This window comes from Neolamprologus brichardi, chromosome 22 (genome assembly GCF_056152115.1).
Source record: "Neolamprologus brichardi isolate AB-2024 chromosome 22, ASM5615211v1, whole genome shotgun sequence".
In the NCBI taxonomy this organism is placed as follows: domain Eukaryota; kingdom Metazoa; phylum Chordata; class Actinopteri; order Cichliformes; family Cichlidae; genus Neolamprologus; species Neolamprologus brichardi.
In genome coordinates this window covers 20,166,480-20,454,837 of record NC_142124.1, presented here as the reverse complement: position 1 = coordinate 20,454,837, position 288,358 = coordinate 20,166,480, and the positions used below count along the sequence as shown (strand labels likewise).

General features: G+C 40.0%; 7 protein-coding genes and 1 pseudogene across 9 annotated transcripts; 3 read left to right on the top strand and 5 right to left on the bottom strand.

Moving 5' to 3' along the window:
• Nucleotides 1-12,678: 12,678 nt before the first annotated feature.
• bet1 (Bet1 golgi vesicular membrane trafficking protein) lies at nt 12,679-14,680 on the top strand. Its single transcript, XM_006787674.3, has 4 exons — nt 12,679-12,834; nt 13,001-13,107; nt 13,284-13,340; nt 13,934-14,680. The coding sequence occupies exons 1-4, from the start codon at nt 12,816-12,818 to the stop codon at nt 14,087-14,089; spliced, it is 339 nt and encodes a 112-aa protein (XP_006787737.1). The 5' UTR covers nt 12,679-12,815; the 3' UTR covers nt 14,090-14,680.
• Nucleotides 14,617-32,374, bottom strand: zgc:85777. The gene is made up of 9 exons (XM_006787673.3): nt 32,164-32,374; nt 24,740-24,860; nt 19,679-19,808; nt 18,729-18,835; nt 18,435-18,602; nt 18,068-18,241; nt 17,504-17,665; nt 15,917-16,067; nt 14,617-15,100 (listed from the first exon to the last, which is right to left on the bottom strand). The coding sequence occupies exons 1-9, from the start codon at nt 32,365-32,367 to the stop codon at nt 15,010-15,012; spliced, it is 1,308 nt and encodes a 435-aa protein (XP_006787736.1). The 5' UTR covers nt 32,368-32,374; the 3' UTR covers nt 14,617-15,009.
• Nucleotides 32,375-33,203: 829 nt separating this feature from the next.
• Nucleotides 33,204-34,102, bottom strand: gngt1 (guanine nucleotide binding protein (G protein), gamma transducing activity polypeptide 1). Its single transcript, XM_006787675.2, has 3 exons — nt 34,057-34,102; nt 33,832-33,930; nt 33,204-33,676 (listed from the first exon to the last, which is right to left on the bottom strand). The coding sequence occupies exons 2-3, from the start codon at nt 33,925-33,927 to the stop codon at nt 33,551-33,553; spliced, it is 222 nt and encodes a 73-aa protein (XP_006787738.1). The 5' UTR covers nt 33,928-33,930; nt 34,057-34,102; the 3' UTR covers nt 33,204-33,550.
• Nucleotides 34,103-35,130: 1,028 nt separating this feature from the next.
• On the top strand, nt 35,131-38,279 carry tfpi2 (tissue factor pathway inhibitor 2). The gene is made up of 5 exons (XM_006787676.3): nt 35,131-35,280; nt 35,504-35,674; nt 36,814-36,993; nt 37,121-37,294; nt 37,780-38,279. The coding sequence occupies exons 1-5, from the start codon at nt 35,208-35,210 to the stop codon at nt 37,857-37,859; spliced, it is 678 nt and encodes a 225-aa protein (XP_006787739.1). The 5' UTR covers nt 35,131-35,207; the 3' UTR covers nt 37,860-38,279.
• Nucleotides 38,280-49,541: 11,262 nt separating this feature from the next.
• On the top strand, nt 49,542-115,756 carry calcr (calcitonin receptor). The gene is made up of 22 exons (XM_006787677.2): nt 49,542-49,574; nt 79,624-79,691; nt 84,154-84,304; nt 84,721-84,828; nt 86,651-86,736; nt 86,836-86,977; nt 87,074-87,184; nt 87,380-87,492; nt 87,615-87,687; nt 88,862-88,972; nt 89,128-89,240; nt 89,358-89,523; nt 89,613-89,723; nt 89,809-89,921; nt 92,106-92,197; nt 95,283-95,409; nt 101,419-101,572; nt 103,668-103,728; nt 103,899-103,965; nt 104,092-104,310; nt 105,143-105,184; nt 111,454-115,756. The coding sequence occupies exons 2-22, from the start codon at nt 79,647-79,649 to the stop codon at nt 111,673-111,675; spliced, it is 2,427 nt and encodes an 808-aa protein (XP_006787740.2). The 5' UTR covers nt 49,542-49,574; nt 79,624-79,646; the 3' UTR covers nt 111,676-115,756.
• A 29,587-nt stretch (nt 115,757-145,343) lies between these two features.
• On the bottom strand, nt 145,344-265,594 carry vps50 (VPS50 EARP/GARPII complex subunit). 2 transcript variants are annotated; one of them, XM_035906508.2, is made up of 29 exons: nt 265,455-265,594; nt 264,890-264,958; nt 252,970-253,092; nt 251,985-252,056; nt 243,300-243,353; nt 237,666-237,736; nt 236,125-236,242; nt 235,118-235,153; nt 234,616-234,698; nt 227,317-227,359; nt 226,248-226,346; nt 223,055-223,195; nt 214,932-215,064; nt 205,624-205,715; nt 205,359-205,453; nt 195,845-195,943; nt 194,471-194,561; nt 193,220-193,405; nt 191,867-191,985; nt 190,283-190,389; nt 189,164-189,285; nt 184,516-184,593; nt 183,971-184,051; nt 162,956-163,104; nt 158,421-158,517; nt 157,605-157,763; nt 153,570-153,691; nt 146,925-147,114; nt 145,344-146,816 (listed from the first exon to the last, which is right to left on the bottom strand). In XM_035906508.2, the coding sequence occupies exons 1-29, from the start codon at nt 265,485-265,487 to the stop codon at nt 146,697-146,699; spliced, it is 2,982 nt and encodes a 993-aa protein (XP_035762401.1). In that variant the 5' UTR covers nt 265,488-265,594; the 3' UTR covers nt 145,344-146,696. The 2 variants fall into 2 exon arrangements, with proteins under 2 accessions (XP_035762401.1, XP_006787741.1); XM_006787678.3 differs by lacking the exon at nt 184,516-184,593.
• Nucleotides 200,009-202,515, bottom strand: LOC148096762 (homeodomain-interacting protein kinase 2-like; annotated as a pseudogene).
• A 2,727-nt stretch (nt 265,595-268,321) lies between the features above and the next one.
• On the bottom strand, nt 268,322-279,029 carry hepacam2 (HEPACAM family member 2). Of its 2 annotated transcripts, XM_006787679.2 has the most exons (9): nt 278,835-279,029; nt 274,707-275,066; nt 274,317-274,604; nt 272,861-273,160; nt 271,185-271,310; nt 270,735-270,756; nt 270,606-270,640; nt 270,138-270,211; nt 268,322-270,053 (listed from the first exon to the last, which is right to left on the bottom strand). In XM_006787679.2, the coding sequence occupies exons 1-9, from the start codon at nt 278,899-278,901 to the stop codon at nt 269,943-269,945; spliced, it is 1,383 nt and encodes a 460-aa protein (XP_006787742.1). In that variant the 5' UTR covers nt 278,902-279,029; the 3' UTR covers nt 268,322-269,942. The 2 variants fall into 2 exon arrangements, with proteins under 2 accessions (XP_006787742.1, XP_087691470.1); XM_087835344.1 differs by lacking the exon at nt 278,835-279,029 and having other exon boundaries at nt 274,707-275,206.
• Nucleotides 279,030-288,358: the final 9,329 nt, after the last annotated feature.

Here is a 288,358-nt window from a genome sequence, read left to right as displayed (position 1 = left end):
CACCGCGTGCGAGATCCTGGAGCTTGGAGCAGCTCAATTACCTTTATTGCTGGAGCCCACACTATGGGTGTGCTGTGTGATATATATATTGTGTTTTGTTGGAGTTATGGCTCCGGCTGAAATAAGTGAGAGCGGTAAAAGAAACAGACGAGGACGTAACAAGCATGTATTCCACACGCACACAGGGAGAGATTAAAGTAGGACACATTCACTGAGGGAGAAAGCCTTGCAATGCTTTCTCCAGTTAGTTATTAAAGCCGTACTTTATAAACCTGTTTTTTCTCTGAATGGTAACTAAAAGCAGCCTGATGGATGGTTCGTCCTGCTAACTTGCTTGAAAGCTCCTTAATGGCGAAAAAGAAAACTGACGAAAATATAAAAGTAAAATAACAGCACGTATTTGAAGCAATGGATCTCTTAACAAAACACTCATGTAGTTGCCAAAATATGCATTCCTCACCAGCAAGCTCCTATTTTATAAAAACACCTATATATTATATACTCTTGTGTTATAACTGGTTATAACTGGTACTGATTTATTTATTATTTTTTTGAATAAAACCACAACTCTGTTGCAGCAAATCTCGAAAGCCAGCTATACACGGGGCTGTTAAAACAGTCTATGTGTTTAAGACAGCTGGAGGCATCGCACCAAAACATTTCCTGAGAATAAAATTTTGTTATGTCTGTAAATGTTTCCAGAAGACTGGAAGGGTTTGTCAAGATCGCTTTTAAGATGCAAACATCCTGCAAGGAATGTTTCCCCGAATAAAGGAAAAAAACATGGCACGACAGTCATCCTTCACAACGGACCACTGACTATAACTGAATCATATTATTACAATATTATACTGTCCAACTTCAACTGCTTAAAAAAAATCAAGTATTTTCAGTTGCATCCATTCATTTTATGGAGACTTTTTTTTTCTGACCTTGATTTCATATGAACACGGGCCAGTGGGGCGATTTTTAGGAATGGCAACGTTGGCATGGCAGACCTTGACAGGATGAATAATGAAAAATCCCATATAAATAAATCCAATAATGCAATATTTGACATTATATCTCTTCTTTCAGTGCACTTTCAGCTAAATATTCATGTTAGTTTTGTTGGACTTCTGGATGGTTTGTGTCCCAGAGAAAGAGAAAAAAAGAAGTCATATTACTAATACATCTGCAATAGCTCCTGTGTGAATATGAATGTAGTTGTATTTAGCTGTCTTTTACATCTGCACTACAGAAATCAGGATCAACTTAATAAAAGTGCAAACTAAGAAGGCATTTCAGCATTAATTTCCACCAGGTGTCGATTCGCTTAAAGTCCGTTACATCATGTCTTTGAGGTAAACGACCTGCAGAGGGCTTTATTGAATCCTCCTGCATCTGTGTGGCTAAAGTTTAAGTCAGTGTGTTCAGCAAAGCAGTCGGTGGCCACAAACATTTATCTAGAAGTGATATGACCTCAAAATGTTCTCAGGATTAAAGATGTGCAGTAAACAGGTGATACTGAATTGGAACAGGTTGTAAAACACCGCAAACTGTCCCGCAAGTCAATATTGACCTCTATATTTTAATGAAAATGTTCCAGACTCATTTAGCTTGCGAGTAATGATTTTCCATAAAAGTTCTCTTACATAACGTGTCATATAGAGATTCAGAATTCAGAATTTGCAGCTAGTCATTCTTTTTTTTTTAACTGATTAATTAAAGCCCAAGCATGGTGCAAAGACTCTATTAAAAGTGCTCTGTTTGTCATTTAGCCTAATCCTGCGGTAACAGCAGTGAAAACAGTGCCCAGTATCTCACATGGCTTGACCAAGGGGGCAACCAGAGGCTACAAAAGTCCATCCATTCGCTTCCGCTTATCCTTTTCAGGGTCGCGGGGGGCGCTGGAGCCTATCCCAGCTGTCATAGGGCGAGAGGCGGGGTACACCCTGGACAGGTCGCCAGTCTGTCGCAGGGCTAACACACAGGGACAGACAACCATTCGCACTCACATTCACTCGCACATTCACACCTAATGGCAATTTGGATTTTCCAATTAACCTATCCCCACAAGCTGCATGTCTTTGGACGGTGGGAGGAAGCCGGAGTACCCGGAGAGAACCCACGCAAACACGGGGAGAACATGCAAACTCCACACAGAAAGACCCCGGCCTGATGGTGGAATTGAACTCAGGACCTTCTTGCTGTGCGGCAACAGTGCTAACCACCGTGCCACCGTGCTGCCCAGTGCCCAGTGCCCAGTATCTCACATGGCTTGACCAAGGGGGCAACCAGAGGCTACAAAAGTAAGCGAGTAAAATACAAAAATGTAAGAGAAAGGACTCAAACTTCTGTTGTGTCCTTTCTCTTTCTGGTTGAAGGTTGTGTTGTTCTTTCTTAAGGAAATAAATGCTAAACGTGCATCTCATTGCACTGCAGAACAAAGCTGAGGGGGTATCCACTGAGCTCAGAATGAAGAGTCAGGATGTGACGAGCTTGAAGCAGAAATTTTAAACTAATGCATTCTTGAAATATGTTGTAGCTTTATTGCTCCAAAGCACAAACATCAGTTTAAAACTGAAGCCTCTAAAATTGTGAGATATTTATCTTTTCCTCTTGTTTTTTGAGCATTGCTCCAAAAGACTAAATGGCCTGTATTTGATAGCACTTTTCTAGTCCCTAAGGAACCCAAAGCGCTTTACACATTCAGACATCCACCCATTCACTCACTGGGGATGGCAAGCTACATTGTAGCTACAGCCACCTGGGGCACACTGACAGAGGCAAGGCTGCCAGACACTGGTGCCACCGGGTCCTCTGACCACCACTGGTAGGCAACGGGTGAAGTGTCTTGCCCAAGGACACAACAACCGAGACTGTCCAAGCGGGGGCTCGAACCAGCAACCTTCAACCTTACAACGCGAACTCCCAACTCTTGAGCCACGATCGCCCCAGACTAGGCTTTGTGTCTTGTCTGGTACCCTTAAGCTTTTTTATATTATTTATATTGCTTGGCATTATTTTGGGGAGTTTTGTTTCCTTTTCAGCAGGTGATGGATTAAAGTAAAGGAGTAAAGTTTTCTTGTTTTTTTAAAGCTCAGTTTCTAAATCAAGAACATCATTTGGTTTTATCATCACAAAGTTTTATCAGAAACCTTTAAACCTTTCAAGCTATTGTATTTATGAACAGAGAGAATGAGACACGTGCACACAAGCCCTAGAAAAGCATAACCTCCTTGACAGAGGTAATATTTTCAACTAGGGATGCAACGATACCAATTTTTTCAAACCGATACGATACCGATACTTGGATCTGAGTACTTGCCAATACAGAGTACAAAAACCGATTCTACCACACACACACACACACACACACACACACAAATACAATTAATTGGAAGACAGGTTTCATTTTATTCTCTACTGATAAAAAATAAAATCTTAATAAAAATGACCACAAAAAAATTTCAAGTGAAAAATAAGCTCTTCTGTTAAATTATTGCAGAGTCTCCACATTGTAATTTTACAAAATATTACTGAACTATTGGCACTGTCTTGAGCTTTCAGAATAATAAATAAACACTTCTGTTTGGAATAAAATAAATACAAATTAGGTTTGAGAATAAAATAAACTTTTAAATTATTGCAGAGTGTCCATATTGTAAACAAACAAACAAAATAATGAAAGTATTTGGCACTGACGAACGAACTCCTCATCAGTCCACTGTGCCGTTAAACCAAGGACTGACATCGCGCACACACTGCTTGTCTTTACCTCTTCAGAAAGTTTTGGCACCTTTATCTCCCTGATATTGGGAATTTCATATCGCAGCTCGAGTATGCTGAGAAGACGGTGCAATCCTATGTTTTCCACGACCGGCATTGGCTGGTCATCCAGAGTAATAAAATGAGTCAGAGCCTCTGTTATTTTAACTGCCTGTGGATTTTCTCTTGACATTTTTCATCGCTTTTCCAAAACCTGAGTTAAAGTTGGCTGTTCCGGTCCACACTGCTGACATTTTGTTTAGCCTAGCTACAGCAGCCTCCAGTTTCTCTTTTTTATCTGGAGCCGCCAGTCTCACTCGCCTAACCCTGTGCCTGTTTAGCGCAGGGATGTCCCCCTAGTGGCCAATCTAAAAAAATACAACAGAAATGACATGCCACCCTCTGATTAATGAAATAAGTTGGTATCGGTTCATGGTATCGGTTAACTTTTACGAGTATGAGTACACACACATTTTACAGTATCGGCCCCGATACCCGATACCAGTATCGGTATCGGTGCATCCCTATTTTCAACATATCAACGATTTTGCTCCATTAAAGATAACAATTTGAATACAAGCCACAATTATAGCTAAATATTTTGTGTGTGTGTGTCACTGTAGTTTTCTGCAACACCAGCTTATCTATCTGCCGGCGCACATTCATCACAATGAAAACATACAGCTGAGGATTGTCTGTACACGGAGATGAATAAAAGTTGGACCAACAGAGGTGTCGTCTGAACGAGAAAGAATAAAAAGCAAAACATGCGTTATCTTCAGTTCAAGGGGTACTTAGGAAAGCAGTAATGTAATTTGCAATCAGGAGCACTTCAAATGGCACCTTTTAGAAGGTCAGCGGCGAGAGAGGACTAAACAGTCCCATGTGGCACAATCAGGCTGAGGAAAAAAGCCCTCTTGAGACTAGTGGCCTTTTAGGTTAACGGCATTTTTGCGAATCAATATCTCAATTCAACTGTAAATGGCATCGCAGCCCCCTTTTCAAGAAAATCAGTGATGGCGTCGATCAGTGCCCAGAGCTCAATGGGAAAAGAAAGAAACAGCTCATATGTTTTGGGGCGTTTTTCTGCAGTTTTGCAGGTCATGAGGTGCAGGCAAAGACAACCTGCAAACATACCGGGACACAGATGAGATGAGTTAATAACAGAGGGGGGACAATGGGGTGACAACCTACTTTAGTTTGAGTAATAGGCTTGCTCATTAGGAGTGACAAGGGTTCCCCTGCAAGAATTCAGAAACATGGGATAGTCATGAAGCTTAAAGATCAGCTTTTAAAGGAGGATTCTGAAAAAAGTCTCTGCATCCCTTCGCCTCCCCCACCAGATTTGTCTTTTCAGTAACTTTTTCTTTTCTTTTAAATGTGACTGTTTTATTCGCTGGTAGAAGCTCGTAAATGTCAATGTCAGTAACTTTGTATTTATATAATTATTACCTGAAAGAAGGAAAGTAACACCTTATAATAATATCTTTAAAATATAACATTAACAAAATGTTTGTGTCGGGTTAGATGAAGTGTTGAGTTTGGTATTGAAATGCAGATGATAAAAGGCCGACCAATTAACAGGAGGTGAACCAGGGCTCTACAGGCCTCAGTTAGCATGTTAAATGTTAAAGTTTGTGACAGAACATGACTGAACTGGCTCGTTTGAAAGGGTTGGCAGAACAAAGCCTCTCTCCTCTCTCTGAAAAGAACTTGGCAGCACAGCTTAGGTCTGCAAAGTTGCATCTGAACAAACCACAAACCAGCTGAACGTAATAACCACAGATGACAACACTCAGGACAGAAAAGTAGCCTTTAAATGAAATGAACAGAGAAGACATGAATACTAATACATGGCAGGACATATGACACAACAGACAAGGAAACATAAAGGGACCAAAGGAACCACAGAGGGAGGAAAAGATTGAGAAACAGTAAGGGAACTGAACACAATTAGTGGGAACTAAGGCTAATTCAGAGCTAATGCTGCAACGAGTAGAATTCAGAGGCTACAATAAAACTGAAGCCCATTGTGCTAACAAAGCAAACATGAACCAGAACACAGAAGCAAAGTGCTACCACGAAGTTAACAACAGAAATTGAAGAATAGCAAACTCTTAAAACAAAAAAGTTCAATAACAGAAAAGTTATTGAATGACAGAAAAGCTCAAACAAAAATCCCAAACTGAAAGAATTACCGTCACTAAGAAATGAACACATGCAGAAAACTCCCAGGGCCATGATGGGTCACTTCGTTACAGATGGTTTATTTTAAATCCAAAATAAAAACAACAACTGGTGAAGTAATTCATTACAAACTACACGTGGCAACAGTGCAAAATTACATTAGGTCACAACTATCTGACTATTCATTCTATTTGGCTTAAAGGAGACCCTTTATGCTCACTTCATATGTTTATCCTCTACAGTAGCTTTGCATAATTCACAATTCAAAATAATCCTTATCTTATTCTTGGGCTTGGTGGAGCCCATCAGTTCATCTGATGTCATGGCTCCTCTCTCTGTGAGCCAGCTTTCTTCATTTTTCCCCTCATTTTGGCTCCTCCTTGAAACTAAAGGTTTGATCGGTGAGTGGGCGGGGCTTATGGGCTCTCAATTACATTACACAAGCCAAGAGTAGAAAAAACTTTTTGAAACTGACCATTCAGAGCAGTCAACCATAGGGATTTCTGGTGCATACAGTGACCTCATAAATAAAGACTTTCATTATGTATAATAAGAGCATCAACCACACCGCTGTAACAGTGTGCATATATAACCCAAAATAAGGAAACTCATAATAGGCCACTCTTAACTTGATTATGCTAATGAAGAGGTAGTTAAGCTGAAAGAAATCCATTAAAACATCCTTATTTACTGTAAATGTCATGAGTATTCCTTTTTAAATGTTTTATTGTATAATTCATCTAACAGTAAATAGTCAGGCCACCATAATTTGTAATGAGCTGACTTTTATATTCTAGCATAAATTGCCCTCATTTTCTCTCTGCATTTGTCTATTCTGTCCTAGTCCCTTATCCAAATCTCACAGTCTCTCACATCTTATTAAAACACTCTTAATTATGAATAAAAGGATTTAGGCTCACCCTGAACGGCATGACCATTTATTGCTCATGTTAAGCCTGATATAATCAAAATTTACAAGGCAGTCAAAGCAAAAAGAGCAGCAGAGTTCTTTTTACTGTGGTTCAAAGCAATATTAAGTATGGGAATCAAAATTGTTTCTTCTGAGACTAACATCAGGAAGCACAATATCATCCTCTTGATCTTTCCTAAGGCATGTATTCCTCTACATTTCTCCCCACCATCATCTGACTCATCTATCGCTCCGTTCTCCTGAGAAATCATGCTAATCAGGGAGAGCGAGATATTGTTAAGCCTCAGCAGCATCCAGAGAGGTGCAGTGCAGAGATAGGTTAGCACTTCTCATTTTCAGCTAATTATAGCCTTGTCTCATCAAATGGCATGCATACTTTGGTGACTGGGGATTATCCTCAATACTTAACATAGGTGGATTCAGGGAATATGTTTTTTTCCATATATGCAGAGCAGCCATTGCATAATTTAGCCAACTACCATTTATCCTTTTTTACCTAAATGTTGACAATATAAGCTGGTAGCGTGAACTAACTTGGGATATGGGAATTTTCACACTAAAACACTGTTATAACACTGTTATAAAACAATAATGCACAAATAAATTTAGAAATATGTCAAAACTCTGTTTAAAACTAAAAATATAACATGCTGGTTTAGCTCAGTGGGTGAGCAGGCGACCACTGTTTTGTGTGTCTCCACTGTCGAATAAAGCCAAATGCCAAAAAATAAAACAAAAATGAAAAAAAGAAACAAAGAGCCGACACGCTGGAGTTCTCTGAGAAAGAGTCTGAAAATCATTCTGTCACTGCTAATGAACATTAACATAATATTCAAAAAACTGTGATTTGGCATCTTACTTCTACTACTGCTGCTAATAACATTAAAGATTATGTTCATCATAAAGACTCATAGTCAATCATACAGTCAGACATTCATCCCAACATACACGCTTGCATACATGCAAACTATGTCCCAAATAATGGCAGAAAGAATTAGGGAAAAACTAACCAATCAAAATGAGTTTTCAGCTGTTGTTTAAAGATTCAGCCGACCTGACAGGCTGAGGCTCAAATATGTGATCGCCTCTGGTTTTAAAGTAAAAGCACAGAACAATAAAGAGAGCTTGATCAGATGATCTGAGAAGTCAGTCGCAGTGATCAGGTCTCAGTAGCTTTGATTTTTAAGCAGGAACCTGTCCTGCTTATAAAAATGCGCTTTAATATTAACATTTTTTAACTGCTTTTTTCTTTTTTTTTGTAAAACAGGGAATTTATTAGAAATAATTAGAGGTCAGAAATGAATCAAGCTAACATTTAACCACCAAACTAATTGTTCTTATCACAAAGAAAACATCTAGCTGTAGCATTTAGCATCAGTGGTATTCTTGAAAGTACCAGCACCTGGATAGTTCCCACAAAATACACCAGAAAAAGCTCGAATTGACATTTTTTCCACACTTTAACTATGAGATATGCCACTTTAGCCATTTGTACCTATGTTATCGAGCAGTGTATTTATCTTCACCATAAGTATTGACTTTGTATGCAGTATTCAGACTAGAAAACAGTACCCACTCTACCAACAAAAATAGCACTTTCTATAAAATGTTAACAATTTCTTCTAATTATTACAGATACTATATAATAAGTTCTTAAGAATCTTAGAGTCTGTTAAATTGGGAGCTATAAACGTCCTCACTGCAGTACTGTTTACCACGGCACGTTCAAATCTGCTGTGGAGATTTCAAGCACCATTTGAAAACTCTTAGATATCTCAAGAGGATGAAAAGACATCTGTGCAAAGTGCAAACTGTACTGTTTGTGAAGAACGGCTCAGGGACCGTGCATGCTGATCAGTGCAGCCGGGCTGTTCTGCATCCACGCAATTCACTGAAGATGAATGCCAGTTTCTAGACATCCAGAAGCCTTTCCCCACTCTAAAGATCTTTTTAATAAATCCAATCCTCTCAGATACACAAAGACAGCTGAGACTGGTGCACACAGTTCAATCAATATCCTCCCCTTCTTTGACTCATGTCAAGGTCATGCATACAGCAAAGCCGTTGGCTGAAACATAAAAAGATGACTGCTGGGGCATTGAAATGCATTATGGCAGAGGGGAGCTTAAAGTTTTATGTATTTATAAGATATTGGATTGGAATAAATTAACGTCACGAAAGTCATTCTAATCTCTTATATCATATTAGCTGTCTCCTACGATATTGGCACAGAGCTAGGTGAGCGATGATGTATGAGGGGTTTAGCAGCTCATCACTGCTAAACAGCACCTCTAGGATTTTGCAAATATTGAGAAACTCTTTTCTGTCCCATGCAGCGCAGATGGATGTGTCAGTAAGCCCGTGTTATTCAACCCACAAAGAAGATTTCTTTCCATTTTATGGTGATTGCGTTAAAAACTCTTCAAAGGAAAACATCTGTCTGTGTTTGCCCGCTGACGTGTACCACTTTTAGGCTGGCAGTGTTTAAAAGATGGTCATGAGATGCAAAAAAGAATCAGCGGTTTTCTTCTTTTAGACTGTTTTTCCTATCGAAGCGTGTGAATCCCATGAGTTTGGCAACCAAAAGCATGAATGATGACTGTTGTTTTTGTGTTATGAGAAGAGATCCAGAGCACATACAGATGAACACGCAAGAAAAGATTCAAACAACATTAAATTTCATTAAAGCTAGTGCAGTCTCGACACAATATGAGTCCCTGTAGAATATTTTTAATTATGATAGCTGAGCCCACCTCAGCTATCATAGAGAGAACAGAAGGACACCCCCTGTACAGGCTGCCAGTCTTTTGTAGGACTAACACAGGTAAAAACAACCATTCACACTCATACTCGCACCTGTCTTGAATTTTTAATAACCAGTTAACCTATGACCTGCCTCAAGCCACTACACTATTCTCCCTTGCTAGGTTTGTTTCCTCCATGAAATCCACAACCTGCACACAAGACACTGTGTACTTGTTGGTCCAAGCAGCCTCTCCATCATCAACAGTTCTATGTCCACGGGGTCCAGTGAGTCTTTTAAAACTAGACTTAAAACTAATCAGTCATTTGAGTCCATCTGATTGTTCTTTGTGTTTCCTGTGCCTTTTTTGGACACAACTGTATATGTTTAGCCCCCACTGACACACATTTATTTATTTCTTTTCTATTCCCTTGGTGGTTTTTTGTATTTTTTTTCCCATTCTACCTTTTTTGTTTATAACACTTTGATCAATGTGAGTTGTTGTTGTTTTTTTTTTTTTTAAAGTGCTTTATCCATCCTTCCTCCCTGAAGGAGGAATACTAAAACAAGAGACACAAGAAACTGACACAGAATCATATTCATAATGTAAAGGAAATAATCAGTCATATAAAACACCCTACATTTATCACAGCTTCAGACCCATTACATGAGAATCAGGCGCTCAGATTAGAACCTCTGACATCCAGAGCCTGTGACTCTCTTTGCTAATAAAGTCTTTTGATGTCAGTGTGGCAAGATATGAAGAAATCTCTAAAGTTGTCAGGAAAAAAATGGTAGGGGTCTGGCATTCGGGGATCTAAAAATTATTTGAAATGAATGAGTCGCTGTAGGGAAAAGTGACATTTCTGCTGCTCTGTAGTCTGAGTGCAGATGTGACCCCTTTAATCCAAAGAGAAGTTTTCAAGCACTCTCAGATATTATCACAGGATCTGCAGGTCACTGCTGCTGCTGCTGTTGGTGTCTAAGTTTCAGAAAGAGGCTGCAAAAATTGGATGGTAGCTGCACCAGAAAAAAATGCTTTTATTGTCTGAAAATAATATTAAGTTTGCTATTGAACATACAGGCTAAGACTGCTTACAATAATGTTGTCTAGACATAATAAAAATATATACTTTTGTGGTTACAATAACAGAGGATCTGTTGGGCACGGACAAAAATCAGCTTTTCCAGGGAAGATGTTTGTGAAGCATGATGGAGGAATTGTTGGTTTGGGGTTACTTTGTTGTGAGTAATGTGTAGATTGCAGTCACTTTGATTCAGTTTCACATCAAAAAGCTTTCAGATCTTTTGAGCCTATCTGTCTGAAAGTTTAAGGTGAAGAGGAAGTGGACCTTTTATCAGCATCATAATCCTAAGCACTGTAGCAAATCCACCATCAAATGGTTGAAAAAAAAGGACAAATGGAGAGTGATGGAATGGCTTATGGCTTATAACGGTCAAAGCCAAGATTTAGATCCCAGTGAAATTTTGTGGGATGTTTGTGCATCTGACTGCTTTCAGTCGTGAGAAGTAAGAGAAGGAATTCTGCTTGGAAAAGAGGCCAAACATTACAGTGATCTGAAGTCAGAGACTGGTGGACAGTTGTGCAAAATTCCTACAGGTTTTTTTTCCCTGCAATTCAGGGACAACATAAGCTTTATATTGCATTAAAAAAAGAAAAAAGCCGAGTTACTTTGGCTTCTTTCGATATATGACTATAACTCTTTAAATACTGTCACCTCACAACGGGCTTGAGGCACAGAAACTAAAGCCTGATGTGGATATACTTACTTAGAAAAGTTTCCCTTTGTTAGTGGGTTTGTCAAATTTCAAGGTGAGTTACATAGCTTTTGAAAATTTCCCTGCAGGGATACACACTTGACGATATGCTTTAGAGCACCGCGTCAAATATGTGACTCGGGCGGCAGTACTAGCCTTCCAAAGGCTCCAATTTGTACCACTGGATGTCTTTGGAAATTGTGAAAACTGCAGTGAAATAATTACATTTTAAATAAAATACACTGCTTTTCATTTTACTTTGTCAGCTTTACTACACACGAGTAAAGAAAGTCCACATGTTAAAGTTTTGTGCTCTTCCAAGCAATCTTGTATACGGAATGAGAACAGAAAAAATAACATGTTTTTTTTAAATCGCAATTATTTTTAATGAAGATTTCTCAAATTGTTCATCTGTTAAATGAATCATCTACTGTCTGGAAAATATCAAGGGGAATTGAGTAAGTGGTAAAGAATGGAAACAGTTTAGATGGGTGTTGTTTTATGCAGAGGTTTTACTGGTCTGGCCCACCTGAGATCAAACTGGGTTGTATGGTATGGCCCATGACATAAAGTAAGTTTGACAACCCCACTGTGGACACACTGCAGGGTACACAGACAAACTAACATAAGACTATTTTTGTGTGTGCCTTTCAAGTTGTATTTTTATAACATATGTGCAACCCTGTTACTGAAACCTATTCAGTGTGAAAAATAAAAAGACAAAACAGGGAATGACTTAACAATAAAAACATTATAAAAAAAAATAAGTGACATGATTTAGGCGATTACTAACACCATGTATAGTATAAAGGTCAGACCTCTATGACATATTTTGTATTTTTCCAATGTTTTCTTATAAGATTGAGCATGTCACTCTAACAGTTACACTACATTTACTACATTTATATTCCATTTCCACTGCCAACTAACAGTGACTTGCAACACTGTACATAAAATAAATTTATAGAAAAAAAACATTACAAACATATAAATATTATTAAACAACATGTCATTTTTCCTGAGTATTTATTTGTCACACCTTGAAAAGTTAAGGTAGATTTTGAAAGTTGCTTAAATTAATCTAAATTAATTATTATTGTAATGTATTGAAACTGAATGGATATTCAGTATGACAGTAACATGGTTGCGCAAGGCATACATAAATTACATAATGAGCATTTTATAGTTTTTCTTTTGAAACTGGTTTAATAGTAATTATATTTGAAGCTCATATACAAGCTCACATACGGTTTTCCTTTTTACTCGTTTTTCTCCATTTGTCCTCGTCGGCCGCCGTAGGGTGTCGTGGCGTTTGTGTTGTGAGCAGACGTGCTACAGTTACCGGATCAATCAGAAGTCGAACTTCCTTCTTATTTAGTCTTTTAACATAAACCATTGGGCAGTGTTAGCTTCGGTCGGGTCAAAATGAGGCGCGCCGGACTGGGTAAGAAACAAACAATTAAACCAAAGCTTCGCTTTTCTCATACGTAGCATTTGTTGCTAACTAGCTAACTAAAGCTAGCTTATGTTAACAAATGTTTGTTGTTTGGTACTCTGAGTACTCTGTTGTTCATGAACGCTCTATTAATGCTTAATGTATTTTAATACAGGTGAAGGAGGCTCTGGGAACTATGTGGCCAGTGGATATAGTGTATACGAGGAAGAAAATGAACACCTACAGGAGGGACTCAGGGCTAAAGTCAACGCTTTAAAAAGTGTAAGTAACTGCTCTCTACGAGCGTTTTGTTGTTATGTTTAACAGTCAGTAAATATTGCAGCAAAGAGTTTAATATAAATGAGTCGACGGTTTCTGTATGTACTCAAAATGTAACCTAATTTCTTCAATTACTGTGTTTTACAAGTCACATAAACACAATTAATTGATTTTTACAGCTCTCCATTGACATTGGCACAGAAGTCAAATACCAGAACAAAATGCTGGACGATATGGTGAGTTTTACTTTGGAGTACGCTGGACCACTTGCTGCTACAGCATAAAAAAGAGAAAAAGAAGCAACATTTAGTGTTGTCTGAGGTTGGCAGGGAGCTATTTTTGCCTGCTTTATGTGTTGTTTTATGTTGTGGTTTGACTTATTGGTCAGAAGTCACTAAGAAATCCCTCAAAACTAAAGAATTTGAGTAAATGATTCAGATACCATCACTGTAAACTTCAGAAATGTCTCCTAGCACTTGAATATTGTTCTCTGCTGGACTTCTGTAATCATGTAATCAGGGTGGCTGTAGCAGGTCATCTACTAATCAGAAGGTTGGTGGCTTGATCCCTGGCTCCCCCTGGTCAGCATGCCAAATATCCTTGGACAAGATATTAAACCCAAGTTAATGCATCATTCTGACCCATCCATTGGAGTATGAATGTTTGTGAATGTTGGTTCGTAAGCACTTGAAATCAGAGAAGAAAGTGCTTGTGTGAATGGATGGATTTTGCATATTGTATTTAGTGCGTTGAATACTCAAGAAGAGTAGAAAGGTGCTATATAAGAACCAGTCTATTTACCACTTTTCTTCTCTGCTTCTCACTTTAGGACACAGACTTTGACTCCACGGGCGGCCTGCTTGGTGCCACCATCGGCAGAGTCAAGAAGCTGTCCCGGGGCAGTCAGACCAAAGTGCTGTGCTACATGCTGCTCTTCTGCTTTTTCGTCTTCTTTGTCCTGTACTGGTTTATCAGGTTGAGGTGATAAGAGGATCTTATTGGACTTTGCTCTTCAGTTCTTCTCTTCCAGTTTGTGCTTCAATGACACATCTGAACCAGACCAGGATAATAAAGAGAAAAGGCAGGGATGTGTTTTTTTTTTTTTTTTTTTTTTTTAAGTCATTACACTTTAATATGTGCCACAGTGTCAGGCTTTCAAACAATGACTCGAGAAAAAGTGTAGTAAGGCCTACCAATGCTTTTTAAAGGAGTACTAAAAAGTAAAAGTGGTTTAGGACAATGTCTGAGAAAATCAATAATCACAGGAAATGTAGTGCATACTGTATGCATAAATGAAACAGACAATATCAGTATTTACGGTGTTTATACTTAATATCTGACCAGTTAACCTGGATTGAGAAGAGCATGATTTATGACTATAGACGATACGGCAGTGTCAAGAACTGTAATTCTCAGCAATCAGCTGAGTTCAACTTGAACAAGTTATACAATGATCTGCATAATCTAGTGTATGCGCTTTTAAAGGTGAAAGGACACAGTGCGACAGTAGTGTACGTCATTGTTTCATCTTTATTGTAAAAATATTAATGTAAATAAACAAATTTTATGCTCTGGATTAGCTGGTGTAACTTCATGTTGTTGGATGTGCTGAAATGTCTTCAGCGCGAAAATCTCAAACATAAAACATTCATTTTTATTAAAGAACATTATTTTTCTTTATTCTAAACAATAATTACACAAGTAACAAATTACATACAACCAAAACTGTGCATTGTTGCACGCGTGTACAGACAAGGAAGGGGGGGCTTCATTATTCTGTGTGATTGACCGTATGATGATGTCTTTATGACCACATACAGTATTGTTAACAAGGCAAAATCTCCTCAACTGATCAAAGTGCACAAATCAGAAGTGGATTTCCCACTGGGGTTAGCGTTGATTACATCACTTGCCAGGTAGTGTTTCCATGTACTTGCAGATGATTCCCAGCATTACCTCATCAGCTCCTCCACCAATTGACATTAACCTGGAATCCCTGCAGAGAAGGAAAATGTCTTGTTTGTTTTTTTCTGTCACAATTACAAACAGGAAGCTGCATGTAAGTCATTTAAATGACCCAAAGTTCAGTCACTTTTGGTTACACAATCCAGTTGCATTATTTGCCCTGTCACTAGATGTCAGCATCGTGCAAAACAAAGACTTAGGAATCTGAAACTAAGTGTTACTTGGTTAAGCACTAAATAACTGAACGGGGCCTCAGAAGTTTTCAAACATTCCCTAAAAGTTGCTTCTGTTCATCTGGACGTAGTGTTTTCAGTGGGAGAAATGTTTCGTGACTCATTCAAGTGACTTCTTCAGTCTCCGCTGACTGCAGGTTTCCCCAACCTTATAAACAGAACATTTGCATAATGATTTAATATCATTTTTGGGATGTCCTTACCTGGATGATTGAGCATGCATCGAGAATTTTCAAGCATTATTAATAAAGTGAAGCCAATCATGTTTGCAATTTTAACATTAATTATTAAGAAATCACATTTAAATCATAAATGATATACATTATCTATTATATTTAAACAATAATATACATTAATCAGAAGGCTTAATTAAAGACCTGCAACAAAACTGAATGCTGGTGCCATAGAAATAATATATCCTAACAAAAGTGCATACAGTAGCTGCTGAGTCATGGATTTGGGTTAGATATAATATTTTTTTGTCTGTTTTGCACAGAGTAATAACTTGTGGCTACCTGGTTACGTTGCATTTTTATCATTTGCAGATATGACAATAAAGAAATCCAGATTAGTTACGTTAGAGTGAGCGTGTCTTATGCCTCATTTCATCTTACCTGTAAAATCGGCTGACTAGCACATCACTGGTGTAGCCCATCCCTCCCCAGTACTGGAGACAGCTGTCGCCCACTTCTCTGGCAAGGCGTCCCCCCTTTAATTTGGCCATGGATGCCAGCTTGGTGACATCGTTGCCTTTAATATACAGCGCTGCAGAGGGAAAACAAAGGATAGCCACGAGCGGGAAGAGTGTAAAAAATGTCCAGGTGGACAGAATGAAAAGAGGAAAACAGACAATAAAACAAATGTGTTTCAGTTTCAGAATCACATGCGTCTGGCTCAGATTCAATGTTTTGCCCCATTCAGGCCTTTTCCCAGTGCAACTGATCAGTGCCTCTATTGTAGGAACCCTCTAGAGGAACATGTGTGAGCCGCATGATTTCTCCTGTTTCAGCGTCTAAAAAAAAAGAATTTGTGTGTCTGTGTGTGCGCTTAAACACCTGCACCAAACAGTCGCAGGGAGCTCTGCTTTCTGGGCAAGCAAATTCTGACTTGAACTGTTCCCAGTCTGATGAATTCACCCAAAGCTACTGGCCACTGAGGGGGTTTTAAACTGAGAGACAAATCACAAGAGCTTGGACAGCGACCCCACGGATGCAGACATGCATTCGTCTTATAAAGATGGCCATGTGAAGCACTTGGACTGCATTCTGGCAGAGCTGGGCACATGCCTTTTCTACAATAATATTAATACCACTGCTGTCCACTAAGCTTCATGCACTCTCAACCTGCTATTATACAAACACAATTCCAAAAAAAGTTGAGAAACTTTTTTGGAATTGGGTTTGTCTGGTTCGTTCCAAGGCGGAGGCACAAATCTCTCGGGGGGTTGCATCAAAAAGAACATCCGGTGTAAAATCTGCCAAATCAAATATGTGGAGCTCTGGGCTCTGTGGTGAGCAGATGAAAGTAGCTTTCTTTCATTAAAAAAAAAAAAGATGACAGGATCTGACTGTGACATCGTGTACTTGTCTTTCAGAAATGCATAAAGAAACATTTAAAAAATCAGTTAAGAAAATACAAAACAGAAAATACTACTTAACATATTAAAATTAGAAATAAGCACGTTAATAAACAGAATGCAAAATTAAGCTAAAACGCAAATGAATAGGAAAACGTCACATCATATCTGTGCTTACATTTATTGAAATCTTTAATAATACTGTGATACCTTTAATGATATATTATTATATATCATATTGTTTAAGCACTTCTATAGAAAATGCCATTAATCATATTCTTTCCTGCTGGTAAGTTGATCATTTTCCAGTGGACATCTATGGGGATTCACTCACTCTTGGAGTTGGCTGCTTGAAGCCAAACATAATAAAGCTCCTTTGCACAGTACTTTATGCTTTCAGAGTGCAGTTTCTAAAATCAAATAATAATAAAATGTCATTGTGGTACACTAGTCCAAGGTTTTCTTATTAGTAATGCAAACATACAGCTGTCACATTTCCAGCGTCTTCCATATATCCTACTGCTCTGAACCACACTTAGGACTAATTAAAAGTCACCCAGGTGCAGCCTACATTACTGAGCTAATATTAGCATGTAGCTTTATGTTGTCTATAAAGTGAAACTACCTGTAGCACGGTAGAAGAGAGAGCGGAGCAGCTCGACCTCCGTCTGCAGCTCGGCCAACCTGAAGTGAACCGCCTGGTGATGAAGGACAGGCTGCTTGAAGATCTTCCTCTGCCGTGTGTACTGGATGGTCTCCTGAATGACGTTGTCCATAGTGGTCAAGACTGGAGGTGACACGGGATTATTTTTAACACCTCCGCTGAAATGTGTTATCTACCTTTGGTGAGAGACGCTCTGGTTTGGATCAACCAAGCCAGATAGGCTAACACGAGCGTCAGATCCAGTAAAAACAGCACAAATAGTTTCTTACGCATTCTGGCCAAGACAACATTGATTCAAATCAAAAGCAAACAACTGCTTTACAAATTACTAGAACTATGTGTCCTGAACTCCTCATTTATCTGAAAACTAAGCGTGAAACTGAAATAGTGCATAAACTGCGCAAACTTCCAGTAAAATCCGTAGGAGGCTGATGTGGGGGAAAGATGGGTGAAAGTAAACTTTCGATGACATCATATCCTTGGAGTAATAAGTAAGATAAGCTTCACTGAGTAAAGTCTACTTACTATTGGCCACTGCCCAAAGCCTCTCTTCCTGGAACTGAAGCATCTGATAGGTAAAGCCCATGCCTTCTTGGCCGATAACATTCTTACAGGGCACGTGAACGTCATCGAAAAACACTTCGGCTGTGTCAGATGACCACATACCCAGTTTATCAATCTTTCGGGCGATGTGCACTCCTACGGCGGAACAGACAGGAAACAGAAAGAACGTCAACATGCAATACAATATAATAAGTTGTTTTAGGACGCAAAATTAAACAATCTGTGTGCTTTCCAAAAACAGGCGCAATCGTGAACTTGGAAATGAATCACAGATAGTGGATTTCTGCAGAAAATGTCTTTTGCCATCTAACAAATCGACTAACCCTACCTGGCAAGTTCATGGGTAGACATATGAGTGATTTGTTCTTATGTGGGGGCCCGTCACTGGTGTTGGCGAGGAGACACATCCAGTCAGCCTGGGTACCGTTGGTGGTCCACATCTTTCCCCCATTGATCACATACTCATCACCTTTCCTCACTGCCTTGGTCTTGATACCTGAAAAGTGGTTGAGTTTTTAGAAAACTGGGGTTTAAATGGAAACCTCAGATTAAAAGACTAGACATGGACCCTTAATGGAAATTAAAAATACTGGAGAAGAAGAAGATATAATATTAAACGCACTCGAGACATCAGAGCCAGCTCCAACCTCACTCACTCCAAGGCAGGCCACTTTGTCCCCACTGATGGAGGGAAGGAGGAACTCCTTCTTAAGCTCGTCCGAACCAAACCTGCAAACACAGACACACAATGACTGTGTGACGCCGTCTCTTTGTTTTTCCATCTGTTGTTTTATCTTCTACCAGTATTTTTAGGACAGTGTCAAATGAGAGTTTCGTCAAACTCGTGTAACTGTGGCAGATCGTGTGTTTTAAAAAAACACTGCCATGTTTGAGGCAATTACCGCACCAGTGGGAGTGAGGAGGGAACTCACACGGTATCACTCCCACTCATCTGCAGCTCTTTTATACTACTTAAACCACATCGCAGGCGAGAGTAGATCCTCTAATTAAGCTCCTGAGACTCTGACTGTCTGTTTCACTGAATTTTTGTCTTGTGTCACCAAGAGCTAAAGTAAAGGGATATCACGTAACAAGCCAAGGTCCTGTATGCTTGGTAACAGTTTGCTTCACACCAAATGGGCGAAACAAAGTATTACCAAGCATATTAATTCACATACAGCTTAGGGAGTGTAACTCTGATCAATGGCTGCTCACTAGAGGTATTTACTAGTTTAATAATAGTAAAACTAGAAGAAAACTGTTTTACATGTTACATAAAAGAAGGAACGATTGACTAAAAGAAATCAAAGAAAATAATGCCGTTCACACAGTGAAGTGTTTTCTATCTTTGATCTAAAGATTATTGACAAAAAGACAAGTTACTACGATATTATCCACAGTTTTGACAGGAGTTTTATTTTCTCTGGTCCCATGTGACCATCCTCCCCACTGCAGGGGATTAGTTACAAAAGCAAGCAAAGCACCAACCCAAAGTGTCCAGTGACACGACTCCAAGACAATCGTTGTAAGAATGGATTCAGAGAATGTGACACTAGGTTTGCAGGCTTGTACCTGGCCAGCGCTGGAGTCGTCATGTCAGTTTGTACCCCGATGGCCATGGGGATTCCTCCACAGCGGATGTTGCCCAGCTCCTCTGCCACTGCTGCACTGAAGCTGAAGTCGAGGCCCAAGCCTCCATACTCTGCACAAGACAAAACCCATTTAACGCTTCAGCGCATCGTGTGTATTCATGAGTATCACTATTTTAGTCATTTAAACTTAAGAAAAACAAATGTGGATCCTTACTGCAAAGCACAAAGAGGCAGCAAGAATGGCTTACAAATCCTTTCCTGTGTCACTTCCATCTATCCTCTATCTCTAAAATCACCACGCTTACACATGCACGCGCAATATACGCCGGTATACATACATAACATTGTGATCTGTTGGCACTGGAGCATGCACTCAGATTAATTATAGGGTGTTATCTGTAATTATGTGTAAAAAGCACTGCTGGGGCATCAGTAGTCAGCTCATGTGTTCTACTACCATCTCTAATCGGATCTTGATCTCTTCAACGACCCATTTGCAAAAAAGAAGTAAAGAAACCAAAAACTGATGTCTAATTTCTTCCATTATGGCAGTGGGGATATTTGCAAAGAGCAAAGGTCCGTAATCGAGCTGAATGCTGTATAATAAACGTGTTTAAAACACACATTTATGTCAGTTGTCCTCACCAAGAGCCATCCCTTATCTTTATTTTGCCTTTTATCATCGATTAAAATGAAGCACCTGGTGTTATATTACATATTTAATGCGAAAGGAGAAATTTCTATCTGTTACTCATGGAAGCAGGAAGCTGATGTACCCGCATTTATGATGAATTTTCTCTCAGCTTGGTTTGGCAAACAAATCCAGTCAAAAGAAAAAACACAATGAAGATAAACTGTCATTCTGCAGTACAAAAATATATATAAATAATTTAAAAAATCCCTCAATTATCATGCTGGTCAAGCAGATTTAACCTGACAGTTATTCGTTTAGGACAAATGTCCTGATGATAATGACCAGGCAGTCAAATGTAAGAAGACTAAGCATTTGTGAATGTTCGGTGCTGTTTTCTCATTACTAAATACAGCACAGCAGCCGCTGAATGATGGATACCAGCACTGACTGACAATGAATAATTATGAGTGGATTTACCACACAGAGGCTGGCAACTCAAGCAAAGTGGTTTCATATCACCTGCCAGACTAGTTGGGGAATAATGGAAAGCGCAGTCTCTCAGAACGTCGAAGACGGACAGCGAATAACAGAAAGAGTCAAATAAATTGGGACAGAGAAAAGGGAAAATATATAGGGACAAGCAAACAAGGGAGTGGGGGAGCCAAAAATAAGAGGAAACAGGTGCAGCTGTGCAGAGATAAGTCCCTGAGCCCTGGAAACCCTGCAGCGGTTAATGTGAACGAAGGGAAGCACCGAGGTTTATCCCACTTTAAACAAAACAGCAGGCTGTCTGGTTGAACAAGCAAGCAGAAGAAAAACAAAGCAAAGTCCTGTCACAAATGTCAAACCCATACACGTATGTCTGCTCAGGGAAGCAGATGTTCCTCGCTATAGGCTCCTATAGGGTGGAGCGCCACGTGAAGGAGAAACACAAGGATGAAGAATCTGGGAATTGAAGGTGCAGCAGAGACACTGCAGCGATGATGGGTGTAACATATTGTTATTTCTTTTATTTCTCTGAACTTAATATCGATATGAGGAACCCGATAATAAAACAGATCACTTCTCCCTGGATAGGAAAGACGAATCACCATCATAAGCCCTTCTGCAATACTGTCCTCTAATAACTATTACAATGGACTCAGGTGCCACTGTGCTGCTTTGTCGACTCGCGAACGCGTGAATCATTATCGTCCTCGTTACAGTGTGACGTCACATTAAAACCACTGTGCTAATGTTTCTGGACAGAAAAACCTTCTGTAAGGTATTCATCAAAGTATAGGCGAAGAGAAAAAGTGAGAGAAAAGTAACACCCTGGACATACGAGTCTCACCGAAAGGTTGCTCCTTTCAAATCCTGCACGAAAAACACTCAGTGAAAGGGGAAAATGCGCGGGCTGCCAGGTTCTATCTGTCAGCCAGGACACAAGGCCATTTCCACTGTACGGTCAGCAGATACCTCTCTGTCAGGGAAAAGGAAAATAGTCAGTGAGCCAAGGGTCATCCTCTTCTTCTTCCTCAACGTGGCTGCCTTGGGAAAACTTCCTGTTCTCGTGTTTTGAAAGGTTAAAATGCCTTTCCTTGTGCAGGGAGAAAGAGCAGAAAGTAAGTCTTCTGACTGCACACGGGGGGATTTTCTTTATGGCTTTTATTGATTCCTATTTTTTAAAAAACTGAGAATATGAGATTCAAGCCCTGCCTTAGATCTATTTAGTCAACAGTGTGTAATGCTTCTTAAATGTTAAGCTACCACTGTCACTACTGCATTTAAATAATATTCTTCAATTCCTATTTTGGGCTTCCTGTTAGAGTGATTTGACATTTTCCTGCACAGCCCTTTAAAACCTACAGTTTGTAATGTCAACACCAACTGCGGAAAACTAAAGAAAATGGTGTCAGAACGTTTCAACAGTTCATGCAAATCTTTTAGTGACTGCTTTATATTTACTATGCATAAGATACCTTTCAGTTGTTTGCTGTGCAGAGTTTTGTTCCTGGGCATTGAGGAACAAGCGGCACGATCGCAACACGCTTTCACATTTTTACTACAAATACATGTTTTTGCAGTGACTCACTCTTACTATGTACTTCTGAAGAGTTTTATTGCACTATATTTAGCTTAAGCGCTTTTCTCATCAATCGCAAACACGTCTCTCTTTCACTTGATGAATAACATCTAAATTAAACAGACTCCTAAATCCCTTTTTCCCATTCCTGTAATCCAAGCGTCAGAATCAATTAACACAATACAGAACTGTGTGAGAGTCTGCTTCATTAGTCGGCAGCGCGGTACACATAAACAGCTTATTGTAGTTTTTCTGACAGCATGCATTTTCACAGAGTGGAATCGTTGATCTTTTTTCCGTTATTATTAAAAGATATTCAGCAAGACGAATGAGTAAAGGTGTAAAATGCATTGTTTGTGCAGAAAACAGATGTCAGCCATGTTTCCTGGGGGATTTTAAAGAGATGCAAACTCCACAGACTGAAAACAATTATATGATACGTCACGATGTCTGTGCAAATGAGGAGCTAATACCCCGTACATGACACAAAAGCAGAAAATCATTGCGTTGTGGTGACAGTGTGCGTAGTTAAGCATGCTTTTTCAGTTTCAATCATTTCTGAATTTAATTAACTCTCTGCAGCACCTCGAGGAGTCATGAAGCAGTCACTGTGGTAAGACAAACTGGGCAGGAGTATCCTTTTCTCTTTATTGCAGGAGAAAGCAATATGATTGATGTTAGCACCACTCCGACTATATGCTGCACAGCAAGAATACATTTTCGACCATGTCAGTTTGATGCCCTTAACAACTGTCATTTAATGACTGTTGCTGACTCTGTGTTTTCAAATGGCATCTCTTAAGCATGTTTCTTGCACCATACGTGATTGCAGTTAATCTACAACCTGATCATACAGTGTGTCTTCTCACTGCGAGGATTCTCCGCTCTAATCTTGTCAACTAATGCTTAATGCTTGTGTAGTCAGCACATTTTAATTCCCTCACCCTCCCTTCTCTCTGACCTACAGGCTTGTGGTGCGAACGTCTCACTGTCCAACAATGTTGCTCACATGCTTTTCTTCTATTCGCCGTCAAATGTCAGAAAACGAACGAGATCTCGAATATGCCAAAAAAGACGAGAAGTGGCTAATTAATTTAGAGAAACTGACCTTATACTGTGGGAGTAATGCAAAAAACTAGACATAAAACATCTGCTTTTGATTATCAAACACTTCCCATAAATCTCGTTTCATATTCATAATGGATTACACATAGAACCGCACATATTTCGTGGTCCTGTACTGTAAATTTCTCACTGCCTCCCACCATCTCAGCGACGACCCAGCTGGATATACATCTGGAAAAAAGGATAGTCAGTTTCAGACAGCTGTAGTGGGATGCCGCTGTGACACCAGCACCCATCATCACAGTGGGAACATTTGTAAGCCCGACTCATAATGAATGGCTGTCAGAAGCAGAGAAAAGCAAACGGAACATGAATTCAGCTGTGAAAGAGATGTGCTGCACGTTTGCTGAAGCAGAAATGGTCAAAATGGGCAGACGGCGGAGGATTCCTCGGTTTCGAACGCGCTGTGGGATATGTTAGCTATGTTACAAATTCATCATGGGGTTTTTGCAATGGCAAGATAAACAGCTTGACCAAGCAGCATTTATCATGTAGACTGAGGCCTGGATGATTAATCAGTCTTCACGTCTGCATGGATTACCAACGGGAAAGAGCAAGAAATATAAATGGACAAAAGTCTGTGTCGCGACATGCCCTCTAATACTGCCAAAGTCATTCTCGTGTAATAGATACACATATAGCAAACATAAGCCGAGCACCGATTGCCTTTATACTTTTAAGGTCAATATAAAGAAAATAGGAAGCAAGTAAAAACCACGCCAGTTTTTTTTTTTGTTAGCACTTTGCGTGCTTAGAGAAAGTCATTCTTTCATCTTTTTATTATTATTCATTTCCTAAAAATACCCTTGTGTGTAAGACACAACAAAAAAGCATAATGCTGCACTAAATTTGGCACCTTCGTGCGACAGCTATTATAGCTTAGATCTCGCCGTAGAAAACAAGCTTCCTCCAAAATAAAGGCTTCTGAGGCTTTTGATGAAACAAAGCCTTTCCTTATCCCTCTCCTCCTAACAATGCATGAACCCCACCAGATAATTAAACTCGTCGTTTTTCAAAATCACAGGTGTTGGAACCCATCCCAGCATACACTGCAAGACTCTAAGAGATCTAACAACAATGCAGATGGTTTCATTTCACTCATGTGCCATTCCATGCCAAACCTCACAAAAAACACGAGTGAGGACTGGACACTATCCTGGAAACTGATATTAGAAGGGCTTACTGCATTACCCGAAAGATAATATTAGGTGTCTTACCAACTGGTTTGTTGACTCCTAGAAATCCTGCATTTCCTAAGATCTTGAAGAGCTTGTGGGCTGGAAACTTCCCTTCTGCTTCCCATTGATCGACGTAAGGGTTGATCTCCTGGTCGATGAGCTACGGCACAAACACCACAGAAGAGAGGTATCATGTTGTATCGGCACTTCTACTTTACAGTGCACATGAAATCTTTATAGCTGTTTCTTGTGAATTTTAAGCATTTGTGTGCATTAATTTCTTTCTTTTTCTTGTTGTTGTAACCATCATGTGATTCTAACAACAGCTGACAGCCCTGCTCTTTTGTCTCCTGTGTCATAAGACCTAAAAGGACATGAGAGTGGGAAAGCACTTAAAATGATTTTTATATATAGTCGGCTTCCTGCTGTGTAGTGCACATATATTCTAAAGTCTACGTAACCTACTTCAAGCAGACAGAAAAAGAAGGTATCACCTATCAATGAATAGAAAAAGTATTATATGGTCTGCCCACAATCATGATGAATATGGCGACAGCATGAAAGGCATGCTATTCTCAACATGTATATGCTACCAGTGCACGCTTGCGTTTCGAGGGCTTATGCTGAGCACTTTTGTACTGATGCAGCTGGAAGCTAATATTGTGCAGCTCTTTAGTATGCATTGCATGCCAATATTTTAATGACTCAGTGTTCTCCCCCATCATTTTGTTCTTGGCACTGCAGGAAAAACCTCCAAAGTAATATTTAGATCAGCATGAAAAACTAAATCTCAGTGCTGAAACCCATACCAATGGCATTCTTTTTGGGTTAGCAGCCACTCCATGTACTCAGCCACAAAGCCCGAGATACAGCTGCCTCAAAATGAAGGATGACTGTGGCATGTTTTATGATTTTAGAGTGGAACAAAAAAGCTGTAAAGCTTGCATCTGTGGTCAAGGGACAACTTTCATAATCTAAGAGGTAAAATGATGACTTGTTGAGGTACATGCTAACATATCATATATATATATATACACATACACACACACAAAAGTGAGCCTAGCTTGATGCTATTTTTTAAACTAAACTAAACTAAAGAATGATTTATATGCGAAGAACAAATGTTTTGTGGTCATCTTGAAACTCAAATTTACATAATATCCATCAACACTGAGAGCAGCTTTTGCTTTTGTCTTCTGAATCCAAATGAAAGCTGCAGTGTCCTCTAACAGTGTTTTCTGAGTCATCAAAGTGTCTGTAGTGAGTATAGAGAAGGTTGCAACCTGGTTTTTCAAGCAGACTGTGAAATCATTGAACTCTGGTGCCATGATTCATTTCAAGCACCTGGAAGTGGTCCCCAGATGGTGAAGCACCAATGAACTCAAATGTTTCCCAGAGAATAGCTACATCCATAGTGTGGGTTACAGTTCATCTGGTACCATGTTTGTCAGTTTCTAAAACAATTCTCCCTCACACAGCAGGTCTAACAGAACATCAACATCTTCTGCAAAATAACCTCAGCATCAAGTGCTGCCAGGCAAGCGAATCAATTAACATGTAAACACAGAAAATAAAAACTTATGTGGTGTAACTGTACCCGTCCATTTTTTAATGTTTCTAAAAATCCACTGAGGCATCTTCACTTGCTATTTGTTAATAAGCTTTCTTTAATGGGCCATGTTTTCAACAGAGCCATAACTATTTGCTCCTTCACTGTTTCTCTGCTATGTACTGTAAGCTCTAAATGGTGGAAAAAGCCAATAAGAAGTAATGATTAAAAAAAAAAAAAGACATATTAGGTAGAAATGGGAATAATTAGATTCAAGTCTCGGCCAATAAAACTTAGCTCTGAGAAGTCAAAACTATTGGAGTATTTCTTTGTGTTTCTTTGATTAAATGTTCAGTATTAAAGCATTCAGAAGTTGTTTTTTTTTTTTTTCCAGGATTGGAAAAAGTCACGCACACGGTCATTCTCAGCTGCCAAAACACCCAAACCCAAACCTGCCAACTGCTGAACAAGCCAAAAGCAACATTCTGGGTGAGAAATAAAGAAAACATGACCATCATCATTTCACCGTACAGAACAGAAAACAGACAATACCTTTGACACTGATACAGTGCGCATACCTGGGCTGTACTCTTTTAAAAAAAGGCTCACTTACTTACTTTTCAACACAAGAACCAACATTTAAAAAAAAGGAGGCACTAGTTCTTTTTAACGTTCAGAACCTGCGGAGGGAAAGGGAGTGCCCATCTGTCGCTGGAAAGGGAAACATAAATGTCATCTGGGAGTAACCTAATTCTTACAAAGGTTATTGTGTAGTCCCTTCGCAACATAACAGAAGAATTTCACATCACTGACCTGACATGTAGTTAGGTCAGGTCAGAAACATTGCAACAAAAAGTCTTACTAAATGTCCAGTTTGGAGAAAAAGTCTTGAAAGGGTCTAAAGTCAATGGAAGTTAAAAAAAAAAAAACAAGGTGAAGGCGCATGAAAATCCCTGACTTATTATTAAATGTGAACAAAAATAATAATAACAGATGAATCATTCTTGCTTTTGACCTTCTGAAGGGGTATTTTTTCTTCTTGCGCCTTGACATACATCATAATTGACAGTCATACAATTAGGCAGTCACACAAACGATTTTTTTGATAGTCGACTAGTTACCAATTATTTTTGCGATTAGTCGACTAATCAGAGCATGCATCCATTGGACGTAAAACGTACAGCTTATTGCACCAGCATGCACCTGCTCTTATATAACCATCATTAGCTTACAGCTTGAAGTGTTTAAGGTATGTGCTAACTAAAAATAAAGACAAGATGATAGTTTATTAAATCTTAATGAAATTTGCAGATTGTTTCGATGAAGTTTAATAAACTCCTTGCTATCTAAAATATAACGGGGCACTGGAGTTTATTCTCGAGCATCTCACATTTCTGATAATCAGTTGTCTGCTTGACGTTTATTCAGCTGTGTAAAAACTATAACTTTAATCTCAGCCAAACCGATTTACTCAGGAACTAATAAAATACTAAAAAAAAAAAAAGCCAAACAATAACATTTTTAAGTTATCTAGGTGACTTATATATCATGTTTAACCTGAGTAGCGAAAGACAGCGGTGGGCTTGAAAACGATTTGCCGGGAGTCCGGTGTTCTCACGGGCTCTAGTGAGCCTTGCCCCCGGCTAGCTATCGAGCTAGTGGGTAACAGACATCTCTGAAAATGTCTGAGCGTGTTTGAAAATATGCGGTGTTTTGATAAACTGAGCAGATATTTGAGGTTAACACAGTTACATTCTCGCCTGAAAATATGTTAAACTTTATTTTGTGACCCAAAAAGAATAATAAGAGTAATATTAAAACTAACTAGCTGCTGCCATTGTTGACAACTGTGCTGGGCCGTGCTATGAATTCTGGGACACAGCTTCTTCTTCTTCGGGGTTTAACGGCAGCTGGCATCCTTGTAGATGCAGTGCTGCCATCTTCTGTTTCAGTCCGTTATTACACTCTTAAATACTACTACTCATTCCTGCGTCTTTTGGGATCTTACAAAGCTTCAAACGATGTGTTGACTATTAACCCTGGAGAACCCATGGGGTCAGATCCGACCCCATTGGTTTACCAGGGAAACCATGGGGTCAAATTTGACCCCATGGGTTCTCCAGGGTTAAATCAGTCGTCAACGATTTTAATAGTCGACTAATTGTGGCAGCCCTACATACAATGCAGCCCATATCAAAAAAATCATTGTATTTAGATAATACTGTTAAATCCAGAATTCAATTTAAAATCTTTCTCCTTACATACAAGGTCTTGAATAAACAGGCCCTATATTATTGTGCCTTTTGTCCCATCTCTCTCCCAGTAGGTCTCAACAGACGCTGCCCCTCCCTGAGCCTGCCAGGGTTTCTTCCTGTTAAAAGGGTGTTTTTCCCCCACACTTTTGCCATGATCTTGTTTATCTGATTGTTTGAGTTTCTGTTTAATATTGTAGGGTCTTTACCTTACAATATAAAGTACCACTTAGATAGGAAATAAATGTAAAAATTGACCCATTTTACAAGACAAAAATAGAAAATAAAAAAGCCTTACTTCATACATAAAACAATAAAAGACATTACAGGCCAATCACCTTCATTGTTGTTGTGTAATATCTCAGAAATATTTGAATTTGTTGACCTGTCAGAAATTCCCGTCTAACGGAGGCTGCATGTGAGTCGTCTCTTCCTAGAAATTTTTGCTAATTTTATCTGTTAAAGCACTTGAACTTCCAGGCACTGAAGATGTAGTCATTCTAATTCTGAAAACTAATTTTCCGGCAAGATTCTAAGATGTAAACGAAGGCAGTCCAACGTGGTCACACCCACTCGTATTAAATTAGTTGTGGAAACATTGGCGTTGTGAGCGTCTAACCTTCAGCAGTAACAAAGGGATTTCCTAAAACCTCGTTTGACACCTCTAAACAAAGACAGTACGGCTCTTTTAATAAACTGGTCCCCCTTGAGTTCCCTTTCCAGCACTTCCGACTTATTGTCCTGTATTTCCTTTTAATTTGTATACACCCTTCCCAGTTTTCCCAGTGCTATTTTATTTTTGACCTTCTGGCATCCTTAAAAGGTTTAGTCAGATAACAAACTTCCTTCTATTTACTACAACAGCTTTGCCTTAAATTAGGCTCTTATTGTTATTTTTTCAGACTTTGTTGCCAATGTCACTATAATAATAGAAATCCTAAATGAGTCAGACTAATTACTAATGCTTCCTATCATTTTTTTAATACAATCATTTGGAGCTACTAATATTTAGGCCCTTAAAAACCCAAAGCTTTGAATGCCAGGAAGCACAAACTGTAACAAAGAGACAAAAAACCCAGAAATCTCTGATAAGGAAGGCCAATACATAATTGTATTGGCATCAAAATGAATCCAAGACACCCGAGGCCCTTTAAATTATCTCAGTTAAAATGTAAAACCCTCACTTAATGTGTCTTTACAACCTACCCTTGCTTAAGCAAAGAGCAAAACAGTCCATCTCACCTTCTCTGCCTGGCCTTTTAGACAAATTTAGCAAATAGAAACAAACTAAATCAAATCAACAATCCAAAGTTCAGATCTTCTGTACAACAGAATATTTCAGGGGCTTGTCACTGAAAATATAAAACTGGACTCACAAACAGATTCTCCCCCATCACACAGCTGTGACTGTTAGTTTTCAACAACCTCAATAATAATTCTGAAAATGCCAGTGTTGGGTTTATCTAGGCACAAGCCCCGCTGGAACACGGGACCAACTAACTGCACGATAAAACAAGGCTAGACAGAACTCTTTGTCTTTGTGGCTCGCGAGGTTAGTCAGTCAAAGTTGAGGAAAAGATTCCTTCACCTGAACTCAACCAACTTCAACTGATTCCTTTGGCTACAACACTTTTTATTGTCAGCAAGCAATCATTCTTGAATATGCAATTACAAATACTTTCTTAAGTATTCTTCAGCAACATCAGTGTCTGTATTGTGGGTGTGTTTCCAGCCATACTATACATAGACATACGAATTTCAATTAACTTAAACTGTATGCAGAAGTAAGCGTCTTGCTAAACTATAAGAACAGGAACCTGCAACAGGTCATGTCTCAAATACATATTTAAAGGTGTGAACTCTCGAACTTTTAAGAAAATGGAACAGTCTGGTTTCAAAAGCTATAACTGAACTATAACGTCGAGACTGCTTCCGCTCATTTCATGGTACACAAGTGCACACAGACTCTTATCAGACCTAATAAGGATAGGATACTTTATCAGCATACAAATGATTAAATATTTCTAAGCATAAATGACAATCTTAAATTATTAATTGTGACAGCCAGCCTCTATAGCCAGAGGAAGAACACCAGCTCTGGCTCCTAAATAAGTGATACGCACTATTTGATTCCCAGCCAACTATTTATTTGATACAAACAAAAATGTGGTCTGTTTAGGCTAAAGTACATTGGCCTGATTACCTGTTTAATGTGAAGGCCATGACCCACTCATTACTCCAATCACCATCAGTGTTTATCTAGACACAAAAATAAACCACCAACAAACCAACTGATATCAAGCATTTGGGGACTTGTCCCCTCAAACAATGGTTTCATTGTGACCCTAAATGTGATTTAAGTCAGAGCACAGTCATAACTGTCCTTCAAAGAGGGCTAATGGTGAAAAACATAGACTCCACCTCTAATATCCTACATAAATAACTTTTAAATGTGCTCTTGCTACTTTATTGTTTTATATTTCTCAATGTGCACACCAGCACGCCACACCACAGCTTCTGAATATTCATTTAACAAATAAACATGCACATCAAAACCTTGAGTTTCCTTAAATAGCTCCTTGAATATAACAAATCTGAACGGACACATATAAACATGCTGTGCATGTTGGCGAGAGCATGGCTGACATTAATTAGCAGGATGTGGGAGTGCACGATAGGTCATGAATCCATACAAGCTGGTGTTGTGCCAAAAAGTAATTTACTGTATATGCCAAAAGTCTTCTGCAAGTATTTAAACTATGGGAAATGAGTTGTTGGCCTATAATTTGTCAAACATATCGTTTGTGAATGATATCAAGTCAATTTGTGCAACAATGAACAACTTCTCGTCACAAGGTAGAAGCTGCAATCACTTTTTTAGCAAAGAGACTTTCATATATCCTTTGCTTATCCAGGTAAAAGCACTCATTGAGATTAAAAATGTCTTTTTCGAGAGAGATCTGACCAAGAGGGCAGCAGAAATTGCAAAAGGTACAACATAACATTTCTATAAAGATATTTCAAGTGGCCAAAAAGGACTGTATTGGTTGCACTAGAACACTAAGTAGGTACATTAACGCAATCTCTTGCAAAAGAACGTGGATTATCGCAAAAACAGTTATTTCTTTATAACACATATAACCTATTAGTAGTTCCTGTTAACTACAACCTATTTACCAACATGAGCAAAGATATTCGACATTAAAAAAAAAACACATGGAAACACCGGAAATCACTTTTTGACACAACCCCAGCGGCTGTGTTCGTCACTGTAAACAGAGTAGCCTAGCCAACCTGCCGTTCTGCCTTGTTCTTCTTCTGTCCTTTAAAACACGCACGCGTGTGCGGTTATTTGCGGACACATAAAATAACACTACTTTCCAAATGTAGCGGTAACAAGCGGGAAAAAGCTGGACTTAAACACTGGTGCCTGATTCCTTTGTGTGCGCACGAAGACCAGACAGGAGACGTCAACACAGCTCAGCGGAAGAGCAAGCTAGCACTGACCTCTCACCTACTTTTACTTTACTGCCCCCCGCGCTGATTTTAGGGTCACGTTAGGGAGAATAACACTGCTGTTGCAACTGTCTCTTCGCTAAAAAAAAACATGCTGTGTTTTCGTTGTTGTCTCAAAACTTCCTGGCGTTAGCAGTCCTGCATACCTTTCTGAGGGACTCCTTTAATGCAAAGTGCTCTTGTGTGTAGATTAAATGGTCGGCCGCAGTCTCTGGGGCACTGGACTTTACTTGTTTAGATGACACTTTCTCAGTCAATGAGCGGACACCACCACCCAGTGAAGTTAACTTGTAAAAATGACGGCTTCTGACCAGCACGTTTAAACGCAGGGCTCCTTCGCGCAGCGCCATCTCTGTTAACAATATGTACGTGTGTGCGCATGCGCTGGTAGGAAGTTCTCACTGGATCAAATATTAACCCAGTGAGAAAGTAAAATATTAGCAAAGCTTGACTTCCCACCATTATTGGGGGGAAATTTTGTCATAAAATATATCGTAAATTGGGTACCCTGGTGTGTAAATAATTACTCTATCACCAGCAAGCATTGAAAGTAGCCATGTAAGTTATCTAACGTTGTACTATCATCAACGTAATAGCAAGATTTACTATCGTATTTGGCTGTGGGTTTTATTTTTAAAGTATTTTGAGCCCAAATGCAATTAATTTTTATTTTTATTATGGATTCATTTTACTAATAATTATGCTGTCTGACAGAAAGCGTGTTAAAGCGTGTTGCAGAATAGGAAAGAAATGAAACATATTATGATACTCATTTTATATCCTGGAGGGCTTTATAGCAGAAATAATCTGCAAATTGAAAGCGGCTTTGGAGAAAGTCCTATTTTCCACAGGATTGGTTTTAGATAGACACAACATTTTCTTTTTCTATCAGTGCTGCATCTAGTCTGCTGTGTTCAGTTCAATTACTTGTATTAATAAAGCCTTAAAACTTTTTGGAGTCTTCCTGAAACTACAGAAAGAATTAAAATAAATTCAATCTACAATGAAATGAGCAAAAAAAAAAAGAAGAAGGAGAAGACTCGCAAACCCGTCGTACTTTAGGGAATAAGATCTCAAATTTGATGTTCACCATCATAAACCCTCTGTATGTATGCAAATGAAGTTATGAAGATTTATCTGTTTCTCTACTTTGTCTACAACCCTTCAGAGAATCACAGAGACAGGCTGAATTATAAATGTGCACATTTAATGACAGTTGCTTCTGTGAATGAAACAACATATGGGCCCATGTGCTCAGACTATATACACCACATGAGAGAGAAGCATTATGTAACACTTGCCAAATACAACTTTTAATTAGTGCATCTTTCCCAAAACAAAACAAAAAAAATTAAAAAGAATTAGAAGGCTACAAATCTGGCCCGAAGATGAAGAATTGTTTTACTCGGGAAGTCATAAATGTTTTCTTTATTGTGTCCTTCTAGTCATCTCAGTCTGCAAATCCATTTTACAAGGGCTGGGTGAACGTCCTTGGGTACTAATCTGAGATATGAAAAGCTCCTTAGGTCCAGTCTAGCAGATGACACAGCCACCTTTCTCCTTGAAGGGGTTCTTCTCCTCTGATATGCCTTTGACGAGGGTGTCCTCCTCCACTAGAGCCTGAATATAGTCCTTGATTTCCTCACAGCATTTAGATGTCTGAAAGCAGCAGACAGAAAGCGTATTTCAGTTTTGAATAGCCTTTGTGATGTAATTAGTTTGACTAAATAAATTGAAGCTGTCTGATATTTACTTTTGGATATAATCAAAAACGCATCTTGAGCACACAAATCACCACAGTGTGGACAACTTACCAACCACCTCTCGAGTTTGACTTCAAGTTTAAGCTGGTTTACTTCCATCACAGCCTTGTCCTTATCTGTCAGATCCTCCACATTTATGACCGGCATTTTCTGTCAAAAAAAAAAGGAAACGTTTAACCTTTTTGTTAATGCTTACTTCCACATGATAAATAAATAATCTTAAAGAAAATGTTCACAATTCGTAAGACTTAGCAGAAGGGATAGGAATGCACTTACGAACGCTTACAGGAAGCAGTCCTTCACCCCCGAAATCCTGCTGAAGAATCCCTCTCCTCTCTCTCAATCTGGGTTATAAAGTAATCAGCATAAACAATTCTAATCCCCTAATCTGATTAAAACAAGGCCCCACTGAACGATCATACCAGCAGCTCAAGTACACAAAGGAAGGGGTGGGCAACTCACACAGGTGTCCATTTGAGCTCCCTTGATGTAAAAAAACAAAACAAAACACGGTGATGTATTTTTTGTCTTTTATAGATTCAATTTGGAACTTTTGTTCTATTTTAACTCTGAGATTTCTTGCAGGCTCATTTGGATATGGGTTAAGGGGTGGCGCTTCATTTATCAGGTTAATTTTGATAAGACGGCTAATCTGTGTTTAGCCTCCACCTGTCAAGGTGGAGACACGTCGTTCTTCTAAACGTGAATGCACGGCAGTTTTCCAGTTAATATCCTTCATAAAGGTAAAACCAAAGCAGTGGGATGGAATTAAGCTGCTGTGTTAAACCAATACAAATGTTAATGTGAGTTTTAACTTAACTTGCAGATAAGGCTGATTTCTCATGGTAGGACATCGTAGAAAGAAGCACTTTTATCATGAAATAACATGAGCAACGGTACTATTAATGTGACTCTGAGTGGAAGTACGTGTGTGTGTGTGTGTGTGTGTGTGTGTGTGTGTGTGTGTGTGGATTTGGATCCGGTCAGACGGGTATTCTGGTGTGGACTTGCCTGTGTGGCTCAGACAAGAAAGATGTGTTAATGTTTCACAAGCGTGTGTGTCCCTAGATACAACGCAATATTGGCTCTGTGGAAATTTTACAAGGATGCTGTGTGTGTTACTGGATTGGTGCACATTCCCATCATCATCATCATCACTAGAACCAGTGGCATGTGGCAGTGAAAATATCTGACTCTCTCAAGCAGAGCAGGTTCCTCCTCATATTTTATTAAGACTTAGTCACATGCTTTAGCGCTCCTCCACGTAATTCAGAATGTGACGTCATTAATCAACTGCAATAATTTATTTTCTTTGGCGCGCTGACTCAGTACATGCCCGTCCCTCTTCCTGACTGCTATAAAACAAGGTTTGAGTGGGGCTGGTAGACAGAGCGGAAAAGTCTGGATCTCGACCAAAACTTTGCACAATGGAGCTTTGCGCGTTTGCTCTGTTTACAATAATTTCCTCGTTTTGCTGCGTTTTGGCGCTGCCACCTAAAGGTAACTCCACATCATGTTTTGTTTTTTAATTCCTTCTTCGCGCTTCTTCAATGTTTTCATCAACTTTTTAAAAGCAGTTCTGAGCTTGTTGGTTATCACATGACCTCGGGCGTATTACAGATCCAGTTTGGCGTGTGTTGTTAAGCATTGCTTAAACTTTCTTTTCTGTGTCCTTGCAACGGTCCTCCGGTATTTCAATAAAAATATGCTTGGTGCTTTTCAGGCGTGTGCCTTCTTCAAGTGGACGAGGGACCTTGCAGAGGCAATATGCAGCGGTATTACTACAACACCATCACCCAGAGGTGCGAGGATTTCGAATATGGAGGCTGCCAAGGGAATGCCAATAACTTCAAGAGTTATCAGGAGTGCCACAAGACATGCTACAAAATTCCCAGTAAGTAGCCTGACCCGTGAGTTATTAGAGGTGGGAATCAGACAACACATGATATAATATTGATATTATTGCGATTTTTACGAAATTGTCATATGCTGAGTAATGCATTAACATGTATTGCTGTTTACTCACATTTCCAACAGCGATCTATGTCCTCAAAATGAAACTTTGTCAAAATCAGTTTTGTCTAATAAGATAAAGTTATCTCACTTCACTTATTTTTTTTTACTACTAAAACCTAAAGGATAAAGCCAAAGTCAGTGTAATATATCAGTTTGTCATTGAATGAGGTCTTAATTGGGAATTACAGTGGGGGAAATAATGTTAGTAAAGTATGTCAAGTTTGCTTAGAAAGAAATGAACAGACTCTGTTTTTATAGTAGTTTCATTTCAATGGAGAGTGAGACAGGATATCAATCAAAACTCCAGAAATAAGACATTACACAAAAGGTATAAACTGATTTGCATGTCACTGAGTGAAATAAGTATTTAATCCCCTACAAACTAGCCAAAATGTGTGCTGGATGGGTTTCCAGTTGAGCTGATTTAATGCAGGTTTGTAACGTTAAAGTCAACTAACATTATCTCAGAATGGGGATGAATGAAGTGAGCCTACTTGTTCAGATTATTTGAATTTATTTACTTACATATCTATATACCTATATACATATCTATATACATGGTATTCCTGTATCGATACGATACATGGATCATTAGGGATGAAATTCTGGGCCAGTATCCATGTTTTAAGTAACAATTTAGCTGATCTTTAGCTTTTGATTTTCCTACTTAGCCTGCCTTCTCTTCCAGGGGAACAAAATATTGTCATTAAACACGAAATTATTTATGTGATTCTAAAAAAATTTCAACTCTTCTTTACACCATCTTTGAACATTTAGCCAGCCCACAAGACATAAGTTTTGGGCATTAACACAGATAAATTACATTTTCTTTCAGTATCAGCTGACATTCGGCAGATACATCAGTGATGGTGACCTTAGGCATGTCCATTTTATTTCATTTTTAGGAAACTAGCCAGTGCCTCTCTGGTTGTTAACCTGTTCATATGAATTAATTAGTGTTGTTTCGCCAGATCTCACTGTTAAATGTTGATTTTTTTTTTCCATTCTTCTCCACAGAGGTTCCCCCAATCTGCAGATTTCCTAAAGAAGAGGGACCCTGCCGGGGTCTCATCTCCCGATACTTCTTCAACATGACCACCATGCAGTGTGAGCCATTTTATTACGGTGGCTGCCTGGGGAATTCCAACCGCTTCCTTAATCTAGCCTCTTGCATGGAGTACTGCAGTCCAAAAAAAGGTGAGCAGATTACCCCCCTGAGTCATCTCTGTGAGGATACACAATAGACAAAGTCATTGCATTCACAAGGAAATGATTAAACAATAACTGGCGAGCTCTTCCTTGTGTTGTGTTCCTTGTGTTACAGCAATCCCCGTGCTCTGCCGGGATCCTCTGGACAAAGGGAAGTGTTCAGCCACCATACCTCGCTATTACTATAACACAGCCACCAAGACGTGTGAGGAGTTTGTCTACTCAGGCTGCGGTGGGAGCAACAACAACTTTGTCTCGCGGCAAGCCTGCATGGACGTGTGCTCAAAAGGTGTGCAAACCTGAGCCGGGCGGGAAGGGTGCATGGGCGTATGTTTCACAGCTCATTGTGAAGTCTTTATCTGAAGATGATAATTTCAGGAGAATTTTCTGACTGCTTAATTCAATAATGGCAGCATTTGAATTGCCACTCAGACCCACGTAGTGGATGGAAATAGGAGAAAATTCAGAAAGTCTGGGGGGAATTGGAAAGAGACCAAATTATGCTCAGTTGATTTATTATCAGGCCTAAAAATGCTTGGTATCTTGAAAAAATAAAACTACTGGCTTTGGCTCAGGCTGGATGATGCTTTCCAAAGCATTCATCCACTGCTGCCAATCGCTGTGCTATGATATAGAGGAAACCAAGCAAAATCTGTTCCTAGAAAGCCAGTTTCGTTAATTGTGAGACTAAAAAGGGCACAATTGTTAGTATTATATGTTATGCTAATCAGCTGTTATGCTTTTTTTTTTTTTTGCTTTTTGTTTTTGTTCCAGGATGGAAAAAGCATCCAGGCCAAGGAAAAATTCTGCGAATGAGAAAAAATAGAAAACCCGTCACTTCCCTGCAGGCGTAAATGTTTGACACTTGTACTAAGTAATTCTCTCTTGGAGAATTTCCACATGGAAGCTAATGTGTGTTTGTTTATGCTGAAATATCGACCAGGCTGCTTATGCCCTTGTGTGACATATTTTGACCACATTTGTAATGTCATTAGAGCATTTTTCTGAATTTTTTATTGACTGTATGCTGTCAGTAAAGTTCAAGAGGATGGATTGCTGCTGCTGGTGCTGTTGATTCATGTCCAAGATTCCTCATTATGTATTTTAATACCGTATGAATGTAATGTATGCCTTTCTTTTGTTCAGTTACAATTTTTTACGTGAAATATCCTGAATTTGTTCAGGAATTCTGCCTTTTCTGTATTTTGATAACACTGTGTTAAGCAAATTACTGTACTGTGCGGTATTTTCATAAAAGTAAAAACTAAAATGATGTGGATTTCGTCTTCTTCAACCATTACCATGCATATAAACTCACAGAGTGTCTGCTTTTACCCTAAAAACTTGGCTGGTTTCTTCACTTTCCCTCAGTCACTTGCACTTTATCTTCAGGCTGCTCTTCCGTTCCTTACTAATGTTGCTGTCTTCCCTCCTTATCTGGTAATACTTTTCAAGGCGCTCGAGCCTATCTCATTCGTTTCAGCGCAGCCTTGAATCGGGAAGGAAGCAATCATGGGGCAGGGAAACACTGCTGTGGCAGGTTCATTAGAACAGCGCTGCATATTTAGAGGAGAGCAAGCTGCAGGTTTACAACACATGAGTCATGAGCTTTCAGAAATATTGTCTGCAAATGTTTTAGCAATTATAATGTAATTATAGTGGAATACACACAATAACACGCCCCATAGCAGAAAGCATCCATGCAGGAAAATGAATGCACATGTATATTTTCCTCCCAACCTCAGTTATTAAAAAAGAGTTTTAACAATTGCGTTTTGGTCAGTAGTTTTTTGCAGATAATATACTCTCTTTATCGTGAAGATAAATCACAATGGTCTATAATGTCATTAAGGAAAGCAGGCTGTTAGTATGAACATCCTGACTGCCTTAAATCTGTGCTCTGCTCCATCTCTTGTAATACAATAAGAAAGTGCCGTGTGATTCTTCAGACAATAAATATTTATTGAAGATATAAATGGAAACTACTCATCCATCTGGCTCAAATATAAATAGTAATAAAAGGGAATGCATTTGGCTCGGGATATTGCTTTGAGTACCAAAGCTAAATCATCTATTAAAAGTATGCAAGGCAGCAGTCATCCTAACAGTATGCAGCTGTTAAAAAGCCACACTGAATCATCACTACTGATCATTATGAAACCGGTGGGGGAATTGCTGTTGATAATATTTCAACTTCCTGCTCTTTAGGATAAAAATTTATGGATACAAAATTTCAGGAAAGACAGAAAATTTGATCCTAAAGGGCTATATACATATATTAAAGGTATTTGTATGAGGCCTATATATATATGAGGAAACATATTTATGTTCTGACTGTTAAATCATAATTGCACCTTGCAGCAGCATATTCTTCTGTGGTGCCTTTAAATCAACAAATGATGTGACAAATCTTTGAAACGGCAAAACAAGAAGAAAAATGCACTCAGTTATGAACTTTAAATCACAACAAAGCTCAGTCTACGACTATTAGCAAGTGTCAGTATCACACTGATTGCTGATTTTGTGCAGTTCAGGTGAACTGAGATGAATTGATCATGCTCTGGTTATTTCATTAGCTGCAGTACATTAGATAATGTAAGTAATTTTGCTCCTCATTCTCAATAGTGATTAATGAATACTTACAGTGAAACATGATCATCATTTAAAAGTGCATCAATTCAATATAGAAAGCTTCTTTTCACCATGTGTCAAACGGCAATGTTGCTCTGTGCCAAGATGCCTGAGTGTACTGGAGGTGTAGGTGAACGCCAAGGGGAGAAGCTTCACAGACGCCACCTGGTGGCTGATTCACAAATCTAAGAAGAACCAAACACTTAGTATAAATATACTTAATACTACTATATTACTCTATTTATTTCTACTAAATGAGCAAATCAATATTTAATGAACAATGTGAAAGCCACTGGGTATATCTGGATGCTTTAATCTAAGCTTTAAACTTTAGGTACAACAGTAGCTATCCGTATATTGGAGGAACCCGTGCCAAGCATCTTAGAGTGTTGACTCAGCAGCATTTATTCATTTAGAGCCTGTTTCTGTAAGTGTATCAAGTTTCTCGAGCTTTATGGTTTATAAATGTTTTATAAATTTCTTTTTGGGCACCAAACCAAATCATTTTGTGTTCTAGGAAGTCTGACACTGGTGGATGGTGAAGCAATGTAATTTGACAAGCACGGCCTCTCAAAATGGGAACACTGTCCTAAACTGATTAATCCCTTCCACCGTGCAAGTGTTCCCAAACCCCGAAGAGGTAATCCATTATAGCTATTTGTGATATTATCAACAAACAAAACAGCCTTCTCTGTGGATTGATCTCTAACTTTGTTGTTGCTCATGCAAACTCCCGAGCTAACATAACAGGATGTGAGCACAGCTCTTGATGCTGAATAGCAAAAGGCATCAGTGGATGTCATTTTTCCTTTTTCCGTAACTTAAGTAGTTCGCCTTTGTGACGTGGGCGTTCAATAGGGAAACAGTATCACATCACAATTAGCATATATCAACTTAAATCTGTTCACTTTTATTTATTTAGGAGCAAATCACACCAACAGTCACCTCAAGGTGCCTTATATTGTTAGGTAAAGACCCTCCAATGATGCAGAGAAAACCCCAAAAGTCCAACGACAGCCTTATTAGCATGCCCTTGGCAACAGTGGGAAGGAAAAACTCCTTTTAGCAGGAAGTCATCTGTCACAACCATTTAAAGTTGAAGTCACCTTGATAAGATTGCTGCAAAGAGTTGCAACAAGTCTAAATTTGTATTAGTTTTGTGTTGCCGTGCTTTTTCTGACTTACCTCATGACCTCTTGGAAATATCCTCAAAGCCTTTGTTGAGGAGCCCTAACTTCCAGTAGCGCAAGTGTGTTATTATGTTTAGAACCGTGACTACAGGAGCAATGTACACCACACGCGTTTTCTATTTGAAGAGTCGCCATTTCTTTTGCTGTCACATCACAGAGTTGGTCTGTTTCAAGCGTAGACCAAACACGCCAGCTGCCCTCTGTGTCCCGACATGTCATCAGAGTTTCCCCGACATTCATCACCGTCTGCTGCATAAAGTGAGACGTCTCTGTCCCTCTCCCCTCACATACTGAAGATTGATGTGTCTGTTGAGGAGAATCTGGACTGTTCTTCACAGTCCATCTGGCTTCCAAACACATGTATCTGTTGTACAATTAAACAAGTCAGGCAACTCCTTGTGCTTCTGACATGTTTTGGAAGACTTTGAGGTACAAATTCTGAATCTATTCCCAGGGAAAAAGCCAACAGAAATAGACGGAAAAGAGCTGTGTGTGCAGTGATCTGCACACCTCACTACTCCTGTTCATCGTGCTGTGGCTTGGGTAGTGGTGCGGTAATTAGTTTTTGAGGTGAATATTAACTTCTACAGTTTCCATGACAGATTGTAGTTTTAGTAATAACTGTAAGAGTTAATCATTGTTTAATAGAGTTTAAGCATGCCCACCGTCCACAGGTCCTTGCAGTAACATCTTCCTCTTGTTGTTTGAGAATTGCATCTCTTTTGCAGCAGATGACTCACAGCTGTGAATAAATCATTTTCTTCCACCTACCTGCAAATGTGCCACACTCCTTTTTTATTAAGAAAGATTAAAAATGATTTGAACATAACGAACAAATAGAGAGGATGAAGTATTAAAATCGAATAAATAAAAATTACGATTTCAACCTGTGAAGGAGCCTTTCTTTTTCCCCTTTTCCTTTTGTGTTTCAATTATCAGCTTCCCTGAGGTCAAAGACTTTATATTAAGCCAGTGTTCAGCAGTTCTCTGAAGACAAGCCGACTCAACACATCAGCACAGCTGAATTTGCTCCGTGATTTGCATATATATATATATATATATATGTGTGTGTGTGTGTGTGTATTACTTATGCTCACCCCTTTGAGGGTTGAACTGGACAGCTGCAAAACCTACAAATAAGCTGTGAAGTGAAGATCTGAAAAAATGGATGCAATTATGACATATTCATAGAAAAAGTGCAGGCTAAAGAGCATAGTCATCAATCAATAATTATGAACACTGGGAAGTAAAACTATTTGGATGGTATCCAGTAGGTCATCAAAATAAACTAGCTTATAAAATTGCAGTACAGATTTATGTTATTATCGCCCACTAGTTCGCCACTAAATGCAGCGTGTTAGTGTTGTGAATTTTTCACAGCACACATTTTGACTTACATTTTGACATTTTGACTCACAGCAGGAAAAGCAAAAGCATTACTAAAAGCATTAATGATGCTTCAGTTCTGCTCGTGTACCTTGGTAAAACCGTGACATTTGAAATATTAAAAGCACATACACACACACACAAACACACACACAATCTGTTATCTGTCAGACATTTGTGAGAGATCTGGTAACTCAGGTGTGCGCCGAAAAGAAGGATGCCGAGGTAAGTAGAGGTTCAGTAAGACACTGGCGATAAGAAGAAGCAAACTGGTATAGATGTGAAAAGCTAAATAGAAGCTAGCTGTAGATGGCAAACACATAACAATTAAGGGAGATGGCAAGGTTGGGAAGCAGCAGCTGAAATGGACTGGATGAGCTGATGAAGAGAACACGTGAGTGGACTCCTATAGTGTATAGGGGGAAACTGGCGATAATAGCAACACATTCGGTTCCTCATAACAGAAACAAGCTAAAGTGATAGCAGTTATTCTGCACACACTCATTAGGATTCACTCTGTGACTGTGGAAGAAGTGCAGAGTAACGAGGACAAAACTGATATAAAGACATAAAGAAGTCACTTTTTGGATGTTGACTATTTTCTTCTGCAATCTAAAGTTTAGATGACTGTGAATTTTGAAGTTATATCAGCTTTACCCCCTAGACTATCTGTTAAAAGTATACATAAACAACCCATGCTAATATAGGTCCTGCTAGCTAGAATACAAGATTGTAACATGGGGCATTTCCCTGCAAATAGTAACAGTTAGAATCTGGTCTTTAAGTGATGACATATGAACCCTGCTTCCGGGTCCAAACTCTGCGTTTATTAAGGTTGTTGTGTATTTACCATGTGTTAATGCTTTGTATCTTGTTCTATTTAACCTGAACAAGCCCCTAAAAAAAGTCAGTCATCAATGTTGCCTCCCTTGGTTTTATGGTAAAATGGTAAATGGCCTGTATTTGTATAAAAAAGTCAGCATTCATCCTCCAGCTTCACTACGTTTATATTATGCTAACATAGCTGTGTCGCTTGTGAGCACATAACAAATCATTATATACCAGCTAGTGCGACTTCAGTAACCCTACAAAAGTCACTGCTGTTTAGTTTTCTGTCTTCATTTATGTGATAAATAGCAGTGATAGCAGAGCTGTACTTTTTTTCCCCCCAGAAATGGTATGGTAAACAGTGTTGCCAACTTAGCGACTTTGTCGCTATATTTAGCGAGTTTTCAGACCCCCTAGCGACTTTTTTTCTAGAAAAAGTCGCTAAAAAAAGACGTGAAAGCGCATATCGCTTTTACTCTCAACAAGCAGTGGGTGCTGTAACGCAGTCAGTTCTTCTTTTACTCTTATGCTGTTTTGTGGATCAGGTTTAAAACTACTTATAAACACACACACACACACACACAAAGTAACTCCACCAGAGTGCCTATTTCGGGTCACTTTTGCCGGTGTTGTGCCAAAAAGTGATTGTCTGCCAAAAACTGATTTCCGGTATTTGCCAAAAACTGATTGCTCGTATTTAAACTGCTATAAGTAACTTGTTGGCCTATAATATGTGAAACATATGTCAAATGCATCCCTCATGGATGACAGAAAGTCATATTGAGCCACAAACAACATTCGTGTAACAAGGTAGAAGCCGCAATCAGTTTTTGGCAGCGACTTTTATAGAACCTTTATTTATGCAGTTAAAAAAAAAAATCTCATTAACATTAAAAATGTATTTTGTAAGATTAAGTTGGCCAGGAGGACAGCAGAAATGGCAGCAAATATTACAATAGTTCTGTAAAAATATTTTAAGTGGAGATAAAGGACCGGATTGGTTATAATGTGAGTACAATAACACAGAGTTAGCATTGTGGACTATGCAGGATACTTGAAAAAACAGATAATCTTTTAATTCTATATATAACCCCTTTGTAAACGCTGTTCACCGAAGTCTATTTACCAACATACATAAAGATATTACACATAAAAAATACACGGAAACATTGGAAATCACTTTTTGGCAGGCAATCACTTTTTGGCACAACACCGGTCAAAGCCCGGGTAAAGGAGCAGGGTTGGAATTGTGACATTACAAAAAACAATAATTGCTAAAAGAAATTTAATTTGTAGTTCTAAATAAATTCTAAATGCATTTAGGACGTTTATTGCTCACTTTATGTCTCGTCCAGGATGTTATTTCTCTCTCCAGCAGCATAGGTTACAATTACATTAGCATGACCAATTATGCAAATTAGGTGATGACGTCATTTAGCGACTTCTAGCGACTTTTAGGACAACCAATAGCGATTTTCCTTACTGAGGAGTTGGCAACACTGATGGTAAATGGTATGTTATGTTTAGGTGGAAACTAGCGAGCTAACTCCCTGCTAACTTCTAACTCCGATAAACCATCATGGATGCCTGGATGTCAAACTTAATTGTTACACCTGGTAGAGCAGTCACACTGATCATTTTATTATAGATGAAAGAATTTAGAGAGTTTTTAATTCTCAGTGATGCCGCAGTGTTCGTTTGACTTTGGGACCTGAAGCTGAGTTTGGACCCGGAAATGGCTAATGACGTCAGGCTTAAAGACCAGATTGCAGGCATCTTATTGCCAGAAAGGTAACTCTAAAACTCTGACTTCTTGCATTAAGATGAATATTAAAGCCTTGTCCTTGGTAGTGAAAATATATTAGTTGTAGTATTAGTGCACAAAAAATGGTGCTTTTCTCAAAAGATGAGTAGTGTAACTCGAGTAGTCTGACTTATGAAGTAAACTGTAAAAAAAAAAAAAAAAAAAGGTTGCCCTGGGTCTCACCAGCTAGTTTTGTGATTTAAATACAATGTTTTTTAATGATTACATTCTGAAAGTATAGTTAGCACTCAGGGAAAAGACATTGTTACGCAGCCTATGGGGAGAGCACAGCAAATGAAAGTCTGTTCTTGATGCTGAACCTGTGGCAAAGGTGGTACTGAGGGATAGGTGCAGGATATTCTACTTAATGCAGTACTCACACATTGATGTGAATGCTGAGATATTTGTCACTGTACGTGCACCAAGTAACGCCTGCATAAAACCATTCAGATGCAGAAAAAAATGCTCAACCTCTAAACATCTGAAACCACTATGTGAATTTGGTAGATCAAATGAATACATTAAATTAAATGAAGCTTTAAAAAAGAGAGCACATCATGAATGGAAGTCTGATTTTTAGTTTTTTGCCAGCAATGTCAGGTGGATGAGTGATATATTTTGCTTTTAGTTGCTTAGTGCCCAAGTATGCTCACAAGAGTGCTGCTTACTGTTTGGCGCTGGGAATGTAGTGTGCAGAAACCAGTATCCTGCTCTCACAGCAGACAAGCTTCTTTAGTGTGAACCTGGACTGTCACATAGGAATATTGATTTGATTAAAACCTTATGTAAAAACAAATAATGACTGTATTTATTCAGGGTCATCTTAGGTTTAAGCACAGATAGACACAAAAGTGATTATGTCATCAAGAAACAACCCTTGAAGAGGCTTTGGTAGTGTATAATTTTATTGATATTTTATTTTGTTAGCTAGCTGGAAGCTGGATTAAAACCAACATATTTATAGATTTAATACAGTGTCTCCATAGTGTAGTGCTTTACATAGGGTGGTCACAAAGGGCATCTGGTATACAAATCAGCCATATCAGGAATATGCAGAGCTACCTGCAGTACCTGAAAGTTGCCTTTATTTCTTTATTAATTCCAGTGAAAAACTAAGTACACCCTTACCCTTGCCAGGTGCCACTAATCGATCCAGTTGATTACATGATCATCAATAAGTGAGCCCCTCTGTAAAAGCACAACTTTTGGCAGTTTGCTTTCTGGAGCAGTCAGCTGTGTCCTAACACAGCACTACAGTCTTCCCGGGAGTCAAGATCCCACCAAATTCAGTGTGAGGCCATCTGCGTGACAACTAAAGTTTGTTTGAAACTGGGTCATGCAACAGGACAATGATCCCAAGCACAGCGGCAAAACAACTGAAAAAAAAATGGCCCAATCAAAATCCAGACCTCAACCCAACTGAAATGCTGAGGCAAGACCTTAAGACAGCTGTGCATAAATCAAGCAACACTGTAAAGACAAGCGGGACAGATTTCCTCCACAATGATGTGAGACTGACTAAGTCCTACAGAAAAGAATCACTTTAAGATATTGCTGCTAAAGTTGGTCCTAAAAACGATTGAATCGTGGCTTGTACTGTCCTTTTCACTTAACTGTATATGAAAGAAAGGGACAGACGTATCTACTTTTCTTCTATTGTGTGTAATTATTCCTTGCAGTCCTTAACTTGCAACGCTGATGATTATTGCATTTGTTCATGGTGGGATGGGATGCGGTGGCGTCACGTTAAATGCAGCACACAGATGTCGCCAACACTGGCGTCCAAACTTGTATGTTCTTTACTGTGGCACCATTATCCTCTAGGTTCACATCACAGTGGATTCCATAAAACAGGCTTCAGCTTCGTTTTCATCATCCGTCCTCCAGCGTCCATCATCACCACAGCTGACCATAATGAGGGATTCTCTGAAGAGGGTTTGCTTTTTCATGGAAGTGTCCTCTAGCCGCAGCACCATCAGCCAGCACGACTTCAAATGCTACCAGGGAAAGAGGGTATTCTGACAGGAGGGATTTCTTGTATAACTATGGTGTTGTGCATTTGGAATGACATTTATCTAGGGGTGGCCAGAGGAGAAAGTCATTTGAAATAGAGAGCTGAAGAAAAAAACCAATAGCCTTCTTTCTTTTTCTATTTAGAGATTTTCCTTTGTGTTGTTTTTTCCCCTGTAGGATGATTTAAAGTTAATCTGACGTATGCAGGTGTGCACATGTGCATGTAAAAATGTAGCTGACAATGGCAACGTGTTTTTTTTCCCCAGCGTTGGAAGATTACAAACATTCCCAAGTAGATTGTGTTTGTCCACTCCTCTCTTTCTCCCGAGTGGATGTTCTGCCATTACTGCTGGTTTGAAGGCAGCGCCGCTCGCTTGCAGATTGCATGGCTTTAGCGATGACAGGCTCATCATGTCTGGCACTGTCGTAATGTGTTATAAATATGCAGCTGCATGTTCATCACTGCTTACTGTTTGCGGTTGTCTGTGCGCATGTTGGCGAGATGAAGAGAGATGAATGTCAAAACTGCGATGACAGGAATTGGACACAAACATCTGGTTGTGCTTGTAATTAAGTGCAAGGAGAAAGTTGTGGTTCAACAAAACAAAAATAAGAAGACACTGGGTTTTTTAAGCACTTTCATTGTACACCGGTGGTGATTTAAAAGCCAAGCCAGGCTACCAAACACCAAACACTGTGCCTTAAATAGGGAAATCATTTTCTAGGTGAGTAACTTATGCTCACAGTGATTTGCATTTTCTTTTTTTTAATTTGCCTCAGCTATATTCCTTTAAAAATACAACAACAACAAAAAAAAAAAACCTGATGAATAACAGACGGGATAAATAGGATACATACATGGCAGTCGGATAATGGACTCAATCCACCAATAACTCATCAGCCGTCCTGGGGAAAATCAGCTTGACGTGAAGAGTGTATTCTAATTCCCATGCTGATTGTTAGTACCGTGATCTCGGTGACTGCAGAATGGAAGCCTTCTCTGTCATTAAAGATGATCACACTGTTAACAGTAAGTTGTGTGGTGGCGTTTCCATCCTGCCTGGATTGTGATGACATTATTTTGAAGGGTTCACCGCAGATTCCAAGTCTGAGTGAATAACAAAGGTAGATCCTTTTTTAGAGGTCTCTTTAATACTTTACTAGTCTTTACTCTCTCTCTTGCTCTAGTGTAGTAGTCTCATTACTGCTGCACTATTATGCGTGTAGTAAAGAGATGCGTGCAGAGCGTGGGCTTTGGGGGAGGTCTGGTAGTCCTACAGGAATCATCAAACACTTAGTTTCCTGCTTTCTGGTGAATCTATATGCACCAGTTTTTCTCTCGGTATCTTTTTAAAGTGAAACTTATTATGTTTCAGGAACCAGGTAATAAATAAATAATGCTATAATGCTTCTTGGTATTCTGCACTACTTTCAATATCCATCTCTAGATCGGCTTTTCTTATCATCCACGCTACCTCGGCAGGCACACAGGCACGATTTATCCTTTTGTCCCTATTGTAGGATCTTTACCTTACAATACAAAGCGCCCTGTGTTGACTGTTGCCTGGATTTGGCGCTATATAAATCCAATTAAAGTGAACTGAATTGAACTGAATTGGTTGTATTGACGTAAATAACCTTTCCCCACCTGTTCGCATCAGTGACAAATGCTACTTTTTTGATTGTGTGACTTACTGCACATTGGAAACATAAAAAAGGTTTTGGGTTGTCTTGTTTTTTTTTATTCATATCTGTCTGTAAAAAGATACCTCTATGGTCCAGTGCCCCTAATGTACCCTTTGAATGGATTTTTCGGTGAAATCAGCAGCAAAGCTTAACACAATGAATAGCATGTATAAAAAAGAATTAGTTAAAAAAGGATGTAAATGAGACAAAATCGAAATTTAAAGCATGAATGTATTCCCTATGACGTGTCTGGAAGGGTTCCTAAGTAGATATTATGAAACGATGTATCCCCCTTCACTGTATATTACACGATCTGTCACAAATGGCATGATGGTTGGTCACATATCATGCCACGAGTACCTATTATAAGAGATTTGTGACAGAAAAAAAGTATATTGACAGCTCAATACTGTCTTTATAAGGTTAGATTACAGAGTTAAAAGGGGGAGCAGAGAAAATGCTATAACTCCAACAAGGCGTTTCAACTGCAACTGCCACAGACTGGACGCGTTCTGGCATATCGCCATAATTTTTCTTTATAGTGTCTGTTTCTTTCGATTTGAGTGTCCGAGCCCGGCGCACACACGCTGTGCAGAGGCTTCTCCTGTGTCTTTAATGCAGAGACGGAGGTAAGCAGGCGAGGAGGAGCTCCCACCACACGCTCGTCCGCGTAAGCGGGAGGCTGTTAGACGCACTTGGATTACCGGGCAGTCAACTGTCACCGCATCAGACCGGCGTCCTGCTCCACGCTCCTCTCCTCTCCTCCACCGCGCGCACCGCAGATCATTAATTCTTCTCATAATTAAAAGGTAGACATGTGGGGAAAGCTGTAGAAGCATTTGATTGATTTTATAATGGCTTTTATATCCGTGGATCTGAAAAAAAAGTTTTTATTGGCGCTGCGTTAAATAGGAGCGCAAAAAACTGGGAGTCATTCTCGGTGGAAGGACTTCTCTGAGAAAGACGTTTGTGATTCTCCTCAGCATCTTACTGTTTCACTCGGGCTGCAGCCTCAAGTCAGTTGAAGTGAGGTAAGTCACGGACAGATTTTTTTTTCTTCTATAACTTTTTTGTTTTTCTCAACTTGTTCTCCAAATAAAGCGCAAAGGTTGGTGAGGATAATAGAGGACGGTGCTTGGGTTTAGTCACTCAGTTTACCTGCGGGGTTTGGGGACTAATTTAAGCCCCATTTTAATTCTACTGATGGAGGAATCTGCGGTTTGCTTGGCGGTTGATGTCATATGAACTGGATTTGCATTGCGTGCTCCTAAGGTTTACGTTATAAATGCATTTTTACCATATTGGCTGTGGGGGGAATGTTTACATCTTAAAAATAATAATAATAAATAAAAAATATTAGATGAGTGACGATGAATTATTTTAATGAGTGAATAAATAAAAATAATGCAAAATGCTTTGCGCACTTGCTCCTTTTTCTAATAAACGGTTGAAAAATTCATTAAAACAGAGAAAAGAGTCTTTATCACCTATGATAGCCTCTTGTAACGATTTCATGCATTTCCCATGAAGAAAAGCCTGGGCTTCCCCAGCCTAAATCCTAAATTAATATGGCACAAAAATACCACAACAAACTTCTTCAGATTGTACGCTCTCTGGTGACTCATTGGAAATATATAAATAGATTTTCATTTCTTAACTACAAACTGCGTACATAAGGCAGCTCCTCCCGACGTGTCTTCCTATTTGCAGCCAGATATATGTGACGGATCTTTTTACATCAGACACGCACTTTTATACGTCCACACGCGCGAGACCGCCGTGTATCCATACAGGATCCCGCTTCTCTTCAGAGAAATTAACGGAGCCAAAATGGTGAGGCATCTGGTACGTTCCCCACAGCAGCACAATGAACCCACTTGTGAATACACACTGTAACGAGCATTAAAAAGTAACACTTATCCGAAGAGGAAATAAGAAACACTTGGTGCATTAACCGCACCAGGAGACCACAGTGTCTATATTTTTACTTTCAGACAGGACTGCTGACTGTGAGTTATATTTTCATGAAGCAATTCCACCCAAGGCTTCCTTCTTCTCATCTGTCCTCCTGTGAAAATGTTACACGCTATTTTTTTTTTTTAAAAAAAACCAACTTTTCCCTTCATATTGATTATATTAGCACATTCATGAAGGGGGCAAAATAGGCATTCCTTCACGGACCCAACAGGTCACAAATCCCGTTCAAAAATGAAGTCAAAGTCGCTACTGAACGCTTCCAACAGTGGCAGCAAAAGCGCAGAAACTGAAGTGGCTGTGTGAGGATGTCTGCAGTTATATTGAGAGTCTTCTTCTGGGGATTCCTTTCTGTTTTCGTAACCGTGTTTGAAGAAAAAGCGTGGGTTTTTATTAGAGTGGCTTCAATGAGCTGATGTGTGAGTTTCTCAGCATATACAACTATGACACACACACACGCGCACACACGCACACTGCGCAGTACAGAGGAAGACAAGAATAGCAACAAACACAGTGTCAGGCTGTCAAAGAGAGAGAGAGAGAGACGGCCCGAATGAGAGAGACAGCAGTGAAGAGATACGTGCAGACAGGCAGGCTGAGATATGTGGTGCCCTGCAGTGAATTGGGCTGGGTTGGAAATGTGTCTGGCTGCTTTCTGAGTAACTGAGATAAGTTCTTTATTCATCATTCCGCACGCTGCCTGTCTGTCCCGTCTATCTGTCCTGTCTGTGTGGTTGGAGACAGACAGGCAGGCAAGCGAGTGCCAAATTTGCTTGTTTGTGCGCCCCCGTTTGAAGGGACTGAAGTAAAAGGTCTGGAAGCAAGAGCGAGGTGCTGTGCATGAAAGGATGAAAACGCAAGGATGGCCTTTGGAAGGACTGTGGATTCAGTGCTTCATTTCAGTGATCTTAAACTCTTTTTTTTTTTGACGACAGGTTTGTAAAGATTTACACCTAAACGTAAACGGAGGGATGCACGGAGACTGTGCACATTTTTCAGTTGTTCTGCTTTTGAGGGGAAAACAACGAGTAGCTGTGCTCTCTCTCTCTCTCTCTCTCTCTCTCTCTCTCTCTCTCTCTCTCTCTCTCTCTCACACCGATCACCTGTTGGTACTTATACATGTTAATCAACCTAATGCTAACCAAATGCAATTCAGTCACCTTGTCTCCCCATCTGAGCATCAATAGACTTGATTGTGAACAGCCAAACACTCAGCTAGGGCTCAGAGTGAGTTAAAATTATTCTAGTCCAGAGCTGTTAGGATGAATCTTCCTCCTCCGCTGCCGCCCCTGTGACCCCGTGCTTCAACCATTTGGAAGTTGTGGACAATTTTGCTGTCATGCAATTAACTACTTAATCAGGTGATGCTAAGAGAATCTGCATAATTGGGATGAAGTGTCACCCATTACAATTTAGACTTCCCATCAAAGTCGATCCAAGGGTGTGGTTTAACCTTTCAATGACACAAGTCATGACACTACATTCTCAGAAACAGAGGTCAGGCTTTACTTCTTAATTTAATGCTGCCCGGGTTTCATTTTTCAGCACATGGCTGGCTCGATGCAAAATGATTAAGGCATTTGAGGTACTAAAGTTGACTTAGGTGAAACCATTGGCAAAGCTGGACGGGTTGTGTGATGTGATTAAAGTTAAGTGTCACAATATGTGCTGCACAGCTGCAGCTCTTCTCATTTCTCATGTTGCTCCACACTCAGCTCTCTGTATGAGTCTAATATGAACTTTATTCAGGCAAATGTTGTTATTCATGTATTTCCATGCAGACAAGAGGATCTGCTGTTGCAAAATTTAATTTCGCAGTCATCTGTTTCAGTTATCTCCACCCCATTAAGCTGTTTATAAGTCCAGGTGGCTGGATCAGTAGTTTTAGCATAACAAAAGCTCAGAGCATTTGCATGCATGTGATTTGAGAATGAACTCAGTGAAATTCCAAGAAAAGTGATGGGCATGAGAGAGGAAAAGGTTTATGCTTCAGCTCGGTTGCTGACGAAATATGAACCATGCAATAGTGTCGCTTCTACAGCACTTCATGTGCTGAACAGCTGAAGTAGAATCAATAGGTGGTGCTAGAATAGAGCAAATAGCTGATGACTTAGTAAACAGAGGTTTGTACATGGCAAGTGTAGTGTGTGTGTGTGTATTTGTGACAAAGACAGATACATGGTTATATCCACTTATGGAGGCTCAGGATGCTTTTGTGTCTTCTCTGGCCAGTGATGTGTTCTGCTCCTATAACACCTGAATTCAATTTGCAGCACTGCCACTCAAGACTACAAGACTACAGCTGGATGGCTGGTGTCAAAATGTGCTCTATTATTACCTAAACCGATGGACTGTCCCTTAACTGAAATCATAAAAATATGTTTAGCAAAGCCAAAGGGTTTGCAGTTTATATATATATATATATAAATTGCAAAGAGTTTATATATAAGAGGCCATTTAACTTGCAGACAGCTCTTAAATGGTAAGGAAGCTCATTATCAAATAGCTGTTAGCTGGTGCTAATGACTGGTTAAAGCGCCTTACAGCTATTAATTTGGGCTTACAGATGCAAATTCAGTGCTCAAAAAGGCTTCCAAATTTCCTTCAGGCTAAATAAGCTTTTGAATATCTAGAATCTTCTATCCATGCTGCATGTGACCAGTAAATACCTCCAAACAACAATTAACAATGCTGAAAGCTTCTAGGGAACTCATTTGATCTGCACTTTGTTGTTAATAACTGAACACAAAGATTTTATTCTGAGGGAAACCATAAGGTCAGACAGTATAGTGTATAAACAGTGTATGATGTGATTAAGTATTTTACATGAAAATGAGTGTGACCCTTCTCTGTGTGTCTGGGTCAGTTTGACAATAAATGGATCAAATATGACTATTTCATATATAATTAGTATGCTAATATCCATAATCTTTTGTTTTCTACTGTCTTCAGAAAAAAATGGCATAAAAAATGACACACTCTCTCCTCTATCCTCTTATCAAACTGGTATCTGCTGTTCATTTGCTAAAATGCCATCATTATGCTTGTAACGTCATCTTTTCTCTCCTCCACTCATGTGCTATCATTTTTGTTCGTGCGTACTTCCAGCTCATTTTATCATCTTTGCCTCAAACCTCCTCCTGTTTCATTTCATTCTTCTCTTTTGCCTTTTCCCATCTTTATCAGAGGTTACGCTGACACGCCAGCCTGCCTCGACTTCTTTGATTTCTTTCTTGTCCTTTCTTCATCTCTGTCCTCTGTTGCTGCTCTGTCCTTTAACTCTTTGTCCTTCAAAATGAATTGCCTTCTCAAGTCTCCCTTGTCTTTTTCCCATCTCTGCACTCCAACGTCCAAAACCTTTTCTCTCTACCCTTTTACCTTCTCGCTTCTGTGTTTGCTTGGAAAATGCATCCTGAGAGTTTTCATCGCCTTACTATCAGCCTCTGATATAGTTGAGGAGAAGTAAAGCCACCAAGTGCAAACAAGTAGCCATTACTGACACACTCAACACAGTTGGTTTGTCTCTGAGACATAAGACACACTTACTTTTTGCAATCTTTCAAGTCGAACAGAACCCTTCATGATTTTGATTTTTGTTTTGTTTTCCTTCACTGGAGATCTTTCTGTCTGTTTACAAGGGAAACGGGTATCCAGATTATCACTCCAGATATGCTCATGCGTTCATTTTTCACAAACACTGACATTTAGAGTGACGCAGTTGAATATTTTTGGGCGCTCTCACGTAGCAGTGCTGCATCTGCCTGCATATGTGGCTGCAATCTGTCAAGAAAGTGCCATAGACAGCAACGTTTTTATTAATGAGAATTTGCCCTACATAAAAAGCCTTGAGAAAACATGATAAGGTCATTAAGAAAACAAGCTTGACATTTTAGAAAATATGCATATTAGTAATCTCTTCTAAGGCAGAGATTTATACCATGCTCGAGTTTGAAAAATCAATATGCAGCTAGAACAAGGAGACCTTGAACTTGGATGAAACAGCTAGCATGGGCCTGTGTCAAGATGTAAAAGCGATAAGAATCAACCCAGAAACACAGATTTCTTTTTTACTCAGGCATTTGTTAGGTTCAACATTTAGTATAGGATATAACATATTCATTAGCTTTAGAGGTCCTAATAAGGCAGTTTTCCACCTTTGGACAAACCCAAGTTAGCTATTTCCCCCTGTTTCTTGTCTTTTTGGCTATGCTTAGCTCAAAAACTTACATAAATTGTTGTAGCTTAGGGTTAAAATAAGGTTCCGGTTATGACGCAAGCTATGAAGTAGATCTGACGCAGAAGTATAATTCACGTGTTAGTGTCAGCAGATTAGACATGTGACCTTCACAACTCCAGATAACTGACAACAAGCCAGCTAAACAGCAACAGCTGGCTGTAAGTTAATGTTATGCTAGTTAATGTTAAACTTGAGTATCCTTCAAAAAACACTTTGTCTCTTATAAAAATTACATTTCCACATTGCTTCACTACTGCCTGCTAAAAGCAACTAAGAGGCTAACAGCGGCTATTGGAGGTTAACAGCAGCTACCAGAGGCTAACAGCTAACAGCAGTGAAAAATAGCAGCATTTAACAAGAGGTAAGGTTTCAATGACAAGAGGACTCACATTGGACTCCTTTTATAAAGTTTTATAGCCTCCTCCCCAGTAAATAGATGTACTGACATCTGAGGTAAACTGCACCCTGACAGCCTACGCTCACTACGGATGGACGGTGGCCAGAGTTGTTTGCCCTACAGCAGGGGTCAGCAACCCTGGGCACGCGTGCCACAGCTGGTGAGCGAAAGTTTAACTGATTGCACGAGTTGCACGACAAGCAGTGAATTAATCTGAGAAGGTGCATTAAAAAATAAATGGCCGGGCCAGCGGTGCACATCGCAAATAGACACATTAGTTGTGCCGCTTCTTAATGACGGTATCTTAGCTAACAACCCCAACTACCAGATTCAACTTGTAATTGACTAAAAATAACTTAGCCTGCCGGTGAGAGGGACGTTGCCAGCTGGCAGTTTTTTCAAGCGATGTTGAAATTTCCACATTCCGACACTTCAAATGCTTCAGCAGCTATCCACTCAGCGCAGCATCAGCACAGCGGGAATCACGGATACATCCGTAGACTCACGACAGATCGAACCAGAAAGCTTTAATGAGCAGCTGGATTTGTCTCGCATTAACTGGCTGAGTTAATGCGAGTTAATGCGACAACAAAATGCAGCTGATTGAACTGAAAACCTTGACTTTGTGGGGGTCAAAGTTTGCAGAACTACGAACGCTGCTGGAATCCACAGCTGTGCGTGTTCATGGCGCTTGCATTTTCACCTGCTGGACATCACTACCTGCCAAGTTTAACTGTCTTCAGAACATTGCAGAGGCCTTATTGACAGTATTTGGCTCTACATATCTGTCTGAGCAGATTTTCTCTCACACGAAGAGTGTCCTCAGGTAGCCGTCTGAACGCTGGACACTCGTAGACCTGTGTCTCTGAGTGGGAGACCAGAGATCACGTTAACATGTGTATCTCTGTATTAACAAGCATGCCATGTTGGCACAGCTTATTTTTCTTATCATTGTTGTGAGGAGACCAAATAGCATCTGCATTTTCTGTTGTACAGTCCATTTGCTGTTATGGAGTTCTTGTTATGGATAAAAAGTGTCTTTTTTGTTTCAAAATAGCTGATAACTATTCACTGATTCCTGCCAACATCTGCGAACAATGTTGATTGTATAAAGTTGTTCTACATAGTGTGTAACTGTTAATATAGAGCGTTATTAAATTTATTGCTAATGCAATTATATGGCACATTGACTTCTGAGGAAATTTTAGATGGCACTCGTCATCAGAAAGGTTGCCGCCCCTTGCCCTACAGCATTTATGCACTTGAGGGGTAAGAAAACAGAACTTAGTTAGCCCAATCCCACACTGTAACTTTAATACTATTTACTGAGCATTACAAAGATAATGACGATGGTTTTGTTGTTGTTGTTTTTATGATTAATTAAGTGACATGTTGGTTCAGGCCCACTCATTAATGGAGAGAAGGCTCAAGAAGGAGCTTTATTGTCCAAGTATGTGTAGACTTACAAGGAATTAAGCTCACTGTATGTAACAGAATAGACAATTGCAACATAACAACAATATAGCATATTTATATTTATGGTGCAATCGTGCATAGTGCAAAGATGTAGGGATGAATAAGTAGTTACTTTAAGTGTTATTTGTACAGTATATGCAGTAAGCAAAAACAGCTTAATGACATATTTTGACTATAAAAAAACCCTCCAGTCATTGTAAACAACAAGATAATAAATGATACAAAAATAAATTCAAGGCCCAAAGAAATATCTAGACTGAAAGCAAAGCCAAATGGGGTTGGCAGCTATTAATGTAGCTTGTTTTTTCCTTCCTTGGGCTGCTCTATGTGTGCTGTGAGACACTGGTAATTCTGACTTATTACAATATCCCTAGACTACCAGACCATTCAGTAATTTCCTTTGCTATTCAGCTCTTTTTCTTTCTCATTTTGGCTCACGCTCGCTGTGACTCTCAGGACCGGCTATAATGCTAGGTGTAATCACCCTCTATTAAGGCTTCTGTGATTGATTGGTGGCACCAAGAGACAGCAGTTATGCACACTTTGGAGGCCGTAGCCAACGATTTTCTCTTTTCCCCTATCGCATTTCTTCTTTTGGTCTGTGCGGCAATTTTCTGTGGAAATCTTGGAGGTGCTGCAGTTCTAAGTTGAATTCAAGTTTGGTGTTGTTCAGAAGCAGAACGATGTTTCTTAAGTTGCACGTACTATTCCCTGCCTCTGTTTTCAGCTTCAGAAGTGATGTTCTCTCCGTTATCGCACACTGCTGTCCTCTCTGCCTCCTTGACCTCCACGTGTGACATTCACAAACTCCACTGATAGGCTAGAAGCCGCACACTATGATGATATTACCATGAAGAACTCTTGGTGCTCGTACAGTAATAGCGAGGTGGAGAAGTAGTCCTGGCTGACTCTTTTGGGGCCTGAGAGGGCTTCAGGATGAGGCTTTAGGGACTTGTTGTGTAAAGAGGAAGCAATTTGCAGCACAATGGCTCTGATCTTCAAAACCTCTCTGATCACACTCGCTGCTTCATATTTTGTCTTCTTTGTCATTGGGCTCTTTCATTTAGTCTCTCATTGCTCCTAACGTTAATTGAATTTGTACTGTAATGGTTGCTCATTTACCCTACCCATCTTTCTCCCATTACTCCTTTTATTACCTCCTCTTTTCATTTCTTTTACATTTTTACCCTCAGGTCAAAATATTGAAGGACCGTTGGAGAGCTGCCGCTTCTATTTTAAAAATCCTGCTGACTAAATTGTGCACTCACAATAACAGCACCCATCCCTCTCACGTTGTCTCTCTCTGTCTGCTTACGGTTTGTAGCACCCAGATACAGCCCACTCTCTGACCCAACAGACCGTAATAGGAACACTCTGCCCAGAAGGGAATTGTTGTTAATGCCTTTCAGCTGAAGTCCAGCAGCAAAATACTTCTTTAATTGCTTTCCCATAGCCCTCAGCTGCTGTGTGTTTCCTCACTGTGCACACTGGTACAAGTGGCAACGTAGAACAAAAGGCATAGTTATCCTACGGAGATCTGTACTGAATGTGGTTATGAGACTTTCAAAGTTTGCGATATTCAGTTATTGACTACTTATAGATCTGAGTCTATGCTGATTTAGATATTTAAGTAATGGATAGTGAATAAGGAGAAAAAGGGACCGTTTTAGCAAAAATACTGAATTTAACATCATCTCCAGATTTTAATCAAAGATTTGAGCAGAATTGTGTGAAAGAATGTAACATTAAAAATAACTAGTAGGTGAGAAGTAGTAAGAAGTAAGTAACCATTAAAGTTTGATCCCGACACAGTTGATAAAAATGTAAAACAATAAAAAACTCTTTTAAAAACATATTTATGGAAAGCAAGGGTCGAGAGGGAGACACCTCCTGTGAACGGTTCATGAGCGTGCTGTGGAGGAATGCACACATGATTTTTATTTATTTATTTAATTTATTTTGCTGGAATGAAAACGCAAAGTTATCTTTAAAGATGTGAATTATGAGCTGCAGATGGAAGGAGGGAATACAGAGCACTGTAAGTCACCTAGATGACAGAGCGATCCTGGGCTCAGCCCATCTGTCACCATCTTTCTTCACTCTGAACTGGCTGTAAAGTGCCGATGGGGAATGTTTTTCTGTTTGTGTAATTTTACTTCAAACTGCATTTTAAAGTGAACGCTCAAAAAATAAAAACAGAGTACGAGATCACACCTTAGACTTTAGGCTTTTCAAAAATGAAGTTACTTAATGAAGTTACAAGTTGGAGGGGAAAATTCCTGCATCCCAGCGAGGCCTAGTTTTTATGGCGTAAAGATGGAACGCGTTCACTAATCTTTAGAAGACTGCATGGGATAATAATTCAACAAGTATAAAAAGCATAATGTGTCTCAATATAAAAATGTGGGGGAGTTTGTCATCTGCTGTACATTATTTAAATGTAAAACATTCATAAAATCACCAAAAATATAACCAAAAGCATTGAATGGGCGTTGTGTGTAGGTGGCACTGCTTCAGAAATAGACATGATTTTGTTGTTGAAATCACTGCAGGGGTTTGGGGAAAACATCCACAAATGCGAGAGGGGCTTGGATCCAAATGTCAGCCACATATACATTTTTTTGTTGCACATTTAAAATGTACAGTTGTATGTGTGTATGCTTCACGACAAGCTATTCATGTGATTGAAATATTTCTATGCTATCTTTCCCAGTCCTACTTTTGACCTAATATTTCATGATAGTATTATAAAAAATATATAACACAGGAGTGATGATCTATATTTTGATTTTACTGGAATGATTTAGCTCGATTACTAACCAGAGCAGTATAATAAGGTTATTTTGCATTTTAAGTAACAACTCTTTAGTTTGTTTGTAACATTTATGTAAAATCGTTTTACCCTTGTACTTATACATTGTATTATATTTTCCATGAATGCATAAATGTTAAAAAAAAAAACACAACGTTTTAATATATGCAGCTTAACAAGAACAAGACTCTAGCTAAAAGGGTAAAATTAAATTTAAGGAATAATGTGCAACTTGTTAAACATTTATATGTCAGCTAAGATGAAATTAACCAACTGGAAACCTTTCACTGATGAGAAATTACTCAAGTAATTATAAAATGTCCACCAATTTGATTTCAATTAAAGTGAAGATTCTGCAGATTGAGTAGCGCGGTGGAAGCACTTTGCCCAAGCGCATCTACATAATGAAACTTCATTTGGATGGTGCTAATGGACTATTATGATACTGACTGTAATAGTAACAGAGCACAACACCGGGCATCTCAATGTACATTCATCCACGGATTAGTTAATAGCAGGCCAATTTGCAGTGTTCTTTGCTGGCCGTACTCTTCCTGGGCTCTAAATGGTTGCCACGAGCATGGCACAGATAATGATAATGGTATCAGAGAGAGGAAATGGGAGACCGGGCGACTCTCTTCACCTCTGCAAACGTATGCAAGGTTTTGTTTTTTTTTGTTTTTTTTGTGTGTGTGTGTCTATGGATGAGTGAGTGAGTTAATGCATGAAGCCAGGAAGACATGTGCAGAAGAATACCTTCAGCCGCTGCAGACAAAGAACTTGCGCTGTGATAAAACACTCCGACCATTCGCCAATTGAATGCACATGCAGACCAGACAAAAAGAAAAGTCAGAGCTTTTCCACAGAAGCTTTAAAAGATCCTTAGAAGAAAAATGAAAGACAGCTTTAAATAATTTCATCGCATTAGTTATTTTTAGAGCATTGACTTGGAATTAGCCTAGTTTTTAATGTGCACATTTTGCGGCAACCTCTTTTGCACGACAACAGGTTTCCACGATGTATTTATGCTTCTGTTTGTCGAGACAGTGCTCGTATCCATCACTTTAAAGAAACTGTACTCTGATCTCGAGGCATTTTTTTACTCTTTGATACTGTGCACACCTGACAAGATGTCCTCAAAGCAACATGATTGATATATTTGCACCAAGTCCCCCTCACGCACGTCTTCTCTTTTCCACTATCATAGAAATCTGGAAAAATCAAAGCATTTCAGGCAGCTGAAAACACAGATTCCGAATAGATAACTGTGCTTATCTAGGAACACGAAGTTAAACACAACACAGTTTTAAGAGGCGCTCTGATCTAAGGTTGTATTTTTTTTTTTAAATATTGAGATTATTATAAATATTAGTGGAATATTTTGAAGTCAGTTTTCCAGCTTCTGAAGAAGTTTTTCCCTCGGCTCTCTGTTTTTTGATCATTTCTGCAAGTAAAAATATTCCCAGAGGGTGAGGAAGAGAAGTGGACCTGACTATTTGCACATGAAATAGAAGAGTTTAGTGATGAGTGATTCTCTGAGCTGCAGTTACATACAAAAAAATTAATTAAAAAAAATCAGTGCTCTGCTAAAGTGAGCCTAATGTGGTCCTGCAGTCAGGGCATGACCAATCATAGGGTGCCACTAGATTACTCCCCCATTTCACATTACAGTTAGCAGCAAGCCTTTGTGCATTTGGTCTGCAAATGCAGTAGGAAACATGGCACCTCATTGGAAGTAAAGGTGCAGTCCAACGATTTCCTTTAATCACTCTTGCAGAGTCAGTGAGAAGAGATTCTGCATGCGGTGCGTGACCTACCTGCCGCTCAAACTTGGGTCACACAGAAGATTTAAAAGGTGTCATGCTGACGTACGAAGCCACCTGCAGGATGTGGAAATATGCTTAAGGGAAGCAAATCTTGAGAGTATATGATTTAAAATATCATGAAAGATGCGTGCGTAGCGAGGCTGCCTCCTTTCCATTCTCTGTAACGTAATTAGATCTGTTATTCAGGCACAATAAAAATCCTCTCGCCCATATACGCGCATGATTTGGGAACCTTCTGTGGACTTGGTTTCATTCCAGACATTTCTGCTCAGGCAGCAGCACTCGGGTCTTTCATTATCTGCTGCCTCCAATCAAGGTTGATTTTTTTACCATCTCTCAAAACTTTCAACATTTTCTTTGAACTTTGTGAAGTAGCTTTCCTCGTTCGGCATATGTTAGTGAAATTGATGTAATTGCGGGAGACATTCACATTCATAGCGAGTGGAGCAGATGGCTAAAGCTAGTGGAAGTGGATGTTTGTGTGCATGAGTGTGCGGCTCAGGTTGAGGCTGCACTGATGAACAATGGGAAAGGAGTTTGGAGAAACTTTCTGGTCTTTAGCATGCTATTAGTTTCAGATAAAAATAACTTAAACAGAAGTACACTTTATATGCCAGTATAAATAAAACCATATTTTTTTTCTGTCACTGTGACATTTGTCTTTGGTCTTTGTGTTTGCTAACAGGACTTGACATTTCATAATGCCATTTCCCCCCCTCTGCATTAAAATGAACAGATTGAATGTGTTGATGGACTCTGTGTACTTATGCAATTAGCCCAGAACAAAACAATAATCAGAGATCTGGGCTGAAAAGCTGAATTTTCTCTTGATATCATGCAGGGGCAGGATCAGAGATCAAGATCATACTGCCATAAAAAATATACCCTCTTTGTGGCAAGTGGTAGTTTGCTATGCTGCAGAGAACACGTTAAGAACAAGGCTAAATAAAGTGCTTTACAGAGAAATGTATTTATATTTTATCTGGAACGAGATAGCGTGTCTCCTCTTGGTCCAGCGAGGAAACTCGGGCTGCATTTTCCTGCAAGGAGTAACACGGATGGCTGATTGTCAGTCCCACATAAAGAGAAAAGCATGCGGGCTGTGTCCAGATCTCCAAAAAGGATGAAGAAGTTTCACTTTAGCTATTTATAGCAATTTGTAATTCTCCAGAGAGGTTAAATGGGATAATGTGCATCACCGTTACAGCTGTGTGTTGTCAGTGCAGCAGTGATAAGTTATGTTGTTACTTGGTGACAGTGACAGTAAAAGTAGGAAAGCATTTACTGGGAAGAACACAGAGATCAAAAGAGAGATTCTTTTGTCTGTTTTTTTTTTTTTTTTTTTACAGTGCATAGATTTATTAATTAGAGAGCCAGCATTTAGTTGACTCAACTAAGACATCTGGAGATTGTTTAGTTGGTTGCTGTAGTCATTATAGGTGAAATATTTTAGCTGTTGCTCATATATTTATTGCCTAGTTGCCTTTATAGTAAATATTCCTCTGTATAACACATAGACATGTAACAGCACAGTTAAATGTACTGCAGCGTAGCACTGTCTGTCCTCAGAGGACACTACAGTGACTTACTTTGATGTCCTGAGCAATCTCACTTGAATCTCGACCTTAAAACATGCCATCAACCTAAGACATACTTGTTTTTTGTCCCTTTAAGGAAAAAAAACCACCCTCCATAAACACGTTTATGTGAGTCGTACCTGGACCACACACACTCACGCACTCCAACCACACTCTGGGATTCGCATACGTGCAGCAGTGGTGTGTTTACACGAGTGTTAAGTAGGTTGTAACACTTTGGAATGCAATCACACAGTTGCACCTCGCCATAAATTTAGTAGAAGGTAATTATAGATCCACTCACGCTGCTTCCTCACACGCGCGTGAGCAGACACGGAAAGTGTGCAATACTGTAATCCCTCTCATTCACACTCACTCGTATCGAATCTTTGATAACAGTTTATTCCAGGCTGGACTACTGCAATTCATTATTATCAGGATGTCCAAAAAACTCACTGAAAAGCCTCCAGTTAATCCAAAATGCTGCAGCAAGAGTACTGACAGGGACTAGAAAGAGAGAGCATATTTCTCCTGTTTTGGCTTCCCTTCATTGGCTTCCTGTTAAATCCAGAATTGAATTCAAAATCCTGCTCCTCACATACAAGGTCTTAAATAATCAGGCCCCATCTTATCTTAATGACCTTGTAGTACCATATTACCCTATTAGAGCACTTCGCTCCCGCTCTGCAGGCCTGCTTGTTGTTCCTAGAGTATTTAAAAGTAGAATGGGAGGGAGAGCCTTCATTTTTCAGGCCCCTCTTCTGTGGAACCAGCTTCCAGTTTGGATTCGGGAGACAGACACTATCTCTACTTTTAAGATTAGGCTTAAAACTTTCCTTTTTGCTAAAGCATATAGTTAGGGCTGGACCAGGTCACCCTGAATCCTCCCTTAGTTATGCTGCAATAGATGTAGGCTGCCGGGGGATTCCCATGATGCATTGAGTTTTTCCTTTCCAGTCACCTTTCTCACTCACTATGTGTTAACAGACTTCTCTGTATTGAATCGTATCTGTTATTAATCTCTGTCTCTCTTCCACAGCATGTCTTTTATCCTGTCTTCCTTCTCTCACCCCAACCGGTCGCAGCAGATGGCCGCCCCTCCCTGAGCCTGGTTCTGCCGAAGGTTTCTTCCTGTTAAAAGGGAGTTTTTCCTTCCCACTGTCGCCAAAGTGCTTGCTCATAGGGGGTCATATGATTGTTGGGCTTTTCTCTGTATCTATGAAGCGCCTTGAGGCGACATTTGTTGTGATTTGGCGCTATATAAATAAAATTGAATTGAATTGAATTGAATCCTCCTCTCCCATTTTTCTGCAGCTTTTGTATCATCTGATATCATTTGCATATAGTTTACTCCTTAATAGGGCTTAGCAAAAAAGGCTATTGTGCCGCAGTGCCCTGCAGGCATGAGCTCTGCAATTGGCTTTTTTTTTCTCTTTTCCTTCCCGCATTTATGTTGCACATACAATTTTTGCGCAGTTGCTCATCTGACAGGCCATTTTAAACGGTCGTCCTTGGCATTGTTGATTTCTTCTCTCCAGGCAAAATGCGTCAATAACAGTGATATAGTTGAGTACGGGATTTATGCGGACTGTGTATTGCCTGAGGGAAATGATTGGTTTCTTGGAAATGTGTTTCCATATCTATTAAAGATTTTGCTCTGATGGCTGTAAAAGGGCTACAGACATAACTATAGAATTTTGCATCCATTAAAAGTGAGCGTTTTTCAGTGTGTGCGTGCGAATGCCGCTGTGTGTCGTGCTATCTTCAATTTGAAGACTTATTGGATCATACGATGTAGCAGGGATATTTCTGTCAACCTATTTTTTTTTTATTTCCTCCCACCTAGCCTGATTTATCATTGAGAATGTTTGTTCCATTTACTCAGTGTACATCACAGAGCTATTAGCTGTTCCAACAGGCGCCTATCGTTTTCCATCCGAATAAGCCCTTTCTTTCTGCTGCTTTTTAAACTGTTTTGTTTGAGTTCAAGATTGAGTAGCAGGATTAAGTTAGATGTCTGCCCCTGGGTCTTCTGATCTTGCCCTCTGGGATCCATTTTAGGTCTGATTGTGATCCCTGATCCAGAGGGGGCTTATCTTTTATCTTTGATTTGTAGCAGCTCTTCTCTGCTCTGCACAAAAGGCACAATATTGGTGCACAGCTTCATTTTGTTCTCTTTTATTTAGTAATGCCTTCAATGTGGCACTTTAGAGTAAAGATACAGTCTTTGATCATGTAAGTACAGACTCAGCTTGCCGAAACCAAGCTCGGGCTTTTGACACCGGCAGCAGAAACAGGAAAACGTGGGGAAAAAAAATAGCCCAAGAATCTGCAGATAGTTAACACGCAGAGGTTATCCGGTTATTCACTTAGATAGACATTTCAGCTGTCTTTGACATTTTGAGAAGTATTGATGCCATTCTCACGTCTGTGGCTAAAGCCAGCTGGTTAATTTATAGCATTTTAGCATAGCTGAAAAGACTAGCCATGCTGTGTCTAAATATATCTGCCTGCCAGCACATCTGAAATGGACGATTTATTACAGATTATGTTTTAAGTGTAAAAATAGTCATTTGTATGTCTTTGGCAATCTTTCTTTCTTCTCTGCAGGCAGAAAATGTCAGTAACAGTGCCGTTTGGTGCAGTAACTTCACAATTTCCAGCTTTCCAGCTAGCGTAATATTTAACACATAGACACGAGAATGTTTTTTTTTTTTAAATATTTTGCTAAGGGCAAAAATAAAAATAAATGTATTCCCCATGATGTCAAACTATCTGGCAAATATATCAGTGAACTTTTGAAGTGAAGTTCTGTAACACTGAACCCAAACTTGGAAGTGACTGTACTGCATTTGCCATCTGTCCTCTACGCTCTGCTTTTGGGAAATGACACAAACAAATGTCATTGACTTGTTTGACAGATGACATATGTGCTTAGTGGAAAGTCAAGAGGAAATGAAGGGGCTGGGGGAAAGGAAAGGTTGACAGATAAAAGGAATTTCATTCCCTGGAAATACCCTCCGTTCAGTGGCAGATGTCTGTAAGCACCTGAACCTCAGAGAAGCTGAAAGTATAAGGTGACACTTAATCATTGCAGGAAATAAACAAAACCTTAATGGGGAGGTGTCAGTGTCAGGGAGGGCGCTGCTCATCTGACAGAACAAAGCTTGCCTTCATAAACAAACTTCTTTGTTAACTGGTATTAGGAGGAGAAAATCTAATTTGGGTGGATTATATAACTGGGTGAATATTCAGTAAACACAGCTGAGTGGTCTCTGGACTTACTGGAAATCCTGACATGTTTATTGACATGAGTGCAGCATCTTGTATGTGCAGTTTTACGGTGGTACTGGTTAATACCGGTTGCAAAGGGGCGACCCATTACACAAGGTGTCTTGTAAATTTGTTACTTTTTGTTTAATGGTCATACAACATGATGATTTCAGTTGCTATAAGCCAGTGTCTCTGCAAGTCTGCAAGAGTTTGTAGCGTAGCACAATTCTGCTCGAGGAACTGAGAGATCATATCGCCATGAAAGTAGGTCTTTAACTAAACACCATTTCAGCAGTGGCCCTCGGGATCCGATGACATTGGTAGGAATTAATCACCCGTATGCAAATGAGTGAAAGCTTTGAAAGCACTAATCACACCAGTGTTCTTCTTTTGTTGACTGGGCTGTTTGCATGACTAGCAGTGTTTAACATCTGTTTATTATTCTGTAATGATTTTGTTCTCTTGATTGACTGATTTGCTGCTTCAGCATCAAAGAAGGTGACTGTGTTTTGCCAAAAAAAAAAAGAAAAATAGATCAGAAGGATGCTTTTCCAAAGCATCTGAAGAGAACTGGATATTTATTATCTAAAAATAATTAGATGTCTTTGTTGCAGCAAAAACACACAAAAAAAAAAAAATCCTGCAGAAACTGGTTGGTCAGACAGACCCAGTGATCTTAATCCTGCATGCTTCCTAAATGCCAGCTTATATATTAAACCCTTAAACTCCAGTTTCTAATCCAGGCTTTCTGAAAAATGAACAAAAAAAAATGAAAGTGAAATGAACCCAATAAAATCATGACTGGATTTTATTTTTAACTTCAAAAAGATTACTTAATAAAATTCATAGGAAATTGATGCTCATTTGTGAAGTTTACATATCAGCCTTTTTTTTAAGCTGAAGGAAACTGCGAGACAGCATCGCACCCCAATCGCACATCCACAGGTGCGATCTGACCAGTCAGCTGGCAAAATTTGCCTCCTTATCAATGCTGGCGACTTTTCCATGTTTAGCCTATAAGCATAATGCTGAGTGATGGTCTATTTTTTGTAAACCCACAGTAGTAGAGTTTCCATCAGAAAATAATCACTTGTGAACGTGAAGGGAATATTTATCTGTTTGCATACTTGGAAAGAAAAGACATAGCTTGACAAACCTCAAGTTGAAAATTCATAGAAAATACAAAGCGATAAAAAATAATCTAGTTTTGTTCTTTTTTATTTGAGAAGTTTTGAAATTTTAGGAAACATAAAAATGTACAAATAAATAAATAAGACTGGTTCGTGCATGATGCATCGCAGAAGTGCAATACTAAATGTCACTGAAGGCAATTCATCAGGTAAAACTTTCATTATTAGATATGTGGCATACATATCCATACAAGGATGATACTGATATAATTTGAGGCATGTAGAATCATATATTTTTGTAAGGAAAGAGCCATTACTTCATGACATTGTGGGCAGAAAGAACAAAGAGCGCCGGCTTTCCAACCAGCCAGTTGGTTCAGCTGCAAAACAGACAGACAGACGCGTGGGGAATTTTGAGTCCTGGTGGTCCCTCCACACATTAATGCAAAGACAACCATGACCTTGATAGACAAACAGAGAAGGTGGAAAAAGAGAGCTGAAGAGCGAGAAGTAGAAGGAAGTTGTGGGCGAAGTTTGCAAAAATCAAAGCTAAATGGCTGCCAGGATACATACAGGACATGTAACTCAATACGTGGGAGAAGTTTGCTTTTCAAGCTCAGTTGCACTTCCTTCCGAATTTATTTCAAGAGGAAAACAAGTAGTTTTGTATTCATAAACAATCCCCGATTAGCATGTGCAAGAATTATCACCCATCTGTTCCTATCTGCTCTGCAGAGCGTTTAATTTCTTCTGGTTAATTCTCAGTGCTGTGGAAGTGTCACAGCACCAACTTTAGAGTCAGTAGAGAAGCTTCTTAGTTTAGGAGCTTAGGAGGCAAATCATTTCCTCAGAGGTGGTGGAGAACAAAACAGAGCAAAAAAGGAAATTTAAGGAGATTGCATGTGCTCGCTGGGAAAACAAGCCAGACATTCAGCTGTAAATAAACTGCATTTAATGGATGCACAACCGCTGAATGTATGAATAGATACTGATTAGGTTGCTAAAGTTATAACATTTGTATATTGTCAGTGTTGTGTTTGATGCTGGAAAAATCCAACTAGAGACGTCTCCGGTTAAACGAGTTGCAGATACTTAGCATTCTTCAGCCAGAAGGGTTGATTTTATCGGGCCAAGCATTTGCACTGCCTTCCACGGCTCTTGTGATACTCTGTTCTGACCTACATTTTCTTTGATCTGAGATTTCCAAGAACAGGTTGTAGGTGTAAATAATTTGTTGTTTTTGCAGAGACACACAGCTCAGAAGCAAAGATCCACACTGCATTTTATTTATAGTGGCGACATACAGGAAGTGAAAAAGCCTTCCAACTGCTGGGCAGACTGCTGGACCCCACTGTAAAGCCCAATTTAGGCTAGTTTAGGCATGTGACAAAAATGGAGGGGAAAAAAACATTTTCACTTTGGGATGGAGGGAAAAGGAAAAGTTGTCCTTAAGATGCACAGGCACACCTTTGCCTGCTCATTACAGTTGAGTTATTAGCTGTTGGAGCTGAAGAGTGGCTCGGGAGCCTCCAACCTGTTCCATGTAGTCACAGTTAAGCCCTGTGCGGGAAATGCTGAGATGGCTCCCCATCTGCCTGGCAAACACCAGTTAACTCCAATAAACATGTGATGTATGCTTCTGGTGCTTTAAATGAGACCATTTTAGTTAGAAGAAACTGAAACGGTGGAATCATGGGCAGCGGTTTAAGTAACTGTATCTGGAAGTCTAGAGTATGATAGACTGTTCCCAAAAGAGGCCTGTTCCTTGTATCCATGTCTCCCTTCTTTACCTGCCTTTATAATTCTTCGTCTCTCTCTACTGTCTCCCTATTTAATTTCTTTCTAGTCTAGGAGAGGAAGTGTGTGGGACGTCATGGAGTTAAAGATCAGGTATAAATCAACTGTTTACACAGAGCCAGGGAGAGTCTTTCTATTACAGGAGACTTGTCCCGACCAGCTGGAACACAGACCAAACAATGCTTCCTTGCTTCATCCCCCTCTTACCATATTCTTGCCACTTCGCTGCTAAATAACAGGCCTGGTTTCAGAAAGGCACTTGAGTGCAGACAACAGGGCTTTTAATAGAAGGGGGTGGGGGGAGGTGGGGTGAAGAGAGGGATTTTAAATGAAGATCTCTTTTGTGCACTCACTGAAAGGTAATCAGAGAACTACTGTAGAATGCCTAAAATGCATGAGACATGCAGGAAATCCTGAAGATGAGACACATTGTGCTGGAGGAGCTAACTGTACAATCACTTTTGCTTTGTGTATTCAGTTGCATCTTGATTTGTTTGCTCATCATGGAGATGAGTCCCCCTGTCAAAACGTTTTTGGTCTTCCGTTGGTCATCCACAGTTCGCACCACAGAATCAGCAGCGGCCTTGTTTTTGCTCGAGGAGACAGTCCCGCTGGATGGTCTGTGTGGGTGGTGGAGACTCAGTGGCACATGATGATCCTATGAAAGAGCGATTCTCGACTTATTTTTGTTTGTTTGTCTGACAGCAATTTAGATAAGTTCAAGTGCGTTTTCATGTAAAATCAGCTCCCATCTTTCAGCCCCTGAATAATCTTAATATGTACAATTCATTTTCTCTGGGCTCAGCAGAGTGTTGCCTGCATGAAAAACCAGGACTGTTGTGGAGGGCCGCCACAATAAGCTGCCCTCAAACCTCTCCAGACTTTACACACCAGACATGTAAAATCTGTGCAAATACTTTGTGCGTTAATATTTAGGTGAGTCTGACCGTGTAATTTCACTGGATGAATTTGTAAAATTTATTTTATTGAACTGAGCTTGATTTTTTTTTTTTACTTTCTTTTTATTGTTTTTCTTTAAACATTATACAGGGGGATAGGGGGTAACAACAAAACAACAACAACAACAACAACAACAAAAAGATAAATACAACAGGTAGGATAACAAAAAACAAAACAAAACAAAACAAAAAAAAACATGTTGGATCTCCTTGTTTCTACAGTTTGATCATTTCTCATTATCAATGTGTTGGTCTTTATCCTGTTGGGTTTATGTCCTCAGTCCATTTCTCCCACTTTTTATGGTATTGATCTTCCTGAGTCCTTATTCTGTAGGTCAATTGTTCCATAGTTTGTATTTCATCTATAATTTTGATCCATTCGTCCTGTGATGGTGGGTCTATCTCGTTCCATTTTCTTGTAATTGCCTTTTTACAGGCAGCATGCATCATTTTCAATATGTATCTATCTTCTTTCATCACATTTCCCGTAATGACACCAAAGTATAATGATGTACAAGTCTTAGATACAGCATAACCCAGAATTTTACCTATAACTAAATGAACATCTTCCCAAAATTTTGTAATCTTGGGACAGAACCAGAACACGTGGGAATGATTCATATTTACCTCTCCACAGCCGCTCCAACACGGTTGTGGTAATGAAGTATGTTTGTTCCTAATTTTGGGTGTTATAAAAAATCGAATTACATTTTTCCAGCAGTGCAGTCTCCACGCACGTGATGATGTTGTTGACTGCTGTATTTTCCAGGTTTGTGACCATTCCTCATCAGATATGTTCACTCCCAACTCTCTCTGCCACTTCAGTTTTACATATGTTGTTGTACACCCTCTTGCCTCCATTATATGCTCGTAAATTGTAGAGATCATTCTAATTTTTTTTGCTTTGTAAACTTCAGTTATGGTTTTAATTATTGAATTTTTATCCAGATCTACACTATGTTTTACTTCTTTATTAAAAATGTCCCTAATCTGTAAATATCTGTAGTGATCTTGATTACTTAGGTCATGTTTTTGTTTAATCTCCTGGAAACTCATAAAATTCCCATCTTTAATTAGTGTACACATCGCTGTTAATCCATTAGGAATCCACTGTTTAAATCTTTGGTCCATAGAACCGGGTGTAAAACCCTTATCATAGGCTATCCATCGGATTAATCCAAGCTCTTTTTCTAGTTTGTATTTCCGTATCAGGTTAAACCATATTTCAAGCGTAAACTGAGTGACTGAATTCAGCTGTTTAATTACTCTCATTGTTTCTTTTCTGTCTCCTATATGGCTTTGAATTTCTCTTCCTTGTACTGATTTTTCTAAATTCTTCCATTTGGCTTCATAATCATTGTCACACCAACAGATGATGTACCTGATTTGTGCAGCATTTTTTTTTCATATTTAAAACTAACTAACTCTATTTAAATCATTATCATGAATAATAATGATTTAAATAGGGTAAAAGAGTGTGAAATTCAACAAGCAACAAGCAGGAGAATCTTTTTCTAATTGAACAACAACACAAGACTACACAAGACCCTTCGTTGCTTCCAAAAATTAAAGAAATTAGAGATAAAATAGATAAAATATTAGTTACAGAAATAGAAAAGAAGAAAAGATTTTTAAAACAATCCTACTATGAAGTGGGACCAAGGGGAAGCAAATTATTGGCAAAACAATTAAAAAAACAACAGCAAACAGATCGGACAATCCATAAGATAAGGGATATAGAAACTAATCAAATAATTTATGACTCTAAAGAGATTGGAACTCAGTTTAGGAACTACTATAGAAAGTTATACAGCCAACCTCTCTCCGCTGTCATTGATCAAATAAAAGCTTTTCTTGAGAAACTGGATTTACCCTCAATTGGGAACAATCAAAATGACCTTCTGACCTCTCCTATTACAAAAACAGAGATAGATAAAGCAATAAATAAATTAAAATCAAATAAATCTCCCGGCAGTGACGGTTTACCCTCCGAGTGGTATAAAACTTTTAAAGAGCAGCTTATACCACTACTTGAAAAATCATTCACTTATACACTCGAATATGGTGAAATGCCTCTTCATGGAAAGAAGCGGTTATAACAGTGATCCCAAAAAAAAATCCAGCGAGATTTGTTCAGATTATAGACCTATATCAGTACTCAATGTTGACTATAAAATATATACCTCAATTATTTCTAAAAGATATGAATATTTTATTAGAGATATTATCAACGAAGATCAGACAGGCTTTATAAAGGGACGTCAAACCCAAGACAATATAAGGAGAACTTTATATGTTATCAATCATATTCAACAAAAAGGAAAATGTGCAGTCTTTATAAGCCTCGACGCAGAAAAGGCTTTTGATAGTGTAAATTGGAATTTTCTATATCAGGTACTTGAGAAATTTGGACTTAATGATAAAGCTATCAGATGTATTAAAACGCTTTATCAAAACCCGACTGCAAGGATAAGAATAAACGGCAGTTTAACTGAGAGTATAAAATTGTTCTACCAGACAGGGCTGCTGCCTCTCTCCCACTTTGTTTGCAATCTTTATTGCACAAGCAATTAGGCAAAATAGAAATAAATAAATAATAATAAATACATTTTTATTTATATAGCACCTTTCAAGACAGAATCACAAAGTGCTGCACATAAGATTACAAGTCTATAAAAAGATTTAACAAGAGAAAATAAAACAGGCATAAAATAAAGGATCCCGACATATGTATTCCCATATTAATTAAGCAACTCGAGATATTTGGTTTTTATTCAGGATACAAGCTTAACTTGAATAAAACTCAGATTTTAACATTCAACTATCACCCATACAAAACTATAAAACAAAAATATAATTTGAATTGGAGAGCAACAAAAATGAAATATCTTGGGGTAACCTTATCACAAAACATTGAGGACTTATATAAACTTAACTACGTTAACTTAGATAAGGAAATTAAGAGTGATTTGGATAGGTGGGCTACTATTCCATCAGATATTGGCGCTCGAACAGAGACGATAAAAGTATGTGTCTTACACTGACTTCTCTACTTTTTTCAGTCACTACCCGTTGATATACCTGAAAAACTATTTAGATTATGGGACAAAATTATATCCAAGTTTATATGGAATGGTCATAGACCGAGAATTAAATTTGAAACACTACAGATAAGAAAGGATAAGGGGGGTTTGGCACTCCCAAATCTTGAGGCATACTTTTATGCTGCACAAAGATTTTTTTTTTTATTGTTCCGATCTGAATAAACAGATGTGACCAATCAGACCACTGCACATGGCAACAAGTGCACTTCTAGCTCAAAACATACACACATCAAGCTCATTTGAGCCATGAAAAACCATGAAATTTCCTCTGCTGCTGCCTTCTCCTGAGAATTGGATGAACCAGGAATCTCAGTTTCTTCCTTTTCTTGTTTAGAAACATCAGGACTAAAGCACTGCCTGATGTCGACTTCATTTTCTTCTAAATGCTGAAGAAGTTTCTGCAAAAACACAATGTGTAGAGTGTGTCTATACGTTACAGAACAAGCTTGGATTTGAATTTTGTGTTGCTTTTTTGCAGTGCGCTCGGTCTGTAATGTTTTCAAATTCAAAGTCTTCACAACGGATCAAGTTTTGCTCTGTAATATTTCTTGAGTTTAAATAAGAAAAATCTGTATGCCCAAATACATATAGATGTTTTTTAAGGTTTTTCATTGCAAGAGAAGAAAATGGTGCAACACTAATAGTGTTGTGGTGTGGCCCTCCACAACAGTCCCAGTTTCTCATGTGGTCCCATGGGAAAAGTTAATTGCTCCTGCCTATTAGTTAATAGCCATTCTATGGTGACAGGTAAAGTGAAATTAGTGACACTAATAAATGTCTGTCATCATGCATCATTACTGGCAGGTGCATGGTCACACAACAGTAATTTCTCGTGTCTGTAAAATATTGAACCTTTCCGCTGTGAGATATTCAGCAGCATAATCCGGTCTGTATACTGGAAAAGAGCTTAAAGTATTTATACTGAGATAACGCACACGTGGAATAATTGCCTGCTTCAGACATCATTTTGCCTGTGATATCAATCTAGTTAACCGAACGCTGGTATTTATTTTAGTACCATATTAAAATCTCTACACCCCAAGCCGGAGCCATTAACTTCCACTTGTGCTGCATTTTATCCCCCATACACTGAAAAACAGTCCCATTTGTCTAAGCTACGGAAACTATGGTAAATAATGCATTTTTTTTATTTATAGGCGCCTCTCAGACCCTTAAGGTCACCTTACAGTGAACTTCTATTTATGTAGTGTTTTTATACTCTGAGCACTCAGAGGACTTTACACAACAGGATCCATCTGTACACTAAAACACACGTGTTCATACATGCACTTTTTAAGCATCATGTCCACTCCTGAGAAACGACTATATTATTAATCCAGTATAAACAGAAGTGCGCGGCTTCACCGGAGTAAATATTTTAGCTGATGTGTGTGCTCTCTGATCTCTCTGTGAAATATGCTGCGGAACAACAATCAGCAATAGCACTGTTCTAAAATGCAACCAAGTGAGATGAAAAAAAATTCTATATCAGGAAGCTGTTTAATGTTTTAACCACTTTTTTAGCTGACGTATATTTTAGGCTTACCTTGGGAGTGAGAGAAAAAAGCTTTGAAAAAGAAGCTGGAAAGGCAGAGCTTTTTTAAAGCAGGAGATTGTAAGAGAAAGGAAGGAGGGCAAGGAGAAGGGGGAGCCGGAGTGAAGACAGGGGGAGGCGGACGAGAGAGCGATAGAGAAAAGAGGTGATAGGGGAAAAAGATTAAAGGAGCTGGAGATATATGGAAACGAAAATAAAGGCCAGAGAGGAAATCAGAACGCAGAGAAAAGTGGGATATGGAGGCGGTGGAGGAGGTAAATGCATGGAGAGGAAACAACTCTAGCTGTTCTTTTTACCTTAATTGGAGAAACATTTGGTATATTTTTAGACAGAGGATAAACCTAAAAAACGCGAACAAGTCATTTCACATTTTTCCAACTTCAAAACGTGACTCATAGCAAAGTGTTGGAAGTGACTGATCAGTCCATACGGGCAAAGCAGCGCAAAGGTTTTTATTTTCACTGGTTGTTTCTCTACTTGTTCTTATTTGTTGGCATGCTTTGTCTTGTTAAAGTTTATTATAGTTTGAAAGTAAACTTGCAGAGACTTTAAATAGCTGGCGATATAGGTACTTATTCATCACAAGGCGTTTTTTTAATTTATTTATTTTCGCCCAGGGCGATGCAATTTATTGGAGGAAATGGTTGTGAAAACTCTGCTGGTAAACATTCAATCTGTGAAATTGGATTCTGAGCTTTGAATGATATAAACAGGCTTTTATAGTGACGGATTTAAGCTGCGTTGAATCCACAAAGTTTGCTTACTGTTGCAGGAAAAAAAGAGATTTCACATAAATAGGAATATATTGATATATTGTGGTTTAAGAGACAGACCTCATTATGCTATATATCACAGTAACATTACTTCATCAGCTTCATAGATTACCTTTAAGAAAATGGGTTATTTTATCCCAGTGTGCTTTATTTTATGAGGTGCTTTAAGGATTATTTATGAATATTTATGTATTGTTGCACGTGTGTATAGTAATAATTAAAAACGCTGCAAAAGCACACAAAACATGTTTTGGTTCCTGCAACTGGTCCGTCGGGTTATTGTCTCCCCAGAAACACTTCCCATGTGCTTTTGGAAATCAGTTTTTTCCTATTTCTGTTTTCTTTTTTTTCTATTTCCGTTTTTCCTGTTTCCATTGTGATTTGTGTGCTTTTGTGGCGTTTTTCTTATTGCTGGTGTTTTCTTAAGTTGCAGTCCGTTTGGCCTCTCAGGGCCACTGTATTTTTCCACCAATCCCATGTTTTCATGATACCGCTCACTGCTATAAAATACTGCATATACACTGATTCTATTGTTAACTCTTAATGAGTGAACATTGTCTCTTATTTAATGCGTATATGTACGATGTATCATCCACACGCTATTTCTAATCTTTATCACTCTCTTTGACAGCACAGGAGGTCGTCACATAGTATACATAAAACTCCCTGGGAAGTGCGGTTATGGATGTGTTGTAAACTTGAGTAGCAGTAAGCAGTAAGGAAATTCCTCAGCTTGTAGATCATGCAGTTTATAAATCAGTTCAAATACTTTGCTCTTTAAGCAAGAATTATACAACGGCCTTGCGGGTAACATTCACAATCTGTCAGTTTATCAAACTAATCCACCTGAGCTCGCATCATGATCCGGCTCATTTATCGCAACCTGGCAACGGCGTGCCAGATCACGTCTGTGTGCCTGCTCCCTTCAGCCTGAGCGATGGGGTCTGAAACGGTGAGTCAGGAGACGCCGCATCCTCCATCACCGATGTGATGTCAGCACAAATCTGTGTTGTCACAGTGCCTGTGACCGCTCGCTGCATGAGGAAAGAGAAGAGATGGGTGGCTCTGTCTGCTGCTGTCAGTTTGATATAGAGACGACATAAAGAGAGGGAGAAAGGGGGAGACGAGGGGAAGGAAAAACGGAGGGAAAACACATAAATTTCCAATAAGAAGCAGCACACACAAAGTTGACATTACGCCCTTTACACGTTTGCAGTTTCTTTAAATAAAAAAGGCACAAATCTAGATTCTAGGCTTAAAAGAAATCTGCTGTTGGAATCATCAATCAAAGACAAAAGACATAATAGAAGCAGCTGATGTCATCATTTTGAATTCATTTAATATATAAAAGCTAAAGACATACTGCTTTTAACAGTCATTTAGTCTCTAGCTTACCCTTAAAGTGAAAATAAATGGATCTGCTGTATTTTCAAAGTAATTTAGAGTATAACTAATGTTGCACCTAACCTGCTGCAGCTAATTGACCTTTTGCTTGCTCTGCATCAGCTTCCAGTCCTAAACAGCGCTGTTATACTGTTTACGTTCTCCTCTGTGCCCCCTCATCCTGTTTGAGCGCTCGCTCTCACCTTCTCTACGGGGAGTGTGCGGAGCTTCATGCCTCACTGTTCTTATCACATTGGACCCATCCGCCTACAAAATGCTCTGGGGTCTATTTTTAGACACGTACTCGGAGCTAATGGGAAAGGATAGCCTAACCTCTTCCCTGATGAAAGTCGAATATAGCCTGGAGATTTGAGTTTGAGTCCTGTCACGTGTGAAGCAGAGCTGTTAAGATTTGAAACGTGCAAATTTATTATTGATGGGCAGAGAGTGTGTTATAATGTTGAAATGCTCCAGGGGTTATTGATGTCTCAAACAGTCCCAACTACCTACCCGGCACCGAGTACACACCCAGTCCCCATAGTCTTTATAACAATGCCTACATAGCAGCTCTCCTACTACTTCAATTATGCAATAGGCGCCTTAAAAACCTGTCCATAGGTGTATTTTCTGATTTTGTTTGAATTCTTGTTACCATCTAAAAACAAAAAAAAACTTTTTTTGTTGTTTTTTTTACTGTGGACAATGGCTAGCTATACCCAATGTTTCCAGTGTTTATGCTAGCCTAAAAACCTTCTGTAGCTCTATCTTCATTTTACAGACAGAGTAATATTGATATTCACAGACCCATTAAAAGTGGCATTTAAAATTTAAAGTGCTTTCCTATTTTACATACATAAAATATGTGAAATAATTGAAATAATACAATAACATTATTTCCTGCTTGACAGTTTCAGTCGTTCTCAGTGATGCCTTGAAGTGAGTAATGTCATTTGTCCTAACAGCGTTTAACTGTTATTTGACTCGTTGTGGAAAGTCTCTGCCTCACAGAATATGCAATTAATCCACTTTTAGATAAATTCACATGCGTGTGATCACCCAGTGGTGATTAGCAGGATAAGTGACTGATGTGGAACCTCTGTGCTGCAGTAATAGTAGTGTTCATGGATCTTCTGCTCCTAGAGGCAATTTTGGGATCCATACTTCTCCCTCGCCTGTCATGTCTCATCTCTTTCCTAATGATCGCTATATTTGTGCGCTTCTTTGTTTTCCTTCCCCGCTTCTTTTCAAAGCAGCGGTGTAAACTGCTTTGTCGTTATGATCTTCAGCTTTTAGACACTGAGGTGGACCCAGAAAAATAGTCCAGTAAATTCTGGTCTATTTTTTGGAAAATATAGAGCAGCATTTAGACTTGGACTGAAAATGTTTGGTGATTAGGAGTGGGCTAATTACAGTCATTCTCTAACTCATTATTATTATTATTTATAATTGTTATTTAAACCTAATTTGTGGGATTTTAGCAGTTTTTCAGCCCAAATTGTACATTTAAGATCAGCTCTGTGGGCTCTGGATTTTTGTTTTTAAAACCCCATTTACTAGTCAGTAAATGTCAGCATGTATTTCCATAAAGGGACTGATAGAAAACATTTCCTGTTTTCTTAATCACAAACTGTAAGCTGTAAAATTTTGCAAAATACTTTTATTTAGAGTTAGAGTTAAAAACAATTCAACATAAATTATAACAATTAAAAAAAATCAAAAGAAAAAGAAGGATTTGGGTCTTAAAAGTGAAAAAGATTTGATAAAGCCATGAGCAGCTATAGAACACTGAATGATAAACCATGTGATTCAAAAAGAGGTTTACATAAAGAAAACGATTGGTTTCCCATTGCCTTAATGAAAGCCTTTGGAACCACTAACAAAGGCCCGGTCAGAAGATGTCAAGTAGCGGCCCGGATCATATGAAGTTAACATCTCATAGGTATAGGCAGGAGCCAGACTGTGAAGGGCTTTAAAAACCAGCAATAAAATGTTCAAATCAAGTCTAACACTAACAGGTCACATGCAAAGGAAACCAGTGAAACGTCGAAACATAAGAACTGGAAAAGATTCAAGGGATTCCTGTTCAGACATCAGCATCGCTAGACTTACACTCTTGGCAGATCCAGGTATATTTGTCATCCTAAAGCTAAGTAGCCTACCATCCGTGTGCCTCTGAAGCCAAACAAATACTATAAATTGTCTTTTCATGCTGATTTATTGGACTGGCTCATGCATGCGTATCTGCTGAACACCCTGACCCCTGCGCCACTGTGGGGAGTGGAGAACAACCAGTGGGTCATTGTAACTGTTCAAACTGCAGAATGATGGGTTTTCAACAGGGACTCTGTTAGCCTGAGAAAAGAGACCTGAAGAGAATTTTAATCTCACATGCACTCGGTTACTGAACCGTCCGCCCAGCTCCTGTCGTCCTGCGGAGCTAGAGGCTCAGCGCAAAATGATTAATGAGCGTCAACTATTTTGGTCCGAATGTGTTTCTGCTTTTCGTCATTCTTTTTGCTCTCACAATGTAAAGTTACTCCTTTTATGCGGTTGTTTCGCATCCTGACAGACACGCCGTCTCACCATCTCCCAGGCACGCGCACAAAGGCGAGGAGTGTGGAATGTCACAAACTGCAGCGCTGCTGCAGTGTTTTGCATTTCAGATGACTGATTGCTGTGACTGTTTTCTCCTGAGAAGCTGTAATCCTGATTCGAAACAGCACACTGTTTGTTTAGTCAGTCACCTTCACGGTAGACAATTTATTTTTCTGATAGGTTTAACATGTTGTTCTCCTCCCTCTCTCTAGAGATCTGCCTGTGAGAGGAAGATATGAGGTTAATGGGCTCCATTTGGATCCTTTGGTTTCTCCTGGTGGTAAGCTCACACTTTTTACACAAGGATGTACAATGGCATATATTTCTGAAGGCCCTATCTCTCACTTTGCCCATTTTGTATGCTGTACATGTTTCCTGAACAGGATTCAGTTCTCATTAAAGGGATGTATAATATGTTGTGGTCTAGTGGTTTTCTTTAGCCAGGAAATTCACTCACCGTGTAAAATTAACTTTAGAACTACCCCAATTTAAATATCCCCCAATATAAATGAGCCAAGTATATATATGTATAGATGTGCATTTTCTGCTTCAAAATATAGCTGATCCTTGCCCTTTATGCAGAAGATCACAACAGTTTTAATGTAAAATGACATCTTCAGATGCAAAAAGACACACTGGACAAGTCATTTCTTAAACTTATGAATATTTTAGTGGATTTCCAATCAAAAGATTAAAAAGGTGTGATTTAAGCGTGACTTTCAGCTTTAGTGCAAGAGGTTTAATTTATTATTTGTGTTACATTAAATCTTCATACATAGCACACCATTTTCAGAGGCTCAAAAATAATTGGACAAACTAGGATTCCTCCCTTGAGATGCTCTGCCAGGCCTTTACTGCAGTAGCCTTCACTTGCTTTTTCATGGTTGGTGCAACAGGCTGGAAAAAGTTCAAAGGCTTTGATTAACACTCTTGAATTCACAGCAGGTAAGTATTTACAGCATTTCGCAACACTACTAAAGTTGATATTGAAACACTGGGGTTCAAATCTTTCTCTTTTTGTAGGTTCAAATCCAGTTACGACTGGTTCACTCTTCTCTCAGTTTGCAGGCAGAGCTTGGTTTTGGTTGCTTTCACGAGTAGAAGGTAAAATTCTGTTTTCCACAGCTGTATTTACTGCGACATATTCTCCACACACGCTAGTGCAGGTAAGTTCCCTCCAAACCCACAGGTAAGTATTTTTTGTGAGAAAAAGAGTAAGTCAGGCAGGTTTCTCCAGAAGGAAGGCAGGCACACCAGGACACAATCTGCAAAAAATGGAGGACAGGTCAGGTAAGTATGGCGCACTGGTCACCAAGTTAACAAGCAAACAAGGTAAGAGGTCTAAATTAGTCATTCCTACAAGAAACAGAGAGGAGAACAAGGGTTATATACTGCTGCTGGTAGCAGTTGAGGATCTACTTGTGGGAGGAGTAAACAAAGTTAATACTCAAGCCCACACATATATACACATGATAGAGAGATGGAGCAAATAGAAGAGAAGATCGTTTGTTTATACTCTTTTGTAAAGCGTCCTTGGGTTTCTTGAAAGGTGCTGTACAAATCTAAGCTGTTATAATTATTAAAAGAATGAAAGAAACTCAGAACCTGAGAGGACAGGGGGACCATGACATACCGTGTGACTGCGGGCCTTTCTGTTTTCAGTTTTCATAAGTGGAGGCAGAGATTCAGGTGAATGATTTGGCCATTGAAGAATACTCCTTTTCTTTGCCTTGAGAAATTCTTGGGTTGCTTTTGCAGTAAGCTTTGGGTCATTATCCACGTCCACTGTGATGCACTGTTGGATTGGTTTTGCAGCATTTGGTTAAATCTGAGTAGAGAATATAGCCCTGTCCACTTCACAATTCATCCTGCTGCTTCCATCAGCAGTCACGCCATCAGTAGACACCAGTGACCCAGCTCCACTGGCAGCCATTCATGCCCATGCAATAACATTTCCTCCACTGTGTTTGACAGATGATGCAATACACTCAAGCTGTTTTTCTCCTCCATATCTTTGTTTTCATCCATCCATCTGCTCAATGGGGTCTTTAAGGTATTTTCTAGCAGAGTCTGGACTTCCTTTTCTTGAGCGTTAACCAGTGTTTTTCAATTATTTTGTGATCATCCACATCATTGTGGTCTTTCAGGCCGTTTGGCGTTGCTGAGCTGGCCTCTGCGCTCCTTCTGTTTAAGAATCACCAGATTGCTGATTTGGTCACTTCTAAAGTTTTTTTTCTCTCTCTGTTAAGTTTATTTTGGTTTTTCAATCCTAATGATGATCTCTGTCTTTATATCGACATCTCTTTTTTCCTCTTTGGAGAGCTAAGGTGAATAGCTACCAAATTAAAGTTAAACACTTTGAATTAATTCCAGATGTTTTATCTCCTTAATTTGTGATAGAAAATAATGAGGGAACATGGAACTGCTTGCCAGTCAACTGTCCAATTACTCTGAGCCTCTGAAGACTGTAGCGATGTATAAACATGTCTGTGATTTCTAAACAGTTAATACAATACTTTTGTAAAACCTTTAAAAGTCTGCACTTCAATCACATCTTGTTTGTTTGATTTAAAATCCATTGTGTTGGTGCACAGAGTCAAAATAACAAAAACGGTCTCATTGTCTAAAGCACTTAACCGCACGATTGCATTCTGGAACAGGATTGGGGAAGTCAGTCACAAGGTTACTTTTAATGACGAGGCTCTGCCCGATTTTATTTGAGCTTTAATTAGCTTTAAATTGTCTTTTTATTTCTTACGTTTGTTACTCTGGATTTATTCTGTTGCTCTTGTAACACACTTTGTATGTCGATTTTGAAAAGTGCTATGTTAATAAAGTTATTTGTTATTATGATAACAACACATCCTTTCATCAGCCACAGAAAAACAAAGAAGTCACTTTTTTTTAGTTTTGGTTTTATTTTTGTACCACTTTTGTGCCGCTATGTACATGGCCTCAAAATAAAGGCTATACACGTATAGCAAAAAATAATGAAAGGCAGTGGAGAGTAGAAAATGTGATCTTTATCAAAGAAAAATTGATTAAAGATTTACTATGCATAAAACACCAGGAGGTAAACTTCCTGTTAGAGGTTAATAGAGGCAATAAAGGAAATAAAACGTAATGCAATAATCTCGTATTATTAACCAATCTCTGGACATTATATTAATGTCCAATAGCAGTGCCATATAAACAACAGCCTACAGCAGAAAGATCTTAATGGAGATCTTGACCTCAAATCTTGATCTTGGGCTCTTCTGAACCCCAGGATCAGATATTTAATGCATCTTGGAGAGCTACGACATTTCCCCAGCTCCAGCTTTTGAGGAATGTCATCAATTAGCTTAATGGGGCTGTTGTAATCATCAGTCACAGAGCATAACACAAACCGTATGTCATATAGGGATGACATGTTTTGACATGGTGTTCTATCATGTAATGATGTGCCCTATTAAAAAAGTCAAACTTTGACGTGGAGCTTGTACAAATTATGGTTACTTGAATAATTAAGGTCTTAATAAAATGATCTTCAACACCAACTGGGTGAAAAAACATTTTGAACTTTTTACAGACTTTTTTTTGAGTCAATGGGCTTCATGGAAAATCATTTGGTATTCTTCAATGTCGCAGGGAGATGGAAGTTTACTTTCCCAGCCTCTGTTTCTGCTTGAGTTGAGGACGAGGTCTTCCAGCTAAATATTTATGCCTGATGTACCTCTGCAGGTCTGCCACGTGTTTCTGTGTCGTGTGGTTTTGTCATGTTGAATACAAAAGACTTGTGTAGGTGATGAAGCTGTTAGACCATGACATGAGAAGTTGTTTTATTTTTTCTCATTCAGCTCAGCTGTTGATACTGGTGGTGGCCTGGTGGTCGTATGTATGACGTCATTTACTTCAATGCTTGGAGTGACATCATATGTACGGCTGCTAAACTGCTACATGGGACATCAGCTCTCAAACAAAAGCCACTTTTTTAAAACCTGCTTTGTATTTTTTTTTTTTACAAACTTTTTATCGAACAGGTAAGGACGACACTTTGATCTAGTCACAATTTGTATTTCCTCCACAGAGAACCAGGGGATTGTGGGTTTGCATCTCATTTATAATATGTGGACACAATCTCCCAAGCAAAGTACTAAATTTCCACAAAGAATTTGGAAAATGCAAGTGCACGAGCCTTTGAGAGGCTTAATTTTCAGCCAAAAAAAGAAGGAAGATAAGTCACAGCAAGATGGGCTCTTTATCCTTCAGTGAACAGCATTATCAGAATCAGCATTTCACACAGCGGGCTTCTCCATTTTAATGTTACCTCCAAACACAAACAATAGAGCAGAGAAAAGATTCATTGGGAGAAAGTCAGCTGCTTAACGTCCTTTGTGAGCTCGCAAACATTTTAATGAGTTACACAAATGGAGCGTGAGTAGAATTTCAAAGCAGAGTGAAATCCTCATCAGAAAAGCTTTGAAGATGCTTCAAAAACTTTCCATGCTGACTTTTTTCATTTTTTTCTATCCTTTATCCAGATGCACATCTTTATCCAAACATGATAAAACTCTGAGGTATTATAATTGAAACCTACATCACCATTCAAGATGATATTTACCTTTTTTTTGACGATCAAAGAAATGTAGATCAGAGCAGAAACCGCAAACAACACAATGATGCTTCCCTGGCCACGGCACGTATTGCACTTAGTGTAGGGCATGTCCTCCTCTCAACTCTAATTCATGTTGTCTCCACAGTGCAGGACAGCGGAAGGCACTGACTCAATCTCAGACCCATCGCTCAGTCCTCCGCAGAGCATTATAGAGGGACAAAGTGTGCAGGCGCTGAGCCAGGGTCAATACAAATGTCTCGAGCTGTCCCGCAAAGGCCGCCAAGAAAGCAGAACTGGTGAGAGGTCCCAAATTAATTTCAGGCTTCTTGAGACCAAATCCATTAACTCTGGGAGGGCTTTGCAGGTGGAGTGATGTAAAACTATTGAATGGGACCAGAACAATGTTTGTGTTCTTGTTAAAGATGATAGTGGTACTGCTGCAAGCTAACTGGCCCGATAGGGCTTTTAAAGTTTAGGCCGGAAGACGTAATCACATCTGTAGAGACAATATTTTACATTATATTACTCTGACTAAATAAATGAATATGACTTTTTTTAAAATTGTAACATAATGTAGAAAAGACAAGGACATTTTCCCTTTTTAAGTTTTTTCTTTAATAGTATACTTATGTAAGAAAATAAGTGTTGCTTATGATAGTAATTACACTCCTCTCCCCCCCCCCCCCCTTTTTTTTTTTTTTCCTTCTTCGAGGGGTGCGCTGTGATTACATGTGGGATGGTTTGTTGTGCTGGGATGAGACACCAGCCGGGACATCAGTAACACAAAATTGTCCGCATCATCCTCAACTCGACTCGACTGGTAAGAACATTTTTCGCATCTCTCACTAGATTTACAGCAACAGGCAGTCTGAAGTGAGACCTGCTGGGTACTATCGGGAAAATGGTTAATCGTGTCTCACAGAGGCCAGATAGCTTGCTTAACTTTGTTCTGTAAGGACTTCAAATTTCACAGCTGCGGAGTTCTGCTTAGTTTTAGTGTATGGTTTTATGAATTTTATGCATAACAGAATTATTTTAAGACATATGTCTTAAACTTAATGGCTGATGCATGGAAACCATGCATCAGCCATTAAGTATCATCAGTTTTATTCATAAAGCAATAGAGTGATTGATGTGAAACTTAGCTGAGGCAGATTATCTATTATGTATTATGTAAATCCCCTCCTCAGGTCAAAGGTTAATGCTTTTGTTTCTCTCACAGACGCAAAACTGAAGCCTCAGCTTAGTAATACGATCTTAAGACGGTATCCATCTTCATTCAAGCACAACTGTGCAACTGGTTTCGGTGTAACCTGCAGATATCCAAGCCAATAATTCAATTCCATTCATTGTTTATTAATGTCGATACATTTTAACTTAGCACTAACTATTTGCTTAAATGCTCAAATGTGATTGGCCAATCTTCTGGACACTACAAATTTAAAACCAGAAAGATTCCAGTAGCAAAAATGTTGTTGCTTGCCTACAGATTATGTGCACTTATATAAAGATATTAGTCTGTAGAGATTAAGCATAACCTTGCATAAGTACTTGGTTGCAGATTCATGAAAAAGCCCAATCATATTTGCTTCTGTATGACATGCTAGAGAAAAGATTAATACACTGTAAACAAGGTAAAACACGATCTACTACTGTACTCTTTGAGTCAGGCAGGATAGAAAAACAGATTTATTTATATTGAATTTGACTGTGATTATATAAGTACAAATTATGTTGGGATTGCAGCATTAAGCGTTTTCGAAGAATGTGCAGTTTTTACATTGTGAGTAATACAAGGTTCAATAATGTCTAGTTGAAGAACTCCAGACTCAAGTCATGTCTGATTTAGGAGATGCAATATGACGAAGAGAGCAGAGGTGAAGGAGAGGACAGAGAGATGAATGAGGAATATGTAAGGATGAAAAAAGACAAACAAAAGAAAAGAAAAGAAAAGAAAAGAAAAGAAAGGGAGGAATTATAAAAATATATAGGGACGCTCGATTCCTGACAGATGGATAGGGAGCAAGAACATGAATGTGGGAACAGAGTAGCTATTTTTGTAAGAGACGGCTCATAAAGGATCTTCCCAAAATGCCTGGGTACCGTCATGACTCCTTGAAAGTTGATGCTGCTGATATGAGGCCTTTGGGAAGACGTACAGTTGGAAGTGGTTGCTGAACACTTAATGAGCTGCCAGAGAGGACTAGGCAGTCGGACTGCAGTTGTTGATGTCAAGAACAAAGTGATCTCACTGATAGGTCCAGCCATGGATCTCCACTACATGTGGTTTAAAACCTGACGTATAGGAAATGACCGTACAATTATTCCAAATCTGGATATTTCTATGTGACTAACTTCTGATGATATTTTTCGAGCTAAGTTAAATGCATTTGTTTCATAATGCCAAGGTTCAGGTTTAGATTTATGTGTTTGGGCTATGCCAATGTTTTACTGCTGAAAAACCCTGAAAGACGCAGCCAAAACATACAAAAAATCTCTACTGAACTCTCTGCTAAACAAACAGGAGCAGTAGACTGTGCCTGTAAGCCGTTTAATATAGTATATGAAGCTTTTAGGAAAATTATTGATGGATAATGCTGTTGTAGCACTGCCAGTGAGGCTTTTTCCCTTTTTTTCCACAGAAAAAATGACCAAATATTGTGATGAATCAGGTAACTGGATCCAGACTGGCTCTACCTGTCAACAAACTTTAAAGGACAAATTAGAGGTAATTGATCATTGTTTTGTTTTTTCTCTGAAAGTGATTGAACAAGACAAAGCTTGCATCAGTTTCTATATGCAGCAGCCTAATATTTTTCTTTCCCAGAAGGAAATCCCTGATTTTCAAAAGGATGCAGCAGCAGAGCCAACCACGGAGGCTCCAGGGGTTAGCACAGAGAAAATTATCCTTGAGAATGAAAAGAAATGCCAAGAGAAAATGAAGAATGATCCACCTTATAGAAAACCAGGTCAATATATCACATTCATCAGCATCTGCATTATAGGCTTGCAAATTTATGAATAATGGGCCTGTAAGCATTCCTTTGCTTTTTTTCCTGGTGTAGGGCGGTATTGTAGTCGTACCTGGGATGGGTGGTTGTGTTGGGATGACACTCCAGCGGACACGTACGCCTTCCGAAACTGCCCTGATTATTTCGGTGACTTCGACCCCACAGGTGAGCAAAGACATTCAAGAGGATTTGCTCATCTGATAAACTGTTACAATATCTAAACATCTAAGTAAGAAGAGGAAGCGTTACACTGTTTCCACACAGTAAGGTCCTCGGTTTGAATCCATGAGCAGAAGAAAATGAATGAATGGATGGATAGTAAAAAGCACCTGTGTTTAGTGATGGAATTATTCTTTACAGAAAAGGCAACTAAGTACTGTGGAGCAGATGGGAAGTGGTTTCAACATCCAGACAGCAACAGGACTTGGACCAACTATACGCTCTGTGCAGCCACCCATGAGAAAAGGCAGAGGGTAACATACGCTGAATGTAATAAACTGTTTGATGTGTGTTTATTTGACAGGTCCTTGCACATGGTCCTCAGTTTGTCTGTTCAGTACTGTTTAAAGCTGAAATTTTCATTTTTTCCGCATAGAAACTGAAGTTGCTTGAGAGTGAATATAGATGTCTCCTCAAAATAAAACAAGAGCCACCATCTACAAAAACAGGTAAACTGATTCTTTCTTCTACACAGTGCTGAGCTTTGACACTACCTGGCCAAAGAAATTCAGTGCCTGGACTTCGCAAAATAATTGGATAAGAACCTTCCATTGGATAATTTCTGCAGTGATTAATGTTTTGGTTTACAGGAAGTTATTTAACCTCAAAGGATGCAGTGAGTAGCTTCCATGTTCGTAAACAGCCATGTCTGGTGATGCATCCCATGGTTGTGAATAAGATGTTACTCTGTTTCAGAAGTCAAATTATCCACCTGCATTAAGCAAAGAAAACAAATGAGGATATTGCGGAAATTACTAAAGCTGGATTAGGAACTTCCCAATGCATTATTTAAACCTGGGAGGACTGCTACGAGGAAGAAATGTAGTCGGGGAAAGAATTCTGAATATGGTGAAGTGATCAGAGGTTATGTAAATGTTTGGTGACATCAAATCATTAAAAAAAATTGTAAATAATCCACCAGCACAACTCACAGCTATGTTTACTGGTGAAAGTAAGAGCATTCCCAACAAAAGAGAACAGTTGTGCAGCTTTAAGAAAAAATACTTATCAGTGAAGCGAATCGCAAAAAAGCCTCATTTTCCCAGGTAGCATAAAGATCGGACTTTGGAGCAACAGAAAAGTCTTGTGGTCTGATGAGTCCAGATTAACCCTGGTCAAAACTGATGGACTAGAACAGTAAAAAAAGAAAGGTGGGTGAGGTGCTCATGCCTAATGCCTACCGTAGAACCCAGTGAGGGAGGTGTTGTGATCTCCAGTTGCTTCAGTTGTACAGAGCTCAAATAACCACCTGAATATTCACCAGATGGCAACATCATCATTGAACAGGCTCAAACTGTGAAAGAGTGGTTCATGGACCACAAGACCTTAAAACCCACTGAGAATCTTTGGGATGCAATGGAGAAGACTGTACCCAGCAGGCTAGCGCTCCCTTTGTCAGTACAAGATCTTGTCTAAAACACAATGCAACTCAAGATGGAAATAAATGTGACATTGCACAAAACAATGCCAAAGTGACTGCATCAAACCTAAAGATAGTCCAACTAAATATTAGAGTGTCTTGTTTTTAGGCAGTGAGATCTCCCTGTAATTATAAGTTTCACGTTTATCCATGTGAATTTGAGACCTATACACATTTGCTATCATGTTTTGTGGGTCCTACAGGACTGTACTGCAACCGTGACTGGGATGGCTGGTTGTGCTGGGACGACACTCCGGCAGGAACCACGGTCTCTCAGAGCTGCCCTGATTATTTTTCTGACCTTGACCCCACTGGTAGGTGGTAAAATTCAACACGGTTGCTTGTTTAAAGATTTGCTGCTTTCCTGCTAACCTTCCCTCATCTTCTATGAATTATATTTTTAAAGAAAGAACTCAATGAGTGTTAAATTGTGTACAGCGATATATTTATACATAAGCATTCTTTTTAGAAAGGGCATCCAAGTACTGCAGAGAGGATGGGCAGTGGTTTCGCCACCCAGAGAGCAACAAGACATGGACCAACTATACACTCTGTGCCATCAACACTAAAGACAAGTTAAAGGTAATGTAACAATAATGTGCAATTATTCCATACCATTTTTCTCCTTGGTCATTGTTTAGTTTAACTGAGCATGACTCTGTGTGTGTATGTGTGATATTAAACTTCACTAAAATCAAGGCAGCCGCCCAGTTTTCCAGGGACACTGAGGTCAACGGTGCCGACGAGGCCACGGTCAGTCCCACGGCTAATCGGGAGCAGCAGGAAATAGTGAGGAAAAAAATCCTCGACAACCAGTACAAATGCTTCGAGAAAATGAATCGAGATCCGTCTTATAACAAATCAGGTAACAAGAATATCAAATGAAATGAAAATCTGGGGTTCTCTAGTCCCCTCTTAATGTTTAAGTGTCATTACACTGTGTCGATGTTATAGGTTTGTACTGCAGTCGCAACTGGGATGGCTGGCTGTGCTGGGACGACACTCCAGCAGGAACTTACACTTTCCAAAACTGCCCTAATTATTTTCATGACTTCGACCCTACGGGTAAGCAGCGAGACTGAAACATTGAGCTCCTTTCAAGTTCTTTTGATTTGAAGCGATTAACTTAGTTCATGACCGATATGTTCAGAAAAAGCAACAAAGTATTGTGGAGAGGACGGGCAGTGGTTTCGTCACCCGGACACCAACAGAACTTGGTCTAACTACACACTCTGCAATGAAAACACCAATGCCAAGCTGAAGGTAATTTATTTCAAATTTAAAACTATTCCGCTATCATTAATCAGCTGCATTGTGGCCACAGTGTGATGGGTCAGCATAATAGTTTCCTTTGTGCCAGGGGCTCTGCACTACCAAGATTCATAACTCTCCCATACTGGTGTGATACTGATCTAAAATAACATAGCTGACATTTCAGACCACGCATGAGTTTGATGCATTTGTTTACATGACAGGCAGGAAGGCTTAAAATTACATTATTACCTGCTTACAGTTAGAATTTGTACACGTAATGGTCTTATCTCATGGGGCCAAGTCCAGACAAAGTAGGTTTTGTTTGACTGAACAAACAGAGTTTGCATTTATTGGAAGCTTGCTTCCAATAAATGCTTCCCAATAGCCTGTGCCACAGGCTATACAGTCACAGGAAGTCTCCTTAATAATAGTGTTACGACGACATCTTCACATATTAACAACCTTCTCATCACCAACAGCCCACGGCTACAAAATGAAGCCTTTAACAACATTTTCCACATGAAAACCAGACCAGAGCATCACAGAACTCTCACTGGGAATACAAACACCCAGATGGACTGTTTGAACTTTAGTAAAACATTTTTGAAATGTTTTAATTAGTAGTGACTGTGCGTCTTTTATGGGCAAGCATGTTATTATCAACTCTTATGCCAAACCATTTGTGTTTGTGCAAAAATGTTCAGCAGCTGGCTTTAAATTTGGATCTGGAATCTTTCTGGATTTGTTGACCTTGACCATTCATAATCTCCCAAAAGCCATTTCATTTTGTTGTCATTGCAATTTCTTTTGTTTACTAATGGATATTTTGGCTATATGTGAACAGAATCTCATCAGCATGGTGTTAGAGTTAAACCTGGGGATTAAATTGTGCCAGAGATAGAAAATGTTTGCAGCACTAATTATAACTGACTGATTGATACCTCTACCTGCTTTGGTCATTCAAATAATATTTTATTTTGATTCAAACATTCCTCTGTCAGCTCCAATTAATATCTTACTTGAATTTTTTTTTTAAAGATTCATATTTGTGGGAAAAGTAGAAAAGTCAGGTTTTGTTTATCTCTGTTACATGTGTGTTTGATCGTAGGGGGGTTAAAATGTTCAAATTTATTGTTGTTCGATTGGGCTGCACAGCTGTGGTCCATTATGTTTTATTGTTTGACAAATAATCCTCACTGGGAACACATGGAATCGAATGGTGTAAAGTTACCTCTTCCCATACGGCGCTTAACAAATGTATCAGACCCAATGTAAGGTCTATGTATTAGCTGCCCTAAATTAAGAGTACTAGTAATTAGAAAGTCATTTTTATGCTTTGGTAATTGTTAATCCACCAGTATACGTAAGCTCCTTAATTGAAATTATGCTGCAAATGCTAAATTATAATTATTGTTTTACAAAAAAGCAGACTAAATAGTAAAGCACATTATTATTTTTAAATTAAGGTGCCAAATTTCATTTATTTACTTGCATTCCTGAACACAAACATATTGAACGCTATGCTTGATTAACTTCTGACTTCTCGGAGAAGTAGATTGTGCCTTCTCAAATTTGGTCACTAGGCATTCCCCGACTAGTTGGAAAGTGGTTACTGGAGGCTGCGGTGTGAAATCGCTTGCAAAGAGTTTACTGACCTAGAGTCTTACCTACAAACGACAGGCAGCTGTTGCAGTCTTCTAGTGACCAAAGCAATTGCAAGGGATCCCTTTGAGACTACTTTCACTTAGCATCAGAAAACAACCACCGAAAACCGATTGCCAGCTATTTGGGGAATATTCACTTATAGGCAAGTGATTGCCAGGCAGTTGCTAACCCATCTCTAAGCCTGTGTGAGAAAGTTATAATGAATAAACATGAATAAACTTCAGTTTCAAAACTAACAGCATTAGTTTGGAAAATAATGAGAATGGTTTTCCTTCTCCTGTTTGCCTTTTTACTCAAACTAACTAAAGTTATCATTGAAAATATCAGTATTGGAAATCGGATTCAGGATTGTGAAAGTGCAACAACATTTCTTGTTGAGCGTTTTGTCCTAAAAGTAAAAACCATCAAATTCATTCAGCTGAATTTTGTGGTAGACCTGAAAGTTAGCTTGTCGATAAGAAAACATGTTCCTTTTGTCTAGTAATACACAGTATCTCTATCTTTGTGTTCTTTTGTTTTGTTTTACAGTCCGCCTACATCCTGTTTTACATGGCCATCGTGGGCCATGCTTTATCCATAGCCTCCCTGCTTATCTCTCTGGCCATCTTCTTCTACTTCAGGTAAAAGATTCAATGTGATGCTCCTGTCCTACATGTGAGACTGCAGCACTGTGAGAATGCAGCTGTAGTTTGATGACGCAGTGATGATTAATAGGTGGTGTTGTCATCCTTAATGACTCATCATCTTTACCTGACATGATCTGACAGGCACAGTGATGTTGTCCTTACTCATTATTAGCACGATTCTTGTCTTTGCCCTATTTGAAGTCAGCAAAATATGAGACAGACTGTAATAAAAATATTATTCCCTGTCATAAATTAATGCAAACTATGACACTGACACTGCAGTTTCTCTTACACTATAGTCATACTAGGAAAAACAGTGGCTGGAGATGTGGCATAACCACAATTATTAAAACTATCTATAATGAACTTGTTGTCTTTGAGGACCACTCACAGTCAGTTGCCATCTTCAAAGGGACTTTGCTGCATCAAAATGGTGATAAAGTGGCAATAAAACAGAGTCAGTATGCTATCAGTTTGTGATTGAGTAGCATCAAATTGGCAATTAAATGCAATTTGTTTGGGATAATATGGTGATTCACTGTGATAAACTGGCAGAAACTGTAAATTTACATTAGCTACTTAAGGGTCCACCCAGAACCTCATAAATCTGAAACAGAATAGGGACATAGTTGCTACAGGATGGTGATTAAACAGCAAAATGATGCTGTCACTCAGGATCTACATAGGAACATAACCCGAATAAAAACAACTGGCAGCTGGATAGCAAAGACACACAGATGTCACAGATGAGTTGCACTCCTCAGCACAGACTGACTCAGACTCATTGCGACATGTTGGCAATCTGTCTGTGTTTTTAAATCAGCATTTTTTTGCAGCAACTCACCAATCTGAGAGGGTTGCACTTGGTCTGAGTCAGACTCCCACCAGGAGACCTGGCAACCCCGATGACTCTGGCAATCCCATTGTGATCCAAGGTGGTTGCCCAGGGGTTGAGAGTCTCAGCCTCTAGACAACTAGTTGGTCAGTGCAACTATTTGCAGCTTGTTTCTGGCCTAAAAAAAAGTCTGTGCAATCACCAGAAAACTAATATTTCAATTCAATTCAGTTTTATTTTTATAGCCTCACGTGGATTTATATTGTAAGGTAAAGTAATACTAGTCTACTAGGTTGTCCTATCTCTTACTCTAGTCATTAAGGTTACTTCTAGAATATGTAAATAATTTCTTTACTTTCTCACACATCTTCAGTTTTTTGTGCATAGTTAAAATTCTGAGCAGGATGTGTTGGTGCTTTGCACTTGAGTTTATTGCTCATTATAGATGTTCATCCATACAGACGCTTAATCCCAGCGGAAGAGAATATAAAGTTAAGCAGTGTGCTTCAGCTGAAATTCAATTAGATAAGAGTTAAGAATAACAAACCAGATTAGAGGGAAAGAAATGGAATATTCAGTGAATAAATCTATAATATTTTAATGATTGTGCCACAAAATAGTTGTGAAACTTTACGTTTCTCTGGGAAGTGAGGAGCTTAATCAGTGTTATTTCAAAAGAACTGAGGCTTTTCATTTATTTGAAGCAGCGACAAATAAAAAAGATGCTTTTTACATTCTGAAACAATATTTAGAAACACTGGCTTGTTGGCCCTGTGGTTGGCGATTGTTGCAGTTATAAATTTTGATGTGCAGAAGTCTGCTGACCTCCTAAACACAGCTGTTATCCAGAACAGATCTTGTAAGAGATCGTTATTGTGCAGCAAATTTTTATGCGCACTCATAAATCTAGAGGCCGAGTTTGGGGCAGGGGCATAATCACAAAACCCGCTGACCCAATGAGTCTCAAACTCTTCAGCTGCAGAGCAATTCAGTGGCCAGTCAAGGTTCATCGAGATTAAAGTCCTAACAAATTAAGATTTCAATAAAGTAACAAGGTGTTTGGCTGAGACCGTCTTATCTTTTTTGCCTCTCTTTGCAGCCATTACTTAATATATTCACTGCCAAAACATTTAAATTACTGGATTTTGTATTATAAGATCCAGATGTGAAGCTCACAGTGGTATGTGATGCTGTATAGTCGCTACTCTGTTATTTACAACTCTACATCAACACTGTCAGGATTCCCAGATAAAAATACTCCAGTTTTCTGTGGAAAAATGGGGGCTGGTGGAAATTCTGACAGATACATTGGGACCTGTGACAGTTGAACGATGCTGCCATGGCCCCATTTTTGATAAGTCCTCCCTATATAAACTACAGAGTTTTAAAAAAAACATTTTATGGGAATAAAATTGGGTTTACGTGTAATGAAATGGGCTGTACTGTATGAATAAAACTTACATAAACAATGAACAATTCCTACATTTCCTTTTTTGTCAGGAACTGGAGAAAGAAAAATGCCTGAATATTTTTACTTGGCCGCTGTGAAAATGTGCTGCTCTATGCTATTTTTCAGGACATTTAGTGCTTTCATTGGTCTCAGGGGGATTTATGAGTCATCAAAGATAAAATTGGCCATGAGAGGTATATGGATACAACTTATTTAACTGTAAAATGGGTATTTAATGGAGGGTATGTTCTGTAAAAAAGCAATTTGCTACAGGACTCCATTCAGCTCTGAAATGCAGTCTGTTTGATTGCTGTCGAGAAAAAAAAAACCCATCAAAAGCAATAATAATAATACCGATATGAATGACTGAATGACTGATTCTAATAGTTGTTTTCACTTTGCCCGTAATGCATTTTATTACGCTATTAATCCTGAGTGGCCAGTCAAGCTAATGCGAATGCACCCTTGGGATCCATTATGCATTATTTAACAGCACTTCTAGCTTGTTCAATCCATTTAGAGACAATCCAGCTCATTGATCCACACTTTTTTTTCCTTTGACAGCTGCAAAGAAAAATCCGTTTGAGATGAAAGATAACAATTATTTGACACTTTAAACAATATTTGACCATCTCATTAAACTATCAGCCTGCTAGTCACTTCTCTTTCCTGTGCGTGTCATCGGTTGCACCAAGTTTTTGTGTTTTTTGATGTTGTGTTTTCTGTGACTGAAAAGGTTTTATTCCACATTCGTGAACAGTATTATCAGCATTTTAATTAATCCTTGCACGCAGGAGTCTGAGCTGCCAAAGGATCACCCTCCACAAGAACCTCTTCTGCTCCTTCGTGCTCAATTCTGCCCTTACCCTCATCCACCTCATTGCCGTTGTCAACAATCCTGAAGTGGTGGCCAGAAATCCGGTGAGTAAATCCTCTCTTATGTATTTACCGCGACTTCCATGTAAACTACTGGTAGCTGCCACCTGCTAGTGACCAAAGCAATGACAAGGTTTTTGGTGCAGCACCTTCTTTGCGACTGAGTTCATCAGGCGATGGCCAGCAACCAACTGGTTTTATAATTCACTTTTTCCCTAATGACCGGAGGTTGCCCCAGGTTGCCAACTGGTCTCTAAACCTGTATGACACGACCTTATTCCTCAGATAGCTATACTTACAGCACAAAGTCACCTGAACACCTTCAACATTTATTTCAGAAGATTTCCCCAACACACAAAATCATAAAAGAGTGACTATTAGAGTGGTTTGCATGAGAGGGTCATGAGTTCTCAGGCTTCAACTTTGATGACCAACAACCTGTAACAGTGACACATTTATTACCTGAACTCTACCTGTAAAGTGAATCATTTACTCTTTCAGTCTGAAAAGGGAAGGAAAAGCCTGTCTTATGTCTTAATGCAGGGACTCCTCTGGTTGCAGACTGTGCAGAAGTTTATTGGAAACGCCCCTGTTGCTCACTTGATTTATGACTGCAATGAAAAGTTCCCCTGATGAGTTTATGGTCATGATCACTATTCTCAATTCTTATTTAAATCAACATGGTGTTCCGTTTGTAAATTGTGCTCCCATTAGAGTAAAAAAGAATAATGATAAAGCAGGTTAAGCTTTATGGTGTGCCTACCTTGGTTTACAGGCTGCTACTGTGTGCTCTACCAGTGCAGACTCAGATCCACCCCAATTTCAAAACTACATAATGCCAACATGCTTAAAGATATAATTCCATTAACGAATCTATGACGTAAGGACCATGATGGAAAATCATTTATGTACAGTATGAATGCACTGCACAGTGAACATCCACCCTGAGTCACAGTGAATGGCTCGAACTCAAGGAAAACAATTTCACTTCCTGTAACCAGCGGCTCATTCAATATTTTTTGGACACGCTTCAGTTCAGTAAGTGCTAAATACTTTTAAATAAACTGATTCTTGTGAATTAGGACATCTGGAGGTCCTGGAAGCAGCTACGTAACATTTGCTAAATGCTAACGGTAGCACACTCAAATCCTCACAGTTGCAGTGTTAGGCCCCTCCTGCTAGATTTAACATTGACTGCACTGTCTTTAGTTTAGCGTGTTAAGATAATAATAATAAGTCTTTAGCTATAATCGAAAAAAACTTTTGAATACTTTATATAGCATTATTAGATTTTTGCTTTCCATGTATTTCATTGTCCATATAACCAAGATCACATGGCTGACTGACCCACTGACAAACCTGAACTATAAGACACTAGTGCTTGTTAGGAAAAGGGAAAAAAAAACACCATGCAGGGGGGACACATTGGTTACAAAACATGCAAATGTATGTATTTGTATTTAATTTATAACATATTCATATGAATTATTAATTATTAAGTAATTAGTTTACTATTATAATAATGTATATAATTATAATTCATTCATTTATAATAATCTATTGTTTCATTCAATTTATGCAAAGGCAAATAAAAATGTGAACACTGTGATAGCATTTTTTTTTAATTTTAATTGTAGTTGATGTGCAGGACACGCAAAGTGAGATCTGGTCTGTTTCTTGATATTGAGTTTTTCTAAAACAGATCCTGCTCTGCAACATCCTGGAATTGCTACACAATCAACGTACAGTTTTTGTTTCTCTGTTTTTATCCCTGTGTAGGTTCTCAGTGATCCAGGTCGTGGGAATCCAAAATAGCTTGGAAAAAAAGTGACTGGACTTCTTTAAGTTTCTTGAAGACGTTTCACTTCTTCAGAAGCTTCTCAGATGAGAGCTGAAATGACTTCAAGAAGAAATCTAGTTGCTTTTCTTTCCAAGCGCCTTAGATTCTCTTTTTTATTCCATTTAACTTTTTGCCTTTCGTGAATTGTTTGAAATTCCGAGGTCAGCTTAGGTAGAGGTAATAAATCTGTCTTGTGGGAATGCCTTGATATCAGGACTGAGCATAAATTTGTATGTTACTTGTGGAAATCAAAATAACAAACGCTTGTTAAGCTGCTGCTTGCTGCTTCTTAAAAGCTGTTATTGTAGAGATTCACTAACTCCAGAAAAGGATCATGTTTTTTGTTTTACTGCCACATAAAATCAAACGCATTCATTCCCTCCAAGTCAATAAATACTGACAACATATTGTTTAAAAAACATACAAAAGATTGTAAAAATAAACACCCTCCTTGCAATGTGTAATATGTTTAAAACGGTCCTAAATAATTTTTAAAAAGAACTTTAGATGATCAAAGTGCCATACAGCAAAAAACCCCAAAAACCCAGCAGATAGGATTGTAGAGTTTGGCTCACATTGCGTACAATCGCATCAGCCGTATCCTGCTTTCAGCTGGAGTATCGCTTGCCTGACAAAGCACTGGAAACATCAAGGACGCAGCAGAGGCTTCAGCTGGGTTTTTAGTTTGTTTCTAAGTCCTGCTTTTCCCCCCGTTCAATGAATCTGCTTGGCTCAGGCTGAGCTGAACGTATCCAAGATGCAGACAGAAATGACAGCCGTCATAATCAACGTGAAGAAACGTGTATTTGTGCGGTGGCCCCCTTTCAAATCTCCCCCTTGTCATCATTTGTCAAAAGGTTTGTGTTGAATCTGTTACTTTCTGATGTAGTACGGTCAAGTTGTGCTAACTTGCTGCAGCATGTCAAAATAAAATTAGTTACCGTGGCCTTGGTTCTCGAGGCGGGAGCAGACAGAGAGCGCACAAGCGCCTCTGGTTGGGATCCGTGCGCGTCTGTGAGGAAACATTTCTGAAATTTACTGATGCCAGAGTGAAACTTATGAGCATGTTTTCAGTGCTGGTGATTTAGGAACGGTGGATTGCAGTAGAGATTTGAACTCGAGGAGAAAACAAGCTCTTTGTTGTCTCTTGAGTGGTAATAGAGTCTGGTTTGGCCTGCCAGCATTATGTGGGAGTGAATCCCCAAAGCTTATGTCAAACCAAGGAGGAGGCTGAAAACATGACAAACACGTACATGATCTATAGCAGCTTGATTTGTTAACCAGAACATTGTTAGTAACTTAAGACAAACCTTGGTTAACTGCAGACCTGAATTAGTGAAAACTATACGCCCTTAACTCGCAGATACTAACAGCAGCGGCTGTCTGTTATAGTGAAGTGGAAGGGGAAACGTATGAAAGGAAGGGAGAAAAAATATGGCGAAGAGTTTCAAAGTGAACAACTGTTGTGTGTTTTGAGCTAAGAGGACCTCAGAGAGCAGTTAATAGCAATGCCAGCATCTCTGAATTATACTGCGGCTGCACACATGCTCTTTCACCACAGGACTACAAACCAGAAACCCCAATGTGAATATTAAAATAAATATATATTCCTAGGAAGGAATTCATCTGTCTAGGTTTTCCATACAAATCTTTCAGGGATTTCAGGATATGAGAGCATAATGAAAACACAGCTTTGCTGATGCCAGTGATAACCAACCAACCTTTTAATATAATTTACAGAGGTGAGTGTGATAGCGGTAATGAGCAACAGCTCAAGCAACGCTTCAGCAAGCGGCCTGAAGAGCAGAGCAATCGTGTGCAGATAGCACAGAGGCTTGCATAGTATTTGTTGTTGTGGGAACTTAATTATATTTTTTATTTTTCGAGCCCAGTTTTCAGCATGATATTTGTTAATATTTCTCAATTGCTTCGTGTTAATAATCCTATTCTGTCTGAATAAGAGCACTACAGTATATACAGTATAATGAATACAACTGTTGCAAATATTATTCATGTAAAAACTGAAAGGGCTTAATAATGATCCCTGTGAGACACCTATTACTTGCCTGGCTGCTTAATTTGAAACGATCTGAAACTGTAATTTTTACAAAGTGAAAAACAACTTTTTATTAAACATCTGTAATCATCCCTGTTTGTTTGCAGTTAGATCGCAAATACATATTCAAGTCATGGACAACATAAGAGGTGGACAGAGATACGGTGGTTTCCTGCTTTAAGCCTCGAGATTAGTGTTTTTGCTTTTGCCAGCTTTATTAGTGTTGTAATTCACTATTTTCTTGTTGTCTAAAGGAAATATTAATCCACTCCAAGATGCAAAAAAGACAAAGTTTTTAACTCACTCTCATTAATTATTATTCTTATCATTATTATTACCATTATTATACCATGACGTCCCACTGAGATCACTGTCTCTTTTACAATAGACACAAACAATACACATTAAAATTAAAATTTTAACTGGATTTTTATAAGACACATCCACAGGTCTCCTTCACTGCATCATGTTTTTAAATTCACCGACAGATAGAGGCCTGTTTAAACTTGGGTCAGTCTGTTAATTATTCCACGTTCAAGGGGCTTTGTGAGAAAATGCTATTTTCTTTTCCAGGTTTAGGTATCAGTTTAAAATCTTGGTTCTTTATGAGGTGAAGCCCTCAATTATCATCAGTGTGCTTCACCCCAATTCTCCAAGCTGGATCCTTAGGCCTGCAGATGGAGGTCTTCTTGTGATTCCACGTATTTGTCTGGAAACAAGTGGGGAGACTGTGCATTCCCAACGTTACCACACCAAAACTGTGGAACAGCTCACCACCCTCTCTTCGCACCCTTGACATTGTGGCATCCTTTAAAAAAACAGTTTAAAACTCATCTGTTTTTGTTGGTTCTTGTGTCTTCATTTGGAGCTTGTTTTTGGTGTCTCTGTAAAGCACTTTGTGACTAGTTTCTTGTTGTTAAAACTGTATAAATACATTTTTACATCTTGGTTTAAAAAAAAATAGATGTGACGATGAGCGGTGGGTCTGACCGTAAAACTGTTCGCTCATTGGCTAATGACTTGTCAATCACAAGTTGTTAGTCAGGGAGCATACCGCTGATAATCCTGCTTTAAGAAGCATGAATGTGAAGACTTACAAAAAAGACATTTTTATGCCATATGAAATGAGTGACTGAACCCATAAACCCATAAAGGACCCCCACGCTCTCCCCCACACAGCACAGAATAGGATAAGTGGAAGAAAATGGGTAGATGCTCAATAGTTTTTATAAATAGTATCTTAGACTGTAGAGAAACCCTAATATATTGCATTGGTTGTTGCAATTTGTGAAATTACCCATTACCCTCTGGATGAATGCACAATTGGTGCCATTTGGGCTTTTGCTAGAACCACATAATCCAAACTTGGGCGCAAGGGAAGTGGAAGCAATCTGTGTTTGGATGAGTAGGGAAAAAGCTATGAAAGCTGATGTGACTGGCAGAGATTCCCGTCCAAAAACATGCTTCCTTAACGAATCTCCTGAGATTCGGTAATGACAAATGTTGTGGAAGTTAACTTATTTTAGGAGAAAAGTTTGTGAGATTTTTTTCTTTTCTTTTTTTAGTAGATTCTGAACACAGGCAGGTTTATTGGTGCCTGTCTGGCATTTATTAGAGGAATTATAACTGATTGCACTGCACCAGATACTCTTGATAATTATGGCATTAATCGACCGTTTTGTTTCTTTTTTAAACTGACATACCAAGAATGTGTCATCAAGTCATCATCTCTTATCATAACGTCTCAATGAAAGGAACTGAAAAAATAACGAGACATGATGTCGCTTTACGGTGGATGCATAAATAGAAAATTGCACAGCTCTTTATAAAACACTAATGTGGAGCGGGGCTTTGATCCCACTGCTTTGTGAGACGAAAACAATCAAAGAGGGCGGCTCCAAATACAAAGAGAAATCATGATTCCCAACTTAACCCACCACCGACGGGGGTAAATGAATAAACATCCTCTCAGTATGAAAAAGAATAATACTGGCTAATGATTTTGTGCCACGAGTGCTGAAACATCCCATTAAATCGTTTTTATGTCTCCTGCTGAGATGATGTCACGACTGTTTCAACTGGATCATCTTATTCAAAAAATAAACAAGACTGCAAAGCAGAAAAAAGGTTGATGTGATTGATTTTGTTCTCCCTGCAGGTTGGCTGTAAGGTGTTGCAGTTCTTTCACATGTACATGTTGGGCTGTAATTACTTCTGGATGCTCTGTGAAGGCATCTACCTGCACACGCTCATCGTGGTGGCGGTGTTTGCAGAGGAGCAGCACCTGCACTGGTACTACCTCCTGGGCTGGGGTGAGTCATTTATACCACATCCCGTTTTGTTGTTTTGTTTCTTTGCTATAGTGTGTCTGTAAAAACTTATTCTTGCAGCTTGAAAAATCCCAGAGAAGCAATTCAACAAGATTGGGTACAATCTAACAATTTTCTTGTGACTGAGGTTATTTTAATATCAAGCGTGCAGTCATTCAGTTTAAGAGCATCATTTGTACATTTCCTGTTCAGACAATGATCTCCCTTAAACGTCTGCACTCAGTTTAATAGTCTTCTGAACTCAAATGCTTGCAAACATTTCCATCCTTGCACCCGAGTTGCTTCTGTTCACTTGCTCTTGGACCTCCAGTCCTGCTCATGCATCTTTATGTATGAGCTGATAACCCTGCTGTGGTGGTGGGGATTCCACAAAGGAGACAGTTCGCCGTATGCCGTTCCCCAACTCTTTGTTCCCACGTTTCCTACTTACATCTACTGTCCTTTCAAGTCTTAGATATGGTGTTGACCAATGACATTGTCCTTTCCCCAATTTATGAGTACATGTGCTTTAATTCTGTGAGAGCCCTTTAGGAACAGATATTTTCTCCCTCTCCCTCTCATAACTTAGAAATGTGTGCCTTCCTTTTGTACAGTCACGATTTTATATACATGCATGCACCATATGTTTTAGAACAGCGGTCCCCGACCCCCAGGTCATGGACTCATAGACTGGTTCCGGGCCGCAAGAGTTGAGGCTTGGGTGTGAAATTTATGGTTTTCATAGTTTTTATTGTCAACTCGGTCTTTGTAGTTGTCTGTCTTATTTTGAAATAAATATTTACACGTTACCATAGCAACCAGAGAGCGTTAAGGGGCAGAGAGGAGGACGTGACTCTCAATGTTGTTGGCGCATTTCAGGAGGACGCTGTTAACAAAGTTATACAATTACACAGTGAATTCGCGTTTATTATTATATTTACAAAATACCACAGTTTTTGTCTTGGTCGTATCATTTTATTTTGTTGTATTTATCCGCGACACATCCGTGAAAATATTGTCTGACATTAAACCGGTGCATAGCGCAAAAAAGGCTGGGGACCGCTGATTTAGAAGAACACACTATAGTAGGCTTATTGTATGTAGTAAATCAAGCTTTTCATTAGATGAGCAAGACTGCTAGTGACAAATGAATAAAACAATGAACTGACTCGCAGGCTGCCTGATTTATTTTTCCCTTAAGCTGGCTGTCACTTTATTAAATTTACAAAGTGAGCAGAGGTAGTGACTGGGAACCAGAAGTTTGATAAACAAACAAGCACCTTTCATGCAAGGAGGTGGATTAGACTGGATCACAGGAAATCTGTGCAAGCAGCAGTATATCGTAGATCTGAGTAAATATGCTCGCGAGCAGTCGTCTGTTTGATCAGAGGGCAGAGTTTGCATTGTAATATCTGAATGTGAAAGCAAGAAATCATGGTCTTGGATAAAGGTATTTCATTGTGGACATGCTGACAGCTTTATTGGCCCTCCTGTTGCTTAGTGCTGTTCCTGTCTTGTTTTCCACACTGCTCCAAACAGGAATAACACAGTCTGTCAAAAAAAAAAAAAAAAAAAGCGGGCAATGGAACTGGATGGATGATCATCATTAAAAATGTTGGGATAACCTTGAGTAGAGTGTAGTGTAGAGATCCTAGTGTAGAGAGTAGTAGTGTGTGTGTGTGTGTGTGTGTGTGTGGATGGATGGAGGGAGGCCAGCTTGTCAGATCCATCTGTGGCCAGCACACTGCAGGGCCTCATTGAAAATGGACCCTACATGGAGTTTTGCGTTTATATCCAGAAGAAAAGATGAAAAATCTGTGCCCAGTGTCTAGTGGGTGTTTACCCACACAATGTCAAATTTGAGGGAAAAGTAACAGAAAATTAACCGTGTGGTAGTGTTGTCTTTGTTGTTAGCGGTGCAACAATAAAGCTGTCGCAGGAGAATTTGCAGAAATAAGGAGGACCCGGCTTTCCAAGGAAAGTTTCATTAGACCAGCAAACAAAGCTAAACCACGCTTTCACAGTTATGTTAATGACAAATGCAATTTCACAAAACTCACTCAAGACCTCATATGGCTCCCATCTTTTCCTCTCCAAGGTTTTCCTCTAGTGCCTGTATCCATCCACGCCGTGGCAAGGAAAAAGTATTTTGACGACAAGTGAGTAATGTTCCAGAAACCTCGGCAAATAAACAGAAGATGTTTACATTTGCGCTGGGCTGTGTGCGGTAGAGTGAGAGCGTGCAGGCGCGCGTGTTTTCATATGTGTGTGCACGCATGTGTATTTTGGGAGGCTGACAGCACTGACTGATATGTTTTTCCTTCTGTAGCTGTTGGATGAGTGTGGAGACCCATCTGCTCTACGCCATCCACGGCCCTATAGTGGCAGCACTTCTTGTAAGTCTGCTAATCCACTGTTTCCACACAGAAAAAGCACGAAAAACTCGTTTTACATGATGAGTCTTTATATTTTTATATTCATTTAGAGTTTAATTCATGATTTGTTTTTTTCTTTTTCTGTAGGTCAACCTCTTTTTCCTGCTAAATATTATCAGAGTTTTGGTTACCAAGTTGCGAGATACGCACCGGGCAGAGTCCAACATGTACATGAAGGCAGTAAGAGCCACCCTGATCCTGGTTCCCCTGCTGGGAATACAGTTTGTCATCATTCCCTGGAGGCCGGAGAACCGGCTGGCTGGTGAAGTCTACGAGTACATAATGCACATACTCATGCATTACCAGGTAGGCACGAGCTGCAGCAAACACACAGGAGCTCAGTTCAGAGAAATCTAACAACGACTTGAAAAAGGAGGCTAGTGCAGCTTCACTGCCCTGGGGATTCAGCTGTTTTGCACCTCGGGCTTAAATCATAATGACCTTGAAAAAAGCAATTAAATTATTGCAATAAATATGCTTAGCATGAGCTTTACTTTATACGGAAACCTTAGTGCAAAACTGAGACAGTGTACAACCTAGATTTGTCCGTACCCTTGGGCTCCCCAGGCTCACGATGCTGATTTTTAATTTTGCATGACTGAACTTTTACGCCCTTAAAAACATCATTTTCTGCCCTGTGGTTGTTATTATCTATTCATGTGACTCCCTTAAAAAAACATTTGGGTTCAACCTTAGCTTTGTTTTATGTTTTAGTAGGTTCTTAATTTACTCCTTCCCCCATAAAGATGACATTTGAAGGAGGCGGGCGAGAAATACGACAGAAGCCGCTCAGTTCAGGAAAAAGAAATGAGGGTTGACCCTGGTAGGCATCCACAGAGGAAAGAGTTAAACAATCCATGAAATATTTATGGCCCATTAGATAATTCTGTTGTTGCCCCAATATGTCTTTGTATTCTCTCTTTAAAAGTTGCTTTCCCGTCTCACTTCTATAAAGTCACACCCTCTAAAAAATAAATAAATAAATAAATCATGTGTCTAAGCAATTCTTTCCTCCAACGGTTCGGCAGATGGCTGCACTGTCTGATGCTACTTCTGTTGTGATTTTTTTAGATGTAAAAAAGCAAACTGAATTTACTAGAAAAGAAATGATTATCTCCCTTTTCCATCTTTGTTTCAGGGTTTGCTGGTGTCAACCATATTCTGCTTCTTCAATGGGGAGGTAAGGGCTGTCATTTAGTTAGCTCATTAGCTAACATTAGCGCTGCTCGCGTGTCATTTGTTGCTAGGTGTAAGAAGGCAGTAAGGGGAGCTTACGATGCTCATTTCCAATTCCATATTTCTATTTTTGGATCCTATTAGAGTAGTGTTGCAAGATTTACAGTTCAAAATCATTTTTATTTATTTTATACTCGCCTATTTTACTGCTCTGTGTTTCCCAGTATCTGAAACAAGCTGCCTTAGCTCCTTTCTTCCCTCTCTCTCTGAGCCAGTTTTCTTTTTATATGCTAGCCCTTCCAAAAAGAAGTTTTGAAAAGGTGGTGATGGGGCTGCTGTGCTCGCAACCCGCTATGTGTCTGACACAATTGGTTCACTTTAATCAGTAAGTAATTAATAAATTAGCTTTAGCGGAAACAAAGGGAAATTAGCCCCAGGACGAAGCTTGTCTTAGTCTTTACAGTCGCTACGTGTAGCTAAGCTAACATTCCTGATTATGAGTATCATATTTTTATTTAAGTGTGGTATCTGTCGGGGTGAGGAAAGTAGGACCCAAAACGCAGGACTCTGCGATGCCACAGTGCACTTTATTTACAGTGAATAGACAGGTAAGTCCAACAATTAACTCAGAGATGTAATTTGCCAATGGTGCTCATCCCTTGCTCCCAGTGCGTCCCGTGCTGTAGCTCCCTTAGTGTGTGTGCTCCCCCAACTCGCTTCTTCGCTCGACTTTCCTGGAGGAAGAAGGACAATCCACAATTAGCCACACACGCTAGTCGACTACCAAGACCACACGCCTAGCACAGACTATACCGGTCAGGAGTAATAATCCCACGTCGACTGTCGCCGCGAGTCCAGGTTAAATACCTCTTCCTAGCCGGGAGGGATGATTACCACCAGCTGGTCAGGTAATCAGCTGCAGGTGGACCGGCAACAACGAAGAGGGACTCCCGATGAGTCGCCCGGACACGCCTCTCCCACGACGGGCGCTTCCGTCAACAGCCCCGAGGACTGGGGGGGGGGAGAGAAGCAGACACACGCACACACACTCTACATACAAACGTGGACAGAACAGTAGACGACACAGACCCCAAATAATAGTCGTAATAATAACAATAACAACAACCACTGCTCACGGACCCCTGAGTCCTCCAGAGCCGGGTCTGTGACAGTATCAATCATAGCGGTTTACTTCTGGCAAGAAAGTGAATAATCCCCCAAATATCTGAGAGTTCCTTTAAAAAATATTGTACCCCTGTGCCATGTTTGACATCATAATAGCTTAGTTTTGATTGAGCAATTGGCCTTTTGGAAAGGTCAACCTGCACATGTTACTCTGGGAGCTTTTCAGTGATTGTGTAATAAAACCGCTCATCCCTTATGACATTATGCATGAGACATCAGACTGCATCAGGTAAAACATTTTCAAAATTTGTTTTCAGGTCAGATCTCTTCCATCTGTATCGAGAAGTGACCCATGAATATCAAACACAGACTCATAGTTTTGGTTTTGGCCTTGAGTACGTGGGTAAAATAGCTGTAGCTTCGCAGAGATCTCTCCAAATTCCAAATGTAGCAGGTTATAAAACATTCCTCCGCTTTTTCCTCTTCTGAGACCAGTCTGGTGCTACAACAGTAAAAGCAGAAGGGTCATGTCAGGCGAGGACTAAGACACACTTTATAAATGACTGTGTGGTTTCCAAGCTCAGCTGAATATTGACTCTTCTTTCTTCGTTCTCCTGTCAGCCTTTCTAAGCCTGTCTGCAGCTGTCTGACAGCAGCATCCTTAACTTGATTCAAACGCTTCAGATCTCAGGTTAATAATGCTGTGAAGACCTCACAGCTCTCCCGACTCAATGTGTGAAACATGCTTTCAAGCTCAAGTCTCCACAAGGGTTGTAACATTAGAGTACACATTTCAGGCATTTGCTAGTCCACGCTAGTGTGTGAATGGCACGTAGACATCAAGCAATTAAACAACTATTTAATTGCTATTATCTGTAATATTTAATTAAGGGGTTTAATTAAGAAATATTTATGCTGTAAATTGTGTTCCCCAAACAAATATTGATGCTTTTTTATGAGGTGTTTTGTTGCAATAGTGGAAAATACTGCAGAGATGCACAAACTCCCGAAAACATTAAAGCCAAGTGAAATAAATTTGTATGGATTGGTCTCCTTTGCTTATCACTTCACACCATGAAAATGGTTTTGGCCAGGGTCCTATTTCTAGCCAGAACCTACTGTACGGTCCCATACTGTGAGGGCTGTCATTAAGAGCAACCATTTGCTGTGCAGGCTCTGCCCTCATGCAGTCCTTCAGTATGCAAAGCAAATGATGTCTGTGTGCAGAAGCACTAAGAATTTTACTGTACAATTCTTCTTCTTCTCCATTTCACAATGAAAAAATACTCCATCCACAGTACACAAAAATGCAATTAGTGGGGTCAGATTAATTGTTGATTCTAATTTACCCATAGGTCTGAATGTGAGAGCAAATGGTTGACTGCCAACCTGTTCAGGGTATACCCTGTTTCTCGCCCTATGGTAGCTGGGATAGGCTCCAGCACTCCCCCACGACCCTGATAAGGATAAATGGAAAATACCAATAATAAATACCAGCCTATGGGAATTTAGGATCTTGATATTTCTTAAAATAATTGTTTTAAGAATAATCTCCAACAAAATCTGATTTTTACAATGATGACTTTAGCTACAAGAGGCTTTGGTGTCCCAACATTTTCCAGGAGTCAGGCAACTTTCCAGGAATAGAACAGCCTAATTAGACTTTGCCAAAACACTTTTAGATCCCAGAGCAATTTTAAAAAAGGATTCTTTGTAGAGATGAGAATAACACTAAAATCTGGCAGGAGGATGGGAAGAAAGAAATGCATGGAAAATGCTTGGATCTGCAAATGATCCAAAGCATACAGTATACCATCACCTGTAAAACAATGTGGGGGAAATGTAATGGCATCAGCTTGTATGCTTTTTCACTGCATATGTTTTGATTTGTCACAGTTGGAAAAATACATCACACTTAGGGAATTCCCTGCTTTTGTCTGTGCTGTTCCACTCTTAAGGCTTACTGCGGCACCTAATGGACATGAGTCATCTTGAAGTCCACCTGTGCTTTCTCTACTGTGACAAGGCAAACACGTGCTGTGAACATGTTCACTCACTAGTGTTTTCATTATTTGTGAGTTGAGAAAAGACAGAAGCAGAATTCTGGAGTGTAACATTTTAATTTCTGCTCAGGTTAAATCCAATCCAATTTATTGGTTTGTGTTTCAACAGAAGCACCTCACACGTGAACAATGAGCCAAAACATACAGTGAAAGCAACTTGGAAGTTTTGGAGGTCAGGAAGTGGAATAATGTGTTTGCAGAGTAGCTGCAGTATAAGCCTTCACAATAATCAGTGAAACTGGCTACACTGGGCACAGAGACACGCCAGGGATCGCGCCTCTGCAAACATAAAAATAGACCAGGTTTGATTCCCCCCCTCCAGTACCGACACTTCTGGGTGTCAGAACTGACGACAGCTAGCATAAAGGAAATTACTCCAGCATCAGATTTTATTTTGCCGATACATCTGCTAACATCATCCTAACTCACACATTTCACAAAAACTAGGTAAGAATCTTAAAGTTTCACAGAATTGTGGCCCCTCAAAATACTGGAAACATTAAAACAAAAGCTCATCGTGGTGTTTTTGTGACTCACGCAGCCCTACGCCAACCGCACGCATTCCACAGCACAATGTCCACGCTAAGTGTTAGAGCACTTAGCATGAGGTGTTTGGCAAAGAGGACCTAGCAACCCACTGTCAAGCTCTGTTTTATGCATCCAGCTTGGAAAATCTGTCACTTATTAACTCGTACATGAGCAGACAGAAAGCAGTCTCATCACCGTAAAGGATGCAAACAATTTGTCAAACACAATCAATGCGTAGGGTGCTACGTGTAAAGGGTGAACACACGAACTGTCACAAGGGAATGCAGTGGTTTGTTTGCTTCACCGGCATAATGGCCAATTCATGCTCTCTTAATCAGGAAACGGGTTTCCTGGGCTGAGTTCAATTCTTTTTTTTTTTATTTCAAGGCCAAACTACAAAGACCTGCCTTGTTTGTTCAATAGCCCCATTGTGAGGTTAGGTCAGTGAGACAAACAGCTTTCAAACTGTATTTGTGACACCAAGCACGACGTTCAGCATGAAGCTGTAAGACTCAGATGCTCATTTGTCTCAGAATGACAATTAGTGGCATAATTTATATCATTAGATCATTCTGTGATAATGTACCCACAGTAATTACAGTGGTATTAAGACATGACTGAATAAAATGATTACCTTTGCACCGTTAGTCCCGTGTAGTTTGTGTTAAGGGAAGAACTTATAAAGAAAATCTACCATATGCTGTAGACAACTTAGCATGCATGTAGTGTGATGCTAATATTGGTTTCCACGAAGAGTTGCTGTTGTTTGTTCAGATGCAGCGCCGGGGGCCAGTCTGCAGGGCTGCTGCCTGAAAAGTTTGAATTGTTTTTATTAAGGAACTCGCAGGAAGACTCTATTGACAAAAAAATAGTTCCATATTTTCTAGTTATTTCAATGACCTCATAGTTTCTAAGACATATCAGACACACACGATTCTCAAGCAAGCTGACAGGGAAAAGCACTGCTGAATTTTGGACTGGGGCGAGATTGATTGACGTTTCTGCATGTAACGCTGTGACTAATGATCGCATTAAGGCTTAAATAGAAGGATTATGAAGGGTTACGTGCTATAAGTCACGAGGGTAGTAATGGATTTTGTGATGACACAAATGGATTTGGTTCACAGTAAATTAATGTGTTTAATGCGTCAAATGGTTGCAGCAAGATAACAATGGTTGTCAACATGCCTATTGAGTTCCCCCCTTGTTGCTTATATAATCACTAGAGTCATATTCTGATCATTTAATTGGTGCAAAGCCTGAAGAGAAAGAAACTGTGCCCTTTGTTTTTTAGTCAGGATGCCAGAAAGAGAAAATTGTATGCACCCTTTGGGATAATCATGGTCATGTTTTCCTACCTTTGAATGGCATCGGTGGAAAGATGCCATTTAACTGTTGTTAGATTTAATAGGTGAAATGTGTGGAAGTAAATTTATTTATAACATGGTTATAGATCACTTCATTATGTACACCTGTTCAGCTGCTTGTTGCTGCATATATCTAATCAGTATTTAGACACGGTCTAGACAACCTCCCAAATTTTAAACATCAGAATGGGGAAAAACGTAATTTAAGTGACTTTTAATGTGGCATCATTGTCACTGCATCATCATTGCTTGTCTACTAGGAGTTTCCTACAAACCATCTCTAGGTTTATAGAGAATGGGCCTGAAATGAGGAAATACCCGGCGAACACATGCCTTGTGGATGTCAGATTAGAGGAGACTGGTCAGAGTTACAACCAAGGTATGCATAAGAGCATCTCTGAAAGCACAAAATGCTGATACTTGAGGTAGATGTGCTTCAATGACCAAAGTAGACCATGCAAGATGTCTTAGCTAGACCATTCTGCTGTCAGATAGGAAGAAGAAACCGATGCTACAATTTGTGCAAGATCACCAAAATTGGACAACAGACAAAAAATTGGAAACATGTTGGCTGAGTGTCGACTTTTGCTGCAGTATTTGGATAGTAAGCTCAGACTTTGGCTGACCATGTCTGCAGCATACCCCATCTTCTGATGGTTGTTAAGGATAATGTACCATGTCACAAAAGTCAGTTAATCACAAACTGGTATCTTGAACATGACAATAAGTTCACTCACTCATCAAAAAAGCTCAGAGGAATGTTCCCAGCTCCTTGTTGACTGTATGCCACGACAAATTAAGGCAGTTCTGAAGCAAATGGGGTTCCTGCCCAGTACTAGAAAGATAAACCTTGTGTATTTATCTCTTTTTATAGTGAGATGATCTGGCCACATGCACAACCTGGCCACCCCTGCCCACCAAAAATGGCTATTTACATTTTATAGCTGTCATCTGCTAATGTGATTGAAATTTGAGTGGCCCACACATGCTGCAGTAATAACATGCACATCAGTTAAGATCATTGTCAGCTGGATCAGTGTTGTCACAAACCTCTCCGACTCAAAACACAAAAACAAAGCTTGCAGTGAAGTCAAATAATTAAATTAGATGTAAAATACTATTATTAAGGCTGCATGTGTCTACATATGAGACACTAAACCACCTTTTTTATGTGCTTGTGTGACATCCAGGTGCAGGCAGCTGTGAAGAGACAGTGGATGCAATATAAAACCCAGTGGGGTCAGAGACGAAAGGACCACTGCTCGATGCGCTCCACGTCCTACACGGCCACCTCCATCACCGAGGTACCCGCCTTCATGTACCATCACGACTGTAACACCGAACACTTGAACGGGCGCCACACGGAGGATTCTGAGCTGGTGGCGCTAAAGTCGGGAGACACGTACGCTTGAGTAACGCCGAGGATAAAATGTGTAGCGGTGGAAAAAGCCGAGGACGAGCAACAAAGTAAATGTACAGCAAAAAGAAGAAAATGAATTCAGTTCACCTGCCATATCTCAGCGATTAAATCTCCGGGGCTAATGCTCAGCTCAGGAGGATGATAGAGGCCTGAAAACAAAAAGCTCATTGACGTGGATTAGCTACAAGGCTGACACTTTACTTTACATTGCTGTTGCAGCTGCTTTTTCAGAACTTTGATGTTGAGAACTTGTGACGTAAGGAGAGCTGCTTTTGACATGTGTCAATTTCCTAAAGCTGCTAAACTGCGTGTGAACGCTCGCAGTGATGGAGGCTTGCACTAGTGTGGAAATAACTGTGACTGTGTGAGGGTAGCAAAGTTTTCTTTCTTTTCCTGACGGTGCTGAAGGTGACAGCGATGATGTAGAGGTAAATAATGACTGCGATGGTGTTGATGATGACTATCAAAGCGAAGTAGACGAACCAATCATTCCTAACCTCACCTATACCAAAGGGTACTGTTTGGTGGTCACGACCGCGGGGGGCGTACTATGTCCAGCTAAGCACAGGTGCCATAAAGCAAAAGACACGGACGCAAACACACACGCAAACGTCAGCAAACCTCATCGACCTGATCAAATGTGCCATGAAAGAGGTCAACTTTCAGAAGACCCTCTCCGCTCCAACCTCTGGAATTGTGTACATAATGTATGTTCACCATGTTTCATTTAAAAAAAAAAGTGTTTTAAATGTTTTAAAAAGATTTTTGTTTTCCCCCCACCCACACTTTCTATCAATGTTTTATCCTTGCCGATTCCCTAGTACGTGCTCAGTAAATGTCCCGTGATGCTGCATTCCTGACTGCTTTGTTGTTATGCAGTTGCTGTATTTGTGCCGATGCTGAAGCTCACAGGGCTGTGACGCAAAAATGCACACACACAAAATACTTCAAAGCTAAAAATAAAACCGTTCTGTTGAGGCCGAAGAGCCACCGGAGTTGATCCACTGTGTTCTGAGTTATGATTCAGTCAGCTCTGCCAATGATTCTAATTTATCCTCAGCCATCCTTTGTGAGCTCATGATGTCTCTAATCTGTCACCTGCTTTTATCGGAGAAATGAAAAAGGCTCGCTAAAGATCAAATCCAAACTGTATGCGCACACTAAACCTACCGATGTCTTAAATGCATGTTCACGTCTTTGTCACGGTCTTGCACAAACATGATGTTTAAACTCATCCATCAGTGGTCCTAAACACGTTTCTATTACTCCTCTGCCTTTTCTTTATTAGGCTTGGTTAAGGGTTTGTTGAAACCTTAGTAAATGCCGTGTCTTGCATTTATCTGTGCAAGGTCCTTCAAATCTGGTCATTTTTTAAACTGCATGTCCAATAAGAGACATTTCAGTTCCACCAGATCAAAACATTTATATTTCTAGAGCATGTAGCCAATGGCTATTAAATCCTCTGGCTGCTCACATTACTGTGATTTGTTTTTGCCTCCTTAGCAGCAACTTCTCTTTGCTTACATTGTCAAAATGGAAAAGCGTTTCAAGTTGAGCTAAATTCTTGGTAAAAAGCATGTAGAAGTAACATCTTATATAATAAAGCTGGTAATACTCGGTATCTTTTGCACTTTTAGTAAGCAGAAATTCAGCAGTGCGTCAGCGTGAGTTGTTCTCGCTGGCGCTCGTGCTGATTTCTCCAAAATAAAGATGTACATCTTTTAACATGTAAACACATTAACTTATCTAGTACTTTAAACTAAAGGCTGAGTACTTGGAGGAGGGGGAGACCTCGAACCTTTTAAAAAAAATATTACTCAAACAGATGTTTGCTCAAGTGTTGTCTGCCATATTGGACGTGATACAACCACCGAATGTGAAGTGTGTGTTCCCCAAGTGCTTGGCAAGTGATTGGCTGTCACTTGGTGAAATCGAATGCAAAGAGGGCGCAGCACCAGAACACTTATGATTGCTGTGGTGGTGATCAAACTGTTGTGGTCACCTGTAAATGGCATAGGAGACACTGTCTTGTCTGCAAACACTCACTTTTAAACCACCAACTAGTAGTAATGTAATAAGACTTGACAAAGTGGATGGAGAGCAGAGAATGTTCCGCTCAGTCAATTATCTTTATTTTTCTGACAAAAACAAGGTGATAACTAAATAAAGACTAATGTATGAGGACAAAAACTATGCTGAAACATGTTGACGTTTTGCCAACGAATAGAAATAGAATAGAAAAAAAATTCTGAACCGAGATCCAATCAAAACAAATTACATTTTTTTTCTTTGGGAGGGAGACTAGATAGTGACGATTTCTAATGAAAGTGCGACAAATAGTCAACACTTGGGAGGAAGACAAGCGTAGACTTATGGACACTTTTTGTATTTCATGTCAACGAAGATCAGACACTTTGTAAACCGTGTGGAGCAACTCAACAAACTTTTAGACTTTTTATTTTAGTCCAGCTTAGATTTAGTCTACTATAATCTTATAACATTTAGTTAACTACGACTAGACTAAAACTAAATTATGTTTTAGTCAAAAGACTGTGACTAAAATGAAGTCAAAATTTGATGTTGAAGGTTCACCTTAAAAGTAAATGTTAGCGATCCACCCAACATGTTTCAAAAAGCTTTTACTGTGAAGGAAAACGGTCTTTGCTTCCAGGTTGTGTCGCACTCTTTGCACTTTCACTGCTGCTCAGAGAGTTGTGTTTGTAGGCAAGTCAGTGTGTTGCATGTAACTACAGGCAACCAAAACACAAGTTTGTTGCCAGGGAGTCACTGACCAGGCTGTAGGCCTGTGTGACTGGAGCCTTAATCACTTGACTCTGCACTGTCGTCATGTTCGTCGCACGTCTAAGCTAAAATCACAACCTCAATACATGATGCCTTTGATCATTTTAGAGATTAGTTTCAACTGTGAACAAAGAATCACTATTAATAATTCTGAAATCACAAAAATCAATTCAAACGTGTTTGAAAAACTAAATTGGCTACATATATATATACATAATGAAAAAACATTTTTACTTTCATTTTATGTGTACGTGGTGCATTTGTTGAACGTGTGCTCAGTTTTTATTTGCCTTGTCATTGTCAACTGTCGGGCACCACCTGTGAGAGATTATAATAAGAAAAAGCTCTAAATACATATAATCTTCATAGACATTGTGAGATCACTGTCCGATACGGATAAGAGATGCTCCACAGGTATCCATGCAGAATAAGTTTGTACATTGTAATGATTGTAAGAATTGGCTTGTTGATATTCATTAATCTGTAAGTATTTGCTTTCTTTAATCAGAGGAAAATCATATGAATGCAGACCATTTTAAAAAATATTTTCATAGCTATATAGGAGATTTATCTGAGTACATCTGAGCACTCACCACTGAGAGCGAATCACACAGAGTCACTCATGAATCAGTTCAGAAAATCAAATCATTTTGATGAAATTACTCAAATCAGGGATGCCACTATTTACTAGTTGTAATGGCGCAGCTTCGCTACAGTACATAAACCGCACACTGCACAAGCTGAATACATTCAGTCCCTTTTCATGGCTTCACCTGTCAAATCCCCACACAGCCCCCACCCCTTTGCATAAAACAGACATTGGGATATGTTTCATATTTCAGTGACTTTTATGTTACCAGCTGGCTGTAAGGAACTAGGAAGGACCGTAGAGAGACAATCATGATGGCAGAATAGGTTTTACTGATTCAAATGTTTTAGTATGAGAGAAAAACTATTTATTTTAGTATGAAATACATCTTCCTCTTCATTTTTATTATGGTGATGTTTCCTGGATCTTGTGCACACTGTAAGACATATTATTAGTGTTGTGGATTCTGGATTCTATATATTTTGTATGTTTGTTCATGCCCATGTAAATACAAGCAAACACTGTGTACATAATAGATTTTTGCACTGTGAAATTCTATGATGATTATTTTTGTTACCCCCCCCCTCCCTTCTCATTTATTTTTGGCTTGTGTTTGTCTCTTTCTCCTTCTCAGCTTGGACTAGCAACATCTCAGAGCTGATAAAAAAAATGTATTTTGTAAAAGCCACAACAATTGGTGTTGTTTTTTTTTAAATCTTCCACCCATTTAGCACAACAACAGAGACATATCATTTGGTGTCGCTCTCTATGTCTTGAGCAATCAGCAAAAACAGAAAGCTGTGGCGTGAATGCAAAAGGTAGAAAAAGATGAAAGCTAACAATCGGAAAGTGGACAATTTTCAGAGTCTGATGACTTAATGATTAAAAAGCGTGCTTTGTTTTGGGGTTCGTAAATAATTCGGTAAGATTATGGAGTTTAAAACCTTTCTGAAACAAACTTTGTTTTCCAGCAATTCTGCAAAATTCGGTGTTGATTTAGCAGCTTACTCGCCAACACTTTCTCCTGTCAACATTTCAGGGTTGAGAGAATTTGTTTAATGAGTGTGCAGGGAAAGCAGGGGAAGTCTAGCTCCATGTGGTGTCTTGCCTTGTGATTCCTCAAGGCAGTGCTGGCAGCGCTTTACAGCCCTGTTTTATTTTAAAGGTTCTGCCTGAATTGCATAATAACATCTGATGTCTGTAACAGGAAAAAATCCACTGACATGGATCCGCTACAAGATGAATGTCCGCGTACACTCCATAACATATTAAAGTAATTACGATATGTTACTCACAATGGTGAAGGCTTCATAAGTCAGCAGTTCAGTGATACTTGATATGCTGTATCCAGGAGACATCTAATCATCTAACTAAAAGAGATCAGACCAAAGCAGTTTCTGAGATGAATAATCTCCAGTTCACCCAACATTTTAAGGAGAAATGTAGTCTTGGACATTGCTCAGAATCAGTGTTTGGCCCAGGATATACAGTAATATAATTGGTTTACAGAACTACTTTAAAAAAACCCAAAGCGCTTGAAAACTCAAAGAGCGACTCAACATTTTTACAACGTCTATTAAAGGAGAATCTACAAGAAGCCAGAAGTTGATGAGAGGATATTTAAAAGGCTGACTGCTAAACAACCAGCTTCTCTATAGTTTCAGAGTACAGGTAAGATGAAGCAAAGGCTTTTCACAATACAGCAATAATCCTAGCCTTCAGGCTAACATTAGCTAGCAGACTACTTTTAGTGCTTCGCAAAGACTTTATTGGGGAGGTTTGCCAGATTATTAATGGCCCCCCAAAGTATATCTCATCTTAGACTATTTTTACTTTTTAAAAATTCATCCAAAGTACTTGTAGAGTCCCCTTACTCATAGTTTGACAGTTTAGCTATTGGTCCTTTCCATCTCGTGCTTCTTTTGGGATTGATCACTGATGCTGCGTCGCTCATTATCATTCAGGTTCCTCTTGGTTGAGTCGCTCAATCTGTGGTCAAAGTTTAACTCTACAGTCTTGAGCTTCATTAAGACTTCTGTGGTGAATCTATGTAGAACCTACGATACAGCGTACGCCGGTGGCTGACACCATGGCCACATTCATACTTGTTAACGTTAACGGTAATATGCAGTTACATTTCTAGACAGCAACACGTCTGGTTTCGCCGTAGGTTATGGTTTAGGGTTTTGTTACGAAGTTCCAAATGCATACGTTAACCACAGAAGTATAATTTTACTTTTAGGTCTTTTTTCTTTCTGTATCCATAAATCCACTAGAGTCCACTTAAGCCTGAGTGATGGAAAGTTGGCCATCAGACGCCGCGACTGTGCTGACTCATCTGTGGAGAATTTGCATTACAGTTACATACTACGCATGCGCTCCAGGTGCCAGATTGCTAGCAGACCTCTACAGGCTGTATCAAAAAGGATAATCCGATTTCAAAGCACTTTAATTCTGCAGCCGTTCACCAGTAATTATCAAACCATGTACTGTTAGAAAGAGGGGATTTGTGAGTTTCACCCTGTTGCTAGTAGATAGCATAACAAAAGCAGCGGCTGGAGTGACTCCAGACATGCTCACAAAATAGACATAAGCTGTGCTTCACGAGGGGAACACATTCATTCAAACAATTGTGAAGATTGGAAGTTTTGTATGTAAAACTATTCAACCATATTTTTTAAATTTACCGCAAGCTTCTATGTCTATTACTTAAAAAAAATACTCCTTTGAAATCAGGTGATTCTTTCTGTGTATTACAGGATGTGGAGTCTCCAGCTGTCTCTGTCCATGTCCACAGTGGAGTATAATTAAGGCTTTAGACTGCATCTGACAAAACCTGAGTCTGCCAGAGCGCGCTCGGGTCAGTGAGACATACATTTAGTCAATAACAACGCTGAGAATCTGCGTGGATGTCTGCGTACCTGCTTGTTTTTTCTGACTTGTTGTAGAAGAATTTACATTAAAATTCACATACTGCTCACACACCCAAGGGAGGTGGATTTCAAGAAGACTTCAGCAAAATATTACAGGAATGACTGCTGTGTTGTATTGTGTCCAGTTGTCTGTGTCCATGTCAGCAACAGAGTACAATCAAGGCTTTAGACTGCAGCTGATGAGGGACTGCAGTCCTTCATCTCCATCTCTGGAGATCCTCTGTGAAGATCTGACCTGGGAGGCCGCTCTAAGCTGCTGAAGGTGAAGCGCTTGTTGCTGTGCTGCTATGCTGAGTTCACGGCAGCTGCAGAGCAGAATAGCGACTACCTTCACCATAAAATAAGACCATAAAAACTGGGAGTCCATCTGCAGCACAAGCTATGAACTGGGCATGCAGCCAGATTTGTTGCTCAAATATTTGTCACAAAGAAACTCGCAATTAAATTTCTGCCAAGCAACCCACCTGCAGACTGTTGTTAAATAATTACCTGAACAGTCTATGCAAGTCTGAAACTGTATGCATACTCTACTGATTATGAAGACGTTAAACCCGCACAGTGCAAGAATGTCAGCAAACTGCTGCGAGAAGCTTCCGTCTGGAGAAAAGGTTAACGTGGAGCCTTTCAGAAAAATGTCAGCAGCTGCTTATTTCAAGTCTTTCATTCCCTGACAGCGACAATCTCACAGTACACTGGACCAATCCCAAAATATGTGGTGTGCGCCCATTAATCGTAGATAAAAGTGATCATGATGAGCGTTTTGCTCAGCTGTGTTAAAAGATGAAATGACACTGGTCCACATCTAAATCTCCAGCTGTGCTTCTTGAAAAGTGCTTCCAGTTTGCTTCAAACCTGAAACCGTCATGTAGCTAAAACTGCTCCGATCACTGTTGTCAAGGATTTTTACTTTTCTTCCCTGCCCACACGTTGGACTTCTTAATGTCCACCCATTCCAGCTCAAGTGTACTGACTGAGTATGCTGTACCACTCTTTCACCCAGGGTTTGGGGTATTTTCTGCTTTCATGGCCAGAAATTCAGCTGAGCAACTCAGCAGAAGGCACAAGGATATCCAAGAAATGGTGCCTTTTTTTACTCTAGCTCAGCTGGGTTACACACAAAGACTCAGAGGGCCATTTCATTTATCTACCTCTTAAAGCTCACACTCCTGTTTCTGGTTTCATACTGTGCTGCTCTCAACCCAGCAGCACCACCAACCCTCCAACCAACCTCAATGTCACATTAAATGACCAAACTCGCCTGGAGGACTCGAAGGTCAAAATTTTACCAACAGATTCTGGTGTTTGACCAGTTGGTCATGAACACAGTAAACCATTAGCTTTGATAAAAAAAAAAATTAAAAAAAAAAGATAGGTAACTGGTGCACACAAATGAGTGAATTTTATCTCATTCTGTAAATTTAGTTTGATCAATTTCCACCTCCCAGTCAACTGTACTGGGGAAAATCTTTATTTTTAAGTCGCCTCTTTACATTTATTGATGCTCAAACATGCCTTTTTAGGGGTATGATTAGAGGCTGATTTTATGTTATTGCACCAGACCTCTGGAAGGCTTTGGACCATTTTTTAATTCTGACAAATAATATGGCTTTGCTGTGTAGTTTATTGGACTCTCTTCCAGGGGCGATTCTAGGATCAGAGCTTTGGGGGTGCCGAGCACCCAGAGAGCTGCCCAGCCAGAGCAAGATAAACTTTACACGTCACAATGAGACGTCTTCCCTGTCTCGGTCAGTCCCTGCATCCTTAAATGTCTCCAGTTGTCCAGAGTTGTCTCTGAATGCCTCCCTGTTCTCGTCGTCTGTTATCTTCGTCTCCGTTATCAGTCATCATAATTTTACCATCTCTGTGCAAGTCTGCAAATTTCTTTATTAAATCATAAGATTCTTAAATTCATCAAGTCTCTCTATGCCTGGGTCCTCGTCACAAAACATGACATCACTGTTTTGCACATTTAAACACAATTTAGTAAAATCATAATTCACGTCGGCAGTAATGACACCCGGTTACGCCAATCGGAGGTCACTAAAATCAATATTGAATCGGTGTGCAACTTTGCCAAAACAATGTCGGACTCTGTAGTTTTCTCTGGTCCCCTCCCCAATCAGACCAGGAGTGACATGTTTAGCCGCATGTTCTCCTTAAATTGCTGGCTGTCTGAGTGGTGTCCCAGAAACGATGTGGGCTTCATAGATAATTGGCAAACCTTCTGGAGGAAACCTGGTCTTGTTAGGAGAGATGGCATCCATCCCACTTTGGATGGAGCAGCTCTCATTTCTAGAAATATCGACAAATTTATTAAACCCCTCAAAATATGACTATCCAGAGTTGGGACCAGGAAGCAGAGTTGCAGTCTTACACGCCTCTCTGCAGCTTCTCTCCTCCTGCTACCCCCCCAAAAACCCATCTCCATAGAGACTGTGTCTGCTTCCAAAAAGACAAAAAACAAACTAAAAACCAGCAACAAACAACTTAAACATTTACAAAGAAAGAACAATACAGTATCCACATCTGAACCAAAGAGTAAAACAGTGAAATGTGGATTATTAAATATTAGGTCTCTCTCCTCCAAGTCTCTGTTAGTACATGACTTAATAATTGATCAACAAATTGATTTACTCTGCCTTACAGAAACCTGGTTGCAGCAGGATGATTATGTTAGTTTAAATGAATCAACACCCCCGAGTCATTCTAACTACCAGAAATCTCGAAGCACAGGTCGAGGGGGCGGTGTGGCAGCAATTTTTCACACCAGTCTATTAATTAATGAAAGACCAAGACAGACTTTTAATTCATTTGAAAGCCTGATGCTTAACATTGTCCACCCCAGCTGTGAAACTCAGAAACCAGTCTTACTTGTTATCATCTATCGTCCACCTGGGCCTTACACAGAGTTTCTGTCTGATTTCTCAGACTTTATATCTGATTTAGTTCTGAGCTCAGATAAAATAATTATTGTGGGTGATTTTAACATCCATGTTGATGCTAAAAATGACAGCCTCAACATGGCATTTAATCTGTTGTTAGACTCAATTGGTTTCTCTCAAAATGTAAAAGAACCCACCCACCACTTTAATCACACTCTAGATCTTGTTTTAACATATGGCATAGAAACTGAACATTTAACAGTGTTTTCTGAAAACCCTCTCCTGTCTGATCATTTCTTGATAACATTTACATTTACAATAATTGATTACGCAGCAGTGGAGAGTGGACTTTATCAAAGTAGATGTCTTTCTGAAAGCGCTGTAACTAAGTTTAAGAATTTAATCCAGCCACTGTTATCATCGTCAATGCCCTGTACCAACACAGAGCAGAGCAGCTATCTGAACGCTACCCCAACAGAGGTCGATTATCTTGTTAATAATTTCACCTCCTCACTACGTACGACTCTGGATACTGTAGCTCCAGTGAAAACTAAGGTCTCTAATCAGAAGTACCTGACCCCGTGGTATAATTCTCAAACACGTACCCTAAAGCAGATGACTCGTAATCTGGAAAGGAAATGGCGTGTCACAAATTTAGAGGATCATCATTTAGCCTGGAGAAATAGTTTGTTGCTTTATAAGAAAGCCCTCCGCAAAGCCAGAACAGCTTACTACTCATCACTGATTGAAGAAAATAAGAACAACCCCAGGTTTCTCTTCAGCACTGTAGCCAGGCTGACAAAAAGTCAGAGCTCTTTTGAGCCAACCATCCCTTTAACGTTAACTAGTGATGACTTCATGAACTTCTTCACAAATAAAATTTTTATCATTAGAGAAAAAATTACCAATAATCATCCCACAGATGTAATATTATCTACAGCTACTCTTAGTACCATTGATGTTAAGTTAGACTCTTTTTCTCCAATCGATCTTTCTGAGTTAACTTCAATAATTACTTCCTCCAAACCATCAACGTGTCTTTTAGACCCCATTCCTACAAAACTGCTCAAAGAAGTCCTGCCATTGATTAATTCTTCGATCTTATATATGATCAACCTATCTCTAATAATCGGCTATGTACCACAGGCCTTCAAGGTGGCTGCAGTTAAACCTTTACTCAAAAAGCCATCTCTAGACCCAGCAGTCTTAGCTAATTATAGGCCAATCTCCAACCTTCCTTTCATATCAAAAATCCTTGAAAGAGTAGTTGTCAAACAGCTAACAGATCATCTGCAGAGGAATGGTTTATTTGAAGAGTTTCAGTCAGGTTTCAGAGCTCATCACAGCACAGAAACAGCTTTAGTGAAGGTTACAAATGATCTTCTTATGGCCTCTGACAGTGGACTCATCTCTGTGCTTGTCCTTCTTGACCTTAGTGCAGCATTCGATACTGTTGACCATAATATCCTATTAGAGCGATTAGAACATGCTGTAGGTATTACAGGTATTGCACTGCAGTGGTTTGTATCATATCTATCTAATAGACTCCAATTTGTGCATGTAAATGGAGAGTCCTCTTCACACACTGAGGTTAATTATGGAGTTCCACAGGGTTCAGTGCTAGGACCAATTCTGTTTACATTATACATGCTTCCCTTAGGCAGCATCATTAGAAGACATAGCATACATTTTCACTGCTATGCAGATGACACTCAGCTCTATCTGTCCATGAAGCCAGATAACACACACCAATTAGTTAAACTGCAGGAATGTCTTAAAGACATAAAGACTTGGATGGCCACTAACTTTCTGCTTCTTAACTCAGAGAAAACTGAGGTCATTGTACTCGGCGCTGAAAAGCTTAGAAATATGGTATCTAACCAGATTCTTACTCTGGATGGCATTACCTTGGCCTCCAGTAACACTGTGAGGAACCTTGGAGTCATTTTTGACCAGGATATGTCCTTTAACGCACATATTAAACAAATATGTAAGACTGCGTTCTTCCATTTGCGCAACATCTCTAAAATTAAAAAATATCCTGTCTCAGAGTGACGCTGAAAAACTAGTTCATGCATTTATTACTTCCAGGCTGGACTACTGCAATTCATTATTATCAGGATGTCCAAAAAACTCACTGAAAAGCCTTCAGTTAATCCAAAATGCTGCAGCAAGAGTACTGACAGGGACTAGAAAGAGAGAGCATATTTCTCCTGTTTTGGCTTCCCTTCATTGGCTTCCTGTTAAATCCAGAATTGAATTCAAAATCCTGCTCCTCACATACAAGGTCTTAAATAATCAGGCCCCATCTTATCTTAATGACCTTGTAGTACCATATTACCCTATTAGAGCACTTCGCTCTCGCTCTGCAGGCCTACTTGTTGTTCCTAGAGTATTTAAAAGTAGAATGGGAGGGAGAGCCTTCAGTTTTCAGGCCCCTCTTCTGTGGAACCAGCTTCCAGTTTGGATTCGGGAGACAGACACTATCTCTACTTTTAAGATTAGGCTTAAAACTTTCCTTTTTGCTAAAGCATATAGTTAGGGCTGGACCAGGTGACCCTGTATGTTATGCTGCAATAGATGTAGGCTGCCGGGGGATTCCCATGATGCATTGAGTTTTTCCTTTCCAGTCACCTTTCTCACTCACTATGTGTTAATAGATCTCTCTGTATTGAATCATATCTGTTATTAATCTCTGTCTCTCTTCCACAGCATGTCTTTTATCCTGTCTTCCTTCTCTCACCCCAACCGGTCGCAGCAGATGGCCGCCCCTCCCTGAGCCTGGTTCTGCTGGAAGTTTCTTCCTGTTAAAAGGGAGTTTTTCCTTCCCACTGTCGCCAAAGTGCTTGCTCATAGGGGGTCATATGATTGTTGGGCTTTTCTCTGTATCTATGAAGCGCCTTGAGGCGACATTTGTTATGATTTGGCGCTATATAAATAAAATTGAATTGAATTGAATTGAATTTAATCCCCACATTTGTGAAAGAAATGCAAAACACTTTTTTGAAAAGTCTGTAACAAAACCATGAAATCAGATAAAGGTTATTTAAATGCTGCAAAAGAAGAATGGATTGGAATAAAAAAAAAAAATACATATCCTAACCTTAATTACTGGGGGAGAATAATGAATGATGCTCATAGTGAGTAAAAAGTAAACTGACTGCATTTTTTGGATACATACAAAAACACTCCCAAAACAATTTACAAATAAATTATTACAAGATATTAATTTTAAAAAACTATAAAAATGGAGGCAACTTTGCCTGTGGTAGAATGTATAAAATGTATGAAAAAATCTTTACTGCAGATACTAATTTTACTAATTTAATAATACTAATTTTGTGTTGTAAGATTTATGAGTTTCATGCTTTCATAGTGGTACTTAGTAGAGCTTGACATTTTTATCAGGTGTAAAATGTTTGAGAAACACTGATAAGTGTGTGTGTGCTTTTGGAAAACATTTAAAGCTGCTGTACAGAATCTTTGAAACAAGCTTAAAACATTTTTAGAAACAGAGCACTCTGCTTCTCTTTAGAGCTCCTCACTCCACCAGGGCTATTTGGCAGTTTCTGACAGTGTGCAAATGTGATGTATGTACTGCGGCAGTCATACAGACAACTAGACAGTCTAAAAGTTGGCCTACCTATTACTGGCTGAGGTTTTAGTAGAGTTGTGGCTGAACCACATAAAAATATATCATTAATGTTAATCTCCCCAATCAATTATAATGTTATGTTGGAATGTTGTTAAAGAGGGTCAAAAATGTTTCAACCCAATTTGTTTTGCAGATTCTGTATAGCAGATTTAATATAGGGAGGACACAACTTCCAGATTGTGTGAGTAAAATTAGTTTTTTCTCTTTGTCAGTTTAACAGTTTCTGTTGTGCCTGTCACTGTTCCCTGTCTGTTTTCTTACCTGGTTCTTTCTGACCTTGTACTTTCTCCTCACATTCCCCTCTTTCCTCTCTCCCTCTTTGGACTGACAATCATACACAAATAGATTGTATTCAATTAGATGAAAAATTAAATTCATATGAAAAAATACTATTAAGATCACCAACAAAAAGTCCTCTCTCAGTGTACTTTCAACCAAAAGGCAAATAACCAAACCACATGTATATCTAATAAAATATATAAATATTGAAACACTGATCCAATATTATTCCTGATTCACAGGTCATTTGATTTTACACTTTTACCTGAATGTGGCTCCTTTTTTTTGAAAAAACTTTCTTATATCCATTATGAACCTGGCTGTCTCTCTGTACGCACACACACACACACACAACAGGAGTTATAAGGTTAATGGGCATTCAGTCAGTTAGTATCCATTTCTAACAGGACAGTGGTAACAACAGTAGGCTACGGACAATTATATGTTTTAGATTTTAAATAGGCTGTATACATTTCAATGGGAGCAACAAGACGGTCAAATGTCGCTGAATTTACTACAGAGCAGGACGGATTGTAGGGTAGCAAACATCGTCGGAAAACAAGTTTTCAACACTGCAGGTTACCTAGGTGTAATGTTTTTCAGCTAAAAAGAAACATGGCCTGACTCCTACCAATCTATATAAAGAGTAACTGAAGGTTAAATGCAGCCAATATGTCCTGTTTTAATCCAGGCACTAACACCTCCGCCCTGCTGCGTCTCAGCCACCATCGCTCTGGCAGACAGAGCGCTAGAGCCAGAGTAGGGGAGAGGCGAGCTGGAACAAACCATTTTAGGAGGGGGGGGGGGGGGGGGGGGGATTTCTATACTTTTGTTGTTAAAATGTTACGTCTCAACCAAGTACTGTATGCTTTTTATATTTTTAGTAGTGTGTCACACAAACAGCAAATATTGTCAAAAAAAAGTTAAAAAAAAGTAAGAAATCTTTGGGGGGAGCAGGGGCGATTTCAGCCCAATGGGCTGAAATTGCCCCTGCTCTTTTCTACTATAATGTGCTGGAGTTTGTTTTCTCTGTGTGTATGTGTGTGTATTTAGTATGACTCGTTTTATTCTTCAACACAGCCTGAACTCTCTTAGCCGAGGTTTCTTATCATTTCTTTAAGTAGTCTTCAGGAATAGTTCTCCAGGCTTCTTGAAGGCTATTCAATCTCTTCTTTGGATGTTGGCTGATTTTGTTCCATTTTCTGTGTGTGTTTCATTGTGCCTTCTCTCCAGGTGTGCTTTTACTGCACTGCCAATGTGTTTGGGATCTTTGACATGCTGAAAACATGAAGCTGTTACTAATCACACCCTTGTTAGATGAGCTTGCATGGCGCTTGAAAATCCAGTGGCACTTTTCTGGGTTCATAATTCCATCAATTTTGACAAAATCCGCATCAACACTGGCCGAAGTAAAACTCCTGACCACCTCTGCATATTTTGATGGCCATTTGAACTAAAAATTTGTCCAGTTGTTGTGTAATTTGGCAAGAATTAAGAATGGTTTCTCGACAGCCATCCTTCCACAGAGACCATTTCTGATGATGCGACTCTCAGATCTTTGCTGGATTTTTTCCCTTATTTTTGAAGACATGACTTTCAGATACTGTTCAAGTTATCATGTTCACAAACTTCAGTATCTATGCTGCCTACCCGCAGGGTGACGACAACGCCCCATCAGCCTGTTACAGCTTAGGAGTAACAAATGGTGGAGAGTCCCACACATTTAACCCTTAGTAGGAGTTGTCCCCTTTGGAGGTGATCCTGATGTTGTTGACTGACTACTGAGCATGTGAGTCGTCACATGAGTAAAGGTGTGAAAAAAGGCTATGGACCAGCTCCAAAGCAGACAGCCCCCACTAAGGGTTAAATAACGGACCGTCTGTTTTTAGACCTGAAGAACTCTGTTGGACGAGAGGTTAAACATGTGGATGACTGACAACCTGCACAGCCACAAGCAGTGGAAACTTGCTTTTAGACTCATTTTGTCACGATTTCCAAATCATACAAAGCCTTACCTGGATAATTTCAGACCCCGTTGTGATGCATAAAGCCCTGCTGCACATTTTAAAGGCCAAGCCAATTTTACTCAGAAAACCCAAAACAATTAAGATGCTATTGGATTTTTATTTATCCACTTGATGCTGTTTGCCTCGTCAACAAGTGAGCAGATATCTAAACAGACAGAGGAAGAGATTACCTGATAAAATAACTCCTCATTCATGATTACAATGAAACACTTTTAAATCATAATCTCAAATGAGCTTTGGTTTTTCAATTTCTTTCTGTGTTATTTGAAGACAATGCGTGTTGCACGACAATATCTAGGCCGTTTTGATTAAATCCTCTGGTATTAAGAACGTAAGTAAAGAAAGCACTGCCCTACAGCAGCTCACTTCCCCCGATTCACTTGTGTAACAATGTTTACTGCCACATCCCTCGTAGTGTCTTATTTGCCAAGGTATGAGAAACTGGAGGCATTGTACTAGCTGCAGTTTGTAGAGCTGCAGAAATGAGGAAGGCTGTAACAGCCTATGCAAAAAGTATATTTTTCGAACCGTCCAGGGAGCAGAGGATATGTTTGGATGTGCTCAAAGCTGCTGCACATTTTTGCCATATAGGCACTGACCTTCCTAAACAACTGAGTCATCCTGTCTCAAAAGAAACCCAGATGAGAACCAACAAATATCTGTTCAGTCGCAAAAGCCAAAATGTTTGAAGTCGATATCATCCCCCGAGTGCATGAAACAACATAAAAACAAGATTTCTGTTTGCATCATGTTTGTCCTAAAAGCGTGGCGGAGTCTGTCAGCCTGCCCACGGCTTACAATATGTCTTAGAAGATAACCGTCTCCGTTATGTCTTTCTAATAGCACTTGTTCCCTCATTATACTCTAATGAGATTTGTGAGGCAAGTTATTAATTATAAGGGCACTCGACAGAGAACATGCTGTGGCGCGGGAGAGGTTTTCCACCAAACAACAATTTATTTCCGCTCCTGTGTTTTTGTTCTCCGTGCTGGTTCATTCCCACTTTAGAAGAAGAGACAGAAAAATGCAACAACTCAAAAAAGGACCCAGACAAAAACAACACCGTTCCCTCCATCGCAGGGAGGCCGAATAACTCTTTAAACCTTGCACTTTTGTAGCGACTACAGTTGAACAATTGAATTTATTCTTTTCTGACGTTGCTCAGAGTACAGAGCTCCTCTCTACACACAAATGGTCTTAAAAAGCTTGAGGTGTCAGTGATGTGGAATGCCCGTCCTGTACAAACCTCAGCGTGCATGTCGGGGGCAGCCCATGAGGAGAGTTTTTCAAGGATTGTGAACATGTTGATGTAGAGTCAAACTGAAGGACATTGTTAACTGTAATCACACCTCCTGCAGAGCGCTTCAAAAAGGTCATTTGCCTCTCAGACCAGGTTGTCATCCAAATTCTATCATTATATGGCTGACTGAAGCTACATTATACAACAGAGTGTAACAATTAGGCTGCGTGTGTAGAGAGAAATATGGAAGAAAGAAAGAAAGAAAGAAAGAAATTCACAAGTCTGTTTTCTCAGTCAGCCCGATCCCACACGACTAACATGCAAACATCAACTACCGCTGAGCCACAAATTTCAACATCTACTGTGCAGGAATACGGATGTACACCACTGTTGTAATTCTCTGACACAAAAACCTTATGATTATGCAGCCAAAGATCCAAAGTACTTAAAGTTAAGGGACCGCAGGGCCTTGTTAAATGCAGGGTTAGCAGCCAAAGTTCCTCTTTCATGCACAGCCTGTGCTTCGGATTTTCCACGGTACTCACAGCATTTTATGAGTGGTCTCGGCACAGCAGGGGCAGCACTAACTTATTTCTGTTTTGCTATCCCTGCAGTGAGAATTTAAAGAAGGTTTGAAAAGATACAGAGGTGTTTTGAAACCCGCAGAAGTTGATTGATATGCTCATAAATGTTGTAATCATATTGCTAACATTCATACTCGTCACAGAAAGCAAAAGGAAATTGTTGCACTTTTGGATTGCATGTGGCTCGCAGGATAATGTAAGACTAGGAATAGCCAAACAAGATACCCCCCAAAAAGATAGCCAGCTGTTTTGATAGTCACAAGCTTTATTGCTTGTTTCTTTTATTCTGAGCCAAAAGTTGTCATTTGAACTCTCGTAAGAGGTCACTTGCTTCTTGTTGATCTCTGGTGCATTACATTTGTAATGTGCACAGTAGAAAGGATAGTTTAATACTGCAATAATTACTATAATTGAAATAATAAATTCATAATTTAAGAAAAAGAATGAAAGTCGGTGGAGGCGAGACAGAATACATGTGTGCAGATGAGATGGAGGCAGGTGTAACAGTGCACATGAAAGTGGATGAGTCTAAATACCAGGGTTCAATATGCAAAGCTACATACTGTGCACAAGAGAGAGGAAGAAGGGAGCCTATGCAGGGTGGAATAGGTGGAGATAAGTGTTAGGGGTGAAAGTAGCAAGAGTGAAAGATCTCTAGATGCTAGTGAGACGTGCAGTGATGTATGGTTTGGAGGTTTGGCTCTGACAAAAGTACAGGAGGTCGAGCTGGAGGTGGCAGAGCTGAAAATGTTAAGATTTTCATTGGGAGTGACCAGTTAGAAAGGTGCACATCAGAGGGACAGCTCAGGTCAAGCGATCTGGAGACAAAGTTCGAGAAGCAAGGGTGAGATGGTTTGGACATGTGCAGAGGAGAGAGTGGACACACTGCCAAGCAGGAGAAACGAGGACGACCACATGCAGAGGGCTGGTGTTGAACAGGGTGAGATGCAGGCTTGTTTCTTCCTGTTAGTGATGTAATATTACAACAAGCTCCCATGTTAGACGATGAAACCTGTGAAACCACAGATGTATTAAGGAGACCTGGATACTGGCAGCCACTCGTTTAAATAAAAATTGCTTCTCTGGTGCATGAGCAAAGAATGACTTTATAACTTGTGTGATGTCCTCTGCACTGCACAGCCCACTACATATTCTCAGAATGCTGTGTAGCCGACAGCACGCGGTGGGCATGCAGTAACATTGGGAGCTGAACTGAAAACCAGACGTTTCTTGTCTCTGGGGAAGCAATGCATATCTATATAGTATCGACTGCCTACAGGTTTATAGTTACCTCATTTGCAATAATGGTCCAAAGGGAAAAAGCTTATTTTGGCTGCAGGGCTTTTGCTTTGTTATAATACTGCAAGTGGTAACTGGGGAAATGCCAGTGGCTGTTGATGCACTATCCAGCTGTGTTAAGACTGTATGTAAAAGATGGAAATGTCACTGAGTTATCACCCGCTGCTTTGTGGGGCACGATTTTGAAGACTCGGGTTTCGGATGTTGGCCATTGTTATCTTGTTCTCTTACATCCGGAAAAGACCATATATGAAGAATGTGGACTACTACTTTATCAGCTAATGCTAGCAAGCTGTCCTGCAAGATCCATCCAAACAGTATGAGTCTCCCTCACTGGTGTGGATACTGGGAACTAGTCCGAACATTTAATATATATATATATATATATATATATATATATATATATATATATATATATATATATGTATGTATATATTTCTCTGGCAAACATGCTTATTTATTTTCTCACGCCATCACGAGGTAAAATAAGAGGCCAGCCACCCCAGTTTAGCTTGAGCGTGCTCTTCTTCCTCAAACCCAATAAATACACCTTACAGGATTTGTGTGTGTGCTTTACACCCAAATAGATCACTGAAACATAAACAGCTCGCTGGCACTTCATGTACTCAGGTTGTAAGTCACACACTTGAAAAGTGTCTCTTCCACTCCCCTCCAGAGTAATACCACACATACCGAGGAGGAAGCAGGCGGCCACTCTCCACTCATAATAAGCTATTGTTTACTGTCATTCAATCCTGCCTGTGGCACCTTAACCGACATACACTCCATATCACCCATCAGGCTTAAATCACACCTAGATAACACCAATCTATCTCATTCCAAAGGTCCTAAGATGTGTGCTGAGGTGGAAAACTGCTCACTACGGCACACTAAGCCAAGAAAAATGAGAGATGGTGGACCAGAGCATGCCAGAGGATTATTCCAGACACAGTTACGCAGGATCAGATATTTCTTGGCTTGATGAAATGCTTCTTTTGCTTCGGTTAAAAGTACAGTGTTTAAAATCTCCCCACTAGATGTCAGTAGATTGCAGATTGAAGTCAAATGAATTCTGTTTTTTTACCCCTCCCATTTCAAGTGCTTAGCCGTGGCTAGCTACGGTGGCTGCTGTAGGACAAACATGTTTCAGTCATCCAAGAGCGATCAAAAACATTAAATCTACACTAAGTCCAGCCACTTAGCATTTTCCTATGATGGCTGTGGGTGGCCATTCTTTGACTGTTTGTGTATAAGAACACTTTTGTGCACAACATATTTTAGTATATTTGAATAATATCAAGAATAAATTCTGCAATAAATCAGAAATAAAATATGGATATGTGTCAATCAAACATTTTGCTGTATTTTAGGTTTTTAACCCCGAGTGACATTAAAAATGTCTGACCGCCATTTATCTTTATTCAGTGTACGCTGTATAGCTCAGCTGTCAATGTCGGGTGAGAGCGTCCACATCTGTTTACTCTGGAGGAGGCTGTGAAACCTTGTGAGAGGAGTATAATACTGATTGATGAGTCAGTGAAGCTCACGTCTGTCTGACAACAGCAATATTGAGGTTTATAATCAGTGGCAAACTGTGGCAATACCTGGAATAATTATGTGCGATTTTGTGTGTTAGAGCTCTAATTTAGGCTGAGAAGATGAAGCTTGGGCTGAGGAGGAAGAGCGTGAGGTTTTATTCTGATTTTAGTCAGGTGGCTCTTTGCTTTGCATTTTTCTGTCTTTGGTGAAAGGGACAATAAAACATAAGTATGATCCTTCATATCTTGAGTCTGGATGTGCAGACACAAATTAAAATTTGCATCCACAGCATGAGCGTACCACCTACGTGGCTGGTTCCTATCCATATACATAAAACATGATTAGGTGGAACGGTCACTGTATTGAAGATGGCAGGTCAAACCAGAGCCCGCTGATATGTATTTTTAATGGATTAATTAATTGTTTATGAGAATGAATCCATTTTTTGGGAAGATATAATCACACAGTAATATTGAATATATGAAAACTACATTTTTTCTATTAAATAACCTCAAAATAACCACTGATTGTACCTTTTATGTATCCACCATCTCTCCTCTGCACATGTCCAAAACAGTGCAGCCTTGCCACTCTAACTTTGTCTCCAAACCGCTCAACCTGAGCCGTCGCTCTGATGCGATGTACTCATTTCCAGTCCCGTCAATGCTGCTCACTCCTACTGAAAATCTTCGCTGTCCTCATATACACAGCGCACCACCCTTGCATACCTCTGTGCCACCTCTGACTTCCTCATTCAGTGCCAGAGTTCCTCTCGTGACACCCTATCACATACTTTCTGTATACCCACTGAGACATAGTGCAACTCCTGACCTTCTCTGTACTTCTCCATCATCGCTCTCAAAGCAAACATCACACCTGCGGTGCTCTTTCTCAGCATGAAGCCACGCTGCTGCTCACTCTTCTTAACGGAGCTCCAGCAACTCTTTCCCATTTCTTCATATCTTCTCTCATAGTATGGCTCATCAGCTTTATCCCTCTGTAGTTACTGCTGTTCCACACATCACCCATTGTTCTTGAAAATTTCTAAAAAAAAAAATTTATTTTGCGAGGACTCGAAGCATGGTAACTAAAACAAATTCTTGTTAATTAAATGAAAAAGAGAAACCCCTAAAAAAAACAAGAGTCTCTAAACCTGTAGGTGGTTACGAGTCCTTAAATAGTTCCTGCAGAGTTTGTTTTCCCCTTTCTCTTCAGCATTTTGTTCTCACGCCCACGCTCCTTTCATCATTACCACTGGATGTTGCTGGTTTTAGGGCAAACTGCCAAAAGCTTGCTGAAAAACAGACAACTTCTCAACGGCTTACCATGTGCAATTTCCCTCTTTCCCTCTTTTCTATAAACTCGAAAGCTACTGTAGGTTGCTACTTAGTGTTAGTATTTTAATTTAGGAAAATTTAAGCCCGTGCATGTGGCCGATGCATAATGCATTTGCTTTAGTGAGTTCAAGTTAATCCCTGGGATCATTTGAATATGTAAATAATAGTGGCTCAGGCCCAAGTGGGATTGAGAGGGGTGTTTTATTAGCAGGCCCGTGAGTGCTCTGTCTGTAGTTTCTCTCATCCATGCATATCCAGGGAAAGATCTTGGAAAAAGAAAAACCTGTCAGAGCTGAGATCTCCCCACAGCCTGCCTATAAGCCTCGGTCCCCAGGTACACACTTAACCCTCTGGATTACCAGTGGCAAGATCAAAAGTGCCAAATCTTGAATGCTACATTTTTTTTAAAAAAGCAATCAAGATGGTTGATGGTCATCTTCTTCAAAGCGCTTCAAGGATTAAGCGCGACAAGGGAGGGTGATTGAAGTCCAGCGGGCCACATATTCCTGCATATCTGTCCAAATCGGCCAGGATGCTGATGTTTGCCAAACGCAATGTCAACAGACTGTTCAAGAGGTCTTTGACTATCGTTAAGTGTGATGCTGTCAGATTTCCATGTATGAAAGAAAGCACAAATAAAAAAAACCTCAAGTGTTCAGAAAGATGAGCTTAACGTATATACTGAAAGAGAAAATAAAGTCAAATCGGGTCAATGTCAAGTTTTTTTTTTTTTTTTAATGAAATTAAACTTGTGTAGCTGGTCACACAACCTTTTGGTTCAATGAGGGATTTAGAAGACCGCTGTGGAAATCTATACCTGAATTAACTACTGCTCTTCCCTTCCCACTTGACCCTCCCCGGTCGTCTCCTTGAAAAGTGCTGTATCGCTCGCAGTGCTCCTATTTTTTACTGATTGATTGATTTTATTCGATTTTTTTGAGGTCCTGTTCTGACCAGACTTCAAACACGGAGAGAACGCTCCAAAAAATGTATGCCAAAAATGCTGACTTTAATTTGATTACATGTAAATCTCTCATGTAATGTTACATAACTACAATGTCAAACATTACATTTAATGTTAATGAAATGGACTTGATTGGTACACATTCTCACAACACATTCTCCTTATTAATTATTAGAATGTTTGATTTTATGTATCTTTTAGTTACATTTTACTCAAAATTATTACCTTTTTTTTTTTGAGTGAATGAAGATTTTGAAAAGCTGATACAACCATGTGATCTCCCTGGATAGTGACTCAGACACCAAAAAAAAAAGTTTTTTAGTTAAGGTGTCGGCCTTGTTCAAGGCTCACAGATGCACATCAGAAGTAATACCAAGGCCGTGGTTGTCACGGCCAGGGGATCAGCAGGCCGCTGACTAGGAGCTCTCTCTCTCTTTCTCTCTCTCTCTTTCTCTCTCGCCAGGGCGGAACTCATGGTGGGTTCACGCCTTCGGCCCACACCCCTCTGAAGAGGAAACACCTGGGCCTCATCAGCACAGCCAGCATTTAAGCCAGGGAGTGGCTTCTGCTCATCGCTGGATCGTTGTGTGTGACTCACGTTAGTGCAGCCCGGCTCTGAGCACATTCTCTTTTCCCTACGCAAAACCTCTGACGTATGCTCCTTTCTGTACATAGATCCCCTGGACCCGACCCTGCATTCCCCGAGTGGATTCCGTTGTGTGAGTGTCTGGAGAGAGAAGAAGAGCGAGTGTCCTTTCCCTCCCTGGATTACCCCGGAGCCTTTTCCCCGGTCACTACATTGTATATAGCACTACCCCCTCTGCACTGTTTGTAAATACACCTGGTGAATTGTAATAAATACTGTGCCTCTGAGTCCTGCGTGTGAGTCCTCCAGCGAACCTTGACAGTGGTAATTATTGTTTTTTTTAACCATTACAACAACTTTGTACCGGCTAATAGTGCCAATACAGATCCTCTTGTGCTGCAGGTACACAATGAATGAATTTTAATTTACCACATTAAAATGGGGCTTTGTGGTAGGACCTGAACGGAGCAGCAGTGATGGATCATAAACACCGATACACAGGAAGATACTCCTGAGTGATAGCCGAATTCAAACAGGTATGTTTTTGTTTGTTTGTTTGTGCTTTTCATGTGTAAAGTTGGTTTACTTTGAAACAAGTATATCCTCTAATAGTTAATCATGCAAAATTTTAATTTTATTAATTACAATAAACCTAATTAATGTATTGAATGAGAGAGTATAAAGTTAGGAAGCCTCTCCCTGAGCCTGGTCCTGCCGGAGGTTTCTTCCTGTTAAAATTCAGTATTTCCTTCCCAGTGTCGCTAAATGTTTGCTCGCAGGGGCTCATATGATTGGTGGGGTTTTCTCTGTATTATTGTAGGACCTTTATCTTACAATATAAAACATCTTGAGGTGACTGTTGTTGGGATTTGGCACTATATAAAGAAAAGAAAATGGAAGAGAAGTGAATATGACTGAATATTGTGCTGATCTGTGTGTGTCGAGGTGACGCAGCATACATATGTTGTGTACTACGATCTATAACATGTGCTATAAATATCCCTCTCACTGAATGTCTCTAACCACACACACTGTCATGAAGACAGCTGGGCAAAGACTGTGTGTAATTGCCAGTAGAAGAAAAGCTGTCACAGTTTGAGGTTAGCTCACGTTCTGGTAAATCTTCATTTAGCGTTGCCTTCATTCTGACTTCTTTAAACCCCCTGATCTGTAAGCCCCAGCTTTCCTCTGAGTAATGAGAAACAGGGAAAGCCCAAGGGGAGCATGCTGGTCCTCATGATAACCCAGTGATTGAAATGGAAGGCACTGTATACATATTGTATTACTAGAACTAATGTTAAGGAGCTTTGGGCAAATTGGCGTGTGAAATATTGGTCTATATGGTAATGGTGGCTGTGAGATACATTTTCCTTCAGAAAACAGGGTGTAAGCAGGCTTGCTTTCTGTTGTATGATGTATTGCTTTCATTATTTTGCCATCCAGAGCAAATGAAAATCCTGTAATCATTTCTGAGTTTGGACTGTTGGAAGTCCTTTCACCTTCACAGGCAACAATGGAAAGAATCAAACAAGCTGAACATTTTTGTGGCGACTTCCCCGCTTTGATTTTCTCCTACGATACATCGGCATCACAAAAAAGGGCTGGCTATTAGCGAAAGAAACACAGTGCAGCTGGTTACATTACCACTGACCTTTAGTAACACTGTGCAGTCCTAGCAAAGGACAAACAAAAAGTTAAGTGGGCCCAACTTAATGATTGCCCCAGTTTCCAATGAGGCACCACAAAGGAGCATCTCTAGTGGGCATACATAGGCCAGGCCACCTAGCAAAAGTCTAGAGACTGTGTACAAAATGTGTAAAGATGTACTATGTTTGTATATTTTCAGTGAATCAGGTGCAAAATGTTTAAAAGTTGACCTTGGTGTAAGGTTAAGTCCACAGGGTTATTGAGAATATGGTGATTATTTTGTGTGTTATGTATTTTTATTGTGTAGTGGTGTAGATTAGCCATGAAACTCGCTATTAGCAGCGAAAGCTAATTCACTGTTCCGTGTGGAGACCACGTGACTCTGTGGTAATTGTTTATATGTACCTAACTGTAACCACAATAGCTTTTACTCATTTTGATTTCATGTATTTGTTGTTTTGAGATCAAAACAGGCCACTGACTGTAACGCAGTGCACCTAGAATAAGTCAGGAGACTGTGCAATGACGTGCCATGTCTGTATATTTCCAGATCATGGAGTAAAGACAGACTCATAAAGCCACACTGGTTTTATTTAATTTTAATCCAAATGTGCAGCACTTACAATGCAATCGCATAAAGTCAGTCAGTTCAAAATCATCCCAGCGCTCTTATTGCACTCTCAGTCGATGACACGAGTACGCTCATTGAAAATATCTGCATATTGTGAGTCTGTGAATAAACTACAAACACGATTAGATTTGTGAGCCAGTGTGGCTGATGAACACAAAAACCTAAAAACACAAAAGCTGTCCTTCAATTTGAAGCATTCTCAAAGATGACAATAAGAGAGACCTCGAGCCGTGAAATGAATGAGGAATCGCTTCTGTTGTCACTATTTGTTTACTAGTTTCAATATTCAGCCCGTCCAAGTGACTCACGCTCATCTACTGTATCACCACGGACTTCATTTATGGCTCACTCATTAGGCACGGTGGAAATGAATCAGGGCCACAATTTTAAAATCAAGCGACTCTTCTGTGCTGTGCAAAGCAGCCTCGGGGCACCGATATAGCAGTTCCTTGAACTGGAAGGCCATTAGGTACATACACGAGGAGCAGGGACAACAAGGACACAGTGTCACTGAAATGCAAAGCAACTGAAACCATTATTTAAGTGGAGAGTGTCATGAGGGTCATCCCAGCTTATTTACCTGTGCCACTAATGAGCTCACAAGGTAACAGGTTCTGTAATACTGACGTTTGTTTCAGCTGTAGGCAGCGAGTCCGACGGTTTTCACCTACAGCAGGGCAACGACTCAGAGGCCTTTCGTCCAAGACTGAAACCTCTCAGCCTGCTATAACTTGGATTGTAAAGACATTCACGATCCACTAAATGGGGCAAAATACATGTACAGTCAATACATGTGACTGCAATACTGCAATAACCAAATAATGCTCATAGGTGTGGTGGGGTTTATGGGTGAATTACAAAAGCTAAACTGTTTTGTAGTCAGTTCATTTCGATATCAAGCACAGAAAATAGGACTTTTTGCACTAAATATCGGCTTAATTAGCATGCAATTGCATGTCATAAAGGAAATCACAGAAATACACATGCAACAGGGTCAGTTGCAAAAGATTTCCCATCTCTTACATGCATGTTTATCACTGTACACTCTCTATAAACACAAGCAGTCCTTTTTCCCCAGTTTGGTTCAATGAACAGTAATAATGTTGCTAATCTTGTCCTGCAGTGCTACTGTGACACTCACATTTTTAGGTTTTGAATGACTTTTAGAATTACTGCCTGGATTCTGGTCCAGACATCAGTCCCCTAATTATGATTTTTTGAAGCATTTCAGATGGTTGGCATGGTGATGCAGTGGTTAGCACTTGCACTTCCCAGCAAGAAGGTTCTGGGCTTGAACCTCCTGGAAAGCTGATGTCTTTCTGTTTGGAGCTGTGTCTCCTCTCTGTACCTGCATTGGTTTCTCTCCACAATCCAAAGACAATGGTCCTTTCATTCACGTTCTTCTGCTGCCCATCTTCTGCTGTGTTGTGTCATTGTTTAGAGCTTAGTTCATATACTTCCACTGCAATCCAAAGGATTTATTTGCATGTGTGGTCAGAGGCTGAAAAAGTTGTGAACATTCACAAAAAGCAGAAGCTAGAAATGGAAATCACAGCAGCGATGCTGCTCCTGTTATTTCTAGTGGTACATGTCCAAACTGCTGTTTGTAAAACTAGAACTACTTGCAAAGGTAAATTTTTGGCACATTAACAAATGAAACAATCACTTTATGAGTTCAGGCAAAAATCAGCATCTGAATATAAAATTGTAAATGTAAAAAAATATATTTCCCACATGTTTGAAAGGACCTCTTGTGTCCAACACCAAGCCTGAGCTCGATGGTGCTGCACGCTCCACCTGTGGAAGTCAGAAAGAATTCAGTGTAATGACTCGCCAGCCACCAGTTTTTCCTGGTCAGATGAGGATTGCCATCCTATTTTTACACTAGTGTGACTGAGGCCCAAGACTTAAAAGTAGTAATTGAAACCATAAACTTGTCTGGAGATTGTTTGCTGAGATCAAAGATCAGGAGAGCCCCGCTGATCAATCAGATATCCTTTTTGTTACCACAGGATTGGCCATTACAAAGCATCCTCCATCTTTTACATACAGTCAATACAGGCAACATCTCAGCTTGCACTTTGGATTAAACGACTTTGTGTAAACACTGTGGAGCCATGATTTTCCATTACTATCCCTCTAAAATTAATCCTCTGGCAAATGTAGGAGCTTGTTGAGATCCCAATGTCAGATATTAGCGGGGAGACAGATCAATACTGGGAGCATGATCTGCACTCTCACACAGACTCAGTCTGCTCTAAGTTTAGGAAGAGAGGAGTATGATCCTATGAATTAAAAGAATAGCATTGATCTGACATGAACCAGAGGGTGATTGGGTGAAGTAGACTTGACCCATTTATTTCTGAGGATGAATCTTGGTAAAAATCGTTCTGTTCAATGCTGAACGCAGTGACCATTAAGATATGTTAATTTTCGATGTCCTCTCAAAGAAAATGCCATTAACTGGCATCACACAACATTAGAGGCCATTTGGCTGGGGCTAAGATTATGAAACAGATACGCACAGAAACTCATTCCAGCTGCAAGCAAACTAATCCGCTGAGAAAAAAAACTTCCCCTTCTTTCAAATGTGTTTTTTTTTTTACATTTTAATAAAACCACATAATACTTTCTGTATATATTCTGTACCCGTGGTAGAAAGACTGTTGCACATATTGATTTTGCGTTATTTCTTAGTGTGTAGCTGGAGGTGTACTGGTTTGTGTTTCCTGATCTGAGCGGTGATGGCGTCCTCCTGAACGTCTCATAACTTTTACCACTTCCACTTCTAGGATCAAACTTTTAGGACAATCATTTTCACCTTTGCAAACCTAAATGTAAATATAAACATGAAAATGTTACCTTGGATGGCTTTTTTTTTTTTTTTTTATAAAAAATCAGAATGAATAATCACAGATCTTAATCTAATTTTCCAAAGTAAGTTCAAGAACAGTTTGTAGAAAATGAGAAGAAAGATGCACAGCTTTTGTTTTCAGTTTCTTAACCACGCGAAGGCAGATAATTTTACTTTATAATAAATAAATAATAAATAATAAAGAAAAAGAAAAATTCAGCTACCGCTCCATATGTCTGTACAAAATCCAAACAAGTAACACAGATGCGTGAAAAAACCGAGCCCTGATGGTTCTTCAGAGGTTTCCCTGTTTATGTGTACGACCGCACAAAACATGGTTTCCACACAAGCACGGCTAGTCAAGCGAGAAATTAGCAGCAGCTAGTGGAGCGAGTTTCTCGGCGGCTCCTCGTTAAAGTTCACGTTTACCCAGCAGAGACTGACATCCATTTAGCCGCTTTAGTCAGTCAAAATGATGAGAAGTACTGGCATTATATTAAAATCCTCAACCGGTGTGTTTGCGGTATTTCTAAAATATTCATTAATCTTTTTTTTATGCTGTTTGCATACAAAAAGCCAAACAGCTCAGGCTGTTGGTGATTTAATTTCGGTGGCTTCAGGTTTTGCTTAATTTCAATATCAAGCTGAACAAATTTTCATTTGCGACAAATGAAACAGATACAGTAAACATGTCTAAATTCCTTTTTTCTGTAGGGAAACGGACCATTCCCATTCCCTCTGAGGTTTGTGTTTAGTGATAGGGCTGAATCAATATGAGCGCGTTAATGAAAAGCTCTGTGAGCGCTGTCATTATGAAAAAGCAAAGGGGTTTGTCTAAACCCAGCACAGTTCCCTAGTTACAGTTTTCGATTTTCTGCTCTTGCAGAGTGAGACACCGAGATTAAAAAGTCCCCCCCCCGAAATTGTTTCGTACCGACTTCAGATGAACTCTCACTCTTTTCCCGTCTTCTCTGTCAGACAGGTGACAGGAGACCTGCTGTAAAGGACAAGTTGCAGCGCTCTTTACTCCCAGCGGGTCTTCCTTATCTTTAATTCTTATTTATTTGCATGTTAAAGGGTTGAACAGCGCACGTGCAACAACAGAGCGCCTTTAAGCTAACATGCCACGTGCTGATGCAACTAGACTGCAATATTATATTACAGGTAATGCATTTGTCTTATTTCTTTGAGACAAATACCAGATTTATCTCAAATAAGCTCCTGCCTGCACGTCAGATCATCAGTCTCGCCCACCGCAACAAATTCACTCTATATTAGACACTCAAGCAGTTTTAACACAGCCCAATAAACTTTAGATATTAATAATAAAGTTTTTTCTCCAGCGTGCCAAAACTTTCAAAGCACTTTGATTATCAAAGACTTACCCATGCCTGAGGAAATACATTTTTTCTCACAGATGATGACTGTTGATAAAAAGTAGACTTTTTTTGTGTAACATTTGATCTAAATACTGTCCCAGTGCAGTTATAACTTCCTCTTTTATGAACAACGAGAACCTCCTCTCAGTGCAACCTTTACTTTTAGCTGCCCCTCCTCCGCTGTCACATCTCGTCTTATCAATCATCACGCAAAGTAAGCAATACTAATGGGCTCCACCAGCAATTGTTCTCAATCAAACGTGTATGAATAGACATGAATGAAGTCTGTGTGAATGCATATCAGCAGACGGTGAGGAACAGAGGCCATGTAGGTCAATGATATTGATTTCTAAAAGGGCTGGCTCGTGGAATTTGGCAGAGTGGCAGACACTCGGGAGGAAAGGGGAGCGTGGTCTTTTATCTAAAAGGGTAAATGGGTCATGGCATCATGGGACGGTCCAATCGGGCACCCTGAAGTGTCGCGCAAGGACGGTGGGAACAGTGGGGTGTAAAGGGTCGTGAATCAGAGCGTTAGAGGAGGGCGCGAAGGCGAGGGAACCTGAGCAAGAAAACCCAACAATATATAGATATATAATAACAGAAACTCCGTATGTGGCCCAAGAATATTTATTTAGATTAATTAGTGTAATTACTCTTATAATTTTGTAATTAGTAGTATTACTCTAGCTGCTAAAGTTGAGCTGTCCGTGTGAATCATAGGTGTAGACTGAAAGTTGCCTCTGAATGATCGGCTCACACCCATGCTGAATATTTTGTGCTAAAAGTAATTATCTCTGCCACACACACACACACACACACACATCACTGTTATGATTTATTTCACCAATGGAGGAGTCAGAAGGAAAAAAAGGTGGACATCCTATATTAGGACATGTTTTCTGTCTCTCAAGTCTGAGAGGCTGAAATTGGTGTAATTACTGGTTTTCTCATTTTAAAATAATGTTAATCAGACTTGGTAAAATAACTGTAATATGAGAGTACAGAAAGTTTGGAACCCACTGCTGAGCTGTTAAACCCAAAGATTGATAAAGTACACTTGGTGGGTAAAGAATGCAGGAAATAAAGGAGGACCCCCGCCCTCCTGGTTAAAGGAAGATAACTGTGCAGGGTCACAAATGTCTTGTTTCTTATCCTTAATTTTTGTCAGGGGTTCTTTACAAACATCTCAGAGAGGAGTTTGGAGATTCAAGCCAGTAAACTCCAGGTGACTAGTTGGCTGCTTTAACCTCCAGTAGTCCACCAGTTATTTCTACCTGCACACCCAAACAGCAGGCTACAACAAGCCCTCAGCCTCACCAGCATTATTTTACTTGTCCATGCATGGGGAATGTGGGCACGTTTTCTTTAATAAGTAACAAAAAATGGACCTGAAAATGCATAAAGGGGAATTGTTGGAAGTCCAGAAAGCATTAGAAGAGAAGAAGGTGGAAAGGATGGAAATGAATTCAAAAATGGCAGACGATGAACTGACAGAGGAAAAGATTTAAAAAGCACTCAAACAGCTGTAAAGGTAAGAAAGAGCAGCAAAGACGCAGCAGAAAAGAGCTGGAGAAGAAAGCCAAGAACATGAGCTGCATCTAGATTGGCAACAGAAAAAAATCTCCCAGTTTCCTCATCCCCTCTTCTCTCTTCTATCCCTGCACACTTCCAACTTCATCTCCCCTTTTCCCCCACCTCACCTTGATTCGGACTCCTCCTTCATCCCTCTTTCCTCACGTTTGAAACTCATTATAATGTTCCTCATGGCTAACTGATAAAACCAATCAGTCTGCATTTCTGCATGTTTGTGATGTTTGTTATTAGTCTTTTTTACAAGAGTAATATTATGTGAGGATGATGAATTCAATCAAATCATGAATTATGTGACATGATGTCCTCGAGGTAAATTAATTTAATGTTCCAGAGAGATTTCACACAATGGAAAATCTAATATATATATATATATATATATATATATATATATATATATATATATATATATATATATATATATATATATATATATATATATATATATATATATATACACATATACATATATATACATATATATATGTATATATATACATATATATATGTATTATATATATATATATATATATATATATATATATATATATATATATATATATATATATATATATATATGTATTTATATATATATATATATATATATATATATATATATATATATATATATATATATATATATATATATATGTAGACACCTCCATGTGATTTAATAGCAGAACAACCTTTAGCAATTACTTCAACAAGTTAAAGTAATAATCTCGTGTATGACTTTATCAGTCTCTCACATCTATGTGAAGACATTCAGTCCTACTCTTCTTTACAACTGTGCTTTAACAGCAGCTAGAATATTCCAGTGGGCTTTGACTGGGTCACTGCAACATCTTGTTTCTTTTCTTTTTCAGCCATTCTGCTTTAGATTTGCTTCTGTGCTTGTGATCATTGTTCTGTTGCGTGACACAATTTTAGCCGAGCTTTAGCTGTTGGACAAACGTCCTCACAGTTGACTCTAGAACACTTTGATATACAGAGGAGTCCATGGCCGACTCAGGGACTGCACGGTGCCCGGGTCTTGTGGCTGCAAAACGAGCCCAAATCATCATCCTGCCACCGTCGTGCCTGATGGTGGATATGAGGTGTTTGGAGCTCGCCAAGTGTGACGCTGTGCATTATGGGCAAACATCTCCACTTTTGTCACATCTGCCCAAAGCACACTGCTCCAGAGGTCTTGTGGTTTGTTGTGATGTAGCTTTGCAAACCCAAGCTGTGCTGCCTTGTTGTTGCATGAGAAGAAACAGCCTCCTGGAAATCCTTCCAAACAAACCATACTTGTTCAGCCTTATTCTAATTCTGCATTCACGAACTTTATCTAACACGCTGAGACCCGTTGAGTAATTACTAATATTAAAATCGTATCAGTAATTCTGCACTAATTGGATTAATTATTTAAAAATGCTTAATCGTATTTAATCGTTTGGAGGATATTTTTTTACTGGGTCATTACTTTGTTTTGCACTGCTCAGTGGTTAAACACTAAATCAGTAAAGGCAGGGGGGATTGATGCTTGTAGAGAACCAGCATGTTGCTGATAGCCGCGGCTACACCAGGAGAAGTGATAGTTTGCTCTCTCCCTGTTGAATGTTTGGGTGACACAGCAAGATTAAACAGATGACATCTAGTGTACAGTTGGATCTGGAAATATTTGGACAGTGACAGACTTTTCATAGTTTCTCTGAGCTGCGAGCATAAATTTTAAATGAAAAACATAATCCGAGGCATACATCACCTGTAAAACACTAGTGTGGAAGTAGCGTATCGCTAGCACAGCTCGATGAATCCTGAAGTGCACGCGGGTAAACTTTCAGCCAAACGCAGCAGTGTTTACTTGAAGATGCTTTATTGCAAAGATAAGACAATGACCCAAAACATATTGCAATACCAACATAGGAGCGTCTGAAAGCTGAAGGTCAGGAAGTGGAAAAAATTCTGTAATGGCTGAATCACTGACCCGATCTTAATCCAACCAAGACACATTTCACTTACTCAAGACTAAAGGCAGGAATATCCGTGAAGGACCGGCGCTGGCTACAGCGAAGAGCTAGCAAATCAGCACAAGAGAGGAATCCTATTATTATTTCATCACTTTCACACATTTTCATTTCACAACACTCATTAAATGCACTTCCCTACATTGAATTAAAGCTGAAAGTCTGCACTTCAGTGACATCATGCTCTCTTCATTTCAAACCTATTGCGGGGGTGAGCCAAAACTGTGAAAACTTCATCACTGCGCAATCATTTTCAGAACTATGCCGTGCCCGGAAGACCGCCAGCTCGATGAAGAGTTGCTAAGTGTTCACCTTGTTCAGTTGCATGCTGCTTAAGGGCTTCTCTTCTGTGTGGACACACACACGCACATCCACCCACAGCATTTAGCTCTGTTAAGAATTAAATGCCTGTACTTTCAGCCTCCAGGTTTCATTATTATTAGAACATTGATGTCTTTTATATCAAAACCCACCACGAACTGATGACAGGCAAAGCAAAAAGTTTGAACTCTAATACAATAGGAAGCAATGACTCATCATTGTTATGGGTAGATCTGTTCAGCCTAATCAGTAGTCTCCCCTGAAAAGGAAGGCTGTGGGCTTGTAACCACACAGGAAACCACATTAATTAGTCTGACAGCGTCCTGCTCCTGGCTGACTAAAACATCATTAGAATGGACAGCAGCACCGCTCAAAGGCAGCACTCATATATTCTGATTAAAGCAACAGTTAATCTACTAAAACTGCTGCGGTACAGAGATTGGAAAGGTTGGGAGTTATGAGCATGACACCAAATAGGATGAAACGAGCAGGAAAAACACCACAACTGGCATCGACCTTTAGTGTGTTTATTGCGTTAGAATCCTTGTGGTTCAACCTAAAATTCCAACACTGATTAATGATTTTTATTGATTTTTTTTATTTATTATAGTGCACTTGACCCTTCACATAATATGACAGTTTTAAATATTTGTTTATGCTTCAGGTGATACGTCACAACATACTGAGAGGTGATATGTTACAGTACACTTCCAGCAGTTATATCATATTAAAAAAAAACCCCAAATAAGACACGAAGCAAGAAATAAATACAGACATTGCTCAAACATTCACATTTACAGTATTCTTCTTGGAATAGTTGCACACAAAATATATACAAAGGTGAAGCAAAACCTTTGTTTGTTTTTTTTCTCCAGAGGAAGTTACGGTTACAAACATCTCTGCAAGTCCGTTCAGGTTAAACTATCGGAGCCTAACAAATTTAGATAAAAATGAGCCAAATTCTACTGCTCGTCCAAAAAAAAAAAGAAAAAAAGGATATGACAGATGGCAGATAAATAAATGCAGCTGGTGCAGATATAATCCAATCAAACAAATGCTAACTACAGCAATTTATATTACTTTCAGAATCATCACTCATTTAGATTCATCTAATTCATGGACAAAACGAACTAAACGACCAAGCAGAGAATCCAGTCTGACGCAGCAAATACCCCGAAGTGAAATAATCTACAGCGAGCGTATTGCCTGCAATAAGTTACAGTGAACGATTAAGGTCAACAATAACCCAGAACCACTGACTTTAGTTAACACATTCAGACAGTAAAGGCGTATTAAGATGTTCTCGTGGGAAAGCGTAACAACATTAAGAGTCAAATTTAGCCACTCGCACATGTTCACTGGCTTTTTTTGCGGAGGGTGGAAAGCCACAAGCAGCCGAGTGCTAAACGGACACACTGCATTACACAGCGAGAGTCTGTATGAGCAGCAGACAAACAAACTCGGGATCTTCAAAGAAACGTAAGCTGTTGCGGTTGCAGAATAACGTCAAGTTGTAAGAAAACATGAGGGCATGCATTCTGATCCGTATATGCATAGAATGCCTGCAACATGCTTGGAAGTAAACAGAGGTTTAGTATTTATGTATATCGGCAAATCAAAAGGTGCGTTCAAGCAAGCAGGAGTTAATTTTTTTTACCATGTGAAGACTAGATTAGCACATAATTAGCAATTAGCAGATAATGTACAGTATTAGAGCTAGTGCGCAATAGCTCTGCTACTTATTTCCAGCTTGCTAAATGCACCTTTTAGACTTGAAAATGAAGACATTCAACGCTGAGCTACACTCTTGGAGGGTCCATCTCTGTGGGATGGATAGTATGTTTGGGCTTCTCTCTGTGCATTGGTCTATCTCTTGGGTCTGTCAATGTCATCGATGGCTGCCAGAAGTTTCTGGCGAGCCTTTTTGTTTATATGTGAACCGAGACAAACGTTCACCAAGTTGGCTAGCTGCTTCATGGAGTACTCCTGCAAAGAAACACAACGAGTCGGTCATAAAAATCAAACACACGGTCTCGCTGTTTTAACAGAAATGGAGACGTATACTATAACCACCAGCCTGTGTCATTGTCTCACCCTGTGATTCTTGATGAACTGCTCCATATCATTTTCAGTCAGGTAATAGGCCTTAATGTAGGTTTCAACAAACTCCTTATCAGGGATGGGGCGCAGGTCAGTCAGCTTCTCCAGCTTCATCAGGAACTGCTGAAAATCCAGCTGCATCAGGGCCCGGCCCTCATTGCTGCATTTCTTTACATTAGCGTAGCTACAGAGGAGGACAGAGGAGCAGACGGAGAAGGACATTAGCATTGCCCTGAGTGCTCAGGTAGAGGTAAGTAATGACTGAAAAACAAGTAAATTCTGGAAGTCAATCCCAGTGGTCGCTCGCATGCATGTGACCTAAGGGCTACGATTAACATCACATATTTTTCACACTTAAATTCTCCAGCCAAATATCACCATGCTCAGACATTCTGCACTTCTTTAGACATCTCCAAGCACAGATCACCAAATGTCAGACAAAATCTGCCTTTCTTAAGTGCTCTGAGTGCATAATAAAGTCACAATGTACCTGAAAATGTCCAGTACTCTGGTGTGTGAGATTTGTAATAAAAAACCTTTCTTGTCTTTATTACACCCCTGGGTATATTTCATTTGAAGCTTTTTTTTTTTTTTTTTTTTTAAAAGTCAAATTCTTTGAGGGTATTAAAATTCAAAAAGTCAAAATAAACCCCAGCAGAAAAGTAAATGAGGCTTCTGTAGTTACATGGTAAAGTTTAACATTTTTAATCCATTTCAGTTTATAAGAAAAGTGTAATATGTTTAATAAAGGGAATAAAACGAGAACATTTACGCGATTACTTACGCGAAGTATATAAATTACATCCTTGTACAAATGCATAATGAGTCATTCAGTTTGTATGCTGGAAGTGTGATTTGTGGTCAGCAGGTTTTGTTGCTACAAGTCAAAACCTCTATGAAAACAACAGTTTCATGATGGAGTGTCTCACAATACTTCAACACTAAAGATTTTTATTTATATTAAGCGAGAAAATAAATTATAAAAAGACACAATGATAACACTGTAAATATCTTTGCAAACTTTTGTACAGTAATGGTTTCAGAGAAGCCATCTCTCTACTCCAGTGTTTAAAGTGTGCAGTCCAATTGCCAAAAAAGGGAAACGGAATACAAAATGACAAAATCATTACTACACAGTTACTGTAGTAGTTCTGTGTAGTACTGGACATGAGACATGTTTTGCAATTTTGCCTTTTTACATTTGCAATTTACAGCCTTTTAAAAAAATATATACATACAGTTCTTAATTTCCAGGAACTTGAAAGTTAGTTTTCAAGTTCTGCTGAGGCCTCTTCCCTCTATTCTATCACAAATTAGCCCAGGGTGTCAAACATAAGGCCCCGGGGCCAGATTTGGCCTGGCAAAGAGTCCAAATCAGGACCCACTCTATGGTTTTGGGAAGGAGGTCATAATTTTTAGACTATATTTTCTTGCATTTTACAGCTTCTGCTACATTCATACTACATCAAAGTAATTAAGTAACAGAAAAACAATTGGATGACCAAAGTTTCTGTCTTTTTAATATCTACTTTAGAAATTTGAGGGAGGAAATTCAGTAAGAAAAGAAAATTGTTGTGAATTAAAAAACTATCTCTTTTCTAATTAAAAGACAGTCTGGGCAATCAGCTACCAAAACCTTTTCTGTAATTTTATGCATTTATGTCTTTGAATTTAACTCCAAAGAGTGATGCTTTTAAATTTACTATAGCAGCTTTTCTCTATCAAGTAGAAAAACCTGAGACGTACAGTTAAAATTGTGCTTTTTCCCCCCTTATATTAAGATATGTCAGGATTTAAATGTGTAGTTCAACTTCTTTACACTGACAGTAAGGGGAGTTTAAGTTGTTACGCCCTAAGGCAACAGTTGTTGTGAATTAGCACCTTATAACTGAAACTGAATTGAACTGAATAACAACAAATTGGGCTGTATTTGAACACATCCCTGAAACTGAAACTGGACAGATAAGATGTGGAGTTGTTTCCAAGTGTTTAATTATTTGGCAGCTGGTCACTCTCAACTCTCAATTTGAGATCCGAAGGCCTGGAAGACCACATGAGACAACTACAGCAGATGATCACAGAATTCTTTCCATGGTTAAGAAAAAATGCTTCAAAATATGTAGCAAAGTCAAAAAGGAAATCTCGGGGAGGGATGTTTATCACTGATAAACTCTACAATCAAGAGATGCCATCCTGAATGTAAACAGAGAGGTGCTGGTACAAAGTCTTGGTGACACTAAAGAGCAGGAAGTCCAGATCATATTTTACCAGAAAACACATACAAGAGCCTGAAAAGTTCTGGCAAAAAATCTTTTGGCAGATGAAAAAAATCAACTTGTACTAGAATGATGGGATGAGAAAAATATGAAGGAGGAAAGAAACAACTCAAGATCTGAAGTTTATCACATCATCTGTCAAACATGGTGGAGGCACGTTATGGCACAGCTGTGCGTGGCTGCCACTGGGACCACGTCAATGCTAGTGCTGCACGATTATGGCTAAAATGACAATCCTGATTATTCTGATCAATACTGATATCACAATCATTCATTATTTTCCTCCAAATGTAAAAAAATTGCAGTAAAATAAAATTAGTATTTATTCACATAAATTCAGTAAATCTCTCAGAAAAATACCAAATATTAACTCCAAATTAAACAAACAGGGTGTTGCTTTCACTTTTAAATGGTGCTTAATTCCTGTTAATTAACTGAGATGATATTTCTGTAAGTTTTATAATATTTTACAATCGGTTCTCTTACCAAAGTGTCATATAGTAAGTCTGATCTTGTGATAATCCAAGTCATGTCATCTTAAATTTAATGGTTTTATTTGGTGTGATTTTACTGCAGAATATGCTGTTGTTTTATAAAAATACTTACTATACTACTTAATATTAGTAATAATTCTTATTTACTTATTTATGTAGGATTAATTCAATATTTTGCTTTATTTTTGTGGATTTGGATGAATATATTTAGTGTATATTTTTAATTCTGGAATCAAATTTGACCGAAACCTGTTTAGAGTTCCAGCTGTTACATACGTGTGTTTTTACAGCATTTGTATGCGTGTTTAAGGGTGTTTGCATTCGGGCTCTTTCCCTTCAGTATTACAGTAAATCGGGTTGTTCCACACGGCCTGTGGTGTTGGTACATGTGTGTGGGCCAGAGTACACATGCATTTCAGTGTGTGTGTTTGTGTTTCATGTGTTTGGCAGCGAGCACTGTTGCGCACTGGCAAGTCGGACTGTGACATCTCCAGTACATTAACACTCCACACAACACATCTGCACTTTGCAAACTCTCCCCGTCTCACACTTCAGCTTTTCTCTCTCTCGTTTCCATTTTCTCCCCTCGCCTTCCCCGTCTCTCTCTCTCTCATCATCATTGTCGTTCTCCCTCTCTTTTTCTTGTCAAACCTGCCAGAGTTTTTGGTGGCGAGTGTTTGAGCTGCGGCTCAGAATGCTAACGGAGCGGTTTTTGCGAGTCTCTGAGGAGACAAGGACAAGCGCTGGACAGAGAAAATTAATAACAGACTGGGGCAGTCGGAGTACAAACAAATAAATATGACCGCTCTATCTCGTTGTGCCAGAGGGTTGGGAGATGTGTGTTTGGAGGGTGTACTGGGAGAACCAGGCAGGCGGTCGGCAACAGCAGCTTAAATTTGCCAAGCATTGCAGTCGTAATGGGCCATTTGCTCATTGGAAAGGGTTCAAAAGTTCTCTTACGCAACAAGAGGAAGAGCGCTCAGCAAATGTGTAGGGAAGTAAACATGTTCCCTTCTCTTTGTGGATGAGGCCGAGGCAGATGCCTCGCAGTCGATGTTCTCCCTCTTATTTAAAACACTTGGAAAGAACAAAGCCACTTAGAGCAAGGACTTGTTTTTAGCCCGAACTGTGTTCCCTGGCTTCAACACGGTTCAGCGTAACCTGCTTTGAATTTGTAACCTGGGATAACTTTGACGTCAGTTGCAGTCCCTTCATATTTCCGATAAAATGTGTGGAACTTCACGAGGATTGTCAGCTGCTTATTTCTTGCTTCGTCACCGTCCAGTCGGCGTGACTTGATGCTGCTGTGCACCCAATCTGTCCGATCAGAGGGATTTATCGCGCCATCCATCTAAAAACAAACTTCACACATATGCTCCGTGCATGAGCCTGAGAAAAGCGACAGTGGAGGTGCTGAGAAAAACAAAAACAAACCCAAAACCCTGACAATCTGTCACCTATCACAACCTATATCGCTCCCTTGCAAGGGCGAAAGTGGTAAAACGCATTACAAGAGATGTGTCAAGAGCATTCTGCGGTTTGTGTGAGTGGCCTGTGTCAGGTAATCCCCTGATGGGCATTTGGTGAGGCTGCAGAGATGTGACTGCCAACATGAATAGAGGAGGCGATGGCAGCGTCGTCGAGTGCTTTTTCTCAGGGAATATCTCTGAAGGAACCAGACACAGTTTTATGGACGGCAGGTCAATTTCTCTGCTCTTCCCGCTGCTTTCACAACACGCTTTGGGAAGAATTTTCGTTTTAAATTTATGACATGCAGATGTTTAAACTGGGGAGCAAACACAGAGAGAAATAAATAAAGAAAGAGTCATTCTTTTGAGAAGTGTGAGCCTCAAATCATTGAGGCAATAGCTCATCTCATAACACAAATTGAGTGGCACTATTAATGACTGTAACCTGAGAGTAAAACGATCAGTTTTAAGCAGAAAAGAGTAAAAAGCACCGAGGTTAAAGGAAAACTGTTCCAGATTAAAATAGAATTTGCAAAGAGGTCAGCGTGACATCTCAAAAGAAATTCCAACAAACCCAAAGATGTTTATACTCGGCTTGTATCCAGAAGGTTGTAATAATAATAAAAAAAGTCAGCAGAGATTGATGAACCTCAGTTTTTTAACCCTTTAATGCCAAGTGTATCACACACTACATTGCCAAAGGCATTCACTCTTCTGGGTTCACACACATGAACTTGAATGACATCCCATCCTTTAATCCGTAGGACTTAATATAATGTTAGCCCACCATTTGTTAGCTATAACAGCTTAAAGTCTGCTGAGAAGGTTTAGGAGCATTTATGGGAATTTTTTACTACTCTTCCAGAAGCGCATCGGTGAGGTCAGACACTGATGTTGGATGACATGGCTTGGCTCGCAGGCTCCAATCCAACTCATCTTAAAAGTGTTCCCTCAGGTTGAGGTGAGGACTCTGTGCAGGCCAGTCAAGTTCTTCTACACCAAACTCCCTCATTCATGTCTCTTTATGGATCTCGCTTTGTGCACTGGTGCGCAGTCGTGTTGGAGCAGGAAGGGGCCATAAACAAACTTTTCCCACAAAGTTGGGAGCATAAAATTGTCCAAAATATCTTCTTGTGCTGAAGCATCGAGAGTTCCTTTCACTGGAACTAAGGGGCCGAGCCCAACTCCTGAAAAACAACCCCACACCATAATCCCCCCTCCACCAAACTTGACGCTTGGCACAATGAAGTCAGACAAGTACTGTTCTCGTGGCAACCACCAAACCCAGACCCGTCCATTGGGTTGTCAGACAGAGAAGCATAAGATATGTGTTTTATTGTCAACGGTTGCCTGTAGTGCACAAACTAATGAAAACGAATGAGAAAAATTGGGGCATGGATGGATGACGAATGCTTCAGTGTTTCTTTCTAAATGCAGTGGTTTAAAAGCAGAACTGTGTGGTACCTAGCCTGGTTACACAACTCATACAAATAGTTCAAAAGTCTAACACGAAGATTTTGCTTTACACTTCTTTCCTCCTTGTAGTTCAGTAGCATACAGCATTTACTTCAACTGCTTTGCATTCACCTGTATATCCTAAAGGAATCTTTCATACCCGGATTTTTTCTGGCTTTAGGAAAGGCATGATGCGGATCGTAGGAGGTGGGTGGATACACATCTAAGCACAACTGGTTCATTTAAAGTTCAGGTATTAATTCTGCCTGAACCTTATTTGACAGAAATGTGTGCTGCTTTGCTCATATTTCAAAATATTTGATGGACAAAGATGTATCTTACTTAAAACTGTTTTTATTAAAATGACTTTCCTTTGACCGAGGTTTTATTGTAGGTGTTTTATTCACTGATTTTAAGATGTATTTCTTAATTACAGTTTTTCCACAGTTTGAGTGGACACAGAATCTGTTTGGTATGGTATAATATTTGTGCAGAGAGACAAAAACAGCCCAATTTCTTTCGGGCAGATGGCAGCCCGACTCAAACTGGGATGTGCACTTGTTTCAGTAGATTTGAGGAGATGGTTGCTGCCAGTGGCAAACAGCCTGTAGTACTTTTTGCTGGAGGCAACAGCGAGTCTTCATATGAATCTCTTGCTCATGTTAAAGTAGAGAAACTGAGTGACAGACTTCTCTAAACTGTCGCTGCCACTGTTATAGGTTATTTTTTCTGTGAGCAGCCAATAGCAGTATGATAACAGACAACAGCACTTTTCATAAAGCAGCAAATGACTCACAGACAGACTCCAAGTGTGCGACGCACGGCTTTGAGTCGGTGCTCCATGCAGATAGTAGAGGGGGGAAACATTATGTACAAAAACAGCTTGTGTTTTTTATATTTAAGGTTTAACAATAATTCACTGCATACACTTCTTAACTTTCTTACCCCTCAACAAGAGTCCTGTTGGCCAAACGGATGCAGTGTTCCCACAGGACGTTGGACACAGGCAGGGGGATGCGCACATGTCTGGAAACTTCGCCCAGCCGCTTGTTAAATTGCTCAAACTCCTGATGAGGCGGAGAGAAAGAAAAGGTGAACACATTCCCGTGAGTACAACACGACGCAGCAGAAACACAAATCGCTGGTCCAAAAAGTATATCTGGTTAGGAAAATATTTTATACAATTGGTCATATTTCGCTAAAAAGTACCATAACTTTCATATCAACATATAAACAGCACGCGGCTCATTAAAAAAGGCATTTTAATTAACAGATTCCTATATTTCTATATTACTACAGCTACAATTAGGTCTAAACACAAAAATCCCACTATGGACACTACATTATTCAGCCAAACGCTTCCACCTAACCATCACAGATTAGCCAGAAAAAGAAAATAACGTCTTAAAATGGATTATGCAGAATTTTAGGTCTCTACTGTTTCTACAATAAACACAAACAAAACTAAAGAGATGAAAGTTTTCGACATTTTTCTTGCATTCTTGTTCTTCTATTGTGTATCTACTTGTGCATTTCAAAGATCCATCATACATTTTAAATATAAAATAAACAGAAACTTGCCCTTTCTAAAAAAGATGACTTGGATTTGGTATCACACTGAAGTTGGATGAAAGTATGTTTCTTTTTCATATTTAAGCTTTAACGTGTGTGAAACTATTCACCTGGTTTAGACTGTTAAAGGATATGATGCAGCTTGTTTTTTAATAAACTAAACATTTGTCCCCTACCTGCAAACTTTGGTTTCTAGAAACCTCCAAATCTGCTGTCAGAGTAAGACTTACAAATAATTACGGGACTTCCAAGTATCTGTCTTTCTATGTTAACTTGATCTGCATGCACTCCAGAGAGCATAATACCAAAACCTTTGAAGGGCCTCGCTCAAATAGTTTTCCAGATAGTAGATTTCCGAAATGGCCCCTCAACACAATGACACTAGAAAAAAAAAGCGTCACTATCTTTATCCCTTAAAATGACCTGAAATTTTGCATAATTCTGTGATGCTCAAGTTTTTTTTATTTGCTTTTTTATTCGATGAACTGAGATGTAATGGCCTTGTTGGATTCTAACTGGAAGACGTAAACAAAACAAAAGGTTGTCATGAACAACACTTACACGCTGCCTCAAGAAACAGCATTTGGGTTTTCCTTTAAACCATTCAGCTTAAATTATACATCCAAAATAGTGATTATAAGTAAATCAGATCAATCTCGGCTAAATTATTGTTTTTTTCCACCGGTGTAAGCAGCCGGCAGGATGTGTGGGTTACTTTCCTGAAACTCTAACAGAGCTAAGTAATAATTCTGCCGTCTGCACTGATGGAAGCAAAGCATGCTGACGTACAGTAGTGAAGAGCGCGGGGGCTGCACGTATGAAGCTGTCGAGCCACAAATCATGCGCAAAAACAAATCATTTGGGCGCCGGTGAATACTGTACTCCAGTCTGACAGCATCCCAAGGTGAATGCAAGCTCTAACAGCGTGTTAGCAGTCATCACACCACCGCTATAAGCGCCACGGTGTGGTGCTTCTTGTCTGTATGCATAAAAAACACACACGCACGCACACACACACACTCCAGTTGTATAGACCAGTATCTAAAATGTTATTCTGATTCATTTTATGTTACTGCCTTCCAAAAACAAACTGCAGTACCTGAGTAAGTATGTAAATATGACACATGCAGATTAAGAATGTAAATAAATTCATAAAATATGCAAGTATTAAATTACATTTTTAAATTGCATCATCCTAAAAAAAAAATTAACCTGAACCTTAATGCATGTTCCCATTAATTTTACACCCTGAAATGAAATGTTACTCATTCACAGCCTCACAATAGACTCTGACTCAAGCATTTTGTCAATGAAGTCATTCTGAGGCTTCGGCATGTCTTTGCCACTTTATATGCAAATGAGCGCCATTGTTGAATGCTGGGAATCAACCTGAATTCATGAATAAAATATTGCTGTGTGCGCGCTACAACAAAACTCAGCACCACTTATTTCAATCACGTAACATAACCCGCATGCATTATGACCGTCTTGACACGATGACGGGGGAGGCTATTAGTACCTGATGGAAAACTACACGCGTATACGATGTCTGTCCACGTCTGTCCGAGTCACTAAGCGTTTCAGCCATCAGCTTTCTAAGACCTGATTTGCTGCGGACTCTGTTATGTATGATTTTGCCTCTGCTTGATGCTGCTCTGTTTATGGCTTCGCACCGCAGCGAGCCCCTCGCACCTTTCTTTCTCTTAGTGTCAGAAGCAGGAAAAATGTGTCCTTTACCCCGCCATGCAAGTTTATAAAAGAATAAGTAGCCAGCATGAATAAAGACACACATTTAGAAGAAACTTTCTCATTCTAAAAATACTTCTGGGAGCAGTGAGCTCAGATGTCTTTAACAAAGTAGAAAACTTCAGGAGAGATCTGCATTTGGCTCTTAACAGCTCACCCATATAATAAATTATTCACCCCCATCCCAAATAATTGATATTAAAGGTCCCTGAATTAACTTTGAATCAAGGAGGAGAACAATGACCTTCACAGTTTCAGACTTTAAAGAAAAAGAGCTAATGCTTAGTGTACTGATGGCAGAAGGATAACACAGATGATTTTTTATGAGTGCAACAAAGACACAATGTGTGGAGGGGGAGGGATGCCTGCTAGATAAAAGTAAATCTAATACAGCTGCTTTGTGTTCTATTTTTGTGTAGCGTGGATATTGCATGACACTGGGAGGACACGGTATCTGTTTGGGAAAAGTAATAAGCACTGAGATCTTTGTGGACTTTTCTTTGCTATAAAATGCACGAAAAAGGAATAAAAGGTTTTAAAAAGGGCACCGAGTAGTCTCAGAATCATTTATATTCACCTTGCTAAGTCAAGAGTCTTAAAGATATGAATGATGCAGAAACCCTAATGAGGTATTTGCATGATATCTTTATGAAATGTGAGTAAAAGCTGCTTCAACAATGTCTCCAGCCTCGTCTTTGAACACAAGCTGTTTGCATTATTACCTTAAGCATCGTCACAATGACTGAAATACTGTATACAAAGCAGTTAAAGCCAGTTATCAGATGTAATGTCGGGTTTGTGCTGATGGAAAAGAAAAGCGGCTGCACGCATGCCGACAGCGTTATGAAATATTTGTGAGATTTTCTCTATTGATTGACAGAAACAGGAGCATCAAAGTTCAATGACATGACAGTAGGTGACCTCAGCATTATAGAGCACTTTACTTTCAGCTCATTGTTTTGGTTTTCAGTGCAGCCACTAAACCTCTGTGGTTTTTTCACTCTTCACCAGAGAAATGTGGCCAATGTGGCAAACAGAGTAAATATTAGACTTAAAAAAAAAGTCCACTTCTTAATGGGAGTGATGCAAAGCTTCACATAAATATGTGTACTTGAGAAATTCCACACTGGGAAACTGAGAGAGCAGTAATATATAATTAACAGAAACTTGCTCTTTAAAAAAAAAGAAGAATGAAGTTGATTTGGATTTATTGAATATCATATTGAAGTTGGATGAAAACACTGTTTATTCCATATTTAAGCGTTAATATGTGCAAAACCCTTAATTGGATTTAGACTGTTTTAAAGAATATGATGCAGGTTGTTTATGAGAGGCTCTAAACAAAATCTCAGTCCCCTACCTGCAACACTGTGGTTTCTACAGGACCTTCAAATCTGCTGTCCTGTCACAGATCTGACATCCAAATATTTTAGGGACTACAAGCATCCATCAGTCTATGTTAATGTGAGCTACACTCATAAAGCCATCATACCAAAAGCTTTAAAGGACCTAGCTCAAGTAGTTTTCCAAACAGTGGAATTTTGAAGTGATGGTCAGGTGGGAACTTTTTGTATGCTTAATAACTTTAGCTTGTTTTTGTCCCTGGTGGGTAAAAAATAGGCTACAGTAACATCAGCATTCGCTTTTCTTATTCGTCATTACCTTTAACAAGACATCCACATATACATTGTGCTGGGACATTATCTCCCTAATGTCCCATTTAACTCCGGCCATCATGAGCAACATTTGTTCATAGTCGATGGCCTTGGCCGCCACGATCCAGTAAATTGGTTTCCGCAGTTCGCTGGCTGTAGACACCGTCTGAGTGCAGGAAGGAAGGATAAATATATGAGAGTTCGTGGATCATTATATTCAACATATAGATAAGGTAATTTTCAATTGCCTGCTATTCTGCAGGAAGAACAATGTTACGGATTAAAGTTTCCAATGAGCGAAATCAGGACATGACATTCACTTGATGTTTTTGGTCAAACAGACCCGTCTCTTCATCTGAATTTCAAATGTCAAAGAGACAAAAAAAAGAAAAGAAAAAGAAGCAAAGTTATCCATGTGGGTTTGAGTTGGTTTCATTTGTTTTAAAAGAAAACAAAAGGGCACAATTACAATTAAGCAAGTGGAGTGCAGGTGGGAGGGGGAGCACATCCACAACAGTCACACAGCATATTTCACATTGTGCCTTAAATATTAAAAAAAGTGAAATCCAAAAGAAAAACTCATCGTATAAACCACATATTTAAGTGCAAGTGTGGAGAAAATCAATTACAAATAACAAAAAATAACATAATCTCAGCCTTACAAGAGGTTAAAATAAAATAAAAGACAAACGGTTTTCTACAGCTGGAGACGATGTCTGATATAACCCAACAGCTGTAGCTGAGAGTGATGACATGATCAGTTACTGTAATAATTGAGGCCTGTGCCCTCAGAGGAGGCATAACTGTATAAACCAAACAATACCTGGGAATAAAACTGCTGCAGGAAGGGCTTCTTGGCTGCAGGCATCATCGTGTCCAAGTGGGACTGCAAGGACTCAAACTGCTCTGCCAGAAACACACTGAGACAACCAAAGAGAAACAGCCTTTAAATTCTGCCCATATGTTCTGAATCATTCTGCTTGTGACACATAAGAAAAGGCAATTACGATGTGTTGTTTTTGTGTTATTAAAAAGTGACAGATCTATTTACAAAAGCTCGTATTACTATTACAAAGTGGAGTAACTGACCATTAGAGAGAACATCACCTTAAATCTCTGTTATTCCTGAACAACAGTAAAACATCTCAAATGGAATAAGAAGGTTTTTTTTACTTTTTTGTCTCCCTTGATTCTTCTGATCCATTAATTGGATCAAGATTTTAGTCATATGTGCTTAAACCTTCTGAGTTTCCAGCATTTCCTGCTGTTTAATCTCATTTCTTCCCTTGTTGGTCACGTTTTGATGAAATAAACATCAGATTTGATTATTATAATGTGAATTATGGAGTCAGCTGTAATTTTGCTGTAAAAACTTGTCTGACTTCCAAACCTTTAAGTCTCACCTCCCAAAGCAAAGTATTTTCACGTCCGACAAATCGAGCAGCACTTATATTTGTTTTTTGGTTTTTTTTGACAAGGATTGGATTTCAATTATCCTTGAAAAACACTCAGACCAAAAGAGGTAGCAGAGAGAGAAATACAGGACAGAAAGAAGAAGAAGAAAAAAACAATCAATGCGTTCAGAACTAATATACCCCCTTTCCACTCTGTATCCAGCACTGACTAAATAAAGACCTCTTGACTCAGGCTGATCGATGGCTCTGAAGTGTTACAGTGCATGAAATAAAAAGTGAGTGAACATGTTTATGTGGGCTGAAGTTTAGAGTTGAGTCCTGACTTTAGGACTTTAGGATCATTAATTAAAGAACAACAGGTCTCCGCAGAGCTCTTAAATACAGCAGGAAAAAAAAGAGAATAAAACAGGACTAAGACACCAGTCCCAGGTGGGACCTCCAGATTCTTTTGCTGTCTCTTGAACCTCTGTTTGGGTGTGAATTCACACACCAATGAAGTGAAAAAAAAAGCTGTCCTTAGACTTGCAGACGTCCCTCACTGCGAGCTAAAGATAACCTGTCGTTAGCTGATAAATAAAATCAGAGAACTAAAAGTCAGAGGCCACAGAAGTGACAGTCACTAAATTTACAGTTCACTTAGATTTCTGCAGTGTAAAAGCAACAAATATTGAATCTTCACAAAATGTATAGTTGGGGGTCTCAAGTGTCAGTGTGTAATTACGGTCTAATGACATAATCCACTGTAACCTGCTCTCTACTGGAAGAAAATCTAAAGCACACGAAGTGTACAGACATGATTTAAAGTACAGTGCATCTGCACTAAATGCAGCAGACATGTTAGCGTACATGTTTACATGTTAGCGTACATGTTAGCGTACATGCACACTCACTGGACCTTTTGTTTGGTTCACCTTGCAAATATCTGTTTTGACGCCACTTTGACTCCAGAACTAATTCTTCATAGCCCAGATTCAACAAAGTGCTGCAAACATTCCTCAGAGTATTTGCAGATTTGTCAACTGAACATCCATAATGTGAATCCCCCATTCCACTACATCCCAAAGGTGCTCTATTGGATTGAGATCAGGTGGCCATTTGAGTACAGTAAACTCCTCGTTTAACATTTGTGTGTTCAGAGATGCTATTCTTCTTCTCATTATTTCATTTACCGTTGCCTTCCTATCAGGTTGAAGCAGTCTGGCCATCCTCCTCTGACCTATGACATCAACAAGGCATTTTCACCCAGAGAACTGCCGCTCATTGGATAGTTTTCTTCCAGACTATCTCTGTAAACCCCAGAGATGATGGTGTGGGAAAATCCCAGCAGATCAGCAGTTTGTAAAATACTCAGAGCAGCCAGTCCGTCACGTACTAAGTCACTTGCATGGTATGATGCATTGTGTAATCAGCAGATTCGATATTTGTATTAATAAGCTATTAAATAGGTGTACCTTAAAAGGGGCCAGTGAGTGCATCTGTGTCATTATTCTTCTAATAGACTCTTGCAGCTATAAATGTAATTTTTTTTAGATAGGGCGCTTAGGAAAAAAAGATAAATTGCATTCAATTTGCATAATATTATCATCCAAACCCAAACAGAAACCTTTATTTTAAAGCATAATTTAATGTTAATAAATTCACACTAGTTTGGACACTGTATAAAAACAGAATGCATTGATTTGCAAATCCCATAAACCCACATTTTATCAACAACAAAACACAGAAAATATATCAAATGCTTAAAGTGACAAAATGCACCATTTAAAAAAAAAAATTAGCTTGTCTTGAATTTGATGCGAGCAGCACTTCTCAAAAAAGCTGGGATAGGGGCCATGTTTACCACCGTGTAGCATCCCTTCTTTTAAAAATAGTCGTCATCATAAACATCTGGAATCTGATGAGAGCAGCTGCTGGACTTTTAGGAGAGGAATGTTGTTCCAGTCTTGTTTGGTAAGATTCAAAAAACTCAAAACTCCTGGGTCTATACCGTATTTTTTGACATATGATGCTCCAAATGTTTTCAGTTTGTGAACGGTCTGGACTGCAGGCAGGCCACTTCACTCCCCACTCTTCTACTATGAACTCCTGCTGTTAGAATAATTGCAGTATGCAGCTATTACTGAAATACACATGATTTCCGAGCTCATCTGGACGGGAGCATATGTTGTTTTAAAGCTTGTATGTATATCTTTCAGCACTGATGGTGCATTTCCAGATGTGCAAGATGCCGATTCCATACGTGCAGATACACCCCAATACTATCAGACGCCCAGGCTTAAAGTGAGCACTGATAAGAAGCCAGATGGTCCCTCCTCTCTTTAGTCCTTACGATGCACCATCCATGTTTTCCTAAAAGAATTTCAAGTTTCAACTCATCTGAGCCCAGAACAGTTTTCCACTTTGCCTCAGTCTATTTTAAATCATCTTAGCCCAAAGAAAAGATTTCTCCAAATGCTCTGAATCTTTTAATGATATTATCTACTGCTGATCTTTAAGTTTTCATAATTATACATCAAGGAAAGTGAATCTGTTCTACAAGGCTTTTTTGCAATATTGGTGAACCTCTGCCCATTTTTATTCTTGGCATCTCAGAGACGTTCCCTATATACCATCATGTTACAGACCTGTTGCCAATTAAGCTGCAAAATGTTCCTCCAACTCTTTCTTTTTAGTACCACGCTGTTAAGAAGTGTAGCTGCTTTGTGGGTTTGTGAGATTTGCAAATCACTGCATTCTGTTTTTACTTACGTTTTAAACACCGGCCCAACTTTTTTTGGATGGGAGCGTAAAAGTACCAGAGAGAAGATTTTTTTTTGTGTCCGTTTGTTTTCATAGAGCAATGAAAGTCGCATTAAGGTGAGCTGGAACAGCTTGTGTTTACCTCAGCAACATCATCATGTGCTGTGGAGGGAATAATAAGAAAAAAGAAAGAAAGAAGAGAAAGCACACACTGCACTTCAGAGTCACGCTTGTATAGATGCAACACCTTAGCAGCAGCATAGAGAATGAAAAACTGATGGTCAGTTTGCTGAGCTTTTATCTTTGATTCTTCTCACACATGATTGCTGTGTTCACTTTCTTTTCTCTCCCCGAGATTTTCTTTGAAATGGGACAGGCTGAGGATGCTAAAAACACACACAAACTGTGAGCTGTCTTTTCTAAAAACACTATTTTTAGATCAAAAGCATAAAAAATAAAACCCGACCACCAACACCCTCAACAATTTCTCGCAGAATTAGCCTAATTGCACAGAATTAGTCTGCTTTGGTCCTTTAAACTTTACCTACACTAAACACTTTAGCCGTTTTGCTTTCATTCTTCTTCGGATCTTGTTGCCTGCCTCCAAAACATGAAACCCTTTTTGTGAGCGAGTGTAAGCCTACTCAGCGTTCTGGCAACAGCCTTGTCAGAGCCTTTGGTTTACAAGACTTTCATTATGAAGCTGTTGTTGTACAACGCAGACCTCTGAGGGCCCAAGTGCTGTCAGCACTGATGATAGCTTGACCTAATTATGCACGGGGGCACCAGTGTGTAGTGTGAATGTAACAGAGTAAGACAGAGAGGGAGGGAAAAAACAGAGTAGAGGAGTACAAAAATAAACTGGTTACTGAGTGACTGATTGAGAGAGTTTAAAACATATCAAATTAGAGAAAGGAAATGATTTTGGGGGCGCTAAAATGTGTTGCTGCGTGTGCAGGAACACAACGCAGGCAGGTCTAATCTTTGCCGGCCAGTGTGTGGAAAACTGTGTAATGACATTATCGCCATCCTGACACGAGGCAGTGAGCGAGAAGCGGCCTCTATAACTTGATCAAACAGAGTGCTTTGATGTACATAACTGTCACGTTACATCGCGCTGCCAGGACACACAAGCGATGACATAAAGCACGCACTAATGTCAATGTAATATAAGGAATACTTTAATGTAGTGGTGTGTGCTTACAGAGACTCTGTGGCCACCACCCTTTGTGCCAGCCCGTAGAGAGTCCCGCTGTTAGTGAGGACCACCAGCTGGCTGAGATGGGGGCTGGGCACCTTCTCCTTCCTGTCCTCTGCTGGGCCGTGCACCCCTGCGTTCTCCCCGACAGCCTCCTGAAAGAAACACAGGTGGACGGGCAAGTCAGCATGCGCAGATCAGGTCAATCTTTAGAAAACTAACACAAAGGAAACAATGTAATATCATTTGAAGCAGAGGGAAGCGCAATCATTTCCCTGCTAATCTCTCCCTCAGTGTATGTTGTCCTGCGATCACTTTAACATTTAATCTAACATAAGAGCAGTTCAGACGCATTGTCTAAAGTGCAATCAACTTTGAGGGACCCGGTCACAGCCAAAGCCCACACACAGTAAAGTTCTGCTGACCAAACACTCCTGAAGCGGCAGCATTAATCGTCTCCTCTCCATTTATCACTCATTTTATCCTTTCAATCGAAAAACTACTGAAAGAGAAAAAGAAAGGTTTCAACCCGGCTCTCTTCCAATCAATCACAATAATCAGCATCTGCATAAAAAACAATAAAGTAATGTCTTGGTGGCGTAATGTATTATGTTGGCACACAGAGCTTTGTACTCTGTGACTGCAAAGCCCCCTGAAACAGCTTCTGGCAGATCAATAGCAATCACGCAGGTAATGAACAAATGGGAGCCATTAATGCTGCACCGTATCGTCCACTTACGCACTGCCGGCCAGTGCAGTCTGGGTCTAATATTGTGTACGAGCAGTCCTATTCCAGAAGAGCGGTGGAAAGCTTTTATAACCGAGGTCCCGCCAAGTATCCAGAGTAGAGACAAACTGTTGTAGCATGAAGATTAATGAGTAAAAGTAAAGCAAATGGTTACATCACTTCTACGTTGTCCAAAAAAAGATGGCAAGAATTCGTGAAATGTCAAATCCTGCCTGATAAAAGACCTTCATGCCACTACTTTATTATCACTGATAACAGATAAAAAACATTCAGTAACAGCAGACAAATAACCATTTCTGAAATGAAACAGTGTGTTACACAGAGTGACGTGCTCCGTATTAAAATGCCAGCAGCGGCTAAAACGGGCTGTAACAGCTCGGCGTACGCACTGCTGCAAAAATGCACAGAATGCAGCTCTGTGGACAATTTATGACTCAGACCAGCAGGAGCTATGCTGTCTCCCTCAAAGTGATAACTTCAACCTTTATACAACCTCCAACTTATCTCTCCGCATTCAATCAAACGCACAGTGTTGCCAAAAATCATCATCGGTCTGAAATTGACTCGGGGAGATTAACAGTTGATCTATATTATTTTACAGCAGTGGGGATCTAAAGGTTTCCCTGCGGAGACTGCAACACATCGCGGGAGCGGCTCGAAATAAACATGATTGAATTTAATTGAATACTTCTCAGCGCAGATGGTGGAATTAAATAAGCCTTCAGTAACTAGGTAAGGCTAAAGTTACTCATTACGTCTTTGTTAGAGATTAAAAGATCGGATAAAGTTTTCCCTGAATTATTAAACCTGAGCTCAAATTGGACAGCAAACGAAAACAAATATGACAGTTAACATTTTTGTTGCATAATTCACAAACGGCACATTTCCTTTTTCTTCTGTAAGCAACCAAAACACTTAAAAACTGAAGAAATAATGCACACTGATATTTAGTCAGCCAAGGTCTTTCTTTACTTTGCCAAAAGGCTGCAGAGCGTTCACCAAAGCAGCCACACTTTGGCCTAATACAGCTGTGAATGCAGTTATTCTAAACTTGGGGAATCGGAAGAACAATTTGAGCCCCAAGTTAAAGATGCAGTCCTCGTTTACTGAGTCATTTAATCACACATTTAATTTAGTTCCTTGAAGGGTTGATATGCATTAATTACTCTTTTTTTAAATTATGGCTGTCCAAGGCTTTTTACAATGCACAGAAATGCTTAACAAATTTATAAGTTTGTTTTATATTTACTGGGAAAATAAACTGAATTCCCATTTTAACACACAAATTTGAGCCGGCACACTGGACTTGTCTGAGAAGTCACAAAGTAGTCAAGCACAAAATCCAACCACTGAAAATAATTTTTAAATAACTTGAGGTTTAGTTATTTGTCTGCTTTCATCATTTTGATTAAAGACCACCATAAAACACAAAAAAAGGACATTGATAAACACCAGTACTATTAATTGAGGTTAAACCTTACACTGGGAGGGGTCTAATAAATGTTTTAAGCACTATATGCTGAGAAAACTCAGTTTCACATGCTTAGTCATGAGTTACAATTTTTTGATCTACTAAATGTGCTTTAAAAAGATACAAAGGCATCTCGAACACTGCAAAGGGTTCAAGTCGCCACAATGAGCACAGCTGTCAGCATTTTAAACACGTCCCTGCACATAAACATGACAAACGTGTAATGGTTATGGAGTTAATCCAGAAAGGCCATTACTGCCCTCTTCAAACTACAGCAAATGATGTTAACAATTGGAGCGGGATCATAGCAAAAAAAATAAATAAATGTTTCGTTGCAGTGGCCAGCAGCCATTAGTACGTGTGATGTTGCCAGATCCTACAGGAACTTGCACACAAACATGCAAACGCAATAAATATTCCCAGAAAATCAAATAAAAACTATTTGTGCAGTTGTTTTCTTTTGTAACAGCAGATCTTATCATATCAGCAGCTGGTTGTACACTCACGTCAAAACGCTTTACTTTACTTGTGCTCCAAAATGCAGCTGCTTTCTCTTTGTGGAGTGTTGGAGCTTTTGAATTCATGCTCTTTCACTTGTTTCTTCTTTTATATCTGCGTCTGCAGTGTTGGGAAAGCTGTGCTTGCGGTGGGGGGGATGGTGCCTAAAAGGATTTTCGGTACAAAGAAGTGGTGTAAAAAACACCTCTTTATATGTAAGATAGCCTAACAGAGAGAAGTGAGCAGCATGAGGACTTTTGCCAGTCAGCAAAAAACAAATCCACAGGTTTACCATGAATAAGAACATTTCAGTGCTACATTACAGTTGTATACAAGAACTGTACACTGTCCTTTGAATGAATAAAATAAATCTCAAGCTGCATTAGTTTGACATTAAAGCAAAGTTTGGTTTGGTCTATTTTTAATGACGCTACATGACGCTTGACCTTTCGTTTGTTGTGCCTTTTCAGCATAAAAACAGGCTTCTGAAAGACATTTGGGAGAGAAGTTGTGTTTCATTTGCAAAGTCATGCGAGTCTGCAGGGATCCTCCAGGTAAAAGCAAAAAGCTGGGCTGAAAAGAGAGATGTGGGGGGCGGGAAAGGACAAACACAACATCGATGACATTTAGGAATTTATGTGTGTGGTTTTCAGAATCTACAGCACAAATTTAATCAGAGACGTGGAACAAACTTGGGGAAATCTCACTAGGGTTTAGGGTAAAATCTTGCCCGACCCCCTAATGTTTACTGGTTTCTAAGTGAAAAGCTTACGCTATTATTATTACATGTTTACAATAGCAGCAGCATTTGATTGTGTGTAAGAGCAAGACACATGATTTCCCAGTGTTATTGTCCTTTGGTAGCCTTGAATATTTCAATCCATTGTTAGGGATAAACATGCAAATTATGTCTGATGCTTAGGAAATCATTTAGCGTGATAATGTAATGGATACAAACAGATGCATATAATCAAAAGACATCTGTTTGTTTCCAGACAACAGAAAGCTCCTTGTCATACTGAACCGCTCTGTCACAGAGCTACGACTCAGACACAGTAATACGTGAGGATGTTAGCAGCTGCTGCATTTATCAGAAAACAGATAAAAATACAACTTAAAGATATGAAGACATCAACCCTTCAGTCATCATTACGGACCTACTGTAATCAGTTGTTGTGTAACTTGCGTTTTATTTGATACGCTCGGAGATAAAAACCACAAAAACAATGATCCCTTCACTTTTATGATGGCACTCAAAATGACAGACGGCTTTAGACAGATAAAAGCAAAGTAACACCATGTGTCTGCTGCATTGCCAAGTATGAGAGAAATAATGCCATATTGGATAAATTAAGAGTCAGTGATAGATTTTTCAACGTCATACGAGGGGCTGAAGGACGGAGGGTGGGGGGCGCTTAGCTGGATCTTTCCATATAGCGTGACTTATAGTGAAGAGGTCATACTTCATTTGATTCATATCCTGCAGCTGCTGAAGGCATTTAGGAGGAGTTTAGATATTTCTCTGATGTCCCACTGAGACAAATAGTGAAACTGCATTTTCATAATGAAGTTCAGAGTGTAGATGATGTAGACCAGGAGTACTCTGCTCTGCCTGGAGGCCACTTTTGCAAAATGACGCCAGGCCAGGAGCCCGTTAAAAACAATATTTACCCCAAAATCAATAAATAGTACAAATTCCATTACTCACCTCAACCTGTTAGCTACATTAACTTGGGACAAGGAAACAACTATGCACATGTGGCTGATAAATATATTTTTCTGCATTTAGCAGCTAAGTATGCATCTAAATTACTAACGCTTTGAAAGTGTTCATACAAAAATTATATCTGGATACCCTTCAATCAATTTTTTTTAGAGATTTAATAAATAAGCCAACATGGGATGGTGGGCCTGATTTGGCTGGTGGATCATTGGTTGATTATCATCAATATAGAAATAAGTTTTGATTATTTTCACCATTTACTATAGTGGTGAATGGCATTTTCTGGCATACTAATCATAAAGACCAGTATTTGCAATGGAAATATTACTTTAATTAAAAATCAGCAACTACGACAATCTAAAAAATGTGTCATTAGGGAAAAAATAAGAAAACCAAATAAGTAGTCTATCTAGTTAGTAAACAGTCTAAATAAACACAATGACTTTACTGGACGTTGGGTTTTAATAGCATTTTAATATTTAAAATGCTAAAAAAAATTGATAAATTATGCAATTTTGGAAAAAAGGTTACATTTTTTATCTCAGTCTTACTATAATACAGCAAGACTTAGTGGCACACAGGTGCATCCAAGGCCCTTAAAAGTTCTTATCTACATTACATATTATGAAACATATACATAAGAAGGGATCATTTTAGCCCAGTGGCAGGTATGAAAAAAATTTATTAAGAAAAACACCTTATAAAAGCTTCCCATCATTTCCATTTCATGTGTAATGCTTTATTTATATCCACTATTATAAATACACCATGATGTTGCCTGGCAACCACCTAAGGATTCACTAGAACAACATTTATAAAGTAAAATTTGGTAACTGTAACTACTGCATGACTTACAAAGTCTGTATCCAAATCCACCAAATGATCAGAAAAATGTTGAATAATAACCAATTAATCATAACAATATTTTAGAAGGAATTTAAAATCAAAACAAATAAACATATTTGGAACATGGCTGAAGGTTTTGAGTAATAGATTGCATTAGATAGACGAATAATAATAATAAAGAATAATAAATATATAAATAAATAAGATTAAAAATGACTTTTGGAGGAAGTAATTGAAATATTTTCACTCTTTTTTGTACATTTTACTAAATGACTAATAAAAAAAATTATTTAGATCCACTGATTACCAAAATATTTTTTTGTTCATGTTATCTGCAGTAACACTAAACTGAACAAGACTAAGAGCTACAAGACGAGGTTTTCTTCAATATAATAAACAATACAGAGTCAATTTATTGTTCTTCTCCTCCACTATGAGAAAAGAAAAGAAAAGATTGGACAAATCAAAATAAAAACGAATCGCGTACTTGCTGGTTGCATTAAGTTAATTATAAAAACCATCTGAACTTATCTTTCTGTGGAGAAAAAAGAAAGTGTTGTGAGGATCCAAGCATGGTGAAACAGCTCTGCTGTGAAAGCCTGAAATTGCATTTACTGCAGTTGTCACAGCAGTCTCAAAGTCAGAGCCAAAGGCTGAGTACACACTGTTCACTGAGAAGAAGATCTTCACAAAGCACACAACTTTACAGAGGACATTTTTGCATTTCCCGAGGCAGCGTTCTTTCTATACAGCTGACATCAGTTTGGTAGGAAAATACGCTTGTTTTCGTTTTTCAGCGTGAAGACGTTTATCTGAGTGTGCTAATGTAAATGATCGTTGAGCTCTGACTGTTATACCTGGGAAACTGGAATACAACAGGCAAATATATCATTAATCAGAGCAGTAAGTGCTGGCAAACAATGAAAGACAAATGCTGCATGGAAAGTTATTTTCACTGCAAGTCTAGACCATTTTGTCACAGTGATCACTGTTAGCCCTCCATCTACACAGCCCAGCTGTACAATAGCTATGGCAGGGGTGGGCTGAGCCCATCAGAACGGGCGTCTTGCCCACCAAATCAGACTTTAGAGGGAAAAAAAAATTCGTCAGTCAGTGCTAAAAGAGGCATATAAACTTATGACTGTGTGGGCACTTTTTACAGCTTGCATACTCAAGTCTAACGTGATCTGATTTACATATAAATAACATTCAGAAGCAGACAGCTGTTCCTCAAGTCAAGGCAGCAAATAAAGCACACACACATTAAACTACTAAAAACAAATAAATGGCATCTTTTAATGGATATCAAACTCTAACGTATGCAAATCAGTATTTGTGTTTCATTTTAGAGTTCCTGTTTACCCGTTGTCGCAGCTTTTGTGCTGGTTACTCGTGTCGTGATGCTCTGGCTAAGCTAACATGGTCACATTCACTAAAAATGCGCATTTTGTTAAATGCGTCTGAGATTTTCCCTTATATGTAATTTTTCTAAATAGCTGCAGGACGCTGAGATAGAACCCGCGAGCATGCATTAGCGTTTCAATCTGATGTGTGTTATGACGTTAAAATGTTGTACTGTGTCCTTTTTACAGTCTGCCTCTTTCCAAACTCCAAAATAATCTGTGCTTCTCTTTCAGAGGATAAATGTCTGGCCTGTGAGAAAACCAAATCTTACAGCTGCTACATGCTGCTTGGAACAAATTAGTGTTTTAAAGATTAGTTTAGTCAAGACTTTATGTACTGTGCTTATTTTTCACATCTCGGAGAGAGAAGACGCCATCATTTGAACCGGGACTGAAACCACCAACCCGTGGGATACTTGTCAGCTGCTCTAACTTTGGGTTTTTGTCTCGCTTAAGTTGCTCACTTATTATTTCTAGCTGCCCACCCTAACACAGCAGGCTAGAGCCAGTCCTGCCATCTACTATTAGGCTGCCTACATATCAGGCAGCTGTAGAGATGCAGGCTAATATGACTCATCTTACAGCATTGCTCACAAACACTGTATTGTGACTTACCAAAGGAACGATCTGTCGTCAGCATGCAAACCACCATCAAACATTAAAACGCAAGATTTGAAACATCTATTACCTGTCAGATAATTTATTGGTGAGTTTATGTGAGAAACAGTGAAATGTTTTTCAAATAAAATAAAAAATGCTTATATAACCATATTTGCAAAAATCACAGCGTGTAATAGGCACAGATTTCTTAATAAAGTAAACCAACAAGCATACAGGACCGTTTAACACTGGTGAAAGCGGCATTAAGCACTCCGCTCACGCCCACTAGCGATTGCTACTGCAAAATGCAGAGTTTTTTTATTACCATAAAGAGCCAAAAAGGGAGCTGGAATTTTGTCAAAACTGTCCTCTAATTAATTTTTAGAAAGAGTTATTCAATGCACATTCCTCAGCTCAATTAAATTAATCTACTGTACATGAACAGGCTGTTTGAGTAATGAGCCCTGAATATTTTCATCTAACAGTTTGGGCAATCTAAGCAATTATTTAAATTATTTTAATCAGGACAACTGTAGCAGGAGGTCTTTGTTGATAACAAAATAATTAAGAACTCCCTTGGACTTGCACCTGAAGGAAATGTGGCCTAGTTTAACTTTGGTGGTTCAGACACAAACCAACAACAGAGAACGAGGAACAGTTGACAGAAATCGAGCAAAAATAAGATTCTGAGATCAGTTAGATAGATGTTCACTAATACAATCGCCAACATGTCACAGTCTTACCTGCACCTCTGCAATGTTGCCCAAATAGTCTCAGGTAACCGTAATATGAGATCTTGTCACTCAGACGAGCATTACTGTGCAGAATGACATATTCTCAATGCTTAAGGCCATTTTTGTTTGACAATTATATCTGCAAATATATGTGTGTATATATAATTTTTTTAACCTAGTCCATCCTTGGTTCAAGTGCCAACTTGAATTAAATAGTACATACTGGGATGCTACAGTATTATTTGACCTGGTCATGCTATTGGCCATAAAAATAAAATGATGCAATGCTTTTCTAAAGGTATGTAGGTCTGAAAATACTAGTTAGTTTAGTTTATTGCTAGGCTGTTGCTGGGCAACATGTATAATTCAGTTTTAGTGAATATAAATGAGACATTACTGTGATGAGATTAAAATTATGGGATGCTTTCATAAGGGAATATAAGTGCATAAAGGCAAAAAAGGCCTTTTTATACTGTTGCAAGGTGGTTGCCAGGAAATCTGCCATAATATATGATGCATAAATTAAATTTTTTAGATGCAATTGTCATGAAATAAATATTAATATTATATATTAAATATTAATAAATATTAATTAATAATCGGCAATAATTAAGTTATAAGACCTTTCATTATCTCTAGCCCAGTGCAACACTTTATACAGTTTACTGAGTGATGATTAAAGATAAAAATGATTAAAGTTCACCAGTGGGACGTGAACAGGAATTTGAATTCTTCAGTATTGAAGAAAAAAGAAATATCTACGTAAGTGTCTAAATTCTTAGTATAATCTCAAGCAGCATAATGGGGCCAAAAAGCAGGAGTGGAGTGAGAGAACGTGTTTTAATTATCTGTCTGGCACTTTGAAGTGGCCTCGAGTTAATGAAGCATTTTAAAACCTCTTACACTAAACAATGAGGAAAAGAAAAAACTTCCTTCTGACAGACAGTTTTGTTCTTTTGTTAGTTTGCCCTGGATAATCCCTAACAAAGTAACAGGCAAACGCACTAAAGTAAACCAAACCTTCGACTTATGAGACGTTGATATGATTCTTATTAACTAAAGTTTTTTTTTTTTTTAAACTAAAACATCAATTTGGTACAGGCACAATACAATTTCCCAAACCCAAAATTGAGGCCTTCAAATTGCTTGTTTTCATCTTCACTTTCCTATTACTTATGAGTATTCATCATTTCACAACAATGCAGATGGAAGAAATTCAGGACTTTTACTACTTTCCCTGGAAGAACAATGAGAGCTCCACTTTCTGTCCTGAATGCTAGAACATCTTACAATTTGAACTGAACTCCTACAATAAGCAGCCGTTTGTCTCCAGAGTTCTCGTGCACACCAAAAGAGCAGGGCAGGTGCTGGTCTGAGAAGCATATAAACACATGAAAATAGTCAACAGTGCAATACTGCAGAATCCAGTTGTATTCATTATTGTGCCTTGGTACTGTGTAATATATCTCTTCTTCAGATCGACTTCAAAATTAGTACTCCACAGCATTCAATATGTTCTTTGTAAATAATAAATAAATATACATGAAGTTTAAATTCTGTAATGACATTAAAATCCAAGTAATTGCAAATGGTTTTTTTTAGTTTTTCTTGCAAAAGTACAAAAAAGACAGAAAATTCTCCCATTGCTGAAACCAATGTAAATGTCAAAGTTATGATGATGATGATAATGTGAACTTTGCTAACATCCAGTAGTCGAGAAAGAGCAGCTTGCCTAAATGTCCACCGTCCTCGAGGACCGGAGTATTCTCTGCAGAGACAAACGGCAAAACAAGTTTTGTTTCTGCCTGCGAGGCATTGACATCCTAATTGTTTCCCCATGTGGACCAACAGCATCATTAAATATGAAGATGTCAAGCATCAAAGCCAGGCGCCGTTGTGCAATGAAACTGAGCAATGACGAGACAGCTTCTAAAACTGAATATCTGGGGAGGGAATTCAAATCAGATAAGAAGCAAAGTTTTGACTAATACAGAAAATTTAGAAGAAGCTGGAAGGCTGTCGATCCCTGGTGTTTTTCCACTTACAGATCAAAGATGAGAGGGCTAAGATATTTAACCAGCTGAATACAATCCTTAATGATGACCGACAATTGTATTGACATATGCTTGTGAGCGTGAGATTCTGCTGTCTTATGATATCCCCATGGGATATATTACTCCACTTCTAAAACGTCTTGCAGGGTCAAGTGCCACTAAAGCCTTCTATCGATCAGGATGAACTGTTCTTCTCTGAAAAATACTGCGTTCTGCCAGGGGAAACATTTTGCCAGCCTCCTCTTATCTCATATTTGCAATTCCAACTTAACATAACACCCTTACTATTGAACGCAAAATCACCCGAGTGCTTCGGTCTAGCAGTTTCCAAGCAACCCTACTGCAATTGTGCAGCACAGAAACAAACAATAGCTGCTGGCTCCCTTATTTCTTCTAAACAGCCACAGCCAGCACTGCAGGCAAAGGATTTCACATGGCTCAACAAATTCTCTGGTATTCTGGATCACGGCCCACCTCTAGTGGATAATCTATTTGATTATTAGGTTTCCCTGCATGTCCATTGGGTGATTTATTAAGTAGCATAATTTTGGTTAGCAGTCTGAGCTAATTTTGCGGTGGGTATTGGAGGCGCTGTGTGTCCACAGCTGCAGACGTCTGACTTTCTCACTGAAGAAAAACAAATATAAAACCCCAAAACATTTACGTCCCTGTTACACGTGTGATATAAAAAAAACCCTACATTATCTTCACACTTGAATGGTCAACACTGTCATCTCACAGCAAGAAAATCCTGGGTTGGAATCTTCCACTCAGCTGGGGCTTTTCTGTGTGGAGTTTGCGTGGACTTCCTGTGCAGGGAATCACTCCAGTTACTCCGGTTTTCTCCCAGAGTCTGAAGACATGCATGTTCGTTGAACTTCCTAAATTGTCTGTAGGGTGTGTGCTTGTCTGCCTGTTTGCGTTTACTCTGTCATGGACTGGCGAGAGCGTGTGACAGCTTGGATAGTATCCAGCCCCCACACAACCCTGGACTGGACAGTCTTGCCTTTGGGTTTTTGAAACAAACAGCAGGTTTGGCAAGTTTAGCTTCCCAGCCGTTCAGCTGATCAAAGATAACTGGTAAAAAAGACAAACTTAAACTTTTAAATAATATTCCCCAGGGGTAAAAAAATAATAAACTGAATGGTACAGCACACTCTGACAACTTTGTAAATATGTAATAACACTTGTCGTGGAAGAAGCGTCAAGCTGGGAGTCGAAAAGTGATCTCTCAGTTCAAGTGTCTCAATCTATTGTGATTGACTGCTCACTCCTCTCCAATCCATTCCATAGAGATTTATGGCCAAGTGGAACGGACTGTCTACCAGGCAATTACTGTCAAGTGGATCCTATTGCACCTCTTTGTCACTCTAATACTAGAAATTTGGTTCTCATTAGATGAATGTCAAATGGAATTAGGGCTTTAATTTATTTTGTGTGACATCACCCATCCTCTCCAAGCCCATCTTTGAGAACTTCTTTTCCCACAGCTGCTGGTCTCTTCACCTTCTTTGGGATGGCAAAACAACCATCTTACAGGAGGAAAAGTCTTTTGCTTGACGCGCTTTGGCTTAGAAAACTAGACATGAATATTATGCCTATTTCCAGGTCCACACTCTTCAACTCTATTATAGTAGCTTTATGTGATTTATGACTTGTAATAAGCCTCATTTGTCTATACTGGGTCTTAGTTATCTATTGACTGAAACAATTAGTTCTCCTCCTGTTGAGCCTACCCTCTCTTTGAACCAGCTTTCCTTTGATTGGCTGCCCCTCGCAAATTAAAGGTTTGAAAAGCAGTGGGTAGGAATTTGACGTTATTACATATATCTGCTCACTGTCATCATACAAAGAGTCAAGGCTAGTAAAACCTGATTGAAAATGAGGTTTCTGAGCAGTCTGAAACCCGACCCTTGAGCTCACAGGGATTACTTGTACATATGCTAATCTCATTATTTGAAACTTTGGCCATATTTAATATGAGCATCCACTATCCTAATAACACATACGACAAAAAAAAAAAAAAAAGGAAAACCCTAATAGTTCGACTGAAACCAAAATAAAATGTGCGGAGCTTGGTGTTGGGAGTAAAGATAATGCAGCATATAAATCAAAAGATTTAAACCGAAGTGCATAATTTTGTTTATCGCCTTGTGCGTCACAGTGGGAGATGTGATGACGCTTTGGCAGAAGCTGACGAGACGTTTTAGACAGGAATCTGTGTTACTGTATCCGGGGGGATATACTGTCTCCTCATTGCAGCGGAGGAGCATGACCTGCAGCTGGGCCTATCAATAAAGTGTGTGTGTTTGTGTGTGTGCGCGTGTTCAACTAAAACTCCAAGAAAACATCAATTCTTGCAATATCTTGACAGCTACAGTATAAACAGGAACACCATGGTGCTTAATAATGATCAATAATCTTTGTCACATGACACTCCCCCTTGGATTGTTGCATCATTAACAGTGTGAGACAGCAGGCTGCGACAGAGAGGCCAGCACGGACAATGACATGCCCTCGTGAGCGACGCACAACTAATGAGTGCGTTCAGTGTGCAGTCTCTGTGTGTGTATGGGTGAAAAAGAAATGTAGTTTGTGTGTGTGTGTGTGCATGTGCTTTTCATGACATATAACTTGCAAGTGTTGACTGTGCCAAGCCAGTATAAAAAGCCACAAAAACAACACGAGTTTAGGGGTTATCACTGTGATGCTGGGAGACACATATGAAGTCTGAGAAGTGAGTGGAAAGCATTCGGTGCTGTATAAACACCTTTATGACAGTAGTACTATAAATCTGTAGACATGATCATTTGCTTGTTGAAGTTCTGAATGTTTTCTCATTTTGCGTTTTGTGTCTTAAGACTGATACCGATACCGATATTTGGTGACCTAAAACATCGATATTCCGATACATATGCCGATACTTTTAGTTCTTCCAGACACAGGAAGCATAAACAGATCTCCCAAACATGTTTTATCTGTTGTTATTTATTCTGCTCGGATCAGCTGACTGTCCACATGCTAACAGGGAGGCTCCAGAGTGCCCTCTGGTGGAAAAATTATGCAACACCAACACTTATAATTTTGTTAAAGGGTCTTTTTCACTCTCCTTTTATTTTTTTAAAGTTAAATTTATCAGCTGCTATATATGTTTGATATGGAGAGATCTGAAAATATTGGCTAATATTGGCTGAAAATAACAAGCAGGTGCTAGTCAGTGCAGCTTTTTTAGGTACATTTCTACAAGCAAGCTAATGTCAGATTCGTCGTGCCAACACACAAATGACCCGACTTCTCATTGTAGTTTCAGTGCCAAGCCCAAAAATCGTCCCACCGTACTCTAAAGATGAAAACCCCATGATGAAGCTTATGGGCACGCAAAGACATATCTAATCAATGTATCACGACTGAGGGTAGATGGTAGAAATCGAACGGGGAAAAAAGGGAAATAATTTTCAAGCTGTATGATCTTTTCTTCATCCCTGGATCGATGTGAGCAGTGAAACTGAATACATAGCATTGTATACTCACTCAGAAGCACCAATAAACTGCAGGACAACAAGCAGTTGTTTGTGCTGAGAGCTGAGAGGCATGTAATCTCTGGTGCACAGCTGCTAAAGAGAAGGAGGTGACAGGACAAACAGATGAGATGGAATGATAAAAATTGAAAGACGTGACGGCGAAACAGTTGCACAAATAAGTGCGATAAACCAACGGACTGATTGAAAGATGAAGTACTGTTGGTTTGCATAGGGAGAAAAGTAAAAGGTTAGTCAACCCGGAGGTGGCTTTCCTATCATTTCGTTGCAAAAGGCAAGCCTTCGTCAGCTCTCCTCACAACGTTGCCTGCAGCAACGGCTCTCAACAGCTGTCACAGCTGAACCTTCTGGCAGCGATAATATGGCTACTGATGGGGTTCGTGACATTATTCTGATATGGCAAAGTCGTCTAACCTGCCCCAAGCAGTATCACCAAAGGAGGTGAATTTTTGCAAGTGAGAATTTTAAACAGATGATGATTCTACACAGCATCCAATTCCATTTCAATGAAATAGACCGTGCGTGTGATTAAACATTATGTAACAAGTGTTTTGTGTAATACAGCAACACATCCCTCCCACTCATGCTCCCTAGCCGCCCAACCTTTCAAACACTTTAAACAAAATAGTGAAAGTCCACAGTGAGTGGACTTGAAACAAAAAGTGTCAGAGCCAGACTACCCGACAGGGTTTCAGAGAGGTAATCAAGAAATGAGAGGTAGAGAAATGGAACATAAACTAGGAGGTGATCTTTTACTTTCCCAGTGGAGTCCTAATTTAAACCGAAGGCACGCTGTACCTGAGACCAAATGAGATGGAATCTTGCTGGTGCTCATATGGGACTCCGTGTCATTACGAGCACATTGGTTTTGGAATCAGACAGTTGCGATGGCAAATCAAGTGAACAAAACCGCAAGGATTCAGCAGCTCAATTGACATGCAGTGTGCAATTAACTTTATAATGTGTTTACAAATGAGGTCTTCCCTGTCACGATCTCTGGAGTGTGTCAGTTTATGTATCTGTATGCAGGTAGAATCGTTTCTGTACTCTGTAGACATCAGCATGTTCACTGTGCAGTTAGGTTACCAATCTTTAAAAAACAAGATAGAGAAGGATTTATAGTCCGCCTCATCTACGAGAACCAGCTTCTGCGAGATTTATGTGAGTAGATCGTGATGTAAAACACAGAAGAGTAAAAGGAGATCAAGACAAGGATGAAAAAAGAGAAAAAATAGGGAGTGCTGTGTTAGTTTGGAATATAGGGCATTTTTCCAACATTAGATGATTTATTAAGATGAGCTAAAATAGCTTTGCATGAGACAAGATGGGCTGAAAGCATTTGCCACTACACTGGAGAAAGGATGGAAAGCTACAAAGCCAGACTGCATCGCTCCTCCAAGGTGGTTGGAAACGGCTCTTAATCAGGGGGCAAAGTGATATGATTTTGCTTATTTGAAATATGAATGTGCATCCGTGTGGTTTCGGGTTAGCACGCTTCTGTCTTCTGAGAGGCCTCGTGGGCTCACAGAAACGGAAATGCCTCAGTGCAATTCGACTCAGTTCTTTTTGTTCTATTTATCTCTCCGCTTTCAGTTTGTCTGTTTATCTGCGTCCATTTGATCAGCTGAAAAAGTGAGCACATCACCCGCAGCCAGTCTGATATCGGAAAACAGCTCACAGTTCACTCAGAAAAGTACTCAGGTGTAAATAGTCACTATTGGGCCCCCTGAAGGGAGAAAACATGCAGCAGCATACAACAATTTAAAGTTTAGATAATTCTTTATTCTTTCCTCCGGCTTCATGATTCATAACTCTGTTTTTTGCTTTTTGTTTTCTTCTTCACGTCAGACCACCTCCAAACTGTGAAGCTATAAAGAGCAAGTAGCATGAAAATTGCCATTATGGGGTTTTGTAAAACAAAGCAATAATGTGCTGCTAACTGTTAAGGGAAGAGAAAAAAAGAAGAGGAAAGTGAAAAAGAGAAAAGTGCCAATATTTTCGGGCTTTCGGTGTATATTCAGTCCAAAACTTCCTGTTTCGGTGCAACAACTACAGTTCACAAAGGTGGAAAGATTTAAAGTTATTTTTCAAAACAAAATCCTGACACGACAGCCGTTGCTTTCCCCATTTACCAGCACGCAACCAAAGCTTTCTCCAAAGCAAATGATTTATAGCACTTGTACTAGAAGCAGACTGCAAACAGAAACCAAGCAGGGTAAAGAACAGAAAGTCGTATCCTCAGCTTATTCACAAACACAGATTACCAGGTAAGGTAGGAAATCTGTATTTCTTTACCTAAATACACACTTACTAATAAGTAGCTGCCTGTAGCTACATCACACCTGACATGACGCTTACTTGTTGTTACTTTTTTTTTTTTTGCCTGTCCCATTTGGTTCTTTAGCCGTCAGAATTGTTGTCTGAAGACCAACAAGGATACCCAATGGATTTATTTTGCCAAATGGATCATCATGGCATTGCCGTATTGGTCCATTTGATCGACCTTTGTTTTTATTATTTATTTTATTTTATTTTCAGTTGTTACAGACGGGACAGACATGAGTGAGGGATAGGAAAGGGAGAAAGAAAGAGGAAGGAAAAGAAAAACAGAAGGGGAGAGGGACAGTGAGAAAGGGGGGGAAAAAAAATATCTCCGGGATCACCTGTTGAGAGAAAAAGAATAGAAAACAAGCAAAAAAAACAAAACAAAACAAAGCAACATACTATACACAACACCATCGCATTAATCTACCTAAGTGTAAACAGCAGTAAATACTAAATATTGAATGTTGTTGTGCAGCACGCAGGACAGACAGCGCACAATGTGCTTTGAAGTAGCAGCCAAGAAAGGTGTGATTTAAGTCTACAAACAGTGAACACCTGTGTGCACACCTGTGTGGATCGGCGCGCTTGTATTCAAATGGTTTCCCCATGTAATGGTCTGCAAGAGGATGTAGAGAGCCATAGCCCTGTCCCCCAGGGCATGAAGCAGGCATGGAGGAGATCCAGGCCCCAGACATCCAGAGGTCCCAGAGTGCAAGAGCCCAAGGAGGACCACCGGAGGGGCATCCGTGCCACCTTCATGGGAAGGGCTGAGGATACCCAGGCGAGGGGTCACCCAGTAGCCACCGGGCAGAAACTAGAGGGGGCTGCACCGGCGTGCCCGCCGGCTCCGCCGGCAGCCAGCTGTGCCAGAGTGAACCGAGCCGCAGGCACAGAGGCCGGAGGCCCGAGGGCCCCCCGCGCCCCGGAAGAGGCCCGACTGAGCAGCAGGCGCCAGGCCCCGCCAAGTAGCCACCGGGAGTGAGCTGGCACAGGACCTGAGCGCCCAGCCCCGGACACCAAGAACCAACAATGCACCGACCCCTGAGGGCATCAGTCACCGGCAGGGAGTGTGGTGAGGGGAGATAGGCCTCCACACTTGGAGGGCCTGGGAGTTCCCAGAGAGGTGGAGTCTAAGACCCGACCTGACATATAGACACAGACAAACAGGCACACACAGACACAGACATGCATTCCCACCCTCATGCACACATATACAAACACTCAGCACTCACCCAACGTAGGAATAAACGTAAATGGACATGTACACACAATCACACTCCCCAAACATACTCTATACCCCGGGTCCAGGTATCCTCGCCCCCAGAGGGGGAAACGGCACCCAGACCCAAGAGATGTTACCCTTCCCTCCGGGGTGGAGGCTAGCAGACCGCCCCAGGCACCGCAGCAGCAGGGAGGCCAATCGGACAGCCAGCATCTCTTCAGAGCCCCCCCGCCTCGATGGCTAGCAGAGAACGGGGGTGTGTTAAGACCCCATACCCTCCTCCTCCCGCTCAAGTGTAGTGTTGCTGCGTGTTGCTCTAAAGTGTGTTTAAAACAAGGGAGAGCATGGTGCTGCTGCCAGAGAGCAGCAGGTGTTAGCACGGCCCCTCCCGAGAACCCTCAATGTCTACATGGATTTAAAATTGAGAGGTGGGCACCGGCGCCAGAGGTAGGTTTGAATACACAGACCGTCTACTGGACGCCGTTAACGTGCCCACCCTCAAGGCCATATATATATATATATATATATATATATATATATATATATATATATATATATATATATATATATATATATATATATATATATATATATATATATATATATATGTGTGTGTTATGAGAGTGTAAGTAATGTGGATGTCTAAGTTGTGAGATAAAATTGAGGCACAGGTGGCCAGAAGAGGACAGAGGGGGGGGAATGTCTCCCCTGCACCCTGGTGACACACCCGCACCCCAAAGCCCTACCTGTGTGGGTGGGTGTGGTGGAGCGGGAAGAGGGAGGCAGCCGGGGATGGGGAGGAAAAGAAGGGAGGGGAGGGTGTCCCTCCCTAGGGCCAGCTCCCCCGCTGACCCCAATAGGCACCCCCGTCCTCTGGTATCCACCAAGGCAAGGGAGCCCAGGCCCATCCAGACCGGGGCCTACGGCAGCAGCACCGCCAAGCCCCACAGGACCCGGGGCAGCCCACCCTACCCCACCGCAGAGGAAACTGTACCCACCCCAACATTCAATCATCTCCCAGACTACACAAGACACAGACACCCAGGTTAAGTTTATTCTCCACCTCTCCTATGTCTCTCCCCCACCTGCAGAGTGGACTCCTGCAAAGATGGAACAACCTCCCCGCCAGTTGAAGAGCCCCCCGGTTAGGCCGATGCACAAGAGGCCCCCTGCGCCAGGGCTGAGCCCCCGTGCACCCACCCGCCCACAACCTCGGCGACACACCGACGAGGACCGAAGCCCCCAAGGCCCAGCCAGAGCCCCAGCACGGAGGCGAAGCACCCCCGAACCCCAAACCCCCACGCCCGCCCCAGATCCACTCAGGGGCAGCCAGGCCACCAGGCCAGTAACCTACGTCCGCCAGCACAGACCATCCTCCAGCCCCGCTGCACGCGGCCACGAGGAGAACAACCTCTGAGAGCGACCAGAGCCACTAACCAGGTTATGAACACAACCCCCGGGTTAAGCCCTCCAGGGATAACGTCTCTAGGGGTCCTCCAGGTGCCCTAAGCCCATCCCAACCTCCACATCAACCACAATAGCCAAGGCGGGACCAAACCACGACCCCCCAACCCCGCTAGGTGATGGAGCCAATCAAAGGAGCCCAGAGGGATTGATCTAATGTGGTGGCAGAGGCTATATCGAGACTAATGTGATCTATTAGATAGTTTCTATATTGGCTAGAATTAAGATTATTTTTATTTTTCCAGTTCATGAGGACCGTTTTCTTGGCGATGCATAGGGCAGTAAAAACCATGTGGACTGTATTAGTTTCTGTAGTGACATTATCCAAATTTCCCAACAAGCATACTAAAGGGGAGGTTGGAATTTTACATTTCAGACACTTTGATAAGTCTTCACATATCTCGTGCCAAAACTTCTGCACTGGTGGACAGAACCAAAGAGCGTGGATGTAATTGTCTGGTGTATTGCCTTGACAGTGTGAGCAGTTGTTGGCGGATGTAAAGCCCATCTTGAACATTCGATGACCTGTATAGTGCACTCTATGCAGTATTTTGTATTGTATTAATTGCAGATTGGGATTTTTAATCAATTTAAAGGTTTTTAAGCACATCTGAGACCAGACGTTTTGGTCTAAGCTGACTGATAAATCTGCTTCCCACTTTGCAATAGGAAGGGATATTGATTCATCTATTTTAGAAAGTGTTCTGTATATTTTAGATAATAGTTTGGGGGATTTAAGAGTAAGAAATTGAACCACACTTGGTGGTGTTTGTAATTCAACTTGACTGAGGTTAAATTTCTTTTTTACTATGGATTTAATTTGTTGATATTCTAAAAATCTTTTCTTGTTGATCCCATATTGTGTAACTAGTCTGTCAAATGGAATAAATTCTGTTCCCTCTAATATATGTTCTAAGTATTTAATTCCTTTACAACTCCATTCTGGGAAATTAATCTTATTATTGTTTTGTAATATGTCAGGGTTATTCCAGATAGGTGTACGTTTGCATGGGATTAATGAAGACTCCGTTATTTTTAGAAACTCCCACCATGCTGTCAGAGAAAAGCTGATGTTGATGCTTTTAAAGCATTCATGTCTTTTGATGTTTGAGCTAATAAATGGTAGGTCTGAAATCTCTAGATCATTGCATAGTGCCTGTTCAACATCTAGCCAGGGCTCATCTAAGAGGGTACATTTTAACCATTCTGAGATGAACTGAAGCCTGTTGGCTGACATGACGCTTACTTGTTGTTACTTGAGTAACTCCAAAAGCACAGTGGGAGGCAGAGCTGTCAGTGATCAGGCTCCACTCCTGTGGAAGAAGTTCCCACTTTGGGTTTAGCTGGCAGACACCTTGGGTGTATAACTTTACGATGAGGCCTATAGTAAAGGTTCGCTCAAGTGACCTAGAACCTTCCTTTAGCTTTGCTGTTTAGGCTGCTAGACGACATATCATGAAGTACTGAACACATCTCCTCTACTTTGCTCTGCATACATTCATATGTAACTATTGCACTTCATTAGCGTTCACTCTTTCTCTCTCCTGCAGTTTGGGCTTTTTCCTTCTCCGTCCTTGCTCTCTGTGTGTTTTCCATCAGTATCTGTGCCTCAGGAGCAACACGATCCTTATCTGTGGTTACTGTCCCTACCAGCCTGAAGGGAGTTTATTGTTATTTAGTTTGTTGTTTCTCTTCGGTCTTTGCCTCTTAGTTTTCCTCTAATGCTAATGAGTTGAGGCAGATGGTTGCCTTTCCCTAAGCCTCATTCTGCTGGAGATTTGGTCCACTGCAAAGGGAGTTTCTTCTCTCCACCACCACCAAATGCACGCTCACACGGGATTGTAGGGTTTCTTGCTATGATAATGCAAAACAGGCCACGAAAGGCAGGCAAATAAAAGGCAGAAGCAAGAGATGACAGTTGTATGATCATGTAACAGGAGAGACAGACTGCAGAAAGACATATTATCAGGCAAAAAGTGGACTGCACCACACTAATTGTCACTATGTAATATCAGTGCGAGGAGCAGCGCTAGAGAGCCCTAATGGAATAACACACATATCCACCCTGGCCTGCCCATTTAAACAGAGGGAGGTGTACACGAGTCTGAGTGACCACCGGCCAGATAATGATGACCCATAATGCATGTTGTGACACCGGCTGTGGGCTCTCTAAACAATGAGACCACTCGTACAGCATGGTCAGTACGGACAGAATGGATGGCCAAAAAGTGAGAGGAGCGACATTAAGAGGAAAGAGGTGCATAAGGATGGGAGGACAGAGGCGTGAGATGGTGTGTTTGTGTCAGAAAATGAGACAGACAATGAGATAATGCACGCTGGTAAAAGAGTGAACAGAAGAGAAGGTGAAAGAGGAAGAGCGAGACACAGTCTTACCATATCAATGAGGCTCTCCTGGATCCGGTTCAGTGTGGTTCTCAGTCTGCTGCTGATAAGGCCCAGACCTGATGACTCATACTGTAGAATAGACACAGACACAGAGTGAATGTTTGAAATGTGCACACAAATCTTCCCTCTATAAGAACACACACTTCAGCAGAGTGTAAAAATCACGCTCACACCGGGACATCTGCTCTCATCTCACGTAGTCGGAGACAAAAGAGACTTCGCTTTCTGCTTCTAGCCAACTCTAATCCTAAAGAGGGAGGAGTAGCTGGGAAGAACCAACATCAACAATCAGACAATCACGCTGACAACAGAAGGTGACAGACAGAGCTCAGAGAAAAACGAAGCGGAGAGGGTGAAAGCGAAGAAACCTCAACGCAAATGCTTCTGAAATCACTCCGAGATGTGCTCGATGTCGCCTGTGAAAGCAAATCGCGCACATCTTAAGGGCTTGAAAACAACCACACCACACATGCTGGATTCTCTAAGCAGCACAACCATGAAGTAGTCGGAACACTTCAGGTTGTACCTCTTACCAAGCAGGCAGGGCCCACAACCCTGGCGGTGCCCGCCTCTCTGCTGCCGTGAGCTTGCAAAGATGGGCTTGGGACGGGCTTACGGATGACGAACGGATAGCAAGAAAGGAAAAACAAAAAGCAAAAGCTTCAAATTAAAGACTCTGGAAGAAGAAAACACAACTAGAAAAAAAAAGAAATATGAAAGCAAACAAACATAATTCAATTAAATAAAGTAGTGAGTGGAATTTTTCTGTTCACAAACTTTTTAAGTTTTCCATTTATGACCAGCAGGAGCTTAGTAAACCGGGACTCATCAGTTTGTAGTGTGTAGCAGCTGAACACGCAGAGAGGTGGCATTGTGAAAACCCGATGCCCCTTTAATCTCTCTCAGTTTAGTAACATCGTAGAATTAAGTGTCACTGCTGTGTGTGTCTTTATTGCTTTTTGTTTAAGCTACAAATACCAACAGACCAAATGTTCACAGACTGCCTTGTATATAAACTCCATGAGACTTTTTGTTGAAACTGAACTTCTTTTTCACATATTAAATGGGATGAAATGTCTAGTTAAAAATCTTTACATTGACAGAAAGGGCAGTTTCACTGGTTTTGGCCCAACTGAAATCAAAGCTGCTTGTATGTGTGCGGCATCCCTGACCTTGATAGTCAGTGACAGACTTTAAAAAGCTCTCAGGTTGTTCATATTGCTTTTAGAAACTTTTAAACACAAGAAGGAAACACAAGAAGGAAAAACACACATCTAGTAGTTGTCGATGTCAGCGTGGGTTTGAGACACATGCTGTTTGGCAGAGGCTGTTCAGAAGTGACCATTGTTTAGGTAGGAGGAAGTAGAAGTGACAGTTTTTGGGATGTAGGTTTTTTTTTGGCTTCAGTTTTCAAGATTCTGGTGCAGTCGGGCGTTGTTTGGTTTTATTGTAGGCCACAGGTGAAAGTCTGTGCTGCTGCACAAGATAAATAACATCCAGTACGAGTGGCAGCTAGGAGTTGAGAGTGAACCCCTTTTTCATTTCAGTAGGCAGCCTTTACCCCCGAACATTTCTGCCATCGTTACTCAAAATGAAAATATTCTATTGTCCCCATTTGCCTTCCATCTTTCAATTCACACCTCTTTTTGCCCTTTTCTTACTATAGCCCTCCACGGTGTCTTCCCAGAGCTAAAACCGATTTAGATAGATTTTTCCCCCCCTTGAGGTTCAGCTTTCTACAATTTTCAAACATTAATCACTTTTCTCAAAACTGTGTTAGCAAATCTGCCTGTCACAGCCCCTGGAGCAGACGACGGAGAATCTGCGACACCGTCAAAAGCGCGGCTTGCCTTAACAAGGCAAACACACGCAGATAATGAGTGTATTTACCCTTTTGAATATTAATGCCACACATTACTCTTCAAGTGGGGGAGTCAAGCAGGCCCATCTTGATTCCAGCCGTGTAAGGAGAGCAGAGCCTATAGGTCAAAACGCCAGCCTATGTGACTAGCAATTTCCAGGAGCTTTTTAAAGATTCATGGGGACGTTGGCATATAGCTGTCGGTGGCTCTTCAAGTGAGACCATTAATGAAAATGGCTGGGTTCATGAAGTGACACTTTGAGGTCTAGAGTGGATGCGGTGGATAAATAGTGGCGGTAAAAGTTACAGAGCGATGTAAACAGAGAGTAAAAATGACACGGGAAGATGGTAAAAGTAACAAGCATGAAGAAGAAAAATTTGATTAAGCTTTTGGGAATGTAGACGGTAGAAAGAAATGGCTGAAGGAGCCGGCTTAAGAAACAAAAAAATGATATACGCTTAAAGACAAGGTAGGCAATGATAGCGAGAGGCTGACATATTCTGCATCGGTGACAGTGACCCACTGACAACTTATCAACTCTCAACCTTTCCTCATTTCTCCTTGACACACACACGCACGCACCCACGCACGCCAATAATCCGAGTTGGAGGGGCCCCCGTGGAGCTTTCATCCCCGTTATCTCTTCCACCTCAACGGGATAGAAGTCATTTTGTTGCCATCATTATTGCATCCCTGAGGGTGACACTGACACAAATGCTGTTTTCTTCTTTCTTTGTGAGGCACAGTATAAATGACATAATAGCCTTTAGATTGAGTGGAGGGACCGGGCTCGCAGACTGCATCCTATTGTTCAGCTTGAATTTTTACTGTGAGACAGACAGTAATGAGAAAAGATGGAAGCAGTGGTTATTTCACATCTCACTGTATATCATCTAATAAACATAAAAAAAAAAAAAAGAAATAATAAATGCAGGCAATCTCCATAAAGCACCTTACTACTGATGCAGCAGAAGTAATATTAAGCAATTTGTGTCAAGAAGTTATATTCTGGAGCTTTGGAAATGAGTATGAAGGTAATTTCACAACAACAGAACATCTACACTGCGACCGCAGACGCAGTCGGCATTACAATGAGCAAAAACAAAAACTCTTGATTACTTGTGAGGTTTACTTAACTCACAAGATTATACTTTTTCCCCCAGCTTTTCCCTGTTTCATCTTTTATGGAGCTTTTTTTTTTTTTTTAAATTTGCCATTATTGGGAAAGACATTTAGATGCATCTGGAACAATCAGAAAACAGCAGTCAATGAGGCAACCGTGGAAGCGCCAAAAATAAATGCAGTTCCTGGAGTGGCCTCTTGAGTCTGTCTCCAAAAGTGAGTTAAGCAACACAGACTCCAAATTTAAAATTCCTGACTTCCATCAATTTTCTGCCACTTATCTGAGTCTGGGTCACGGGAGCAGCAGTGTAACCCCCAGCTGTCTTTTCAGCACAGATATATAACCCTGTCAGCATATCGTGAGTTTGCCCAGAGGACATCTTCCCCATGGCAGATGACTGACACACCTTTCAATCTGAAGGAGTAGCAGCTCTACTCTAAGCTACCGAGCTCACCGCCCCATCTCTAAGGGAGAGCCCTACTAACCTTCAGAGGAAGATTTTTTCTGCTGCTTGTATCAGCGATCTCATTCTTTTAGACCATAGGTGAGGGCAGAATGGAGATCGACCAATAAATTGACAGCTTCGCTTTCACACCCAGCTCTGTTTTCTGTACAACAGACTGATACAGCATCTGTATCACTGCAGATAATACATCAGTCGGTCTTTTTGTCTTTTTCTCCTGCTCCGCTCTCTCCATCACTTGTGAATGAACTTCATCACTTGGGACAGAAATTCCTGCCTGACCAGTGATAGGTAGTGGGGGTTTTTTTCCAGTTAATGATCACGGTTTCAGACTTTGAAGGTGCTGATTCTTTTTCCCACTTTTCTCATAAAAACAGAGAAGTGACAGAGTCTGACGCTTGGCTGCGACTCCAAAGTTTTCAAAAAAGTGAAGATTGCCTTCCTGCTATCTAATTGTCTTAAATATCGAGAGCACAAAACTGTTAACAGGAGAATATGTGGGGGAAAGAGAGTGAGAGACAGTCAGTGTTTGAGTTTAATCACTGTACATAAACAGCACAGGCACAATCTGACCTAAATGAAAGTATCTTATTGCTGCTTTATAATTGTAGGGTCTTTAGTTTACAGTATGAACTGACTGTTGTTGTGCTATACAAATACAACTGAATTGAATTGAACTGAAATTTTAACCCAAAAACCAAAATTAACAGCATTAAAAACATATTTACTGCTTAGTACGTTTGTGAGGTTTTATCTGACAAATAATCTGGCTTCCTGATTAACCAGCCTGTCCATAAAGTCTATCCTTTCATTTTAGTGGGTAAAATTATAGCATGTCATTGATTTAGTACTAAGCACTAACAAGCATGCATGTTGTGTAGTTTGGAGATCTAACTTGCTAACAAAGCAAGCAAGTATTACCCTCTGGTTTTAAACCTTTATTTTAGGAAAGATGGGGCAACAACACATGCTCAGCTTTTATTCCACAGAAGGTGTTTTTTAGAGTATTAAATGATAAAACTACAGACACGGAGTTTAAAACCATGCCGAAAGAATCCACTAAAGATTTATTGTGTATTAGAGTTTAGTTTGACATCCTTCAACTTGCAGAACTGCTTGACAACTGGGCAATGTGGGCATGGAGGGGGTCAATTCAATTTTGTAATAGCTTTCACAAAGGTTTGCAAAACTTTTAGTTCCTCCACACTAGACCATCAGGCTTTTTTTCCTTTATGGCATCCAGTAGGTAGTGATTCAGATCAGGGCTCTGGGAAGGTCATAATCTTTCTTCCTGGGCAAAATTTAGTTGAACGGGGCGGACGGTATGCTTCAGGAGACTAACTTGGTGAGATATCCACTTCTGTTCACTGTATCATCTGTTGGCTTTTTCACTGAAAAGTTCATGATTTCATCAATAAACAAATTCCCGTGCACGGTCATAAGAAAAACATCAGACACTGCCCCCACTGTGTTTGTGCTTCTTGGAAGTTGAAAATATTTATTTAGGGTTGTTTTCTGAGGATCAAATTGATGTCTGTAACTTTTTAAAACTGATTTTATTTTTTAAACCAGCGGGAAATTTGGCAAAAATGCCAAATCAAAAATGGGCTGAGTTACAAGGTTTTGCTTCAGGGGTCTTTTATTGGCTAGCAAATGTTCGTTTTTTCATTAGTCTTCAGTATAAACACTCGATGTGATAGACACAACACCACAATGATGAAGGAATACTGTACCATGTCGTTGCGTCCAAAGAAAGTGTACACAGCGTAAAGGTAGTAGTCGAAAAGCTGTGATACGCAGTGGATGACGTCAAAGGCAATTGGCTTCAAAATGTTCATCATCTGCATGTACTTTCCTTTAAGGAGAGGAGACAAAGACGTAACAGTTAGATCCGAGTACAATGGAAGCTTTGTGTCGAGTGCTGTGTGTGACACAGAGGGCATCCATACTGTTCTTTAGCACCGTGAAACCCAGCATCACTTTACACAGAATGAAATGGCGCTGTACTTGAGTAAATTTTGAAGGAGATTAAACGGGTTAAACTACTGTAAGTTAATCGTGGTTGAACCATATCCTTTTTGGGAAGGACAACAGCATGAGCATATTGCATTTGCATACAAATTGCAAGGATTTAATTCAGCAGAAAGGTAATAAAGGCAATAACTACAGAGGTACAGGGGTGTAACAAGGTTACCATTGACTCAGAACTGATGTATGGAAGAATAAAAAAAAAAGAAGAAATAAACTCAATCTAGCTGGCTTTGCTACCCAGGCAGCACTATTTCTCCCACACTCTCATTTTTCACACCCTTTCCCTTAAATTCTGCACCAAGAACTCAGGGAGCAATCTAACTCCATCAAAGTCCAGCAGAGACTGAATTAGAAGTGATTGTATGGAATCAAACTTCGGGGGTCTTTTTTCTTGCAGTAAGTTTTTCCACGTGGCTCTAAATCAATATTATGTAGCGTGTGACAAAATACAGTTCTTTTGCTTTTTTACTGTATGCGCAGTCAAGCCAAAACAGCAAAGATAGCTACCTCCTCTCTAAAATCACATTATGAGGGTACATCATCAGACTCTTTTCTCATGTCTTTAAAGCTACGTCACATATTTATACATGTAAGCAGTTCTTTGGAAACAGAAGGCAGGAACTCAGGGCGAAGGTTAACCACTATTAGTGCAGTTCAGTCACGCAGATGTGGAGCGTGCCAATTGCAGTATTTTGCAGGCTTTAATGATGAATAAATGAAACTCTCAGAAGGCCAGAGAGGACACACTGTCTGGACACCTCGCAAGCAGAGGTTAGTCATCAATGAGATCATGTGTGTGCGTGTGTGTTTCCAGGACTCACCAACAAGCCGGATGACGTTGAGGGTGGTGTTGGTGAGAATTGGTGCGTTGGTCTTATTGAGGTTGTAGTCAGACTTCTTCTTGGTTCTCATGGTTTCTCGGGGTACGCTGGTGGCGGAGTCAGAGAAAGTAGGTCAGAACCATGAGGAAAAAGAGACTTGCTAATACGTGTCAACATCATTAATCCCCTGAAATGATAGGGCCAGGTTCAAAGCCTTCACTGTGGGTCACAGTTCTTGTAATTGATCAATCAGAACCCATTTCACAACACAGGAAATGGGACCCCAGCAGTGAAGTCTCAGAACTGGTGATCCTGGAGCACCAGACCCTGACACGGAGCTCGCCAAGCCATATTAGCCAGCAATGATTACATGGGCAGAAATCATTACATGGTCTGTCTCATTTCTGCGACTATATGAGCCATTCCATAATTAAGCACTAGTAATTCCTGCCTATAAGAACAGGAAATAAGGATTTTAGTGATTGTGGACTAATGTCAGGTGAGTACACGCGAGGAACTAAAAAGCATAAAATAATACTGTATGTCATCATACAAGACAGGAAACAGAAACTGCAATGAATCAAGGTTTTGACTCCAGTGCAAATCCTAACGTTTTTTTTAGATCAGCTCTCAGATTTGCCTAAAAACATTAATTTACTACAAGTTCTTGGCAGTTCAGTTCATCACACACACACAAAATGAGCACAGCAGGCTTATCGACAAAGACCGTCCCAGCTGAACGGTGACACAAAATTTAAGACCCCATCATGCTGCAGGGAAAATGCTGCAGTTCTAAACGAGGTCGGCTAAATCAGTTCGAGAGGAACATCTAAACTGTTAAAGCTGTGAAATGCTAAAACAGTTAGCGTTTGCATAAATGACAGGTTCTTTACAATTCAAGCATCCCTGATAATAAAGGAGGCAAAATACAAAACTTTCTCCAGCTGCAATTAAACCCTCTTTCAAATGAAAATTAGTGCTTTAACACACTGAACGGAGAAGTGTATAATTGCCTTTACCATTATTAAATAGCCACTAATTTTACAATACGCACCAATCGCATTAGCCGAGGTAGAAAGGAAGGGTAATTTTTTCATGGATATACAACAAGCCTACTGCTGACTTGGCAGGGTTAGCCAGAGGTTAGCTTAAATTGTTGGTGCTGGAGGTGTGAAGACTTGGGTAATACCTTCAAAATGAAGACTCAAGTACAGACAGACAGTTTGGTGTGTGTAATTAACATAATCGGTGTGCTCACGTTTTGAATATTTCACAGCTAGCAGTGAAAATTTATTTATTTCATGTACCAGCTGTCCAAAGCTGTCTTCAACGTGTCTGATAAGATAAACAAGTAAACTATAATTCATGTTCTCAGTTTTCATATAAAAAATTTAAAAAAAAAACAAGCAAGAAACTAAATTTTGGTCTTCAAAACAACTGGAACAGAACTGAAATCTAACAACTCTTTTGGACAGCACAAACATAAATCCAGTTATCAAACAAGCTGAAAGTGGATTTAAACAGAAGATTCGTGGACTGTCTGGAGATTTGTGGCATACACTCAGAGCCGGACATGGAACTGACCTCTTTAGAGGAGCATCACCCGTTTGCTCATCAACATAGTCCTGCTTGAGCTCCTCTGGGACATCGCTGTCGCTGTCGTAATCCTGGTACACGCTTTTCTCCAGCTCGTCTGACTCGTACTTGAGAAACGGTGAAGAGAAAGATGAGATTGAAGTCAGGGGTAAAAAAGCAGTGGATAGAGTTCAGATAAAGTGGGTGAAACAGAGAGAAGACAAGTGTTAAGACAGGTGTGAAAAAAGTCCAACTCCACGGGGAAATGGTGCCGGCGCTGTTGGTCGCAAGACACAGCAACAAAGAGTCCACAGGGATTTTGAAACAGCACAAAGTATTAACCCACTCCCCAAAGATAAAAATGGTGTAAGACTAATAAAAACAAACTGCATTAACTCTCTGTGATTAAATTACCCACAAAGCAACAAATAAACACTTCAAATATCTCACATACTGCTGGGAGGCACAAAATGTATTCACCTCTCACAAGAGAGTTCATATTATACCTTACTGAAATAAGGCAATATTTTCTACATGCCGAGGGAACACAAGCATCATATATAAAGGATTACACGCTTATGAGCAGCCAAACACCAAAGGCTTATACAGATATGTTGAAATGTCATCATAAAGTAAAGCCAAAGGTGTGGGGACACCTCTGAAATCTGAAAGAGAAATATTGTTTTCCATAGGAGGAGCAGATGAGTAGCCTCTGTAGCATGAGGCAGTAGTTGTTATTTCCTAAAAGGGACACTACTTAAATTGTGCTTTTAATTTATATTTAACACAAAACACAGTTCCTGAAAACGTATTAAGAAATTAAAAGGATTTCTATACCGGAGGCCTGGACACTAAAAAACTCAAAGAAAAAGAAAATCAGCTGCATTACGTGAAACTCTTTTCTTGGGTTAATCATTAGCCAAGTACAAGAGCAGTAGTTTATTTTCTATTGAATGGCTAACATTACTTGTCAGACAGTGTGTCAAAGCCCTGTAATGACTATGGCACGTTTTGCACGGCTGCCCTTAAACCCCCAATAAACGCTTGTTATGACCCTGGTGATGAGAGCTTAAGGGACGCTGATTATTTCTCAAATCAGTTCACCTCCTTATGAACTTGTCTGAAGTTTGACTCTATAGGCAGGCTTAATAAGGCGTACTTATGCAAGTGGGTTTATCTAGCTGGTGGAAACGCACGCTCTATAATCAAATCTAGTTCTGTGTTTCAATTCTAACTTGTGACTTTTTCCAAAATGACCATATTCCTAAAAATACTGCAGTATTATAACAGATTTCAACTTTCAACAGACACGACTTATTCTTAACTTTTTTTACAAGATGGAGTGCGTTTCCTAACACCTACCCCATTGGATGCCAGCACATCCTCCGTCTCCTCTTCCTTGTGCTCCATGTGCATCTCAAAGGGGTTTCCCTCTCGCTGGTACTGCTGGAACAGGGACAGCTCCTCCTGGGCCGAGCTGCTCGAAGACGCGGCCTGCCTACTCGGGGACACCGAAGGCGAGCGACACTGACCCATAAACTTAAACTCCTGGATCGGAGAAGATGGGACACAGGGACGCACAGGGAATTGTTACTGATCAGAGTATCCTACAAAAAGTCTGTGAGACTTTTAAAATGAATAAAGTTAGAGGTAATTTAAAAGAAAACAGAGCCAAGAACTCCAGTTAACATGTCACTTGTACACAGTGCCTTTGACCACTTGGTTTTAAGCTGCTGCATCACAACAAAAGCTAAATCACCATCTGTACAGGACGTCTGTGAGGAATTCCACTACACACGCTTAAATCATACTGTAGTGAAGGCCAAGTAATACATTGCCTGCATAGTAAAGTGATAAAGGCATGTAAAATTCCCATGGAAGTCCATTTATTAGGAGGGTTCTTTGGTACGCTTATTTATCGGTTTGTGCGTATAAGCAAATCAGAGATGAAGGAAAAAAAGATAAAGATGAAAAAATACTCGAGTTCACTGCATTCATTTTCTTTACGTTCCTTTCCATTCATCAGTGTTGCTTTGAAGTGAAATGAGCTGTACATTCAGATCGCAAAATGTTTTCTTATACTTAATCTTGGAATGTCTTCAGCATTGTTAAATGCCACAGTGCTACCTGAGTATTCCTGCTGACCATTTCCATCCCTTTATGAACAGCGTACCCATAGTCTGATGGCTGCTTCCAGCAGGTTAACTTGCCATCTCAAATCATCTCAAACTGGTTTCCTGAATGTGACATTGAGTTCACTGTACAGAGACAGCCTCCAGATTTTAATCCAATAGGATGTGGTGGAATAGGAGATTCAGAGATGGATGTGCAGTCCATAGGAAAGGTTGTATTTTTTAACTGTGGCTCATGAGTGTGAGAAAAACTGTCTAACAGACATCCCATAAGGGACAGCAGCCGTTTGATCTTCATCTGTGTTTTATAATGAGCAGTGAACTTTACGCACTTGCACCCGGTTGCACGCGCGCACACGTCACTGAGCAGATTCAGCGTTTCACATCCTCATGCAAATTTCACAGCAGTGACTGACAGCGTGGAATAAATGAAAGCACCCTCCCTTCACCTTTTCGCCTCAGTGCTGTGTCTCTTACTCACATGGAGCTGGGCTATGTTAAAGTTAGACTTGACTGGACACAGTTCCCACGTCTCATTTTCCAGAAACATCCTCAGCTCCTCCAGTCGGGCCCTGAGGGTTTGCGAAAAGAGAAAAGGGAATGAGCACAGTGCTGAGGAAAGGTCAGGAAGAAGAAAAAGTGAAAGAGACCGAAAGCATTAACATCTGTCCATTAATCACCTAATTCAACCTCATATAGTCAAGCAGCTCCCAATTTAAACACAATGACATCAATAAAGCCTACAAAGGTCACTAATGCGAAGTGTGAAGGAAGAATTCTGTGTGCTGTTTGCAACACGATTCAATGTTAACTGTGATCACAGCTCACAGCAGCCACCCCAGGTGCTCACCCGCTAGGTCAGTATCCTTCCTTCGGTGTGAAATGTCAGTGCGGTGTTCACTTCAAACACAGCAGTGCTGCTTGTTTCTTTTCTTTAAGGCATTTAAAGTATGAAAGTAAAAAAACACAAAAGACAGTGTCGAATATTCACTGCAATACTGTCCACTCGTCAGCTGTATTTCTTCAATTCAATCCACTGTGAATCAGAGGACATTAAAACCTTGAGAATAGTTCAATCGCTCAGCACGAAAACAACAAAACAAAACGAAAAAACCCATGCGGATATTAACAATGCTGGACTTCTAAAATATTTATTATGCCTGAACTCTGACAATGTCAGTCTGTGCTTTGCATCCAGAGGCTGACAGTACACCCCCGCTGATGACCGGGTGTGTTACCGCAGGAACCAGACGGAGAAACATAGACATACTTTGCTGGAGGGTAAATATAAAGCACGCTGAATGGCACGGTGTAAAGGTGTGTGTGTGTGTTTGGTCGAGTCTTCTTCGTCTCTTTGACCTCTTTCTGTTTTTTCGTTACATGTTCACACCTCTATGTCACCACCTGTAACCCAAAGCTGTACCCGATTTGTGTCACAGGACTGACGCTTATAAGAGGAATCATATTTAAGCGCGTTATCAATGATTCTTGACAGGTAACCTTAACACTGAGCAATGCAAATCACCTCAGATGATGTGGAGCCTTCTGCATGAAAGTATACATATTTATGAATTTGGCAGGAGGTTATGCAATCAGGATGTAAATGTGCTTCCAGCTCAGTGAGTGTTGGCATGTAATTACACATCTAGCTCCAAAGAGGGTTACGCCTGGGATAGAGCATGTTGGAGGCAGCCAGCGGTTATCGCCGTGTGCAAAGGTTTCTCTCACATAACGATATCCTGCTTTCTAAGAAATGGTTTCCATCATGTTTAGCTTTGAAAGACTCGACCAACATCTGCCGTAACCCTCACGTGGTTCGGATAATGATCAAACAGAAGCCCCAGACGTTTCTTACCTGTGGTAGTTTTTAAAGTAGTTGACACTCTGGCGTTTGATAGACTCCTGCAGGACCTCAGACTTACTGCCACAAAACTCCTCACCCACCTGCATCAACCTGAAAGAGAAGGTTGGTGGGAAAAACTGATCACAAATCCAAAAGTGTGGCGGGAGGGAAGGAAGATAAAGTAAGGAGAGCTAGAGACAAAGACAGAGACAGAGTGGAAGTGTTAAAACAAACCTCCTGTTTGAAGAGACTGCACTAAGACAAACTGGCATTCTGCAGCCCGTGTTGGCTCGAGAGATGCAATGACCACAACAGCTTTATCGATAGCTGCAGGGATGAGATGGCTCATTTACAGTAGGTATCTTATCAGATGAAGTCTATAATGAGACTTCATCTGATAAGATGAAGTCTCATCTCATTTGCTACTCGGATCTCCAGTTCACATACATTGTTGAGTATCAAAATATGTATGGAAAAAACTTTTGACAGCTGGCAGAGCTACCAGAGAGGCTTTCCCTCCGCCGTTTGTCTGCCCTCCTCCCTCTCCCGACTACCGATACCTGTTCTTAGCTCCAAACAATAACCCAGGAGCAAAAACAAGGTTAAGGAGATCGTCTAGAAGGGGCTGTAGGTCTGGTGTCCAGGCTAAAAGGAAACGCGCCCGACAGAGGGGATTGTCCGGTCTGGCTTTGAAGTGGTTTCAGTCATATCTCTCCAACAGATCTTTTAGTGTTTTTGCAAATCGTTTTATGTCACATTCTAAAGATCTGAGATGTGGGGTACCGCAGGGTTCAGTTCTGGGTCCTATTCTTTTTCTTTTGTACATGTTACCTCTAGGACTTATAATTAGGCAGTTCCCTGAGGTGTCTTATCACTTCTATGCTGATGATATTCAGCTCTATTGCTCTTTTAAGCTGATGGAAGTCCATAAACTGTCCTCTTTAATTAAATGTTTAGCTTCCATTGAACAGTGGCTTGGTGACAACTACTTACAGTTGCACTCTGAGAAGTCAGAAACATTAATTATTGCCCCCGACAACCAGATATCTCTAATCAAACAGCATCTTGGTTCTCTTGGCTCATCTGTTCACCTGAGCCTCAGGTACCTTGGTGTGATCTTTGATTCTGCCATGTCCCTAGAACAACACTCTCGCCAGTTAATTAGGAACTGCCTTTTTCAGCTAAGAAACATCTCCAAACTGCGAACTTTGCTGTCTAAGTCTGAGTTAGAAATGGTTATTCATGCTTTTATTTCTTCTCGCTTAGATTATTGTAACAGCCTTTTTCTTTGTTTGAGCAAAAGGAATCTTAACCTCCAGTTAGTCCAGAATGCTGCTGCAAGGCTTTTAACTAAGACACGAAAAAGAGAGCACATTACACCAGCGTTACGTTCATTACACTGGCTTCCAGTACATTTCAGAATTCATTTTAAAATCTTGGTACTGACTTTTAAAGCTTTGAATTGTGATGCCCCTGCTTACATTTCTGATCTTTTAGAACCCCACGCTCCCTCTCGCAGCCTGAGATCTTCTAATCAAAGGCTGTTGGTAGTCCCTCGAACATATTTTAAAACCAGAGGTGAAAGATCTTTTAGAGCGGTGGCCCCCAGGTTGTGGACTGCTCTCCCTCCATCATTACGTTGCCTTGATTGTATTTATTTTAAAAAGCAGCTTAAGACTCATTTATTTAGATTGGCTTTTAATTAGAATTGTGCTGTGTTTTATTATTAATGTATTTTATGTATTTCTGTTTTATATTACTGTGAAACATTTTGTGGTTGTTATCCTGTGAAAAGTGCTATATAAATAAATTGATTTGATTTGATTTGAATGAGAGGACAAACCAGCTGCCTAATGAACCACTGAAGCCACCCTTTGAGGTTAGAGCTCTGAAATAACTTCACTTATAGCTAGGAGTGCAGAGAGATGCCACAACTGCAGGTCAGGAATATCATGATTAAGCCATTTGTTGGTTAATTTGTTTAATTTAAAAAAACAAAAACAATTGCCACTCATTACATTAGAGCAGGGGTGTCAAACTCAAATACACAGTGGGCCGAAATTCAAAACTGGAACAAAGTCACGGGCTAACATTAATATTTATTGAAAAAAAATCTTCCTCCAGATATAAGAATGAATCTTTTCTTATGGACTCAAATAAATTTTGCTGGAAAACTGAATATGGAACAAGCAAAGCTTAATACTAAACAATATATATATATTAGCTGTATAATACCAGTAGGCCAGCTCTAATAGTAAGAGCGGGCCAGAGTTTGACACCTATGACTTATGGCAAAGTTACAGTCTCAATGTTATTCTTTATTTTTTCTCAGTGTCTTCTTGAGGGACAGTATGTGTATACGTGTACGTGATATTAAATGAATGTTTAAGTGCAGGTTATTGTGCAGACTCAGCACAGAGCATCAAAGAGTTGATGTAGTGTGTCACATCAGTGTGGTGGCAGCTGTCCTGGCAGCTATTTTTGGAATTCCATAAGATACTATGATTCATATCAGTATGTCATGCATAAACACATTGTATTGAATGACACAAAAACAGAATCTTATGAGAATTATAAGATTCTGCTAACATTCTGTCCACATTTGATAACCTGCTTAGTGATGTGAAATCATCAATGTGTGTGGGCAAAACAGAAGCAACTTTCGATTTCTAACTACAAATCCATTCTCTCTTGTTTCTTTTTGTCTTTATCCCACTCTAAAAGTTGGATGTAACAGTGAGACCAAATTTACAACCCAATAGAAACAGATCCAGGTACATTTACTGCAATATTCGAACTGATTACAGGCTGCTGGCCATTGACATGTAGTACCCTTTTGACTTGAAGTCACCTGGAACTGTAGCTGTGCTGTAAACAAATAATGAAGCACAGTTTGACCAGAATAAGAACTAGAATCTTTAACACACTAAGATAATAAAATACACAAGCTATTTGGCTGGTAACTGGCAATAAGCCAGAGGACTAATGGCCCCGAAGGCCCAAATGAAACTAGTAATGTCCAGACATCTAGCCTATATTACTTAATATTCATTAACCTATTTAAAAAGCACTTTTGCTCTGTTTCAGGTAAAGTGTAAATTTGAACCTCTGATTTGTGTGATTACATTTTCTCTTTGTCTTTTTCTGCTGCAGCAGCCAAAGTCTGATTTATTAATGACAAACCAGTGGTAGAAGCATCATAACATCAAGAAAACTGGACAGTTAAAGGATTTTTCTTTTTACATAAAAAAGAAAAAAATGTTTGATGATCTGAAATGTTTAAGTGTGACAAACATACAAATAAATAGGAAAACGCTTTTTCACACCATTGTCATATAAAAGACTTACTTCCTTCATTCTGTTCATTGACCCTATTGTGGACCACTAAAATTTTGTATACTATGTAGTATATACCTTATTTACTTTATTTATTAAATTTTGGGTTTGTTTTGTTTTTTTGCACTACATTAGACAACATCAAAATAGCGTCGTCAAAAATGACAATAGCGTTGGCATTTTTGTTATTTGTGTTTTGTAATCTTTATAAAAACCTAGAAAAAAACACCTCTTAATCTTTGGTATATGGCGAGGCGCTGTGGACATCCAAGTTTGTGATTGTGTAGATTTTTCAAATCAATACCATGGTTGCATCTACCGAAAATCTCTGTGAAGCTTAAATCTCAGTGACCTTGACTTCAAGGTCAGAGGTCAACTTTTCTGAAAATCGGAGGAGTTTCACATTTATAACACAGGTATGTCTACTAGGAGGCTGAAGGGTAGCACTATATATTTATAAACAATCAAAAACAACAATTTATTTCCAATTTGTATGGAATTTATTTCTGTAAACATGGTGTTTTAGGTCAGATTAAAGGACTGATGTGATGGTAAGGTGTCCGCTGCTCTGCTTTGAATATTGGTAGGCTTTTTTTTAAAAAAATTTCACAAGAATTGCTAGTTTCCCCTAGAGTTTTGGCCACCCCAAAAAGGAAGAAACCTTCGACAGAACCCGGCTCAGGAAGGGACAGTCATCTGCCGCGACTGGTTGGGGTGGGGGGAGTGAAAATTAAAAAAAAAAAAAAAAAAGCCAAAGTGATAATTATTGGAGCAGCTTAATTAATATTTCCAGTGTAATTTGCTGTTAATATCCTTTTCCAACCCCAGTTTGTGTTTTTATCACTTTTGTCCAGGGTGGAAGATGCCATGCTGGAGATTGACTCTGTATGGTTTTTCAATGTTGATACTTGGGAACCTGTTGGAGAGGCCAGGGTTGAAAAAGGGATGCCGTAGAACCTGAGAGGGTGTTATCCACTGGTGTGCATCCAAGGCCAACATCTCTTTTATTAGGCTGACAAATAAGCGTTGGCCATCTTCTGGTCCTCGTCTAAACATCATTATTTGTTCGAGGTCATCCAGATGTTTAAGTTTTATGTATCTTGTCTCCAAAGATTCATATCCTGTCTCGTATTTAAATTGTTGGGCGGTCTTAAATATCCAGCGTTGTTGGTTGTAGTTGTAGTTGTCTTTTGTGAAATAGTCTTCAGTGTACACGCCAGGCTCGAGAACATGATCTGGTGGCTGACCCTGAGTCTCTATGATGAATTTCAAAACATCATAATATTTTTTTCCAGGGTAGAGTGGCGCCCCTGTAACAAGCTCCACAGCCACCAGCCCCAGAGACCACATGTCACATGCTTCGTTATAAGGAAGGCCAAGCATAACCTCAGGTGCACTATAACTAACTGTCCCCACACGGTCACCAGGCATCACTGTAGACGCAGGACATGCGAGGCCAAAGTCTATAAGTCTGACTTTGACTGGAGACTCATAGCGATTTACAACCATGATGTTTCCAGGTTTGAGGTCAGCGTGCACTATTCCCAAAGAACCCAGGTGGGACAGAGCATTTGTGAGTTGACCTAAAATTGGCCTGACTTCACTTATGACGCCGGTTATTTGGGTCCCGTATGTAGTCCCACAGGCATTGATCAAGGAGTTCAAATTTCAGGCAAACCCGCTCTCTGTCAAGGAAAAAGCCGTTCCATTGAACAATGTTGGCGGCATCTGGATCCAACCTTCGCAGCTGCTCCAGGATGAAAATTTCCTTTTTTGCCTGTTGCAGAATATCAGGGCGGCTCTTGTTCACCTTAATAGCCACAGCTTGGTTGGTTTTGGTATCACGGCATTTGGCTACAATACCAAAGCCCCCTTCTCCGAGGAAAGCCTCTACCTTGTAGTGGTTTCCTAAAATGCTCCCTTCAACTATTTCAAGCTCATCTGAGCTGAAGGATGGGCTGGCTGACGTGTGGACGAATACTTGCTGAGAAAATTCAACCGAGTTTTGAAAACTGCAGTTGATTTTCTCTGATCTCTTGCATTTCAAGTTTGAAGGGTTTTGTGGTCTTTCAGCACTCATGTCAATGCAAGGGGAACTCTTAGGGTTGAAAAAGGGATGCCGGAGAACCTCCGATGGTGTTATGCGCTGGTTTGCATCCAAGGCCAACATCTGTTTAATTAAGCTTACAAACAAACGTTGGCCATTTTCAGGTCCTCTTCTAAACATCATTACTTGTTCGAGGTCATCGAGACGCGTCAGTTTTATGTATCTTGTCTCCAGGGACTCATATCCTGTCTCGTACTGAAATTGTTGGTCAGTCTTAAATGTCCAGTGCTGTTGGTTTTCGTTGTCTTCAATGAAATAGTCTTCAGTGTACACGCCAGAGTCTAGAACATGATCTGGTGGCTGACCCTGAGTCTCTATGATGAATTTCAAAACATCATAGTCTTCATTTCCAGGGTAGAGTGGCGCCCCTGTACCAAGCTCCACAGCTACCAGCCCCAGAGACCACATGTCACTTGCTTCATTATAAGGAAGGCCAAGCATAACTTCAGGTGCACTATAACCAACCGTCCCCACACGGTCACCAGGCATCACTGCAGACGCAGGACATGCGAGGCCAAAGTCTATAAGTTTGACTTTGATGGGAGACTCATGGCGGTTTACAACCATGATGTTTCCAGGTTTGAGGTCAGCGTGCACTATTCCCACAGAACCCAGGTGGGACAGAGCATTAGTGAGCTGACCTAAAATTGGCCTGACTTCGCTTATGGGGAGACCCTGGTTTTTCCGGTCCCGTATATAGTCCCACAGGCATTGATCAAGGAGTTCAAATTTCAGGCAAACCCGCTCTCAATCGTGGAAAAAGCCGTTCCATTTAACAATGTTGGCGGCATCTGGATCCAACCTTCTCAGCTGCTCCAGGATGAAAATTTCCAGTTTTGCCTGTTGCAAAATATCAGGGCGGCTCTTGTTCACTTTAATAGCCACAGCTCGGTTGGTTTTGGTATCACGACATTTGGCTACAATACCAAAGCCCCCTTCTCCAAGGAAAGCCTCTACCTTGTAGTGGTTTCCCAAAATGCTCCCTTTAACTATTCCAAGCTCATTTGAGCGGAAGGATGGGTTAGCTGACATGGTGAAATGTGTCGGCTTGGTCAGTGAATTGCTAAGTAACGCGAAATTCTCTCAAAACTCTCCAAAAGGGTTTGCTTACTGTCAGGTCAAGGTCCGTTGAGCAGCAAAGTTTAACAGAGCAAAGCTCCTACTTAAGGGTTTTTTCTCTCAGCAAGATGATGACATCACAAGGGATCAAAGGCATTCTACTTTGGATCAAAGGCATTCTATTTTTTCAGTTGAAACACTGAAAAAAACAGTGTTTCAACAGGGCAGGGTGGCGCCCTGTGGGAGGCAGAGGTGATAGGGTAAGGATGCAGAGGATAAGAAAAGATCTTATCTGTCACCTCATCAGCGAGCAGCCGCAGAATCACAGGTGCAGCTTGGCAGGGGATGGAGAGTGAAGACAAAATCAACAATGACTTATGGCAGGGGTGTCAAACTCAAATACACAGTGGGCCAAAATTCAAAACTGGAACAAAGTCGCAGGCTAACATTAATATTTATTGAAAAGAAAATCTTCCTCCAGATATAAGAATGAATCTTTTCTTATGGACTCAAATAAGTTTTGCTGGAAAACTGAATATGGAACAAGCAAAGCTTAATACTAAACAATATATACATTAGCTGTATAATACCAGTAGGCCAGCTCTAATAGTAATTTGGTATGGCTTCGCAGGCCAAATTTGGCCCACGGGCCAGAGTTTGACACCTATGCATTAGAGGAAGCTGACAAACCTAAGGTAAGTCTAACATGATAGGAGAGTACTAAGGTGCTGGGATCTCTCACTGCAGGAGTCACGGCTTTGGGTTTTCCAATATCAAAAACAGCCTTTAGCTTCAAAGCCACAGGAGGATTACTGCTGTGTGTGTGTGTGTGTGTGTGTGTGTGTGTGTGTGTGTGTGTGTGTGTGTGTGTGTGTGTGTGTGTGTGTGTGTGTGTGTGTGTGTGTGTGTGTGTGTGTGTGTGTCTGACTGACAGCTGAGCCAGCAGAGGCTCTGACACATTGTACACATGTCTGCTCTGGTAACTCTGTAACGTGCGAGTCAAGAGAGAGCGCGAGGCTAAAGAAGTGGAACCACAGAATTTTCCATTAAAGCACCCAGTTCAAATAATATTCCCCATTTGTACTTTGCAAAACATTTGATCTCAAGTATGCAAGCATATACTCATTGTAACCGGTACTGTTATTTCTATGATTAAAAAAAGAAATAAAAAAGGGGGCCCTGAAATTTACTTGTGATTTTATTTTAAGAGGAGACACACTAATAAATATAAATCACATAGAAAATAGAACCACACAGTAAGAAAACACTTGTATGTTTTTGTATCACAACTTTTTTGAAATATTATTTTTACACGAGATAATGTGGCTTATTTTAAATACTACAAAAGATTACAGAAAAAGAACAGCACATAAAGTCAGGTCCAAAACTCTTAACCTTATTTTATTTTGTTGTGTTACAAGAATTAAGGTTTTTATAGAGGAGATACTGAAGAAATGATACTGGAGCAAAAATATCACTAAATCTCAAATTCATGACTTGGAATAAAACACGTTTCACTGCAGTGTTTCACATGCATTTCTATACCCGGTTATTCCCTTAAGTAAAGAATGTGTTAATCTATTCTTAACAGTACTTCAGTCTTACTTGATAACAGTGTCTGATATGCAATGACAGCAACTCTACATATCCTAGTCAGGAAGACATGCACATGATATTTCTTTTAACAACGTTTCTGAAAGCCACAGCAAAGAGCTTTTACAGCGATAAGAACGCTAAAACAACCCATCAGCTCACAGTAAACACTTGCAGAAACAGCATTTCTGATGCAGAACTGGCACACACTAACTTGAGCTCTGGGTTGGTGGAATCTTTTCACTTTCACATGTTGTGTTTAGAGGTGCTGGGGTAGGTTTAGGGCAGGGTTAACGTGCCAACAGTCGTTTTTTGGAGTAGGCACCATGTGTGTGGTTTCATGTCACTGTTGTTACCTTTCACGCAAAAAAGTCTGAAGAAGCTGCCAAACACTGCAGACCCCAGAGTTATTCTGTAGTTTTCATTATTAGTTATTTTGTGTCCACGCTGTTCGCCCGCCCAGCAGGGTGACGACTATAGCCCACCAGCCTTTTACGACTGAGGGGTGAAAATCCAAAAAAGCCTCCTCAGACTGACTGAGTTAACCAATTTGACCAAACTGAAAAAGACTAAAGCTAAACACGTCCTGTCTATTTGATATGAACACCCACTATTTTTTCCATTACTTTCCTTTATATTCACATCCATTTAATATCATCTTTTTAAACGTTTCACAAAAAGGTTTTTCCAGATCTAGTTTTAGTTTTATGTTTCCTAACTTATAATGATCTTTGTAGTCTGCTTCGTCATTTCTGTCTCTCTCCTATGATATGAGGTAATCGTTCCTGATGAATCAATGATATATTTTTTCTGCGGCGCTAAACAAAGAACTTACGTAACGCAAAAAATGTCATAATCGCTTGATGAGTAACTGTGATACGACTGCTAGATTTAGGAAACAGCACCATTAACACATTGTAGAGCCACATCTCTGATTCTTGAGCGCTGGTTTAGCTCACTAGGAAGAGCAGGCACCCGTATGCTGTATACCCTGGGTTTGAATCTGACCCGCGGCCCTTTGCCGCACGTCTTCTCCTCTCACTCTCTGTTTTCCTGTAACTGTTCACTGTACCCCACTGAAAAAGGCCCAAAAAAATATCCCTGATTCTTCTTAGTACACTAGGAAAAAGGGGGAGTTGGAGAAACAGGTTTGGAGAAATTACCTTTATAGTTAACAAAAAAACAGTTGCCATTATTGGAAGCATGAGAATGAATGAATGAATGAGTGTGACTCTAAAACTTAAAAAAAAGGATGAGAGGTGTGTGTGTGAGTGTGAGTGTGTGAGTGTGTGTGTGTGTGTGTGTGTGTGTGTGTGTGTGTGGGGGGGGGGGGGGGGGGGGGCACAAAGAGGAAGGGACAGCAATAGCAAGATAATGAGGACCAATTAATGGATACAAGCATGAGCTGTCTGCACTAAACCTGAGGCGTACCTGCTGATGACATCCAGTACCACTATGAAATCGTCGTATTTGAAGTTCGACATGTCTGTCCCCAGGATGTAGGCCTTCACTTTCAACTGGACATCCTGTGGAGAGAAATAATAAGGACACAGTGATTTGTGGGAGGAGAACCTGTGATAATTAATTAAATTAAAATAAAAAATAAAAAATGAAATACAAATTTAATGGAAGAGAAATGCTTCAGAAAACCCCCTTTTTTTTTTTTTTCAACGGTGGTGCAGACTTTTCAACAAACCTGCCAGATTCGTGTCAGTCCATGCTCCAACTTCTTCTTCACATAACTGTGGTCCACGGCCAGCTCATCGGACTCGGCGGCAGCAGCATCCTCTGCAGGTAGTCAACAAGGCATACAGTTGAATTAAAAACGAAAACACACACACACAGTGACCAATTAAAATTCTCTATTCAGATCCACCTCCTATACCTTCTGGCTTGGCTGTCATTTCAGAGTCAAAGACAGTCATTTAGCACTTTTAACGCGCATTGACTGGATCGCAATCCACTCCCAGCACAAAAAGGTAATTATGTTAAATGAAAGATTAAAATTCCACCGGTGTATTTTAATATGAAAGGGAACACAGTGGTGTATGTATGAACTAAGGTGGTGTCAAAAGTCCTTCATTGTCAGCTAAAGAGTGGGAGACTTTCTGTAGTGGCTGACAGTCAGCATCTGTCAAGAGTGTAGATCGTGTTACTCCCAAAAGAGAGCGAAGAGTGACAGCAGCCTAGAAGCAAGGAGAACAAAACTGGATGACAGCTTAATACAGGCCTGGATCCCTGTTCACTGTCACACCATCAGATATGCTAGTTTCTCAATTATCAGGTCAGTACCATCTCTTTCTGTGTGCATTTTTCTTCCTCTCCCCGATCAGATAGATCAGACCACCACTGTGGCAACGACACTGTAGCGTGTCGAAACGGCAGCGATGCTTCCCCTAAGCTGAAAATTGCTTTCATTAAATTCAAGCCGCTCTCATGTTTGAAGGGAATTTTTAGGAAAGCCACGAGCAGTTAGCCTGTAAGTCAACAAACGAGCAGTTCTCAGTTTCACATTAAATTCTATTCTAACATAAAATAAAACCAAACGATTGGGAAAACCCAGCTTTTTATTTTGTAGTTAATTTAAAGATTCACATTTTATACAGTAAATGTGTAGTTTAAACACTTCCAGTCTCTTGCTTAGCTTCATAGTTTCGTTCTTAGACATGAGAAGAGTAGATTTGCAGATTATTAAAAAAAAAAAAAAAATTAATCTTAATTTGGGTGGTTTCTTTTGCAGCCCTGCAGTTCATCCTCTGTCTGAAATAAGCTCTTAAGGTAGCTTCTTCTGATTATCTGCCCCTTATCCGGAGCTTTATGCATAAGATGACCAGATAGGGGAAATCCACTCTCTTCGACATCACACAGATCCAAGAGTAAAAAACTCTTTGGGCTCACCCGGACTTTAGTATACCCCGACCTTGAATTTGAAACCTTGGCTGTGTTTACTATGTTCTATTAAAACGAATAAATATATATGTTATTTACATGAATAAGTAAATGCACAGTGGTTCCTTTTCAAATAGATTACTTTTTCCTTTCATCGTCTTCCTATTGGATTAACATGGAATTTCAATTTGGGAACAGGCATGAATTATGCAGCAAGATGACTGAAAGACCCGCACACCGAAACACAAACACATAATTTAACTCCGCTTGGCTCAAACGTCTGCTGTCAAACAGAGCATCTGTGCAGTGGCCTGCTGTGCACGACTATAAATATCTCCTGCAATTTTTTTATATGAGAAAACTGTACGTTCTGTGCTCAGAAAAGAAAAGTATGTGGTGACGTTACAAAGCTGCGTATGAAAACAATCTGTGGCGGTGAATGTGTTTTCATATTAACGCTGGAACAAAAAGCGCATCCATTTAAAAGAAAAAAGAAAAAAGAAAAATGAAGAAATAAGCCATACACATAAATCTGCATTAGATTTACACAGCCCACATGCTGCATAAATCTAATCATATAAATATAATGACAAAAAAGGAAAGAAAGAGCCAGCAGGGACAGTTACATCAGGATGTTGTGAGGGGAGAATTAGGTCACTGCTGAGTGAAAAAACAGGAAAAAAGACGTTAAAAGAAAACAGAACAAAAGAAAAAAATTGAGTGTACTTTTTCTTGTTACAGAGATAAGAAGTTCAAAAAGTAAAGAATCTTTAGATCAGTGATGCCCAAAATACAACAATTCTCAAACAAGTGGTTTAGCTGAATAATGAGTCCAAAAATATATTTTAGTAATACTAGTGATGCCTGATCATTCAGAGCTTAAATCTTGAGTTTAAAATGAACTTTTTTTTAAACTTGTAAAGTTAAAGAATGAAAATCCTCAAATTTAATGACCTAAAAGGTTTGTCACGTTTATTTTATGCCCAGCAATTAATGTTAGAGCATCAAACCACTAAGAAACGGGTTGTTCTTACCCCAACTACACATGGGGAAATAATTATTTCATCCCATGCTGCACCATGTCTACAGATTCAATGTCTTCCATCAACCTCTCCACTACTGGGGTGGCTGTAGCTCAGGTGGCAGAGCAGGTCAGCCACTAATCAGAAGGTCGGTGGTTCGATCTGCATGCCAAATATCCTTGGGCAAGATACTAACCCCATGTTTGCCTACTGGTGGTGGTCAGAGGGTCCGGTGGCGCCTGTGTCCGGCAGCCTCGCCTCTGTCAGTGCGCCCCAGGGCAGCTGTGGCTACAATGTAGCTTGCCATCGCCAGTGTGTGAATGTGTGTGTGAATGGGTGAATAACTGAATGTAGTGTAAAGCGCTTTGGGGTCCTTAAGGACTAGAAAAGCGCTATACAAATGCAGGCCATTTACCATTTACTATTGGCAAGATCAAAGAGCTGTCAAAGGACATCAGGGACGAGACTGTACAAGGCTGGAGTGAGCTACAAGAACATCAAGCTGGGTGAGAAGGTCACAACTGTTGGTGTGGTTAATCTCTCAGCACTCGCATCGTTCCCATAACTCAACTCGCTGTGTTTGTAGGAAGAAAAATGCTGAGTATGACCCGAAGAACATCATCAGCATGGAGGTGGGAACATTATGCTTCGGGGCTGTTTTTCCCTGCTAAGGGTACAGGACGACTTCAACGCGTCTTGGACGGGAACACTGACGATGGCTTGTGGATGGGCATCACTGTGATGGGCATCACAGTGACCCAAAACATACAGCCAAGGTAACAGGGGAGTGTCTAAAGAAGGCAGTGATCTTTTGATTAAAATGAAACTATCGTAAAAATTAGATTTTGTTTATTGCTTTGGAACTGAGAAAACTTACAAATTCAGCAGTGGATGAGATAATTATTTTCCCCCACTGTAACTGCTTTATATCACAGACATGGTCAAACATTTCCATAGTCATCAGGATGAAAACTCCCCCTCCTGTTACCAAGGATAGATAATGTTCACTTTGGGCACCAGACCTGCAAAATGATTTAATAGACAAGGAGATGCAACTTTTATGCAAAACCATAGATCTAATTTAAATTCCGGTCAGCAAGAATATTTTTGCACCTGCCTATCATGGATGATTATCTTCTCGTCCCACCAACTGATTGCAATCTTCACACTGAGAAATTCCCGGGGGGTTGATCTGATATGAAATGTGTAGCCTTACTCATCTACGTGTCTTGCCTCTTGGAAGTATTTTCATTACTTACCTTAACATCAGCCCATCCCTTCATTTTACCGTCACAGCCCTTACTTTCATTCTACATCCATAACATTACATTTGTAATAATAATAATAATAATAATAATAATAATAATAATAATAATAATAATAATAATAGCTGCTTTAAAACAAACAATCCAGTCTGGGGATTTTTAACAGATACCAATCTCTGGTTTTAATTTCAGTCATTAATTGGGATGCTGTTGTTAAACACCATCGCATTATTCACTGAAAGACAAAAGAACGCAGGCCTAGGAGACATGGTGACATATCGGGGTTCAATTTAATGAGCACACGGACGGCGGTGGATGTGAGGCAGTGTGAGAGGGGGGGACAAAAATTGGGGAAGACAAGTAGAAGAGAGGTCGTGAAAGCTAAGAGCTCTGATAAAATTGAGAGCAGAAACTGTAAGTGACTAATTCATGACACAATACTGAGATCCACGGGGTGTGTGCCAAAAAGAGTAAGTACGAAAAGAAGCACACGATCCTTCCCACCAGTTTTAACACTGCAGTAATAACTAATAGTTTGTGTGCTGTCATTCCGAATTAGCATCCACTTGCCTACAAAACACTAGACATTACAACAATGATTGCTTCAGAAAGAATGACACGCACGTACATCCTGCCAAAAACATAACCTCAGTTCTGATGGCCACTGGGAACAGTTGATTGGGGATATTTTTATTTTTCCTTTAGGTGGTCATTTCACTGGAACGCCACAGGAACAGCAAACGTTCCAGCTTCATATCTACGGCCGCTGCAGATTGGTGATTCATCACTGAACATCACTTCCTTTCCATTATTCACAGCCTACAATTGCTGCTCTTTAGCCCTCTGTAGCCTTCTTTTCTTCTGTTTAGTTTAGTTTTCATTTGGCTTTCTCTTTTCTGTCCTGATGCCCTCACTTTGTTTGCATGTTCTGTATTGAATTTCCTTCTTAAACATTTGGATAAATCTTTCTACTGTTTCACGAAACGACTCTCTTGCTGGTGCCATGACTTGTTTCAATTAGCCGTGTGTAATAGCTTGCTCAGATCTGCAAACACTCATTTAACTACAGCTTTACATTTCTTCAGAAAGTGATTGCATAAGATTTTCCTCCGCTTCAAGTGTTTCAACAATTTTTTCCTCTACTTGATCTGGAAAACTCATTAATTTAAATTACTAAAAATAATGACTCCATAATTTTCCCTGTAAATGTGTATAACTAAAGAATCTCATTTGATTAACTGACAATCAGATATGACTATGTTTACTCAGTAAAAAATAAAATTAAAAGAAGAAAAGAAAAACCAAACAGGTTATAAGATGCACCCCGAAAATCTGATATCAATCTAGTACAGATAAAATCTATGGTTTTGCTTAAAGAGCAAAAGCAAATTATTCTGATAATTTAAAAAACAATTTGGAACTGATAACCTTTATATTAAGTTTGACATAATATCCTGCCCCATTTTTCATCTTTCCACCAGTTTTCTGAGTTTCTCATATTCTGCTGCTGTTGTCACCTTAGTTCACGTCAGTGTGGTTTCCCACTGCTAACCTGGTGAGGGTGGAGGCAAGCCTCCAACACTGACTAATAAAAACCTTAACAATTGTTTCTACAGAAGAGGAGGAAATAAATAACAGGGAAAGCAGGGAAAGCAACCCTTTGTGAATCCATAGGTGGCAAACAGTGTTTGACCTTTCGTGTCTGCGCAGGTAACAAAGTTCTTAGTGACTCACAGGTCAAACCCCTGCAGAGGCCTCGGCCCCTCTGTGTGTTTTTTTTTTTTTTTAAAAATGATGCATATAAAAGCAGCACGTGCACAACCTTTGCATTTTTCCAAAGCGGAAGGTTTTACCATTGTAGCCTGCAAAACACAATCTAAAAGAAGCAGTGGGTGATTATTAGTGTGTCATGGATAAATAAAATATATATATATATATATTTATTTAATACATTTGAGAAATAACACAAAATGAAAGGGAGAAAAACAGAAAAAATTACTGGCCAAAAATAGTCTTTAACGCCTGGTTAATAAATCCAAATGAATCTTAAAGGATTAAAGATGATTAAAGTGAGACTTTAGTTTTTGGGTTTTTTTACAAACAAATAAAACTTAATGTCTTGGCATCTATTCATAGTATCTAACCTCCCACCAGAAATTTTTATTTGAAACATGCAGGTGCTTAAAAAGATTTCCATGGCAATTAGATTTACCACAAACTTCACTAAGTTGCAGTGAAAAACACAACTCAGCCAATGTTTGAAAGCAGAAAAAAGCTAAGAACCGATTAATAACAAATAACACACGAATGGAAAGAATAAATATATAATTCCTGGATTTTCATTTTCTAGGTTATAAGCTGTCCTGCAGTTAAACAGATATGGTGTTATATTATAGATCAATGCCTTGCAACGTTTCACCAATGCAACAATATTACATATCACTGCAACGCTGTTATTGTGGATTTCTCCATCGCTCCGTTCTCTAATGTGCACCAAAAGAAGTAATCTTAGGACATTTCACACAAATTGACTCTCCCTACTTCAGTTTATATACCAAGATGCTATTAAACATTAATGTGGTGTGAAGGCAGCTTCTGTACATTCCAACATGCTCAATTGCTCTCCCACACAACGAGCCACGACTGTTTCCAGTGGCCATCGGAACTGATCAAACACGACGGGGAGTGTGCTACAGCGGCAAATCCATTGTGTTAGGTAGGGAGATGAAGGTCACCATCGCCACAAAATACTCTTTGACAAATGACAAAAGCTTATACAGTAAATTACTACTCACAACCCACCCGATCCACCCACAACCCGCCCCCACACCCCACCAGGACGAAGCCAGGGTCAAGAACACCTTTACATGGAGGTGACAGTCAATCAAATAGTGAGATGACAGATGTGCCTCAGGAAAGGGAATATGGTACCCGTCCTTTCCACACTGAGGACGACCACATTTAATGAAGGATCCTGCGAACATCAACCATTTAGGACATCCTTTTGTGCCCTCATTCACTCACCTAATGAATGCTGTACAATATAGGGGATGGAAATAAATAGGCAGCACGAAGGTCATGGCTAATATGACTGGTCTTCATTTACATCTTATTATCGATAAATTCTTCAGATAATTATATTAACAGTAATCAGGTAACAGTAACTGGAAATCCAGTGTACTTTATTACTTTTATTAAACTTTTAAACCACAAATTATGAATTGCCTTGAGAATAGAGCTTCTTTGTATTTTGCTAGATAAAAGAGCAACAGAAGCAGCAATTTGTTGAAACGTTCAAATATACAGAGATGCTGCAAAAACAGAAGGTGCAAGTCATTACTTTGTGTGACCACCTTTATTCTACACAGCCTGAACTCTCATAGAAAAACTTTTTTATGTAATTTCTTTAAATAGTCTTCAGGAATAGTTTTCCAGGCTTCTTGAACAACATTCAAATCTTTTCTTTGGATCCTGGCTGCCTTTTCTCCTTCTTTGTCAAGATGATCCTACTGTGGGACTCATGTAATGGACACAGATGAATGTATTGTAATAGATACTGGACCCCTGGGAAAAATGATTCTAAACGTATCTATACCTGCAAGTGTCATTTGTCCAAGTGTGCAACAATACAAGCTGGAATCTGGGGTGGCCAATCTATGACTGATAGAGTTCCCTTGGGTGCTTTTCTAGGTATGCTTTTACTACATTGGCAGTATGGTTGATCCCTCACAGATGGTATTACATGGTTGATAAAAATCAAATCCACAGTGGATCAGATTTCTGTCTTCACAATTCCATCAGTTTGCCTCTCAGCTGACCTCAGACGAAAATACTGACAATGATTTGAATTTGGATTTAACGCTCCATAACATTTATGTTCATTCCCGGTCTAATGAAATTTGATACCTTAACCTTTTCTCCATGTTTTCTCAGTAATTAAATGATAGTTACAATTATATTGTTACATGCATTACAAAAGGTCTTCAGTTATCTGAGGACTGGTCAATAGAACAAAAAAAGCATCAAAAGTGTCCTCATTAGGATTTTTGTTGGTGTGTAGGACTGTAGCCTATAGTTGTATATTGTTAGCTGGTAATTATGTGACAGTGCATTTCAGGTCTTTTTACAGAATAACGACAAAGTAATGTAACAGGTATCTTGATGCGTGCTCAATCATCCAGGTGAGGAAATTCTTGAGTAATGACTCCAACGCTGGCTGTAGATATATATAGCTCTCTGGGAAAAAACACGGTGCAAAAATGCTATTTTATACCTATCAAGCTGTTATCTTCAGCATTTTTTTTATAGATTCAACAAAGGAAGTGACAGGCTGCTATTAAAGTATATAAAATACAATTTTAATTAGGTTCTTGCTAAGTTGTCTGCTAATCCCTTGAGTTGGGTGCCTTTTTAACATTTAATAATTTATAAATACAGTGTTACATGTCTTACCACAAAAAAAAAAAATCCTTTTACAGCTTCTAAAAAGGCCTGTTTGTATTAGCACGAAGCAGAAAAAACCCAAAGTCACATATGTATCATAGTCCACCAACTCTGCATAAATCTAATCCTTACACCCGGATCACATTAATTGCATAATGTAAATCCAATAATGATTACATAAAATTCATATTACAGTAATTAAGACAGACTACTGTTCTAGTTTAAGTTTCATAATGCAACAGAACTAAAATACATCAAACTGCTGAGCATTACTGGAAAACTGGTTAATTGTAAAGCTATAATGACACATTTCATTGCACCACTGAAAAGAAGAGAATGAGACAGCGTAATTAGGAGTGATTGTTCTGCTACTGGCTGAAAAAAAAAAGCTAAATGCTATAAAATGTGGATCCTTTTAGAAGATATACAATAATACAGTGTGCTGCACTAAAGCACTGCCATGCATTTAACATTCTCTTTACAGGGCAAGGTTCAGTCATTCCTTTTTTGAAGGAATAAAGCCGCTAAACCTATTGTAAGTGGAAATCAACAACAAGGAAAGACTGGCACTACCCTGACAGTGGGGAAAAAAATGGAGCCCATTTTCACCAAGTCCATGAAAACTAAGTTTCTTTTCAAACAGCTTATGGTATTAGAGAGCAGGTTTGCTGTTTTACAGACAGAAAAACAGAGAAGGGTGGGTGTGAGGAACCAAATAGCATCTACCACATAGTAAATAGAACAAATCTTTCTGTGGGACTATATGAGATTATCTTTGCAAGTGTTGGGGATTTATTCAAAACTGAAGGCCACCGAACCAGCATCGCCACCACAGCATCCTGCAGCGACATGCCATCCCATCCAGTTTGCATTTAGTTGGACCCTCATGTATTTTTCTATAAGACAATGAGCCCAAACACACCTCCAGGATGCGTAAGGTCTATTTGAACAAGAAGCAGAATGATGGGAGTGCCGGGCCAGATGTCCTGGCCTCCACAGTCACCTGACCTAAACCCAGTCGAGATGGTCTGGAATGAGATGGGCCGTCTCTTTTCCCCTCACCCCCAACTTGTTCATGCAAATGGCTGCACCTCTCAGTCCCTGGTTCTGCCAGAGGTTTCTTCCTGTTTAAAGGAAGTTTTTCCTTCCCACTGTTGCCAAGTGCTTGCTCGTTTGGGTTCTGATTGTTTTCTCTGTATCACTGTAGGGTCTCTACCTTACAGTAGAAAGTGCTTTTAGGCGACTGTTGTTGTGATTTGACGCTATATAAATAAAACTTAATTTAATTGAATAATAATAATAATAATAATAACAATAAAAGATGTGTAAAGTATAATTTGAGAAATTGTACTGAGTTGATATGACGGAACAGGTAAAACCCTTACCTGGAGTGGGTGTGGTCTCCTGTTTGTCATGCTCCTCGTGCCACTGCATAGTATGGTGGTAGCTTAGCATCACCTCCCACAATGCCTTACACAGATCTGTCAGGCAGGGAATGTAGCTGTCCGGGGTAATATGCTGCAGAGAGAGCAATAATGAAAAGAAGGTCACAAATAGCCTTTTTAGATTAATTCTTTACAAAACTTTGTGCTGTATTTCCTTAGCTCTATTGCACCCACTTTTAAAAGTGTGAAATAAAGATATGGGCTACTGAGATGGGGAAAACGGATTCCTGGCCGTCTTCTACATTACATCTAATTAAAGTCTGCTTATGCTAATCATCCAAGGACACCGCTGGAAAACACTTTCTGTGTCACAAGAAACACTTTCATGTTATGTAAGTGTTAATTAAAATAAGAAGTGATTAAAACAGGGACGGTACTGAGATGTAATCACAGAAACATACAGAGCAGATTTAGAAATATTTGATGTGCACACTAGGTGAGCGATTAGACTTCAACGTAACCGTGTCACTGACTTCCACATTAATACAGAGACGACGTTTAAAACTTTAACTGCAACAGTGAAGTACGTCTATGATGTCTGTGACAAAGTGATCCTTTTAAGCAGGCGTGCAGGAAAGCAAAGGGATATCAACAATTTGTAGTTGCTGTGATAACAGCACTTCAGTCAAGCTCTAATACATTTTGTCTGATTTGTGTGCATCTGTACAACAAGCCCAGTGCTGCAGATATACATAATGTGATGTGGGTGGAAAATTAGTCTGGATCAAGATGAATACATCCACTTTAATATTCTTTTAGACCAAGCGCAATATTTTGTTAATATTCTGATCATTCTAATACAATAAGAAATCATTTATTAATTCCATGTCTTGGAAATTCCTTTGTTTCAGGAGCTAAAATGAATATCATGAAATTATAATAATTATTGTAATATTGACAGAAGTAGTAGTAGTAATAGTTCAATAACGTATTCGGTATTATCCTGCAGATACACCTCATTCAGACATATATTGTATTGAACAGTGTGTTCAGTGACCCCAACTCCACCAAAGCCTCCCTAATGAATCTGTTGGTGTCTCCAGCTCCAGTGCTGCTTCCCCAATTCAATTCAATTTTTATTCAATTTTATTTTTAGAGCTCCAAATAACAACAACAGTCACCTGAAGATTCTTAATACTGTAAGGTAATGACTCCACAACAATACAAGGAAAACAAACGCATCTTTTTAAAAGCGTTACTTGTACCCAAGCTTATAAACAGGCTACAGAGGGACTTCTTACTGCATCACAAAGCAAGTTGGCAGTTTGCAATCCACTAAATTCAACCTGTGCCAATAAAAAAGAGAAAACAGATAAATATATCTTTAACTACAAACAGACTAATAGTGCCAATTAGATAGGTGTGCTCATGAACCTATGGCATTTCATGTTCTCCACCAGCACCACCATATCACAGCACCATGTTGCCAAGCAACCAGAGTGAGGGGTGTTTGAGTGCGAGGGTTAAGATCTTTAGCAGGGCTTAATGAGAAGAAGTAACCGCGACTGCACTCACAGAAAGTGTGAGTTTGGCAGTGATCTGCCCGTCACACCTGCAGTTATAAAAACATTATCTACAACATCACTGGAAGCAGTCATCAACCTCGCTGGACACATCCCTCTCCACGAGTTCAGTGATGAGAGCTGGGCACCTGCTCAGGATCTATTTTAGGAATTTGATTTTCTCAAGACAGTTTCCCATCATTATGCACATTTCAAATGCCAAGAAGTATCAGGGAGGGTTTGGAAAGAAAGTGCTGCTAAGTGAATTTCTCCCTTAATTGTGCGAGTGGGCATAAGCAGGAGCAAGCAGAAAAAAAACACAAATGCCTCACATTTTACAAGACAAGAGAATGCAGTTTTCCTCAATCGAGGGACAGTCGCAAATCCCCGGCTCTCTCCCTCAAAGGCTCAATAAACAAATGTACCTGCACATCATTAAACAAGCACCTCACAGAGAAGACTTTCTTCAATTCTGGCTCCCACTTTCACATTGCAGACTTATTGTATGAGTCTGGTTGGGTAAAAGCTGCAATATCTAACATTAGTTGAGTACAGAGATAACTGGTGTCCAGTCTTTGCACTTAAAAGTTGCAGCACAGCTTAAAATTACAGCTTATATTCTTAATAATCTCTGGGAAGTTTTTTTTGTACTTGGTGTGTTAGAAACAGATGGTTTTTCCTGGATTGCCGTCTTCTTGTGCACATTTAATTTTCAAAACAGATCCTGACCTCAATGCGATTTCACGAATGAGGCTTAACGAAATAGGATTCAGCATTTAGAATGAATTAATTTAAAAAAAAAAACTTTGCAAAACTGTAATATTAATACAGCATCACAACTTTGCCAAAAGCAACAATTAAGAGCCCATGCTACGCAGTTGGTGACTTTTCCTGTTGCTTTTCAGACCACAGATATTCAGATACATACACAAATCATTCAGGAGACTAAAGAGAGAACGATCTAATAAATTGGACACCCTGGCATCCAAAATAAAACAAAACATTCCTCTGAGAGAACTGAGGGAGGTTTAAAAATGCAGCTAAACAGCTTCTGTGACAGGGTAATAAAAACAAACTACATGAGACCAATTTCCATCCTTAAGAGCTGGGATAATAAGATGCACATCGTTCTGCAGTAGATTAGTTTTATTTTGCAATGAGGCAATCTGGAGCAATAGTTAACAAAAAAGCTCTCCCACGATCGTGGCAGCGCTGCTCGCTAAGAATAAGTAACATCTGGGGGTACAAATTCAGTCCAAGGCAATATGGTCAGTAATACAAAAATCCTAAAGGTTGTATTTTAAAAAAAGCAAACTCAAAGATTGTGGGACAGATCTTTGAGTTTGCTGATGTCGCAATGATAATTAAAAAGAACGTTTCAAGACTCACTATCAGCTTCTACAGACTGCAAAGCTCATAATATGCAGCTATATTACACTATACCTCTGTTTTAAAGAAAAATCTGGGACACTGTAAAAAGTCTGTGTACAGACACAACAGACATAAAATTTCAAACAACAAAGGACTTATGTTTTTTTTCCAATGTGCTCATTTTGAATTTGATACTAGCAACATGCTTCATGGGGTGATCGTGGCTCAAGAGTTGGGAGTTCGCCTTGTAATCGGAAGGTTGCTGGTTCGAGCCCCAGCTTGGACAGTCTCGGTCGTTTTGTCCTTGGACAAGACACTTCACCCGTTGCCTACTAGTGGTGGTCAGAGGACCCGGTGGCACCAGTGTCCGGCAGTCTCGCCTCTGTCAGTGCGCCCCAGGGTGGCTGTGGCTACAATGTAGCTTGCCATCACCAGTGTGTGAATGTGTGGATGACAGGTTGTGTAAAGTGCTTTGGGGTCCTTAGGGACTAGTAAAAGCGCTATACAAATACAGGCCATTAACCATTCATAAAAAAAGGAAACTATTTTGCATCACGAAAGATGTCGCATGCTGTAGTTTTGAAAAAGCAAATATTTCCACTGAGGTGTGCTGAATATGGTTTTACACTGTCTTGAGTAATATTTTAAAAAAGACAACACCTGGATGGCAACGTGTAAAAATCCTGTGTACTCCAATCAGCATTAATGGTGCTTTCAAAGAGGTGCAAGCTACCCACAATACCACTGTACATTCTGACTTTTACAGTTCCCATCAATACATCAGATGTTATGATGGTTATCCACAACATCCAAAAATACCTTTTTATTCCTCATGACAGCTCCCACTTCAACTCGGTGCATCTCTGATGAAGTGGTAACAGACTTTTTTCATGTGGCCTCACTCTTTACCCCTTGGAAGCCTACTATGAGCAACCTTTGGTCCTCTTTTCTGAACTGAGCGGTTTCTCTCATATTTCAGGCCTGCTTATAGAAAATAATGACTGGATTTGCACCAGAGGTGGATGAGAGTGTTCTCTACCTATGCAGCTACCCTTGGACAAAACCAGAAACTACTGTAATCATTGTGAAATCCCATCTTTATTGATATATGCTGAGGTGTCAAATCTGAGTCGTCATCACATCTCCTCGCAAAAAGAATACATGTTTTTTGCTATTGCTATTTTTACTCTGACAGGCTGGATAAACATCATTACTATAATCACTATGGTTTGCGAGCAAGAAATGTATCATATTTGTTATGAAGTGCCCAGTCCACCCTCATCACTTCTCCTGTGTGACGGTCTATGACTTCTGGACCGAACTAACCTATTTGAATCAAGAGATTCGTATAGACTAGGGGATTGATGGGAGGTGAGGCTATCCAATACTGATGAGATGTTGATGTAAAATTAATAAGACCTTTCACAATCAGAACTGACCTTTCTGAGTGCTCCCATTTGCCTTGAATTTTTAAGGCGCATAACTAAACGGTGAGTTCACAGGGGGAGATGTGGCTGTAACATTTCCTCAAATTTTATTTATCAGGGGAGGAGCCCGTAAAGTTTGCATTTCCACACAAAAACAACATTTCCCATTATTACAGGTCTAGACAAGCACAGAAAGTGGGATTTTATTACGTTTCTTATGAGCATGTCAAAAGTATTTATTCAAAGAGCACTGCTCATTTGCCTAAAACACATTTTCAGTGTAGTCTGAGCCAGAACGAGTATATTCTTTATATTTGTCAGACAGACCTTGGAAATAAGAACTGAGTGATCAATGTTGCAAAAATGGAAGCACCTAGACATATATATTAGGGGTGCAACAATACTCGTATCGATATTGAACCGTTCGATACAGTGCTTTCGGTTCGGTACGCATATGTATCGAACAATACAAATTTTTTAATTTATTTTATCAACTTTCCTTCGGACGATACTGGCTGTGTTGAGTGCTCAGTGGATCTGCGCTCGACAGTGCAGCCTAGGCGGAGTAGTCAAACGCAGATTCACTGAGCGCAGGGCAAGCTAGCAGACAGAAGTTAAGCTCGTTGCAACATGGCAAATTGAACCTCCCCCACCCTCATTCAGATCTGGCGTTTGGAACTATTTTGGTTTTCATGTGACGTATGACCCTGAAGGTAAGCACGTCATGGACAAAAGTAAAACAGTATGTCGGATGTGCCACGCAATGCTCAATTACATTGGTGGCAACTAGTGCGTTAGCGCAGTTAGCTCGTTAACGTGTTGGCCGTCCAGCCCCAAGCAAGGGGCGATCCGAGGTAGCTCGTTAACGGAGATTTGCCGTGTTGTGGCGTTAACATCATTTCAACGAGATTATCGCTGACAGCACTAGTGGGAACACAACGAATATGACTGCACATTTACGCTGACATCATCCTAGTGCAAAGACAAGTGGAAGCAGACAAAAACAACAAGCACGCATGCTACAAACTTTACCCGAGCCATTAGACAGCCGTTAGCACATGATTCTCCTTATGGGGACCTGATATGTTTAATATGCTGCTGAGAATATAGCCCAGAAGAAGCGTATAGTATAGCTTTTATTTTGGAAAGAGCCATTTCTCTGTAATAAACTCTCTTTTCCAAAGATGAGTGATTTCTCGATCAGATAGATTTATTATTTTATCCCCTTGTTGTTTCAGAAACATTAAATTTAAAAACTGTACGTTTGAGTTAAAATATAGATTTATAATTTTAATAAATGACAAATTAAAAAGGCATGAACATTTTTTTTTGTATCGAAAAAATATCGAACCGTGACACCAAAGTATTGAACCGAACCGGGAATTTTGTGTATTGTTGCACCCCTAATATATATATATATATATATATATATATATATATATATATAGATATATATATATATATATATATATATATATATAGAGAGAGAGAGAGAGAGAGAGAGAGAGAGAGAGAGAGAGAGAGAGAGAGAGAGAGAGAGAGAGAGGATAGTGACAAACCCTTTAAACATGCAGCATCTCCAAAAGGACAAACTTTCTTTAGATTTTCAGTACCTCTTCAAAAGCACCTCACTGCAGCTTGTGCATGAACCACATAAGCTATAGGTATATATTTCAAATAGGTACTTCACTGAATTGTCCTTTTGACATTTTCAAATGCAGATATAAGTGCACTAAATAAAATAACCTAATGTAGGGAGTCAAAACAAAACACTTGATCTTCATATGGTGTCAGTGAAGCAAAGGAACTGCACGTGGGTGCTCACATGCCTCTTCATTTGAGTGTTTCTGAGCTGCCATATCGAACAGAAGACCGTAACGACATCCTCAGAACTCTTCAATGGGTGAGTGTAGGTACACTCTCTGAAGTGTACCTACACTCACCCGTAGTGTGCTCGTATTATGAGTGGAACCATTCAGGCGACACAATATGCTGACAGAGACTCCATCAAACGGAAGTAAATAGTAGGATGTGCAGTTTTCTGTGTATCGTGACTGACAGGTATAATAAATAGCTGCTTGGTCTGGATTAGAAAAAAAGGAGGCAAGGAAGAAGACTAAGAAGAATAAAATCAGTTATGTCTTGAGGGAAGAATGATTTTTTTCACTGTGTATAAAAGAAATTCCTACATACAAGCAGTCGCTTTTCAAATGGGTGAAGGAACACATTCATCCAAAAGAATCTTTGACCTGGAACCCATTTACAGACAGGAAAATAAGCTCCTCTCAGGCCATTTACCAGCAGGGGTAGAAGAACATGCATGAACAGAGAGAAACACACAGGAAAAAGGGGTAGAAGAGATGAAAACAGAAAGCAAGCGCATGTAGCTCAAAGGTAAGAGGTAAAGGACAGGCCATGGTGTATATAAGCATACAGGAAATACCCTGGGTAAAAGCTGTGCATTCACAGCAACAGCAGACATATAAGGAGAAACTGTATCCTCGGATAAGGCTTGGGATAACCTTTATCTATACCTTCATATGCTGTACCCTCTATGTTGCAGGCCAGGCGTGAGGACATATTTTCTGAGGATGTCACGTCACCTCCAATACTGACAAAATACCAACTCTGTCTGTCTCGAGAGAGAGAGAGACGCTCGAGCTATATCAAGGTTGTCAGGACAGTGAGGCACTGTGAATTAGCTGGCAATATGAGCTAAGTGAGTCCTCACAAATGACATTTTAATGTAACAGAGGTGACCTTAACATGTAGCGTAGGAGGGCAGTGGGGGCTGTGCCGCATTAATGTGCCAGACAAGCTTTAAAAAAGCTCTTTGCAGACAGTAAAGTTACTTTTTCCGAGCAGCATGGAGTGTTTATTTTCTCTTTGTTTTTTCACATTTCTGCATTTAAACAGGCGGCACAGCAGCATTACCAACAATATCCTGTGCTCTTCTACACACCTGACAGGTCAGCTGTTGCACACAGACTGCAGGTTTATAGAGTGAACTTTTTTTTTTTTTTGATAAAGCAGTCCTTCTGTGGATGAATCCTGAGCTCCGTCAGATCAGTGTTACATTTCAGCATCTTTACGGTGCTATACGAGATGAAGTTGTGAAGGTGACACCCCCGTGCTATACTTCTAGTAGTATCTCTCCATTCAGAAAGTTTGGATTTTCTAGCCAAAATATGATGATCACAATAACTAAGAGCATTCCTCGATGTCTGACTGAAGATTACACCCTTGGGTGAGAGTGTAACTCACTCCCAGCATGTTCATGATGAATTGGCCAAGTTATGGCTTGCTGGGCATGAAATGTGATTTATTTCGATCTGAATGGAAAGAAAAAGACAGACAGAGCGAGAACTGAGGAATGTGGGCCAGTATGGAGACCCTCCTCCCCCAAGTAAAAAGTCTGTATTGTGACCAAGATTAATTATCTCACAGTGAAAGGCTACAATACACTATGCTTCTCACTGAAGTAATAACTTCTTTACTTTCGATCATGTTCTCCGTGCTCTTCTCTCCTGCTTAATTCAACTTTTACGAAAATCTGACAAACCACTGCAAGAGAATGAGAACGTATTCGAGTGAGTATTTGTGTATCCAGCACAACGCACTGGTTTCATGCGGAATTCAGGATCTCATCATACTGACTAAAGGAAAAAGGCTTTCGCGCTAGCCATCTGAAGCGGACTTAATCCTTTATATAGCAAAAAAGCTGCTCATAACACTGAACAAACAGATAGCACCAGCTCCTTACCGTGCACAGGTCCTTATACTGCATCTTCTGGAACTTGGTATCGGCATTGCCGGCGCACAGCTCCACGTATCCCAGCACAACTTGGAACACTGTGTTGTGGATGGCCTGGGTGAAGTGCATGTGTAACTGGTCCATAGCAGTCTGCAGAGAGAGCCAAACACACTGTTATGAAAACTATTACACCAAGATGTCACTGTCAGTCTGCCAGTGTGGCTCTGTGAAAAGGCAAACAGCAGGGAAATTGCAAATCACAATTCTTGGAACACATATTGTATACTTAATGTTTCTAGTTTCACACTATGGCACAGAGGAAAATGAGGATAGCTGCGTACTCTGGGAACTGCAATGTTCCAGTCAAAGTTGCTTTTTTTTAAAAAAAAAAAAAAAGAAAGTGTAGTTTGCTGCTGTAACAGGTAATTAATGAAGTCATAAGGAAATTGCAGAAAAACACATTGACAGACAGACATGTTTGTGACGCATGCTGTGTTTCAGCAGAGCTAGCTGCCTCCAGCTCCGCTCACTCGTCGCACTATTAATTTCATGTGACACACCTGAAGCCATTTTGTTGAAATCATTTATCATAAGAGCATTATGACTCGGGGGGGAGGGGGGGGGGGGGGGGGGGGGGGATAATCCACAATTACTCACTTGCTACTTAAACACTGCCTACAAATAACCTGCTGTTATTTACTTTTCGGTGAACTCCCCACTGAGCCTCTTCCATCTCCGCTGTGCTTTTGTTTGAATTCGACTACAGGTAATGAGATTTCTTCTATATACAGATCCAGCAAACATGAGGTAGTGTAAGCATTTATCTGGAGGTATATTCGTGCCCACCTCGTGACTGTAAATTCAATACTCCCCTCCCTTAAAAAAAAAAAAGAAACAGACACACAAACAAAAAAAAAAAATACTGTTTTTGTCTCCACATACCCCCGTGGGGAATATTCTATTGATGCTCAACATCAATATTGTCTGCCTGCTGTTTGATCGTGGGCAGGTAGCTCACAGTGAAAAGATCCCAGTGACAAATATGGGAAGAAAACAACAACAGCAAAGTGAGGGCTTTAAAACAAAATGAGCTAAAGCGGAATTTTCACACAAAGTAGGCTCATTTAACATAAAGAGTGATTAAATATATTGATTTATTACCTTAACTGACAGTTTCATTAAAGATTTTCTTGTAATAGTAATTCCAAAAGATACTCATACCTAAAAAATGCAAAAAAAGCACTTATCTTTCAAAAAAGCCCCAAAAAAACTATAGTTATGCAGTCGGTTTGTGTCTGCTATAATTTATTCTTTTCTAAAGTCAATTTACATTTACCCCCAATTTACTGTCTGGCAGCTCCTACCCACCGTCTCACTGTGGGACCCTTGAGAAATGAGGACACAACAGTCGCAGGAGACGTGGGAAGAGTATTGAGCAAAGCCCTAGGTAATGGGTGTTGCAGTGCAATTAGATTTCTTACTAAAAGCTCATGACCACAAAATGTAGCTCCCCCCAAAATCCGCTGTGAAACCCTGCTGGCACAAAAGTCATTTAAACATGTCTTCTCTTCTTTCTCGGGGAGTTTCACTTCATCTGACCCAAAAACACAAGAGGAAAAAATAGAAAATACTGGCTGTACAATGTCTAGACTGTAGAAGAGGGGGAAAAAAAGGGAAGTAACTAAGGCAAACCGCCCTCGTGATAATAAGCCTCGGCGATTGTAGCGTTATGTATGGTGGAAAATAAAATTTAAAAAATCAGCATGAGTCCCCTTTAGTAGGCATAAATATCAATAAACTGCATGTCCAGACTCATTATTTTGCCGCTTCTTCTCCCAAACAAGCAGAAGAATTAAACAGATAAATGGGATAAAGCGATCTGTCAGACTATTTAGCTTGAATGAAACCGGCCCATCACAGCTAGGTAATGACTGCCAAGAGACTATTGTAACGGGGGGGGGATGCAAATGGTTTGGCACGGTTTGCTACAGTTTGTTAGGCATTTTGTGAGGCTGATTACTACCTTCAGACAGTTAATTTGTGTAAAAAGAAACCATTTAAAAGAGCGCTTTTGTCTGCAATGTAGCAAAAACAAAATTTGAGATGAAGATAAAGAAAATAACTAACTGAGATAAACACAGACACGACAACAGCAACAGCAGCTCCTTAGTTTGCTTGTGTGTCCTGTAAATCATCCTTAACACAATGACTGTTCGGAATCATTCATTCTCAACAAAGCAAGTTTCTCAGGTTGTGAGGATATTCAGCACGTTAGCAGCTACACTGCTCTCTGCTTTCTAATTTCATCTTTAACTTTGCAAAACTAACACTGGCGTGTGGACAAGGTACCATAATGGGATTTTGCGAAACCTCTTCACACTAATGCACCAAAATCCAGCAGACTGACTAACATTTTAAAGCTTTACAATAAGATATCGTGTTTGCAGAAGGTTCATCTTCTCAGTGTAACTCGATTTCAGGCGGGAACATGGGAGCAAAAGTTGAAAAAACAGGCAGGAGTTACTAATAAAAGATATTACCAGTGTCATTCAAGGTTAAAGTCGATTATAGTGTCTCCCTGAGAAACTGCTGTAATTTTTTTGTTTTGGTTCTTAACATAAAGACTTTACAGCTTCAAATAAACTAAACGTGTCCCAGGCAAACACTGTTTGTTTTGAATATTGGGTCATTTTAGAAAATTATGATGTGGCCATGCTCATTCAGAGAGACTAAAATATGCTTTATTTCAAGGGGAAAACACAAAATGTACAAGCTGGTTTAAAAATACACTCCTTTAATTAAAAAGGTGTAATAACATTAATAACAAAGAAAAACTTTACCAAAGCAAAACTCCATTCTTATGTTTTTTTTGGCTCTAACCAAACTATTTCTGGATTTTCCTCTTATCTAAAAGGTAAAAAAAAAAAAAAAAAAAAGTTGCAAACATGAGGGACCAACTTTAGCAGCTAATTGGACAAACTCCCGAAGTAGCAGAGGAGTGCACAAAGGAAAACAACAGCATCAAGGACAGAAACTGAAAGGATGGAGTTATCTTTCAGGTCCACACAAAAAAATCCCCATAAGAGCAAAAGACAAAGTCAAACGAAAGAAAAGTTGCAGCAAACAAAGAAAATAAGCAGGTTATTGTCAATCCATGTTTAGCCATTACTGCTGACCCTTGCAGGCCAGTCAAACCACTGACCTGTGTTTTCCCCAGTAGTGTGTAGGCCAGCTGGACCTTGGTGTAGTGCGAGACATCGAAGTGCTTACAAGTCTTCGACAGAGCGACGTCAAGCTGCTCCTGGAGCCAGAAATAGGCAGATGACAAAGAGGGAAAAAGGGCCAAAGTAAGGGGAAAGGGGGGGAATAAAAAGAGAGGGATTATTATTCTTAAGACCAGGGATTTAGATATGGACGTGCAGTTGTAAAGCTATCACACACAGCCAAGGGCAGGTAATTGGATGTGGATGTGAGTGTGAGTGTGTGTCTAAGACTTTGACAAAGAGATAAGGGGAGGCAAGGAAAGTTAGCACGAGAGTGTGTAATGTGTAACAATAAGCTGACCTCAAAGAGCACAGCGCTGATAAAGGCTAAATGATCAATCGCCTTGCATCGCAAATCATTTTCTCATGCCTTAAAAAGCAAAAAAACTAGAACTGCACGACAAGAAGTAACTAGTCAGTAAAGTAATTAAGAGGGCCAGATGACAACATATGCTGGGGACGCGTATATTCATACATTTCAAAGACCGTCTTAGATGCACAATAGATGGTCCAAGTGCTTCTGACTGTAGTAGCTTTATGATTTTAAAGGATTTTGCATCACTTCTTAACTGACAGGTAAACAAACGAGCACACAGGCAGGTGGATGTGCACACGAGCACGTCTCCTTCTTGTTTACGGACAAAACTGTAAGTAATTAATCTACTCAGGCACAGCAGCAGGCGTAAAGAGAAAATTGCCTTGCATACCATTTATTACACACACACACACACATGCACGCACACATATCACGACACAGCCAGAGATGAAACAGATAATTTACTATGCCTGCACACTCATAATAACGACTTTTCTGAATGTGTCAATATTTGGCAGACCCAGAATAAGAAAGGCAAACTATGAAAAAATGTCAAAATGAAGCATAAATTGCTTCTTTCAGATCAAGGCTTCTGGAAAATGATGAGGTTAGAACTCCATATTACATACTGCTAAGCGTCCTTTTACTGCTCTCTGCTAATGGAATTAGAGACGAAGCATGGACGCACATACCTCGATCTGCTCCAGAGTGTCTTGTAGTTTGGAATTCAACTCGCTGTGGAGGGGAAATAAGAAGGGGAAAAAAAGAAGGTGGATGAGAAAATAGATTTTTTTATTTGAGACCTTTAATTGCTGTCAATTACATTTTCTGATCTGTTTGAAATGACAACAAATATTACAAAATGTCCATCACAAATGACTCTAAACCAAATGCACACCATTTTTAACCATTTAACTTCATTTCAGCTGTAAAAAAAACCAATAACAAACAATACTGAAGATCAAATTATGAATGAATTAGTTCAACTAATTGGTTTATTTAAAAAAACATGAAAATCACTGATGGATGAAAACCAAGTTTGGAAATATGTGTGCCAGTGAAATAAACTGTGAATGCTGATAGTGTGTGTTTCTGTGCAAGCATCATGCTATCTGAGATACAAAATGCCCACGCATCCTTGGAGCGCGCTCAGATTTCGACTCATCCTGGCGAACACTTTCAACTCTGAAGCTGAGAAGTATCAACAGGAAACATGACTACTTTGCAGATCCCAAGACTCCGATTCAATTCCCTTGTGACTTCCCCGCCACTGCATCCATTCATAATCACCCTCTGTTTCACTGTTTTCCTGCCTCTGTCTCCGCTTTGCTCGGGGTCTTTTTCAGGTCAGCCTGCTCTTATGTTGTGCCTTGTGAGTGTGTAGTTGCCCAAGGGAGAGTGTGTCCTTAACAAATTGCTAATTAAGCATCTAGCTACAGTGAGGGATAGGCAGGGAGTCCGCAAAGGGACAGAAGCTGCACGTACCAGTTTGCAAAACAGGTGAATAAATGAGTCAGACACTTTGAAATTCGGTAATGTATCTACCTGTGTAGACATGCGTGTGCGTTTATAAGGTGCACAAAGCTAAATGCGGGTGTTTAGACCGAAAAAAAGGCAGAGATGAGAATAAAAGTTAGGAAGGACTGATTTGCAGCAGCCAGCCTCAGTTTAACTTTCAGTGATGACTAAGCTGTTTACCACAGGTATGAGATACAGTCGGGGATGCAAATGCGTAACAGCAACGATAACATCAGAAACTCTTGGCCACAATATGAAAAAGGAAGTCACAGCCAATTCCTCTATCATTAAAAGCCAAGATAAAGAAATTTAGTTGGAAGGCAGCTGGAAAGCAGGCTCATCCAGAGGGATGAACTGATCAATGCCAATAAATCTGAATGTACACAGGAAAGGCCCAAAGTAGAGCAAGACTAAGAACATCCACCAGAAGGGCAGAGGCCAGGATGATAAATGCCCCTGTGGTGGCTGGTTGTGGTTTTTGCTTAGCTGCAGGAGGAGAGGTGGGGCAGAGTGATTCGGGGAGTAGTGCCAGGTTGAGCTCAGCAGCACAGCTGCTGCACGTTTGCTAATCTGCTTCTTCCTTTTTATGCGGTGGCGCGCTGGGAGCTGGACTGACACATGCAGAGTCAAACACACACGTACACAGCCCTGTATGAAAGACCAGTTAAGACTCGTGTGTGATCCGCAAGCCAGGTACTGTAGCCTCTAGTGGAGCACAGTTTGCATTTGTTATAACGTGTGTGTGTGTGTGTGTGTGTGTGTGTGTGTGTGTGTGTGTGTGTGTACGCGAGAGAGACAAAATAAAGACGGTAAGAGGCCAAGCTGATCCCTGATTGATTCTGTGCAGAGGTGAACTCAAGGTTAGCAGAGTCTCTCCTACAGCGCTGTTATGAAACATTAAAGTGTATTATGTGGCAGTGCAGAGTAACAGGAGCTAAACTGCGAGCTAAAAAGTACTGAGAGAGCATAAAAGAAAAATATAATCATTAGCAGTGTAGGCTGACGCGAGCACAACCTCGGTTGCTTTTTTCTTTAGTGGCAGACCTCAAATATCACCAAACACAGAAGCTGTTTTCAGTGTGTACCTTGGCTGTCTACCTTGCTAGCTGCAAACTTCTGCAAGTTCAGAAGTTTTTGGACAAAGACAATTTTAGTAGATTTTGCCTCTGTACACCACATTTAAATCAAATAATCAATATCTGACTGAAGTGCAGACTTTCAGCTTTGATTCAAGGGGTTTTTAAAGGGTAGTGCATTAAGTGTTTAAAAATTACAGCTATTTTTATACATAGCTCCCCATTTTCAGAGGCTTTAAAGAAGCTAGAAAGCTGACTGACATACAGGTTTCTTCATTAAGACACATTAAGACAAATTAGGCAGATAAAAGATCTGGAGTTGATCCCAAGTGTTGAACTTGCATTTCGTAGCTGTTCACAGGAACTCTTGATATAAGGTTAAAAGACATGTTAGTACAAGTGAAGGAGGCCTCCATTAACTAAATAAACCTTTGAGAGAGACAGCTAAAGTAGCCAGAGTAGCCAAATCCACAATCTAGTGTATTCTTAAAAAGAGGACAAGCTCAAATTGTTTCCTTTCACAACATCCATCCAAGTAAGGAATGCTGTCAAAGAGGTAGGTGCATCATTATCAAGGTCTACAACCAAGAGGCGCCTTCATGAATATAAATGTAGCAATATGCAGTTGTTAAACAAGAACAGGAAGGTTAGATTAACATTTGCCAGAAAACATCTAAAAGAGTCTGGACAGTCTGGAAAAAATTATCTGAACAAATGAAACCATGATGAACTTCCACCAGAATGATGGAATGAGAAAATTATGGAAAAGGAGAGAAACAGCTCCTGATCCCAAGTATAAAACATCATCTATCAAACATGTATGGCTTCCAGTGCAGCCAGGTCACTGGTGTTTATAGATGAAGTGACTGCTGATAGAAGAAGCAAGATGAATTGTGAAGTGGGCTATGCTCTCTGCTCATATTCAGCCAAATACTGCAAAACTCAGTGCTTCACAGCGCAAGTGGATATCCAAAGCAAACAGCAAAGGCAACCTAAGAGTTTCTCAAAGCAAAGAAATGTGATAGTCACCTGATCTCAACCCAATAAAGCAGCTTTTTAGTTACTGAATACAAACCTGAAAGCAGAGAGACCCATAAAAAAGCAGCTATGGCCTGGCGGAGCATCCCACGTGAGGAAACACAGCATTTGGTGATGTCCATGAGTTCAAGACTTCAAGCAGTCACCGACTACATTTTTTACCCAAGTATTAAAAATAATCCTTGTATTTAAAATTCAATTATTTTGTCCATTTCAGTTTAAAACTCTAAAAATGAGGGAGTACGTGTAAAGAAATGGCTGTAATTCCTGAACAGCAGTTAGGTCATTTTTTAGTCTTTTGGTTTAGTTTACAGCAGTGGACTGACCTGCACTTTTAATAAGAATGCATGATATCCAGTAAGCTAAAGTGGCTGATTTAATCATGCATTACTGAAGCCTTAAATGAGTCTCTAAACCTAACTTAAGCACACTTGGCACAAATTTTTTTGACCTCTTGGTTGTTGAGATCTACAAGAAGTCAATGAGAGCCAATCACCTGCTGCTGTTCAGTCCTTCTCCTCTGTATGCGTCACTGTCCAGTACATACGGTTTAATGCACAGATGCAGCTCCTCCCTACATACTGGCAGTCATTGCTGATCAGACAGAATGCATAAATAACAGATGAGCAGGAAAAACCTAATTAGCAATCTGTTCCCCGCAGGGAAAACAAGCATTGAAACATAGTTTGATGGAATTTAGGAGGGTTTTTTTCACCCCATTTTCACTAATAACTGGCGAAAGGTGTCCATAGAGCCTTGGGGCTAGTTTCTTCACACTGACTTGATGACTCACTAAAACAGACGATGTGTGTTGTGCTTTCAAGGATCTGCAGTATCCTCAGATTTTGTGAGAGTGACATTTTTGCTGGAGTTATAATAGCCACTGCACAACACGGGTAGAAAGGCAACAAAGAAGCAGGGAAAGACCTCGGAAGAGTGAAAGATGGGGGAGAGGGGATGGCAGTTGCTAGAATTATGCCAGACAAAAAGCAGCTGAGGTTTGTGGAAAGCTAAAAGAGAAGAGGGTAAGTAGGAATCAGTTGAAAGATAAAGGAGTTTAGAAAGAAAAGCAGCGGGGAAAATTGATCCTGTCAGACTGTTAGAATGTGCTTTTTTTCCAGGTACAAGATTTTATGTAATATTTCCTGAGGTATTTTGCAACTAACGTCTTTATTGGAGTTCTCCATGGGTACTATTATAACTTGCTGGCTCCAAGGTAACACCAAAAGCTAATACAATGTAATGGATTATTCAGTAACGCTTGTAAATGTTATCAGATTTCTGAGTCACTTTCCTTTTTTATTTTGCTTTTTGTCAATTTATTACTTTGTTTTCCGGACTAAAACTTATGCAAACCTTGGATATAGATGTATACGCTCTGATTAATCTGATAAACTGAGTATTTAGTACAGCAGCTAACATCAAAACCCAGTTAGATCCAAATATTAAAGAGAGACAACATGTCTCACTAAAACTGGTTTGCTGGAGAAATTAAGATATGATCGATACTTTCTGCTTATTATTGGAAAGGGCAAGCTACAAATCAATGAAAATGTTACTTCTTTCCCCCTTGGATGCCTACTAGGGGTAACCTAGTGGAAACTGAGCGGTTTCTGTCATATTTCAGGCATCCAGAACAAAATGACTATGTGTGCATCAGAAGTCCGAGTGATCTCCGCCTACACAGGTTACTATGGACACCCTTGGACTAATCCAGACATCGTTATTGGTACATATTAAGGTGTCAAGTCTTGTCATTAAGGGAACGGGGTTGGTCGCCTTTATCATCTTCCTTCCAAACTTATAAAGCACCAGAAAAAGTAACAAGCCACAAATACAGAAATGGGCAGAGAAACTACAAAAAAAAAAAAACCAAAAAACATCCATCAGACCAAAGAAACTGAGCTGACTCTGAATATGCTCGGGGGGTAGGGGGTGGGGGTACCCCTATATCATGATCTCTAAAGCATAGCAAGTAAACACAAATTCAAGTGACACACTATTACTCGTGACGCTTGCTTGCTGATGTTGGGCAGGCTGCTTTAAACTGTTCACATGCTGAGCTGTACTTCTCCTGCACAATAAAACAAACACATCTAGCACAATCTTTCTATTTCTGCAGAATCATGATGGCAGCAGGCAGCAACTATATGCACGACATACCTTAATTGTGTAATAGTCAAATAATTTTACTTTGACAGAAGAAAACACACACACACAAGCTCAGACTAGACACTTCTTTTGTAATTCTAAGATCACAGCGGAGTTCACATTTCGTGAATACAATGCTGGATACATGGGGGTCCTTAAGCTGCCTAATAGCTGCCTGAAGAAAATGGACCGAGACAGCCGTTTGAGTACCTTCATGGGCAGACAATATTGACTTTTAAAGGGTAAGGAACAAATGGAGTCAAACGAGGAGTGGGCATGACAAATGTACAACATTCAGCAGTCAATGGAAAAGCATCGCTACAAGGTTAAATGGAAGTGTAGCAGACGGGCTACGGGCTGCCTAAGGGGTATGGACAGAAAGTGCAGTTTGTTACTGCGCAGCATGACAGATGTGTAATCAGTGTACCCATGTTATAAACTGCATACACTGAGGAGGAAGAAACAGTGGAAGAATTTAAAAAAAACAGCACGAGTGTGAAGAGCAAGCAAACTTCCACTGCAAGAACAAGTTAAGATGATCACAAACGAGTTACTGCACTGATAGGCTTCTTGTGGTGGGTGTTGACACTGGTGGCAAATGGTGCAAGGTCTAATCCACACAGCCACAGTCGAGCACGTTTAAAGAGCATCACTTTCGAAATGAAACTGCAATAATGATAAATTAATGACGGTGGAAACAGGGGTGACAGCTACATGTATAGGCGGCAGCTGCAAGCGGGAGGGGACAGTGGGAGGATTTTTCCGCACCAAAACAATCCCTTGTGCATAACGCCGCCTTATTGATCACCATTTCCCAGCAGTCAGGTTGTCATTCTGGCATCACAACGAGGCTGCCTTTGTTTTCTGCTCCACTGTGTTAAGACATTGTGGGAAACAAATGTTGATATAAAATAAAATCTGCATGTTTGCAAAGTCAATGGGAATCTTTCACGGCATTTTTTTTCTGTTCCTTAAGGATATGTCTTTCAGATACTGTTCCTCTGTTGTATGTAGTTATTTTGGGGGGGGGGTTTGTTTTTGGCCTGACACGTTGAACCTCCATGGTTCAAAAAAATAATCTTTCATATCTATCAAACTGTGTTATTTTTGACAATCTAAAGAAAGTATGTGTTTTGCAACAGGCTGTTAGGAACACAGTGTCTAGTAATACAATTTACAGACACAATTTTTCAATTCAATTCCATTTTATGTATAGGGCACCAAATTTAAATACCCTACAATAATACAAAGAAAACCGGCGAAAGTGGGAAGGAAAAACTCCCTTTTAGCAGGAAGAAAACTCCAGCAGAAGCAGGCTCAGGGAGGGACAGCCATTAGCCGTGACTGTCAAGAAACTGACTAAAAAGGAAAAAGAAAACAAAAAGATGGATCCGTGGGCAGGTGAAATGGGTGGAGATGATCATTATTCATCTCTCTGGCATCCCGGATCAATCTGTCAATGCATAAAAAGGTCTGAACACCCAGCTAGTGACACAAACTGAATAAAGGTACTTAAATGACAAACCGTCAAGTATTCACTATATTTCCCATTTTCTCCGCATCAATCATCCCTAAAGCTTTTCAAATCTCACTCTTACATTTAAAAAAAAAGGAGAGCGTAAAAATAAAGAAGCTACTCATTGCTTTACATCTGTCACCACCTCTGATAAGTTTTTCCAGTCTAACTATCTCTGTGGCACAACCTTCACGCTTCCTGCCTTTAACTGGTGATATTATGTGTTTTCCAATCTGAGGACTTCAGAATTAAAGCTCGCCAAAAACACCAAACCAAATGTTTAAAAAGAAAACTGTGGCTGAAGTAAAGATGTTCTGGTTCAGACTGAAATATCAGCGCACTAATAATGTCTTTAGAGGGTTAAAACTTTTAGAAACTACTCTGATATCACACCTAATGCAAACAAAGGGGCATAAGAAGCCTCTTAATACTACGTCTTACACCAGAGCAATTTGATTCCAGCCATGAAAAAAAGACACATTTCAAGAGAAACCAATCAATATTTTAAATCAGGTCAATTTCTAAATTTCTTCTACTCCAAATAAGAATTGACAATGGAAGATGTAAAACAACAGCATAACTCAGGAAAATCATATTGATAACAAAAGATTTTCCAGACAGAAAAATGAAGTCGATGCCTACTCCCGCTAGATACAGTAACATATCACTCTATCAATCTGCTCGTACTCTACCTGATGCAGCTGTAGTGTTTAAAGGTGCTGGCGGCCTTCTGACATTCCAGACACAGCTGGATTGCACCTGGATAATCTTCTTCCTAAAGAACAAGAGGAGTTATAATGTTTAATGCATGTTACATGCCACAAAAATATAGGATTTTTAGTGTGGCTTAATGGAAAAACTAGTCCATAATCACACCAGGTGAAAGCTGTGGATGATGGTTTACTATAGATTTACGATTCTGATCCAGTCTAAAACTACAATTTTCTTAAAATGCTTATAACAGCAGGTACTCTGCAAATAACCAAGGATTACACACAGTGGCAGTGAAAACTATTCCATATACTGTACTGCTGACCTTAACAGCACATATAGATTTGTATTTGTCTCTCATGTTTGTGTGGGTTTTGCTTTCAATGTTGAATCCCCACTGATGTTTGACCTTTTACTGTCAATTAATAACACAGTGCGTGTGTGCGCGTGTGTGCGTGTGTGTGTGTGTAGGGATTACTATACCTCGAGCATCTCGCTGAGTCTTACATCTGTTCTTTGCTGTGAGGGGGAGCAATGACAAGCAGAAAAACACATGAATACAGCATCAAATACCTAAGAGGACACAATACGAACTCATAATCTATTCAAACTAGCTCTGCACTTTCCTGCTGTGATTATGTTGGCAGCATATTTGTCTGATTACAGTGTGAGCAAATGATTAAAGTGATTAAAAGAGAGCATGTCTGATTAACTCCCAGCCTAATTTTAAATCATGTGTAGAGAAACTGTTGCACTGATTACTGAAGACTGCACTTATTTGTTAACAGTAACATCACACTGTGTTTATGAAGTTATTTCAGAGCGATGTAGGTCAGTCAGAATCAGAGGACTACATCATACTTAAATGATTTTGCAGGTCAACCAATACACATTAGTAAATAAAAAAAGTAGAAAGAAAATAGTGCACGGGAAACTGTATTCATTACTAGAGTAATTCAAAGGACAGCACCAAGACAAAAGTCATAATTTACAATGTTGAAAGTTGAATTAACCAAAACAACAGAATGAATCCTTGCAGGATGACTTCAAGAACCAATTAAAGATCACTGATGTGTGATACTGAGAATTGTTGAATTGTTGAAGAAAGATTAGAAGTCGAGCTCAACTTTTTGTATGTAGGGTGCAATTTTGAGCACCTAAATATGCGAGCATCAAGCACCCTCTCCACATATACACCTGAAACTCGGCACCTCGTTGCTCACTTCAAAGGTGACATGAGTTCAACTCATTACACAATCACAGATATTTTCAACTACAACAGTGAAGTCACTTAAATTCATTGATAGTCTATTCCATGCTCACTGGTCAATACATCACTGTTAACATGTAGTGCTTGTTAGCAGCTGCTGAAACACAGAAACTTGTGGTTGCTCCCTGGTCCTTATTCCTTACCACTGGTTCCCCCCCCCCCCCCGCCAAAAAAAATAAAAAATAAAAGCTGCATAGTAAACCATGTGAGTTAACTTTACCAGGGTCTTGATGGTCCTCAGAGACTTGAGCAGGCCTGTTAGCAGTTGTCGCCTTCTCTGATTGGCCAGCAGACCGAGGCTGGCCTCGGTGAATCCCTCCTTTGCCACACTCAGTTGCCTTCACAGAAGAAGTCTCAGGTCAATGTTACCAGGTATTCAGAGGTCAAAAACAAGACGGTAAGCAGCACAAGAGAAGACATATACACACAGAACTATAGCCCAGGTAGTAACAGATTTTAAGAGTAATAGATGAATGCACCATTATTTTGTTATGCTTTCAGTGCTGAGTAAAGATCTTGAGGTCTAAGCTTATAACTCATAATTCCATCAAATCTGACAAGGTCCCAATCACTGCTGGCTGAAATGCAGCCAAAACTATGACAGAGCCACCTCTATAGATAGTACCTCTCGTGACCTCCTACATACTTAATGGTAACAATTTGAACCAAAAATGTCTCATTTGTATTCATCACTCCATAACATCTGTTGACACTGATTTTGAGTCCAGGTCTTGTGTAATTTGGCATAGATCAGCCTTTTTTTCTTGTTTCCCTTTCTTAAGAATGACAGCCGTCCTTCCACTGAGACCATTTCTGATGAGGCTTCAGTGAACAGCAGATGGATTAACTGAGAGACGAGATGCATCTCTCAGGTCCCATTGTCAGGCCTTTGCCTTTCCTGACTTTCATATACTGTACTATAACAAATTGCCTAAAGATACAACGTATAATTAGTTCTTTATTAAGTCGTTGGTTATGTCTAGACACAGCACTGGTTCATCGCTTAAGCGTTTTTATGCTTGAGTGATTCAGGTCAGTGCTAAATAGCTTCATGAACAAACAAACAAAAACAAAAAAGGGAGACTCCAAAAACAGTCAGGTAAAAGGACCGGACTGAAAATGAGTGAAAAAGCAGCCAATGTCAAGCAGCCAAGAAAAACAGGAAGTTCTAGCACACTGGAAGTAAAATATAATAAAATAAGAGGTGACTCTAGACTTTTGTACCTGAAGATGACTTTTTCTATTTATACAAATCACTGAAATAATTGAGTATCTGAGCTTTCAAAAGAAATAACCATGAAACAAGAGTTTATTATTTAAATTTAAAAAGAGTGACAGGGGTAGGGTAACCATATGATTCAATCCTGCCCTGTAGGACCTTTGATGCCATTCCCCAACACATCTTGTCCATCTACACTTTATTATAAAAAGAAACTGTTACATAGCACTGTATGCTAAATGTCCACCGAAACCTTCAGGAATCAGCAGCATAAAGCTTTGTCTTATACCACCCACACAAACCACATAGCGGCTCGAACAAACAAAGAACAGATCATGTGTGATGGCAGGTTTTGGACAGCTACTTTATTTTAAGACAACAAGACAAAAATATTTCTCAAATGTGACCACATCAACAGACTGAGAATATCTGAATGGAAGCCAATATGGTTATGAGGAAAGCACTTAATATGCAGATGCACTTTGAATGAGTTGTTTGAGTAGGTTTCTCAGAATAGATGATATGTAACAGAACGCAATTACCTCCTTGCATTAGTGCAAATGACTGCTGCCAGCTGCAGGTTGGTCTGTAACGCCGTCACTCTCTCTAGCTCCTGTAAATAAGAAATGAGATGGTAAGAAGAGAGAGAGCAACATACTATGCCTTTAACTGCTTTAAGAAAAGACTTTAGATTGAAATATGTTATTACCAGATGTGACACTGTAGCTGGTATTTATTTTCACCCTTTTTCACTCTGTTTGTCTGTTCAACAGTATGAAAAAACATGGAGACAACACCTGCAGCAGGTAGGCATTCAAGATGAGAGCATTACAACCAAACAAGATGTCGATGTGAACCTTAACATGAGCCTTTAAGAACTCAGAGACATCATGGCTGGTGTAGTCCCATTGCAAGATGGTCTATTGTTGGACAAAAGTTCTGAAAGCTCACCGACATAAAGAAATCACCACACTACTTTCTATACAACAGGTCATTTGCTTAGCTAATCACTTCCCCCATCCAGCACAAAGACATAACAGCAAATTCCATCTACATTCGGTTGCAAACAGACAGATAACACAAATGATGTTCTTATTGTAAGAAATGTATCAGAGCCAAAGTATACCACAGTTTAGGAGAATAACTTTCACAACAGAGAAAAATCAGAGAAGGTCTTCCTTCCCTTCAGTGTTGACATTTAGAAAAGGATCAATGAGCACTTTGCTCCGAGAGTGCAGTTATTATGCCACTTGAATGACCTCGGCTGAGAACAAGCACACCCTTAGCCAATACAGGGCCACGGACAAACCGCTTACCGTCGTATTTTTGACTTTCCTTGTCTTCTTTGTGCTTTTATCTTTTCTTCTTCTTTTTTTTTTGAATCTGCCAGATGTCATGCCTGAGGTGGGAGAAGCTTGTTGTTTGATCCTCTTTTATAATGCTGTATTACTTTTTCACAAGAAAGGTCCAGTGTTGGCAAAAAGAAAAATTCCTCATAACACTATCAGGCAAAAAACAACCTTTTACCAATGGAATATAGTCCAGGGAAATTCAATTTTCCACGGTCATTAAAAATAAACCAACAACACCAAAGAGGCACTTCAGCTGTGGGTACGAGAACAAGAAGCCGATTCAAACAGATCTGCCCTTATGATCTTGAGTGTTGACAAAGACCTTGTCAAGTCCTCATAACACTTTGCAAGGGCTCATGTAATAGTCAGAGGTTTCTCTTAAGGTACGTACACCATGTGATATGGATGTTTTTCTGGATGACTATAAGACACCATTCATGTGTCAGGATATAATTACCAAAAAAGTGTATTTTGAACATATCTATGAAAATTAAATCCATGCCGAGGCCAACAGTAGACTTTTAAAGTCCAGTGCACTTTCACCATCCACAAAGCCCTCAACAATCAGCATAAAGTAGCATTATCACCTCGTTGACAAAAATCAACAATAACTGAAAATGTAGAAACTTCAAGCCAGAGCTGTTACAATGTATTATATCAAATTTGGTGTGTAGGTGCCAGGAAAGTCTTAATAAGAGCTTTTTGTCTTTTTCCATTGCATTCTAGTGTTTCTCAGCCAATCCAATTAAACCATACATGATCATTGTTTGGTTGTGATAATACCATTAGTGCCAGGTACTGCAATACCCAACATTATAAAAAATTCAACTAAAATTTAGTTTTTTTCAGTAAAGCAAAAAAGATTTAAGCTCATTATAACACTAACGCTGATTTCTCTGATCTTTATTCTCAAACATGTATGAGTCACCAAGTATCTGAGTATTTCTTAATGATAAATTCATAAGCAGCAGGTTAAAAATAGCAGGTACCAGTGTAGCATTTGCGTGTAATTCGGTTATACTTTAGAATATGTCCTCAGAACTTGCCGTAAGATGTAGGAATGAGCTGGGATTTGGATGACTCAGCAGGTTTACCTGAGGTGTAACTGAAAAACTGACTGGAAGAAATTGATTCATGTGCTGCGAGCAGCGCAGGCAAACAACCGTAAGCAACATTTATTGAAGCCAGACTCATCAGAATGTTCACACCGAAGGGGATCGTGCAGTTTCAGTTACAGACATCACTCTCACAGCTAAAATCTCTCTTTTTACTCCCAAAGATAATGGCAAGTTAAAATACACTGTCTATATAATAACAGGATATGTGCACTTGTTGGAAAATCAGGTCAATGATGAACCCATGAACCCTAATCGTGTGTGTTCCAGTATCTACCATCCTCTATGCCATATATTGGTGATCATCATCAGGATAATGTAATACCACACTCAACAGTTATTGTAGTTAAACAAATGCCACAGTGAGCTAATACAAAGGTGCTGATGCATTCTGTTAGCTGTGGATTACACAGGGAAGCACAAAGACAGCTTGAATGCTCACACATACAGGTTCAACCAGAAACACACATACTTTTTCAGACATACACACGCACGCACACTCCACACAATGAGCACTCAGTATGTAGCCTGAGGCTCCAATTTGTTGTTACACCACAGCTCCGAGCTGTCTACCTTATCTGTAAGCTACACTTAACCTGACAGAGGGCTCAATCAGCTTAGCTTGTGCAAGAGGAGATGCACTAACTGTGCACAGTGGTGGGCTCTGACAAATGGCCGGGCAGGTTTTAATAGATAAAAAAAGGTTGCACAGCTGGTTCGAATGGAAGGGGGAAAAAACATGTATACAGTAGATTTCTATGTACAGTACATATACAGGAAAAGTGAGATGACTCTAATGCAGTCACACCATACGGTCTGACTACAACGGCATCCACAAACACAGCTCTGTGGGTGTCGGTAGCAAAGGTTAAGGAGAAGGAGGTAGTTAGTCACAAGGGATATTTTTCCAAAGCTTCTCTATTCATATATTCGTAAGAGGTTATTCGGTGACCCCCACCCCCAGCACGCACACTGACTTTGCACTGGCTCAGCGTTACCTATCCTACTTATACATCCTAATGATGCTGCTGTTTTTGGCCTGGACCGGTTCACTTTGTAGTATTAAGGTCACTGGGAAGCAAAGTTAGGAAATATAAGTGCAGGCTCACACAGCTCCACATTCACACATGATTATCTAAAGGGTATGTGACCATACCTGCAGATTTCTAGAGACACTAATCCTGCTGTCAGATATATTTCTTATTAAATTCTAGTCCTGCCAGTGCAAGAAGCCCACAGTAAGACCATCAGACTAAATTACAAATCTTCAAGGGAATTGGAAGTAAAGGCAAAAACAAAGAAAACAGTAATTTTGATAAATAAGTGGTTCCAGGTATCCCAGTGTAATCCATTTGTTTGCAGCGGTGCTGAGTGACCTGGTCAGGGCAGGGCAGATTTATTACAGCCAGGTTTGCAGCAAAGTAATCTCTCCTTCCTGAGAAGCCTAAGGGTCATGCAGTTTGGCCACTCAATCCAAAACTGTTTAAAGCTGACGAGATAAGAGCGGGCACTTATTTCAAACCACCCGGCAGCCCGTTTTATCAATATAGCAATTTAATTGGAAACACCTTGACCTCACAGAAAATGTTATATCTGCACAAAGAATAAAGAAAAAAAACATTGCAGGAAAATCTGAGCACATTAACAAAAAAAAAAAAAAACACTATGAAAGAATTACAAACGCATGAATTAGTGATATTGGCTTGGCTGTCCAAGTATCCGTCAACACGAAGAAGAAGCCATATTACATTTGAGTGCAAGCGGAGGCCATGTGTCGCTGGAGGACACCAATAGCAATGAGAGATGTTAGTCACTATATAGCTATGAATCACATCACGAGCTTATCAGCCCTTCATTTCAAGCACTGAGGCATGAGCGTACGTGTCTGTGCAATTTGTGTGCCCTTTGATGTCTTGCACACAGCAAGCGCTGGGGAGTAGTGGCATTGTACCCTTAGGTTGTGTGTTTCTGTACAACATTTTTGATGAAATATCACACGAGAGGAAAAGAAATTAAGAAAAACGTTCAAGAACACAGGAGGGAAACGTCTGTTCCTATTGTAGTGTAGATACTCTAAGATACAAGTGAATCAAGAGACCAGCACGATGGCTTATATTAGTTTCGGAATCTTTCTGACTGGGAAATGATGCACCAGAACCCCATCATCCTTCGCTTTATGACGTTCAGGTGGTGAATATGGAATCTCCCTGAAAAGTCCAGAGGGCTGTAGGCTGATTGAATGCGAGTTGGGATGGGTGAATGGAAACGCTGCACTGAAAGCTCTGCCAGTGTCTGCTAATAAACTCTGCTGTTATCGTGACTTTGCAGAGTCACAGGGAGGGTTGCGAAAATAATGATCAATTTACTATTCATAGGCCGACCTTCAGATGGCTTCACAATGCCAATGATCTCAGTCCAGTTTCACTAGATAGCTCAGTAAAGCTGTCAGTCATCTGCTGTTTGGCCAGGATAAATGCTTGGTATTCCCTGGGACTGCATATTTGAGTACTGTGTTAATTTTTTCTGGATTTTTAGTCCAATTTTTCTCTTGGGGCTAAATACTTTTAATGTACAGCACATTTGTCAACTCTGTTTTAAATGTGCTATATAAATATACTTGATCGTACCAAACATCTGAAAACAAGATAACTTCAGTGAAAACACTGATTTTGACACATGCTAGAAACCGAGGTTATTTAAGAGATAGGCGTATTGACGATGGCTTCAACTGGCTTTTAAGTTTTATATTAATATTTACTTTTATCTATAATACACAATCAGTTGGGTGTTTTGAATCTTGCCCAAGGCTACCTTGATGTGTGGCCTAGAGGAGCTGGGGATCAAACCGCTGACCTTTTGATTAGTTGACAGCCAGCTCTGCCTCCTTCACTTGCCAGGATGCTGCCCAGGTAGGTGAACTGATTCACTTCCTCTAGTGGTTGCAGTCCTACCATAATGGGGTCCTGTGTTGTCACGTAGCCTATCCTCATGACCTTGGTCTTGTTTCCACTGATCCGTAAGCACACTTTGAAAGGTCGTTCTGGCGACGAAGATTCAACTGCTCAACTCCATCGTTATACCTACCACGATCTACGTTTGTGAGACGTGGAAAACATCAGCCAGAATCGCCAAAAGACTCAATGTGGCCCAGCAGCGATGGCTAAGACGGATCCTGGGGGTCTCCTACCACGACCACGTCACCAACGGACATTGTGACTGACCAGCGTGTGTGCTTTGGAGGTCTTGTTCTACATCAAACCCCACATCGACTGCCTAAGATTGCCATCAATCAACCCACCCCATGGAAGACGCAAACCAGGCCGCCCCCGGAGGACCTTCATCACTAGGTGATCAAAGAAGGGGTTTTATAGACTTACGTTGTCATTCACATCCCAACTACGTTCTGCATTAAAACTAGAATGCTCCCCCCTCTGTTTTCTTTATCCATGAATGGATTCAGATTTCTTATTGCCATGGTAACCAAAATTCAGTCATCATCGTTGCTGGCGTATTTAGATGACACATTCACAGAAACACATCTACTGACAACCCCACGGCGTCAAAATAACTACGTCCAATCATCGCATCTCATAGGCTGACAAAAGATGTCACTTTAAACAGTGACTGATGTGTTTTGGAATTAAACGTCAGCAGCTGGAATACAGAGCACGTTATTCAGCGTGGTTTTGAGTCTACACTGGAGGCTTACCTTCACATAAGCAGGCTGTTTCTCCAGAATGAGATCGGCGACCTTTTTGGAAACCTGAAGACAAAAAAAGAGATGATGAACGTGAAAAGTCGAGAATGAATGAAGACTTTTTGATGTTCTTTCCAAATGTCACCCCACAGAAACTGTTTAGGCCACGCAATCTCGCTATTGAGGTTGGGCTGAGAATAACAATCAGGGATGTCTGCATCTCTGGCTCTACGCAGCTGAATCCTTTTAAAGGGAGTGTCTCGCATTCTCCGTTTCATTTCATTCAGCGTCCTTCTCAATAATGTAACTCTTGTTTCCCTGAGAGAACTCTCCTTTTCCTCATTTCCCTTTGTGATTTCTTGTGTTCCCCTCTGTATGCCTTTGATTTACAGCTAAGGTGAAACTGTAATTACTGAAAAAGCTTGCGCCCATATGGTACAAAGCACAGCATTAAAGGAGGTCATGAGATCAGGCTGACCCACCTCTGCTACGTGTGATGTCCATCACAGCTTTTAGTGGAGAAAGGGGAAAAAGTGAGGAACACAGCAGGCCAATGGAAAATGAATAGCTTCATTCACACTGAAGGATCAGACAAACAAGGTCACACTGTATGAACGAGGTGGGGTCCACTCAAGTTTATTTATCCTGTTTAGTTGTCAAAATGCCTTCAATTAAATATTTTCAAGCATTAAGGAGTGTATGTGCATGACTATCGCTGTTAAGCACCACATGTTTTGAACTCCATGCCCCCAGTTTGTAGCACGTGCTCTCTCCGAGCTTAAGCTGTCATAGGTGTCACAGGATATCATCCAACAACGTGCTACAAGAAGTTTATCCAGCAACACGTTTACAAAAAAAAGCAGTAATTTCAATACTAAGCAACTTAACTTTGGATTTTTTTAAAACCTGACTACAGATACATGAGCTCTTAATACTGCTGCTCATTATAACAGCAAAGGACGATCGCTTATGCAGCAACCAACCAATCTCTCTCCCACTCACAGTAAGCAACCTCTCTTCCATTTACTGTGCAACTACATAAGCCAGCACACACCAAGTGGAGTTTTACAGGAGAAGAGAATAAACACGAGTAGTCAAGGTAGCGAGGAGGTTTTTGTATGTGCTGATACGCGGCAGACGAGGCTATGGGTGGGGATGACATTTCAAAGTGTGTTAAGTATGCGTGGTAGCAAACTGGAGACCTGAACAGATGGGAAACGCAGCTCAGCTGAAGCGGCTCCTTCAGCAGGGTTAAAGCGTGTGTGTGTGTGTATGTGTGTGTGTGTGCCTCTATTAAGATTTAAATGTATGCATAAATTGTTCACCAAGGAAAAATTATTCAGTACTGGGAAAAAGCGCAACAAATGTGGCAAGAAAATGGTGGAGACACAGAAAACAGTGAGGTAACGTATTAATATGAGCCCAGAATAACCCCCTTAACCACTCACGAACCTATCCCAAAATAATGCTATAACGCCACCTATTGGCATTTCACTGATTCAATTCTAAACTTCTTTCTATTTTTTTGTTGAATGAAAAACAGCTATGAGTACCCAAACCCTCCTACCTAAGCCACAAGGCCAGAGTCATTAAATCTCAGCTTGTTCTAATGGAGGTTAATTGTGCAGTAACTGGGCTGCAAAGCAGTAACGGTGCTTGGAGTAAATACTATCCAAATCTAGAGGTCGAAAATGAATGATAAGCAACTCATATAAACATGGTCGGCATTTATAGTGGTAGAATAATAATAACAACAACTGGTATAAACATATGAGGTTCAAAGACTTTACACAGAAACTCACACACATACATACTCTGTTAGCAAAAGCTAACAGAGACACCAAATCATTGTAAAGAAAGCTGTATACTAAAAATACAGTATATATGGTGTATTGCAGATAAATACAAACATGTGATAATTATACCAAATGCTGTATACTTGAGGCATATGAGTCAGTTTGCTGATTAAGGCTAGCTAAAGTAAAATAAACTGCGAGGGTTTCTCAGTCTTATAAAACCATATTTAACCTTGGATGGGTGGGGTGGGGGTGGAAAGCAGCCTGCTCTCTCACACAAGCAATATGCCCCCAAAAAATACCAAACAACACTGAAAAAAAATTCACAGGAGAAAAAGATGCTAAAGAGCTAATCAAAGCCACACTAGGAGCCAATCATGTTACGGCACTGACGCATGACAGATTTACAATTGTTTCTGCTGTATGGTTGCAAAAATGTTTCTCTTAGCCTGTATTCCTAAAAAGCGGCAACCTCTAGGGCAGGGATGTCAAATTTATTTTCCATCGCCGGCCAAACAGCCCACTTTGATCTCTGGTGAAACTCTGTCAGTGTAAAGATGTGTAACTAGACATTTAATCAATGAAATGACTTCATATAAGACAAAGAAGAGCAATTTCAACATTTGGAGCTCAGTGTTTCTACATAACAAAGACACGCTGCTTTGGTAAATGAAAGAAACTTGTCAGCATGACTCTTGAGGTTTAAACTGTAAGTATTAAATGTGAAAAATTACTGAAATTTATCATTTAATTACTTTGGTGTATTGTGCATGGCCATGGGGGAATTCATTATTGGCAGGAAAAGTTGTGAAAATACAGTTCAGAGTCTAAAACTGGTCTCTCCCTTCACGTTTTTCAAAGCCATCAAATGGTCCAGATTGAAGATTGAAGGCCGATTATGGGCCCCAAGGCTTATGTTTGACACCCCTGCTCTAGTGTATGAAAAGTGAAGGCAAGGTGGAAGTGCCAATAACTGACCAAGGCCCAAACAAACTGGCAAATACTAGCAGATAACCAAGCACCTCGCCGTCCGGTCTAAATATAGACACCTTTTGCTTAAAAAAACTAACACGGTAAGATCTCAAATGCTATCATTAAACCACCAAAAAGGCTCAGTCTAGAAACCAGTAGGGTACCTCCATCTTTTATATACAGTCTGTGTAACTGCATACATAGTTCAGTGCTTTGTAGAATGAGCCGGACATATTGATTGCATTGGCTAGATGGACTCAACCAATAATGAAGCCTTAACGCGATCCATCTCTGAGCAGCAGGAGCATAATCTGCAGGGGAAACAAGCTTTTAAACGTGGGTTAAAGACACTAAGTATGTTAAGCTGTTATATGCTGAATATAATCAGGCCACTGAGCAGATAAACAGTGTTTTGTTTTTATTTTTGGTCCTGATGACAACTGAACTTAAATTTGTGTCTCTTTTCCCAATTTGACTGATTTCAATAGGGACTTGGGCTTCTTACTCCAAAATGATGAATGGCTGTCATGTAGTGACACTTGCTTATAGATGGATTTTGTTCCAAACACATTCAGTGCCTTTTATAATGTATTCTGTCAGTCTGGCTACTAAATGGAGGCAAATGTCTTTTTCTTCTTTAAAAAAAAAAAAAACAGCACTACATCCCTGCTTTAAAACCATCTGCGGTCCTTTTAATGCTCTACCTGAAACATTCTTTTCCCCACAGCAGGACATCTCTAAAGCCTGATGCACACATGGAGAGCAAGAAGGCAGTAAGGCAGGGACTGGCAACATTTTAAAAACTGAGCTGAGGAACAGAATTCATAAGTCCTGCAGGAGGGGAATTCATTTCAAGCTTTCATGTTTCATTAAAAATGGAGAATGTTCGTTCGCATTGCTAATATCAACTCTGCCTACATTCCTAAAAAGCAAGCCACTTTCAGATAGATGGGAAGAGCAATATAAAATTATATGGTACCACATTTAAGCTTTTTCTTTAAGCACTGGTCATGCATATTTGTACTTTATTACACACTGACAAGTTACTCCAAACTTTCAAGGCCTTGATTTGGAGGAATTGCTTTTCAAATTTTTGATATGATTTGATGAAGGCCTTAGATGTATGAGCAAGCATGAGCGTCCACTTTAATTAAGGCCTTTTAGCATTTGTGTGCTACATTCAAATGATGAGAAAAAGCATCAGCAGATCACATATCTGAACCCTGACATTTTTCGTATGGGCTGAAGTCTCGCAGCACGAAAAGGCAATTAGCTGTGAGACGAGCCTCTGTGGGCCAGCTGCGTGTCACAGATGCCAATTAAGCTTGGACACTGTGGCAGAGGAACGGGGCAGTTGTTCTCACCCAGGAAACCACAGAAAGTTTGCTTCACCCTGCAGCAGATGATTCACATAAATAGAGTCGCTGCAGCAGTTCTTCACACATCTCCTGCATCAAAGGCAAACACAGTTACCCGTACAGTACTGTTACTTTCAGCTCTTGTACCCGACCCCCTGTTCCGCACTAACTCAAGCTCGCACTTAAGCTTACAGCCAAGTGTTATAAATAAGGTGTGGAGCCTATCCACGGTATCAGCCAGCCGGAAAGGCCATCGCAGGACAGCTTTATGCTGAACATCTCAAAAGCACTATTATCGCCCCATCAAAGTGCAATGCCCTATTTCACATGCTGATGATTGCATGAGCATGGACGTGTGCACGTGTGACTAGGAGAGTCAGAGAGTGCACACACACACACACACACACTGCCCACCTTTAGAAATAGTCGTAACAAAATTGGCTGCAGAGACCCACAACACAAAGTTCATGCATATGCATGACTTCACAAAACAACTTTGCAACTTCTGCTGTACATTGTCTCAGAAATTCTTCTAAAGTGTGGAAAACAACGCAGTCCTTTAAGCTGTGCTCCGGTAGCATGTTTCAAAGCTTGCATCTAATTTGCACTGCATAAGGTAACATCGATTTTACTGCCAAACAAGTCTTTGAACTCGCCACACTGAACCAAATCAAAGCATGAAATCCATCACACACACACCCCTATACTCCAACAACCTTAATTTACCACTGAAAAAGTGTTTCGTTTCTTTAACCCAACAAGATGGACGAATATTGCACTGGCTTCATGTTTTAAAACGCCAAATAACCTCCTACAACTTTAGCAAGACTGGGACTGACAGGTGCACTTTTTATGGCTTTAACATTACATTAAAAAGAAAAAGCCAAAAAGAACAGATAATCATTATTCATGTAAGGTAGGAAGAGATTTCCATCTATCTATCTTTCGTGTAGGAATTTGTCTTAATTCTTAAAAGGAATAGTAAATACAGGATACATATATCTGCAAAGGTATTAAATCCACAATGACTTTTACTTTTTTTCCTATCAAAATGATTATTAGGGTATTTGTTAGAAACAGAACTTTTGAATTTAATAACTTGTAGAACCTCTATTAGGAGCAACAACCTCCATCAGAAGTTAATGAGACTGGCACAACGACGAAGGGGATGTCTGGGTCAATCCTCTCTACAGAACAGTTTACAGATCCCTGGTATGTTGGGGATATCAGTTGGGTTAAAATCATCATTCATTAATATGACTTCATTGTTATATTTCTGTTTTGTCAGGCAGCCTCTCTAAAGGTTCAGGTCTGCTGCCCTGACATTCTCCTCTGAAAATATATGAAATCATTTTTGATTTCCTCTGAGGAGCCAAAGCAGCTCCAAACCATGATGCTTCCTCCCCCATGCCTCACATTTAGGATGAGGTGCTTGTCTGTCTGAGAAATTAAGACTTTTCTGCACAAAACCTTTCTTTAAGACTCTGTTAAAAGTAGATGTTGTACACCTCTATAACCCACCGTCTCAGTCTTATATCCTTAATAGAAAAACTGACTCTAAGTAGCTTTTGAGCGATTCATTTTCACATAGATTCATTGTATTTTGCAAATCCTGATAATTGTAAACTGCTTTTCTTATACTTTTATCTTGTCTCTTAAATAAAGTCATAACTGAGATTTTAAACTAGTTAAAAATAAACAAGATTAAATGATATGTTGAATATACTCAGGCCACTGAGTCAGACAAACAGGTCAAGGCTTTTTGTAGGCACAGGACTTTACATTTGCATTTGATGAGCTTGCTGAGAAACTTAGCTGGGGATTTTCTGCCTGACAGTACACTGGACCAATTACTGTGGCCATTCCCACGACGTGCTTGCAGGCTGACAGCCAGCGAGCCAGGGAGGCAGGGAGAGGGAGCGAAAGTGCGAGAGACAGAAAGCGTGAGAGACTGAGAGAGGATGTGTGAGGATGCTTTTGTGTACTCAGACTGTAGAAACGTACAGGTCTCACCATGCCACGGGGCAGAAAGTCTAAAGCATCCTCTTAACTAAACAGGCAGCTCTGTGGGCTACTGCCAAAACTGTCAGAAGTGGGAAGCGCAGCATGCATGAAAAAGAGGGATAAGAGTCATAGAGGAAATCGATGTCAAAAAAAAAAAAAGGATAACAGTAGAGTTGAAGGAGCAATGGAGACAAAGCAGTGGGCAAAAGTACAGAAGCCTGTCAGGGTGGAAGGTAGGAGGGCAATATCTGCACTGGACTGTGGGGATTGAAGAAGCAGAGAGAAAAAGTGCTTCTTGCTCTGCCACATGATGCTATAAATAGAAGTTGTTGACAGGCCATCTCTCCCGTCTGAAACTGCGAGTACCTGAATAACCTCAAAAGAGCAGCCGCTATGGAAATGAGTCTGCTGTGGATAAAAACGCAGGTACTGACGTCATGGCACAAAATTACTGACCTTCACTCAGTTTCTACTGAGCGTCGTCAGCATCGAGCATTTGTTGTTTTTTTTGTGTTTTTGTTTCATTCCTTCTTTGCAGTTTAAAACATCTCATCAAAAAACAAAAGTAAAAAGTGTTCTGGGCTGTTTACGTTCCTCTAGAGCTCCACAAACTCTTAGCGTCACAGTGCTGACTATGGGTCTCAAACTGCAAATTATAGCAGTGTGGGAAAACCTGCCATGACTTAATGGGGCAAATGAAGAAACTCAACACTTTTATATAAATGAAAACTCTCTTTTCAAGTGCAACATTATTTTAAAATGTGTTTTGACAGTGTGAGCCAGCAAGGTCGGCTTTAACGAATTTTACTGCTTCTATTTTCCAGTAAAAACTTAATAAATTGGACCTTGAGACAGGGTCAACTGAGGTTTTTGACATCCAACAAACCTTTATATGCTTTTTATGTAGTGTAGGTGTCATACTGACACTTTTAAAGAAAGAAACTAGCAGAAAATGCATCTTGAACTACTTTCTCCAACACTTAAGTCAGCACATGGTAACAACAACATCAAAGCTTAAAGATGATGGGCTACAGCAGCAAAGGATGACACCGGGTACCACTCCTGTCAGATAAGAGCAGGAAACTGAAGCTAAAATTCACACCGACTGAAAAAAATGTTGCTTGGTTTGATGAGTCTCGATCATAGGGTCAGAATTTGGTGTAAACAACATGAAAACGTGGATCCCTCCTGCTTGTGTTAACAGCTCAGGCTACTGGGCTACACCATTAGGCTACTGGGCTACACCATTACACATTTAACAGTGTAATGGTGTGAGGGATCATTTCTTGGCACACTTTCGGCCCCTCGGTACCAATCGCACTAAACGTTGTTTAAATGCCAAAGCCTGCCTGAGTATCGTTGCTGGCCATGTGCATCCTTTTACAACCACAGTGCGCCCATCTTCTGATGGCTGCTTGCAGCAGGATAACACACCATGTCACAAAACTCACATCACTTCAAACTGGTTTCTAGAACATGACGGTGGGTTCACAGTACTCAAATGATCTCCACAGTCACTAGATCGCAATCCAACAGAGCATTTTTGGGATGTGGTGGAACACATCATGGATGTGCAGCCAACAAATCTGCAGCAACTGCCTGATGCTATCAGGTTAATATGCACCAACATCTCTGAGGACTGTCTCCAGCACCATATTTAATCTGTGCCTTTAATAATTAAAGCAGCAATGAAGACAAAAGACGGTAAAACCCAACTAAAAAACAGACTGAAAGGGAGATTCCCAAATTCATTACAATCAGTCACTATCTATTTTTGACCATTTGGGCATTTGGGTATTGGTTAACTATTTAGTTTCAAGTTTTTATATTTGTATATAAATTCAATTAGATTTTTTACATAGACTCACACACCATGGCAATTTGTTTGTCTGACATTCCTCAACTCAACAGCAGTGATCATCATGCTTGAGTTCACTTCACTGCCGTTACCTAGCTACTTTTTATCTTTAGCCATTTTTGCTTTGTTTTTTTCAAAAAGGCCTGGAAAATAAATCTACAGTACCCTACTGCTTCACAATGTGCTCTCCTGGCACAGAAACAGTGCCCTCTTTCTACCTGCTATATTCACTGGATGAGCAAGCAGCTAGGGCTCCAGAGAATGACAGAGAGCAGTGCCGCACAGTGTGAGAGATAAAAGCAAGAGACCTTTTGCTGTTTCTAACTTTCACTTTGATTACTACACAACTAACACAGGCCCTAACACACACACACACACACACACACGCACAAACCAATTAGTTGGACAACTAACTTACAAATGGCTCCAGGAAGGACTTTTTTTCTTTTTTAAAAATCACGTGCTACACCTTCAGCAGAACTACAAAAACAGTTAGTTTAACAGTTTCCATGTCAAATAAAACAATAAAATGAAAAACAAAAGATGATTTGAAAAAGTTACAGAGAACAATCTGTAGATTAGAAATATTCACAAGCACGAGGCAAAAATGATCATAACATACACTGACATGGTCTGACACCATACTGTGTTCGTGTGCCTTCGGGTTTGAGTTTGTATGAAAGACAGAGAGAGAGAAAGAGATACTTACTGCTGCCTGTTGCCTTTTAAGTTTGTCTCTGTATTCCTCCAACTCCTGCAGGTTCAACTCGGGCGGGAGTTTCTATAATCACACACACACAGAAATTCAAACATGCAACCTTAGTGTTTGCTTACAAAACCTCCTCTTTAGACTGCTGATAGCATCCAGTCTTTTTGCTTGTGCTTACTTGGATACCAGCGCATGCTGCTTCCCACCACATCTGGTTTTTAACACAGTACGAGTCCTCGCTCAGTGTGCCAGACAGAAAAATATATTCAAAGCAGAACTATGACACTATCAAATTTCAGGTGCTAAGGGCCAAAGCGGGGATTTCATTCATCTTGCAAGAGCTAATCCTCACTTTCGAGCATCTTAATTTTTAAAGCTACCTCACGAGGTATTTCAAAGAGCCTAAGCTGAAGGTAGGTGTAGCTTTTACTTCATTCAAAGAAAAGAAAAACAAACAAAAATAATCTACTAAAATATACTTCCCCAGATCATAACTCTGATTAGTGAAGGTAAACAGCAAACAAACTCTGCTACTGAAAGAAGATATTACAAATCCATGGCCCAAAGGATGATAGGTAATTACTTTCCCCTTGACTGAGAGTCTCATTTCAGATGGTGTAGAAATACCAAGATAAATCTAATGAGATTTCACACCCTTCTTCTGTTGAGCAGATGCAATCCATCAATTCAGACGTCAATTGTATGCATGCGGCTCAGCAGAAATGTAAGAAACAGCAGCTCAGGTGAAAAAGCTTTATTTTTGCCAGCCAGACGGGGTTCAGAGCACAATAAACAATACTTCTTCACATTAGAAATGCAATACTTCTGTTATCAAACTTACTGAAACGTAGTGGATTTAATGAAATGATTTCATGAAAGGGGGCGTGGGAACTTGCAAGCGAGTCTCGCTTGTTATCGCTTAACCGGTGAGTGGAGCTCATTCAGTCAATAGCACAAGAGCTGGATTTCATACAGAGTATCTGACCTCCAGTTCATGCTGCACCATGTCGAAGGAGTCATTTGAGAAGTAGACCTCCTCGATGCTGTCGATGATTTCCTGCTCCGCCTGGGGGTCGATGGGCTGCTCCCTCAGCTCCCGCAGCTCCTCCTGCAAGAGGGCGAGACAGGCGGGGAGAGAAAGCGACAAACAAAGAGAGACAGAGTTAGAAGATGTCCTTGGTGTAAAGTACTAGAAAGAAAAGGTACACACTATTACATTAAAACCCACAAAACAATAAACAAGATATAGTCACAGGAAGAAAAAAAAAGGAAAAAGAGAACAAACAGGATACATCAGCAGGCTGCCGGGGGAAAGATCAGTAAAAGAGGGAAAGATAGGATTAGAGAAGCAAGAGTTCCAGAGGAGTTTAAGGACAAAGCTAAAGGGTGAAGGATTTGTCCTTAAACTTAAATGAGGCAGAGAACAAGGGACAAGGAGAGGTAAAGGAAGGGTGTTGACAAGGGGCGGGGGGGATGAAAGGAGAAAAATGTTAATCATAGACTTTAGGAAAAGATTGCAGCTTGTTTCATTGGTTGGCTGTCATGGGAGGGAGGCAGCGATGAGAGGAAAGACAAAAAGACACAAATGACTAAAAGAAGAGAGCAGAGATTCCCTTCTGAGAATCTCAGAGAAACATCAGAGCCTTATTGATTAACATGCGGTGCATCCGCTGAGGCTTATTGCTGCGTTGAGTCTTTTAGATGAAGGGTTTTAAAGCCCACTCCTGACTGCCTTAATGAGCTGAGATGCAGGCAGATGTCAGTACCAAAGTGCTGGGATGAAAAGTTACCACAAATTTAGAAAAAGTTTACCGTTTCATTTGAGTATTCATTAATATCCGTACGTAATTTTAAGGCAATCTATCCAGCAGTTACATCAGAATATCAAATCACAAATATTTAAATTAAACCGAATCCGGGTTCCACTGAAGTTTATAATAAGAATAATAAGTGTAAGACACTTTTTTGTTTTAATCAAAAAATAAGCAGAAAATAATAATAAACGCTGAGCTTATTTAACACAAAAAAGCACGTGTTTAGAATAAAAACTGCAGTAATCATAGGAAACAACTGAACCGACTGCAAGCCTTTCAAGGGACTTTGATCGAAAAGGTCCAAGCAGCATTTAATCAGACTAAACAGAAAAAACATTATTTTTTTAATCTTTATTAGCCTATTCTGGATCTGGCTTCATATTTCACTTCACAGAACAGAAGTGGGCACGCAAGTCAAATGATTCAAAAGCTATCAGCTATCACAAATAAATCTGACAAGTACTAGTGTATCTAAAATATTTAAATTCATTTCGTCCATAATTTTAGTTTAAAAAAAGTCATTTTCATCAATTCTACATTTACAGCACCTAAAGTTCTGATTATAGCTTATAGCTCATGAAAAACAGAACTCCAGTATTAAAATATTTCATTTAGACTTTAAATGACTATTCGACCAGTATAAATGCCACGCTTCTCTCAGTCTGGTTCCCCAACACAACCACACTCATGGAAAACACTGCTGACTGGACAATTGTCCAGATGACAATCACCGCTGAAGGTAACTGCTGAAAAGGCTGGCTGGTTGCAAGCATATTAATGGAAAGTTGACTCCTATCACCCTTCTCTGTGTGATAGGAAAAGGTGCACAAACAACTTAGATGTCAGCAGCCTTGTAGCAATTGTTATATCAAAAAAAAAAACCAACCAAAAAAAAACCAACAACAACCATTGAATCAAGAAAGTAGGAGAGCTTTGAAACTTTGACTGTGGCTGGTGCATCAAACCACCACCAGGAAAAGGGTTACAACTGTCCCAAACATGACAGCAAATTTATTTTATTTGTAAATCAGGATCTAAGAGTCTGGATGAAGCATAAAGGCTGATTTCCTGTTCCTGCAGAAACTCCCACCAAATAATTTGCTCACCGTGTAATTTCTGTGCTCAATTGGTCAGCCATCTCACCTGATCTAAACCCTACACAGAATTTACGGGGCGCTGTCAAGACGAAGATGAGAAACACCCAGTCCAATAAATACAGACAAGCTGAAGGCCGCTATCAAAGCAACCTGGTCTTTAGTGACACCTCAGCGGTGCCGCAAGCTGATCACCGCCATGCTACACTGCACTCACACAGTATTCATGGTAAAGGAGCCCCAACAAAATATGAGTGACAATGAGCATACTATATAGAAGTGGGACTCTATTTTGACTGACCATAAGAATTCAGAATTTCATGAGATAGAAGCTAAAATCATCAAATTAAGGTTTTGTTTTTTTAATATAATATTTCACTTTACATCTTAAAACACAGAATATATGAAAGTTTTTTTTAATATATTAAATTAAATTAAATTAAAATTGAATATATCTGTGATTTCCAATTAGCATGCATGCAGGAACATAGTTCCAAAATGAGCAACCAGATACCAGTGGAAATCATGACTTATATGGCAAGCAATAATATCACTAATAGAAGCACAGAGACGTGCTCATCCTAAAATAACGCCATAGACAGTGAGCTACTTTCAAATGCAGACAAACAAGTGCCTCGGTCTTGTTACAAGCGTTATCAACAGAGCTTCCGTGACAGCTCAGAGAGTTTGTCAACCTCTATGGACGGTGTCCAAAACCTTGCTCGCTCTTCCACACAAAATTGCAGGATGAGTGCTGCATGAAAAGGAGCCTGACAAACAGTGAGAGCGCATTCTTTTATCAGAACAGTCCAAGATAAATTTGGACTGTGAACGGCGAAGCTTGATTTTCAGTGAATGGATGATCTTTATTCTCATTACTACACATGATTTACAGAATTCCCTTTGGATTTGTCTTAACTTAAAAAACAATACATAAATAAAAAATATGTAAGGACGTTTAGATAAAAATAAAGTTAGTGGTAAACTCAGCAACAGAGAAAAACAGCAGGTTTATACGCAGTCTGGTCCGTTTAAAGTGTTGTTAGCCAATGAAAATATCCTCAGTGCTATACTGTGTGTGTTTGCATGTGTGTCTAGTACTGAAGCCTATTTCCAGAAATTAGGAAGGTGGAAGCCATCGCTCCAGGGTAAAAACTGTCTGTTAGGTCTTGTTTTTATTGTTGTGAACCGTTTCGCTGGACGGCAGCGGTTCAAACAAAGAATGTCCGGGATGTTTGTTATCCTTGCTTATGATACCGTCTGCTTTGTTCGTCATCCTGGTGGCGTAGTATGAGTGCAGAGCTCTATAGAAACAAAGCGCTCAGACACCTTCGCCCCTCGATGCAGATCCTTCCTTTCTGCAGCAGTGTTGATGGTTCCTCTATACTCCTGTGTAAGTTCATCAACGGTTTCTGTGAAAGTTTGGCCTGTTTCTGAGGAAGAAGAGCCCTTATTGTGCCCACTCATCTCAACTGGGAGATGTTAGTGCACAGACAGGGTGACTCCCGGTTACTTCTACGCAATCTCCACTATTTCAACAATGTATGTGGAGTGGGAGATGTTGTTTCTTGACCTTAGACCTCCTGAATTCAATGACCATTTCTGTTGTATTGGAGGTGTTAAAGACTAGATCATGTGTCCCTACACCACTCAGTCAGATCAACCCTTAGGCATTTTCATCCTGTGTTGTCTGCAATGTGTAAGACTTCTAGGGAGGTGCACGTCAGGCTAGGTGTTGTGTTTCAGAAGGGTTTGGGTTTGTGACGCACTTATAAGTGTAGATTTAACACAGAAATATAAGTCAGAGTTAGAGCTAACTGATCCTTGGGATACTTTAAATAGAACTGAGCAAGAACAATAACAAAAACCTCCAGGAAATGAAACAAAGAAAATTGGCTCAGAGGAATGGCAGAAAATCTTTGTAGGAACTATTTACTTTCCCCCCAAGCTGAGAAAGACTGCTAACTCAAATAAAGGTGGACATACGAAGCAGGCTGTTGGTGGTGGCTCTCAAACTTCTTCTGAAATTCTCTATTTGAGAAGCCAGGCATTTCCACCATTTTTTAATTGATATGTAAATATTATTTATACTTTATGAGCAATAATCAACTTCCTTTCCAGTAATGTGGACTGGATGGAGTCTTAATTATATCACCTTGAAGTGCAATTAGCAAAGACAGCCCTTGTTCTGCAAATCTGCAAAACAAAATCTGAGCAATGTTTCCACCTGCTCTATTTACACCATCACCAGATGCAATCGGTAGAGCTCATCTGACCCTCGCCTGCTGGTGTGGAAACGTCAGACAGCGAGGCCCAGTGCTAGCAGGTTAGCAGTGAGTCATCTTCGCAAATTAAAAAGAGGGCATTGAGGATGGGGTTCTCTCAGATGGATGAATAAAAGTAAACTCTGTCTGTGGGGAACACTACAAAGCAGTCTCACAGATAAAAGGTCAACCTATTTTTATCGCCCAGAGTTCCTGCTTTAACGTAGTAAATCTAAACTGTTTATTTTCATTTTAGAAAAGAGCAAATACCACACTGCTCAGTGTAATGCAATTACTGTAAGGTGATACAATTTTGGTTCGTCTGACATTTAAGTGATATTGCACAGGACTCACATCTTCTGTAATGTGAGTACATTCTGAGAGGAAGCCGTTCATTTATGTACAAGAAGTCGAACTTCTTGTTTGTGTGGGATCGATACATTAAAGCATAATGGCACTAAAAATAGACCAGCAGCTCGGGGATAACGAGGATGGATATGGAATTATGCGAGAAATGCAATATAAAATTCAATATACACCCTTATATGCATACTTCATTAAACGTACACCTTCTCGAGATAGCAGACACTGATCAAGAAAATCTTGTTACACACCTGCCTAACCCCAAATATCTTCCCAGCTCCTATCAGCAAGAAGCATGAAGCTAGGCGGTGAAGTGTGCCACCCAAAGAACTAAATATGTTTCTCTGGGTGACAGCGTGTCTCGCTGAGTGACATTTATATGAGGCGATGCTGCTGTGCGTAATATTCATCATTTCACAGCAAAATATAGCTTCATCTAATTCAATTACACACACAGAGAAACCCTTCATACACTCACACGAGGCAACTGTGAAGATTCAAACCGAGCATTGAAATGTGTTTAATGCGCGTGTCCGTGCAAGTGTGCAAATCTTAAGTGCGCCCATCTCCAGGCGAGTGTGCCATGTTTAAATCAGGTGAAGGAGCGAGCCGGAGCCCCCCCACCCCTGGGGGAGAGAAGGGGGATGTGTGGGTGAGTGCGTGAGACTGAAAAGGAGGGCTAGAGTCAGGAGATCACGCTCCGCCATCAAAAAGGTGGGTGGGAAATCAGCTCAAATGAGAGAAAGTGAAAAAGGGAGGAGGGATGAGGAGGATGACTCACTGTTAGGAGAAGTTCTGGCAGAAAGAAGACAAAAAAAGGCAGAGGAGTGGGCTAAACAGAAGACAATGAAGTGGCTCCCGTGAAGCCACTCGAAGGCAGTTCACCTTGTGTCAGTGTCTTTCTCCTTCCCCTCTCTTTGCCTCAGTCTCCCACCTGCAGTGACGCGCAAAACTTGAAACATCTTTAAGTGAATGACTCACTGAAGGTCTGCCGTGAGTTAAATAATTCCCTCCCTTCGCCTGCCGCCGTGCAGGCACAAAGCAAAACAAACGCCCCCGCGGCCCACACGAGAAACCCGAACCGTGAGCCGCTGTGAGGCTTTGATCAAATTTCACTTTGATGGATGAGAGACAAACAAACAGCCCTTCAACCCCCACCCCGGCCCCCAGCCCAGCCACTTCCACAAATTAATGAAATCTTCATCTTGTTGCGGAAATTAGAAATCTATTTGCATCCTAAGTGCGGGTCGTTTTACAAGCTTTATCCGAGAATCAAAGGGGGATATGTTCGACTGGAGCGCTGGTTGAATGTGGAAAATCATGCATGTGGCAACAAAATAAAGAAAGAAATAACTGCTCAACAAACACAGCAGCGCTGATAAAAACAAAACAGATTGAATAAACAAAAGGAGGTTTGTGAAAATCCTGAGAGACACATGGGATGGAAGACAGTAGAGACTGAGAGAAGGGCCAATTATCTCCACCATAGAACCATTCGTTACGTGAACGAATCAAAACGCCCTCGTTGTGATCAGCGCTGTATACGCACGCAAGACTAACTGTGCGCCTGTGTATTCGTCTGCCATTAAGAACAATGTTGTCTTTCGCAGCCACGATCGCACAATCCAGCACAATCCAGGCAACACTGACAGCTGAATTTCTGCATGGAAGTACGTGATTATTCTACCTTTCATTCAACACTCTCTTTCAGCTGAAAGCACGAGAGGCGCTCTGTTTTCATGCCATCCAGTTTCTTCACTGTATGAGTGCATGATCTGGCTTTTGAGAAAATAATTACAAAATATCTTATCTACATAACCCGACTCGGTCCTGAAGCCATAAAACGGAAACTATAAAAATAAGCTGTGTTCTCCCTCAAGACATCCTGCGTGAACTAATGAGAGATTATCAAACACGCCCTCCTCACAGATTTATCCCAAAGCCTTGTCTTCAGGAAATAAATACTAGCAAATAGAAGTAGTTATCCAATCAATAATCCCATAATTTTAGGAGATAACGTGTGCTCCTTTGTGTGCCTGGAGAGAGATTTAAATCTGGCAAAGATGAGCGGTAGGTAAGTTGAGGGTGACCCCTGCTGGTTGGACATGGTTACTGTATGAATGAAATGCTGTTTACCTCGAACACGCCCGAGGCTTCTGGGGAAACAAATTGCTGGTCTCTCAAAAGCAAACCTCATCCTACAACACCAAGTGTCTAATATTTGATACATGAGGATTTGAGACCTTAACATCACTGGTGCGGTTTATTTTTTCCCTGAAAAAACCTGCAGATTATCGCAATAAATTACACAAAATCAGATGTTGCAAATATTAAACGTATGATTTTCTTTTAATTTATCACAATGTTCATTAAACAATAAAGCTTTAAAAAATTGCAAATTTCTGGCCATTATAAAATAATTCAAGCTTTATAGGTTTAAATAACTGAATTTTGTCTTCAATGTATCACAAAATCACACTAAAACTACCTGCCTACATGTTTCACAGTATGACCAAACCTATAACACACTGTGAGTAATTAGGATTGTTTTCATTATCAGATGCTTTGAGATTAGGAAATTATTCATAAATTGGTGAGAAAATGGTGAATTAGTTAAAACCTTTACTAATATTCATTTCAACACGATGCAAACAAAGTAAACAGCTAAATCCGAACATCAAGCAAATCTTTGATTTTTCTTAATCGCAAAAAAACCAACATTCGAGGAGCGTGATTAAGGCTGAGAGACTTTCAAACTTTTTTAATAACCAGCATTTATTCATTTCTCTGGAAAAAAAAAACAGGGAAATAAATGAATGCAAACAAACAAACCAAATTTTTATTCTAGGCTTTGTTATCATTGCAATCACTTAATAGAGATAAAAAACCTGACAGCCCCTTCAGAGAAACCTCTTAACAGTGACTCACAGAGAGACAACAGCTTTGAACAGAAAGGATTGGACAGGGGTGGAAGGTTGGCTTGTTTTTACTGACAAGCCACAAAGCAGCTTAGGAACACTGAGATTAAAAAAAAAAGAATAAAAAACATCAAAGTTGTTAAAAAAAATAGCTTGAGGGCTTAGAGCCATTTAATTCTCGTGAGAGTGTGTGTGTGTGTTTGTGTGAATAAGGGAGCAGCCAAAAGTACCTTGTTCAGTATGCATCTGAAATTAAACTGCCCTCCTACTGCAGTTTTTTCCCATTTTATTCAGCAGACAAGCTCTGGTATCCATGGTATGCTAAAATCTGCTTCACACAGGAGTCCATGTGACTGCCTCTGCTTAATTCACTGCATCCAAAAACAACACTAATATAGCTTCTGGGCCAGAAAAATAAACCAAGTAACTAAGTAAACCTGCATTCTATCTGAAAGCCACCAGAGGGCGATAGCTGTGGTTGCAAAAAGATCCTTTATAATTTTATGGGAAAACTGCTTTTTCACTTTACCTCTGTAAAAACTTTCCTAATGTAATTATGGGCTGAGTGCCTCATATTAGGTCAAATGAATAAAAAATTAAGTCTATTCAATTGAATTTTATTTATGTAGCACATTGTTGTGGCTCAAGAGTTGGGAGTTCGCCTTGTAATCGGAAGATTGCTGGTTCGAGCCCCGGCTTGGACAGTCTCGGTCGTTGTGTCCTTGGGCAAGACACTTCACCCGTTGCCTACTGGTGGTGGTCAGAGGGCCCGGTGGCACCAGTGTCCGGCAGCCTTGCCTCTGTCAGTGCGCCCCAGGGTGGCTGTGGCTACAATGTAGCTTGCCATCACCAGTGTGTGAATGGGTGTGTGAATGGGTGGATGACTGGTTGTGTAAAGCACTTTGGGGTCCTTAGGGACTAGTAAAGCGCTATACAAATACAGGCCATTTACCATATTTACAACAGTCACCTCAAGGCGCTTTATATTCTACAATAAGTAAAACCCTCAGACATCCATCCCCCTATGAGCAAAACCTTGGCGACAGTGGGAAGGAAAAAATCTCTTTTAACAGGAAGAAACCTCCAGCAGAACCAGGAGGGAAAAAAGACACTGTGGAGAGTAAATCTTGGTCAACTATGTTTTTAAAAGGAGCATATTCCACTGGATGCTAGTGGATGAGCAAACAGGACTTCAAAAACCAGTGGATGACATCACAGTAGCTACCTCCATCTTTTATCTTTTCTGTCTGGTTTTTTTGATGGGGTCTGGAAAGATCTGTAATTGTAAAGTCACTCCTAAAAGGCTAAATCTAATAAAGCCTGAAAACACATTACCTTGCGAGGCAGCTGGACTCTCATGAGATCAGCAAGATCAAAACAAAACAATCCATCTTGCACAACTTCAAGTCACGTAAGCAACAACAGGTAGCTCTGATCATTCAGTAATTTAGGTGACACCATCTACAGTAGAAATTAACTGTCCCAAGAAATACAGCGAGAATCCTCTGAACACACTACCTGCTTTTCAATCACCTTTCAAGGATCACTTCTTTCATCTGATCTAGCGTATCAGTGAAGAAAACAAAACCAACATGAGGACGTCTTGAACTAAAATATGCTAATAGGTTATGATTACTATTGTTTGCCCAATGAAGCCAAAAGCATGTTACCGATCTCTGCTACAAAGGCTTTGGTAAAAATCCTCCTACCATGGCAGATAAAATAACACAGACCTTGAGCAATAACAAAGACATCACTCAAGATCTCTGTTATTCGAATGCTGTGACTCTACTGTTGAGTCATAGCTTTCAATTGTTACTCATCACACTGAGGTGGCATCATACTGGCATCTCGAACAGACTGTAACTTGTTAACTTTAGGCGCATGTCTCGCTGTGACCCAGATTTACATGTTTGTAGAAGGTGTTAGGTACACAGCACCAGGAGAACAAAGGGATAGGATGTTCTTTGAGAATAGCTTTCCCTGAGGGTAAACTGATGCTATTGCCAAGAGTCTGACCTCCGTATGTGCACATAATCAGCCTAACACCTGCGTCCCTGCAAAAAAACCAAAAAGAAAGTGAAAATACCGCCCCCGACGTAGCTGATTTATTATTTCCCTTTTATGGCTTACCAATCAAAAGAAAAGCTTCCGACATCGTTAAAGGGTTTTGCAAATCTTGTCATTTTTCATTGCAACAATATAGCAAAACATTCAAATAACCTAAAACACCCATTTCCACTACCCCTGTAAAATAACACTGATCCCCAAGCATCTCACATGAGGACCATCCATCTAAAGTTTAATAACCTCTGTAATCACAAAAAAAAGTCAAATTGATAAATTAAAAAAATCAAACAAACAAACTTGCCTTTAAATACTTTTTTAGCCCATTTAATGAGGTCATGACCCTGTTTCAGACTGTGTTAACCCACCACTGCCAGACTGAAACAAACAGGCACTTTCATTATTGATGAATGTGTTGAATGGCTGTCCTTCCATTTAAAAACTACAAAAGAGAGATAAGCCACAGCCACAGACCAACTACTGCACATTTATCTTGACCTTGCTTGTCCAAACAGTAACTGAATAGCAGCATTTACTTAATCATCGCACACATCAGGCCTGCCCCCTGCAGTTAGCCAGATGTTGCTGTCAGCATGTGAAGGATGATAAACGATGTGACTCATGGGTAAAGAAAATACTGAAACACAGCAATGGTTCCAATCAGTGGGTGTCAGTATCATGTTAATGGAGGAAGTTTAATTTTAACTGGGTTATGACGTGTTAAATAATCATGATCTCAGTATTTCTCAAAATGATCATATAATAGCACCTTGGTCTCACTCCTGCAGAGGACTATTTCTCCTGTAATGAAGGAGGACTACTTTTACATGAAGCCTGGTTTGTGTCGTGGCCCCATCTTATTTTTCTGTAAGCTGAGAGGTCCAGCACGTTAATGAAAGCAAAGTAAATGAAGCCAAAGTATAAAGCCAACAAACAATGATGCCCTGTGTGTATGTTCAATACACAACAGGCAGGTATTTGCAGTGCACACACAAGAGCAACCTAATAGGTGATGGACAGCGGCATACTGTGCTTACATTTCACACATCCTTATGAACACATCCACAGAAGCCATTACTTCGGTCTTATTATCCTTACTGCTTCATAACAAATAAGGCAGATAAAGCAGGTGTGATAGGTCTTGCACAGAATCCTCAGTCCAGCACTGACAAACGAGAATGTTACAAGCAAGGAAAAAACAAAACAAGTGTTTGATTACTGCATATCCAGTTTGACCATGTCACCTGACACCAAGGCCAGGAGACAGAGGTGCCCATTGAAGAAAAAAAAAAACCCTGAAATCTTTATTGAAGACACAGTCTGCTTTCAATTAGATGCATACTCATATGCTCATACTTATATATATATATATATATAATTATTATTTTTTTAATTCAGTCGGCTTAATCTTTCCTAACCGCCACTGGTGAACTGACAAAAATGCACTCTCTTTTTAGTCTCATCTATCACAGTACAGAATTAGCCTGAGCAGAAAATAATCACACGCTACATCAGCACAGCATACCATACAAAAAGAAAACGTAAACGCTAAGTGTTCAAAAACCAGAAAGGTTAAACATCTTGTTCAGTCGACCTGGCTCATATCTCCCAGCGCTGTGAACAAATAGAGCAACAAAACTGTACTCAGAGTCATTTATTGAAGGTCATCACTACAGTGAAAAGCCTGCTAGGAATGCTAGGAATGAATGTAAGTAACTAAACGTGAAATAGAGCCGCTCTGCCTTTTGCTTCGTCGACACTTGACGAATTGAATTTGTGCAAAGGGGTTAGTGACAAACGCTTCCTGTGACCAAGCATGACTGAGTGCAATTTGAAACGCTGTCATGCCAGAAATGTTCAAATACTTTTATAACAGTGTCTGCATCACAAATTGAGTAGGGTGAGGAGCACTGATATAAAGTCTGTTTAACTGATATAAACAGGAGCCTTCAGTAGTGCATAACTGTAATATAACAACTGCTGTTTAGATAAAGCACAAAAAAAATGAAATCCAGTGTATAGCTAATGAATCATCAACACATTCATTAACAAATTAAATCTCTAGTAATACTGACAGCCTTGTGGTGCCATTACTACTAATATGAGTGCTGACTCTGGGTAATGACAAAGACATCACTCAGGGTCTGTGTTACAACTTGCAGCTGTGTCCAACAACAGTGCTAAAACAATCCCTCCCTGATGGCGTTCACTGTGGCTCGAAAACAATAAAATATGGCAGCTTTTTAAAAGTTGTCAGCAAAACTATTAAGATAAGCATCTACTCACAAAGTGGTAGATGGAGAAACTTTATGATGAACACTGTCCATGCATCAAACAGCACATCAAACCAGACAGCTGCAGTCTAAGTCTCAACTTGAAGTTTACCTTGCTCGGGATTCTCAGGTTCTCCACAGGACTGAGGTCTGCCATGCTCTCCTGGGGGCTTTTCAGGCCCTGCCAAAATAAAATCCAAAGTAAAACTACAAACAACAGGTAGCTTTAACATTACTCTTTGTGTTTTTATTTTTAATCTGTAATTTGTCACAAAACTTCATCAGCACACTACTGCATACAGCAAAAAGTGGAACTGAGGGGCAGATTTCTGAAAGCGATATGCTCTGTTGTGTTCAGTTTTGACCAATTGCCAAACACCACTGCATGTGCAAACTGAGAACTTCCTTCTATCCGCCCAGTTCCCATTATTGTGTTGTTATTGTTATTGTGTTAAACTCTCACTACCAGGGCGTGAGGTAAATTGCTATGTGCATGCCTTATTTGCCTGAGGTAAACAACTGAAACAGCTCTTAGTCTGGCTGAACGTTTCACTTAATGAACCAAACGGTGAGCTGTCAAATTAGCCAGTTAGCTTAGCAGGCTGCCATGCTAACTACCGGCTCCCGTCAGAGACAAACAGCCGGCAGCGTAGTTTCTGTACACCTGCTGTGCTCACCTGACGGGCCATAAGAGACTTGATCTTCTGCATCGTAAGTCCAAGTCTTATCAGCGGCTAAAAAAAATGAGTAAAGCTCCAACTGTGTCTTGTTGTCAACAGTGCACCTCCATCACTACGAGAAGGAAGCCATAGTTGAGTCTCACGTGACTGGCAGGGCAGGAACCAGAACGTTGCAAAGCCTTCTGGGAAATGTATTTTTTAAGAGACAGAGCTTGTGCTCTTGCCTGCCAGGCTTTTCACATGTATAAAAAATGAAAACATCTGGATGAAATCCAAAGTACGTGTTGTTATAAACAGAGAAAATGAAATTAAAAAATAAAATATGATCAAATATAAACATGGCGTCAAAGATTGACTCTACAGTAATGTACTGCTGCCGTACGCCACTGGATGGTAGTAAACTAACAGAGATATTAGACAGCAGTCATCTAGCCTCCTTGTGCCAAAATAACGAAAATATGGGTGCAAATGATAACAAATTTAAAAAAAAAAACCCACAGTGGCTGTATTGTTTTTCCTAAAACTGAAATGAGGCTGTCATGGGACACTGGAATAAAACTGAGCCATCATTAACGTTCATGGCAACACATATGCTTATTTTTCTATTACATGGCTTTAGGCTGAATCTCTGTATATGGATTTATTCAATACTTTGCAGAAATCTTGAGTCACACCACATTTATTTATATTTTGCTGGAAAACTGGGAAACAGGTGCAGCAGTTTATTGAGGCGTGTGCAAACATTGAAATCCAGTATGTTAGACAAAAATAGGGTTTATATAATTCAAACAAGCCTCAAAGTCAATATTTGGTATTAAAACATTTATTCTTCAACACACTGTGAACTCTCTTAAGCAATCTTTCTTGTCATTTCTTTAAGTAGTCATCAGGAATAGTCCTCTGTCTGAATGACATTCAAAGCTCTTTTTGTGACTGATAGTGTTTCACTGTGTGTTTCTCTCTCCGGGTCTGCTTTTACTGCACTAGCAGGGTGTTTGGGGTACTTGCCATACTGAAACATGAAATCTTCACCAATGTGTTTCATTCCACCATGTTGCACGGCAGATCAATGGCTGTACTTTTCTGTGTTCATAATTCCATCAATTTTGACAAAGATCCACAGCACCACGGCCTTAAATAATGCTTCAAACCATGACAGACCCTCTCCTGCTTGCTTGTTTTTGTTACAGATGGCTGTGGACACTCACTGTGGTACCTCCAGCATACATATTGACAACAATATGAATAAAGATCAGATTTGGATTCATCACTCCATAAAAACCTGTTGCCACTGATTTCCAGTCCAGGTCTTGTGTAATTTGGCATTCCTCAGTCATTTCTCTTTGTTGCACTTCCTCAAGAATGGCTTCTTGACGATCACCCTTCCATTGAGACCATCTCTGAGAGTCAGAGAGCAGGCATGTGTCAGGTCTTTGCTGATTTTATTTTTAATTATTTTATTGACATAACTTTCAAATGTTCATCTGCTGTAAACAATTTTTAGGCCTTCCACTTCCTCCACTTGTTCAGTTTTCTCATTGCAGATCATCAAGATGTGCCGAATTTTCATCTGACAGCTCTTTCGGAATCACCTTGTTGGTGCAAAAATACTACTTTATGTCTGTCAGCTGTGTTGTCTTTGACATTTTTAATGGACTCAATAAAAGAAATGGGAGCAAATAATGTTTTTAGCCTAGTCTGCTAGTAACAAAGTGCCTAAAGATAAAATTAAGGACTTGTTCTAAGCTAAGCTGTGTGCTATGTGCAGACACAACACTGGTTCATCTATTGAGTTTAATATGTCTGAATCATAAATTAATAATAGGTCAGTGTTAAGTGGCCTAACAAGCAAACAAATGGTTGAAGGACAACACTGCAAATGAGTGGAAAAGCAGCCAATGTCAAAAGAAATCCTTTGAAAGACCCTCAGAAAGCCTGAAGAACTATTGCTCAAAAGGACTCTAAAAAATGACAAGAACGTCTGGAAGAAAAGAAGAAAAATATAAAGGAATGAGGGGTGGATCAAGACTTTTACACATTAATGTGCACGCCTTATATTAACCTATACACATGTTTCTATGCTAATGATTCAATTAAAACAATTAATGAATAAAATATAAGGTGTGTGATAACGTTGAAGTTATTATCAGTACAACACATGGGCCGGTTTCCGAACAGCTCCAGGGTTTGTTTTATTCCTAAGAATAAAGTAGAATTTCCTTTTAATTCTACAGCCACTGTCTGTATATCTGTATTATACACATTATATACATACAGGTTAACACAATAAAGCAGGCTTTCCTAAGCGCAACACATTTCCTTTCATAACCAAGAATTTGCCAGCTGTCACCACAGATTCAGTGCCACGCAGATCCATCTCTGCCAAGCAAGCAGTTATGCCAGGCTCTGCATTGTAAACTGTTCCAAATCATTCCCAAAACAGCACACACAGACCTATTCAGCCTGCTTTGTAATTGCCCCCTTAGGTTTTATGTCGGGCTGTGCTTGGTTAAAAGCAGGCAGCGTGCTGCACACAGCAGGCACTGTGAGCTCTAGTTCCTGGTTAATGATGCCTCAGGCTATTTCCCAGTCAAATGAAGGTGAGGTCGCTCTCCTTAGGTGAATTTACTCCACTGTTGTTTGTCAGGCAGTCATCCTCAGTGTGGAGCCTCCCTTTAAGTATACACTGAGACGGAACAGATGGCAACCCCTACCCGGAGATGCCACCACAAAGACACAGCACACTCGGCTGGTCAGTTCAACAGCTAAAATTAGACCAAGATTTAATAAACAACTTGTTGTTATGCAGGAGAGCGTCGTGATATGTCACACCTTAGAATTCAGCAGGAGTTCTAGACTTCGATTTTTTTGTTTTTTAATGTTCATGGCGTAAAAAAGAAACAACTACAGTTTGATAATACTTTAGTAGCCAGCATTTTGTGCTATAGCATTTCACATACTGAAAAGATGCACTCAGCATGGTACCACATAATGAGTATACAACAGTGTGGTGATAATAAGCTGCATAATAGTTCCTTTACGTGATTCACTCTCCAAGGTTGGCAAACTTGGAGCATTTCTAATGAGCTGCATATAAACATTTGGCCTCCGCTTTCTAAATGAATCACTCTACTTCTGACTTTCTCTCCACGCTTGCCCCTTTATTTGTATTTCTGTATTTCCTCTTCTGTCCACAACACATATATGTATGCGCGCGCACACAAACAGGAGCAAGCGCACACCCGTTTCTATCTACTCGTGACAAGGTGTCAGCGGGAGCAGGTGGAGGGCACTATGCCACATGCTGAACCATCCGTCTGTCGCTGCCTATCTCTATCAGGTACACAGCATACCAATACAGCGAGGCTGAAAGAAGCTAGCGCTCTGCAGCAGTGTTGGGACTGAAAGCACAACTCTTGCGGGGAGAGAGATTACAGCCAAGACATCAGACAAAGACGGACTGTGAAGCAACAGAACAACTGACAGCTTTGCTGGCTTCAGCTATTCTTTTTTTCCAGGAAGTGTGAAAGAACAAATGTTCATTTCAAGCCATTACTGCTTTTGCCTTTTTACAAAAAAAAAGGCAAACTAAAGCAAAAATACGGACATAATTGCAGAATTCGCAGATTAGTGTACATTGTCCTTGTTTGATGTCAGCAAACAGCGCATACTCCAATTGACCAGAGTAGTAAACAGTTATATTTTTAATAAAGTACAAAACAAACATGTGAATGCAAACTGTACAATAATGAATTACGAATTCCTTATCATTGTCTTTTCATTGAGCATTTCATTGTGTCCATTATGAGAAGAGAGAAAATGCTACATTTTGGGAAGCAGGGCTGAAAGTTTTAATAGGAATAAATAGATTAGAGTGAAATAGGAATAGAATAATATGTATAAAGAATCTGCTGGATAATCCATGTACAATATTTACAGTTAACCTGAATATATATTTCGTACTGCATTAATTATAACACTTCTCACAAAATATACTCTCTCAGCAGGGAACGCTAAATTAAAATGATAATATTCATGTTTTTTTTTTTCATCTAGATTTTAAATAATAAATCAAGGAATGTGACAATTTCGGCACCTTGGATGCATCAGAAAATCTTCAAAATAAGGTAAAACTGAATACTTCTAATTTGCTTAGTTTTATATAATCTTCACCTTAAAACAGAAAACAAAAGGTTTTTAACTTCAGTTATGCTTTCACAGAAAAAATAAAAATGAGCTGAACATACATTTTCATTTCACACCAATGTCAGCAAAATACACTTAACATCCGTCCAAAACTCTCGTTAACAGCAGTGCACTATCAGGTTGTGTAATCCCACAAGTCTCCTTCATCCCTTGTGCAAAAAACCAGGCGACCAAAACCAGTGCTTCAGGCTTTGATAACAGAGACTTAAGAGAATAAAGCTACAATGAAGTCTTCAAGTTAAACCATTTAAAGTTCCATCTCCGCTCTCCAGCCAGACTTTACTTCAGCAAACTGTGACTCGGGGTTTCAGGAACGTGTCTGATCACATCGTAGATGGTAGTATGCATATCTTGAATCGATTCGAGACGAGCCAAGGATCTGCACGATGCCTGGTGGATTAGTCGTACGGGCAAATTAAAAGCATTATAAAAACAAAGGATTTTGGACAAAATTAGTGTTGCTGCTGAAAATACCTGTGTAGATTCCATCTTCCCAGGTATGGAGACGAACTCGTAGATGCCAAAGTCCTCGGTTGCATCCTCGTGACCTGTTGATACACATTTTGATAAATCAGAGCAAAACATTTGCTACAGTACAGCTGTTAATGTCTAATCCCTGTCAGACTTTATAATGGCATGGTAAATTATTTGATGTCATAAAGCTAAAAACATAAAACTGCTCTAATCTGAATTCAATTCTCCTTATCTTGTTTGAGTTAAGGTCAGTTAAGTTGTTTAGCTTTCAAACTTGCTTTTTTGAAGGTGATTTGTCCAGTAAATGCCCTGTTCATCTAATATTTACAATCCAGTTCCTTGTTAAATATGATATAATGCATGTGTATAAATAAATATGAGAGTGATTATGCGGGGATCACTAATAATTAATGTTTTTGACAGTAAGAGGGAAAAATGAATAATCTGTGAACAAAAAAAGACGCTTACCTGAACGATGTGGTCGTTTCTGCTCTGAAAACGGTCTGCTCAGAAAAAATAAAAATGTTAATTGAAGCTTATGTGGGGAAAAGACACAATGATAGATTTTTGAATTAATTTCATAAAAAAGGTTCTTACTTGTTGTAAATGCTCATAAGCACTGGTGATAAAAGAGAGGGGAACGGGAATGAGAAAGAGAGAAAAATATAAAGTCACGCACGCAAGCGACAGCATAACAAATGTGACCTTCACTTCCCCAAATAAAGAAGTTACTTTGCCCTTGTTTCCTTTAATCTAACATTTGCAAGTCATTTACATTTTCCCAGTAACATTTTCTTTTTTTTGTTTGTTTTTGTTTTTTCCACATGAAAAAGTAGGCAAACACAGGTGTTACTAATGACATTAATTAATACCATTTCTAATTACATTTCAAGTCAAAATGACTGCTGTGGAAAAGGTTTATTAAATTCCACATTCAAGAGCTCGGAAACCAGGGGGAAAGAAAGATTGAACTCACAGGGATTAAAAGCAAATATGGTTCTGTAAAAAAAGTGCTTCCCAAAGCAACAGAAGAAAACAGTATCTAACCTCTCTTTGGATGACAGGTTCTCCTGAGGAAGAACAGCAGCATAAGGCCAATGACAAAAAAAGAGCAGACAGTAATGACTGCCAGCGGTGATACAGAGTTACCCTCTTGGGTGTGCTTCTCTTTCCCTGTTAATGAACAACAGTCACATGAATGATACATGAACACACATTTGAAAGTAAGCCAGTTTTGTAGGAATGACAGAGTTAACAAGTTGGTCTTGGTGTCTGGGGGCAAAAAACGGCCCCCAACCTGGCCCACTGGACAGCTTTGGAAAACATAAACTTTATTTTCATAGTTTTCCCAAATTTAAGAATCCTGTGCAGTGGCCCTTTATACTTCAACAAAGTAATTAACTAACAGATAAACAATTAAATTGAAATGTTCCTGTTATTTTTTTCACTATTTACTATGTACATTTTATGAATACAGGACATTCTGGCCAATGAGCTAAAACAACGTTTTTTGTTACGTTTTCTTTCATTTACTGAAGCAGCATCTGTTTATCACATAGAAAAGCTGAGATGTGTTATTGAAATCGTGTTTTTGTGTCTTGCAGTGAGATATCTCAGGGATATTGAAGTCGGCTACAAAAACAAGCAAACAAAGGATTTAGTGAAAATTTGCTTTTCAGTTTAAAATGTGTTAAATTTTATGTATGATGTTTTTTTTAGTAGCCAGTGAGTTAAGATAAAGGCTAACGGTATCTAGCTAGCTGTCTTTTAGGTAGCACTTTAGCTAAATGAAGTTACTGAACTTGACATTTATAACAGTTTCCTGGAAACTATTGTTTGTTGCAATATGTTTAAGCTGTGGTCTGTTTTGTTTTTTATTTTTCTTGAGAAATTAAACCAATTTTATTTATGAGTTACCATTAATTAGCAGGTATCTAACCTAACCAAGGTACAATGCTAACTAACCAAGCTAGCAAGCATTAGCTGAAAATATGGAACTACACTCTCTTATCCACAATTTATCTAAATATGATCAGGTCAGCTGCCAAAATAAATACATAAATAAATCATCCTCTTTTACAGACAGTCGATGGTATAGCCTTCCACAGTGGCTAACATGTCTGCAAAATGGTTGAATTTTAAAACTGTAATCATCAGAAAGAAATTTGGTAGGGTTCATAAAAGATTTCAATGTCAATAAAAAAAAAGGGCATCTGTTGACTCCTTAAACAACGTATTAAATCAGCCAGTATCAGCAGTAATGATAAATGTCCCTTTCTCAGTATCACCCAGGCAACATATTAATGTTGCATTCAGCACACAGAAACTCCATATGCTATAAAACCTTGTCAACAAACATAACAGCTGTTATCCAGTGTTTACTTTCCCAGCCACTGAACCTAAATACATGCTGCAGGTACTGGAGCCTAGCAACACAGATATAACCTTAGTTTTATAATAATGTACTGTATATTTCATTATAGCCATAACCTGGTCTGACTTGTCAGCTTTTACGCAGTGTAATGCTCCAGTTATAGTATTTTATCTCTCCAACTGTTCCCAAAAGGTGGTCAGTGCTTATCATTGGCAAGGATTATCTCGAAACGCTCACCCAGCTCTTCTGCGTTTGGCGTGACACACTGTTTGCAGAGTGTTTATCTCAGAGGATTCCCAAAACCTACCCACGCTCTCCTCCCTCTTGCCATGTTCCACCCTCTACCCACCTGTTCCCAAGCTGGCCACCACCAGAGTAAACTGGGCTTCGTCCTGCTTCTGCGTCACGTTGTTGAAGGCACGGCAAAGGTACTCTTCAGCCTGAGCCAGTCTGTAGGAGCGCACCTCTAGCCGAGGGCCCTCTGTGACAATCTGAGTTGCATTGCGGGTCTTGGAGATCCACACATAGCTGTTAGGTGGGTTGGAGTCAGCCTGGCATTCAAAGAAGACCAGCTCCCCAGGGTTGATGGTGAACACCTCCCCTGTGCGCAGGCCCTGGACAGAGTTCACCTCAAGGTTGTAAGGGCCATCTGTGTGGGCCGGTGGAGAGTGAGAAAAACACGACAGTTTGCTGGTGAGATGTTGCTTTGTGGGTAATTTTCATGAACCGTCCAGCTCTAAGGCATGATTGGGTAGCGGAGGAAAGCAGGGTAAGAAAAGTGAGTTTCTAAATACAAGGTCACAGGTCTGTACACGGAGTAGTGGGATAAATACGGGTGGGTATGTTGACAGTGCCAGTGGAGAACACTGAGACCTAGGTGAGGCGGGGGTGGACTAGCACAGCACTGAACGTGGGCTGTCGAGAAAGCGCACTACTCTAACTTAAAATAAGAATTGTGTTTTTCCAACACAGTCAAGCATATTATTCACAAACATATTAATATACATTTTAGATTAAACCTAACTGTTAAATAAGAAAATTATCTGTTAAATGAGAATTACTGTAGTAGCAATTAGCTATTAGTAGCAAACAGCCCAGTTCACTATCAGCTGGTTTTTTATTGTATTTTCCAGTGAAAGCAAACATTAGAAGGAGACCGGCTTTACTAGAAACTCAATACGGTAAAACTGAAAGAAACCAAGAGTGCTTCCTGCAGGTTGAAACACAAACACGATCTGCCTATGCAAACAAGAATGATGTCACCGCCAAGATGAGAACAACATACACGACTAAAGAGGTGGAGGTAAAAAAGTGCAGGAAGCTGTAGACAAAACCTACGACGCCTTTCTTTTGTCACGCTTCAATATAAAGTTGTCTGATTTGTAAAAATTTAAATGCATTAAAATGAATACCCAGGAAAAATTACGCATGCAGTACGTTCTTAGTTCAGCCTCATACCGGCACATCCAATAAAGTCTATCGGTGCATCTACGCCGTTTATAGTAGAACAGAGAAGCTCTGTGAGATAAGTCTGCTCCCATGCAAATACCATCCCATAACAGGTGCATGGTTTTTTTGTTTTGTTTTTAAGCTGATAGTAAGTAGGCTGATCTCTCTAAAATTTACACATGACCCAACACTTCCAGCTATTCTGGAGAAGAGAAAACAAGGTTTAGGATGAGTACAGGAACACATATGTGACATTTTAGATTTTTAATTGTTTCTATAAAATAAAAACCTTTATAAAGACGTGAACACAGTCATTACAGGGTTCAGAAACCGAAGAATAAGCTACAGCTACTCACAGTAGACGTTGAGTTCCACAGCCCTGCTGTGTTGGCCCCGGGTGACTGGGTTGCTGGCCACACAGTGATAACTTCCCTTGTCCTCTTTTCTCACAGGGCTGATTAACAGTGTGGAGTTATCTTGGGAGTAGTGGTATCTGCCACTGGGACCCAGTGCAACATTATCCCTGAACCACTTAAACATAACTCTTGTTCCGTTCTCAACAGAACAAGTCCAGGTGACGTTTGCTTTGTCCTCAATGACTGCATAGGGAGGGCTCTTCTCAATGGCTGGATTGGACACGGGAACTAGTCAGGGTTGGAAGGCAAGAAACAATTAATATCTGAGCAATGGCCAATTAATAAAATTAAATTATGAGATAGATAAGGTCTGAGAAACATGCAACTCACCATCTACGGTTACACGAATGGTTTTCTCCTCCTCAATGTCTCCTGGTTTGTTATCATGTTTTATGTTGATACTCAAGTAATAATCTCCTTCATCTTTTCTGTTTAAGTTCTTGATTTCCAAAGAAAAGGTGGAGTTGTTGAAGACGAGGTGGTCACGGTGCTTCATGTTTAAGATTGTTTTTTCTTTGGTGAATGTCACCAAAATCCTGGGCTTGGTGCTGCTCATCCCGGTGTGACACCAAGTTCCCTGAAATTCTGCTTTGTCCGGTGAAAAGTTGGTTTTCACAGACAGGAACACAGAGTCCCCTTCAGTGACATGCCTGACCGATGGATCAATGTGAATCAGTTCGGAGCTGACCTCTGAGTTGATGCAGGTGGTGGGAGAAGGAATGAAGGAAAACTCAATTACTGCACAACCAGTGAAAGGTAACATGTTAGATTGTCCATGTGACACATAATGTTTCATACAGAGAAACTCTTTGTCTACACGATGACTCCAGCAAGCTAATGTCTAAAATTAAAACTACAATAGGCTTATGGGGCGGGCAGCATGGTGGCACGGTGTTTAGCACTGTTGCTGCACAGCAAGAAGGTCCTGAGTTCAATTCCACCATCAGGCCGGGGTCTTTCTGTGTGGAGTTTGCATGTCCCCCCTGTGTTTGCATGGGTTCCCTCCGGGTACTCTGGCTTTCTCCCACCGTCCAAAGACATGCAGTTTGTGGGGATAGGTTAATTGATTAATCCAAATTGCCCATAAGTGTGAATGCGGGAGTGAGTGCGAATGGTTAGCCCTGTGACAGACTGGCGACCTGTCCAGGATGTACCCCGCCTCTCGCCCTATGACAGCTGGGATAGGCTCCAGCGCCCCCCACAACCCTGAAAAGGATAAGTGGAAGCGAATGGATGGATGGAGGCTTGTGGGGTACTTGGAGGTTGAGCAACAAACTGTTCACAAAGCACAAAGTAATAAATTTCACCATCTATAGAGGGAAGATTTGTACTTTTTCCACAGCTTATTTCTGGAGTTTTAGTTGCTACACACTTCACTATGATAGCTAGCTAGTTGCTAACTTATTTAGACTTCCCATGCGTTTCCTACACTCACACTGTAAACTGGACTGATTTTACTTTTCCTTGTTTTCTGTACTAAACTCTTACATTGGTGCATGGCCAAAGTTTCCAATAATGAAGTCAACCCATGTGCAGAGTAAACCCTTTGAAGCCACAAACTCAGGACTCAGACCGCTCGAAACAATCAGCTTCTGACATTTTTTTCCCCCTTTTTGGTCTGTATGATGTCACTCAGAGTAGATAACCCTAATATGGACATATCAGGCACGTATCTCTGGCTGTGAGCAAACCAGCAACACACACCCCCTGTTTAAACTTTCTCTTCATGAGGAGTAGGAATCAGGAAAAAAAGCAGAAAATATGGAATGAACAAATGATTTTAAACTGTGAATAAATAAAAGCTACAGTAGTGGAGTCAAAGAATTGGAGATGGGATTGATAAAGGGTTTTTTTTCTCCATGGAAACATGTCAGCTGAATTAGGAACTGACAAAGATCAAACTGAACCAAACTGAGCTCAGAGAGACTGCAAAATTGGGCAACAATCGTCTGTTTTGTTTGACAAGAAATCATATTTTTGCCTGTGGTTATCAATATATGACACTGATATATGAGATGCTACAAAAGATGCACTGTCTGATGATACAATAGGCTTTTCTGTGTACCCCACTTTAAAGTTGACACTATCACCCTGTTGTGCATGTCATGTGATAGAGCACTAACATTGATAAAAAATACTTTCATTCAAAATTGAAAAATATGACATGCATTAGGTCACTGATTACTGGCACTTGGTAACAATCTGATATTATCATTTGACACTGCTTTATTTCAGAATTGTCATTTTGTGGGTTGTTGGATAATTCAAATGTAAAAACTGGAGAAAATTGAAAGAAAAAGTTGTTTTTTGTAATTATGTAATGCTATAGATGCAACATATTGAGGAGATTTCACTTTAAAGATAAAGTCAGTTCTGTTTTGTCTGCGTAATCTGCAATGATCTGCATCCTAGTCTTCAAAGTGTCCAGGTCCTGAAACTGCTGTGTGTTAATATTGACCTAACTCCCTACGGAGTGACATTGTTGCCAGACGAGGATCAGGCTCTGTCTCTTTTATAGCAACTCGTTGCGAAACAAACACTTGAGCTGTGTGAAGTAACTACAACTGCTGATCTATTGCATCTTGTGGTCTGTTAAAGCTGCGGCAGGTTGCCGGGGCAGTTTGTTCACTAGTTACAGACAACCTTGAAAAACACAAACAGCCAATAGAGCTATCAGTGTTTTCCAGCGCATGCTGCCACTTCAGCTGGAAGGTCGAGTGGTTTTACTCAGCCTGATGAATGAATGATGTCATTTATTTACATTTTTAAATGACCACATCTTTCCAAAATGCACTGAATTACATCTGTGCTGCGACCTGTGTTCACTGGACATTTTAAAGTTACGTGAGGTGAAATGATGGAGTCAGTTTGGATGCCAGGCCGAGTTAAGCAGCAGCATGTGAGTAGGCAGTGCTGCTGTGAAACAAACTCACGAAAACTTCACAGTTTTTGTTCATAGTTATCTCTTTCAACTTCCTCTTTCTGTGCTCGAGTGTCTTTGTCTCGCTTCTGTTTGTGCATCTTCTCTTTTTTTTCGGCACCGAAAAAATGTCTTGAAGATCGGTCGTGAATAACAGTTCTATAGGCTGTAGATCAAAAAATGTAAACTTTGAATTCATCAAGACTTAATTAAGTTTGTGTTACACATCATGCTGCGCAATCGCAATAGGAAAAATGGGGAGAAAACTCGAGAAACTTTTGTTTTTCCTATAAAGCCATATTTTCCCTCATGTCCCTTGCTGTTCCTCTGAGCTGTCATGTTTTGCTCATGTTGAACATCACAATAGATCTACTGTCTGCTGTTATGTCCTAAATAATGCATGCAGCACAAACACCACGGTGACACGTCCCATTCTTATAAGACCGCGGGCCAGTTTCGGTGTGTGTGTGTGTGAGTGTGTCTGTGTGTCAGTAGCAGGAGTGTGTCTGTGTTTACACCAGCCGAGATCCGGTGAAAAGGCAGAACGAGGAGGAGTGTGCCGAGCCCGCTCCCTCACTGTTGTCCCCAAACAACATGGATATTGTGGTGGTGATTACAGACACAATGATTACAGACACTCTGAGGTGAGAGGGAAGCTTCGTTTGGTGGCCTCACCCCCCACGAACACACATACACTTTCATGTGGAGACCCAAAAGCACCTGCCTCTTATCACCCTCACACACATCCAAGTTGTTTGGATACTAAATAGAGTCACCTCACCGCACGTATCCAAACGCCACCATCTTCTGTCCTTTTTCAGATAACACGAATAGGGCTTCTCAAGGATGGCTGTTGATACAAACATCAAAGTAGACGGGAAGCCAAACTTGGGGGATTTTGCTGTTGGCTTTATCAGGTCATACGACGCGCACTATTACACGTTTGTTATCTCATAGTCACACTGCTGTGGCCTAGGTCACTTCTTCTTTCCAAATGACCCTGTTTTTATGTCTACTCACGGCCAACAATAGAACAGAAAAGCTAATTCTGTAGAGTCATGCAGCAATGAGTATGGAAAGGACATGCAAAAGGAACCAGGACGGACTACGTGGAAAACTTTACAGCTCTGAGATTTTAAATACACCGTCGAGAGCTCGATTTTCTTCAGTTTAAAAAGCTTGTCAACCAGTTTCCCAAATTATTACAAAATATTAATGCCAAGTTTTGCTTTTTGAAAAAAAGAAAAACACAAACCCCACTCTGGGTGTTGTTAAATGGAGTTCTTGTGCCTATAAAGGTCCATATTTTAAGGTTTATATATGTTGAAAATGTGTTTCTCAAACAAACTACATCAACGATGTGAGTGAACATTTTTGTTACTGCACACCATGAAAACTTCCTCAGCTCGCCCTTCAGTTTCTACCATACCAACCAAGCAAACACAGTAACCACAGCAGCAGCCATCACTACGCCAACACAACACTGACAGCTCGAGCACAACGTCCTGCCGTGACAACTCAACACACGCCGCACTCACCTGTTAGGATGAACAGAAGGCAGAAGGCAGAGCAGGCACACAGCACAGTTCTTCCTGTGGCCTCCATGGCATCTTATCCTCTGGGGATATGTGGGAATTCTGACAGGCAGTGCAAGGACTGAGGGATGGAGGAAGAGGAGAGGTGTGGAAGAGAAGAGGTGGTGGTGGAGGAGGAGAGAAATGTGACTGGTTGTGGTGACATTTGCCAGGGAAATAAGAGGAGCTGGCTTTTCTGCATGCAGCTCTAGGCCCCTCCCATGTGAACCTAAGACTACGAAGAAGTCCACATGGCTGAGAGACAACACAGTGTGTTCTCACACACACACACACTGAGCTGCCCTCAGGTTGAGGATTTGCACTATATCAAAGGGAAGATGAGACATAAAACTGTGAAAGAGCAGAATGGAAACTGTTTCTTTACATTAGACCAGCTGTCTGCTGCTTCAGACCCCCGGGCTGTGAAATAAAGCCTTTACCTGCTAACAGCAGTTTTGTTGGCTTAATGCGCTTTCGGCTGACATAACAGTCAGCAAAAGCCACTCTGTGTGGAATGATTTTGTAATTCTAGATACAACAGAAGAAGAAGAAGACAAAGCGAGTGATACTGGGGTAAGACCAAGAAATGTATATGCCTTTAGGACATCTAAAGACTCTCCTCAAAATCAGAGAGAGATACACATTTTCATATTGTCTGTGAACCCTGAGGACGCTGTGGGGGGAAAACGATTCCTTGGAGAAAAGCTGAAGGTTTCATCTTATGGCATTAATGGCAAATGGGAGCTTTTTTACATTGTTCTTACTACGAGGAGTCTGTGTCACTTTAATTTAGGTCATTTGTAGAGATGATGATGATAAAGCTCTAAAAAAGCACCTTTTTTTCCTGTCAGTCGAGCGATCCCGCATACTGACTTTGTCTGAGAAGATGTTAAAAAAGGTTAAAAATAGTCACATGTTAAACACTAACATGCTTTTCCCACAGTGACTTGTGCAGAAGAGTTTTACTCTGTAGATTACCACCCTCATAAAGGGTTGGATTGGGAATGAACTGCAGAGTGAATGAATTAAGCCATTGTACGCCGCATAAATGAGTGCTTAGTTTGGTGATGGCACCATTAAAGAAAGTCTCTCTTTTTTTTCTGCTGTCAAGCAGTTAATCATGGGATCCCTATTTACTGAGAAAACTGAAAAGAATGATTAATTGTTAAAAGTGGCTTTATTATTATTATTATTATTATTATTATTATTATTATTATTATTATTATTAATAATAATAATAATAATAATAATAATAATAATAACAACAACAAAGAAAAAAGTCAATTAAGCTTTTGTTTATCGGAGCACATTCTTCAGCAAATGTGGCACCCCTCAAAAACGGTTTCAAATGGTCCAAGTGAAGAAATCCTAATGAAATAATTCATTTAAAATAGATGTGGTTGATGAAAGGTGCTGATAACGCCAAAAAAACACAAAACATTGCTGCAATTGTCCTTTTTACTGGACTTTATTACAGAGAGCCTGCAAGTTTTCCATTTCACCTGTAGATGGGGTCAGCGCATCGTCTACAGGACAAAGTCTTACAGTGTCTCCAACAAATAAGCTGCACAACCCTTCAAAATAAAGGTTCTAATTTGTCTTGTAAAGTAAGTAAGTAAAAGTTTATTTGTATAGCACATTTCACAGACAGATGTCACAAAGTGCTCCACAAGAGAGCTTTCACTGTATTTCAGGGTATGTATCGTGGCTCAAGAGTTGGGTGTTCGTCTTGAAATCGGAAGGTTGCTGGTTCGAGCCCCGGCTCGGACAGTCTTGGTCGTTGTGTCCTTGGGCAAGACACTTCACCTACCGCCTACTGGTGAGGGGCTGATGGCACGATATGGCAGCCTCGCTTCTGTCAGTCTGCCCCAGGGCAGCTGTGGCTTGTCTTCACCAGTATATGAATGTGAGAGTGAATGAATAGTGGTATTGTAAAGCGCTATACAAATGCAATCCATTATTATTATAGCACATGTACAGGGTGGGCCATTTATATGGATACACCGTAATAACATGGGAATGGTTGGTGATATTAAAGTCCTGTTTGTGGCACATTAGTATATGTGAGGGGGCAAACTCCTCAAGATGGATGGTGACCATGGTGGCCATTTAGAAGTCAGCCATCTTGGATACAACTTTTGTTTTTTCAATAGGAAGAGGGCCATGTGACACATCAAACTTATTGGTAATGTCACAAGAAAAACAATGGTGTGCTTGGTTTCAACATAACTTTATTCTTTCATGAGTTATTTACAAGTTTCTCTTTGTTCACAGCCATTGACATGTCGAAGAGGTTAACACGTGAGGAGCGGATCAAAATTGTGTTGATATCTGGTGAACGCAGTAACCAGGTCATTGCAGCAGATTTCAATGCAAGACACCCTACGAGACCACCCATCTCCCATGCTACAGTTAGCAAACTGCTTGCTAAGTTTCGTGAAACTGGTTCAGTGTTGGATTTGCCAAAATGTGGACGCAAGAAAACTGTCAGTAATGAAGAAACATCAGTGGCTGTCCTAGCTTCATTCAGCAAGAGCCCACAGCGTAGCACTCGCCGCATGTCACTGGAGAGTGGCATTAGTCGAACATCCCTTCGGCGGATATTAGCTACTCACAAATGACACCCTTACAAACTCCAGCTACTGCAGCATCTCAACGAGGATGACCCAGATCGGTGCACAGAATTTGCAGAATGGGCGAAACAAAAATTGGAACAGGACCCTCAGTTCACGCAGAAGATTTTGTTCAGTGATGAGGCAAACTTTTATGTGAATGGTGAAGTTAACAAACAAAACCACCGCTATTGGTCTGACACTAACCCACATTGGATGGATCCCTCCAAGACTGTTGGAACAACAAAAGTGATGGTTTGGTGTGGTATATGGGGTACAACGATAGTGGGTCCATTCTTCATCAATGGAAACCTCAAGGCCACTGGATATTTGAAATTGCTACATGATGATGTGTTTCCCTCTTTATGCACTGAAGCTGGCACGTTCCCTGAGTTTTTCCAGCAAGATGGTGCACCACCACATTATGGGTACCAGGTCCAAGCATTCCTAGATGAACAGTTTCCTGGAAAGTGGATTGGTCGTCGTGGGCCAGTTGAATGGCCCCCAAGGTCTCCCGATCTGACCCCCTTAGACTTTTATCTTTGGGGTCATCTGAAGGCAATTGTCTATGGTGTGAAGATACGAGATGTGCAGCACCTGAAACTACGGATACTGGATGCCTGTGCTGGCATTTCTCCTGTGGTGTTGCTATCAGTGTGTGAAGAGTGGGAGAAGAGGGTTGCATTGACAATCCAATACAATGGGCAGCACATTGAACACATTTTATAAGTGGTCAGAAACTTGTAAATAACTCATGAAAGAATAAAGTTATGTTGAAACCAAGCACACCATTGTTTTTCGTGTGACATTACCAATAAGTTTGATGAGTCACATGGCCCTCTTCCTATTGAAAAAACAAAAGTTGCATCCAAGATGGCCGACTTCTAAATGGCCACCATGGTCACCACCCATCTTGAGGAGTTTGCCCCCTCACATATACTAATGTGCCACAAACAGGACTTTAATATCACCAACCATTCCCATGTTATTAAAGTGTATCCATATAAATGGCCCACCCTGTACAATAAAATTGATGTTTTTTTAAAAGACTTAAAATTTTGTTTTTTCACTTGGAAAGAGTGGGAAGAAAACGCTCCCTTCTAACAGGAAGTAATCTCAGGCTAACCAGGCTCAGGAAGTAGCAGCCATCTGCCCTGACTGGTTGAGGAGAAGGCGACAAGAAAAAGGGAGCATTAAAGCTCACAACTGTTTGTTCAAATCTGTGACATGTGCAAGAAGTAAGTTCCTAATAGGTCATAATATTTTGACAGCTCCTGATATTATTCCAGCTGTGACTAATAGCAAGAGCACTACGTGCAAAATGGGGGGTATTTGCATTCAAAACAGAACAACAGATTGTCACAAGACCAAAGGATATTGAGAAACTAAACAGAGGTTGCCTAATGGCTAGGTTAGGATGGGTTTTTGGTTTACACCCTGACCTTTTGACTTGACAGGCCTGGTGAGTGATGCTATAGAAAAGCAGAGCCATCCTTCCTTGACCAGAGAGCTACAGGATTAAAAGGGATCAAGATCATGTCAAACCAGCCAGCATACGCAAATGTCACTTATGACAGAATAAGAAGTGCTCCTGCTTTACTGCCTTCGACATTTGGTAAAAAGGTGATCCACTCTGACCTAACAAGGCTTGCACCAGTATATAATTTGCATATAGTGCATCAGGGTCTGATATAGCCTTTTTGGACCACCTTACCAAAACCAAGACTCAGCAGCTGAGTGACACACCCACACAGCCTCAAATGGGGGCCGTTTGGTTGTGCTACGACATGTCACATTTTCCATTTTCAGCCTCCCAGCCCATGTCTGCCACATTTCAACATGAGTCTACCCCTCTGGGCTCCTTGCCTCCTGCAGCCTCCAACTCTTCACCAAACTCTGATTGCTTTTTTTTTTTTTTAGTTCTCTTCATTCCTCATTAATTTAAAAATTCAGCCAAACGTCTATATATATTTTTGTTCTCCCTACCTCCTTCACCATTTTTTTATTACCCTTCTCCTCTCTTCTCCTTCATTCCTCCTCTCTCCTAGCAGCCTTGGTTTCCAGCTGCAGACACTCAGAGCAGACACAGCACACTAGCCCACATCAAGGCTGCACTACTGGCACTCATGTGCATGTATGCATGTGTGTGCGGGTGTGTGTGTGTGTGTGTGTGTGCGTGTGTGTGTGTGTGTGTGTGTGTGTGTGTCTGGAGCAGTCGTTACAGTGAAGCCACACTGGGTGTCATAGGCCCATCTGATATACTATAGGCTACCATCCATACTGATTTCTCACTTCCTTGTAGGAAAAAAATAAATAAATAGAAAATAAAGCTCTGATGTAATGCCAGAGGCTGCTTTGGTTTCAAAAGAAAGGATGTGGAAGTGTACAGATGTGAGGTCTCAAATATGCCTTATTTATCTCATAACACAGACGAGGTCACAGGAAGAGCCAGCAGTTTGAAGAGCGGCCGTGCACAGTCCGAATCCGTCGATCAGCGTGTGTCACAATGTCACACCTTGGATAAAAAAAATGTAAATACTTGTCAGTTTCACATGTAGAAATGTAAGTCTGTAGCTGAAAGAAAACAAGAAAGAAAGCGCGGGGTTAAGCAGAACCAAACGGGGGGAGGGGGCGGGGAACGGCTGCACAGCATTGAGCGTTGCGATTGGATGACGAAGTTTCATTCACTCATAGATTTATAACGGTGGGAAAACACTGAATGTTGGACACACACGTGCGTGAGTGAGTGTGAGTGCACGCCCGTGTGTGTGTGGGCGGATTCAGACGCATGTTTCACTTTAAGCTGACATGTGAGTGGCTTTTTTTTTCATGCTGAACCCTTTAATCACTCTAGATCTAGTGTGGCACCTTTATCAGAGGGTTGTCAGGCCCAGAGTGCTCTGATAAAGTAAATGCGACTCCTGAAGAATACATCATCCTCCTCCACCCTAAAGCAGTCAAAACAGTGTGAGAAGCTTTCAACAGTGTGTGTGTGTGTGTGTGTGTGTGTGTGTGTGTGTGTGTGTGTGTGTGTGTGTGCGTGCATTCAGGCTTCTTCTGCTTTCCACACATCCGACCTCTATCTGCATGACGACCAGATATCCTTCAACAAGCCACTCAATTGTATGTCTTCCTTTGGTGCAGCTTGTATACCAAGTGTTCCTGTGTGTGTGTGTGTGTGTGTGTGTGTGTGTGTGTGTGTGTGTGTGTGTGTGTGTGTGTGTATGTGTCTGTCACTGTGGCAAGAGCCTCACCCCTTTAACGCATTCCAGTATCCAGCACCCACGCACTCACCATGTGACCACAGTCAATGACAGGAAATAAGCTGATGTCAAATCTTGCTGCCTGCAACCCAGATCCTCTTCAGCTTCCAGTTAAACACTCAGCTTTGTATGCCTGAAACACACCCAGAGCATAGAGCTCAGTGTAAATCTATAGGAAAAGGGGTGGCATTTTTATGCAGTTCTCTTTTTTCCTATATAATGCTGCTGTTGTTTTCCCTCGCTTGAGTTATTCAAAAGACATGCTGTGGATGTGATTGAGCACATACCTCTTTTATATGCCCTTCTTAAAAGCCCATTCACTGTAGCGCATGCGGCAAAGTGTCTGTCAAAGGCAGGTGTAGCTCTGATAAAAACTTTCCTCAACAGTTATGTTTACATAGTTGACACCTGTACACACACAGACATATTATCTTGTTTCCTGTTCTCCGGTCTAGAGCCCCTTAGAGAGATTAAAATTCAAAGATTGCTGTTTAGAATATAAGTTCCTTTTTTTTTCATCTGAGACATGTGTCATACTGGGAGGAAAACAAAAATAGATACACAGACTAGATTTCATTAGTGTTCAGACGTGATTAAGTAAAACGTCTGCGTGGTGCAAAGTGTATGCTTTGTAAGCTAGAGAAATTAAAGTGCACAAGTTATTCCACTGCAGTCATTCCTCACTGCTTAATTAATTCTTCAGCAGCATTTGGTTCAACACATGCACCTCTGTGAGAAAAAAAATCTGTGTTTACATCACACGTGCCACAAACCAAACTAGAGTGTATGTGTGTGTGTGTGTGGGTGGGTGGGTGCACGTGCATGCATACAGAGTTGAATGAACACAGCCACTTCTATGTTCTCTCCAGCAGTAAACTGTTGGCTGTTAAGACAGAGCATGATCCCAAACTGAAAGTCAGTACTCCCTTTGCTCAGGTCTGTGCTTGTCTGCTTTGCTTAGTGCAGAATAAGAGAAAACTACACAATGCTTACAACAATCCAGGAGAAAAAGGGGTGTATATTAAGCCTATATGACCAGTGATAGTGGTTTGGTATGTAGTATCTTGCAGTGTGCTTTTCATTTCCTGATGGCACAGTTTTAGACTTTGGATTTACCATTGGAAGCAGTGGCCAAAAATATAAACTAGCTGGTGGCAGTGAATGTGTAGCTGTCTTTTCTGCCACATACTCCTTAGCAATGTTAGCATTGTTGCCTCAGGGCAAGCAAGTCCTGGTTTTGAAGCCGCCATTGTCATTGTGGCATTTGCATGTTCTCCCCGGTCTGGGTTCTCTGGGTTCCTCCTACAGTCCAAAGACATGCAGTTAGTGGGGTTGGGTTCATTAGTGATTCTAAATTGGTGTCAGACCCAGGGTCCATGAGCAGTTTTGGACTTGTTTATATGTTGCTGGTGTGCACCGTGATTATGTGTTGTGTTTGTGTCCCTGGGTTCCCTTTGTACTGTGTGTGTGCGTGTGTGTGGTGTCCTGGTTTTCCTGGTGTGTCCCGTTGGGAGGCTGGAGGAGGAACACACACACCTGCAGATGATCAGGATCATCTGGGAGCTACATAGCGGTGTGGCTGAGCGCTCCTCAACGCTGGATTGTTACGTGACTACCCGTCAGCGTTTTCAGCAAGCGTTTTCAGACAGAGTGTTAGTCTGTCACTAGTTAAGCGTGTGTTAACGGCTACCTCTGGATTTTCCAGCAGGAGTGCGGGAACGAGAGTGCAATGAGCACAAGTATCACAGGAGTGGAGACACGGAGCACGAGCACTGGGAAGAAGACACGACACTGGAGTTGGAAACGCAGGGGATTTATTGTTGTGTACTATTTACTTCACTGTAAATAAACCCAATGCATTCATCGCACTGCATTTTGGGTCATATTTTCCCCACATTCCCGCAGTCTGCCAGCTCAGCGTGGCAGAACAAGCCAGCCACAATGGGCCCAGAGGACTCAGGAGTCACCACGGAGGAGGAACTGCTCTCACAGCTATGGGATTACTGACGGAGCATAATCCGGGCTGCGGACCCAACCAAGAGACACGTACAGGTCGTGTTCTTTGATGAGTTTCTGTCCTCCACATCTTTTCCCCTGAACTTTATGGGTTTTAAAAAACTAACACGTATTGTAATGGATCTGAGGACAAGCTCCTGTTTGAGTTGTTGGCGGCCCGAGGAAGGAGGATTCTGCCGCGGTCCTGGGAGCCCTTGCCGCATGGGTTTTCCAGCATCGCCGGCTGGCATTACAGTCAATGTTTGTTGCCAAATCGCTCGATCCTCCCTTACGGGAGAGACGGCACCCTCACCATCATTATCCCACTACACCTCCACCCACTCCTGCAGCTTCAGCCCAGTCAGCTGGTGACAGACCCACGGCCCTCATCACTGCAGTGAGTAAACCGGACTCTGTTATTTTTATTAATCCTTCCACAAGGGATTTACATGCCAAAGTACCGGAGTTGACCTTTTCCCCTAATGCGGTCCCACCTTCATGGAGGAAATGGCACCCGTGCCTTTGTCACACCACCTATCAACCCATTATTGTGGCTTTTGAAGAATCAGCTGACTCTGGGCCAACCGCGTAAGGAGCCACAGTGAGTAAAACTCTGTTGTTGGAGAAAATGTTTTTGCAGAGATACAAGAAAGAGAGACAGCTTCATCTAAACCCAAGGACAGTGCCCAGTCTGTTAATAATAAAAAGAGGCCCACACTGGAGCCTCTTTTTACTTAAAAGCTTAAAACCTCTGTGTTGCCAGAAAATGAACATGAACTGACAGCTAATTCTGAGTCCGTGTTTGGTGACTGTTCTCCTTGTGCCCCTCTGAGCCCAGAGTAGCTGAACCTGTAGCTCAGTCACCGGATCAGCAACTCTCATCCTCTGCTGGATGTTCTGAGATTCCATTCAGACAGCTGAGGGCTGCATATCACTGCCATTACTAGAACAGACTATCTGCACTGCACAGCCCCAGCTGCAGCATCCCAAGCCGGCTGTGTGCCCTGTGCAGTGGCAGTTAGCGTTGCATCAGCCAGAGGATTCTGCACCTTCTGGTCCTGCGTCTACTCCTGCTGGACGGTCCGAGGGGCCCATTCAGCCCCACCATCATCTCACTTGCCTGCAGCTGATACAACACCATCATCTGTTCAACCGCCTGAAGCTGCCACTCCAACATCATCACAAACGCCTGTGGCATCTTCTGCTCATCCTGCACCATCGTCATCTCCACCGCCAGCAGTCACTACGCCGCCGCCAGGACCTGCTCAGCCCAAGTCGGAGGTCTGCGCGCCAGAGGGACCCGTTCAGCCCAAGTTGGAGGTTGCCACGTCACCTGACAGACCTCCTCTGCCTGAGCCGGAGGTCAGCACGTCATCAAAACCTGCCACACCGGTGCGTGAGGACGTCACGCCACCTGAACTGCTTCGTTGCCACTGCCAGATCGGCAGCTGCCCTCCAGTGTCACTATGTCGCCACCACCAGACCCATGGCAGGCCACCGGAGCTGCTATGGCACCACCTGCCTGAACTGTTCTGCAGTCGCCGCCGGACCCACGGCAGGCCTCCAGAGCTGCAACGCTGCCCATGGTCGGCCGCCTGAGCCACTAAGTTGCTGCCAC

Bases quoted from the DNA above. Each gene is read 5' to 3' on its own strand.
- bet1 (XM_006787674.3), top strand. The intron at 13,108-13,283 runs GTAAGTAACTGC...TGATTTTTACAG, and splicing joins AAGTCAACGCTTTAAAAAGT to CTCTCCATTGACATTGGCAC. The intron at 13,341-13,933 runs GTGAGTTTTACT...TTCTCACTTTAG, and splicing joins ACAAAATGCTGGACGATATG to GACACAGACTTTGACTCCAC.
- zgc:85777 (XM_006787673.3), bottom strand. From the start codon at position 32,367: ATGGCGCTGCGCGAAGGAGCCCTGCGTTTAAACGTGCTGGTCAGAAGC. The intron at 18,603-18,728 runs GTGCGTTTAATA...ACCACTTTTCAG, and splicing joins AGCTGGCTCTGATGTCTCGA to GTATCAAGACCAAGGCAGTG. The intron at 17,666-18,067 runs GTAAGTAGACTT...TGTCACCTCCAG, and splicing joins GCTTTGGGCAGTGGCCAATA to TCTTGACCACTATGGACAAC.
- gngt1 (XM_006787675.2), bottom strand. From the start codon at position 33,927: ATGCCGGTCATAAATGTGGAGGATCTGACAGATAAGGACAAGGCTGTG. The intron at 33,677-33,831 runs GTAAGTTGTCCA...TGCTGCTTTCAG, and splicing joins TCAAACTCGAGAGGTGGTTG to ACATCTAAATGCTGTGAGGA.
- tfpi2 (XM_006787676.3), top strand. From the start codon at position 35,208: ATGGAGCTTTGCGCGTTTGCTCTGTTTACAATAATTTCCTCGTTTTGC. The intron at 35,675-36,813 runs GTAAGTAGCCTG...TCTTCTCCACAG, and splicing joins GACATGCTACAAAATTCCCA to AGGTTCCCCCAATCTGCAGA. The intron at 36,994-37,120 runs GTGAGCAGATTA...CTTGTGTTACAG, and splicing joins GTACTGCAGTCCAAAAAAAG to CAATCCCCGTGCTCTGCCGG.
- calcr (XM_006787677.2), top strand. From the start codon at position 79,647: ATGAGGTTAATGGGCTCCATTTGGATCCTTTGGTTTCTCCTGGTG. The intron at 103,729-103,898 runs GTGAGTAATGTT...TTCCTTCTGTAG, and splicing joins AAAAAGTATTTTGACGACAA to CTGTTGGATGAGTGTGGAGA. The intron at 103,966-104,091 runs GTAAGTCTGCTA...CTTTTTCTGTAG, and splicing joins CTATAGTGGCAGCACTTCTT to GTCAACCTCTTTTTCCTGCT.
- vps50 (XM_035906508.2), bottom strand. From the start codon at position 265,487: ATGCAGAAGATCAAGTCTCTTATGGCCCGTCAG. The intron at 205,454-205,623 runs GTTTGTTGAAAA...TTCTCTCCACAG, and splicing joins GACTGACACGAATCTGGCAG to GATGTCCAGTTGAAAGTGAA. The intron at 163,105-183,970 runs GTAAGACTGTGT...TGTTTCTTTCAG, and splicing joins AGGAGAGCCTCATTGATATG to GAGGCTGTCGGGGAGAACGC.
- hepacam2 (XM_087835344.1), bottom strand. From the start codon at position 275,172: ATGAAACATTATGTGTCACATGGACAATCTAACATGTTACCTTTCACT. The intron at 273,161-274,316 runs GTGAGTAGCTGT...CGGCCCACACAG, and splicing joins TGTGGAACTCAACGTCTACT to ATGGCCCTTACAACCTTGAG. The intron at 271,311-272,860 runs GTGGGTAGAGGG...GTTCATTAACAG, and splicing joins GGTGGCCAGCTTGGGAACAG to GGAAAGAGAAGCACACCCAA.